General features: G+C 42.1%; 3 protein-coding genes across 8 annotated transcripts; 2 read left to right on the forward strand and 1 right to left on the reverse strand.

The window, feature by feature from the left end:
* Window positions 1-225: 225 nt before the first annotated feature.
* Window positions 226-22749, reverse strand: ntmt2 (N-terminal Xaa-Pro-Lys N-methyltransferase). Its single transcript, XM_078408026.1, has 4 exons — window positions 22584-22749; window positions 15078-15253; window positions 1622-1871; window positions 226-482 (listed from the first exon to the last, which is right to left on the reverse strand). Exons 1-4 carry the CDS (start codon window positions 22747-22749, stop codon window positions 226-228), a joined length of 849 nt encoding a protein of 282 aa, XP_078264152.1.
* Window positions 22750-32073: 9324 nt separating this feature from the next.
* kifap3a (kinesin-associated protein 3a) lies at window positions 32074-159099 on the forward strand. 3 transcript variants are annotated; one of them, XR_013547799.1, is made up of 22 exons: window positions 32074-32282; window positions 58872-59003; window positions 71289-71443; window positions 72776-72843; window positions 73450-73591; window positions 75424-75523; window positions 77438-77562; window positions 79178-79276; window positions 79912-80090; window positions 88300-88462; window positions 103850-103950; window positions 111735-111843; window positions 114732-114844; window positions 120195-120360; window positions 124607-124732; window positions 124833-124892; window positions 128103-128201; window positions 129646-129731; window positions 133843-134032; window positions 135484-135580; window positions 145355-145537; window positions 155887-156003. XR_013547799.1 is itself a non-coding variant. In XM_078407568.1 (21 exons), the coding sequence occupies exons 1-21, from the start codon at window positions 32251-32253 to the stop codon at window positions 155993-155995; spliced, it is 2451 nt and encodes an 816-aa protein (XP_078263694.1). In that variant the 5' UTR covers window positions 32074-32250; the 3' UTR covers window positions 155996-159099. The 3 variants fall into 3 exon arrangements, 2 of the variants coding, with proteins under 2 accessions (XP_078263694.1, XP_078263695.1); XM_078407568.1 differs by lacking the exon at window positions 145355-145537 and having other exon boundaries at window positions 155887-159099; XM_078407569.1 differs by lacking the exons at window positions 124833-124892; window positions 145355-145537 and having other exon boundaries at window positions 32076-32282; window positions 155887-159098.
* Window positions 159100-166284: 7185 nt separating this feature from the next.
* On the forward strand, window positions 166285-247929 carry odr4 (odr-4 GPCR localization factor homolog). Of its 4 annotated transcripts, none has more exons than XM_078407572.1 (17): window positions 166285-166448; window positions 176754-176855; window positions 180746-180901; window positions 185488-185619; window positions 189195-189293; window positions 193476-193582; window positions 200194-200230; window positions 212136-212270; window positions 213979-214074; window positions 214788-214829; window positions 217996-218124; window positions 220504-220585; window positions 232618-232806; window positions 237051-237077; window positions 238810-238872; window positions 243289-243356; window positions 246256-247929. In XM_078407572.1, the coding sequence occupies exons 3-17, from the start codon at window positions 180803-180805 to the stop codon at window positions 246265-246267; spliced, it is 1317 nt and encodes a 438-aa protein (XP_078263698.1). In that variant the 5' UTR covers window positions 166285-166448; window positions 176754-176855; window positions 180746-180802; the 3' UTR covers window positions 246268-247929. The 4 variants fall into 4 exon arrangements, with proteins under 4 accessions (XP_078263698.1, XP_078263700.1, XP_078263699.1 ...); XM_078407574.1 differs by having other exon boundaries at window positions 180749-180901; XM_078407573.1 differs by lacking the exon at window positions 176754-176855.
* The last annotated feature ends 9476 nt before the right edge of the window (window positions 247930-257405 follow it).

Genomic DNA, 257405 nt, shown 5'->3' on the forward strand with positions numbered 1-257405 from the left:
TAAAAAAATTGTATCTTGCAATCAAGTTAAAAAGAAACACAAATAACAGTGAATCATGTACAAAAGTAAGTAATCATGTACAAAAGTGTATTAGATAGTTAACAATGGATTCTTAATTCTAGGTATATCATTATCTAGTGCTAACATTTTTACATCTCTTACAGTTAATTTGCACCATAGAAATGGTCTGCTGCATGGACTGATTGAATTAAACACGTTTAATTTCTATTTCAAGGCCAACATCCATATAGGTACAAACTGCTCAGGGATGTCCAGCTGTTTCTCAGCACAGATGATCTCCAGGTTAGCTTTTGCTATGATATTCCTTAAAATCTCAATCTTACGGATTATACTACTGTCATTTTGGTCCAAGATACATCCCTGTCGACCAACATTATCTTTAATGATGATAACTCCGTCAACCTTCAGGCTGCTCTTGCATCTTATTAAAAACAACATCAGGTCCTTATCAGTTAAATGTCCTGTTGAGGGAGAAGAATTATGTATAAATCAAGATCATTTCAGACGACTTATAGTGTATATTGTTCTTCTGTTTTGTTCCATTGACCTTCTTAAATCATACATCTTTTTCAGCCGCGAAAATAGAAATTCTAACTTATCCCTTGCTATTGCAAATGCCATTCCATGTCAGATTATTTAAGGTGCTTTGTGAAAGCACCAAAATTTCACACAATACTCCAGGTGCAGTCTCACCAGGGCCCTGTACAACTGCAGTAGGACCTCCTTGCTCCTAAACACAAATCCTCTCGCAATGAAGGCCTACATGCCAGCAGCTTTCTTCACTGCTTGCTGGACCTACATGCTTACTTTCAGTGACTACAAGCACACCCAGGTCTCATTGTACCTCCCCTTTTCCAAATCTGACACCATTCAGATCAAAATCTGCCTTCCTGTTCTTGCCACCAAAGTGGATAACCTCATATTTATCCACATTATGCTTCATTTGCCATGCATCTGCCCACTCACCCAACCTATCCAAGTCATCCTGCAGCCTCCTCGCAAAATCACACTGCCACCCAGCTTTGTGTCATCCACAAACTTGGAGATGTTACATTTAATTCCCTCGTCTAAATCATTAATATATATTGTAAATAACTGGGGTCCCAGTACCGAGCCTTGCGGCACCCTACTAGTCACTGCCTACCATTCTAAAAAGGACCCGTTAATTCCTACTCTTTGCTTCCTGTCTGCCAACCAGTTCTCTATCCATGTCAACACCTTACCCCCAAGAACATGTGGTCTAATTTTGCACACTAATCTCTTGTATGGGACCTTGTCAAAGGCTTGTTGAAAGTCCAGATACACCACATCCACTGGCTCTCCCTTATCCGTTCTACTTGTTACATCCACAAAAATTCCAGAAGATTAGTCAAACATGATTTCCCCTTCATAAATCCATGCTGACTTTGGCTGATCCTGTCACTGCTTTCCAAATGCGCTGCTATTACACCTTTAATAATCGACTCAAGCATCTTCCCCACTACCGATGTAAGGCTAACTGGTCTATAATTCCCCATTTTCTCTCTCCCTCCTTTCTTAAAAAGTGAAGTTACGGTATCATTTCAGTATTATTCTCTGTAATTCTAGAGGCATAACTCACCGGTTACCCACTGAATCCAGATAACATCATACTTTTTAATGGGTGGAGTGAACTGCTGTAAGGGAAAGCAGAAATAATCCTTGACTTTTTTTGCATCTTTTCCAATGTAGGAAAGTGCCTCGAATAAAAAGTTATCCATCATGTCCACTAGATCAACAGAGGAGAAAGAAGGGAGCAGGACATATCTGGTAACTCTGCCAATGCCACAGCCACAGTCCAATGCATACTCAGTGTCAGCCTTCCCAGGACCCTGTGGAAATTAAATATATATTAGTCTCTAATTGATATTGGACAGCAAAATAATGCAACTTGTTCTGTAGAAATTCTGCCTGCATCACTGTCAAGAAGAGTAGCATAAAAATTTAGCCTGAAGGATTTTAAAGGCCATCTCTTTTATTTATTAAATATTATTTTTCTAAGTTTGCAGAACTGCTTTTGTTAATTAGTGTTGGCTTTGGTGAGGAGGATTTACTGGCCATATGTGTCAATGCAGGTTTGTCAAGAAATGCAGCAAAGACTGATGATCTGTTTGTGGATAGAAATGATAAACTAGTTGTTGAAACAAGGAACTGCAGATGCTGGCTTCCAAAAAATAGAAGCAAAGTGTTGGAGTAGCTCAGCGGGGCAGGCAGCATTTCTGGAGAACATGGACGGGTGATGTTTTGGGTCGGGGCCCTTCAGATTGATTGTGGTGTGGAAAGAAAGCTGGAAGAGTGGAAGGGCTGGACAAAGCCTGTAGGTGGAAGGGGAGAGGAAGGGAGGAAGAGGGAAGAAATAGGTGTGAGTCCAGTTGGGGCACAAGAGAAAGAGGCATGGGGTGGGGTGGGGTTTGGGTGTGGTTGATACCAAAGTCTGTATAATTCAAATTTTATATTGTTAGGCTGTAAGCTACCCAAGCGGAATATGAGGTGTCGTTCCTCCAGTTTGTGTGTGGGTTCACTCTGGCAATGGAGAAGATCCAGGACAGAAAGATCAGCATGAGAATGGGAAGAAGAGTCAAATTGGTTAGCAACCGGGAGATCTGGTAGGCCTTGGCAGACCGAGCCCAAGTGTTCAGTGAACCAGATTGGTAAACTTGTTGAGCTATTGCTAGCTTTCGCAACTCTAGGAAGCTGAGGAATGACTTTATGGAAGTGTCCAAAATCATGAGAGGTATAGATAAAGTGGACGGTCGCAGATGTTTTCCCAGAGAAGTCCAGAACTAAACGGCATAGGCTTTAGGAGAGAGGAGAAAGATTCCCCCGAGGGGCAATTTCTTCACGCAGAGGGTAATGCATATTTGGAACAATTGGCTTGAGGAATTTGTAGACGCAGGTACAATGGTGACATTTAAAAGACACATAGACAAGTACGATTTGATCAGACTTTATTTATCCCAGGAAGGAAATTGATCTGCTTAGTGTCATAAAATACAAGATACATGAAACATGAAATAAAAGTGACGAGTGGAAAGGATTGGGGGGGGGGGGGGGGGGGGGGAGTGCACTCGGTCTAGCCCATGACAGAAGGGGGAGGAGTTGTACTGTTTGATAGCCACAGGGAAAAAGGATCTCCTGTGGCGTTCTGTACTGCATCTTGGTGGAACCAGTCTGTTGCTGAAGGTACTCCTCAGGTTAATCAGTGTGTCATGGAGAGGGTGAGCTGCATTGTCCAAGATGCTCTGCAGTTTAAGTACATGGATTATTAAGGTTTAGAAAGATATGGGCCATATGCAGGCAAATGGGATGAGCTTGATTCTAAAACCTGGTCAGCATGGATGAGTTAGGCTAAGAGGGCCTATTTCTATGATTTCTAAGATGCATGACTCTATGACTAACTGGAAAAGTTAGTCAAATATTTAGTCTGATGAAGGGTCCAGACCCAAAACGTCACCTATCCATGTTTTCCAGAGATGCTGCCTGGCCCACTGAGTTACTCCAGCATTTTGTGTCTATGAGATTGTTTTGTTAAAGATTGGGGAACTGAAAAATTGGCATTGAAAAAGCATATTGGTGGGCAGATTTGAGGGGCTGGGTGGCCTACCCTTGCCTTTATTTTCTTCGTTTTCAGTAGTAACCTGATAACTGGAGCATGATCTACCGTCAAGATCCTGTGCAAATACAGCTCTACCCATTGAGGTAAAGTCAGGACAGCATTGTATTTTCGTGCCATTAGCTGATTTTAAGTCACAACTGGTGACAATTAAGTCAATTGCCAATTCGTTGTGGCATCAAATTAGTCAATGAATACTGGCATTGCTTCCATTCTGGTGGCAACAACATCTTTCACATTTTGACTAGATAAAGAAGTAGCCACTGTAGAGAGCTCAATATTTCTAGTGGTAGTTAGATCCTCACATATATATATATATATCAAATCAGTGGCTATCAAACTGTTGATATATGTCACCCAAAAATATCATGGCATAAATTTTTCAAAAGTGGTAACATTCCATAAAATTGTAGTTGGTTTTGGACCCCTGGATTTAAATACTCCAAGGAATAAGAAGATGCATTGGCAGTAATCATCTTGAGACCTTTAGAGCTTTTGAAAAAGCAGAAATAAAGGTAATTTGTGTGCTCGGGATAGCACTTAAAGTTTAGATTGAAAGAATGCCTCTGAGATCCATAAAAATAAATTGTGCCTAATTCTGCTGCGTGTGGATTTATATTGATTCTGTGTCCCTCACCTAACCTTAGGACATCTCTATTACATGTTGAAAATCATTCCCGATAATCTTTATTCCAATAAAACTTTACCAGTAGCTCTCAGTGCAAATGAAGGCTTCTGTGAACTGAAGATCAGTGCACACAGATGGCTTAATATGGGACTCTGATACTGCTACCGGTTACAGGCATTTCTGACCACTCTTACGAGTGATCAGCCTGATTCATTGTCAGGGTAGGATACTCCCTGGGAGATCCATATGCCTGAGAATGCCACAGGGACAGTACTTTAAGAGCACTGACCCATCTCCCAAGGATCAGGGCACCAGTGACTTTGCTGCTGCCTTCCCAGCAGGGGCAGCATCTGTAGGTTGCACAGATTAAGCTTTGAATCCCCTTAAAGGAAGTAAACAATAACAATGATTTCTTAAACCAAGGACATAATTTATTAGGTAAATCCTAATGGCATTAGTGCCACACAGAATATACACCAAATATAAGGGACGTTTGAGGCATACATTTTTCCAGTCTTTGCTAAGAGCTAAAACCCTTTAAAAATTAAACATTGTAGGGACATAGGGATTGGCTAGAAGAGTTCGAACTCTCGGATTGGCTAGCGATGTCACGAGGTGTGATAGCGCGGTAGATTCGGGAGTCTAGCGTTGAACTCTGTATAGGTAAGACGTTAGGTAGTTGTCTAGAGTTGAGTGTTGCGCATTGTCACGGAGTTTTAGAACTATGCAATAAACTTCGTCTGCAACATCCACTCGTTATCGGACTCACTGCATTGGTGACCCCGAACATGATCCGAAGATCACGAGAACATGTCACAGGTAGGAGCGAGCAGTGGGCAGCAGAATGTTAGCGGCGTTCACTTACCCCCGTTCTGGGCCCATCAGCCGCACCTGTGGTTCGTGCATGCAGCGTCCCAGTTCCACCTCAAGAAGGTGGAAGAGGACCAAGAAAGGTTCCACCATCTGGTAAGCTGCCTGCAGCCCGAGGTGGCCGCGCGGGTGGGAAGGTACCTGACCAACCCCCCCCCAAACCGAGAAGTACGAGGGGCTCAAGAGGCTCCTGCTGAGGACTTTTGGCTTTAGCCAGAACCAGCGGGCTCTGAAGCTCCTACATTTACCGGAGCTGGGGGATCGGCTACCGTCGGTTTTAATGACAGAGATGTTAACCTTGATTGGCAACCATCAGCCGTGTATGATGTTCGAAGCGGCATTCCGGGAGAAATTGCCCCGGGACATCAGGTTAGTGTTGGCGGACGTCTCTTTTGAAGACCCGGTAGCGTTCGCAGAAAAAGCCGACACGCTCGTCACGGAGGGCTCCACACGAGATGACTCGGTAAATCGGGTTTCGAGGCCTAGCATCAGCCGGCTGCGCGGCCAAGATGGCGGTGCATCGGCCGCCATTTTGCAGTCAGCCCGCCAAGACGGGGCTGCAGCACCCGCCATTTTGCAGCGGGCCCAAGCAACAGAGCTGCACAAGCGCGGCTGGTGATTTTTTCACAAGCAGTGGGGCAGTGAAGCCCGAAGTTGCAGGGCCCCGTGTTCCTTTCTGGGAAACGCCTCGGCCGATCGAATGTAGAGGCAGTCTCGATCGGCCGCAACCGCCGCCTCTACGCCACAGATCAAGGTACCGGCACCGTCTTTTTGGTCGATACGGGAGCGGTCGTTAGCATCGTGCCCCCCTACGACTACGAAGTTCGAGCAGGTAGGAAGGGTCCGTCCCTCATTGCGGTCAACGGCAGTCCCATCCGCACCTACGGCAAGAGGGCCATGTCGCTGTCCTTCGGGTCCGGGACCTACCGTTGGGATTTCATCGTTGCCGACGTGGGCCAGGCAATTCTGGGCGCGGATTTCCTCTGGGCTTTTTCGTTGGTCGCAGACGTCCGTGGGAAGGGCCTACAATCCTCGGCTAGCAGTATGGAGCCTGCTACTCCTCCACCTGCCACCCCACCCTGCCGTCGATCCAGGCCATCACCACGGCTCCCAGTCAGTTCGCTGCGGTCCTCGCCGACTTCCCGCAGCTCCTCGTCCAGCGGTTCGATGCACCTTCCGATAAGTACGGTGTCGTCCATTTCATCCCTACCGAGGGGCCACCTGTATTCGCCCGGGCGCGGCGCCTACCTCCCGACAAGCTGGCCATAGCTCGGGAGGAGTTCCTCAATTTGGAACGACTGGGGATTGTTCGGCCTTCAGATAGTCCGTGGGCCTCCCCCTTGCATATGGTATCTAAAGCATCTGGGGGGTGGAGACTATGTGGGGATTACCGGCGTCTTAACGCTGCAACCCGGCCTGACCGCTATCCGATCCCTCACATACAGGACTTCTCAGCCAGCCTCGAGGGCGCTACGGTTTTTTCGAAAATCGATTTGGTGCAGGGATATCATCAGATCCCTGTCCACCCACCGGACATTCCCAAGACGGCTACGATTACTCCGTTCAGGTTATTTGAGTGGTTGCGGATGCCGTTCGGTCTCAAAAACACGGCTCAGGCATTCCAGCGTCTCATGGATCATGTGGGTCGCAGATTGTCTTTCGTGTTTATTTATCTCGATGACATTCTGGTTGCCAGTCGTTCGGTCCCAGAGCACCTGATCCACCTTCGCACTGTGTTCCAAAGGCTGTAGGACCACGGCCTGATCCTCCACCCGTCCAAATGCCAATTCGGCCTGTCCGCGGTGGATTTCCTGGGTCACCGGGTCACACCGGCCGGTGCCACTCCTTTGCCCGCTAAGGTGGACGCCGTCCGCTCTTTTCCCCGCCCTACCACCATCAAGGGCTTGCAGGAATTCGTGGGCATGGTGAATTTTTATCACCAGTTCGTGCCTGCGGCAGCTCGGATCATGAGCCCCCTTTTTCAATGCCTCGCAGGTAACCCCGCTGAGTTGGTCTGGTCCACAGCGGCAGAGGTGGCTTTCTCCTCGGTTAAACAGGCCCTCGCCGACGCCACCATGCTCGTGCACCCCCGCTCCTCGGCCCCCACGGCCCTGACGGTGGATGCCTCAGACGTGGCGGTGGGTGGGGTCTTGGAGCAACAGGTCAACGGTCACTGGCAGCCTCTGGCATTTTTCAGCTGGCAGCTCACTCGACCTGAGCTGAAATACAGTGCCTTCGACAGGGAGCTCCTGGCCCTCTATTTAGCTGTTCACCATTTCCGTTATTTTTTGGAGGGCCGCTCTTTTGTTGCCTACACGGATCACAAACCCCTCACGTTTGCTTTTCCGAAGGTTTCTGATCCGTGGTCGGCCCGCCAGCAACGGCACCTCACCCTCATTTCTGAGTTCACCACTGATGTTCGCCACATCGCGGGTAGGCTTAATGCCGTTGCTGACGCCCTGTCCCGGCCGGCCAATTCCTCGGTCGCTGCGGTGGGGGGCGAGGTGGATTGCCAGGAGCTAGCGGAGGCTCAGCGCCTGGAAGGAATTGCCTCAGCGTATGCCTCTGCCGCCTCGGGGTTGCGGTTGGCCCAGGTAGCGTGCGGCCCCACAGGTACTACACTTTGGTGCGACGTTTCCCTTCCCCGCCCTCGCCCGGTGGTGCCGACTGCCCTGCGGCGTAAGGTTTTTGAGGCCATTCATGGCCTGGCACACCCGTCCATCCGGGCGACCTCGGCCATGGTGGCCGCCCGTTTTGTCTGGCATGGCCTGCAGAAGCAGGTGGCCGCTTGGGCCCGCGCCTGCGTCCCGTGCCAGACCTCCAAGGTCCACCGCCACGTCCAGCCCCCGTACCAGAATTTCGTGGTTCCGCCCATCCGTTTTTACTTGCCCTACTCTAGGGGCTACACTCATCTACTAACGGTGGTCGACCGTTTTACTCGTTGGCCGGAGGCTCTTCTGTTGTCGGACACCTCGGCGGCCTCCTGTGCACGGGCCCTGGCATTACATTGGGTTGCCCGTTTCGGCGTCCCGGCTATCATCATTACCGACCGGGGCGCCCAGTTCACCTCCTCCCTCTGGGCCGCACTTGCGCAGCTGTATGGGTCCCGCTTGCAAGCTAACGGGATGGTAGAGCGCTTCAACCGACAGCTGAAGGCGTCCCTCTGTGCCCGCCTGACCGGCCCTGACTGGGCCGACCAGCTGCCTTGGGTCCTCCTCGGTATTCGCACGGCCCCTAAGTCTGATCTGGGTACCTCCTCGGCAGAATTCGTCTACGGATCGCCCCTGCGGGTGCCGGGTGACATTCTTCCCTTGTCCTCCCCTTTGCCGTCGTCCGTCCCGTCAATTTTGGCTTCTCTCCGGGCGCGGGTAGGTTCCCTGGCCCCAGTCCCGGCCTCCTGTCACGGGAGTACAGCAGTGCACGTGCCGGCGGACTTGCAGGACTGCAAGTTCGTTTTCCTCCGGCGGGATTCCCACTGCCCCCCTCTACAGCCGGTCTACCAGGGCCCGTTCCAGGTGCTGAAAAGGGGGACGGTCACCTTCACGTTACAGGTAGGAACCCGTCAAGAGCTCGTCTCTGTCTCCCGGCTCAAACCGACCCACTTGGACCAGGACCGTCCCGTGCTGGTGGCCCAACCTCCTCGCCAGGGCAGACCTACGGCCGACCCACCTGTTTCCCCAGCTGCGTCTCGTCCCTCACCTCTCGGGTCTCCGTCGCCCATGGCTGGGTTCACTCTGCCCTTTCCAGCCACGCCCCCATCGCCTATACCTGCAGGTTCCCCCCTCCCTTCCCCTCCAACGGCGCCCCCATCGTCTCCATCGGCGGGGCCCTCCCCGCCTCCTTCGTCGCTGGCGGTACCGGCCTCCCCTCCTCGTACGCGTTCAGGTCGGGCGGTCCGGGCACCCGTGAGGTATGGCATCGAGGGTTCTGGGGGGGGGTCATATAGGGACATAGGGATTGGCTAGAAGAGTTCGAACCCTCGGATTGGCTAGCGATGTCACGAGGTGTGATAGCGCGGTAGATTCGGGAGTCTAGCGTTGAACTCTGTATAGGTAAGACGTTAGGTAGTTGTCTAGAGTTGAGTGTTGCGCATTGTCACGGAGTTTTAGAACTATGCAATAAACTTCGTTTGCAACATCCACTCGCTATCGGACTCACTACAACATATGGTTCTCTTCGGGCTATTTATATCATTTAGAATGTAGAACAGTACAAGACAGGGAAAGGCCCTTCAGCCGACCATGTCTGTGCCAAACATGATGCCAAAATAAACTAATCGCTTCTGCATGCACATGATCCATATCCCTCCATTCCTAACATATTGACGTGCCTATCGTAAAACCTCCTAAATGCCACTATTGTGAAAGTTCTTGGAACCATTTTCTCAGTCACCTGGGGATCTTGGCTTGCCCCCTTACCTGTGCACACACTTTGAAGCCCCAGTCTTTTGGTTTCAGAAATCACAATATTTATGAAAAGAGAAAGATATTAAACCACCACGCTACTGCCAGTGGCGCTAACCAATGACATGTTAAACGTTTGTGGGCAGCACAGCAGCACGTGGAGTACCACTGTACTTCTCGAGAGTTCTGAGTTTAACCCGGACCTCTCCTGCTGCCTGTGTGGAGTTTTGCACCGTCTGCCTGTGACCACATGGGTTCCCTTTACATCCGTCAGTTTCCTCCCACATTCCAAAGATATACATTTTTGGTAAATTAATTTGTGACTTCAAATTACCTCTGTGTGCAATTGAGTGGTAGAATTTAGAGGGAGGGGGACAATAAAATGAGATTAGTGAGGGATTTGTCTAAGTAGGTACTGGATAGTTAGTGGGGAGTTAGAGAGCTAATGGTGTGGATTTGACAGGCCAAAGAGCTCATTCCTGTGCTGCATGACCTTATGAATTCTTGGCTTTAATACAGAATTAGTCCTAAATATAAAATTTGGCCTGGGAACAAATAGGCAATTCTAATATAAAATTAATAATATAAAAAGGATAAAAATCAAGTTTGAAATATTCATTTATAAAATGTGATGGAATGGAGAACAACCTGGTGGTATAATGGGGATCCAATAAAAGTGATTATGGTCATGATGGATTGAAGGGGCTGCTTCTGTGTTGTATGACTCTGAGTCCAAGACTAAAGGTTGATTCAAGTGCACTGAGATGCAAAGATTATGGTTTAGGGTCTATCAGCTTGTGCGCGTATACAGTGAAACGCTGGATAAATTCATGGCAAACCTTCAATAATGATTGGTTCCAGTTTATAAATCTTTTTGGTTCTTTTCCTGTTCTGATTTTATTTGTAACTAGACCAAGTGGACCCATTGGGCCCAAACCTCTCCTGCATTGTTGCGCTATCATATACCATTTTGGCTGTAGTTCAGGAACAAAGAAACAAACAAACGAGAGTTTTAGTATATTGATGGTCACTCAACTAATAAACTAAATTTGTTATAATAAATAAATAAGGAAAATAATTAAGGTCTAAAGTAGTTGGGAATTAAGAAGTAATGGATGATTCACAGAATGATAACACCACAACATTATGAAAAGTTAATGCACAGAAGGAAGTCACTTGACCCATTGTGTCAATCCAGATAAGTTTCCCCCACTTCCCATCTTTCATTTCGTAGCCTTGTAGTTTACAGCTCCTTAAATTCTCACCTCGGTATGCTTTAAACAAGATTAGAGTTTCTGCCTATGCCACCTGCTCAAAAGGGCAGATAATAACTATTATCTCACTAATTATTTTACTAATTATGTTAAGTCCACATTTCCTGATTAACAACCATTCTGCCAAAAGAAATAGGTCCTTTCTCAAAGCTTTGTTGCAAAGAATGCCATCTTTGTTGCAAAGAATGCCATCTCAACCCAGTCAATCTCTTCTCAAAACTATAATTCTCCGACACTAATATCATCCTCATAAGTTTCCCCTGCACCCTCATTTAATTTGATTCAATCCAACCAAGTTACCCACAGAGATTTGGATTGGTTCCAAGAAACCCTCTCTTGTAGACATCCCATCATCAAAATAATAGCTACCATATGGTTTAATAAGCCATCAATGGAAACTTCTCAAGAGCAGCATGATGAGAACCACAGATCTCCATTCAGTGGTTTGTCTTAATGCTATGCTCAAGTTATATTACATACAAGACCAAGTGGATCCGTTGGGTCCAAATCTCCACTGTGGGCTTCTCCTGGGTGGGCGAAGAAAGACAGGGAAGGGGAGAAGGTGCCACTCACCTCGGTCCCGTGTTGCCAGCGCTACAGCCAGAGCGAGCCGTGGACCCAAAGCCTCTCCTGTATTGGTCGAGCACCCCCCCACCCCCATTCCCCCACCCTTCCCCTCCCCTCCCCCCATTCCCCCCACCCTTCCCCTCCCCTCCCCCCCATTCCCCCCCCACCCCCACTCCTCCTCCTCCCAACCCCCACTCCCCACTCCCCCCCACCCCTCCTCCCCCCACCCCTCCTCCCCCCCCCCCCCTCCCACCCCGTTCGGAGCCGTTAGATCATGCACAAGTATTGTAAGTCGAAATGCATTGAAAACGCGTGATCACGTGTCGGGAAGCGATCGGCAGCTCACTACGGGACCCTGCCGTTTGCACCATCACAAAGGCGAACTATTGCAAGTCGAACCATTGTAACCCACCTCCCCCCACTTGGGCGACACGTAAGTATTAGTGAACGGGACCCAACTACGCAGCTGCGGAGCTTTTGGTCGGTGAATGGGACCCATCTGCATCCGAATGGGACCTCAACATCCTCATCCTACTTGACCTCAGCGCCGCCTTTGACACCATAAATCACTCCATTCTCCTCACCCGACTTGAAACCTCCCTTAACATCACCGGCACAGCCCTATCCTGGTTCAAATCTTACCTCTCTGACAGACACCAGTTCATCTCCATTAACAACTGTAAATCCCCCACCGCTCCCCTCCCCCAAGGTGTCCCCCAAGGCTCAGTCCTTGGCCCCCTCCTCTTCATCCTCTACCTGTTCCCCCTTGGTCAATTAATCCGCCGTCATGGTCTCAACTTCCACTGCTTCGCCGATGATATCCAGCTCCTCATCTCCACCAAGTCAATCTCCTCCACCACACACTCTACACTGACAAACTGCATTACTGAAATAAAATCTTGGCTTCAATCAAGCTTCCTCAAACTCAATTGCAACAAATCTGAAATCATCATCATTGGTCCAAAAATGCTCACCAAATCCACCCAAACCTTCATCCTCAACATTGATGGTCTCCCAGTATCCACCTCACCTCACATCCGGAATCTTGGAATCATCCTTGATCAAACCCTTTCCTTCGACAAACACATCAAACACATCACAAAGACAGCCTTCTTCCACCTCAAAAACATTGCCCGTCTCCGTCCATCCCTCTCCTCCACAGCTGCAGAAACCCTCATCCACGCCTTCATCACCTCCCGTCTGGACTACTGCAACAGCCTCCTCTATGGCGCACCCTCAAAAATCATCAATAAACTTCAATACATTCAAAACTCCGCTGCCCGTCTACTCACACACACCTCGATCCGTGACCATATCACCCCCGTCCTTTATAAACTCCACTGGCTCCCCATCCCCCAGAGAATCCAGTACAAAATCCTCCTCATAACCTACAAAGCCCTCCGGAGGGAGGGAAGGGAAGGGAAGGGAAGGAAAGGGAGGGGAGGGAGGGAAGGGAGGGAGGGAGGGAGGGAGGGAGGGAGGGAGGGAGGAAGGAATTTATTTATTTATTTATTTATTTATTTATTTATTTCATGGGATGTTGGTTAACCTGATGGTAATCTGCGATATCCTTTCACTTTTTTTACTTATGGAAAAAACCTATCCAGCTCTGTCTAATAAATATTCAGAGACTCTGTTGCCTTCACTGTTTGAGGAAGAGAGATCTAAAGACTCACAGCCCTCTGAAGGAAAAAAATATTCCCTCGCTTTATGATTTCATATCAAAATCCTCTGCAGATCAGACCTCTGCAATCTTTCACCATGTACATATGTCCCAATTTTAATTATGTTCCTGCCAAAATCAACTACTTCTCAGTCTTCCACATTGTACACCATTTGCCTACTATTCCGATCGAACAATATTCCTATGAGGCCTTCTGATACCCTCATCACAACTTAATTTTGAACGTATCTTTGTGTCAAATAGATAGCCTTGGTGCCCTTATCTGAGGTTTCTATAAATTGTAAAATATTGAGGCTGCAGCATTGATATATCATATACTATTCTTCTTGACTGTCATTGCTTTCCCATAACCCGTCTCCCTCAGGCCCCTTTGAACCACAAATGCTCTTCCTTTCCCCACACCATAAATGCCCCAGTCTAAGTCATCTGTGTCATTTTTGTGAATGGCCTCCTCCTGCACCTATGTTTCTATGTTTCTATGAAGCTGATTGTGGATGATCAGCCATGATTACAATGAATGGCAGCGCTGGCTCGAAGGGCTGAATGGCCTCCTCCTACACCTATTTTCTATGTTTCTATTAAGCTTTCATCTTCTCCAAAGTCCATTTTGACGGAACCTCTTTCAAAGCTCTTCGCTGTGCTTCACAACCCACTTCCTTGCAAGGCAACTTATTTTGTCTTTTGCAACCCCATCCACCTTAATCCACATTTCATCTCTCTTGCCATTGAAATGCTGATTAAGCCATATTTAATATTCCCCTGAGTTCTGCCATCAACATAAAATGATTCAGAACTCCACCGCACATATAAACTCTCTCTGATTAATTCACAAAATGCTGGAGTAACTCAGCAGGTCAGACAGCATATCGGGAGAGAAGGAATGGGTGACGTTTTGGGTCGAGACCCTTCTTCAGACTTAGTCTGAAGAAGGGTCTCGACCCGAAACGTCACCCATTCCTTCTCTCCCGAGATGCTGTCTGACCTGCTGAGTTACTCCAGCATTTTGTGAATAAATCGATTTGTACCAGCATCTGCAGTTATTTTCTTAAACTCTCTCTGACCTCGTTTCATAACACATAACGTTTAAGGTTGAGTAGGCTGGGTCTCTATTCCTTAGAGCGCAGAAGGATGAGGGGTGATCTTGTAGAGGTGTATAAAATCATGAGAGGAATAGATCAGGTAGATGCACAGAATCTCTTGCCCAGAGTAGAGGAATTGAGGGCCAGAGGACATAGGTTCAAGGTGAAGGGGAAAAGATTTAATAGGAATCTGAGGGGTAACTTTCACACAAAGGGTGGTGGGTAGGATGGGCCGAAAGGGCCAGTTTCCACACTGTATCACTCTATGACTCCATGACTCTATGACTCCATGACACCTCCATTTGCTTTTGGTGGAGCCGTCAAGAGCCATCAAGCGGCTGACCACCCCCCCCCCCCCCCCCCCCCTTCCCACCTCTCAATTTCTCTAAACGCTTCATTTTGTTGGCTCCATGGCTCCATCACATGCCTTCCTAAAGGCTCTTTCTGGATATCTGGAATTTAGCCCTATTTCCACCATTGCTAGTCTAGGTACTTTTACCCCGTAAGTTGTACTTTATTAGGGTGTACTTTATTACATCAAACTTAGTACAAAATCAAAATTGTCTTTGGTATGGCACATTTCCTGCTTGTGATGATAGCTCATTCAGTAATTGGGGAATCACAGCTGGTCCTGATTTTGTACTTGCATCATATTATCTCACATCCAAGTAGAATCTGCTGGACAGCGATGTGCTTTAGAAATCCCGGACTGAATCTGGGACCTTCATGGTTTGGTTCTAAACTTGTGTACTCTGTTCTCCAACATACCTCACTTTAGAAGAACAAAATGCATGCGTATTATATCACATAAATTATATCACCCAAAAATAACTAACATATTGATATGATTATCCAGGAGTGGTTTTGACATGCATTATGTAATGTATCTGTTAACTCTTGTTGACTAGTACTGCACTTACTCCAACAAACTTCCTCAGAAACCCACAGGAAGCCTCCACATCTATGCTGTTGAGCTCCAAAAAGTCTCCCATCATACCCTCCTCTGTTGCTGGCACATCTTCATAGAAGCGTTTAGCTCTGGCATAGAACTGCATCTCACCATTAATGATTTCACTTGTCAAAGTGAACAGTTTCACTAAAGAAAAATGCAAAAGTAAAAAATTGTCAATATGAGAAGAAATTAATCCATTTCCCAAGCTATTCAATGACCATTTTCGCTTTCTATCTTTTTCATTTGCAAGCTTTAGAAAATAATTTCTAAATATTTGTTCAAATAGTTTGCAATATAGAAAAGACTATACTTTAATTTTAAGTGCTATGAATCAAAACATTCACTTATATGGTGTATTTCATACCAGGAGTATATCAGGGTATGTTTTATAGCCTGGTATACTTTAAAAAAATATCCACATTGTATATTTTTTATAAAGCTAAGATTGTTCTAAATTACTTTTTACAGTCTATCAATGCACTAAATTCAAATTTATTTTCAATTGTTGCAAGCCAAAATTTTTATTAGTCCTTTATTTCCCAGTAAAAATAGTTGGAAAGAAGATTTTTGGACAGTAAGATATTTGATGTATTTTCAACTAATTGAAAGAGCAAGCTTGAATCAAAAGTGAATGCTTAGTCTTCAACAGGGAAGGACCAAAGACATTAGAAGTTTAACATTTGACATGTTATTTGGCAGTGATTTATCACCCAGCACCTCCATCTCCACATGTCTGTTTTTCTAAAGAGGGTGTTTCACTGATTCATTTTTGGAGCTTTTGTTTTGTTCTCCATGTGTGAGCAGGCAGAATCTGCCATCAAAATGGAATTGCACCATCAATTAATGCAAGAGCGCCACATGGCGTCACTACGCTGGTGCTATCCAGGGGTCTTGTTCTTACACAATTTTTATCTATTAAAAGTGAACCAAACAAACTGAGCTTTTTGAATATAGTCATGATTTCCACTTTCTCTTTCTTTTTAAGTTCAATTTAAAAGACTGAAGTTTTCCGCAGTGCGGGTAAGTGAGAGGCAATTTAGGTATTGTTTCTCCAGTAAACTCTATTACATTGGGGATTTGTACCCATAATTTTCCATAAGGCAATCAAGTTACTATTCTTTGCCATGTTGTCAGGATAGAGGTACTAAATAGAGACCAGATGTACATCTTGTAAAAACTAACCGCAAGCAGAATTTGCAGAGACCTTGGGAGATGCCCTTGTCTGCCATATCACTCAGTAAATAATTCACTGCCTGGGCCAAAAAGAATTAAAACACGGGGGAAGAAAATATATAAAAATGAAAGGCTGAGAATATTATGAGAAAAAATATCAAATATAATTGTAAACAATGTCACTGCCTTGAGTCATTCAAAAGAATTATACATTTTATGTCCAATTTCAATACTGTGCAAATGTTTCCTATATGATATTTCAAGGATAATGTTTGATTGTGTAAAGTGATTTTCAAAATGTTTCCAAACCATCTTGATTAAAATAATCGCCGGGGACCAAAATTCTGCTCTCATGTTAGAATATGTAAGCATGAAAGTCTGCAGGAGAAATTGGATACCCATGGAAAATGTATGCTGGAATCTTGCTGCATGATTTCCCCATTCCGGTTTGACTTGGTGAACCTCATACTCTGACAACATTATCAATATTGAGTTTGATTAAAGTTGTGCCTACACTAAAAGGGGAAATGCTAATTTTCTCTGAACTCTGCTGCAAATCAGTATCCAGCAACAGAAACCATGATGCGCTCAAATAGGCATAGGAGTGGAGGGTCTGATTTTCCATCAGTCTTCTTCACTTATTGTTTTAAGAGAAGTGGTATTATATAGACATTCTCCACCCTCAGTTCCAAGAATCACTAGAAATCGGCCTTGAAATGGCAAAGGGGTAAAACCCAGCCAAGAATGTCAATCCAGAAGTGGGACGCTATGGATCCAGATGCACAAAATGAGTAAGTTTAATTACTTTACATCTAGTTTAAGATTAGTATATACATTGGCAAATCTTAACTACTAATACCTACAGCATTTCTGGAGAACATGAATAGGTGATGTTTCAAGTTGGGACCCTTCTTCAAACTGATTGTGTGGGTGAGGGGCAAAGCTGGAAGAGAGGTGGGGCAGTCCAAAGCCTGGCAAGTGATAGGTGGACACAGATGAGGGGGATCTTATTACCTGAGCAGGTCTCAGGTTGGAGCTGGGAATCTACATCTCCTTCAAGACTGCTAAGTATCACTTCAAATTGTCCTTAATGCACCAGCCCATGTAAGGACAAATGTTTTTTGGAATTTACAAAAAGAACCCAACATTTGAGCAGAGATTCCTCAAAATGAATTGTTTTAAGATCCTTGCTCTCTCCAAAAATAGTGACATGTTTGTGACAGTGATAATATTTATCCTCCTGAACATTGCCATTATTATTATTATTATTATTATTGTTTTTGCATTCTTATTGTTTTTTATGGTTTTGGTAGCAAGTCTTAACATCAGAGTGCTCCGTGATTACAAATTGTCTTTATTTTCACAAAAATAAACCAGTTGATCCATTGGCTGGATCACTTTTTGATATATTATAATAAGAAGAGATGACACTCAAAAACTTGTCAGAATTAGCATTTAAAAAAACATATCTTCTAAACCTGTTACCAGGTATATGAATCTCCACTTAACTCATCCTATTGCACATTAATAGAACAAATTAATAATACAGCACAGCAACAGGCCCTTCGGCCCACAATGTCCACAATCCATTTGCCCATCTAAAATATCTGCTACCATCACCAGCCCCCGGTATAGCATTCCAGGTATCCACCATCCTCTGTGTAAATAAACTTGCCCGCATATCTCCCTTAAACTTTGCCTCTCTCACCTTAAAGGTATGCCCTCTAGTCTGACATTTAGATCCTGTGGTAAAGATTCCAACAGCCCACCCTATCTATCTATGCCTTTCACAATTCCATATACTTCTACCAGGTCTCCCCTCAACATCAAGCATTCCAGGAAAAACAATCTGAGTTTGGCCAACCTTTCCTAATACACACTAATGCAGGCAGCATTCCGGTAAACCTCTTTTGCACCCTCTCCAAAGACTTCACATCCTTCCTGTAAAGGAGAACCCAGAACTGTATGTAATACTCTGAATGCAGCCTAACTGAAGTCTTGCAGAGCTACATCATGACTTCCTAACTCATATACTTAATGCCTCAATCAATGAAGGCAAATTTACCAAATGCCTTCTTTACCACTCTGTCTACTGTGTTGACATTTTCAGGAAGCTGTGGACTTGGACCCCAAGATCCATCTGGACATCGACTATTCCCTGACTACTACTTACATAATTCACAAAGGTGCATTAAATATCTTGCAAAGTGTCAAGCTCTAATACCAATATATTTAATATAACAACAAAAAAAAGATCAGAAATATTTCTTTCAACTCTACCAATCTTGAAGGTCCTTTTTAAGACATTTTTATTTTGGAAGTGGAACAACATCATGTATTGTATGTTGTAAATTTAGCCTAAACTTTCCTTGGGCACTCAAAGCCAAAGAATATGATAAATCTTATTACATCATGTCATTAGTTCTGAACTGAACCATTGACTGTGAGCAACTTGGAGTTCAGTAAATCCCTGAATTACTAATTCTTCAAAAATTACTTTTCTTCAATTTAATCATAACATATAATTACTGTTTTTTTATTTGTTTTATTTTTGTTTTTAAAAAATAGCTTAACTTTATTTTGTAACTTTCTTTAAATTATTTATTTCAGAATTAGTAGTTTTCAAAACCATTTTATAATATAGACATTTAAAACTGTTAAATTCAGTGATTAATTTGACAAAACGGTAAGATCTACCACCAGCTTGGACATGTCAAAGATGATCAGATTGTTCAGTGGGCATTTCACTAGCCTCGGGGTTTGGTCATCTGCATCTGGTACATTGCAAACATTTGGGACAATGCAGAGACTCCAAACATTGCGATGGGTTCAGAAAGACCTGACCAATAGTGTTATACACCATGCTTTTTGCAGGTTGTATATTATTTGTTAGTCAATAGTTCTGACTTGCCCACAAATGTTTCTGGTGAAGAAGCATATGATTGCAGATTTATAGGACTTTGGTTAGGCCACATTTAGAGTATTGTGCACAGCTCTGGTAGCCCTAAAACAGGAAGGATGTTGAGGCTTTCGAAATGGTGCAAAGGAGGTTTACCAGAATGATGCCTGGATTAGAGGTTATTAGCAACAGGGAGGAGTTGGACAAACTTGGAATGTTTTCTTGGAAATGCCAGAGGTTGAGGGAAAACCAGATAGAAGTAGAAAAATTATGAGGCGTAGATAGAGATGACAGTCAGAACCTATTTTCAAAGATGGAAATATCAAATATTATAGAGCATAGCTTTAAAGGTGAGAGGAGCAAAATTTAAAGGAGATGTGTGAGATACGTTTTTTTGCGCAGAGGGTGGTATTGGATGACCTTGTCTGGGTTGATGGTGGAGGCAGATTTGATAGTGACATTTCAGAGGTTTTTGGATAGGCACATGGAGAGGGAATGGAGGAATATGGATTATGTGCAGACAGGTAGGAGTATGCCTTGGCATTTTGTTTGGCACACATATTGTGGGGCGATGGGCCTCTTCTTTGTAGTGTACTGGTGTACTGTTCTATCTACATATGCAAGGAAGTGTGGATGCAGCCCAGGCCATTACACAAACTAACCACCCTTCCATTGACTCCATTTATGCCTCACGCTGCCTAGGCAAGGCCACCAGCCTAATCAAGGATGAGTTGCACCTTGGCCATTCCCTCTTCTCCCCTCTCCCATCGGGCAAAAGGTATAGAAGTGTGAAAACGCACACCTCCAGATTCAGGGACAGCTTTTTCCCAGCTGTTATCAGGCAACTGAACCATCCTACGAACAACTAGAGAGTAGTCCTGAACTGCTATCTCTCTCATTGGAGACCCTCAGATTATCTTTGAACTGACTTTAATGGCTTTATCATGCACTAAAAATTATTCGCATTATTCTTTTTATCATGTATCTGTACACTGTGGATCGCTCGATTGTAATCATGTAGAGTCTTTCCACTGACTGATGAGAACACAACAAAAGCTTTTTAACTGTACCTCAGTGACATGAAACTAAACTCAATGTTGTGACACGTTAGGCATCATCTGTGAAACATACAATATTTTGGTTTCTCTTTCCACAGATGCTGTCTGACTTGCTGAATTGTTTTCAGCATTTTTGTTTAATTTTCCCATCTTTTACATATTTTGTTCAATTATTTTTTCAATGTTACACACATTTTACATTTTCATTTGACTCCTTTATATTCTAGTTTAGTTTAGTTTGGATGTTTGTAGACTGAACTGATCTCTGCCCATGGATAATACAATCTTTAACTCTATTTGAATGCTCCTTTTGCAAAGTTTTTTGAGTACATATCTGTGTTCTTTGTGGTTTCTATGAATTAGTGCTTGAAGCAAACGAATGGCCTATTAAGTGGAAAGAGTAATTGTTCATGTGTTCTATCAATGAATCGGAAATGGTCATGATGAATTCCTAAAATATGGTGATAGGTTTGAACTGGATTCTATCCAGTCAATTGCTGGCTGTAATCAATTCAGAAAACGTTTAAATGTTTCTTGTACTGTTTATTTTTAGGGCAAAGTTAAATATTTCCTTTAGAACATATTTATAGTTTCGCCTAGCATTTTATACACATCTTTCCTTCCATTTCCATTCACAGTGCAGTCACAGTTATCTCTCTTCTTATTACACTCTTCCATTCACAGGATTTTAAATCCAGACCTTCTTAGGTTTCAGTTTCTGCTATCATTTAGAGCTTGAAACCCGAGCTTGCCATTGCTGCTTTTATTGTCGGTTTTACTTCATCTCGTCATTACTCCTTTCACAAAGTGTGTTGCCCTGTACCCGAGCTTGGACAAGTCTTCTCAGTTTGCTAAGAAGCTGTCTATAAGCACAAACATTGTCCCATAATGGAGAATCGTTATAGTTACTGATTGTTCTATATATGACTGAAATGAACACATTAACATTTAATGAAGAATGGCCTCTGCATTTTTGGACTTTGTGAACTTGTTTCTCCAGTCTCGCATGTGCTATAGTTTAAGAGTTTAAAAAGTTTGATTCATCCCGAGTTTTGTACCAGCGGTAACCTGCATGCAATGTGTCATAAAAAACGTAAACATGGCATCACTGGCATTTGCAAGAGGTTGCAATAACGGACAGCACAGCCCACGTCGGGCAATGTCTACAACGTGTAAAACACGCCCGTCCCCTGTGAAGTCAGTGAAAGGTCAAATCAGTTGACCTTTCCTAGTCCAATAGTTTGTACCATTTGCAGGTGCTTTGATATAGTGGTCAACAATCTCAGTGCCTAATTAGTACAAATTTCTCTTTGCACAAATAACATAATAAAGAAGTAATATTTCAAAGAGTTAAAATCATCTTGCCCTGGATTTAGTTTTATGATTGATATGTGACTCTTCACTTTATTAACAGTAGCAAATAGCGATCGTTTACAGTAATAGTGATAAAATTAGCCTGCTACTGCTATACGTTCCCCAACTGTTTCCCCTCTGGTTTCTTTTCATAGGCGTAGCTCGTTAAATGATTTTTAAATCGATGCGGTCTTTTTGTTTCGGAAAACAGAAAACGTTTCTCTTATTGCGGACCACTGAGTTCTCTACATCTGTCTATACTCTCGCCGAATCATAACACCACATCGTGTCGACCCTTTACAAGAGTTTTATTGAGATTAAGGACATTTCCCACCCCGGACACTCCCTGTTTGAACTGTTACCGTCAGGCAGACGGTACAGATCTACAAGGACAAGGACAAACAGACTTAAAAATAGTTTTTACCCCACTGCTATAAAGGCACTAAATGTAGCCGCCAAGGAACGCAGGGGCGATACATAATAAGAGACTGTGAAATCGACAGAAGGATGTAGGGTTGGGTGTTTATGCGTGCTATTTTCATGATATTTATTTTAGTTGTTTATCTTTTTTAAAATATTTTACCTTGTATGTATCGTTAGCTTTTAGAAATGTTTGAATGGTGCACTGACTGGCTGACATTTTACAATTTCGTTGTACATGGCTCATGTTACAATGACAATAAAGGAACTATTCTATTCTATTCTATATCCCAGGTAATCAGCAAATCTTTGCCTCTTTGCGATTGAAGATGAATGCAATTCGTGATTTTCATTGCGTTACATTTCTGCCAAGTATGCTTGCGTGGTCAGACGGTAATTTAACCAAATCTGTAATGAGAAAACGCTGTCACCGCCTTCTAGGAAGAATATATTTTAACACAATTTGGCCAATGGTCCCCTTTCTAGTTAAATTCACCAGTGATGAGCTTCGAATGGGATATTTCATTCCCGCCGCCCTGCGGATCCCAGGAGCAGCGTCGCTTCAACTCACCCAGAGGCAGCCCCTCCAAGAGGAAGAGATAACTGGAAAAAAAGTCACTCCGGATGGTTTTGTGGAGGAAGAACGACATGCTGTTGCGGCACATGTCATTGTCCGTTCTGTCCCAGCGCGATTTAAACGCGTGATGGGCTTTTATCCATGCCATCTTTTCTCCCATCTTGTCCGAGAGTTGGGAAGGTCGCTGGATTTTGACGCTCTTCTTCGGTCAGAGTAGCTGTTGATTCGGCTTCTCTGTATTTCAAATAGCTCAGTGCGAATGTTCCGGGTCTCTGCTCCACCTCTTTGCCACTCACTGCCCGTGAAACTGATCAGGCCCCCTGTTCGCAGGGCAGGTGCTGAAAACGCGTTTCTCAATATGAATTATAACCGTTCGCACCAACCAGATCCTTGCACTCGTAAGCTGACCTAATGCAGCCATGTTCTGGAAGACTAAATCCGGGCGTTAAAATAACTTTTAAAGAAGGTATTACCGAGTGTGAAGCTGACACTCAATGTTCCATTGAAAGCTCGTAGGTGTTTCACGCGCCCACAGAAGTTGAACATGAAAATCGTGTGTCACCGGTATGACAGTCAATGTAAGTGCTGTTTATTGGTTTTGCAGTTTCTCAGACGTTCAATGTATGCACATAGACAGCTTCTTAATACAACAAGACCATGGGCCCAGCCTCAATATCCAAGACACGGCCATGTGTGAAAAGGCTTGGGGAGAGAGTAAGTTAATAGCTCTTGTGTTAGAATTGTGCAGGTTGTGACAGGAACCAAAAGCTGAAGATAAAGAAAGCTGATTGATTCTATCTGTAGGACTGGGTGGGCCCTGACCTGCTGGATGTGTAAAAAGCTATGCCACTTGCTGGCAACATGTCAAACTTCATAAGGGCGGGCATCATCACCCTCATCTACAGTCAAAATGGAGAGAAGGATGACTTCAGGAATTGTCAACCCATCTCACTGTTAAATGTGAATTATAAGATCCTGCCCAAGGCCATCATCAAATCAGCTCTGGGACAGGTGACCCATCCAGACTAGTCCTGTGCTGTACTTGGTGGGAAGATCTTGGGCAATTGTATACTGCTCAGGGACACCTATGCTAATGTGCAGGACAGAGGGCTGGACATCTATCTGGTCAGTTTGGATAGGATCTCCAAAATAGGCTTTGGGGTGGGTATCAGAAACTGGATCCAACTGTTCTACAAAAATATTAATTGTGCAGTCCAAATCGAAATGGAAAGCTTCCTAATTAGGTTTGGAGTTAGTCAGGGTTGCCGTAGTTAATTATGTTTTTGATCCATATGCCAAATCATCGATTGATACAGTGCGCCAGCAGACCTTTTGTCCCACTGAGTCATCGCCAAGCATCAACCATCCATCCTATAAACACCCAACCTGGACTACCGTCTCCAAAAGACCATCTGCCACTTAAACACCCAACCCGGACTACCGTCTCCAACAGACCATCTGCCACTTAAACACCCAACCCGGACTACCGTCTCCAACAGATCATCTGCCACTTAAACACCCAACCCGGACTACCGTCTCCAACAGACCATCTGCCACTTAAACACCCAACCCGGACTACCGTCTCCAACAGACCATCTGCCACTTAAACACCCAACCCGGACTACCGTCTCCAACAGACCATCTGCCACTTAAACATCGTGGTTTCCAGCTCCGTTTCCAGACCTCCCAATTCGGACTCAACCCGGACTACCGTCTCCAACAGACCATCTGCCACTTAAACAACCGAACTTATCTCTACCTACCTCGACTCCATCCTATCCCCCCTGGTTAAATCCCTCCCCACCTACGTCCAAGACACCTCACACGCTCTCCATCTCCTGGATAACTTCCGGTTCCCAGGCCCCCACTCCCTCATTTTCACCATGGATGTCCAGTCACTCTACACTTCCATCCCCCACAAGGATGGTCTCGAAGCCCTCCGTTTCTTCCTCGACCGTAGAACCAGCCAATCCCCATCGACCAACACTCTCCTCCGCCTAGCAGAGCTGGTTCTTACCCTCAACAACTTCTCCTTTGACTCCTCCCACTTCCTCCAAACCAGAGGCGTAGCTATGGGCACTCGCATGGGCCCTAGCTACGCCTGCCTCTTTGTCGGGTACGTCGAACAATCCCTGTTCCAGACGTACACTGGCCCCATCCCCGAACTCTACCTCCGCTACATCGACGACTGCATTGGTGCTACCTCTTGCACCCATGCAGAACTCACTGACTTCATACACTTCACCTCCAATTTCCATCCTGCCCTTAAATATACCTGGACTATCTCTGACATCTCCCTCCCATTTCTGGACCTCACCATCTCCATCACAGGAGAAAAACTAGTGACGGACATTTATTACAAGCCCACCGACTCGCACAGCTATCTGGACTACACTTCTTCCCACCCGGTCCCCTGCAAAAAGTCTATTCCCTACTCCCAATTCCTCCGTCTACGCCGCATCTGCGCCCGGGATGAGGTGTTTCAGACTAGGGCTTCCGAGATGTCCTCGTTTTTCAGAAAACGGGGCTTCCCCTCCTCCATTATAGATGAGGCTCTCACTAGGGTCTCTTCTACATCCCGCAGCTCCGCTCTTGCTCCCCATCCGCCCACTCGCAACAAGGACAGAATCCCCCTCGTTCTCACCTTCCACCCCACCAGCCAGCGGATCCAACATATCATCCACCAACATTTCCGTCACCTACAACAGGACCCCACCACTGGCCATATCTTCCCATCCCCTCCCCTCTCTGCGTTCCGCAGAGACCGTTCCTTCCGCAACTCTCTGGTCCACTCGTCCCTACCCAAACCACCCTAACCCCGGGCACTTTCCCTTGCAACCGCACGATATGCAACACCTGTCCCTTTACCTTCCCTCTCAACTCCATCAAAGGACCCAAACAGTCTTTCCAGGTGAGACAGATGGTCACCTGCACCTCCTCCAACCTCATCTATTGCATCCGCTGCTCTAGATGTCAACTTATCTATATCGGCGAAACCAAGCGCAGGCTCGGCGATCGCTTCGCTGAACATCTGCGCTCGGTCCGCATTAACGCAACTGATCTCCTGGTGGCCCAGCACTTTAACTCCCCCTCCCATTCCCAGTCTGACCTCTCTGTCAAGGGCCTCCTCCAGTGCCATAGTGAGGCCCGCCGGAAATTGGAGGAGCAGCACCTCATATTTCGCCTGGGCAGTTTGCGGCCCGGTGGTATGAACGTCGACTTCTCCAACTTCAGATAGCTCCTCTGTCCCTCCCTTCCCCTCCTCCTTCCCAGATCTCCCTCTATCTTCCTGTCTCCACCTATATCCTTCCTTTGTCCCACCCCCGACATCAGTCTGAAGAAGGGTCTCGACCCGAAACGTCACCCATTCCTTCTCTCCCGAGATGCTGCCTGACCTGCTGAGTTACTCCAGCATTTTGTGAATTAATCCTATAAATCCCGACTATTTTATTCTCCCCACATTACTATAAACTCCCCCCAGATCCTAACACTCACTTACACACTGGAGAAATTTACAAAGGCCAATGATCCTACTATCTCTCTTCTTGGGATGTGGAAGGAAACCAGAGCATGCAGAAGAAACCCTCCTGATCATATGGAAAATAAGTAAACTCGACACAGACGGCACCCATAGTTAGGATTGAACCTTGGTCTCTGGTGATGTGTTTTGTGGGTCACACCAACACAATTTATTCCTTGCATGTTCATTTGAAGATGCCATCGACATTAAGTCGTGTGGCCCATGGACTATGGATTGTGATACTCTGTTCTAGACATGATTTTTTTTCACATTCACTTTGAACTTTCTGCTCCAAGGAGAACATTTGCAGGTTATTGAATCTATTTATATAATTGAATTTTCGCATCTCCTGGACTGCACAAAATCTGTTCTGCATTTTTCTCCAGACACTTAACATCTCTCCCATGATGCCTGTGGCCAGGAATGCCAGGTCAAATCAGTATTTTGCAGGCATTCAACATAACCATGCTGCTTTTCTGTGCTCTGCATCAGTTTGACCCTGTGTGCTTCTTTTAAAAACACTGTCAATATCTCCTGCCATTTTCATATTTTAGCAGACAGTTCACGTACACACATCCTCTGTTTATGCACACATTTTAGAATTGAATACATATTATAATGTTTATCCATGTCCTTCCTAATAATATAAATAACTTGGTGTTTTCCTTCTTTACGTTTCAGCCAAAGATATCTGTATTTTCCACCTGGCAAAGTCCTCTTGAAATCTATTGTTAATCACCTCAACGTTTACCTCCTTCCAAGTATAGGTCAACGTTTATTTACATCTTTCTGAGCTTCCTTGGTGTCCTCAGGGAAAAATCAGGGAAAATCCATCCTGCTTAATTATCAACCCAATCTTCCACACAAAAATGTAAGATAGGGCATAATATTTTTAAAATAAAACACTTACCAATAATCTGTACTCTTATGATCAATGGTTATGTCAACCAACTCAACTCCAGATTTCATTACAGTTTGGTCCAAGCATGGACTCATCGACTAAATTCCATATGTGAGTTGAGTAAGACATTATCAGCCCTCCACTCACTCTGCAACAACCCTGACTTAGTCATCAAACCCGCTGACAAGGGAGGTGCCGTGGTAGTCTGGCGCGCTGATCTCTCAGCCAGACGACAACTCTCAGACACCTCCTCCTATTTACCCTTGGACCATGACCCCACCGACGAGCACCAGATCTTAATCACTAACACTATCACTGATCTCACCAATTCCGGCGCTCTGCCCTCTAATGCCTCCAACCTTATCGTTCCCCAGACCTGCACGGCCCGATTTTACCTTCTCCCTAAAATCCACAAACAGAACTGTCCTGGCAGACCCATTGTTTCTGCCTGTTCATGTCCCACCGAATTAATTTCCACCTACCTCAACTCCATCCTATCCCCCCTGGTCATATCCCTCCCCACCTATGTCCAAGACACCTCACACTCTCTCCGTCTCCTCAATAACTTCCGGTTTCCAGGCCCCCACTCCCTCATCTTTACCATGTATGTCCAGTCACTCTACACCTCCATCCCCCACAAGGATGGTCTTGAAGCCCTCCGTTTCTTCCTCAACCATAGAACCAGCCAATCTCCATCTACTAACACTCTCCTCCGCCTAGCAGAGCTGGTCCTGACCCTCAACAACTTCTCCTTTGACTCCTCCCACTTCCTCCAAACCCGAGGCGTAGCTATGGACACTGGCATGAGCCCTAGCTATGCCTACCTCTTTGCTGGGTACGTCGAACAATCCCAGTTCCAGACATACACTGGCCCTATCCCCGAACTCTACCGTTGCTACATTGACGACTGCATTGGTGCTACCTCTTGTACCCATGCAGAACTCACTGACTTAATACATTTCACCACTAATTTCCATCCTGCTCTTAAATATACTTGGACCATCTCTGACATCTCCCAACCATTTCTGAATCTCACCATCTCCATCATAGGAGATAGACTAGTGACTGACATCTACTATAAACACACTGACTCCCACAGCTATCTGGACTACACTTCTTCCCACCCTGTCTCCTGCAAAAAGTCGATCACCTACTCCCAATTCCTCTGTCTACACCGCATCTACGCCCAGGATGAGATGTTTCACACTAGGGCATCAGAGATGTCCTCATTCTTTAGGAAACGGGGCCTCCCCTCTTCCATTATAGATAAGGCTCTCACTAGGGCCTCCTCTATATTCCACAGCTCCGCTCTTGCTCCCCTTCCCCCCATTCGTAACAAGGATAGAGTCCCCCTTGTCCTCACCTTCCACCTCATCAACCAGCGTATACAACAAATCATCCTCCAACATTTCCGTCACCTCCAACGGGATCCCACTACTGGCCACATCTTCCCATCTCCTCCCCTTTCTGCTATCTGCAGAGACCGTTCCCTCCGTAACTCCCTGGTCCACTTGTCCCTTTCTACCCAGGCACTTTCCCCTGCAACCGCAGGAGATGCAACACCTGTCCCTTTACATCCCCCCTCGACCATCCAAGGACCCAAACAGTCTTTCCAGGTGAGGCAGAGGTTCATCTGCACCTCCTCCAACCTCATCTATTGTATCCTCTGTTCCAGATGTCAACTTCTCTACATCGGCGAGACCAAACGCAGGCTTGGCGATCGTTTCATTCAACACCTTCACTCAGTCCGCCTTAACCAACCTGATCTCCCGGTGGCTCAGCACTTCAACTCCCCCTCCCACTCCCAGTCTGACCTTTCTGTCATGGGCCTCCTCCAGTGTCATAGTGAGGCCCACTGCAAATTGGAGGAACAACGCCTCATATTTCGCTTGGGCAGCTTACACCCCAGCGGTATGAACATTAACTTCTCCAACTTTAGGTAGTCCCTGCTTCCCCTCTCTCCCCTCCCCCTTCCCAGTTCTTCCACTGTCTTCCTGTCTTCTACCACATGCTTTCTTTGTCCCGCCCCCCCTGACATCAGTCTGAAGAAGGGTCTCGACCGAAACGTCACCCATTCCATCTCTGCAGAGATGCTGCCTGACCTGCTGAGTTACTCCAGCATTTTGTGATACCTTGACAATATGCTTGGTCAATTCAGGAGCTCAAATTTCTAGCACTTCTGATGAAGGGTCTTTGACCTTAAATATTAACATTATATCTCTTTCCAAAATGGTTGCCTAACCCACGGAGTGCTTTCAGCCTTTTAAAAAAGTTTTTACCTCCAGCATAAAAGTCACAATGTTATTGAGTTGCATAGCTGTTGCTGTAAGAACAACTGCTCTTAGTTGTTTCTTGATATCACATGGAGTGAATTGAATTGGTAGACAATGATCTTCTATGATTATTGGAATTCTAGGATGAAGCAGAGATAGATTATCCAGTTAGCCCTTCTGGCTGAAGATGGTTGCAGATTCTGCAATCTATTCTTTTCCACTCACATGCATGTCTACATTATCATAGAGAAAAATATATATTTGAAGTCTTCACCTAGTTGCTGCTGAGTTATCCATCATTATTCATAACTGGATGTATCAGAGCAGATCTTGATATGTTTTTGGTTCTATGCTATAACACCTATGGTGATGTCTCATTGTCAGCTGTGCCTGGCGAACTACAAATAAATATATGGATAAAAGTAATCAGATGTAGGCATTACATAGAATTCTATAAATTAACTGACTGATTATTGGAAAACAGAAATAATACATGGGCATCCTTTTTAGTGTGAGCTTTCTCATTAAAAGCTTATGATCCAAACAGTGTCATTTTATTTAGCAACTAGACCAAGTGGACCCGTTGGGCCCAAACCTCTCCTGCATTGGTGCAGCACCCTCTCCTCCCTGTCCCCTCCCCTCCCCTCCCCTCCTCCCCTACTCCCCTCCTCCTCCCCTCCTCCCCCTCCTCCCCCTCCTCCCCTCCTCCCCCTCCTCCCCTCCTCCCCCTCCTCCCCCTCCCCCCTCCTCCCCCCCTCCCTGCCCTCCACTTCCCCTTCCCCCCACTCCATCCCCCTCAACCTCCCTTATCCTCCCTCCTCCCTCCCCCTCCTCCCTCCCTCCCTCCCTCCCTCTCCTCCCTAGGAGATAGATTTAAACTTTAAAATGTGAATAACTAAAATTATAACACCGATTTCAATGAAACTTCTTTCATTAACACCAAAGGGACGACGGTGAGCAAGGTGGGCCTAAAATCGTCGCGCTATCGTGTACCGTTTTGGCTGTAGTTCAGGAACAAACAAACAAATGAGAGTTTCAGTATATAGTTATTTTGTTTTGAGGCAACTGGCATGTGTGGGAAAAAATGTTTGCATAATAGCTACAGGGACTATAGTATTCCCTGGTGATATTTCATTCAGATCTTCTATGCTACCCAGCATCTTAAGTTGATCACTACTTGGACTTTGGTTATGCTGCCTATGAGTTCCATAAAATTCTGCCACAAGAACACTAATATAATTATGATTGATTGTGTTTTGTTTTGGTCATGGATTATTCCCAAGTTTTTTAATATAAGTAAACAGGTCCACGCCGATTTTCCGGCAACTAATCATTCGGCGTCTCCTTTAATCTGAACAAAATGACGAGAGCGCATTTGACCCCCCCCCCCGAAGTCCCCCCAAAAATGTGGTGCCAAAGCCGGTTAAGGTGGACGATCTCGACCTCATCGGGACTTCCGTGCCGATTTATTCACAAAATGCTGGAGTAACTCAGCAGGTCAGGCAGCATCTTGGGAGAGAAGGAATGGGTGACGTTTCGGGTCGAGATTTCAGACTGATGTCAGGGGGGCGGGACAAAGGAAGGATATAGGTGGAGACAGGAAGATAGAGGGAGATCTGGGAAGAAGGAGGGGAAGGGAGGGACAGAGGAACTATCTAAAGTTGGAGAAGTCGATGTTCATACCACTGGGCTGCAAACTGCCCAGGTGAAATATGAGGTGCTGTTCCTCCAATTTCCGGTGGGCCTCACTATGGCACTGGAGGAGGCCCATGACAGAAAGGTCAGACTGGGAATGGGAGGGGGAGTTGAAGTGCTCGGCCACCGGGAGATCAGTTTGGTTAATGCGGACCGAGCGTAGGTGTTCAGCGAAGCGATCGCCGAGCCTGCGCTTGGTTTCGCCGATGTAAATAAGTTGACATCTAGAGCAGCGGATGCAATAGATGAGGTTGGAGGAGGTGCAGGTGAACCTTTGTCTCACCTGGAAAGACTGTTTCGGTCCTTGGATGGAGTTGAGGGGGGAGGTAAAGGGACAGGTGTTGCATCTCGTGCGGTTGCAGGGGAAAGTGCCCGGGGTTGGGGTGGTTCCGTGCCGATTGGTGGGTCGAATGTGCCCCTGGAACTCTGGCTTGGGCGAAGCTGGCATATCGGTTCCCACAGCCGCTTGCTGAGGCTGACATTACGGGCTGGTATCTTGGTCCTTTGGCAGCCTAGGCGGACCTCGCCAGTACTGTTTCAATCCTCTCGGAGGCTATGACCTCTGTTGGCCCGGCAAAATGGGTAATCCAGAAAGGCTCTGCTCTGGGACCAAGGGTACTGGAAAATCAGTGGTGGACCTGTAGATAAATTATCAGACGAAATGTGTAGGAAGGAACTGTAGATGCTGGTTTCCACCAAGGGTAGATGTAAAATGCTGGAATAACTCAGCGGGACAGACAGTAACTCTGGAGAGAAGGAATGGATGACGGTTGAGACCCTTCTTCAGACTGCGAGTCAGGGGAGAGGATAACAAAATATGGAAGGGTACAAAGAACCTTATATGAAACCCAGCAAATAACCTTATAACAGCGGAAGATGGAGAGAATAATAGCTTGGATGAGATTTGCGTGGATTTTACTCACTGTGCTTAATATTTCCCAAATCAGTTGGGCATTCCTTTAGTCTGACAGCACATTTGGGAACATTTTGCTGGAGCTGCCATCCAAATGCAAATAATTTCGGTGCATTTGTCCACTCGGAGTGGAAGTGTGGCGCCGTGGCCTATGGGCGGCGCTGGAGGCGGAGTGGCGCCGCTGTTCCGACCCTCGGGCTCGGCTCGGCTCCGCCCTTCCGCCGCTCGGATTGTGGGGCGGTTGCACTTGTCACAGGCAACCGGGCCGGAGATGCGAAGGTGGTGCCGGTGAATAAAACAGCAAACAAAGCCTAAGGACACGGCTTCGAGGTGAAGCCGAGCGGCAGCGGCCAGGAGAGATGCAGTCGGAGGATGCTCGCTATCTGAAGAGGTGGGTGCTGGGGCTGGGGCTGGGGCTGGGGCTAGCGAGGGCGGCAGCGGCAGCGGCAGCGCTCTGACTGTGCGATGGCCGGGTCGCCGTTGTCTTGTCAACGGCCAGGCAGGGCTGGGCCCTGCAGCCCGAGGCCGCTCACACTGCACTTGTTCTGTGTCTGGGGGGCCACTGCTGCGTTTAAGGTGGCTGTTCCTGTTCAGGTTTTCTGGACAAGTGGCACAAACGAGCAAAAAATGTAAATTTCTGTGTCGGAAGGAACTGCAGGCAGATGCTGGTTTGCAACGAAGATAGACACAACATGCTGGAGTAACTCAGCGGGACAGGCAGCATCTCTGGATGGGTGGCCCTTCTTCAGTCTGAGCTCGGTCTAAAGAAGGAGCTCAGCCCGAAACGCCACCCATTCCTTCTCTCCATGTAAATTTCAGTGTCTAGTTGACAGACTTGACTTGAAACATCACATCGATTTCTTCTTCCGCTGACTGTCCGTGTTTGCAGCATCATCTTCCACTGTGTGTGTTTGCAGCGTTTTATGTTTCTCCTTCATGTTTTCATTGTTTTGCTCGAACATCCATTTCATAGTGTTATTTAAGTTTGTCATTACTTTTTCTGAAAACCAGCTGCCTGATTTTGTCACCCCATTCTTCATTTAGCTCTACGGTACCCAAGGGAAACAAGACCTTCCACTTGTTCCGCTTGAATGTTATCATCTTTGATTTTTTTTTGCCTTCCTACTGAGATAAATAAACGTTGTCGCCTTAATGGTTATGGGCAGGCCATCTATTCTTTGACTTTCATAACTGGTTTCCTAACACGGTTTCCTCGTGTTTCATGTTGATTCTTGGTATCTGTTTTTATCTTTGCCTTCCATTTTATCAGCTTCTTCCAGTCGAGCTATTCTCATGACATATCCCTGATGCGTAGGGTGAACCTGTATGGTGATAAGATGCAGTACCACTTCATTACTTTTCCAATATTGAACCATTTTTTCTGCATTGTGTCTGCATTGTCCACTTTGTTGTCTTTTGTATATTGTGGGGACTCTTCAGAAGAATCATTAGTTATTCAGGACCATCAGCCTTTTCCTTATAAAATAAAATTTGAGATTCAATTGGATTAATGTTCCCAGCAAGTGGAAGGTATAATCCAGTGAATCTCCCTTGTTTCTCTAAAACCAGGTTGCGTTTTAACTTGTGTGGGGAAAAAAAAGTACAGATGCTGGTTTAAATCGAAGGTAGACACAAAATGCTGGAGTAACTCAGCAGGTCAGGCAGCATCTCGGGAGAGAAGGAATGGGTGACATTTCGGGTCGACACCCTTCTTCAGACTGATGTCAGGGGAGGGGGCGGGACGAAGATAGGATGTAGTCGGAGACAGGAAGAATAGTGGGAGAACTGGGAAGGGGAGGGGTAGAGAGGGGAAGCAGGGACAACATGAAGTGGGAGAAGTCAATGTTCATAACCGCTGGGGTGTAAACTGCCCAAGTGAAATATGAGGTGCTCTTACTCCAATTTGTGCTGGGCCTCACTGTGACAATGGAGGAGGCCCAGGACAGAAAGGTCAGGTTGGGAATGGCAGGGGGAGTTGAAGTGCTGAGCCACCGGGAGATCAGGTTGGTTGTGTCGGTCTGAGCGGAGGTCACCGGGGGATCAGGTTGGTTGAGTCGGTCTCAGCGAAACAATCGCCGAGCCTGCGCTTGGTCTCGCCGATGTAGTGATGTTGACATCTGGAACAGTGGATACAATAGATGAGGTGGAGGAGGTGCAGGTGAACCTCTGCCTCACCTCAAAAGACTGTTTGGGACCTTGGATGGAGTCAAAGGGAGAGGTAAAAGGACAGGTGTTGCATCTCCGGCGGATGAGGCTCTCATTTGGGTCTCCTCAATATTCCACAGCTCCGCTCCTGTTCCCCCTCCCCCAATTCATAACAAGGATAGAGTCCCCCTTGTCCTCGCCTTCCACCCCATCAGCCATCGCATACAACAAATCATCCTCCAACATTTCCGCCACCTCCAACGGGATCCCATTACTGGCCACATCTTCCCATCTCCACCCCTTTCTGCTTTCCGCAGAGATCGTTCCCTCTGAAACTCACAGGTCCACTCGTCCCTTCCCACCCAAACCACCCCCTCCCCAGGCACTTTCCCCTGCAACTACAGGAAATGCAACACTCTCCCTTTACCTCCCCCATCGACTCCATCCAAGGACCCAAACAGTCTTTCCAGATGAGGCAGAGGTTCACTTGCACCTCCTCCAACCTGATCTATTGTATCCGCTGTTCCAGATGTCAACTCTACATCAGTGAGACAAAGCACAGGCTCGGCGATCGTTTCGCTGAACACCTTCGCTCAGTCCGACTTAACCAACCTGATCTCCCGGTCGCATAAGCACTTCAACTCCCCCTCCCATTCCCAATCTGACCTTTCTGTCCTGGGCCAAGGAAGGCCCACCGCAAATTGGAAGAACAGCACCTCGTATTTCGCCTGGGCAGTTTACACCCCAGCGGTTTGAACATTGACTTCTCCCACTTTAGATAGTCCCTGCTTCCCCTCTCTATCCCCTCCCCCTTCCCAGTTCTCCCACTATTCTTCCTGTCTCCGACTACATCCTATCTTTGACCAGCCTCCTCCCCTGACATCAGTCTGAAGAAGGGTCTTGACCCGAAACGAATGGTCTCGATTCCTTCTCTCCCGAGATGCTGTTTGACCCGCTGAGTTACTCCAGCATTATGTGTCTACCTTTGAGTTTTAACTTGCATGTTTAGACTATTATTCTGGTGTTGCTTTAAAAGAAGACTAACCAGGATGTGAAAATATATTGTTGGCACATGAAAGGTGAAGATGAGTTTACTTTTGGAGCGTGCATGGTGAAGCAGGCTCAAGGGGCCGAGTTGCTGCCTCCTGCGCCATGCATGTGCCATCGAAGTGGAACCATGCTTTTGACCAGCTTCACCTTTTGATCACATGATATGCAAGGACATTCAATGAAGATTTCAGCATCCCCACACAAAATATTGTGGATAAACTTCAGCAATTTAAAAAAAACTAGAGCTTTGGAATTTTAGGTGCTAATTCCATTGTTATATTAATTTCATTGTGGTTTATGCTGGTTTTGGAAAAAACTGCTTCTACAGGAATATGAATGGGGAGAGACGGCTTTATTTTGGTTAATTTCTGCTGAAATATCTCTTTTGAACTGAAGTTAAAAAAAGAAGTCCAACAGAGATTATTAACCTGTACTCACCAGCTTTCCTTTTTTAAATTTTAATCTGAATATTAAAAATAGTTAATTGCATTTCATTGACAAAATTATGATAAGATGCATAATACATCCAAATATAGTAACTTAATGTGAGAACTGTCTTAGAAACTTAGAAAATAGGTGCAGGAGGAGGCCATTCCGCCCTTTGAGCCAGCACTGCCATTCATTGTGATGTAGTGGGCATGTGTTTTGCACTATTATGATTAGCTGATATTACAGTTATTACTGTGTGTTACTGATTATATATTTTTCGTGTGTTATTGCATTAAATTGGCCTGTTAACTGCAGCAAGCAGGAATTTCACTGTTCAGTTGTTGGTACATATGACAGTTAAATACACTTGACCCTCTTAATCTGTGAAACCAGTTGAAGTATTGGGCCAAAGCTGTTTTGCAGCACAAATGATTCTGCATTTCTATGGTGGAATCATTTAGGGATGAAGGTAAAAAAAATATTTTGTGTGTTATTGTTGCATAGTTACCCAAATTGGAAGTGTGTGGTTTTGGACCCCACTGTAGAAGTTGGAGTATATAATCTGATTCAATTTTTCAGTGCAGTACTGAGGGAGAGTACAATGTCAAGGGTGTCATTTTTCATAGGCTCATTCTTTCATTGTCCCTCCCTCACCTAGAGAGATGGAACTCCCTCTAGAATCGTCCCTGCTTGTTTCATGTTACACCTTTTTATAAAAGTCCACCTTTTGAATCGATTGTTAAACCTATGATCACCCTCTTTTAACTTCTCATTCTATGGCCTGGTGTGATCAATATATTTTTCTTTATTTCTTTCCACCCATCCCATAACTTCTCTATTCTTTGAGGTGTTATATAGGTACAGATTGTTGCTGCTGTTCTTTGTTATATACAGGTATACTCTGCAGGATAGGCAATATTCCTGTTTATTTTGGATCTGTTTTTCATTTTATTAGTTCCATGTTTAACATTTTTGTGATCATCATGGTGGATATTGCACACTGCCAATGGAAATTAATCTCTCTTTTGTGATCTATTTGTATTATTCAAATGTTCATTGTATTTGCTCTTTGGCAAGTTTGACCCTTGATCTAAACTAGTATCAAGTAATTGAATTAAAGATTGTGGAAGGAAAAAGTAAGAATTTAAAACTTGGGATATAACTGAGCAGGGGTAAATCATAAAGGATTTGCTGCTTCAGATGGAGAATAATTAGGTGGTTGATCTTCTGGTTTTGAAGAAATATATTTAATTCTTGCAAAAAGTAAAATTGCATGCTGTCGTGGATGGCATTGTCATTGGGTGGCAATTCCTGGGATTTCCCATTCTGTTCTTTTTCTGTGAATTGGTGTTTTGTGTGGAGTGTAGGACATGAAGACCTGTTTGGATTAGGTTCATATTACAGAGTATTAACTCCAATCATTGAAGGAGTTAACACCACAATTTTAATCATGAAGTGGGACAATTAATTTAAAATGGAGGAACAATTAGTGGGTTTTCCATTTGTGTAAAGTTAATTTTTTTTCCCCTTTCAACATCTCATTCCAAGGCACAAGCAAAAAAGCGGTTGAGATTTTAAAAAACTTGATCCTAATTTTATTTATTTGAATGTGCCACGTATAAACGTGAAATAGATGATCAATACGAAAAGACCATTAGGGCTTGTATACCATGATATTCTAGGACATGTGCAGGATACATTTGGGCTTCTGCTCAAAGGATTGATGCAAATGTTCAAAATGATTTGTTGTCTTGTTTGTAAAGTAGGATTTGATTGAAAGATGCAGCATGGAAATAGGCCTTTGGCCCACTGTGTCCACAACGACCATTGATTACCCATTCACACTAGTTATCTATTTCCTACACACGAGGGGCAATTTACAGCAGCCAATTAACCTACAGATCTTCACAGTGTTGGGATTTGGGGGGTAACCAGAACATCTGGAGGAAATCCACATGATCACAAGGAGACCCTGCAAACTCTGCACAGACAGCACTTAAGGTCAGGACAGGTCACTGACGTTGTGAGTCAGCACCTCTACCAGCTTTGCTGCTGTGCCGATCCTCTTTCTCCACCCCTCCCCACCCCACTGTTGAGGCTGTTTGAGTTACAGAAATTCGAACTTACATAATTCACAAATTGTTCCAGCACTTGCTACAAATACGTTGTAGCAGGTGCGCAAAATGGGCCCGGAATGAAGGCGAGGAGCCAAGCAAATTCCGTAAAGGCTTTTATTTCTAGCAGCATACTACTCTCCGCTTCAGTGAGAGACTGAAGACTACTCACCGGCGGGTGCACAAGCCGACCGGATCATGTACGCAGGTCAGCCGACACAGGGGCCGGCGAAGGCAGAGGTGGAGTGGGCCGAGGAGGAGGACCTCGCCGAGGCTGGGCAACCTGGTCGATGTCCAGATGTGCCGGCTTTAACCGGTCGACCGACACAGTCTCCCTCTGGCCCCCCTTGTCCAGCACAAAGGTGGTAGGACCATGCTCCAGCACCCGGAACAGGCCCTCGTACGGCCTCTGGAGCAGCGTCCGGTGTGCATCATGGCGCAGGAAGACGAGGGACAGTCATGGAGAGCCGAAAGGCCGATGGCGAGATGTCGGCACGGGCGCGAGGTTCCCTACTCGCTCGCGGAGGCGCTGTAGGGTGGATGGGGGTGGCTACTGTTGCCCTGGTGCCGATGGCACAAACTCACCGGGCACCGTGAGCGGTGATCCGTAAACGGGCTCCGCCGAGGATGAGCCCAAGTCCTCCTTGGGGGCGGTCCGGATGCCCAACAGGACCCACGGTAGAGTCGTGCCTTCAGTGCGGGCTTGATTGCCGGTGGAACCTCTCTACCAGGCCGTTTGCCTGCGGGTGATACGCCGTATTGTGGTGTAGCTGCACGCCCAACAGGTGGGCCATCGAGGACCAGCGCTCAGAGGTGAACTGTGGCCTACGGTGGGAGGAGATGTCCACTGGCCCCCCAAAGCAGGCAATCCAGTGCGCGGACAGTGCACGAGCGCACGTCGCCGTCAAGGTATCGGTCAGCGGAATGGCTTCCGGCCACCGCGTAAAACGGTCCACCACAGTGAGGAGGTGGGTGACGTCGCGAGACGGTGGACGATGGCTCACGATGTCCATGTGCACGTGGTCGAACCGCTGGTGTGGTATGCAGAATCGCTGGAGAGGTGCCCGGACATGTCGTTGCATTTTTGCCGTCTGGCAAGGGATGCTTGCGCAGGCCGTGCCACATGAAACGGGCGGCCACAAACGCTGTTGTCGCCCGGATGGAAGGGTGGGCCAGGCCGTGGATGACATTGAATACCTACCGACGCCAGGCGCCAGGGACGATGGGCGGCCAAATTGGTGGCCAGACGAGAGGTCGCAGAGCAACGTTGTCCCCGCTGGACCGAATGCCACCTACTCCAGTTGTAGGCCGGAAATGGCAGTCCTGGAGGCAGACATCTCACTGTCCTCCCGCTGAGCCGTTGCCAGGGTGGTGTAAACAATCCCCGGTGCTACGTCCAGGACGGCATTGATGGTGGGGCGGGACAGTGCATCGATGACCCGGTTCTCCTTCCCCTCGACGAAGCAGATGGAGGTGGTGAATTCCGATAAGAATGCCAGCTGACACGGGTCTGACATCTTCGCGAAGGCGAAAGTGAGGGGCTTATGGTCGGTGTAGGCAGTGAATGGGCGGCCTTCCAGAAAATAGCGGAAGTGCCGAACAGCCAGGCTCAGGGCGAGCAGTTCGCGATCGAACGCGCTGTAAATCTTCTGGGCGCTCTTTAACTGCCTGCTGAAAAAGTCCAGTGGGTGCCAGCACCCGGCTGTGAACTGTTCTAGTACCGCACCAACTGCCTTCTCCGATGCATCCACCGTCAGGATGGACGGGCAACCCTTTTGCAGGAGTACTAACATCGTTGCCTGTGCGAGGGCTTCCTTCACCTCGTTTAACGCAGACACTGCCTCGTTGTGCCACTGCACCTCCTTCCGTTTACCCGCCTGGAGCTGGAACAATGGTCGCATAATTCGTGCCGCAGCGGGCACGAAGCGGTGATAGAACGCAACCATCCCCACAAACTCCTGCAGGCCACGCACCGTTGAAGGACGCTGGATGGCCTCGACCTTCTCCGGGAGTGGAACAGCACCCCGTGGGGTCACGCGATGCCCGAGGAAGTCGATGGAGGTGAGTCCGAATCGGCACTTCTCGAGGTTGATTGCCAGGCCGTGCTTGTCGAGCCGCTGACAGAGCTGCTGGAGATGTGAGCAGTGCTCTTATCGGGAGTGGCTCGCCACGAGGATGTCGTCGTGGTAGACGAAGACGAACCCAAGCCCACAGTACACCCAGTCCATCAGGCGTTGAAAGGTCTGTGCGGCGTTTTTGAGGCCGAAAGGCATCCTCAAGAATTCAAGAAGACCGAATTGTGTGATTATTGCTGCTTGGGGATGTTGTCCGGGTGGACCGGGATTTGATGATAACCCCGCACCAGGTCCACCTTCGAGAAGAATTTGGCCCCCACCAGGCGTGCATTGAAGTCCTGGATATGGGGAACGGGATACAGGTCCGCGATGGTCAAGTTGTTAAGCTCCCGGTAGTCACCACACGGCTGCCAACCGCCGCTCGCCTTGGGGACCATGTGGAGCGGGGAAGCCCAAGGGACAACATGGTGCGAAACTCCTCCCGGGTGATGTGGAGTCTGTCGGGCGGGAGTCAGCGAGCACGGGCTTGGAGCCGGGGGCCGGTGGCCTGGATATTGTGACTCGCCCCGTGCTTGGGACTCGTGGTGCGGAACTGGGGAGTCAGAATACCGGGGAGGTCTTCCAACACCTGTGCGTATTGATTGTCGACCCCCGACACCGGGTCCCGAGGCGGCGCTGCAGATACGACCGAGCGCAGGGAGATGGGCCGAGCGTCTCGGAGTGGATCAGGTGCTCCCGCTGGACATCTATAAGGAGGGAGTGAGCCCGGAGGAAGTCCGCGCCCAACAATGGTTGGGAGACCTCCGCGATGGTAAATGGCCAGGTGAAATGGCAGGCTCCGAAGATGAGCGGGACTGGTCTTAATGGAGCGGTCGTTTGCCATGGTGAGCGTGGCCCCCCGCCTACCAGAGCGGATGTCCAACGCTGTAGGGGGGAGGACACTCGGCTCTGTCCCTGTGTCGACCAGGAAGCGACTCCCGGATCGCCGATCCCAGGTGAAGAGGTGGTGAATCTGGCCGGCCGCCACAGCGACTACTGGCGACCGGCCCCGGCGTTTCCCAGATACGTATAGGGCTGGCAACACTGACGGGCTGCAGCGCCCCAGCGCTGGTGTAAAAAGCACCAGCACCCCCTGCTGGGGCCCCCGGAGCCTGCTGGGGCGGGGCTGCCAAGGGTGAACGCGCGGCCGACGCGAAGGGCGATCGCTCGGGCCTTTGGGGTGCGGCCGCAACTCTATCCACGGCTTCCCCGCCCTCATGAACAAACTCGGGCACCGCAGGGCCACCGGCCAGCGCATTCACCTCCCTCCGTCGCGCCATCCACAGTATGTCGGCGAGCCTGCCGAGCGCTCGGGGGTCGGTGAAAGAGGCCTCGGCGAGCTGCGGGCGGATGTCATCCGTCAGCTGCTGCAGGAAAGTGTATTCGAGCAGGATGCATGGCGCGTGCCCCTCCAGCAGCGCTAACATTTCGTCCAGCAGTGCTGACGGCCGCCTGTCGCCAAGGACGTCCATCCATCCTGAGGATCCTGGCTACACGCTCCAATTGGGTAAGGCCATAGGCATGGAGCAGAAGCTCTTTAAGGCCGCAGTACTTGTCGTCGGCCGGGGGGGGGGGGGGGCGTGCAGGTAAGAGACGACGCAGCCGGCCGTTTCCTGGTCCAATGCACCGACCACATAATAATACCTGGTGGCGTCCACGGTAATGCCCTGCAGCTCGAATTGGGCCTCCGCCTGCTGAAACCAGACGTGAGGCTGGGCGGTCCAGAAGGTGGGCAATTTCAACGTGACTGCATTGAGCTGGGCCTGGTCGGTTGGTGAGGTGGGCGGCGCGGCAGGCTGTGCGTTGGACAGTCCAGCGAGCGTCTTGTTCGGCTCCATCATACGGTAGCGGAGTGTCGAAGGTCACCAGTGTAGCGGGTGCACGAAATGGGCCCGGAATGTAGGGAAGGAGCCAGGTATATTTCGTTGGGGCTTTTATTTCTAGTAGCACATTCCTCTCCTCTTCAGTGAGAGACTGAAGACTGCTCTCGCGCCAAAACCCCTGCTACTTATACCCGTAGCTGGGGGCTGTCCCTGAATCTGTCCATCACCGTGCCGAAGGGTTCGATGTGGGAGTGGCCTAACCCTTGGGAGCCGCCACAACATGACATTTTAAAATTGTCCTGTGTTTCACATGTAACAGATGTGTCGGACATAATTTGTGCTGTGAAGTCGGGGAAGAAAAATTTGCAAAAATCCAAGTGCCTGGTTAGTTACTTTTTAGTTTAGTTAGTTTCGTTTATTGTCACATGTACTGAAGTACAGTGAAAAGCTTTTGTTTTGTGCTAACCAGTCAGCGAAAGACAGTGCATGATTATAATCGAGCCATTCACAGTGTACAGATACATAGAGTAAGTGGCGTGGCTGTGTTCTGCAGCTGCGGCTCACCGGCAGTCTCTCTGTCTTTTTTTGTTTTTTTTGTCTATTGTCATCATTTAATGTACGTTTTGTTCTATTTTTAACTTTGTGTATGGGGGGGGTGGGGGAAACCTTTTTTCTAATCTCCTCCTCAACGGAGATGTGACCTTTACCGTGTCGTGTCTCCGTTCGCGCTACGGCCTAACATCGTGGAGTCGGCGGCCTCCAACTGGGATCGACCTTGAAGACTCCGGTCGCAGGGCCTGGACTTACCATCTCGGAGGCTTCGGCTGTGGGCCCTGCAGACCGCAACATCGGGAGCTCGCAGGTCCCTGGCTGGCGACCGGCTTTTGGGAGCTCCAGCCGTAGCAGCTTTGACCGCCCCGAAGCGCGAGGTACGATCGACCCGCTCGCAGGCCCTTCATCGCCCTGCGTGGCCTGGCCGTGGCACTTTCCATCGCCCGGTGGGGGCTCAGGACATTCATCGGCCTGTCGGCTCGGCCCTGGGACTTTCCATCGCCCGGTGGGGGCTTCAAAAAGTTGGGAGCCTCGATCACCTCGTGGCACCACGGGAGAAGAATGAGGAGGAGATAAGACTTTTCTATGCCTTCCATCACAGTGAGGGTGTGCCTGGAGCAATCACTGTGATGGCTGTTTGTGTTATAAATTGTATCTGTGTGTCCTGTGCTTTGTGTTGTATACTGCCGGACCCTGACGTGAGAGGACGCTGGCGCTGTTTATTCGCCGCTTCTCCATTAGGATAGTTTGTCTGTTTGTTTTTATGTTATGATTGTTTTTGTAAAGCGCTTTGAGCTTCTGGTAAGGCGCTATATAAAATAAATGCTTATTATTATTATTATTATTATAGAAACATAGAAAATAGGTGCAGGAGTAGGCCATTCGGCCCTTCGAGCCTGCACCGCCATTCAATATGATCATGGCTGATCCTCCAACTCGGTATCCCGTACTTGCCTTCTCTCCATACCCCCCGATCCCTTTAGCCACAAGGGCCGCATCTAACTCCCTCTTAAATATAACCAATGAACTGGCCTCAACTACCTTCTGTGGCAGAGAATTCCACAGATTCACCACACTCTGTGAAAAAAAACGTTCTCATCTCGGTCCTAAATGACTTCCCCCTTATCCTTAAACTGTGACCCCTTGTTCTGGACTTCCCCAACATCGGGAACAATCTTCCTGCATCTAGCCTGTCCAACCCCTTAAGAATTTTGTAAGTTTCTATAAGATCCCCCCTCAATCTTCTAAATTCCAGCGAGTACAAGCCGAGTCTATCCAGTCTTTCTTCATATGAAAGTCCTGCCATCCCAGGAATCAATCTGGTGAACCTTCTCTGTACTCCCTCTATGGCAAGAATGTCTTTCCTCAGATTAGGAGACCAAAACTGTACGCAGATTATTTATGTCTTCCTTAGTGAGACAGAACCAAAGTAGTTATTCAATTGGTCTGCCATGTCCTTGCTCCCCATGATCAATTCACCTGTTTCTGACTGCAAGGGACCTACATTTGTCTTAACTAATATAGGGAATAACATTTAGTGCAAAATAAAATCAGTAAAATCAGTAAAGATGGTCTGAGGGTCTCCAATGAGGTAGATAGTAGTTCAGGACTGCTCTCTAGTTGTGGTAGGATAGTTCAGTTGCCTGATAGCAGCTGGGAAGAAACCGTCCCTGAATCTGGAGGTGTGCTTTCGCATACGTCTACCTTTTGCCCGATGGGAGATGGGAGGGGAGAAGAGAAGAGGAGAGAAGTGGCCCAGATGCGATATGTCGTTGATAATGCTGGTGATCGTAGCTTGACGTCTCCTGACGTAGGTGCTGTCGTAGGTTGTCGCCAGGTGATGTAGGTTGTTGCCGGTGCTGACTTTGGTGAATTCCATTGGCGACTACCTGCGTCAACCGGCGACAGGTATCGGCGTCAAAACTGGAGGCCAAAATGACGTGAATTATCTTCAATTGTCGCCTACAGGGTCGTAGCTTGTCCCGGGTAGACGTAGGTTGACTTCAGTTGTTGTAGGTTGTTGCCTGTGTGGTCGTAAGTTGTTGTAGGCGCGGTCGTAGGTGGACGTCCTAGTCGCGATGATTGTGTTGCCGGTTGTCGGTAGCTTGCTGTAGCTTGACGTCGACTAGGTGGTAGGCTGTTGTAGCTTGTCATAGACATTGTCGTATGGGGGGGTCCAGTCGCTGTTTTTTCGGCGACCTGCTACGACTGTGACAGTCGCTGGCAGTTGCCTAAAAAATTGCTTAAGTGGGACAGGCCCTTTAGTGAAGACTGGACCAATCTCCCAGAAATACTAGGGGACCGAGGATCTAGTGGGAGGGAGGAGCTGAAGGGAATCCGCATTAGTTAGGAAATGGTGTTAGGTAAACTGTTGGGATTGAAAGCAGATAAATCCCCAGGGCCTGATGGTCTGCATCCCAGAGTACTCAAGTAGTTGGCCCTAGAAATCATGGATGCATTGGTGATATTTTCCAATGTTCTCTCAACTCTGGATCAGTTCCTGTGGACTTTTTAAGAAAGGAGGGAATAAGTAAACAGGAATTATAGACCAGTTAGCCTTACATTATAGACCAGTTAGCCATATATCGGTAGTGGGGGAAGGTGCTTGAGTCGATTATTAAAGATGTAATAGCAGCGCATTTGGAAAGCAGTGACGTGATCGGTCAAAGTCAGCATGGATTTATGAAGGGGAAATCTTGCTTGACTAATCTTCTGGAATTTTTTGAGGATGTAACAAGTAAAACAGATAAGGGAATGCCAGTGGATGCGGTGTATCTGGACTTTCAAAAAGCCTTTGACAAGGTCCCACACAAGAGATTAGTGTGCAAAATTAGAGCACATGGTATTGGGGGTAGGGTATTGACATGGATAGAGAACTGGTTGGCAGACGGGAAGCAAAGAGTAGGAATTAACAGGTCCTTTCAGAATTGCAGGCAGTGACTACTGGGGTGCCGCAAGGCCCGATACTAGGACCCCAGTTATTTACAATATATATATATTAACGATTTAGACGAGGGAATTAAATGTAACATCTCCAAGGTTGCGGATGATACAAAGCTGGGTGACAGTGTGAGCTGCAAGGAGGATGCTGTGAGGCTGCAGGGTCACTTGGATAAATTGGGTGAGTGGGCAGAAGCGTCGAAGATGCAGTATAATGTGGATAAATGTGAGGTTATCCACTTTGGTGGCAAGAACAGAAAGGCAGATTATTATCTGAATGATGTCAGATTAGGAAAAGGGGAGGTGCAACGAGACCTGGGTGTGCTTGTACATCATTCACCGAATGTAAGCATGCAGGTACCGCAGGCAGTGAAGAAAGCTAGTGGCATGTTGGCCTTCATTGCAAGAGGATTTGAGTTTAGGAGCAAGGAGGTCCCACTGCAGTTGTACAGGGCCCTGGTGAGACTGCACCTGGAATATTGTGTGCAATTTTGGTCTCCTTATTTGAGGAAGGACACATTATTGCTATTGAGGGAGTGCAGCATCGGTTCACCAGGTTAATTCCCGGGATGGCGGGATTGTCGTGTGATGAAAGAATGGGTCGACTGGTTGTATTCACTGGAATTTAGAAGGATGTGAGGGGATCTTATAGAAACATATAAAATTCTTAAAGGATTGAACAGGCTAGATACAGGAAAAATGTTCCCGATGTTGGAGTCCAGAACCAGGCAGTGGATACCAATTCACTGGATGTTTTCAAGAGAGAGTTAGAATTAGCTCTTAGGGCTAATGGAATCAAGGGATATGGAGAAAAAGCAGGATGCCATGATCATATTGAATGGCGGTGCTAGTTTGAAGGGTCGAATGGCCTGCACCTTTGCCTATTTTTCTGTTTCTTTGTTTCTATAGGTACATATATGTGTGTGTGTGTGTATAATATGTGTATGTATGTGTGTATAATATGTATGTGTATATGTGTGTTTATGTATGTGTGTGTATAAATGTGTGTGTGTGTATATATGCATACACCTTCTTGCTAACATTACCAACATTGTAATATTACAAAAGGCACTGGGCTCGACTCGCTGGTGTTTAGCTTCTGAAAATGGGTCTCGACCCAAAAAGTCACCGATTCAGTCTCCAGAGATGCTGCCTGTCCCGCTGAGTTACTCCAGCATTTTGTGTCTACCTTCGATTTAAACCAGCATCTGCAGTTCTTTCTTACACATGTATGTGTGTATTTTTGTGTGTATAAATGTATATATGTATGTATATATATTGCATGCATGTATATATATGGATATGTATCTTTTTGCCTCCTTTTGTTTTCCTAGTTTGTTTGTATGCACCTTTGTCACTGACATTGGTAGTAACAAGAAAGTCAATAAATAAAGGCACCATAATAAACAGGTTTTTGTTTGAAAAAGGAAGGCAAATTCATGACTTCTTAATTTCAGAGATAATGTTAAGGAATTGTTAAATGTAATCGCTATATAACAAAGGTATAAAATGATAAATTAATTCTGAAATGCATAATGACAAAGACATCGATCACTTTTATTCCATGGTCAATGTCCCTTAATTATAAACCTTTAAAGAGTTGCCGTGGCAGATTTGCAGGCAAAATAAAGTATTGGAAATCGTGTGGTGCGAAGAATTTTAGTTACTCTGGGTCGTCTCCTGATTGCCTCCCAAATTAGAAAACCTGCAGGGGGATTAATGGCAAACACACACAAGTTAGTCTTTTTGCACTGCTTAAGCATAGATTTGTTTTCTTTTACTATATAAAAAGTATTTCTTGCTAAAATTAGCAACATTTTAACATTACAAAAGGCACTGGGCCTTGATTCGCTGTTGTTTTGAAGGCTGGTGTTTAACTTCTGAAAAAGGGTCTCGACCCAAAACGTCATCCATTCCTTCTCTCCAGACGTGCTGCCTGTCCCGCTGAGTTACTCCAGCATTTTGTGTCTACCTTAGAATAACAACCTTGCTCTCAATGTCAGTAAAACCAAGGAACTGATTATTGACTTTAGGAAGGCTGAGGATCCACAAAGCTGTCTTCATTGGGTCAGAGGCGGAGAAGAGAGTCAACAACTTCAATTTCCTGGGCATGCATATCTCTGTGCATCTGACTTTGACCCAACACATTGATGAGATAATTGGAAAAAACTATCAACACCTCTACTTAGATTGAGGAGATTTGATATGTCGATGTAACTCTTTTGAATATATACAGTTGTATGGTAGAGAGCATATTGACTGGTTGCTTCACAGCCTGGTTCGGTAACTTGAACACTTGTGGAAGAAGGAGATTACAAAAAGTAGTGAATGCTGCCCAGTCCATCACAGTACTGACTTGCCCACCATCAACGGGATCTGCTGGGGTCGCTGCCTCATAAAGGGAGCCATCATCATCCAAGAGACCCAGTAGGCCTTGACGGACCGAGCGTAAGTGTTCAGGGAAATGGTCGCAGAGTCTATGTTTTGTCTTGACAGTGTACAGGAACCCACATTGGGAACACTGGATGTAGTAGGTAAGGTTACAGGAGGTGCAGGTGAACTTCTGCCTCACCTGGAAGGAGTCGAAGGAGGCAATATAAGGACAGCAGTTACATCTGCAGTTGTAGGGGAAAGTACCTGGGGAGAGGGTAGTTTGGATGGGAAGGAATGAGTGAACCAAGGTCCAGTAGCCACCTCATATTTTGCTTTGGTAGCTTATAACCCAGTGGTATGAACATTTAATTCTCCAATTTTAGGTAGCTGCAACAAATAGCTCCTTCACACTCCCCTCCCTCTTTTTCAAACCAATTTTTTTTATCCATTCAGCTATCTCTCCTTGGATCCCATGTGATCTAACATTCCAGAGCAGCCTACCATGTGGAACCTTGTCAAGCAAGTAGTTGGGTTGATAAATAGCATATTGTGTTAATCATAATCATAGTTTATTAGCCAAGTATGTTTTGCAACATATGAGGAATTTGATTTGCCATACAATCATACCAATAAAAAGCAACAAAAGACACAAAATACATTTTAACATAAACATCCACCACAGTGACTCCTCCACATTCCTCACTGTGATGGAAGGTGAAAAAAAAAGTTAAATCTCTTCCCTTCTTTGTTCTCCCACGGTGGGGGGCCTCGAGCCTTCCGTTGACGGGGAGGTCTTGGCTCCCGTTACCGGCGGTTGGGCCCACCTCGTCGGGGCGATCAAGCTCCCGCATCGGGGGAATCTTGGCTGCCCCATGTGGGGCGATCGGAACTGGGTCAGGGCTGTTCGAACCTCCTGCTACTTTGGAGGTTCCCGACAACAGTCTTTACCCGAGACTGTGAACTCCTTGATGGTGAAATCCGCAGTTGGAGCGTTGATCCCAGGCAAGGGATCGCAGGCTACAATGGTAAGTCCATGGCCCCACGGTGGGGCTCAAAGTCAGTCTCGAGCAAGGCCGCCAGCTCCGTGATGTTAGGCCGCAGAGCGACCGGAGATACGATCCGGAAAACAATCGCATCTCCGGCAAGGTAAGAGATTGAGAAAAGCTTCCCCCCCCCCCCCCCGCGCCCACATAAAACAAACCAGAGAACATTAACGCAAACTTTTTAAAACACACTAAAAATAACAAAAAAGACACAAAGACAGACGGTTGGCAAGGCTCCCATTGCTGTTGGCGCCACCTGGTGGATATGTAAGGGAGTTAGAGTCTAGAGTATTGGGAAGGTTGCATCTGGAATATTATGTAAAATATTGGTCCCTTTACTTATGAGAGGATGCACTAACATTACAAGAAGTGCAGAAGAAATTCAGTATGCTAACTTCTGGAATGAAAAGATTGCAATGTCATGAACAATTAAAGAATCTTTTTTAATGTAGTCAAGAATGAGAGGTGAATATAATAAAACATAAATCCTAAGTGGAAATGCAAGAATAGGTGGTTTAATTAATGGAATGTCTCAATTAAATGAAAGCGGGTACAGGAAAGGGAGTGGTCATTGGATGAGTGGTGAATCTCTTTGCCCTGCAGAGTTGTCAAGTCAAGTCAAGTCAATTTATTTGTATAGCACATTTAAAAACAACCCACGTTGACCAAAGTGCTGCACATCTGACTAGGAAAAAAAAGAAACATACAGTGGCAGGCAGCCAAACACAACGGCGCGGCCATCTTGAACAAAATGTTAATTCAATCACCCACAGTCCAACAACAAAAGCATTAAATAAGCATCAAAATTACACCCCCAAAAAACCCCCCAAAACACAGTCCAACAATAAAAGCACTAAACAGGCACCCAAATTACCCAACCCCAAAACCCCCCAAAAACACAGTCCAACAATAAAAGCATTAAATAGGCATTCAAATCACACAACCCCAAAACCCCCAAAAACACAGTCCAACAATAAAAGCGCTAAACAGGCATTCAAATTACACAACCCCAAAAAACCCCCAAAAACACAGTCCAACAATAAAAGCATCAAACAGGCACTCAAACCACCCAACCCCAAAAACACACAAAAAAAAGAAACATCCATCAAAGAAACATCCATCACAGTGAGTCTCCTCCAGTCCTCTCCTCACTGTGATGGAAGGCCACAATGTCTTTCCCTTCTCCCGCTGTCCTCGCCCGCAGTCAGGTTGTTGTGGTTGCAGGCCGCACCGGACGGTCCACAGCGGGCCAAGCCCAAGGCGCGTCGCGTCGCAGCCGCTCCCGCAGCCTCCGAAGACGGCCGGCTCCGCCGATGATAAGTCCGATCCGGGGCGGGCGAACACGCTGCTGCCGCTGTTGCTGCACGTCGGGGCGGTCGTGGCTCCCGACATTGAAGCCCCCGCCCAGCAGAGAAATATCCCGCGGCATATCTTAGGCCGCGCCGGACGGTGAAATGTCCGCGACCCAAGCCCCGCGATCCGGGGCGAGCGAACCCGCTGCCGCTGCCGGAGCTCCCGATGTCGGCATCCACGCGGCCCGAGCCTAAGGCGAGTCGGATGTTGGATGTTGAGGTTGGATGACTGGAGATACTTAGAGGGAGTAGGTACACTTTTGGAAGACCAGGGAATGGAATGCTAGGGAATTCCAACACTAATACAATAGCAATTCTCACCACTGTCATTTGCGGTACCATCATCACTCCCACCCAGTTTCTGCTGTTGAGATAAATAGAGGGAAACCCTCTTTAATTGAGCAAGTTCCCCACCATACATGGTGAGATATCTCTGCAGCTTCATGTTTCGTGCTGAACTCTTGTGAGGAATTGAATGTTGGATTACTGTCATGAACAAACATGAGGTTGGATGCTAGGCCATTTGATCTCCCACTCCCTCTGGACATTTAAAAGCAATGTAAGGCCTTTGACAACCACAGCAAGCTATCAAAAAAATAGGTGGTCCTTGGGAGGAGCCTTAGGATTTACTGTGTAGAAAAGAACTGCAGATGCTGGTTTAAATCGAAGGTAGATACAAAATGCTGGAGAACTCAGCGGGTCAGGCAGCATCTCTGAAGAGAAAGAATGGGTGACGTTTTGGGTCGAGACCCCTCTTCAGACTCATGTCGGGAGAGGGGACGGGACAAAAATAGAATGTAGTCGGAGACCATAAGACTAGTGGGAGAACTGGGAAGGGGGAGGGGATAGAGAGGGAAAGCAAGGGCGACCTGAAGTTAGACAAGTCAATGTTCATACTGCTGGGGTGTAAACTACCCAAGCAAAATATGAGGTGCTGTTCTTCCTATTGTGCTGGGCCTCACTCTGACAATTGAGGAGGCCCAGGACAGAAAGGTCAGATTGGGAATGGGAGTTGGTGCTGAGCCACCGGGAGATTAGGTAGGTTAAGATGGATTGAGCGGAGGCGTTCAGCAAAACGATTGCCAAGCCTGCGCTTGGTCTCGCCGATGTAGAGAAGTTGACACCTGGAACAGCGGATACGTTAGATGAGGTTGGAGGAGATGCAAGTGAACCTCTGCCTCAACTGGAAAGACTGTATGGGTCCTTGGATGGAGTCGAGGGGGGAAGTAAAGGGACAGGTGTTGCATCTCCTGCAGTTGCTGGGGATAATACCTGGGGAGGGGGTGGTTTAGGTGGGAAGGGACGAGTTGACCAGGGAGTTTCAGAGGGAACGGCCTCTGCGGAAGCAGAAAGAGGTGATGGGAAGATGTGGCCAGTAGTGGGATCCCGTTGGAAGTGGCAAAAATGTTGGAGAATTATATGTTGTATGCGACTGCTGATGGGGTGGAAGGTGAGGACAAGGAGGACTCTGTCCTTGTTACGAATGGATGGAGGGGGAGCAAGAGCGGAGCTGAGGGATATCGAGGAGACCCTAGTGAGAGCCTCATCTATAATGGAAGAGGGGAACCCTAATTTCCTAAAGAATGAGGACATCTCCGATGCCCTAGTATGGAACACCTCATCCTGGGCGCAGATGCGGCGTAGACGGAGGATTTGGGAGTAGGGGATATAATCTTTACAGGAAGCAGGGTCGTCCCCTCAATGACTTCCTTTTTCCAGGCCCCCACTCTCTCATCTTTGCTATGGATGTCCAGTCACTCTACACCTCCATCCCCCACCAGGAGGGTCTTAAAGTCCTCCATTTCTTCCTCGACCGCAGAACCAGCTAATTTCTGTCTACCAATACTCTCTTCCTCGCAGAATTGGTCCTCACCCTCAACAACTTTTCCTTCGACTCACATTTCGTACAAATCCAAGGCGTAGCTGTGGGCACTTGCATGGGCCCCAGCTATGCCTGCCTCTTTGGAGGGTACGTCGAACAATCCATGTTCCAGGCATACACTGGTCCTATCCCTAAACTACCTCTGCTACATTGGCGATTGCATCGGTGCTGCCTCCTACGTCCATGCAGAACATGCTGACTTCATCATCTTCACCACAAATTTCCATCCTGCACTCAAATTCACTAGGACCATCTCCGACATCTCCCTACCGTTTCTAGATCTCACCGTCTCCATCACAGGAGACAGACTATTGACCAACATCTACTGCAAACCTACTGACTCCCATAGCTATCTTGACTACACTTCTTCCTATCCTGCTTCCTGTAAAGACTCTATCCCCTACTCTCAATTCCTCCTTCGACGCTGCATCTGAGCCCAGGATGCGGTGTTCCATACCAGGGCATCGGAGATGTCATCATTCTTCAGGAAACGAGGGTTCCCCTCTTCCATTTATAGATGGGACTCGCACTAGGGTCTCCTCGATATCCCGTAGCTCCGCTCTTGCTACCCCACAATAGACAATAGGTGCAGGGGTAGCATTCGACCCTTCGAGCCAGCACCACCATTCAATGTGATCACGGCTCATCATTCTGAATCAGTACCCCGTTCCTGCCTTCTCCCCATACCCCCTGACTCTGCTATCCTTAAGAGCTCTATCTAGCTCTCTCTTGAAAGCATTCAGAGAATTGGCCTCCACTGCCTTCTGTGGCAGAGAATTCCACAGATTTACAACTCTCTGACTGAAAAAGTTTTTCCTCTTCTCCGTTCTAAATGGCCTACCCCTTATTCTTAAACTGTGGCCCCTGGTTCTGGACTCCCCCAACATTGGGAGCATGTTTCCTGCCTCTAACGTGTCCAGCCCCTTAATAATGTTATATGTTTCAATAAGATCCCCTCTCATCCTTCTAAATTCCAGTGTGTACAAGCCTAGTTGCTCCAGTCTTTCAACATACGACAGTCCCACCATTCCGAGAATTAACTTAGTAAACCTACGCTGCACGCCCTCAATAGCAAGAATATCCTTCCTCAAATTTGGAGACCAAAACTGCACACAGTACTCCAGGTGCGGTCTCTCCCCCCCCCCCCTTCGTAACAAGGACAGAGTCCTCCTTGCCCTCACTTTCCACCCCATCAGCCGTCGCATACAGCATATAATCCTCCAACATTTTTGCCACCTCCAACGGTATTCCACTACTGCCCACGTCTTCCCATCTTCACCCCTTTCTGCGTTCCGCAGAGACCGTTCCCTCTGAAACTCCCTGGTCAACTCGTCCCTTCCCACGCAAACCACCCTCTCCCCAGGTACTTTCCCCTGCAACCGCAAGAGATGCAACACCTGTCCCTTTACCTCCCCCTTGACTCCATCCAAGGACCCAAACAGTCTTTCCAGGTGAGGCAGAGGTTCACTTGCACCTCCTCCAACCTCATCTATTGTATCCGCTGTTCCAGATTTCAACTTCTCTACATCGGTGAGACCAAACACAGGCTCGGCGTTCATTTCGCTGAATAACCTCCACTCAGTCCGTCTTAACCTACCTGATCTCCCGATCGCTCAGCACCAACACCCCCTCCCATTCCCAATTTGACCTTACTGTCCTGGGCCTCCTCCATTGTCAGAGTGAGGCCCAACGCAAATTGGAGGGACAGCACATCATATTTTGCTTGGGTAGTTCACACCCCAGCGGTATGAACATTGAATTCTCTAACTTCAGATAGCCTTTGCTTTCCCTCTCTATCCTCTCCTCCTTCCCAGTTCTCCCACTAGTCTTACTGTCTCCGACTACATTCTATCTTTGTCCCGCTCCCACCCCTGACATCAGTCTGAAGAAGGGTCTCGACCCGAAATGTCACCCAAGCCTTACCCATTCCTTCTCTCCTGAGATGCTGCCTGACCTGCTGAGTTACTCCAGCATTTTGTTAAAAATTCTCTCCAGAGATGCTGCCTGACCCACTGAGTTACTCCAGCATTTTGTGTCTACCTTAGTATTTACTGCCTGCAGTCAGGTAGCAGGATAGCTTTGCCAGTCAGGCTGTTAAATGCACAGCGCTGCGGAAGGTAAATATGGCTAGAGGAATAGTGTAAACAGGGAGCCCAAGAATTGTACCCAACCAGCCTTGTTTATTAATCGTATTAAACCTTTAAACTTGGGGATACACTCTCTTTTAACCAAGTATGCTGTCTAATAGATTTTACTCCATTATAGTAAAAAAGTTGGATGTCAACAATTTCTAACTGCATGAATTCTTGAATTTCATACGTTCTGAGTATTGAAAACTGCACAATATATATATGTACTAACTGGTTCCTGCCAGCTGTGGATTGAAAACACTTTGAAGATGTGTGGAAATCAAAAATGTAAAAAATTTAATCTTAAAAGGCAGGCCCCAAAAAGTCAAATCTTCAGAATATCAATTTGCTGCACCTATATAATGCTTGCATTTAAAACCCCAAGTGTGTAATTAGGTGTACATGGCTGAAAAAGGTTTGCGTTCTGATCATTCCTCACTTTATTGAATTCCGTAAAAGCTATAAACTTGGTATTTCCGATCCTCTATAATGAATTTTATTTTAAGAAACTACAATCAAAACAAAACCAAGTATTAAATGTGATTTAGTGCACATGGGATAGTTAGAATTTTCTACAAGATAATGAAAGAATAAAAAGCATCTTATTAAATGTATACAGCATGGAAACATGCCCTGTGGCCCAATTTGCCAATGTTGACTAAGATGCCCTATCTACGTGATTCCAACTTGCCCCCGTTTGGCCCATATCACTCTAGACCTTTTCCATGTACCCGTCCAATATCTTTTAAACGTTGTTATAGTGCCTGCCTCAATTACTTTCTCTGGCAGCTCTTTCCATACAACCCATCACCCTCTGTGTAAAATGTTATCCCCTGCGTTGCTTTTAAATCTTTCCTCGCTCACCTTAAAACTATGTACTCTGGTTCTTGATTCCCCTACTCTAGGTAAAAGACTGTTCATTCATCCTATCTATTTCCCTCTTGATTTTATACACCTATAAGATTACCACTTGTTCCCCCTATTGTGCAAACCCTCAAGTCCGGGCAATATCCTTGCAAATCTTCTCTGCACTCTTTCCAGCTTAACGACAACCTTCCAATAGCAGTGCGACCAAAACTGAACACAATGCACCAAAAGCAGCCTCTCCAATGTCTTGTACAACTGTAGCATAACATCTCAACTTCAATACTCATTACCCTGACTGATGAAGGGCAATGGACCGAAAGCCTTCTTGACCACCCTATCTATTTGTGATGCCATTTTCAGGGACCTGCACCTGTACTCTTTGATCCCTCTGCTCTACAACACTCCCTTGGGTCCTACAATTCGCTTGCCATGGATTGATTTCCCAAAATGCAACACCTTGCACTTACCTGCATTAAACTCTGTTAACCATTCCTCAGCCCATGTGGGCAGCTGATCAAGATCCTGTTGTAAGATTTGATAACCATCTTTGCTATCTGATACCACCCACTTTAGTGTCTTCTGCAAAGTTACTAATCACGCCTCCACTCCCCTGACTAACTCTCCCCTCCTGAACGTGCAGCCCTCCACTCACTCTGCAACAACCCGGACTTAATCATCAAACCGGCTGACAAGAGAGGTGCTGTGGTAGTCTGGCGTGCTGACCTCTACCGGACCGAGGCCAGACGACAATTCTCAGACACCTCTTCCTACTTATCCCTGGACCATGACCCCACTGACAAACACCAGACCTTTATCATCAGCACCATCACGGACCTCACCATTTCCGGTGATCTACCCTCCAATGCCTCCAAACTTACAGTTCCCCAGCCCCGCATGGCCCGATTCTATCTCCTACCTAAAATCCATAAACAGAACTGTCCCGGCAGACCCATTGTCTCTGCCTGCTCATGTCCCACCGAACTTATTTCCACCTACCTCGACTCCATCCTATCCCCCCTGGTTAAATCCCTCCCCACCTATGTCCAAGACACCTCACACGCTCTCCATCTCCTCGATAACTTCCGGTTCCCAGGCCCCCACTCCCTCATCTTTACTATGGATGTCCAGTCACTCTACACTTCCATCCCCCACAAGGATGGTCTCGAAGCCCTCCGTTTCTTCCTCGACCGTAGAACCAGCTAATCCCCATCTACTAACATTCTCCTCTGCCTAGCAGAGCTGGTTCTTACCCTTAACAACTTCTCGTTTGACTCCTCCCACTTCCTCCAAACCAGAGGCGTAGCTATGGGCACTCGCATGGGCCCTAGCTATGCCTGCCTCTTTGTCGGGTAAGTTGAACAATCCCTGTTCCGGACGTACACCGGCCCCATCCCCGAACTCTACCTCGCTACATCGACGACTGCATTGGTGCTACCTCTTGTACCCATGCAGAACTCACTGACTTCATACACTTCACTTCCAATTTCCATCCTGCCCTTAAATATACCTGGACTATCTCCGACATCTCCCTCCCGTTTCTGGACCTCGCCATCTCCATCACAGGAGACAGACTAGTGACTGACATCTACTATAAACCCACTGACTCGCACAGCTATCTGGACTGCACTTCTTCCCACCCGATCTCCTGCAAAAAGTTTATCCCCTACTCCCAATTCCTCCGTCTACGCCGCATCTGCGCCCGGGATGAGGTGTTTCACACTAGGGCATCAGCGATGTCCTCATTCTTCAGGAAACGGGGCTTCCCCTCTTTCATTATAGATGAGGCTCTCACTAGGGTCTCTTCTACATCCCGCAGCTCCGCTCTTGCTCCCCCTCCCCCCACTCGTAACAAGGACAGAATCCCCCTCGTTCTCACCTTCCACCCCACCAGCCAGCGTATCCAACAAATCATCCGCCAACATTTCCGTCACCTACAACGGGACCCCCACCACTGGCCATATCTTCCCATCCCCTCCCCTTTCTGCGTTCCACAGAGACCGTTCCCTCCGTAACTCCCTGGTCCACTCGTCCCTTCCTACCCAAACCACCACATCCCCGGGCACTTTCCCCTGCAACCGCACGAGATGCAACACCTGTCCCTTTACCTCTCTCCTCAACTCCATCAAGGACCCAAACAGTCTTTCCAGGTGAGGCAGAGGTTCATCTGCACCTCCTCCAACCTCATCTATTGCATCCGCTGCTCCAGATGTCAACTTATTTACATCGGCGAAACCAAACACAGGCTCGGCGATCGCTTCGGTCAACACCTGCGCTCGGTCCGTGTTATCCAATCTGATCTCCCGGTGGCCGAGCACTTCAACTCCCCCTCCCACTCCCAGTCTGACCTATCTGTCATGGGCCTCCTCCAGTGCCATAATGAGGCCCACTGGAAATTGGAGGAACAGCACCTCATATTTCGCCTGGGCAGCATGTAGCCAGTGATATGAACATCGACTTCTCCAACTTTAGATAGTTCCTCTGTCCCTCTCTTCCCCTCCCCCTTCCCAGATCTCCCTCTATCTTCCTGTTTTCACCTATATCCTTCCTTTGTCCCGCCCCCCTGACATCAGTCTGAAGAAGGGTCTCGACCCGAAATGTCACCCATTCCTTCTCTCCTGAGATGCTGCCTGACCTGCTGAGTTAATCCAGCATTTTGTGAATAAATACCTTCGATTTGTACCAGCATCTGCAGTTATTTTCTTATACACCTTGTACACCAAATCATTGATATAAACCACAAACACCAATGGGCCCAGCACTGATCTCAATGGTGCTTTAATTTGTCATATGTGCAAATGCAAAGTTAAATTCTTTACTGACATGCAGTCCAGTAAAGTATTGCCATACCTAAGCACAATCCCTGATTAGCAAAGTGTATAGAAGTAGTCTCCTGAGCCCACATGCATGAGTTGCCAGGTTTTGGTGCCATTTTTCAAAATCCAGTCTGCGCTCTAGTTCTTCTGAGTGGTATCTGATCCAGGCAAGCCCCATGCAAATATCTTTTCCTTAATATTTTCCTTAATATCGCCATCCCCTGCCCCCTTTTTGCCATCCTGATTTCCTCCTGATATGCTCTTTAGTTCCAACTACTCTTCCAGGAATACATTGATCCCAGCTACCTATACCTGTCCCTTGCCTCCTTAATCCTGACCAAAGACTGAATTTCTCTTGTCATCCAGGCCTACTTACCCCACCTATCTTGCCCTTTATTCGAACAGGATCATGCATGCCCTGACCTCTTGTCATCACACTTTTAAAAGCATCCCATTTTTCAGACATTCCTTTGTCGGCAAACAATCTTCTCCAAACAACGAGCAAGTTCCTGTCCAATTCCATCAAAATCGGCCTTGCCCCAATTCACAATTTTACTGTGTAACTAGACCGTGGACCCGTTGGGCCCAAACCTCTCCTGCATTGGTGCAGCACCCTGTCCTTCCTCCTCTCCTCTCTCCTCAATCCCCCCCTCCCCTCTCCCTTCTCCCCCACTTCCCCCTCCCTCCCTCCTCCCTCCTCCCCTCCCCCTCCTTTTAAACTTTAAAATGTGAATAACTTTAAAAATATAACATGGATTTGAATAAAACTACTTGCATTATCACTAAAGTGACAATGGATGAGTAAGGTAGGCCTAACATTGTTGCGCTATCGTGTACCGTTTTGGCTGAAGTTCAGTCACAAACAAGAGAACACACGAGAGTTTTAGTATATAGATAATGTGAATGTAATGCCATTCTGTTCACTTATGTCATTAACTGGCTGTACTTGTATTTGTCTCCTAAACTTTGCCCATGTCATTTTTAGATAAAGTTGCCACTTCATGATTTTTGAAATGAAAATTTCCTCCAATTAGGCAAGAAATTCTGTGTAAAAGCGCACTGACTCTAGAAATATGTATGCGTATAATATTCTCTGTCTTGGTGTATTATTTAAAAAAAATGGTAATCAAGCCATATTCCCTTATTTTGTAGTGGAATATTTTTGAGGCATCCACTTAATACAACTTAGAGGGATCCAGAAATGCAGGTTTCTCATAAAACATTAAGTTATCTAATAGAAAGATGTCAGTAAAGAGTGGTGTTGTCTGATGTCTTTAATTTTAGATTTTCATAAATTTTGATGGAACTGCATGTTTTTTTGTTTTTCTTCAATAACTTTTCTTTTTTTCTTCAGGAAAGTGAAAGGGGGCAATATAGATGTTCATCCAGTGGAGAAAGCTTTGGTTGTTCACTATGAAGTAGAAGCTACAATTTTGGGTGAGATGGGCAATGCCATGCTAGGAGAACGGAAGGAATGTCAGAAGATGTGAGTAGTAGGAAACATGTTATTAATTTTTTTCGGAATATTATTTCTTTATAAATATTGGGAAAAATTATGGCTACTTTCATATTGTAACTGATTCATAAAATATTATTAAAATCACTGCAGCAAATTTTATTTACATACCATCTACAAGAATGGCAAAGTGGGTAGAAAAAAATGAAAGGGGATATAATCTCTGAAAATTAACTTTTTCCCTTTTATGATCTACAAAAACTGCATCGATATAATTTAAGAAATCTTAGGTTTGCTGAGGAGCGCAACTGGACAGTTGTTCTTACCTGTAAAAGGTCTGATTGACCATTTAGAATCAATCAATTGATTTTCCACTTTATTTCCCATCTATTATAGATTTTCCTTTGTACATTTAATTATGTTTGTTTCCAGAATAAACAGTCACCTCACTCCTCTTCCATCCTGAAAGGAAGTCTATAATAAAATGTGGTAGTTGATAAATCCAAATTTGATGTTAAATATTATAGGTGTAAATAATCCAGATAGAACAGATACATTTTGAAACCAGATAATTAGCAACAAGTTACATAGACACAAGCTTAATTTGATTTTTAACTGCTCCTTAACTGCCACATTAGATAATGTGACTCCACTGTATCAGAGATATTCCCTTCATTTTACCCAGCCCCAATTATTTTACCCAACTTTGGGCAGGACCTCAAAGGCTGTCAAAACCATTTTGTAACTGCAGCCGTTTTCATTCTGAAGCAGCTCTCGGCTGCACCTGGCCCAGCATATTTTGTAGGAGCAGGACTCTCAGTGGAAGAGTGTTCCTGGGCCAGCTTGGGGCAGGTGGATGGTATTGCGGGAAATGGAAGTTTTGCCCTTTTCTCTTTGATTCCTGTCACTGCGTCTGGTGTGGAATGCATCTTTGTTGTTTGTCTCAACATACTTTTCTTCATAAAAATTGCCTTTTCCTGTCTCTAACATTGCTTATTTCTACTTCGACCTCAGTCCCTTTGCTAGTGTAAAGCAAAGATGAGATGCATTGTGACCAGAAGTGCTGGAATACTGAGAGCCGTCAACTGTAGACATATAATTTTGTATAATATTGACTCGTGCCGTTAAGAATTTTTGCACAATATGAATAGAAAATATACTTAAATTGCTTAATAAAGAAACATAATAACACGGGGCGAGTATTATTTGTACTATTTGCAAGTTTTATTTTGATTTCAACTTTTTCTTTCACTGCCAAGTTTTCTTGATAGTTGTACAATTAAGGTTCCAGCATTACATTCGCAAAAACAAGTCTCTCTACTCTTGCAGTGCCAGAAGCTGTATGTGGTGATAACTAATAGATTAGTTCAGAGTTTTATCTGGGTGGAAAGGAGTATTGCATTGTCTGCAAACCTCTTGGGACAGTGAAAAAACATTCAAAAATTCTTGGCAAAACCTTCAGAGGGTTGGAAGGAAATTAATTTTTGACCAACCACAGTAGTTTTTAAGTAAAAGCTAGGTCTTTGCTGACAGTTCAACACATTTTTTCACAGTTCATTGTTCGCAAATATATATTACACACTATATTGAAACATTCTATCTGTATCATGGTAATTAATCTTAATAATCCAAGTCCAATGTGGCTAATATAACACCATTAATCTCCTTTCATCTTTCAACAGCTGATTAAATACAGTAACTTGAGTAGTTTACTTTCACAATCGTATCAAAAAATTGGGCTGGTGGTTAAATCTTCTAGCGGCAACATTATTAATATGAAGAGTAAAATCATTTTAATGCAAAAAATAAAATGTGCAACAAATGTTTCAATTTTCTTTTTCAATGTCTGGATCTCTAAAGACTTGAATAAGGATCCATTCAGTCATTAGCTTAACTTTTGAATGTGAAATGTTGAAAGCCTATCCAGAAACAGAGAAAATAGGTGCAGGAGGACGCCATTCGGCCCTTCGAGCCAGCACTGCCATTCATTGTGATCATGGCTGATCATCCACAAATCAATAACCCGTGCCTGCCTTCTCCCCATAACCCTTGATTCCACTAGTCCCCAGGGCTCTATCTAACTCTCTCTTAAATCCATCCAGTGATTTGGCCTCTACTGACCTCTGGCAGAGAATTCCACAAATTCACAACTCTCTGGGTGAAAAAGTTCCTTCTCACCTCAGTTTTAAATGGTCACCCCTTTATTCTAAGACTGTGGCCCTTGATTCTGGACTCGCCCAACATTTGGAACATTTTTCCTGCATCAAGCTTGTCCAGTCTTATAATTTTACGTCTCTATAAGATCCCCTCTCATCCTTCTAAACTCCAGCGAATACAAGCCCAATCTTTTCAATCTTTCCTCATATGACAGTCCCGCCACATCAGGGATCAATCTCGTCAACCTACGCTGCACTGCCTCAATTACAAGGATGTCCTACCTCAAATTAGGAGACCAAAACTGTACACAATACTCCAGATGTGGTCTTACCAGGAGACATAAAACTGCAGAAGAACCTCTTTACTACTATACTGAAATCCTCTCGTTATGAAGGCCAACATGCCATTAGCTTTCTTCACTGCCTGCTGTACCTGCAAGCTAACTTTCAGTGACTGGTGTACAAGGACACCCAGGTCTCGCTGCATTTCCCCCTTACCTAACCTGACAACATTGAGATAATAATCTCCCTCCTTGTTTTTGCCGCCAAAGTGGATAACCTCACATTTATCTATATTATACTGCATCTGCCCACTCATTCAACCTGTCCAAGTTATCCTGCAACCTCCTAACATCCTCTTCGCTGTTCACACTGCCACCCAACTTTGTGTCATCTGCAAACTTGCTAGTGCTACTTCTAATTCCTTCATCCAAATCATTAATATATATAGTAAGCAGTTACGGCCCCAATACCGAGCCTTGCGGCACTCCACCTGCCACTGCCTGCCATTCTGAAAAGGACCCGTTTATTCCTACTCTTTGCTTCCTGTCTGTCAACCAATTCTCTATCCATGTCAACACCCTACCCCTAATAACATGTGCTCTAATTTTGCTCACCAATCTCCCGTGTGGGACCTTATCAAAGCTTTCTGAAAGTCTAAATACACTACATCCACTGGCTCCCCTTCATCCATTTTACTTGTCACATTCTCAAAAAATTCCAGGAGATTAGTCAAGCATGATTTCCCTTTCATAAATCCATGCTGACTTGGACTTATCCTTTTACTGCTATCCAAATGAACCGTTATTACCTCTTTAATAATTGTCTCTAGCATCTTCCCCATCACCGATGTCAGGCTAACTGGTCTGTAATTCCCTGTTTTCTCTCTCTCGCTCCTTTCTTGAGAAGTGGGATAACATTAGATTGTGAAATTAAGGAATTTACAGAGCAAAGGTTTGTACTTTAATTGCTACACTGATGGATCATATCTTATGAAAATGATGAGTTGCAGCATAGAAACAACTGCAACTCAACAGTTCAACCCAACTTGCACATGCCAACTGAGGGGTCTTCCTGAGCTGGTCCCATTTGCCTGAATTTGGCCCTTTTCCCGGCAAACTTTTCCTATCTATGTACCTGTGTGAAGGTCTTGTACCCGTCTCTATTATTTCCTCTGGGCAACCTGTTCCATGTACCCCCATCCCTTGTGTGGATAAACATGCCTCTCGGGTCCCCTTTTAAAAAAAATTCCCTCTCACCTAAAACCTATATCCTCCAGTTTTGGACTTCCACAAATGATTTTATAAATCTCTAAGATCACCCCACAGCCTCCTTTGCTCCAGGGAAAACTATCCAAAACTATTCAATCTTAGTTAACTCAAGTTATCCTGTCTCTTTTTATAACTCAAAACTTTGCCCTTTTAATGCTAAACTCATGAATTTCTCATTAGTACATCAGGATATTCTCGTCTCAGACTACACAGCTGCAGATTATTATATGGTAGCTCATTGATAATTGGGTTTTAAATGGTTTGGTTTAGATTTTTGCACCTATTATTGAAAATAACAACTCGTTTTGTGTGCATGTTGCAAAATGGCTTGTAACTCAAGGCAGTACCAAATATCCAATGTTTTTCTTTCCCCCTTATAGGACCTGAAAGCATGTTATTTTCATTATCCAGAATAACCTTCAGAAGTTTTTTTAAAAAATCCCTTTTCTCAAGTATTAAGTATAATCATTTGAGTACGTTCAATCTTCTAAACTATTAAACAAGTAGCCACTATTCGACAATAGATTTAAGTGTGATAATCCTATTATAGAATTTAATAGTTCACCTAATCAGAATGAGAATGGCTAATGTATGCCAGATTTGGAAATGAATCATTTTAACATGACTGATAGACTGCTGCTAAATCTAACTAGGTGGTAATGGCAAATCAGGAGCATTATTATTTTCAAAAATATTAAATTTAAAAAAACAATTACCTAAACCATATTGCCTACATGGTTATTTTAGGACCACATGCCGATTGTTTATCTTAGAATAATCGGTTGATTCAAATGGATACTCTAACACATTTGTTATATGATCTCGGTACTCATCAGCTTCTCCTTGAAGAATAATAATGGGGGTAATCTGTTATTTTCCAATCCTTACTCTATTTCTTTTTTACTTTTTTGCTTTTTACATGGAATCAGCATTTGATATTTGAAGTTTTGGGTCCTTTTTTCTTGTAAACACATAGTTTGGGTTTCACGTTCAAACGTGGGTCATTTTAATTTAATGTGAATGGAAATTATTTATTATTTTGCAACGTGCCAAAGGAACAAAAACAGTATGCCATCCATGGCATGCCATGCCATCCATAAAATGTAGTTTGGTCATGGTCATGACTTAAGTCCAGTGTTGAAATCTAATCAAGATCTTTGGTATTGTATTTATGTGCAATGTGCACCAATTGATTTTTTAACATCGTAATTTTAGATAACCTCTATAGGTATGCCTTGTATTTAGTAGGGGAATTTAACCGTTAACCTACAAAGTGCAACTGTAAACTTTAAATGTTAGCGCTCTATATGTATTGGAAATTAAAACAAAACCTTTTATGACAGAAGTTCATTGTTTCACTGTTGGTTTAATACCACAACTATTCAAAAAAAGCAGTGAGAGTTTGTCTTGGACTAGATGTGTGACACAAATTTATTTAAACACCAATTAAGAAAGCAGGAAATAGCAAAGGTTCTTGTCATGGTTATTATCCTATACCTTAGCCATAAGACCTTAACTATAAGAGCTAATAATGAGAAAGCATTTACAATTTTATTTCTAAAGATATGAATGTGAATACCTAATTTGACCTTCAACTATCTATTTACTTTACCGAGCCATTTCTTGAACTACTGATCAAATAATTTTAAAATAACTTTTGCTAAAAATTCAATACCGTACTGTTGAATTTCAGCAGTTTAAATAAAAAGATTAAGGTAGTATAAGAAAATAACTGCAGATGCTGGTACAAATCGATTTATTCACAAAATGTTGGAGTAACTCAGCAGGTCAGGCAGCATCTCGGGAGAGAAGGAATGGGTGACCCATTCCTTCTCTCCCGAGATGTTGCCTGACCTGCTGAGTTACTCCAGCATTTTGTGAATAAAAAGATTAAGGTATTTTGGTTTCTTCAAATTGGTTTATCGTACAGAAAAGTTCCTGAGCCATTGTCACAAAAAAGTCGTGTTTGGGCAAAAGATCTTTCTCTATCTACATATTCCTCTGCAGAATTGAAGAAAGAGATGCATTGCAATTGTATAAGCCAATCATGATGCAAAGTGTTTCAAAATCATGGGGTACTTCTGAACTACAGTTAACACTGGAAAATATGGCTGTCCTTTTGTGTACAGCAAAATGTGAAGCAGCAGGACATCAAGATACTCGATAAAGGAACTTGGCATCTTTGGTTAAAGAATAAATCTTGACTGATAATAGATCAGGTCCTGTATTCTTTGAAAAAAAGCTTTGCATTTTATTTTGTTCTAAGAATCCAGATAGGAATATAGCATCCTTGATGGATCGGGACCCTTCTTCAGACTGGTAGAAACAAAGAAATGCAGATAGTGGTAAATACAAAAGATAGATACATGCTGGAGCCCTGACCAGAACCGTCACCCATCCTTTTTCACCAGAGATGCTGCTTGACGTTGTGAGTTACTCCAGGTAAACTTTCTTTACAACTTTTTCAAAAGTCTCCTCATCCTTCCTGTTTTGGAGTGACCAGAACTGTATGGAATACTCCAAATGCATCCTAACCAAAATCGTGTAAAGCTGCATCACGATTTTTGACTCTGATGCTCAATGCCCTGACCAATGAAGGGAAGCATATTATATTTCTTCTTACCACTGTATCTACTTGTGTTGCCACTATCGGGGACCCCAAGATCCCTCTGTACATCAGTGGTGTCAAGGGTCTTGCTATTAATTTTCACCTTGGGTTCGACCTCCCAAAGTGCAACACCTCGCGCTTGCTCAGATTATATTCCATCTGCCATTATGTCTATTTCACTCTATACTTTGACTGGCTTCCTCAAGGTCTGTGACCCGATCAATCTCAGGAACAATCTGCAAAACATCGCCTATTCATGTCCACCAGAGATGCGGCCTGACCCGCTGAATTACTCCAGCACTTTGTGTCTTTCTTTGGGATTACTTTGGCAACTTTGATCTGCATCCTACTACAGACATTCCCTTTGTTACACCACCTTCCTCTTCTCTGCAACTTAAAACATATTTGTTTTGTTAATGTTTCAGTTTTGATAAAAGGGTCATTGACCAGAAATGCTAAGGGTCCTGTCCAACCTTGACAATTTTGTAGGCGACTGCCGGCGACTGTCATAGTCGCAGCAGGTCGCCGAAAAACCGGCAACTGGATCCCCCTACGACAATGTCTACGACAAGCTGCAACAACCTACCACCTGGTCGACGTCAAGCTGCAGCAAGCTACCAACAACCGGCGACCCAATCGTCGCGACTAGGACGTCCACCTATAACCGCACCTATGACAACCTACGACGACACATCAGGCAACCTACGACCACACAGGTGACAACCTACGACAACCGAAGTCAACCTACGTCCACCCGCAACAAGCTACGACCCTGTCGGCGACAACTGAAGACAATTCACGTCGTTTTGGCCTCCAAAACATTGGAATCACCCAGTTTCCCTATAAAAAGGGGTGTATGGTAGGGTTTCCAATCATTCTGCATCATGACTATTTGAAAATGATACCATAAGAAATTACTGAAATACAATAACTTCATACATCCATTTGCTGTCAAAATGTCAAGAATTTCCTTTATTGATATTGAAACAAACAAAAAATTTGAAATGGTTGATAAGAACATCCAACAGTGCATACAAAAATATTGTAATCACATAACATTTGTATATATGTATTGCTTTTCAATTATACTCCCAAACCCCAAGGAGGGTGGGTTGAGTTTCAATTAACTTCAAACTTCAAACTTAAATTCAAACTTGAAACATAATACAAGTGCAAAAACATACAAAACTTAACATCATTTATCGACACATTACACTGATGGGCGATCAGATAAAAATCTCAAACTCAAGTCCGCACTTGCGTCCTGGGTCTCTGTTGTGAGGGTACCCCCTGGTGTCACTGGTGCAGGTGTGGGTGTGTCAAGGCTGGAGTAGTCTGTGATTGCAGCTGAGTGCGCAGAGAAGCTACTAGACCTTGCAGGCTGTATGCCTGTGATGGTGTTGATGTAGCCTGCCACTGCTGTATCTGTGAGTATGACAGCACTGGTGGTGGCTTCAGTGGTGGTCCCATCAGTGACTGTGGCTGCAACGCAGATACATATCAATATTAAGTGAAAGGCAAATAAATCAAAACTTTTACAAGCTGTGTGTGACAAAGAATTTCAAGTCCAATTCGCAAAAAGTATTATAAAATTAGATACCTGGTGAGCCTGCTGATGTGGTCCCGTCAGTCCCCTCTGTGCCTGTCCCATCTGTTACTGTCCCATCTGCCGCAGAGTCCGCAATGCACATGAATTCATTGTGAATATTTCGTACAAAAATATAAATTTTAAGGTCAAATTATTAAAGTCAAATGTCCCCAAAATTTCACAAAAATCACTTTAAATATTTACCGCATGGGAGAAGTTATGGGCCATCGTCATGACCGATGGTGTAGTTGAACCACGCGTTCTCTGGAATCTTGAGCAGCTCATTCCTTAAGAATCCCAGGAAGGTGTCAACAGCCCTCTCATGTGTCTGGGGCTGTGTCATGGCCCGTCTGACCTCCCTGGCCTCTGTTGCCTGTTGCATGAGCTGCAACATAAATGAGTATGATATAGGTAAGTAAATTTAGAAAAAGAAAGGAGAAGATGGATGGATGGATGGATGGATGAGAAGAGTACTCTGCCAAAAATGTATCCAAAAGTACTTGTTCAGCTCCTGCTGACTTGCCTCTCTCTTCTTGCCTCTGATTTGCTGTTGTGGTGGAGCCTGCGGTGGAGCTGGCAGTGGTCCTGCTCTTGCTGTGCTGATGACTGGTGGAGGGGATGGATCCAGAGGTTCCCTCAAGTGGACCAAACTCTTCATCACTGGACATACTGGGCAATGGCTTCTTCTTGTCAAACTGGAAGAAAATAAATGTGTTTTTACAAACTTTCAAGACCATCAGGACAAGATGACAATCAAATTATCAATTTCACAATAACTATTTTGTAATAATTACCTTCTTGGTGCTCCGTCTAGTCTCAACTCGCACTATATGTGAAGTGATAAAGCCCCATTTGTCGAGGATCCACTGCTGCCTCTGGGTCAATGTTTTGCCACCAGACCCTGACTGGTTCATAATCTGAGACAACTTACCATATCTTGTCCTCTGGCTTTTAAACCACAGAGAGAGTTGGTCATCTGTAAAAAATAAATAAATAAAGACCAGTGTGAATTTCCTGCCTGCAAGAGAATGGAGACAACAGCTGCCACACAACGTGAAGTTGGTACTTACAGGTGCAGTCAGGGAACTCCTTGGCCTTGGTGTCAAGTAGTTTGTTCTTCCCGGCCTTGTTCCTGTACTCCTGTCTTATCAAACAACTGTGGGTATGATTGATACCACTCAACCAGCTCTCCTTCCTGTTTCCCGCTGAACTTATAAGGAGCCACCTTGGGTCTCCTTTCAATTGAGGGATCACCAGTCCGTGCTGGGGTGGTGGTGGGGACAATGGCCACCTCCCTGGTCTCCACCTGGGCCTCCTCCTCCTGGGTCCCCTCAGTCTCCACCTGCCTGGTGGGTGGGTATGGGGGTTGGACCCTGCCCTTGGGCTGCACCTTCCTTTTCGGTGGAGCCATGTTGCACTACTCAGTCCACAAGAAAAAAACACACAATGTCCACGCACTATAGTCGCATGATCACGAGCGTTCCCATGGAGGCGCCATAGAAACATAGAAAATAGGTGCAGGAGGAGGTCATTCGGCCCTTTGAGCCAGCACTGCCATTCATTGTGATCATGGCTGATCATCCACAATCAGTAACCTGTGCCCAACTTCTCCCCATATCCCTTGATTCCGCTAGCCCCTAGAGTTCTATCTAACTCTTAAATTCATCCAGTGATTTGGCCTCCACTGCCCTCTGTGGCAGAGAATTCCACAAATTCACAACTCTCTGGGTGAAAAAGTTATTTCTCACAGTTTTAAATGGCCTCCCATTTATTCTAAGACTGGCCCCTGGTTCTGGACTCTTAGCCATTGACGTAGCCTGGCGTAGCTAATCGCTTCAACTGTCGCCGATTGTAGCCAGCTGCCGTAGGTTGTCGTCGGTTGTTGCCGGTATGGTCGTAGCTTGTCGCAGGTATGGTCGTACATTGTCGTAGATTGGTGCCGATATAGGCGTACAGGCATTCATCAGCATCGCAACTGACTTCTGTGGACTTGGGTTTTCCTAATGCCTGTCGCAACTTGACTTCTCTTGACGCCGTTGTCGCAGGTTGATGTAGGTAGTCACCAATGGAATTCACCAAAGTCAGCACTGGCGACAACCTACATCACCTGGCGACAAGCTACGACAGCACCTACGTCAGGAGATGTCAAGCTACGCTCATCGGCGGCGAATCCACTGTCGCCGAAAGTTTTCAACATTTTGAAAATTCAGTGCTTTGGAAACTACTCTTGACCATACAGGCGACACCCCAGCAAACATGTGGCGACAGCCTAGTCGCCTATAGTCGCCTAAAAAATCGCCAACTTTGGACAGGGGTTTAACTCTTTCTCCTCTTATTCTGTTGCATGACCCGTTCTGTGCTTCCACCATTTTCTATTTTTGTTTTGGATTTCTGGCATCTGCAGTTTTCTTGATCTGATAATCAAAATATGTTTTTATTGTAGATTTAGAAATCTAAGCTCTCTCAGATATATTCTAGTTTTTTAAATATTTTGTACCGAAAGCAAAATGAGAGGCCTGCACAAAAAAATGCCGGAGGGCCAAAATATGTATTTACTTATGAAGAACTTGGATGGCAGGTTGATCATAAAAATAAAGCAGTAATTTGCAGATATAATTCAACATATTCCTTTTGAGGCTGTTTAGGAGAGGAGCTTGAAAACAGCTTATGCTGCATAAAATGTTTTTAATAATGGTAATAATGTTGCTAACAATGATGTCTTGTTGTTCCTCTTAACATACCGACAGCAGTTCTTCCTCATTGAGGATCGGGGCATGAGTCAATGGTCCTTAGAACTCATCGTGTGGAGTGCTTGGGGGCATTAATCCTACTAGGTTGGGGAGGCACAGGTTCAACAATTGGTCTGGTCCACTCCTGGGAGCATGGATAGAGTCGGCTGATTTTCCCCAAATCTCCCAGAAGAATCTTCTCTCCCCCCTCTTCCACCTTCCCAAACCCTTATTTGCCTACTCATTGATGGTTGCTGACTCATATATGCTTATGTGTATTTATTCATCCAAGTGCTCTCGGTGCCACTGCTGTTTCCCTGCCATCTCTCCCTCTCCTTTCTGGTACAGGCATATAGACAAGGTGTAAAAATAGCAGAAGAGAGTCATTGTACGCATGGCTCCAAGTACTAATGAACCATCAGAAAGTTATTGATTGATTGAAAAATACAGCATGGAAACAGGCCCTATGGTCCACTGAGTCCCCACCAACCATCAATCACCTGTTCATACTAGTTCTATGTTTTCATTCGCTCCCTATGCATTAGGGGCAATTGACAGAGTGCAATTAACCGACAAACCTGCACATAGTTTGGGAGGGAACCGGAACACCTGGAGGAAACCTACATGGTCACATGTAGAGAACGTGCAAACTCCACACAGACAGCACCCAGAGTCAGGAGCGAACCCGAATCTCTGGCACAGTGAGGCAGCAGCTGCGCAACTGTGCTGCATGAGAGTGTAATTTTGTGGAAGCCTCAATTTCTCCAAAGTTCTAGTTTACTTAGCACTTACATGCTGATATCATCAAATGTTGTTTTATTCAGGAAAAAATTGGAAATAAATACACTGTAATATTCTGCAAATATTTTTCGGGTGATTAAATGAATCAGGGTGGGTGGTACTGAAATGTTAAATTAGTCACGGAAGAAGAAATGAGAAAATGGTCAGATTGAAAGAGAAAAGGGGAAAGACAACAATTTGACTTTAAAATGTTCCCGAAAATGTTAAAATCTGAACCAAAGGAATGGACACTTTTAATGTCATTTTCAGTTTTAAAAAGATGGATCAGCAGTCAGTGACACTGAGCACATCATTATTGTTTATTGGACAAAATATATTGCCGAAAAAACCCAAAGAGAAGGGCAGATTCACAAAGCTAGCGGTGAAACATGGAATTTTAGATTTATGTATTTAACAACATTTCTGCTTTTGGGCGGCACGGTAGCGCAGCGGTAGAGTTGCTGCTTTACAGCGAATGCAGCGCCGGAGACTCAGGTTCGATCCTGACTACGGGTGCTGCACTGTAAGGAGTTTGTACGTTCTTCCCGTGACCTGCGTGGGTTTTCTCCGAGATCTTCGGTTTCCTCCCACACTCCAAAGACGTACAGGTATGTAGGTTAATTGGCTGGGTAAATGTAAAAATTGTCCCTAGTGGGTGTAGGATAGCGTTAATGTGCGGGGATCGCTGGGCGGCACGGACTTGATGGGCCGAAAAGGCCTGTTTCCGGCTGTATATATATATGATATGATATGATATGATACATCTATAGTTACTGTATCATTTATCCATAAGTAATAGTTCATGCCATTGACTTGTATTTTATCATCAAATTATGGTACAATTTTGTGCAAGTACTCAGAATATTGATTATTGACAAGATAATAAGATCATTATTATTTTCAGCATTCGCCTGAAAAGCTTGAATGCTAACACTGACATCGCATCCCTGGCACGCAAAGTGGTAGAAGAATGCAAGCTCATTCATCCGTGCAAACTAGCAGAGGTTGAGCAGCTAATCTATTACCTTCAGAACCGCAGGGAAAGCCCTCCAGGAAGAGGTAGCAATTTACTTTTGGAGCTTCTTACAATTTGTCTCCCTGTTACTTAATAAATAATCAGCACTAATATTTCTTAGTGGTTAAATGTACAAACTTGCAGTATTTTCATCTCTTTAACTGACACTGAAACTCAGCAAAAAAAAAACTGGGTAGAACGCATACAAACTATTACCACTGTGTACATGTAGAAGTGTTTCCTAGCATTGAAAGGCCTGGCTGTAATCTCGAGCCCATGACTCCTCAACCACCAGAAATTGTGCATTATGCTATCGGTTTCCCTGGTTATCTTGAGAGTCAGAGTTGAATTATCCTCTAAATTTCAGTAAACATGGCCCCAGTCTCTTTAATTTCTCCTTAAAATCAAATGTTTTCTTTTCTCCTGTTTCCCTTTGAAGGATGGTCATATCCTTCCCATGTGCAGGAAAGTACTGCAGATGCTGGTTTAAATCGAAGATAGACACAAAATGCTGGAGTAACTCAGCTGGACAGGCAGCATCTCTGGAGAGAAAGAATGGGTGACGTTTCGGGTCGAGACCCTTCTTCCTATGTTCTAGTGCCCAGATTAATTTTCTGTGCTCCAAGAGTGTTTTGATCATTAGCTGTACTCTAATAGTTCTGTAGTTCTAAGTGTACTTTTTTTATTACTGAAGTAGGCCTTCTATGTTTGGCCTTCATGATTATTGTTTTTTCATGAAACCTGCTCATGAAAATTAATTGACCAACAATATACATTCACCCCTTGATGTCTTCGGACCTTCATTGGTCCTAGAATATTGTCATTTAGAAAATAATCTTTGTTTCTTTCCCTATTGTACAAAATGTTTCGACCTCTCATTTATCTCCATTGAAAGTTCCATGTGCAGCAGAAACAAACCCATTCTGTGGAAAACTTTCCATTGGTATCATAAAAATTTGTTATGTTCTTAAGAAATATCTGGCTCATTTGTACATTCCTTACTATTCATATTGAAATAATAATTATTCATAATTTAGAAGATTAAATAACCTGACAAAGTGCATATTCTCTAGTAATCCTTAAAATAAAATCATAAATGAACCCCACCAAATAATTGGTGATATTCCCTTTGTCGTTCTTATCCTTACCCCCATGTTTTCCTGTTGCCGAGAACTGAACTTGTTTTCTCCTTTTCCCTGTTGTGAGGAAAGGGCCTCGGCCTGAAATATAAGCTTTTTTTCCCCACAAATGTCTGACGTGCTGACTGTTTCCAGCATTTCATATTTTCTTTTAAGCAAAGTGTTGCCTGCTCTTATGGATTGAACCATTGCAAATATTTGTTTGTGGCATAAAATATGTACTCTTGTCCTTTTCAGAAAAACAAGAAAAACAAGAAAAAAAGGTTGGCAAGCTGAAAGACCCACCTCCTTTTGAAGGAATGGAAGTAAGTTACAAAAGTAAATTGAACTTGAAACTGAAAATATTGTGGTGGGGCATTTTTTGTAGTTTTAATGTAAATTAAAGATGTCAAATAATTATTAAAAATATTTAGTAATATTGATTGATGCCAAGTGATTATGTAGTGAATCTGATTCTAATTTAAAATGAGAACTGACTAAAAACAAAGTGCTCAGCCAGCACCTGAGGGAAACACGAAGATATAGTTTCTAATTCAACTGTGATTGTGATCTTGGAGTTCTTCATGTAAAGTATGAGACAACAGATAATGAATTAAATCTTGCAACAATTATAATTAGCAATCAATTTCCTGATTTCAAATGTCAGGATTATGAATTACTAATATTTAATTGTAATTTGTGTTAGCAAGTTTAACATAAACCAGCATGAGGGAAAACATTTTTTTGATGAATTGTGGTAGCATGCATTCTTTAAAACACATGAGAAAATGGCGTTATGGAAAATAATTTCTTACTAACTCATGCATGCCCTCAATTATTGGGGAATATTTTTTTAGTTGGGACAATGCATTGATGGTAACATATGGTGTAAGAAGTGCCTGATTATTCTACATATATTTTACTTCCCACAGATTGATGAAATAGCAAATATTAATGATATAGAAGATTACATAGAATTGTTGTATGAGGATATAACTGACAAAGTTCGAGGTTCAGCACTCATTCTTCAGTTGGCTCGCAATCCTGATAATTTGGAAGAATTGCTACAGAATGGTAAACTAATCTTCATAATTGAAAATCAATGGTGGCCTGCTTTCAACATCTGCATTATACTTTCTGCATGACTTCCCTATACCTACAGTGCCCTCCATAATGTTTGGGATGAAGATCCATCATTTATTTATTAGTCTCTGTACTCCACAATTTGAGATTTGTAATAGAAAAAAATCACATGTGGTTAAAGTGCACATTGTCAGATTTTAATAAAGGCCACTTTTACACACTGGTTTCATCATGTAGAAATTACAACGGTGTTTATACATAGTCCCCCCATTTCAAGGCATCATAATGTTTGGGACACATGGCTTCCCGGGTGTTTGTAATTGCTCAGGTGTGTTTAATTGCCTCCTTAATGCAGGTGCAAGAGAGCTCTCAGCACCTAGTCTTTCCTCCAGTCTTTCCATCAACTTTGGAAACTTTTATTGCTGTTTATCAACACGAGGACCAAAGTTGTGCCAATGAAAGTCAAAAAGCCATTATGAGACTGAGAAACAAGAATAAAACTGTTAGAGACATCAGCCAAACCTTAGGTTTACCAAAATGAACTGTTTGGAACATCATTAAGAAGAAAGAGTGTTTTTTAATCAACTGCTGATGGTAGTAGCATAATGAGTTCTGGTGTATAGGCACATCCTATCTGCTCAAGTTCAAACAAATGCCTCAAAACTCATTGGCCGGCGGTTCATTCTACAGCAAGACAATGATCCCAAACATACTGCTAAAGCAACAAAGGAGTTTTTCAAAGCTAAAAAATGGTCAATTCTTGAGTGGCCAAGTCAATCACCTGATCTGAACCCAATTGAGCATGCCTTTTATATGCTGAAGAGAAAACTGAAGGGGACTAGCCCCCAAAACAAGTATAAACTAAAGATAGCTATAATACAGGCCTGGCAGAGCATCACCAGAGAAAACACCCAGCAACTGATGATGTCCATGAACCGCAGACTTCAAGCAGTCATTACATGCAAAGGATCTGCAACAAAATACTAAACATAATTACTTTCATTTACATGACATTGCTGTGTCCCAAATATTATGGTGCTCTGAAATGGGGGGACTATGTATAAACACTGCTGTAATTTCTACTTGGTGAAACCAAAATGTATAAAAATGGCCTTTATTAAAACCTGATAATGTGCACTTCAACCACATGTGATTTTTTTGTATTACAAATCTCAAATTGTCGAGTGCAGAGGCAAATAAATAAATGATGGGTCTTTGTCCTAAACATTATGGAGGGCACTGTATATCATTGTTGGAAAAGCTTCATCAGTCTCACTCCAAGTTCTTTCAGTCATTATTGTGTATTCATTTCATATTCAATAGGCATTATTTTTCTTCAACTCCACGGAAAAATTATTGAGAAATTTTGCATTTCCATTCGCTCAGAACCAAAGCAGAATAATAAACTCCAAGAAGAAGAAGTCTGAAGAAGGGTCTCGACCCGAAACGTCACCCATTCCTTCTCTCCCGAAATGCTGCCTGACCTGTTGAGTTACTCCAGCATTTTGTGAATAAATCGATTTGTATCAGCATCTGCAGTTATTTTCTTATAATAAACTCCGAGTCTTTCTACCATTCTGTTATATCATGGCTAATCGGTACCTCGCCATTATTTAGCCATCCTTGATCTAAGACAATATAATCACCTCATAATCACCCCACATTATTATTAAACATATATTTTTGTACCTTTGGTTCCCTGAACTGACATGAATTAATTAATATTGAATTGCATTTGCCACTATTGACACAATTTGACCTATGTTTCAAATAATTATTTGGACAATTTAGCTATTTTAAAATGGCTATATATCTATTTTCAGAGACTGCATTGGGAGCATTGGCTCGAGTGTTGAGAGAGGATTGGAAGCAAAGTGTGGAGCTTGCAACCAACATTATTTACATATTTTTCTGTTTCTCAAGGTAAGACTACATATGAATATGTTAGAGTATCTATTGTGAGCTGTTTGCATTTTAAATGCCTATTATTACTATCTTGCATTAAATATTGCTCCTAAACGTTCTAAATTTTGTGTATAAATGCCTCAAAAGATAAAAACGTTTCAATTTTAAAATCCTAGAAATTGCTGAGAATTAGACTTGGAAGTCATGCTTACTATCATTTTTGATGTTCATTTGACACAATATCTCTGAAACTGACAGTTCATATTTCTATTGCCATCATCTTCAATAAGTTCTTTAAGTTATCACAATCTAGGGGCCATAGAGCATTTCCTTAATGTCCTTAATCTTCTTGAGCACTTTCAATTCCTTGGCCCCTGTTGCCTTGTCTTTACCATTGATGTGCAGTCCCTTTACCCCTCATTCCCCACCAGGTGTAGCCATGGGCACTTGCATAGGCCCAATTTTGTCTGCCTTTTTGTTGCTTACATCGAACGGTCCTTGTTTCAAACATACACTGGTATCATCCTCCAACTCTTTCTTTGCAGCATTGGGGCTGCCTTTTGGACCCCTTGTAGAACTCAATGATTTAATTAACTTTACTACTAATCTCCACCTGCCCTCAAATTCACGTTGCCTATCCCTGACACCTCTTTCCCCTTTCTTGACCTCTCTGCTTTCATTAAAGGAGACAGACCTTCGACTGATGCCTACTATAAACCACAGACTCTTACAGTTATCTGGACTACATCTTCTCCCCCCTTGCCTTTTGCAAAGCAGCTATCCCCTAATCTCAATTTCTCTGTCTCCCTCGCACCTGCTCCCAAGATGAAGTTTTCCTCTAGGACATCAGAGCCCTTCCCTTTCTTTAGTAAACGTGGTTTTCCCCTCTGTTGTCAGAGATGAATCCCTTACTCGCATCTCCTCAGTATCCCGTAGGTCAGCTCTTACACATTCCTTCGTCCAGACGGAACAAAGGTTTCAAAGGTCTTTTATTTTCACGTGTACCAATTAAAGTATAATGATATTTGAATTACCATACAGCCATACTAAAAAAAACAACAAGACACACAACCACATAAAAGTTAACATAAACATCCACCACAGCAGATTCCCCACATTCCTCACTGTGATGGAAGGCAATAAAGTCCAATCTTCTTCCTCCTTATTCTCTCGCGGTCGGGGCAGTCGAACCATCTGCAGTCGAGGTGGTCGTAGCCCCCGCATCGGGGCAGTCGAAGCTCCCACGTCGGGGCAGTCGAAGTTCCCACGTCAGGGCGGTCGAAGCTCCTGCAGCTTGGAGCTCCTGAAGTCGGTCACTAACCAGGGACCGCGAGCTCCACGATGTTAAGTCCGCAGGCTCCCGCGATTGGAGCTTCGAGGTCCATCCCTGGCAAAGGGATCTTGAGCTCCGCAATGTTAAAGTCCGCAGGCCCTACAGTTGGAGCTTCCGAAATCTGTCTCCAGCAGAGGCCGTCAACTCCTCGATGTTAGGCCGCAGTGCAGACGGAGTTACAATACGGAAAAAAAATCGCAACTCCGTCGAGATAAGAGATTTTAAAAAAGAGTTTCCCTCAACTCTCACTCCCCACATAAAACAAGCAAAAGAACACTAAAACATTCATTTAACACATACTATAAGACACCAAAGAAGGAAGGGACAGACAGACTGTTGGCGAGGTAGACATTGCTGCCGCAACCTGGAGAACAAGGGTAGAGTTCCCCTGGTCCTTGCTGGAGGTATGAGACAGCAATGATGCCTGCAGGTTGATGGTGCCACTGGACTTCAATAGATTGTCAGTGTTTTAAATTACTTTGTTTCACAACCTTTTCGCTTTCATAATCCTGTAATGTATATTTTATATTGATGTTTTTATGGCATTGCAATATAATGCTAGTATTTGTATCAAACTGAATCTGTCCTTGTTTTTGCAGTTTTTCTCAATTTCACGGGCTAATCACTCACTATAAAATTGGTGCTCTCTGCATGAACATTATTGACCATGAACTGAAGAGACATGACCTATGGCAAGAAGAACTTGACAAAAAGAAGAAAGTAGATATCCTTTCTCATTGTACCAAAATCTAACCACACCAAAATACTAATGTTTGAGTCCGTTTACTTGAAGTTTTGCAAATAATTGCCATTGACGCACTGTTGACAACCAATAATGGTTTTCTCCATTTCGTAATACAGTTCTGTGAATTATGAAGATAGAGTGAATTTCATAAAGGAGCAAACAAAACAAGAAAAATGTGAAATGTAAAAAATAATTTTACTTTTAACTCTTTGGGAATTAACCAGTTTAAAAAAAAATCTAGTTATTTCATGTGTAAAATAGCACTGCTCAGTGGCAGATAATTCTATAAGTAAATTAGAGTTACTAAATATGCTTAATTGTTTAATGTTTCACCTGCCAAAAAACTGGCACTACTATATATATTGGCAACTATATCACCTTCCACTTTTCACGGTTGATTGGGCTGTACTTACGGTGTCGTTTCATGGAGCTTGATATTATCATTTAAGCTGGGGAAATTTCTATCTGTTACATGTCCAAGATGAAATTGGCTGAAATTGGTTATAATTGTTGAGCTTGCCAATGTGCATTCAATGTCCATTGGCTACTGTCATCGTTACTCTAGCAAAAAAAACTGTTTCTGTAAGAACTTCTCACTCAGTTACATCAATATACCACCTTGGCTGCAAATATATCCCAGTAGACTACTGCTAATTAAGGGAAATAATAGATCCACAAATAAAACAACTTGTGTTGGACAAGCCACCAAAGTAGTGAGAATTGACAACTTTCAATAAAGTAACAGAAATTGTAGAAATAGAGTCCGAAGAATGAACCTGACCTGAAACGCCACCTATCCATGTGCTCCGGAGATGCTGCCTGACCTGCTGAATTACTCAAGCACTTTGTCTTTTTTTTAATCAGGAATTGTAGGAATGATACTCTAGGTTCTCAAAGGTATCTAACATTTGCATAGCCCTAATGGGAATATAATACTAAAGATCACATTCGGAAAACACCAATCTTGGCAGCATGCAGGCTGGAGGAAGGTTAGTTCAAAGGAAGGATTTGAACAAGTGGGAAGATTTCAAATTGTTGCTTGTCCAAGTCAGTGAGCATGGGTCAATGGATAAATGTAACATTGTAAATAAGAATAAATGTTCCCAAGTTTTAGATGACAAGATTATAACAGTGGCAAAGAGGGAAGGTGCTGTAGAAAACATTTGGAGAGTCATGATCAGAATTAACAAAGGAATAGATGAAGGTTTCAGCAACAAGTGAGTGAGTAAAGAGTGGAAATGTATGATATGGAGATGGAAGCAAGCAGTATTGGCAAATGGAGAACACATTTGTCTGGCAAATTGGAGCCTGGGGGGTTTTGTACAGTGTTGTAGTTCATCCGCAGCCAGAGGCGATCATTTGTCCATTGTAAAACTATGGCAATGCTTCTATTCAAAGTAATTCAATAATGTTTTCTAGCAACGTATAAAATTAGATTCTTGGTTTCTTTGATGAAAGTGTTTATATTGAAAATTCATCATATTATGAGATCTTTCCTAAAAGAAGCTGGCAGCCTTTTTAAAAAATTTAATGAGCAGTTTCTCACAAATAAGGAATCAACTTTTCAATGAATGTACCTTAACTTCAGACTTACTTGAAGATGATGCTGATAACCAAGTCCTGAAAAAGGATTATGAGAAAACATACAAGAAATATCAGGGACTAGTTATCAAGCAGGAGCAACTGTTGAGAGGTAGAGTGCTATTTTATTCTACAATAGAAAAAATAAAAATATCTCATTATGATGAAGGAATTTTTGATAATCAGTCAAGCGTTTCTTAATTTGCCATTTGCCATTAATGTCCTTAATATTCTTAAACACTTCAATGACTTTCAATTCCTAGGCCCCCATTGCTTTATTTCACCATTACTCCTTTACCCCTCATCCCCACCAGGGCCATTAATAATTCCCTTATTAATGGTTCTTGATGTACTCTGCCAGCATGAGCTAATAGAGATTGAAGACAAAGGTTATTGTGTGGGGGCGGGATGGGTGGAGAAACTTTTCTTAATCCTATTTGCAGGAAGAACTTTGAATAATTCTAATGTAAGCAATTGAAAATATTTTCTGCTGTATTGAGCCTGAAGATAAATAGCATTTAATGTTACTTTGGGAGAATACCTATCTAACATAACTTTGGGAGAGTTTAAACATATTCAATGTTCATGATTTTGTTTCGTATGTTTTCATATTTTTATTTGTGTTTGCATGCAAGTATAGTTCTGTTCATGTCCCTTATTTACGCCTGAATTATATATCATAACACAGAACCACTAAGCATTTTTGTGCAAATTTTAGGCACTAATTTTTCTTATGGTCTTTACTAGTTGCTTATTATCTTCTGTTGAATTTGGCGGAAGACACAAGGACTGAACTCAAAATGAGGAACAAGAATATTGTCCACATGCTTGTGAAATCACTTGATCGAGAAAACTTTGAGTTGCTGATCCTAGTGATGTCCTTCTTAAAAAAACTTAGCGTATTTGTAGAGAACAAAAATGATATGGTACGTGAGCTATGTTTCTGTTCATGTTTATGTATATCGACTAAATAATTAAGAGAAATATTGGGATCACGATACATCATTACTTTGAAGTTGGAATTTTGAAATATTTTTGGAAGATTGAGAATTTGAAAACCAGATGAATAATGGTATTCAGCGTGAGAATCATCTTTTGAGCAATTTGGAATGGACAAAAACTGTTCACCTTTTTAGTGACATCTCATGGATCTCGGAGAATCCAGCCCTGAAGCCAAATGAGTTTGCACTCACTTTCATGCACCTATTTACAATAATCCTACACTAAACACAACTAAAGTGAGAATGACATGGTCTGATACTAAATGTGTCCTCTATCTTCTCATGCCAAAACCTTTTCTTAGATCAGGATGTGACTAACTGTAGTTAAGTAAAAATAGTCCAAGTTTTAAAATAAAATATTGGCCAAGTGTTTTAGTGTATGCTTTTTTCCCATATGCTTTCATAACTGTTTTATGAGCTTGATCAGCCATTTTCAAATATTTATGATTATATCCTTGGGTCTCTCTGCTTCCCAAAATAGTACTGATTAGTTTTTAATTTGTTCAACATTTGGATTACATTAGCAAACAGGATTTTACAAATTCATATAACAGGATTGTGCAGGATTAACGAATCTTAAAACCAAGTAAAATGTATTATGCTGTGTGAGACTTTAACAGATTTGTAAGTGTTCATTTGACAAATTAAACTTTAGACCATGCAGAGCAGAAAAATACAAAGAAATATTGGCAAGTAACATTAGTGAAAACATGAGCCTTGAAAACAATTTATGAAAAGTAAAGAGTAAATGTTTCATTGTTCAACCAGAGTAATCATGACCAATGCAAAAATAAATCACATTGTATTTTTAAAAGTTAGTTAAAGCTTTGAGTGTTTTGGCATGCTTTTGTGTTTTGTACTCGTTGAGGGTGTAGAGTTGTAGATGCTGTTTAACCGTATGATTTGATCGTAGAATTTTTTTATTAAGCAGCTAACCTATCTATTTTATTGTTTTTATATAAAGACTGAAGATGTATTTATTTTTTGCCTTTTTCACTTTTATAAATGCTGCTACATTGCCTAGCTTGATTATGCAGGCAATTTAAAATTCTGGAACTATTTGATATTCCATTCTATTTAATATGATTAGGCTAATTTAAGTGATCAGATGGTCATACTATCCTACGCACACTAATGGCGATTTACATTTATATCAAACCAATTAGCCTACAAAGCTGTACGTCTTTGGAATGTGGGAGGAATCCAGAGCTTCCCGGAGAAAACCCACGCAGGTCATGGGGAGAATGTATAAACTACCTACAGACAGCACCCGTAGTCAGGATCGAACCCAGTCTCTGGTGCTGTAAGGCAGCAACTCTACCATTGCGCCACTGTGCTGCCCCAATTGCTAGGGAACAGAGAGGCAGTAAAGAATCAACCATATTAGTAAGTTGGAGTTACATGTAGGCCACACCAGATAAGGTAAATTTCCACCCCAAAGCAGATTGGTAAACCATAAGCATTGGTACTAAAGCCTGGTACTGTTCTGGTTACTATTTGCTGAGATTAGTTTTTTATTTTAACCTACTCAGCCAATAGAATTCAAGTCATGTCTCTGGATTAGTGAGTCAGAGGTCAGGCAGCAGTTCAGTTACTTAAAAATAACATCCAAATGTTACACCCAGTGTAATTTGTTTTCTCAATCTCATAATGTTTATATTAATCTGTGGCTGTTAAAATCCTTAAGTACCTCATTTGGTGAGATCCCTGTGATTGTGCCTAAAATATGCTAGATTTTGTTTGTGCTATTTGTTTGTGAACCAAGTGGAATTCTAGTAGCCGAAATGTGTAAGAAGGAACTGCAGATGCTGATTTAAACCGAAGAGAGGCACAAAAAGCTGGAGTAACTCAGTGGGATAGGCAGCATCTCGAGAGAAGGAATGGGTGACATTTCGGGTCGACCTGAAACATCACCCATTCCTTCTCTCCAGAGATGCTGCCTGTCCCGCTGAGTTACTCCAGCTATTTGTGTCTATCTTCGGAATTCTGGTAGCAATTTGCTCTGGTAGACATTCGAAAGGCGTGTGTGGCTAGCTTGCTTACTTTTACCCAGTGAAATGGTGAAACCAATTGAAGTCCATTTACTTTTCGTTGGAGCAGTTGCTTAACAAAACTCAGATAATCAAATCTAGGACTTTCCTGGTCTATAAATTATGTGGATCAGTGCTGCCATTGTATTCTCCGTTGTGCTGTTGAGCAAATGAAACTGGAACTGTTCTTCAAAGTGTATTGTGCTAAAGCTCCACATGCATTTTTAGCACTTGGATAGAGTTACATCTAAAAGGTCTCACTCCATCTAAATTACTGATTTTATTCTGCGTATTATATCATTTTTGAATTTTAAATAAACATTTATGTGATGTTTTGGATAGGGGTTTAGAGGAAAATATCATGTTAATGTAACTCATAAATTTTCTAGACTTTTCATACTTTTCATACTTGCTAATCAGCTTTGGAAGTCTTTGAAAAGTCACACCTGGAAGTAATCCGATGTGAGTAACAGAGGCATTCATCAAAGCTGCAACATGAACAGTTGTTTCAAATCCTGCTACCTTTCCGAATGCAGTTTTGTTTAGTATTGAATAATGGTGCCATTCTTACATAAATGAATAATTGTTGGGAATATTAGTAAGGCAATTGTCTGCCACAAAACATGACTTTAATAGTCTGCTCAGAAATCCTGATATTTTTCCATTTCATTTTTAACCATCAAGAAAACTTCATAGGTTGGTTTTCTACGAATTTGTAATGAAATAAAATAGCTCATTTATAGTTTTTTTACTGTACGCTAATTAATGGCCTGGTAGAATTAGTAATGCTTGACCGTACATTAGTCAAATAAAACCTGTGCCAGGTAAAAGTTCGGGATGAGAAATTTCCATTCAGTGTTGTATCTGGTTTAATTTCATACCACTGAGAACTGAAATTGCAAATTTCAATTATATCTTGAATGGTGCATGTGAACCAAAATACCGTTAACTTAAATGCCGTTTCCCTATTAAAATTTGTAAGCTTTATCATTAAAAGCACATTACAAATAATTGATTGTTATCCAACTTGTTTTCCTGGAGGTACTAAAATTTTAAAGTTGGTATGGGATTACATACAACTGTCTGAAGACTTTAAATGTTTTATAATGATGTGCTAAATCTTAACCTTGTTGTAATTAAATCCATCTTTCCTTAAATGGGTTTTGTCATTATCCTAATGCTTGTGCATCAAGAAAAACCTATAAAGACATTAAGCACTGTTTAGTGATGAAAATGAGTTACAGAAAAGCGATTTGGACATGCAGATGTTTCACGTTAAGAGCCAGATGAGGTGTACATGGACCTCCATATGTGCGGTGTCCTCACAAGTTCTTGATTTCTTTTTCATCTCACCTGTGTACACGTGGAATGAATTTGCTGAAAGTGGGCAACTCACCAAAACTCTTTTAATTAGATCATATATAAAGTGTTCAATGAAGAGAGCTGACTGCTGTGGAATTGTATGTATTAAAACTGTAAATGGTTAGGAGAAAGTAAGTTTGCTTTTATTCAAACTTCTTGCTAGCCAACAATATTGCCTTTAGGTTTCTTTTAGCACAGCAACAAAATATTTTCTATCTATAAATTAAAATAAAACAATTTTACTTGTGTTCAACTGATATTTCATGGCAATATGATTAAGAAATGTAATTCATGATAAAAACAATCATTTTCTTAACATGGATATCCTTCCATTTTACAGTTCATCAGCAAAATCAAGTGGAAAAGTTGCATTATTAAAAAGTAACAAATTAAATATATTATTAGGGCTAGATATTTGTTGTTCTGTAATCTTAATTCTACATTAGCATAATGCATGCAGTATTTAACCAAAATTTCCATTCATTCAAAAGACAAGTTCCAAATGTTGATAACTAACTGTAAAGAAAACAGCTCGTAGGTTTATTTACTGAAAATAATAGAGCTGGTCCTAGAAGAGGAATTTGGTCACCCTTCGGTACAATGCACGTAATGTTATTTGAGAATTGTCATACCTTTTGGACCTAGATGGTTCCACATCATATTGTTTCCAGTAGCTGAAAGTATATCTGATTTTGTTAATGGAATCTTCTAGATGGTAATGCTTAGATTGTTAAACAGAATTCAATGTAGGTGGAGGTATATCCATGGATGTTGCTGATTCATTTGATCATGGTCATTCACTGTGTGTTGGTTGTCTTTCTGATTGTGTGTGGACGTCTACACAGTACACAAATCTAACAAATTAAGAATTACATCTGGTGTAAATTTCATTTCTGGCCACTGTAATTTGTGGCTACAGGACAAAGTCTAGAAAGTTGTGAGCTCGTTGTGTGCATCAAAGTGCGATGACCAAACCATTATTTTATTCTGTTGAAATTGTGACTGGATACATTATAGAGTTGTACTTAAAGGCGAGATGCATTTAACTTTTGGTGGCACAACAATACTTAGTTACTGTGTAGGAAGGAACTGCAGATGCTGTTTAAACCAAAGATAGATGTGTAGGAAAGATAATGTAAGAAAATAACTGCAGATGCTGGTACAAATCGAAGGTATTTATTTCACAAAATGCTGGAGTAACTCAGCAGGTCTGGCAGCATCTCAGGAGAGAAGGAATAGGTGACGTTTTGGGTCGAGACTCTTCTTCAGACTTTTCTCCAGCATTTTGTGAAATAGATGTGTAGGAAGTAACTGCAGTCTGAGGAAGGGTCTCGACCCAAAACGTCACATTCCTTTTCACCGGAGATGCTGCCTGACCCGCTGAGTTTCTTCAGCTTTTTGTGTCAATACTTAGTTACTATTTGTCTTTTTAATCATTTATAATGAAGTGACTAAAAGATAAATCTTGCATAGTGATATCTATTTGTGTACGTTCCCTCATGTTTTATGCCTATTAATAACGTCAAAAGACAGATTATGAATGTATCTGAGAGTATAGAATCTTAATAAAAATAAAGTAGGTAGAATGTATTAAAAGATAAACTTCCATGCAGGTTGGCTGACAAGTGCGGTATCTGACAATTTTTTAAATTCTGTTCCATGATAATCAGTGTTCTCGCTTATCATGATTCATAATTGGGTTTCAACAGTCCATGGTGTGATGTGACAAGACAATGCACATGAAGCTAGTCCAGTATTCACAATGACATGTTTATAAAAATAACTTTCATTAAAACTAAGTTTTCACTGTACCCGAAGGAGCTCATGAGACAATGTCTTGGTTAGGACGCTTATTCTGAAGTGGCAAGGTGGAGGGAGATTCCTATTCTTTTCTGAGGTTCATAATTTGTATTCAAAAATTAATTGGATGTAGTGTTGTGCAATGGTTTTTAATGATTTGTGCTCTTCATGGAGTTTTATGCTCTACAAATCAAACTAACTATTTTCCTTTGGTTATCAAATCCTTAAGTTTGTTCTTTAAATGGGTTATAATAAAAGTATTTTTTTAGTTGTAATTACTGTAAGATTTGTTGTCCATATGTCACTTGATTAATTACAGTCTTAAAATTGTACATTTTTTATGTCACCTTTTCGCTCCTTAAAACATTTGATCTTTGAGTGTGAAACGTCAGCTGCTTGTGAGTTGTTGAATCAGGTGACGTGGCAGTTCTTTCTCACATTTGAAGGCTGGTGCTGCACCTTTGTAGTTAAATAAATTCGGAAATGTAGTGCAATAAGAAATGGTAAAAGGTTACACATGTTTTCTCTCACTGCAGATTACCAATTTTCAAAATTTGAAGAGAATTTTGTTAGATGTTTCAAGACATTAAATAGATAGAAATATATAAATTTGTTACTAAACAAAGTATAAGAACTATATTCAGTAAATACTATTTTTTGTGTGAATAAAGTTTAATCTTTTGATATATTCAGCAGAGCTGATACTTCCTTAGAAATTGAAAAAAAAAGTTTTCCCAGAAAAATGAAAGCTTTTTAAAACCATTTTGATTGCCGAAGAGGTTCTGTTTTGAACTGAGTGGGAGGGAGGCTTTGTGAAATAATTTCTTGACTTCCCATGGATCTATCTGCCCCAGGTTACAACAAGAGTTAAATGTGTATAATTTGGCTACTGCACTGTTCCCATTGTTCTTTTATACAGTGCATTCAGAAAGTATTCAGACCCCTTCACTTTTTCCACATTTTGTTATGTTACAACCTTATTTTAAAATGGATTAAATTCATTTTTTAATCATCAATCTACACACAATACCCCTTAATAAAAAAGCGAAAACAGGTGTTTAGAAATTTTTGAAAAGTAATTAAAAAAAAATAACTGAAATATCATATTTACATAAGTATTCAGACCCTTTGCTATGACACTCAAAATTGAGCTTAGGTTCATCCTGTTTCCATTGATTATCCTTGAGATGTTTCTATAACTTGATTGGAGTTAACCAGTGTTAAATTAAATTGATTGGACATGATTTGAAAAGGCACATACCTGTTTATATAAGGTCCCACAGTTGACAGTGCATGTCAGAGCAAAAACCAAGCCATGAAGACGAAGGAATTGACTGTAGACCTCCGAGACAGGATTGTGTCGAGACACAGACCTGGGGAAGGGTATAAAACAATTTCTGCAGCATTGCAGGTCTCAAAGAGCACAGTGGCCTCCGTCATTCTTAAATGGAAGAACTTTGGAGCCACCAGAACCGCCCGGCCAAACTGAGCAATTGGGGGAGAAGGGCCTTGGTCAGGGAGGTGACCAAGAACCCGATGGTCACTCTGACAGAGCTCCAGAGTTCCTCTGTGAAGATGGGAGAACCTTCCAGAAGGACAACTATATCTGCAGCACTCCACCAATCAGGCCTTTATGGTAGAGTGGCCAGATAGAAGCCACACCTCAGTAAAAGTCACATGACAGCTCACTTGGAGGTTGTTAAAAGGCACCTAAAGGACTCTCAGACCATGAGATACAAGATTCTCTGGTCTGATGAAACCAAGATTGAACTCTTTGGCCTGAATGCCAAACGTCACGTCTCATCACCTGGCCAATACCATACCTACGGTGAAGCATGGTGGTGGCAGCATCATGCTGTGGGGATGTTTTCCAGTGGCAGGAGCTGGGAGACTAGTCAGGATCGAGGGAAAGATGAACGGAGCAAAGTACAGAGAGATCCTTGATGCAAACCTGCTTCAGAGCGTTCTGGACCTCAGACTGGGGCGGAGGTTCACCATCCAACAGGTCAACGACCCTAAGCGCACAGCCAAAACAATGCAGGAGTGGCTTTGTGACAAGTCTGTGAATGTCCTTGAGTGGCCTAGCCAGAGCCCGGACCTGAACCTGATCGAACCTCTCTGGAGGGACCTGAAAATAGCTGTGCATCGACACTCCCCATCCAACCTGACAGAGCTTGAGAGGATCTGCAGAGAAGAATGGGAGAAATTACCCAAATACAGGTGTGCCAAGCTTGTAGCGTCATACCCAAGAAGATTTGAGGCTGTAATCGCTGCCAAAGGTGTCTCAACAAAGTACTGAATAAAGGGTCTGAATACTTATGTAAACGTGATATTTCAGTTATTTCTTTTCAATTACTTTGCAAACATTTCTAAACACCTGTTTTCACATTTTTATTATGGGGTATTGTGTGTAGATAGATGATAAAAAAAAAGAATTTAATCCATTTTAAAATAAGGTTGTAACGTAACAAAATGTGGAAAAGGTGAAGGGGTCTGAATACTTTCTGAATGCACTGTATTTGTGTGATTCATCCATGCAAAAAATCATTTTGCAATTCTAATATAAGGACTGCCCTGAAGACTTGGAAGATTTAGTGAAGAATATTAAAAATTTGTCTGAAGTATGGTGTTGAATGGGGAATGGTGTTGAAAGAACCTTAAGTATTGACAAAAATCTGAAAGCAAAACTTTTAATATTTCAGGTACTGAAATGAGAAATTAAAAACAGTAAATGCTAGAAATTTCTTGCATACTACATAGAAAACAATTGTTAATATTTAAATTGGGTGATCAGTTGTGAAATGTCAGGTATTTCTTGCTACACAAATGCTGCCTTGCAGCATTTACACAAGTCAATTTCTATAAGAAATCTTATTAGTTTGAGTCAAGAATTTCTTATGATAAGAGAACATTATTGATCATACTGCTCTGCTGGTCTGCAGGTAGAGTTAAACATCATTGAGAAGCTAACAAAGCTGGTGCCCTGTGATCATGAGGATCTTCTGAATATTACCTTGCGCTTGCTGCTGAATCTTTCCTTCGACACTGGGCTTCGGAACAAGATGGTCCAAGTGGGCCTACTCCCAAAACTGACTGCACTGATAGGTAATGCTAAGTAGCAAACCATTGTTTCTTAATCTAAAGTTTGCACTGCTATGTAACATGGAGCGTATGAAAGGCAATCTGAGTAACCCCTCTTGATTGTAATTTGGTAATACTAGAATCCTGCATTTCTGAAATGAATCTCAATGAAAGTGCAAACATTGTTATTGTTTCCAATCAGCTAAATACTCGCTAAGTAGTTTAAAAATGATGGAGGGGAAGATTGTTGTAAAATGTAAGTGCCATAACAGTTATAAGAAAAGCACATACAAATGTTTGAAGCAGAAAATACTAGAAGTACTCATTTAGTCAGGCAGTATCTTTGGAGAGAAAAACAGTGTGGGGTTTCACGTTGATGATTTATTAGTAATGAGGAACGTTTGAAAATGTGCATGCTTTAATTTGCAGAGAATGGGAGGGGGTGGGGGGAGAGTACTTGTTGGGCAATGTATAAAAGGTGTGCAGACCTAGAAATTTAGTGTGAAGTGATAGTACTGGTTAAGAGAGGGTTAAGAGAGGGTGGTGAAGGCTTGCTAATCAGAGATGATCTGCGTCAGAGTGATGTAAATTGGAGAGGAACGAATAGAGAACAGGAAAAAGAAAGGAAAATAAAAACAGCACTGAAACAGTAAATGCTGGAGAATCAAAATACTGGAATTCTGAAATAAAACAGCAATTATGGAAATTCTCGGCAGGTTAACATAGCATCCATAGAGAGGGACAGAGATACTCTTAATTGGTTAGTTCTGGTTCAATCTGGGGAGGCCTGTTGTTTGAAACAACTAAATATAATTCAATATCGTGAGGACTGTTTTGTGCAAATCTGATTTTGTGTAAACTTGTGTTGGGTTTTGTTGGAATGGTAACAGGCTAAAGACAGAGTCATATCTATCCTTGAATGTTTTCTTAATTTTTGAAGTACTTTAATCAATTTCCCTTCTAATATAATGTTCTAAGAGGAATATAAGCTAATATCAATGACCCTGAAATTGATGCATGAACCCCTACCTGACCGATAAGTGGAAGTACAAAGGTACATATCAAGCCAATCAGTTCAAACTACCAAGTTGATTATCTTCTGTGATAAGTTTCTATCATACCTGCTCTTTTCCCTTTCATTTACTTGTTATTTGTAGTTAACCAGTCTGATCACGACTATTGATTAATCATTGGTACAACGCATCCTTACGATGACTCTGCAACTACATTTCTTTCTGAATCACATAAATTTAATCTGTGGTCGCCACATCCTCATCCCCTCAAATACTGAGTAGTCTGTTTCTGCCTCATAGATTCGTTATTAGCTCCATTTTTAATACTGGTAAACCAAGATTCTTCTTGCCAGGAGTGGCAAGAACTATTTCTTATATCTCTTGAACTATTTAACCTGGAGGATTTAGCAAATTTGATCACTGGAGGTATTTGAAAAAAGGGGTAAAAACAAAAAGGGAAATTGAATTGTGGGCAGTTGGGAACCGGCAGATAACAAGAATTGAGGCTTGGACAGATAAGCATTGATAGGCAGGGCAGGCTTGAGGGGCAAGGTGGCCTACTTCTCCCCTTGTATTTGTATGTTACCAATTATTTACAATTTGTTCTCAATCGTAGGTGTTGCTCTCGTTGTCCTAACTAATCCATATATCCAAGTACTTTAACTCTTCCACAACACCAAGCCATCTTTTATGGAAAGTATGATTACAGAAAGTAATTGTGGAACTTATGGATGTCATAATTCACTTGCACAAAGTTCTTGTCCTACTTAATGTGTTCTATCTAATTATCCTGCCCATTTCTACTGTTCCACTTAATCCTTTCTAGTACACTTATAGATTTTCTTAAAATGTATGTATGCATTCTTTCTATTTAACAACAATAAGTGTGAGGTTATCCACTTTGGTGGTAAGAATAGGAAGGCAGAGTATTATCTGAATGGTGTCAAGTTAGGAACAGGGGACGTACAACGAGATCTGGGTGTCCTAGTGCACCAGTCACTGAAAGGAAGCATGCAGGTACAGCAGGCAGTGAAGAAAGTCAATGGAATGTTGGCCTTCATAACAAGAGGAGTTGAGTATAGGAGCAAAGAGGTCCTTCTGCAGTTGTACAGGGCCCTAGTGAGACCGTACCTGGAGTACTGTGTGCAGTTTTGGTCTCCAAATTTGAGGAAGGATATTCTTGCTATTGAGGGCGTGCAGCATAGGTTTACTAGGTTAATTCCCGGAATGGCGGGACTATCATATGTTGAAAGACTGGAGCGACTAGGCTTGTATACACTGGAATTTAGAAGGATCTTATCGAAACGTATAAGATTATTAAGGGGTTAGACACGTTAGAGGCAGGAAACATGTTCCCAATGTTGGGGAAGTCCAGAACAAGGGGCCACAGTTTAAGAATAAGGGGTAGGCCATTTAGAACTGGGATGAGGAAAAACATTTTCAGTCAGAGATTTGTGAATCTGTGGAATTCTCTGTCTCAGAAGGTAGTGGAGGCCAATTCTCTGAATGCATTCAAGAGATAGCTAGATAGAGCTCTTAAGGATAGCGGAGTCAGGGGGTATGGGGAGAAGGCAGGAACGGGGTACTGATTGAGAATGATCAGCCATGATCACATTGAATGGTGGTGCTGGCTCGAAGGGCCGAATGGCCTCCTCCTGCACCTATTGTCTATTGCCTATTGTCAGTTACATCATCAAGGAATTCTACGAGATTAATCATACTTTATTAGCTATTGTTGTTTTCACTTTTTATGTACCAGTAATTTCATTAATGTATAATTTCCTTTACCAATATCTTTGAATGATTGGGGGAATTGAGTGCTATGGGGATCAGGCACAGTGGTTGAAGCCTAGCTGGAACAGTTATGGTCATACTACTATCAGCAAATGTAGCAGTCACTAGAGTCCTAGCTGCAGTGGGTTGCAGTATTGTTGTATGAGGTGATAAATGCCATGCACTACTTTGTACAAATACGTAACTATGGGCCAGTACACCCTGTTGGGATGGTAAGGATGTGAGCTCAGCTCTGTTTATGTTCCTGCACCTGCGCCTCCATGTCATCTTTCCACTATTTGATGTTGCTGTTCTAGCCACAGTTGAGTAGTTAAATGATTCCCATTTTCTGACAGCTTCTCCTCTTGATTCCTGCACGCCCACTCCACCCACAATCTCCAGCTGCTGCTTTCTCACTCTCTGAGTGTTGACCACTGTGATTCCCCTACTCAGAGGGTTCCTTCCCAATTGCTAATTGCCCTCCTCTTGCCTAGCCCAATCTCAACAGCCACATCATGGTCCAGATCCTCGTGGCCTCTTCTATTTGCTCTCCTGTGCTGCATGATGTTGGCAGCTTGTGTTCTCTTGCTGGGTCCCAATGTGGAATAATGTCCCAGAGGAAAGAGACAGGTTCACCATGAAGGAGGATTATATAGAAACATAGAAACATAGAAAATAGGTGCAGGAGTAGGCCATTCGGCCCTTTGAGCCTGCACCGCCATTCAATATGATCATGGCTGATCATCCAACTCAGTATCCCGTACCTGCCTTCTCTCCATACCCCCTGATCCCTTTAGCCACAAGGGCCACATCTAACTCCCTCTTAAATATAGCCAATGAACTGGCCTCAACTACCTTCTGTGGCAGAGAATTCCACAGATTTACCACTCTGTGTGAAAAAAAACTTTCTCATCTCGGTCCTAAAAGACTTCCCCCTTATCCTTAAACTGTGACCCCTTGTTCTGGACTTCCCCAACATCGGGAACAATCTTCCTGCATCTAGCCTGTCCAACCCCTTAAGAATTTTGTAAGTTTCTATAAGATCCCCCCTCAATCTTCTAAATTCCAGCGAGTACAAGCCGAGTCTATCCAGTCTTTCTTCATATGAAAGTCCTGCCATCCCAGGAATCAATCTGGTGAACCTTCTCTGTACTCCCTCTATGGCAAGAATGTCTTTCCTCAGATTAGGAGACCAAAACTGTACGCAATACTCCAGGTGTGGTCTCACCAATGCCCTGTACAACTGCAGCAGAACCTCCCTGCTCCTATACTCAAATCCCCTCGCTATGAATGCCAACATACCATTCGCTTTCTTCACTGCCTGCTGCACCTGCATGCCTACTTTCAATGACTGGTGCACCACGACACCCAGGTCTTGCTGCATCTCCCCTTCTCCTAATCGGCCACCATTCAGATAATAGTCTGCTTTCCTGTTCTTGCCACCAAAGTGGATAACCTCACATTTATTCACATTATACTGCATCTGCCATGCATTTGCCCACTCACCTAACCTATCTAAGTATCTTACTTAGCTACCATTTGCACCAAAGGATTAATGTTGAATGGTACTTGATGGTTGCCATGGGCATGGTGGCTAAGAGCCTGTTTCTGTGCTGTAAAACTATGATGCTCTATCAATAATGTGATATTAGGATAAGTTCAAATGTGATTAAATTTTCTACAACTCTCTTTGCTATTTGGTTACTTATTTAAACCTTACCTGTTTCTGCGGGAAGCTAACTTGAAGTCTGCTCAAAAGTCAAAATAGTCTAGAATTGTCCATTGACATTGGTGAACACAGTGGTGACATTAAATATGCCTGCAGGACTCCAGTTATCACTTTTGGAAAAAGATTCAACAGTGACCCCTGGTGGCAAATATTTTGGCACAGCACTATTTCTATGGCTATTACCTCAATTGCTTGAGAACAGCTGCTGAGATTTGTGCAATACATTAATTGGTTAGTAGTTTAGCGCATCATAGCTACAAGCCCAGCTATTAATATCAATTTTGGCACAACACTATAGCTAAAAATATAACCCTCTCCGTGATGTCATTTTGAACCTTTTCCGACATAGGTGTAGCTATATTGTGGGTGCTACTATTTGTTGTAGCTCTAGATATACGCAAGCTGTATTTTCAAACGCATTTGATATTCAATTATAAAATCGGGCCTCATGTTAGAAAACAATGACTCATTTATTGCAGTTAATCTGTTTGTAATACAATAACCATTTACTCCACCTCATTTTAATTCTCGGCAGAAGATTATTTTTTTCTAGTCTCAAATTTAAACCTCTACTTGGCACAATCATAGTCATTGCTTCTGAATAGCTAGAATTTCTTTTTGATTATAATATTTAAACTTTAGTCTAATCTACCTATCATTATGGACACTATGATTTTGAAAATGTTTTGACTTGCGATGTTAATATTTTTCAAGAGTATTTTTTGAAGCCTGGTGCATAATGAGAAAACATGTCTAATTGGATTTCACAATTATTCTGCCCAATCTCCAAGTACTTGAGGAAGAACAGAAACTTTCCACAATTAGAGAAAGAGAGATCAGTTCTTATTTTCAGTCATCAAACAATCCTGTTAATCTCAAAGCTCCATAAATGCAAATAAATCAAAATCTTACGAGGATATATTGCTACTGTCTAAGCCACTCTCACCTAGAAGTCACTTTACTTTTTGTTTTCTGGAATGTTGAAATTCAGTTCTCCATTCTCTCTTACAAATCCATCCATAGCCTTGTTCTATCTATCTCTTCTACTTTCTACTTAACATGTTCTGTTTTTGGACATCTCTTTGCCTTGCACAAGTTGCCCGGAGAATTCCCTTCTTCCTTCAGTTCCCTTTTGGTAACTGAATCTTTACTTATCCCTGGAGATCCTTATTTCAGGGTTTAAAGATATTCTCAAAAAGCACGACTTTGATGCTTTTGTTGCTCATCACATAAACACTCAGTTGTAGGCTCCAGTTTCCCTTTTTGTGGGATGATTTTTGTTAAGGTGGTACATGAATGAAATGTGCTAACAGGGTTTGTACATTTATTTCTCTGATGTCCTTTAGCCATTGAAATAATCCTATCTATTTTATGGAACTGTATCTCTCAAAATTATAGAAAAATGGGCTGTTGCTTATATACCTCTGTTTTGTACTCAATTAATGCCTTAGTGGAGAAATACTCATCCAATGCTATTTTTTTTCTCCTCTGAAAGAAAAATGTTTAGGTAGCATTTTGCTGTATATCATAATTGTTGTATCTTTCAAATCGCACCTTTCTGTCAATTTAATTTCTAGATTTCATATCCCAGGACTCGGGAGAAGTGTTATCGTGCATCTTTCTAAATTTTTTGATTCTGAGAATGGAGGCAACTTTTAAATATGTCACCAGTTAGCTGACATTCAAGTACAGAGCCACAATCATTTACTTCATCTGACTTGCCAGGTGCAATTGGACATAGAATCCCAGCTGGCATTGGTCGCTTTTTCCAGATCATGGTACTGCATGACTGGAATATAAATATTTGCAAAGCTGCAACTCAGTTTACAGGCTCTGAATTTGTTTTATTAAAATTATCTAAATTACATTAAATACTGAATTTAACAAATTTGATGGGCTATCAATCTGCATCGTTGACGATGAGTTAATTATTTAATTAAAGAATTAATATATTTACAGCTAATTGGTTCCTGTTTTTCCTTATTTATTATTACCTACATGTCAATTGTTTTGTACTAACCCTGTAAAGTTGTCTTGGCACTTTTTTACTCCTTTGGGGTTAGTCCCAAAAATTCTCACTCCAGCTTCAAAAAGGCGCAGCCTTTTATGTAGGTGCTGGGCACCCCCTGTTTTAAATAAGGTTTTTATGTTTTATTAGGTAGTAGTTGTCTGCATTGTGAGCAAACATACATCAGGAATGCCTAGGAAACATTTATCGTTACTACTACTACTGCTCATTTCCAAGGGTTATTTTACATGGAAACTTCACGTAAAATACCAAACATGCTTACAAATTTAAACTTTTTTCGACTGAGCAGCCACAAATGAAAAGAGATCACGTTACCCACTACTTAAATATCCTTTGATCTAAAAATGAGAACCTTCAGCCACGCTTTCCTATTTGTGTTTCATGCTATTTTGTGCTTTTTGTGTCTGACATATCTATTTTTCCACAACACTGTTTATTGCTTTGTGTTTATCCAAGAAGTGTATTGTACTTTCATCAGCCATGTCATGACTTTTTAAACAGAAGTATTAATATGAAACAATTGCAATTGACCAAGAATATGTGCACAGTCCAATGACAATTTTAATCATCAGTTCATATTGCTTGGTCGCAACATTGCTGCTCTTTATACAGCTCATTCCTGTTTCTTGCTTTCAGAGTATTTAACAAGATGACCCTTCTTTCAAAGGATATTCATCTTCACCTTTTTGAGCTGGTGGTCACATTGTTGTATTTGCGCATTATTTGAGGAGATGCTAATTAATTGCACTTATTTGAAAGCCAGTTTTTGTTTCATGATGACAAATATTTCCTAATACTTGTTGATAAATTGTAAAGGCCAGGTATCCTGAAGAGAAATTGTAAGGATGTTTAATTTTAGTGAATATACAGCTCTCGTGGATTGCAACCCTTCACGTGTCTCTAACCTGGTGCCTAATAAGGCAAAGGCAAAAAGTGGCTCTTTAAGATGGTCTCGGCAGAAAGCCATTGTTTACGTCATTGCAAAATTGCGACCAATACCTGTAAGTACATGGTATTGAGCTTTTTTGATTTACGTCAAATTTCTTTTAAATTTGATTCCCTTTGGCAGGAATATATACTGGTTTTCAAAGTTCAGGTGGGTAATACAGAGAGCAGCCAAACGGAGTATGTTTTCTTACCCTGTTATGAAATGACAGACATGATACTCATATCAAACCCTGGACCATAGCCTATCTAATCCACCAGAGGAAGGGTTAGCAAGATGCTGGTGGAGGAATAAACCAGTTGCTTCTATTTACAAAATATGTACCTTTTCTATATTTGTGTTCCTTAAGAATTAATATAACCTGTTATAATGTTATTTGTGTGATATTTTATTTGTCTGCTTTAGTTAACATAACTGTTGCCAAAATCTATGTATTCAATTTAACCAACTCATCAGACTTTGGGGGACAATTAATCTTGCAGATTATTATAAAAGAGGCCCATATTGCTACTGTAGTTCTTCTTTAGATTTAATAGACCATTGCTTGTTATTTTTAGGGGCAATCTTTTACTATTCAGCTTTTAAACAATCATACATTTTTTCTACAAATGAAATGAGGTAATAGCAGGGGTCAGATGTGGCAAAAACCCTAACTAAAACCATCTGCCACAGCCAGTGGGGGTGCATTAAAGTTGTATCAGGATTGCTTGAAGTTATTGATGGCAGTAAAATTTATGCTTCCTCCTGTTTTCTCAATTAAGTGGAGATGCTATTTTTTTCTCCTGGTGTTGGACAAAACACACATGGTTTTAATAGACCATGTGCAAATATCGCCTGAGTTTCTGTCTCTTGTGCAGACTTCCTAAAAAGGATAAAGTTTACCAATAGGTTGTTAAACCTGAAGTGTGCATTACTCACGGAATCCTGTAAACCTAGTATCACTTATCAAAGATCTGCATAATCAAGTAAATTTCATAGTCTTTCACCATTGAAATGGGTGCACCTGAAGAGAATTGAATGCCTTGACATGTCATTTTATTAAGCATTTATTTAAAGAAAGCACTCTATAATATTTTAAATGCATGTTATATTGATACCTGAGCAAAAAACGAACTGCTAGAGTAACTCAGCAGGCCAGGCAGCATCTGTGGGGGGTGGGGTGGTGGTGGGGGGGGGGGGGGGGGGGATGAACAGACAATGTTTGGGTAAGGACCAGACTGATGGAAGAAAGGGGAGATAGCTGATAGAAAAAAGTGAGAGGAAGGGGGTAGGGCAAGAGTTGGCAAGTGATGGGTACATCCAGGTAAGGTGGAGCTGATTGGGGAATGAGTTAGATAGGGAGTGAGAAGGATGGAGACTTCAGCAGAGACCTCTCCCTCTCCCACTCCCCCTCCCCCTTCCCCTCCCCCTCAGGAAATATGAAATAGGGATTTTAACTAGTTTAACATATCGTTGGTAATTTAAAATATATGGGAATTACAAAATTACCCAATGAAAAGTATTCAGTAATACTGGGTACTAGAAGTCAGATGTACCCTTACAATTTGACAGATATTAAGAATCTGAAATAAAATTAGTTAATGCTGAAAATATTCATCAGGCAATGTGGGAAGAGAAACAGTGTTTACATTATATATCAACATTTCACTAGAACTAGGAAAGAAAGAAAGTTGGTTGATAAAATGCAAAAAATGACCTGGAATGGATGAATAGGGCAAAGGAAATATTTCTGATATGACGAGATCAGGGTATCTAATGTAGATAGAAAAACGGAGGCACTGCTCCCTACGAGTGGCCCACAGCAGAACTGGCCAATTCTGATAGAAAAAGAGAAAGCAAGTTACCTAGAGTTGTAGAATTGTAGACTGCAACGTGCCCAGCCAGGAGATGAGACACTAGTATCTCTAGCTGTTGCATGGAAAAAGTATATTACGAAACAAGTAAGAATAGTGATGGAAGAGCAAGCCGGGGAGTTTTGAAGGGCATAGTTCCTTTCTTGTTTCTGTTCTACCCAAGTAGCTTCTCCACCCCCCACCCCCACCAACCCAAGAATATTCTCTCTAAGCTCTGTAGTTATGACCCTCATCAAAAAGGCAACCTTCGCTACTCTTAAACCTGTACCACTATCATGCCTGTTTTGTCTATAATATCCTAATCCCTGAGCAAATCCATGCCCTGGGTTTGTCAATAAAAATAAATGCAGGCTAAAGAACTGTTTTTTTGCCTCTCTTTGCATGCCCCATGTTTCCTCTTTACTAAACCTACTCTTTGACTGCAGTATTTGCCCCCAACTTCTCCACTCCTGCTCTGGGAAGTGGCTAATCGAATTGAAATTCCTGTAGCACTAACAAATCTCCCTCCCACAATATTAGTTCCATTCCACTTGAGTTGCAACCCATCCTTTTTGTACAGGTCACGTTCACCCGTGAAGAGGTCCCAATGATCCATTAAACTGAATCCTGGCTCCCTGCTCCATAGACACGCATAGACACGCTCCATCCATACACACGATAGTCCATAGACTATCCTTCCACTTCTGCCTTCACTTGCACGTGGCACTGTGAGTAATCTGGTGACTACTACCCTTGAGGTCTTGGTTTTTATCTCTTTCCCAATCTATATTCTTCAAGGACTCATTCTTTTCTCTTTTCTCCATGCCATTAGTGCCAATACGCACAATGACCTCTGGCTAACCATTCCTTAAGCAAGTTCTGCAACTGATCAGAGACATCCTTGACCCTGTCACTAGGGAGGCAATACATCATTCTGGCATGGTGTCACAGACCTGGCTGCTGCTGCTAGCCTCCAAAAGTATTTTCCCCCTCCCCAACAGTATTCAAAGAGATATATCTGTTACTGAGGGGAATGGCCACAGTGGAACCCTGCACTATCTGCTTACTCCCTTTACCTTTTTGTGGTCACCCAACTACATGCTGCCTGGATCTTAGATGTGACTACCTTACTAAAACTCCGGTATATGATGCTCTCGGCATTCTGGATGATGCCAGCTGCAATCCCTTAAAGGGGTCAGTCAGGAGTTGCATGTGGGCATATTTCCCACTTGTATAATCACCAGGAACACTGTAACTCTCCCACATCCTGCAAGAGGGGCAAGCCACGAACTTAACTGCCATTGAGCCTACACTATGTCCGAAAAATAAAGTTAAGAGATTTTACCTCCTCTTACTTGTACCTCAGCTTAGAATCATTACTGAAACCCTACAAGCCAAACGCTTAGCACCCACTGTTCAAAACTATGCACTTGGAATGCAAACGCAGCGACTCTCACAATGGTTGCATCAAATTCTTCTGGTTTGTCACTTTTTCTGTTGGCTACTTTACCTGCAATAGTAACGATTTTCTCTTTTCATTTGCATAGCCTGATCTGCTGGGAATGTCTCACTTTTCTACATATTGCAACTTATCTATTCCTTTGTTTGTATTCTCTTCTCAAACTGTCCTTATTTCATAGCTCTTCTGTTCCTTTGTTCAGATTCTCTCCAACAGCCTCTGTTAATCCATTGATCAACTGACCTTGTTTACAGCTCATCCCTATAGCAATTTTGACCTTGTCCAGTCAGAGACATTTCTTGTCCATTCCTTCCTCACCTTGTCATAGAGTCATCGAGTGATACAGTGTAGAAACAGGCCTTTCGACCCAACTCGACCACACCGGCTAACAATGTCCCAGCTACAATAGTCCCACTTGCCTGCGCTTAGTCCATATCCCTCCAAACCTGTCCTATCCATGTACCTGCCTAACTGTTTCTTAAATGATGGGATAGTCCCAGCCTCAACTACCTTCTCTGGCAGCTTGTTCCATACACCCACCACCTTTTGTATGAAAAAGTTACCCCTCGGATTCCTATTAAATCTTTTTCCCTTCACCTTGAACCTATGTCCTCTGGTCCTCGATTCCCCTACTCTGGGCAAAAGACTATGCATCGACCTTATCTACTCCTCTCATGATTTTGTATACCTCTCTAAGATCTCCCCTCATCCTCCTGCGCTCCATGGAATGGAGACCCAGCCTACTCAACCTCTCCCAAGAGCTCACACCCTCTAGTCCTGGCAACATCCTTGTAAATCATTTCTAAACCCTTTCAAGCTTGACAATATCTTTCCTATAAAATGGTGCCCAGAACTGAACACAATATTCTAAATGTGGTCTCACCAACGTCTTACACAACTGTAACATGACCTCCCAGCTTCTATATTCAGTACTCTGATTGATGAAGGCCAAAGTTCCAAAAGCCTTTTTGACCATCTTGTTTACCTGCGACTCGACCTTCAAGGAACCATGCACCTGTACTCTTAGATCCCTCTGTTCTACAACACTACCCAGAGGCCTACCATTTACTGTGTAGGTCCTGCCCTTGTTCGACATCCCAAAATGCAACACCTCACACTTCTCTGTATTAAATTCCATCAAGGTTCACGAGGTTAATCCCTGGGATGGAGGGACTGTCATATGAGGAAAGATTGGAAAGACCAGGCTTGTATTCACTTGAGTTTAGAAGGATGAGAGGGGATCTTATAGAGACGTATCATAAAAGGACTAGACAAGCTAGATGCAGGAAAAATGTTCCCAATTTTGGGGGAGTCCAGAACCAGGGGACACAATCTAAGAATAAAGGGGAGGCCATTTAAAACTGAGGTGAGAAGAAACTTTTTCAACCAGAGAGTTGTGAATTTGTGGAATTCTCCACCACAGAAGGCAGTGGAGGCCAATTCACTGGATGAATTTAAAAGAGAGTTAGATAGAGCTCTAATGGTTAGTGGAATCAAGGGATATGGGGAATAGGCAGGCACGGGTTACTGATTGTGGATGATCAGCCATGATCACAATGAATGACGGTGGTGGCTCGAAGGGCCAAATGGTCTCCTCCTGCACCTATTTTCATTTAATAAAACCATTCCTCCGCCCATCTGGCTAATCAATCCAGATACTGCTGCAATCGTTCACAACCATCTTCACTATCTGCAAAACCACTAACTTTTGTACCATCAGCAGACTTGCTAATCGTGCCCTGTATGTTCTCATCCAAATCATTGATATAGATGACAGCCAGGAACGGGCCCTGCACCGAGAACTGAGGCATACCACTTGTCACAGGCATCCAGTCTGAGAAGCAACCTTCAACCATTACCCTCTACTTCCTTCCATGGAGCCAATTTGCTATCCATTCAGCTATCTCTCCTTGGATCCCATGCGACCTAACCTTCCAGAGCAGCCTTCCATGCGGAACCTTGTCAAACGCCTTACTGAAGTCCATGTACACAACATCTACAGCTCTGCCCTCATCAACCTTTTTGGTAACATCTTCAAAAAAATCAATCAGATTTGTGAGACATGATCTCCCACGTACAAAACCATGATAACTATTCCTAATCAGCCCTTGCCCATTGAAATGCCTGTATATCCTATCCCTCAGAATACTCTGCAGTAACTTACCAACTACAGATGTTAAGCTCACCGGCCTATAGTTCCCAGCATTTTCCCTGCAGCCCATCTTGAAAAGGGGTACAACATTTGCCACCCTCTAGTCTTCCGGCACCTCTCCTGTATTTAAGGACGACTCATAAATTTCAACCAGGGCTCCCGCAATTTCCTCTCTAGTTTCTCACAATGTCCTCGGATATATCATATCAGGCCCTGGAGATTTGTCTACCTTCAAACATGACAGTACTTTCAGTACTTCGACAATAACCCTGACTGCTTTCAAGACACTTCCAGTGACTGCTCCAATTTCCTCCATCCTACTGTCTTTCTCCTCGGTAAATACAGAGGAGAAATACTCATTTAGGACCTTGCTGATCTCCTCTGGCTCCAATGAAATCCAATTAAATTTGGATGGGCAAGGGCTGATTCCTGAGAGGTCCCACTCGCTCTCTAGTTACCCTTTTCGCCTTATGTATGTATAAAGTATTTTGGGATTGTCCATAATGCTACCTGCCAGAGCTATCTCCTGGCCCCTTTTTGCCCTTCTGATTTTCTTTTTTAGTTTACTCCTTAGTTCCCAAAACTCCTCCAGGGATTCACTTGATCCTAGAGGCCAATACCTGTCCCATGCATCCTTCTTGTTTTTGACTAACATCTCAATTTCCCTCGTCAGCCAAGCTTCCTTACGTTTGCTAGCTTTGCCCTTCACTCTAACGGGGATGTACACATCCTGAGATATCTTCAGTACACTTTTAAAAACATCCCACTTGGCCGATGTTCCTTTCCCCTATAATAACCTGCTCCAGTCAACTTGAGCGAGACCTTCTCTCATACCCTCAAAGTTGGCCTTACCCCAGTTGAGCATTTTAACACGTTGACCCTCTCCATCCCTATACATAACTATCTTAAACATAATCGAACTGTGGTCACCGGTCTCAAAAGGCTCCTCCGCACACTTCATTAACTTGCCCGTCCCATTTTCCCAATACTAGATCCAGCGTTGGCCTCTCACGTGTGGGGGCCTCCACATACTGCTTAAGAAAACTCTCCTGAACACTTTTGAGGAATTGCACCACATCTGAACCCTTCACGCTATGATTTTCCCAGTCTATATTGGGAAAGTTAAAATCCCCTACTACGACAACCTCATTTGACCTGCAGCTGACTGCAATCTCCCGGCACATTTGTTCTTCTAATTCCCATTGACTATTCGGGGGTCTGTAGTACACTCCCAACAAGGTGATCATCCCTTTCTTGTTCCTCAGCTCCACCCATATAGCCTCACTAGACGAACCATTCATAATGTCACTGCTGATCACAGCCGTGACATCCTCCTTAACCAACAATGCAACCCCCCCCCCCTCCTCTTTTTCCCTCGTCCCTGTCTCTCCAGAAGCTCCTGTAATTTAAACTGTCTTCTTTTCTCTCTTTCCCCAGTTCTGATGAAAGGTGTACGACTGGGAATACTAACTCTGTTTTCTTTCCATAGCTATTGCTTGGCTTGAGTGTTTCAACATTTTTGGTGTTTTTATTTGACATTTGGTGACTGATGCTCGATTTGAGATTTTTAGCAGTCTTCGTCCAAGCACAGATTAGAAGCTGATTCCAGGGGAGAATCACTGCCATTGGTATCATTGCAGCAAATGATTGTGTGTGAAATATTGAAGTCAATGTGAAGCACCAGGAAAGCTGGCTGAAATCATTATGTTTGACTTCATTCACCTCATTGCTAACAAATTGCTGTTTTAGTTCTTCGTCTTTGAACATCTTTTGTTTCAGTTTAGTTTATTGTTCCGTGTACCGAGGTATAGTGAAAAGCTTATGTTGCGTGCTAACCAGTCAGCGGAAATACAATAAATGATTACAATCAAACCATTCATAGTGTTCAGATACAGGATGAGTGAATAACATTTAGTGCAAGATAAAGCCAGCAAAGTTCGATCAAAGGTCGTCCGAGGGTCACCAATGAGGTAGATAGTCATTCAGGACTGCTCTCTAGTTGTGATTCAGTTGCCTGATGATAGCTGGGAAGAAACTGTTCCTGAATCTGGAGGTGTGCATTTTCACACTTCTACACCTTTTGCCCGATTGGAGAGAGGAGAAGAGAGAGTGGCCAGGGTTTGACTCATCCTTGATTATGCTGCTGGCCTTGCCGAGGCAGCATGAGTATAAATGGAGTCAATGGATGGGAAGTTGGTTTGTGTGATGGTCTGGGCTGCGTCCACAATTTGCTGCAATTTCGTGCAGTCTAGATGGAGCTGTTTCCAAACCAAGTGGTGATGCATCCTGATAAAATGCTTTATATGGCGCATCTCGAAGTTGGTGAGGGTTGTTTCCAGAATGCTTCTGGAGTAATGATCATGCAATTATAATCTATCCTTTACAATGAACATTTTTAGAAAAAGGTTTTCATCTGTTTTACTTGGGACAGAAAGGTATGAAAATTTATTACGCTTATTTTAGTTTTTTCTCTTTCAGATGCTGAAAACCATAGGCAAATAGTGATGTGTATTCTGTACCATGTCACCATGGATGATCGCTTCAAATCTATGTTTGCATACACTGATTGCATTCCACAGGTAAAATAAATTACACTAACTTGTAAATGAATCTTTAAAATTAGATGGATTATTGACAATTGAACTGTTGTATAACGGATAGTTGAGAATTATACAGTTAAAGTGTGGATAATTTAGAAAATGGGATTTGGTAGAGATTTTGAAGATTTTTCAGAGACTTGGGTATTTCCTTCTGTTATTTTAGTTTAGTTTCGAGATACCGTGCAGAAACAGGCCCTTTGGCGCACCGAGTCTGCACTGTCCAGCAATCCCCACATACTGGCACTATTCTACAAACACCAGGGACAATTTACAATTATACCAAACCAATTAGCCCACAAACCTGTACGTCTTTGGTGTGTGGGAGAAAATTGGAAATCCAGGAGAAAACCCACGCAGGTCATGGAGAGAACATATTGTATTTGCTGGATCTTTTTGGCAAGCTACTCTGCTGATTATCTCAGTTCCAAACAAATGTGTGACCTAGAATTACCTAAATAATTATAACACATTATAAACACTATTATAACACATCCAGCTTTGGTCTTTGACAGGGGCTTAAGAGAGTACTTTTTGATTGGGGGCACCTTTGCTCAATCTTGACTATTAATGTAGAGACATTTTAATCATTTTCTTTATGACTCACTTGTAAGGTGGGACAGAACTATCAAAATTGGGATGGAAGAGAGTCTAGTTAATCAAACCTAATCTGTTCCTCTGAGCACTATTTCAATGGAGGGGTTTGCCCCTTTCTCTTCAGTTTGGCCTTTAAAGCATCAGTAAGGCATTTAGACAGGCATTTAAATAGGAAAGTCACAGTAACATGCAGTCCTATTGTGGGCAAATGAGATTAATGTAGATTGGTAAAAATATTGGCTGTGACTCTGATACTATTTTAGAATTTAAGGTGCACCTTTCCTTATAGTAGCTGCGGTCTTGTATATATGTGGTATCCAACCATTTGAATCCTCACAATTAAGTGTATTTTTTACATGAAAAATGGAAACATGTAAGGAAAGTATAATGCATTGTGATCCCATGACCTCATTAACTTCTTTCTAATTTTGCAGCTGAATAAATCATGGGGAAATCATGGGGAAAAAGCAATGTGCACTTCTAGCAGGTTGAGTTCAATCCAGTCCCACATAGCCAAGTATAACACTACTGACAAACCCAGGAGTTTTATTTGTCCTGAAGGAATACATTGACATTTTTAGTTGATCCAGAGTTAATGACAGGTCGAGATGTGCCATGCTTGCTGCTATTTAAAATCTCATCGAGAAGATCAGGTTTTGAGGCATTGTTGCTTTAAATTGAGATCCAGCTTTGAAGATTTGTCCATCCTTTAAGTATCAGGTTGCGAGGATTTTACTAAGTTACCTTCTTTAAGATTACTGATCATATTTATTGTGGCAAGTCTCTGGGTCAGGGAATGGTTTTGGATTACCTCTTCCTCAACATCAGCTCAGATGTAAAATAGGAAGTTAGCAGAGAGCTGATTAGGGGAGGTATTGTTAAGGCCAAGGTTTATGAATTGATTCCTGCTTCTTAAAAGTAATTTGATTCGGTGCAAAGGAGCCATAGAATTACTGTTATATACAGTGCTCTCCATAATGTTTGGGACAAAGAGCCATCATTTATTTATTTGCCTCTATACTCCACAATTTGAGATTTGGAATAGAAAAAATCACATGTGGTTAAAGTGCACATTGTCAGATTTTATTAAAAGCCATTTTTACACATTTTGGTTTCACCATGTAGAAATACATAGTCCCCCCATTTCAGGGTACCATAATGTTTGGGACACATGGCTTCACAGGTGTTTGTAATTGCTCAGGTGTGTTAATGCAGGTATAAGAGAGCTCTCAGCACCTCGTCTTTCCATCAGTCTTTCCATCACCTTTGGAAACTTTTATTGCTGTTCATCAACATGAGGACCAAGGTTGTGCAAATGAAAGTCAAAGAAGCCATTATGAGACTGAGAAACAAGAATAAAACTGTTAGAGACATCAGCCAAACCTTAGGCTTACCAAAATTAACTGTTTGGAACATTAGTGAGCTTACTAATTGCAAAGGAACTGGCAGGCCAAGGAAGACCTCCACAGCTGATGACAGAAGAATTCTCTCTATAATAAAGAAAAATCCCTAAACACCTGTTTGACAGATCAGAAAGAATCTTCAGGGGTCAGGTGTGGATTTGTCAATGACCACTGTCCGCAGAAGACGTCATGAACAGAAATACAGAGGCTACACTGCAAGATGCAAACCATTGGTTCGCCGCAAAAATAGGATGGCCAGGTTACAGGTTGCCAAGAAGTACTTAAAAGAGCAACCACAGTTCTGGAAAAAGGTCTTGTGGACAGATGAGACGAAGATTAACTTGTACCAGAGTGATGGCAAGAGCAAAGTATGGAGGAGAGAAGGAACTGCCCATGATCCAAAGCATACCACCTCATCTGTGAAACACGGTGGTGGGGGTGTTATGACCTGGGCATCTTTGGCTGCTGAAGGTACTGGCTCACTTATCTTCATTGATGATACAACTGCTGATGGTAGTAGCATAATGAGTTCTGAAGTGTATAGACACATCCTATCTGCTCGAGTTCAAACAAATGATTCAAAACTCATTGGCCGGCGGTTCATTCTACAGCAATACAATGATCCCAAACATACTGCGAAAGCAACAAAGGAGTTTTTCACAGTTAAAAAATGGTCAATTCTTGAGTGGCCAAGTCAACCACCCGATCTGAACCCAATTGAGCATGCCTTTTATATGCTGTAAGAGAAAACTGAAGGGGACTAGCCCCAAAAGAAGCATAAACTAAAGATGGCTGCAATACATCATCAGATGCAGAGTATCACCAGAAAAGACACCCAGCAACTGGCGATGTCCATGAATCGCAGATTTCAAGCAGTCATTGCATGCAAAGGATAAGCAACAAAATACTAAACTTGACTATTTTCATTTACATGACATTGCTGTGTCCCAAACATTATGGTGCCCTGAAATGGGGGGACTATGTATAAATCCTGCTGTAATTTCTACATGGTGAAACCAAAATGTATAAAAATGGTCTTTATTAAAATCTGACAATGTGCACTTCAACCACATGTGATTTTTTGTATTACAAATCTCAAATTGTGGAGTACAGAGGCAAATAAATAAATGATGGGTCTTTGTCCCAAACATTATGGAGGGCATTGTAGGACCAATGAAAATGGATGCTTGTATGATGATGTAATGATTGCTTTAAACCGATTGGGCAACATGCTTCTGATTTGAGTTTATGGATTTTATAAAGCCATTGTTTTGACGGCTCCCTTTGATATGTACTGTCTCTTCCATTAATTGAATGCTGCTGAAGGTTTCCTCAGATAATACACTTTGAAGTTATCTGCTGAAATACATAAGCTAATTGATCAGACAGTGAACCCCAGAGTGATTGGTCAGAACAGTGATTCCAGAAGAAAACATTTTTTTGCATTGTAATCATTCAAAGATGTTGAAGGAGAAGGTGTGAGAATGTGGGGAGAGCAGTGAAAGCCTCTGATTCCCGATAAATAAGTGAAGTCAGGTGCCAGGGAGTCTAGACACAGCGGTTTCAGCTTAGGATTGTGGTATCTGATACTCAGTATGGGAATTGTTTGAAGGAATATCACTGCTTCTTCACTATAGCCTCAACATCTAAATACTTGCCTGTTAAATCAGTGACTAATGACAATAAGCACATGTAAATGAGGCATATTTTGCTTGACCTATAATTTGTTAGTGTAGCAACTAGGCTGCAACTTACACATGACTGCAGATTTAAATTTCTAGTAATTATTGGAACTAATTATTTGGGATAAATGGCACACTATCAGTTTTGATCTCAGTTATAAATCAAGGTAACAATTCACAAGTATTTGATTTCAGAATGAATACAAAACACGGGATCAGGCAACTAGAAATTCTGTGCAAAATAGCTATGAATTCATTTTTATTACATAATTTATATGTTTGGAAATGTTTAAAGGTAATTGACGCCATCTTATTACATTTATTTTTATCTTATGATGGAAAATGATCGTTACACTTTCTTCTTGATTTTATTTTCATTATTCTCTTTTCTCCTTCAGGCACTGCCAGTGCCCCAGTATCATGCTCGCTTTTTCTGTGTATGAGTATATTCATGACAATTGGCTTAACAGATCTCCCTCGTTTTACTATTCTACATATATATTTTGCAGCTAGGTTCATTGGTGATCAATAATTTGTGGTTTGCAGAAGTGCTAAGTTAAGTTACATGACTCTGCAGGATTGAGATCCTCTAATTGCACAAAATGTCTTGCTTTAAACATGGCACCATACTATGGGTTTAATGAATTGATTGAGGCAGGTGAGCTAGCCAGAATTTCTAATTGTCTTCAATGTATCTATGTATCATTGTCTACATTACATCTCCTAAAATGCAACTTCTTCCATATGACCTACTTCCTTACAGCCTTCTGAAAAATGAATGCTCCCAATGCCAGAAAGTTTGAAAAATATTTTTGAAAGGATGCAATTTTATTACCTTTCTTGTATTCTTCAATTACTTGAAGCTTTTGAGTGGATGCTTTACCAACCCATTTGTTTGGTTATCAAATTTGCTTTCTCCCCACTTTACTTTCCTTTAAAATAGATGCAATTTACTATTGACTAGGCTAAAAACCTTGACCCACCTCAGTCTAGATGGTTTTCCATTGGTTTGGGTTAGGTTAAAATTGGGTTAGGTTTCTGGAATTGCTGCCCCAAAATGCTGAGAACTCAATTCTACATTCTGTATCTTTCCATTCTCTCTACCTTTTGTATTTAAATTTGGATTGATTGTGTCTATGTATAATATTATCTAATTTGATTAGATAGTGTGCAAAACAAAACATTTCATTGTATCTTGGTACAAGTGACAATAATAAATCTAACCCTAAAATTACCATCAAGTATTGTTGATCCATATAGCTACTTTATTTCTTATATTTTTACTTATACAACATAGAACAGTACAGCCAAAGAACAGGTTCTTCAACCCACAATGTCTGTGCCGAACATGATGCCAAGACCATCACTTATGCACAAAACCCATATCCCTATATATGCATATCCAAAAGTCTTTTAAATGCTACGAACATATTTGGTTCAACCACCACCCTTGGCAGCACATTTCAGGCATTCAACACCCTCTGAGTAAAACAAAATTTGCCATGCACATCTCCTTTGAACTTTACCTGTCTCACTTTAAAGCTATGACCTCATATTTGATTTTTTTTCCATCCTGGGAGAAAGATTGTGATCTCTACCCTATGTATGCCTCTCATTATTTTATCTACTTTTATCAGATCTCCCTACAACCACCGGCATTTTAGAGAAAACAATCCATCTGACCAACCTCTCCCTGTTGCTAATAACCCTTAATCCAGGCATCATTCTGGTAAACATCCTCTGCACCCTTTCAAAAGCCTCCACATCCTCCTGCAATGGGGTAACCTGAACTGCACACAATACTCCATGGATGGACTCCACTGGATAGGACAAGTTTGGAGGGATATGGACCAAGCGCAGGCAAGTGGGACTAGTGTAGCTGGGACATGTTGGCCAGTGTGGGCAAGTTGGACCGTAGGGCCTGTTTCCACACTGTATCACTCTATGACTCTATGACTCCAAATGCCACCAAACCAAAGTCCGATAAAGCTACATTATAACTTCCTGACTCTCGGACTCAATGGTCTATGAAAGCAAGAGTAACATTTGCCTTTATCACTCATATCTATTGTGTTGCCACTTTCAGGGAAGTATGGACCCTGGACCCCATGATCCCTCTGTACATCAATGCTATTAAGGGTCATGCCCTTAATTGTAGATTTTTGCCCCTTACATTGGATGTTCCATAGTGCAACACCTCACCCTCACCAGATTAAAATCCACCTGCCATTTCGCCACGCATTTCTGTAGCTAATCTATATCCCACTGTATACTTTGACAACCTTCCTCACAGTCCGTAACCTCAGCAATCTTGGTGTCATCTGCAAATGTACTAACCAACTCATCTACGTTTACGTCCAAGGCATTTATAATGCTTGTTCCAAATCCATATAAATAAATCACTATTAATCCTGTGCATCTTGCTCTTCTAGATCAGTTTACCACATGAGATTTTATCAATTGCCTTACTAAAATCCAAGTAGACACCATCCAGCACCCTTCCCTCATCAGTCACCTTTGACATCTACTCAAGAAATTGGAACAAGTTAATAAGACATGACCTGCTGCATTTTAAGCCATGGTAACTGTCCCTACGTAACCAATTCTCTTCCAAATGGGAGTAAATCCTATCCTGAAAAATCCTTATAATAGTTTACCTTCCAATGACGTGAGGCTTGCCGGCCTATAATTCCCCCTTTACTTCCCTTCTTAAATAAAAGAACAACATTGACTACTCTCCAGGCCTCTGGGATCTTGCCTCTAGGTAGAGAAGACACAATGATTTTCATCAAAGCTGCTGCAATTTATTGCCCCTCTCAATAACCTTGTCAGGTCCAGGGGATTTATCCATCTTAATGCTATTCAAGAGCCCCAACACTTCCTCCTTTTGAATCTCAAAGGCATATTAGTATTCTCCACTCTGATTTCACGGTTCTCCATGCCCTTCTCCTTCGTGAAAACCGATGCAAAGTACTCGATATAACCTTGCCTAAGTTCCCAGCCTTCAAGCACAAATTCCCTCCTTTATCCATGAGCAGTCCAGCCTTCTCCCTGCTTATCTTCTTGTTTTTAATACAGATATAAAGAGCTTTGGGATTTTCTTTAATCAGACTCACCAAAGCCATTTCATGGCCCCTTTTTGCCCTTCTAATCACTCACTTGAGTCCTCCCCTCCTTTCTTTATATTCCTCAAAGGATTATCTGATTCCAACCTCTTAAACCTTGCAAGTGCTTCCTTTTCTTTTTGACCAAATTTACAACCTCTGGTCATCCATGCTTCCCTTACTTTGCCATCTTTATCCCCCCTTCCTTATTGAAACATGCCAGTTCTGAATATCGATCAACTGGCCTTTAAACAATGTCAGATGTGGAGTTTCCCCAATAATAATTGCTCCTAGAATATCCAGATACTGTTTCAAGAAACCTTTTTGGATCCACATCAAAAATTCTGCTCCGTCTAAACCTTTGGCACTGACCACGTGCCAGTCAATATTGGAAAAGTTAAAATGACCCACGAAGACAACCCGGTTGCTTTGGCATCCATCGGTTATCTGTCCACATATATACAATTATGTATCTCCCGCTTACTATTGGTGGGTGCTGTGGTACAATCCCATTAGAGTCCTTACACCTTTCTAATTTTTCAGTGCCACCCATTCTACCTCAGCGGCCGAACCCTCCAGTGTGTTCTCTTTGAGCACCACAGTAACATTCTTCCTGATCATTTGTGTAACTCCCCACCTCTTCTACCTCCCTCTTGATTACATCTGAAACATCAAAACCCCCGAACATTGACCTGCCAGTCATGTTCCTGACACAACCACATTTCCACAATGGCCACAACATAGTCTGAAGCATCAGTCCAGGCTCCAGGTTCATCTGTTTTTTCCACAATACTCCTTGCATTGAAATAAACACAATTCAGCCTATCAGTGTCATCAAATTTCTCAACTTATATACCTATGTTACTGTATTTCTTGGCTTTCAAAATACTGAGAAAGAGTTATGGATTTACTGTGGAGAAGGAGTGCTTTCATTTTTTTATCAATGTCAGTAAATTACTTTATGTGCTTTTTTTTATCAGTTAATGAAGATGTTGTTTGAATGTGCAGAAGAGCATATTGATATGGAATTAATCTCCTTTTGTATTAACCTTGCATCTAACAAGAGAAATGCACAATTAATCTGCGAAGGTAAGATTTTTCCTAAACTTGTTATTTAAGCAAAGGCAAAATCTGAGCTCTTATCTACTTAGCAGAGAGAGAAAAAAATTACTTCCTTTTCTGTCCCTTTGTACTTGTTTATTTAAAAAAGTATATGATTATTCTCTCCTGAGATGCTGCCTGACCTGCTGAGTTACTCCAGCATTTTGTGAAATAAATACCTTCGATTTGTACCAGCATCTGCAGTTATTTTCTTACACTGATCATTGATATGAATGGACTAAAGATATAATTATATTTCAAATTTTTAATCACAATTTTCTTCTTATTTGCAGTTTTTAAAATGTTTTATAATGTACAGCTAGGCTTACTGCTCAGCGGAGTTATCGTTCATATCCACATTTTGTTCTCAGCCAGTGTGGACTTTGGCAGTCTAACTTTCCTTTGTAACCCCAGTGCTTCATCGAATACCTCAATATAATGCAAACAGTTTTTTGTAATCCATTTTCCAGCATATCTATGCCTTTTGATTTCTGAGAAATGTTTGCAATTTTAATTTTGTGGTAAACCTGAGGATACCTCTTCTGGTCAGTTTAGCTGACAAATCTTTGCAATTTTAATAAGATTAATAAGTTTTCAACTTAGCTAGCTATATGTAACAGTTTTGCTAACAATTTATGTCTGCCAAATGTGTATTTGGATTGCGTTCTACTAAATTTTCAATTACAATTTTAATAAGTTGAGAAGTACATTTTAAAAAACTGTAAACCTGCGAATAACGTCAACTTGCTCGTAAATGATGAGTGCTGCCATGAGGATTTAAAGCAGGGACTTTTGCAGTTACTGATGTAACATGCTTATCTGAGTCGGCACACTGTAATAAATTCATGGCCTCAGTACTAATTTTGGCTATGTGGTATAATTTATGTAATGAAAGACTTGGATTTCTTCTCATATTTAACTTTACTTTCGAGGTATTCATTTTAAGGAAATGAGAGAGGTGCCTTGTATTCCAGCTACATAGTCTTCAAATATGTAGGGCCTTGGTGAGAACCGATCTGAAGTACTGTGCTTGGTGTCCTTGTTTAAAACAGGTAGTTAATGCATTGGAAGCAGTCTAGGGTAGGTTGATTAGATTAGTGCCCGGAATGGATGGGTTGTCTTATGAGGACTGTTTGGACAATGTTTGATTGTATCTGTTGGAGTTTAGGTGACTGGATGCCACAAAGGGGATTTGATTGGAACATACAAATCCCCTTTCAAGTTCCAATCAAATCCCCTTTGTGGCATCCAGTCACCTAAACTCCAACAGATACAATCAAATATTGTCCAAACAGTCCTCATAAGACAACCCATCCATTCCGGGCACTAATCTAATCAACCTACCCTAGACTGCTTCCAATGCATTAACTACCTGTTTTAAACAAGGACACCAAGCACAGTACTTCAGATCTGTTCTCACCAAGGCCCTACATATTTGAAGACTATGTAGCTGGAATACAAGACACCTCTCTCATTTCCTTAAAATGAATACCTCTATAGTAAAGTTAAATATGAGAAGAAATCCAAGTCTTTCATTACATAAATTATACCACATAGCCAAAATTAGTGGCTCCCGGGTCACGTGTGGCTGCGCCTAACGGCTGCGGCTCTCTGGCAGTCTGTTTTGGGTTTTTTTTGTGTGTGTGTGTCGGTGTTGGGATGGTTTTTGTTTCTGTTTTTGGCTGTGTATGTGTGGGGGGTGTGGGGTGGGGGAAACCTTTCTTTTATTAGGTCTCTTCCCCGGGGCGCAGCTCGGCCGCGGGGCCTTCCATCGCCCGCGGGGCCTTCCAGCTCGGCCGCTGGACTTAACATCGTCGGCGCGGCTCGGCCGCGGGACCTAACAGTGCCCGGCGCGGCTCGGCCGCGGGGCCTTCCATCGCCCAGTATGGCCGCGGGACTGTTCAGTGCTCGGTGCGGCTCGGCCGCGGGGCCTTCCATCGCCCGGTGCGTTTCGGCTGCGGGACTTAACATCGCCGGCGCGGCTCGGCTGCGGGACGTTTCAGTGCCCGGTGCGGCTCGGCCGCTGGACTTAACATCGCCGGCGCGGCTTGGCCGCGGGACGTTTCAGTGCCCGGTGCGGCTCGGCCGCGGGACTTAGCAGCGGCCACGGTGCCTTCCATCGCCCGGCGCGGCTCGGCCGCTGGACTTAACATCGCCGGCGCGGCTCGGCCGCGGGACGTTTCAGTGCCCGGTGCGGCTCGGCCGCGGGACCTTCCATCCCCTTGCGGGGGCTGTGCGTGTCGGTTGCCTCGGTAGGGGTCGAGCTGCCTGTCCGTGGGCGCGGGGGGGAAGAGAGTGGAAGTTTTGTTGCCTTCCATCACAGTGAGGGGGTGTTTGGAGTCACTGTGATGGGTGTTTATGTTGGGGTCGTGTGTCCTGTGTTCTTTTCTTTTTTGCTGTGTCTTGTGACTGCTGAAATTTCGTTCGGTATTTATACCGAATGACAATAAAGTTCTGTTATGTTATGTTATACAAGATCCTCTGGGATCATGAAAGGGTTGATGTGAGACAGATATTACTTATAGGAGAATCTATGACACATGATCGCTGTATAAAAATAAGAGGTTTCCCCATATAAAACGGATTTCAAATCAAATTCCTTGTATCTGGTTGTCAGGGTTGGAACTCAATTCCATAAGAGTAGCAATAGCTATGAATATTTTTAAAGCCAATGGATTCTTGATAAGGAAGGTGTAAAAGTAGAAAGGAATACAGAGTTAAGGTTAAAATCAGATATTCCTCTTTACTTACAATGCTAAATAATTGACAAGGAATGTGGTTAAGTCTGTTGAACTGTCATCTGATTATGTTTAATCATAGTGTTTCACTGAGAAATGTGACTTTGAATGGCTGACTTTAAACATTACACATTTTAGGAAATGGTCTTAAACTGCTAATGAAACGGGCCTTCAAATTCAAGGATTCGCTGCTGATGAAAATGATCAGGAACATTTCACAGCATGAAGGCCAAAGCAAAGATTTATTCATAGTAGGTATCATAAGAGTCATTCACCTGTGTGTAATTGGCAGTGATGCATCCGTGGGGTGGAGGGGGTTGGGTTTTGGGGGGTTGGCTGTCTGCATGTTTATGCAGTTAGCCAATAATTAAGCGGTCATGTATTAAATTGACTTGCCTCCTCCCTGTTGATAATTTTTAATTCTGCTCCTGCTTTGCATCCATTATTTGGTCATTCATCTTCCCATTCTTGATTACCAGCTACCTTTGGGCCAAATCAAGCTAGCTGACTGACAGACTCCGGTGGCTTGTCTCATCTCAAGAATTTGCAACTCTTGTTCAAATATTGATATTTGGATAGACAAGTGCGAGGTTAGATTCAGGTTGATCTAAGCTGCTGTACAACTGCTGATATAAATATTGTTATTTACATCAAATCTACTGTACGACTGGATTCACCATTGAATGCAACAGCAGTTAATGCTTTACTGCACATTTTGAAGAGGCTCGCGATGCTTTACATAATTATTTTTATGTTCTTAAAGAAGTTGGCAAGCTCCTTTAATTATTTATATTTGCATACCTTTGGGTCAGGATATAATATAAATATTGCACACACAAGGACCATTTTACAAATGTCCTCGAATTTTTTGGGGGTTTTAAAAGCCAGAATGATTTATTAGTTATAAAAAGGAAATACATTAAATATGTCTCCTGCAAAAATTAGGAAAAATGAGACCAATCGATCTCTAATTTGGTTTTAAAATACTTTGTACCTATTTGTTTTTAGTTGTTTTAGATTAGAGTGGTGAATTAAATTAATTACTGCTTTGTATGCCTTTCATAAGTTGGGAATTGATTAGGTTTTTTGTTGTTAAAAATGTTAGGAATCTAATCATAGGAATCAAATAAAGACTTTTCAGCACATTCATCTATAATCCTGATGATGTGATCCATTACTAAGAATAAAGAATTTAAACCTATTAGCCAGATCCTTGAAGTTGCTAGCAGCCTTAGTTTAGTATGCTTTAAATCTCATCGATTAGCCCATAGATCCATATCCTGTGTATTATTTATATCATTTCAGCAATAAAACGACATCTAATTCCTTGTAAAAATGGCATGTTGACATGGCAAAAGGGCATTCCATATATAAACTGCATCTTGAAAATGTATCAATATTCAACAACAACAAAAAATCCCAAATCATGCTTGTTAGCCCCTGATATATGTGTATCTTGCTACCCTATTCAGCAAGTTATCATTTCTCAGTCACATTTACGAGGATGTTGCCTGAACTTGACGGCCTGAGCTTTATGGAGAGATTGGACAACCTAGGACTTTATTCCTTGGAGAGCAGCAGGCTATGGGCTGATCTTAGAGAAATGTATAAAATAGTGAGGGGAATTGATAGGGTGAATGCATAGTTTTTTACCCAGGGCAGAGGAACGAATAACCAGAGGGAATAAGTTTAAGGTGAGAGGAACAAGATTTAATAGGAACCTGACGGACAACTTTATCACTCTATGAGTGGTGGGTATGTGGAACGAGCTGCCAGAGGAGGTAGTGTAAGAAAATAACTGCAGATGCTGGTACAAATCGAAGGTATTTATTCACAAAATGCTGGAGTAACTCAGCAGGTCAGGCAGCATCTCAGGAGAGAAGGAATGGGTGACGTTTCGGGTCGAGACCCTTCTTCAGACTGAAGAAGGGTCTCGACCCGAAACTCCTGAGATGCTGCCTGACCTGCTGAGTTACTCCAGCATTTTGTGAATAAATGCCAGAAGAGGTAGTTGAGGCATGTATTATAGCATTTAAAATTCAATTGACAGGTACATGAATAGGAAAGGTTTAAGGGGCTATGTGCCAAAAATGGACAAATGGGACTAGCTTAGATGGAGCATGGATGAGTTGGGCTAAAGGGTCTATTTATGTACATTTCTATGAAATGTACTTATCTTTTCTCTGGAAGACATAGGTTTATGGTGAGAGGGGAAAGATTTAATAGGAATCTGAGGGGCAACTTTTTCATTCAGAGGATGGTGGGTATATGGAATGAGCTAGTTGAGGAGGTAGTTGAGGCAGGTACAATAACAATATTTTTAAAACATTTGGATAGGAAAGGCGATATGGGCCAAATATGAGCAAATGGGACTAGCTTCGATGGGGCACCTTGGTCAGCATGGACAAGTTGGGCCAAATGGCCTGTGTCTGTGCTGTATAACATACGGTTCAAACCAGATAAATGCCATTACTGTTGTTTATCTGTAGATGAATTTATTCATAGAAATCATAGTTATCTGATTTGTGTCATTGTTTATATTTTGGGGATATCAATAATAATAGCAAGAGCCCTGCATGTAGATGAATAATATTGGTGTACTTTTATTTATTAATGAATTTAAATTAATAATGAATGTAGCAAAAAATTGTACTTAATTACTTGCATTAAACTGAAGCCAAAATATTGACTGCACTCTCTATCTGATGTTCTGTTCCATAGAATCGGTGAAGCCAGATGTGTGAGGAAGGAATGTGTCAGGTGGTTCATGTGGTAGCATGTGTTTGGGGTGCTTGTGATTAAAGACACATTTCCGTTGTTCGACTTTGCAAAATGGACAGTTATTCATTGAAGTCACAATCAGCTAGTTTGTGCCCTTCAAGCGTGTGCGTTGTATCAAGGGATGCAAGGATTTTTTTCCAGATTGGTGTGTTGGCATTCATTGGTCCAGATCTTGCAAGAAAAATAATGGTGTTCTAAGAATGTAATCCATTATTATTGTGCAGATCAGAAACTAAATTATGTAGTTTGAGATACATTTTGATTGCTAGTTATGCATGTCACTCTGCTGTTAGCATCCACAGACAATATCTCTCCCTCAGTCACTTTATAATGTTAAGGATCTGCATATTGACTGTCCATCAAACTTGAAATAGGAAGTTAACTTTGGTATTAAACAAGATAATTTCAACATTGTGTTTTATCACTGCAGCAGTAATCAACATCCATGATCCAGAGAGCTGATAGTTTTGATCATCTACCACTGGTGATCGACAGACCTTTGCTGTAGCCTGTGTTCAGCTTTCTTCATACCTTGTAATTACCTTTGTTTAAGTTAAGACACTGGTTTTGGACCTAAGCTGTTCATAGAAACATAGAAAAATAGGTGCAGGAGTAGGCCATTCGGCCCTTTGAGCCATTCAATATGATCATAACTGATCATCTAAAATCAGTACCCTGTTCCTGCTTTATTCCCATATCCCTTGATTCCTTTAGCCCTAAGAGTTCAATTTAACTCTCTCTTGAAAACATCTAGTGAATTGGCCTCCACTGCCTTCTGTAGCAGAGAAATCCACAGATTCACAACTTTCTGGGTGAAAAGGTTTTTTCTCATCTCAGTCCTAAATAGCTTACCCCTTATTCTTAAACTGTGCCCCCTGGTTCTGGACTCCCCCAACATCGGGAACATTTTTCCTGCATCTAGCCTGTCCAATCCTTTAAGAATTTTTGTATGTTTCTATAAGATCCCCTCTCATCCTTCTAAATTCCAGTGAATACAAGCCCAGTCGACCCATTCTTTCATCATGTTCACCCTCAAACTGTAACTGAAATTCTATTTTCTGGAAAAACTTTAACTTCTGGATCTCTTTTTAAAACTGCCTCATTATATAAGACCAAATCTAAAATCGCCTTAAATCCATAATATATTGTTCTAAGAAATTATCACTGATGCACTCACTAGAATTAGAATTAGAATTAGAATGCCTTTATTGTCATTGTACGAGCAGTACAACAAAATTAAACGTGCTACATCTGAAACAGTGCGACTGCAAATCTTTCAAAACAATCGCACAAACATAGGAACCAATACAATAAGTACCAATATCAATACAAACCAATAAAAACTAATAAATAATAAATGAGTTTTGCACCTAAGATGCTGTATATTAAAAAAAAGTGCAAAGAAAGTGAAAGTCACATCAAGTCAAGTATTTCCATTCACAGTTCTTATGATCCAGGGAAAGAAACTGTTTTAAAGTCGGTTTGTTCTGGTCCTTAGGCTCCTGTAGCGCCTCCCAGAGGGCAGGAGAGCAAACAGTTCATATCCTGGGTGTGTGCTGTCCTTCATTATATTTCTGGCCCTGTTTAGACAACGCGAGCTGGAGATGTCCTCCAGAGAAGGCAGTGGACATCCGATAATTTTCTCTGCTGTCTTTATAACCTTCTGGAGGGCCTTCTGGTCTACAGCTGAGCAGCCAGCATACCATACTATGGTGCAGTATGCCAGTACGCTCTCAATGGTCTATTCTCCAAATTGCTTGTAGTAGAATCCAATATAACTTGAATTTAGTAAATGGGAAATAAAAGATATGACTTATAAGACATAAAAGATGTATATTTGCAAAAACTACCCAAAAAATAAATATTAGAGGGAATATTTAATTGTAATTTTTAGTTTGAATCAATCTGAATTTATTATCGACAATAAGAATAAATGCTGTTATTATAACTATAGGTATTTTTAAATTAAGTTATAGTGGAGATTTTTTTGGAGAAATTGGATATCATCGTGTGATTCATGCTAGCACATGAATTATTAAACTACAATTAATTCAATCTGGAAAATTTCTGTTGCACATAATATTAAAAAGGGCAGTTGAAAAGGGAAAAATAAAGGCATGCCATTGCTGGACTCAACATGGTATCCCAACAATGGACCTTTGCCTTTTCTCTCCGATCTGAAAACCAGACAGGTTTACTGTAGAATCTCAGCAGGTCAGGCAGCTTCTGTGGAAGGAATGGACAGACGATGTTTCGGATCGGGATCCTTCATTAGACTGATGAAGTGGAAGAAAGCTTAAAAAGGGAGTGTGGGCTGGACTAAGCCTGGCAAGTTATAGGTAGATGCAGGAGAGGGGGGTTTAACTCCGACATGAGTGGAGTAAGTTGTCAATGGCGAGAAGTGAAAAGGAGATAAAATCCTTTGTAACTCAGATAAACTTAACTACCAGCCATGTTCTGTGAAAGCAATGCTTTAAGTGTCGATTCAGTAGCTGTAATGCTATATTTTACTTTTTATTGGTAAAAATAAAACCAATTTTATTGAAGGCACAGGTTTAACAACATTAAATAATTGGTTCATAACTGTGATTGTAAAGTTAATTTTTGAATGTTGAGCATGGATTTATATCACTACTGCACAAGTAAAAACACACATGCTCCTGTATAGGGCTTTGCATGTTCATAAATGTAATTCTCAGGGAATTTTAACTACGTGCTTGGGTAATCAGCAGGATTCCTCGTTTAATTATATTTAAATTAAAAGGACCTGGCCCTTTGGGAGAAAATAAAACTTAATTCAAATACCTTCTTTTCTTTCAGGATTATGTTGGGGACCTGGCAGCTCAGATCAATATCAATGAAGGTGAAGAATTTGTTATTGAGTGCCTTGGAACATTGGCTAATCTGACAGTTCCAAATCTTGACTGGGAGCTTGTGCTGAAAGAATATAACTTGGTTCCATTCCTCAAGGACAAACTGAAACCAGGTTTGTTAGATGGATGGATATGATATAAAGAGTAATCAAAATATGATTGTAAAGTTTAGTCATGGTGATAAATTGCAAAACACATTTTTGATATTGAATTGAATTGAATAAATTTTATTAGCCAAGTATGTATACATACAAGGAATTTGCCTTGGTGCTTTGCTCGCAAGGATAACAACACGATATACAGTAGCCAATTAAAAATAAAACATTATAATTTAAACATGTGAAGAATAAAATAAAATACCAGAGCAAAAGGAGGCTACAGACTTTTGGCTGTTGAGTAGAGCTACTGCTCGTGGAAAAAAAGCTGTTTTTATGTCTGGCTGTGGCTGCTTTGACAGTCCGGAGTCGCCCCCCAGAGGGAAGTACTTCAAAGTGTTTGTGGCCAGGGTGAAAGGGGTCAGAGATGATCTTACCCGCTCTCTTCCTGGCCCTTGCAGTGTACAGTTTATCAATGGGGGGAAGATTGCAGCCAAAGCATTCTCGGCTGATCGAACGATATGCTGCAGCCTCCGGATGTCATGCTAGGTGGCTGAGCCAAACCAGACCATGATGGAGAAGGTGAGGACGGACTCTATGATGGCAGTATAAAACTGGACCATCATTGCCTGTGGCAGATTGTATTTTCTCAGCTGCCGCAAGAAGTACATCCTCTGTTGGGCCTTTTTGACGATAGAGTCAATGGTGGCCTCCCATTTTAGGTCCCTGGAGATGATGGTTCCAAGGAATTTAAATGACTCCACAGAAGTGACTGGTGTTGTTGATGGTGAGTGGGGGGAGGGGAGGGGGAGCTCTCCTAAAGTCTACAATCAATTCCAAGTTCTTAAGAACATTGAGCTCCAGGTTGTTGTGATGGCATCAGGATGCCAGCTGTGTCATCTTCTGTCTGCAGGCAGATTCCTCCCCATTCTGGATCAGTCCAATCAGGGTTGTGTCATCCATAAACTTGAGAAGCTTGACAGAGGTGTCTGTGGAGGTGCAGACATTGGTGTAGAGAGAGTAAAGGAGAGAGGAGTGTACGTAGCCTTGCAACGTACGTAGCCTTGCAACGGTATGCAAACTGCAGGGGGTCCAACAGGGGGTTTGTGATATTTTTCAGGTGGGCCAGCACGTCTTTCAAGGGTTTTCATGATTACAGAGGTCAGTGCAACAGGCCTATAGTCATTAAGACCAGTAATCCTTGGCTTTTTGGGTACAGGAACAATAGTGGAGACTTTGAAGCAGGCAGGGACAGTGCAGGTTTGCAGGGACTGATTGAAAACGTCTGTGTAGACTGGTGCCAGTTGTTCGACACAGAGCTTGAGGGTAGAGGGGGAAACATTGTCCGGTGCTGGAGATTTCCGGGATATGTTTTCTCTTGGTGACATTGCCCACAGGTTTAAAGACTGGTTTTATGCGTGCATTCACCACAGTTATATCTCCATGATTCCCTCAACTCTTTTGCTGCCTTGGTTTGTCCTCAGCTTAACCTGCAGGATCAACTTCTTCAGTTAAATATTATGACTACAACCATAGTCTTTGTGTCTGCAATAAATTCTTTACTCTTGCCATTAATGCCAGACATGGCCATTGCATCAAGCTGAACCAGGAGGTTCGTTACCTTAACTCTCTGAGTTGGGGCTGATATTTAGTTCAATATCTCATCATAACAACCAATGTCTACTTCTGTGTCAATAATGTAATCTTCTGTTCCCCTGGCCTCAGTTCATCTACTCCTGAAAGCCTTGTCTGTCTGTTTGTTACCTTAAGATTAGAATATTAAAGTTATACTGGCTGGCATCTAATTCTCTATCTGCAGTCACATTCAGTTTACCATCTTGCTGTCTCTATACAATCTCACATCAAGATTTAGGCACATGTTTTCTTGTGCATGTTGACCTGCAGCTGAGACAGAATTATTCCGAATGGAGATGTAGGAAATGGTGAAGAGGAAGTGACTTTTCTTTATGATAATTATGTTACTTGAGGTCCAAAGTTGAGCTACAGTATGCAAATGATACTTATGCTTATGTATTCTTAGAAACTGAGCTCAGAGCCATCATTATGTTTTCAATGAAGCCTGAGAGAGGGTGTGCCTTGTTGTTAACATCACCAGGACTAATATCCTGTACCAACCTGCTCCAGCTGCACCAAACTCCTCTTAATAAGTAACTAGACCAAGTGGACCCGTTGGGTCCAAACCTCTCCTGCATTGGTGCACACCCTCTCCTCTCCCGCAACTAAGTACAATATATATTAATGATTTGGATGATGGAATTAGAAGTAACACTAGCAAGTTTGCGGATGACACAAAGCTGGGTGGCAGTGTGAACTGTGAAGAGGATGTTAAGAGGTTGCAGGGTGACTTGGACAGGTTGAGTGAGTGGGCAGATGCATGGCAGATGCAGTATAATGTAGATAAATGTGAGGTTATCCACTTTGGGAGAAAAAATAATGAGGCAAATTATTATCTCAATGGTGTCATATTAGGTAAAGGGGAAGTGCAACAAAGCCTTGATGTCCTTGTACACCAGTCACTGAAAGTAAGCGTGCAGGTACAGCAGGCAGTGAAGAAAGCTAATGGCATGTTGGCCGTCATAATGAGAGGATTTGAGTACAGGAGCAAAGAGGTCTTCTTTAGTTGTATATGCCAGACTAGTGCTCCAGAATCATCAGATGCTACTTCACGTGGAGTTAATCACATAAGGTGCAAAGTATTACCCTTGGAGGCAGAAGGCAGCAGGGGGAATCTTTGCAAGTCACTTTTTGGCCAACATTGTCCAATAGGGTATCTAAGCTGCACAGTGTTTTCAAATAATTTGCTTTTTACTAATGTAGGTAATCATGCAGTTGCACAGTTGAAGTTTATAATTTACCCTGTATTTTGATATTCTTTCTGTTATGTGTACTTTATAAAAAACGAACATGCCTCCATGGCCCTCTGCTTGCATTATTAGAGTATATTTGGATTTGCATTTGGTATCTTGTCTTTATTTATGCAAAAAAACTCCTTATGTTTTGGGATATTTCCATCTAACACTGGAGGATTTTTGATGTATATTTTTTTTATTTTTTTTATTCTTGTCATTAATGTAATTATGGAATACAATTTTTTTTCTTGTCGTTAATGTAATTGGGGATTAGTCATAAATATAGCCATTCTACTAATCAAAACGATACTAAAGGACATTGCAATTTTTTCAGCAAATGCCAATATTTTATATATAATTCAAAATTCTGATAATTACATATGTAGTTTTTCTTTAAATTAGCATTATCAATTTAGTACGAAAACATTTTTATACCCAGTTCTTTTTGTTGATGAGTGTTATTGTGTAATTTGCAGCAGTCTTCACACAAAACTTATTATAGCATGCAATTCATGTTCAGAGAAAATGTATTCAAGATTTAGTTTCATTCTGTACACTATGTTGATCTTTATAATGCTGTGGTTGAACATTCAAATGATTCCATTCATTAAAACCAAATGTATCTGGTCTAATTTAGTCGTACAAAAAATGTTTGAGGTCAATAATCACCAGTCTAAGCTTATGGTGTCCTCTTTTGGAGAGCAGGGAAAAAGAGTAGTGCAATTAAAGATATTAGCATGACAAGTTAATCTTTCTCATCTGATGGAAAATGGCTCGGGATGTACGATTATCATGCCAATACAAAGAAAAAAATAGTTATTTAAATGTTCCACCATGGCAGTTATTTATAGATATACATTACATTTCTAATTTTGCAGAGGATTTCTAAATATGTAGTGCAGCCAAATATTGTGGAACAGTACAACCATATGTAGCAAGATTATAACAGTGTAGGCCCATTCATTCCCTCAGACCTTTGCCATCATTTATTTAGATCATGAATCTGCATCTCAATTTAATTAACCTATCTTTCCTTCATAGGACTTAAGTATTCTTAGCCAACAAAAAATGAGTGTTTTGAAAATGTATTGATTCATTACTGTTACAATGAGCTGAATTCTTGAATCCTATGACAATCCTATTCCACTTCTGAACTGGTTGAAATGGTCAATGGTTGAAATAATGTTCTCTTTCTCACACAATTGAACCTTTTCAGTTTTACTCTGGTTTCCTCAATATTCCTCAATAGAATACCTTTTGGGTATTCCATAAGCTGTAAATGCTGTGTCAGTTAAGTTCTAGGCTCTAGGTTAAAGCTACAAAGTAACAATAAATAAACCAAGCTTTTGTCCAGAGGTTTCAGTGAAAGCATATTTGTGTCTCTGACTCTCCAGGTTCAACAGAAGATGACCTGGTTCTGGAAGTGGTGATTATGATTGGCACTGTGTCCATGGATGATTCCTGTGCAGCAATGCTAGCTAAATCTGGAATTATTCCAGCACTCATTGAACTTCTAAATGGTAAGGCTTGACAGAACATTGTGTTTTCTTCTGTGTTTTGCCCTTAGCAGCATGATAAAAATGATGTGAAATAGACTTTTTCCTTATTTGGGTATGCAAGATGAACATCAAACAGAAACAGATGCACCAAAGGCTCTTAATGATCCCACCTTGGAACACAGTAAGTGTTATAATTCCAACTAGTGTTGCAATGCCAGTTAATTTTGACTGTGAGCCATAACAGAATATGAGTCTCTAAACTCAATGCACTCTTGCCGTTTAAGAATAAAGGTGAACTCTATACCATCATGCTGGTACTGTTCACAGTGATTTTCATCCTCATAATGATTGGACAATTCATATTAGCAAGGGAAACCTTGAGCATGAGGTAGAGGGTACTTGTGACATTTTTTGGAGCAGTACACTGACAAGCCACCTGGGAGAAGGCTATTTGTAATGTCAGAATTAGTTCATGCATTCATAGTAAGTAATCTTCTATGATCTTGATCTCACAGTCTCCATCACAAGAAATAGACTATTGACTGATGTCTATTACAAACCCACTGACTCCCACAACTATCTTGATTACATTTCTTCCCACCCTGCTTCCTGCAAAGACTCTATCCCCTACGCCCAATTCCTCCATCTATGCCGCATATGCGTCCAAGATGAGGTGTTCCATACAAGAACATCCGAGATGCCTTCAATCTTTAGGGAACGGTGTTCCCCTCTCCCAGCATCGATGAGGCCCACACTCGTGTCTCCTCGGTACCTCGCAGCTCGGCCCTTGCTTCCCCTCCCCCTAGTTGCAACAGAGACCCCCTAGTCCTTACCTTCCACCCCATCAGCCGTCGCATACAAAGCAGAATTCTCCAAATTTTTTGCCACCTCCAACGGGATCCCACCACTAGCCACATTTTCCCTTCTCCACTGCTTTCCGCCTTCCACAGAGACTGTTCCCTCCGCAGCTCCTTGGTTAACTCATCCCTTCCCACCCAAACCACCCCCTCCCCAGGTACCTTCCCCTGCAACCGCAGAAGATGCAACACCTGTCACTATACCTCCTCCCTCGACTCTGTCCAGGGACCCCGACAGTCCTTTCAGGTTAGGCAGAGGTTCACTTGCACCTCCTCCAACCTCATCTACAGTGTCAGTTGTTCAAGATATGGACTCTTATACATTGGCGAGACCATATGCAGACTGGGCGATCGTTTTTTCCCAGAACACCTTTGCTCAGCCCACGTGAACCAAGCTGATCTCCCGGTTGCTGGACAATTTAATTCTCCTTCCCATTCCGACATAGACCTTTTTGTCCTCGGTCTTCTCCATTGTCAGAGTGTGGCTAAACGCAAATTGGAGGAACAGCATCTCATATTTCGCTTGGGCAGCTTAGAGCCCAGTGGTATGAATATTGATTTCTCTCACTTCAGGTAGCCCTGGCATTCCCTCTCTCTCTATCCCTCCCCCACCCAAGTCGCACTATCTTCTCATTTTCACCCTACAAACAACATCCAATGGCCTGTTTCCTTTATCTTTGTTACTTTTTTGCATATCTTTCATTCATTGTTCTTTATCTCTCCATATCACCGTCTATATCTCTCATTTCCCTGATCCCTAACCAGCCTGAAGGGTCTTGACCCGAAAAGTCACCCATTCCTTCTCTCCAGAGATGCTGCCTGTCTGCTGAGTTACTCCAGCTTTTTGTGTTTATCCTCTATGATCATAGCAGGTTGGAATTTTAAGATTAGGTTGAGGGAGAGAAATTTGAATCTGCAATTTGTATATTGACCTTACACGTAGGCAATTACAAGAGTTGGCTGAAATTAATTGGAAAAATAGATTAAACGGTAAAATGGGAGATTAGCAAAGGCAGACATTTGAAAAGGTATTTCAAAAATCTCATCAATAAAGGCTCCATGAGATGGATACATGTCTGTAGCTCAATAAGGAAGGTAAAGATGGTATGAGTATGGAAAGAAAGGATGCATGTTGTGAAGATCAATGGTAGGCCAGAGAAATGGGGCAGTTTTAGAAACCGTCAAAGGGTAACTTAAAAAACAAAGCAGAAGAAGATAGATTCTGAGCGTGAACTACAAAATAATACAAAAACAGGCAGTAAGAGATAATATAGGAAAATAAAGAATATTGGCAAATCAATAATGACATATAATGACATATAAAGAAAAGGCAGAAATTTCCAAGCAATTTATTTGGGTTCGTTTTCACGATAATAGACACCAAAAAAATCCAATTGATCGATAATTAAGATGCAGAAAAGAAGAAATAACTTAATAATCTCTTGTCATCAGGGGGAAAAAAGTACTAGGCAAATGACAAAATGCTTGGAATTGTTGTCCTGCATCCTATCTTAAACAAGCTTTCTGCAGAGATAGTGGATATGTTGGTTGGTGTAATATACCACATTTTTCTAGATTCTGGAGAGGTTCTAGGGAATTTCAATACCACAAATATAACATCACTATTCAAGAAAAGAGTTTGGAGAAAGCAGACAACTTAAATAAGCCATTTAAAATGGCACCTGTCATTGGAAAATTGCTGGAATACATTTTTACTAAGGTCACGGTAGAGTTGATGTGGTTATGAAATAAAAATTGTGTTTGACAAATGCAGTATATTTCTTGGGAATGTAACAAACGGGGTGGATAAAGTGGAATCACAAAAAGCAGTGCATTTGGACTTCCAGTAGACATTTGTAATGGTTGGCAGGATGATACAGCCATAGTGCCACAGCTGCAGAGATCCTGGTTTCATCCTAATGCCGGTGGAGTTTGCATATTCACACCATGAGCATATAAATTTCTTTCACATGCTCTGAATTTCTATCCCAAGATAAATTCATTTATTCCCATAAATTATACTTCACTGTAGGTCAATGACAAAAAAATGTCAAAGGGGAGTTGAGCATCTGTGAAAAAGAATAGGTTGCAGATTCACAGGGAAATATGGACTTTGGATTGGATTGTTTATTTGGGAACGAGCATGGACCCAATGAGTTTCAGGGTAGAGGAAGAAGCAATGAACTGAGATGTGGAGACATTTCTTCATTCCGTTAGCAAGTGGAATTCTCCATCAGATAAGACAGTGGAGGCTAAAACATTGGATATATTTAAGAATATCATTGATACATTTCGACATGAAAAAATATTGAGGGATGTCGTATGACAGAAAATCAACCATTATTACTTCGAATGGCAGAACAGAATTGATCTGAATGGCCTATTACTGGAACACCAACTGTGGGGTGAGATTTGAGGAATAAGCTTTTAATAAAACAGTGATAATGGCCTGAAATACTTTGCATTTGGAACATGGTGGAGGTGTCGATGAGATGTAAACTCCTTTCTCTGTGTATTTCTATTCTTTCCAATAGCCAAACAAGAAGATGATGAATTTGTTTGCCAGATTGTATATGTCTTCTACCAGATGGTTTTCCACCAAGCTACCAGAGACGTAATTATAAAGGAAACCCGTATCCTTTCTCAATAGCAGATTTTTTAAACCTGTTCTCTTTGGTGCTTGTGTCAACCTTATCCTGAAGGAAAGGTAATGGCGTTAGTATTGGTTTATTATTGTCATGTCTACCAAGATACAGTGAAAAAAATGTGTTTTGTGTCCTATCGGGCAGATCACATGAGTACAGCAGGTATTGCAAAACAGGTATCGCAAGGTATTGAGAACAGAAAATAGTGTTAAGGCTTCAGAGAAACTGCAAATAAAAGGTGTGAGTGCCAGAGGGGGGTTGAGGGGGGGGGGAGTGGGGAGGGGTGGGGGGGAGTGGGGAGAAGGGGAGGGGGGAAGGAGTGGGGTGGAGAGTGGGAGTGGGGGGAAGGGTGGGGGGCGAGTAGAGGTGGGGGGAGTGGGAGTGGGGGAGTAGAGCTGGGGAGGGGAGGGGGGAGTCGGGGAGGGGGTGGTTGAGGGGAGGGGAGGGGGCTACACCGATGCAGGAGAGGCTTTGGGTCCACGGCCTGCTCTGGCTGCATCGCTGGCAGCCCGGGGCCGAGATGAGTGGCATCTTCTCGTCTTCTCTGTCCCCCTCGCCTGCCTACGGCCCCGGGAGAGACTCCCCGCCCGGCAACGGGTTTCGTTAGTTGGAGAGGGTTGCCGCGCCCGCAGGATCGTCAGTTGGGGGAGGGTTGAGGCCCGCAGGAGATTTGGGCCCAACGGATCCACTTGGTCTAGTATACAATAAAAGTTAAAAGTCAATCAATTGAAACAGATCAAATGTTGGATTTGAAAATAAGTGCGAGCAAAGTAAATTTGTGAATTGATCATCAAGAATTGCAGAAAACACTAACTCTCCTTCCCATTCCCACACGGATCTTTCTATCCTGGGCCACCTCCTTTATCAGAGCGAGGCCAACCGCATATTGGAGGAACAGCACCTCATATTTTGCTTGGACAGCTTACAACCCAGTGGTATATTGAATTCAACTAACTTCTACATCCCCTCTCTCCGTCTCTCCCCCACCATAGTCGTCACACTAATTTCATTGTCGTCCTGTTGTTTCACTGTGTGTATAACACCTTATCACCTACCCCACAGCTAACAATGGACCATTGTGGGCTCCACCTTTCCTTGATCATGGTTGCTTTTTGCACATCTTTCATTCATCTGTTCCATGTACCATCTATATCTCTCATTTCCCTTTCCCCTGACTCTCAGTCTGAAGAAAGGTTTTGACCTGAAACGTCACCTTTTCCTTTTCTGCAAAGATTCTGCCTGACCCACTGAGTTACTCCAGTTTTTTGTTTCTATCTTTGAATTTTTCTTTCATTTGGACTTCAACGGTTAATAAAGGTGATCCCATGATTTTTATAATGGCAAGTTGAGGTTTACAATTAGTACACAGATCTTATTAATTTTTTTTAAGAAAAGCTTGACCATATGTTGCTTTTCCTTAATCTGTTGCAAGAGGCTCCAGCATACTTGATTGATCTAATGCATGATAAAAATGCAGAGATACGGAAAGTCTGTGACAACACGTTGGACATCATTGCAGTAAGGAACAATTTTTTTTACCTTTATAGCTTTCATATAACTTGGCTTTTATCTTTGGATCAGGTGACATACAAAGCAATTTAGCTAGGGATTGAAATATATCAAATAGAGGAAGGACATATCAAAACAGCTGAATAAAAAATTATTTCAAGCCAATACTGGGAAGACCAAAATGTTCGTGTTTGGTTCCTGCACAAATTAACTACTGACATCACCTTTCTCAAATTTAGAACAAGGAAACAGATTACCCACATTTTTTAAAATTTAAGTTGATTCATTCAACTTATAGCCAATTCTCAAGATTTGTTTTCCTGTCTGATTGCCAAGTTTTGTTTACTTAAATAATGACATAAATGTGAACATTTTAATATTTCTTATGTTTTCTTTTTGGAATGTATACTTAAGCTAGTAGTATTTCTCCAAACCAGCTGAAAATTCATATTTGGTCTCACTTCATATGAATGCCAACAGCCAGTTTAGTTTTGGAAAGTTTGAGTTATATTCACTTTAATGGAACTCTAAGAAAACCATAGTTTACCAGTTTAGAGAAGTTAAATTACCAGTGATCATGTTTATTCATTGTACATTCAGTTCATGGTACCTATCACCAACTATCCAGAAATGTAGAGGAGGATGGGGGTTTAAGAGTTAATGTACAGATTGCATGCTGAGCCTTCTTTACTTACTTCGAATTGCTCGCTAAAGTATAACAGTTTGTTTTGCATATTTGCAGAGTTGTTGTGACTAAGGAGAAAGGCCCGATACCAAATAGTACTGCAGAGAACAACAAGTTCTCGACAATTAGAACCGGTGGAGAAATATGCTGATTTGGTAATTAGCTGGACCCGTGACTAATGTATAAATATACTGCCGCTGCACAAAATAATTGAGTGGGACCGCGAGGAGCTGGCAAGTATGTGACCATACTTGCAGTGACTCTCCCACTACCGCTAGCGTGATAAAGATGTGTTCTTTACTATCAGTGTCTGACGGTGTTTGTTATTTCAGAGTGTGGATGAGCTTTAACAGAAGCAGGATTCAAGTGAAATATTGAAAATCAATAGTGAAATATTGTATAACACATGCTTTAATTGCTTAAAAATTGAACTAATAGAAGAATTGAGGAAAACTTTAGGATGCAAAGCAGCTACTTTTTCCTTAAACAACTTCATTTAGTCTTATCAGCTTGTGAATTTTTCTACAGATGATAAATAGTTGGACAATGTTAGCAAACCTTAAGTACATTGATAGGTTTGTGGCTCTTTCCCTTATTTTTGCACGCAGTGCGTGTCCTACTCTTTCATTTTTCATTACACTGTAATGTTTTTATGTTTGAGTAATTTCCCACACAAAAGACATGAGCAAAATTAAGCCCTATTGAATTAAAGGGGCAATTGTAGTGTGGACGGAGGATTGGCTTAAGGCCAGAAAGCAGTGTGAACTGATAAATAGATTTTTTAACACTGAAAAATTATGGACAATGGTATTTTTGATGAATCTGTGCTTGGGCCTCTTCTTTTTTTGATATATTCATGATTTAGACATGAATGGGCATGGTAAGATTTCTGAATTTATAGATTAAAGTGAAGCTTGGAATGAAAATTGTAATAGACTGCAATTGGACATAAGATGGCAGAGAAGCAGTCATGTGGCCAATGAAATGTAATGCAGAGAGGTGTGAAGTGACGCGTTTTGGCAAAAAGAACAATCATCGGTGAAACACTAAATTACACAATCTTAAATGGTGAGCAGGAACAGTGGGGCCTGAGTGTGTTTACATAAATCTTTGAAAGTGGCAGGGCGTGTTGAAAGAGTGGTTAGTAAAGTATATTACATTTTTGGATTTATGAACAAAGTGCAAAAGCAAGGAAGTTACGTTAAAGTGGTACACAGCAGTCACTGCACTTCAGCATTTCAGATACAAAGTTAGAATGAAGAAGTTTGGATTGTTTTCCTTGAAGTAAAAACTGATGAGAGGATGTTTGATAGCTGTGAACTAGATGATGATTGCATTCAATACAGTAAATAGCTGGGAGTTACTCCTAATAGACAGTTCACAGATGAAATGTAAAATTTTGGACAGAATTTATAGGAGAGATCTGATGGAACTTCTTTTCCTTCACAAAAGTTATAACTTGAAATTCTGCCTGTAAAGGCGATAGAAATAGTCAATTAAACTTTTGAAAGGACTTCAAAGGCTATGGAGAATCGGATAGATGGAATTGCTCTATACAGATTTCATGGCCGAATGGCCACCTTTGGTGCCATTACAATTCTGTGTTATATAACAGCTGGAAAGGATTGGAAAGACTTGGAGGAAAAATATTTTTCAATATACTCTCGTATGTGGAAGCACAGGGAAGATTTTTCAGATATTTGGGGGGAACATCAATTTTTTTTGTAGAATAGGCAATATGAAATGAATGCTTTCTCAACAAGGAATCCTGGGTATTTGCAACGTGCCTTTTTGGAAACGTCTGGCCTGAGAAACAATCTATGGCTGCTTGACTACAAAGAAACCACACTTCTGGCATGAATATGTTCATTCCCAGCCAACAACATTGTTTCCCAGGAATCCATTGCTCACAGGCCTCTTGGAGTCATGACTCCTGCTGTTGTCTATGGAGCTGTTCCAAGATGCATATGGGTGCTCATTTTACCTTTACTGAAAAAGATCTACTTTAAAATGTCCATTTTGACGATTAAATTGTTATTTGTACAAACTATGAAAATCATGTCAGTGATTAATACAAAAATGGAAAGTACTAGGAACAAATGTCTCAGTCTTTCTGTTTTAATTACATTTTGTACTTCTATTTGCAGTATTCAATTACATGTATTTATTATATAGAAAGAATCTCGTTTAATGGTTGATTCCGCAGGCTCAACATATTTCCTGACTCAGCTTATTCACTGGCATCTTTCACTGCTGCTTATTGTGTATCCAGCAATCTTTGTGGCTGTGCATATTTTGCACATAACATTTGCTCTTTTGATACGTATGTGCTGCCAAACATTAATGAGGTTAGATGTTTGAATTATGATTATGTATAATTTTATCAGTTGCAGAAAATGAATTGGGGTTAAGGATATGTTTTTATTGCTGTGGGAATGTAATTTCTTTCACCTCAAGCGTATCAAATTCCAGATGTAAATGAAAGAGGACCTGTTTTTCATCAGTTAATATGGAGGAGAAGTAGAAGTGAGCATTTGTTTGTCTTACAATTACTTAATCAGATAGCGATGTTTCAAATGAGTGACATCAACATTGAGGTGTTGAAAAGAGGAAATAAAGCAAAACAAAGAAAGTTTGCAATTATAACAGATGTAAATTTTTAGTGCATGCCTTGTGTTTCATTTATAGTTTACTTTAAATGTACATACGAGTGATTTTTGTGTAACTGCCAGCAGATTCCTTAATGTCTATAGTCTGATTATGTGGAAGAATGTGTTACCAGCATCTGTTAAAATGTTACTTCAACATTACATGTGATATCTTGCTTGCTACCAGATAACTCTTTTATGTTGTAAATAAACTTTGTTTTGCTATGTTAATTTATCTTTGCCCCCTTTTCCCCAAATGCATGCCCATTATTTAAGTCTTCCGAAGATAGACACAAAGTGCTGGAGTAACTCAGCGGGTCAGACAGCATCTCTGGAGAAAAAAGATGGGTAACCTTTTAGGTCAGAGCTCTTCAGACTGAAAGTACGGGGAGACAGGAGGTGGGCCAGTCTTGATTTGGTATAAAGAATATATGTCTGTAGAAGAGTATGACTGATAGAGGTGTAGGAAAAATGGTATGAGAAGGATCATTTTCCTTTTGGGTTTCAGAGAGGAGCAAAGTGATGAGTGAATCCTGTTTACTGTTGACCTTCAGACCCTAACAGTTTATTGAAATAAAGGGGATATATGAGCTCCTTGTATACCAGAAGGGTTCATGGGTTAAGTGGTGTTTATGCTTACTTAGACAGACTATTGGAGGAAATCCCACCCTCCTCATCCTACACCAGTGCCCCTCACCCAACCAAAGCTTACCAGAATATGTTTCCTAGAATTGAGTATCCACACCTCATCACTCAGATAGTATAACATGTTTTAAAATTTTGACAGGAATATGATGAAGAGTGGGCCAAAAAAATTCAAAGTGAGAAGTTTCGCTGGCACAACTCACAGTGGCTGGAAATGGTTGAGAACCGTCAGATGGATGAAAGTGAGCCCTATGTCTATGGTGATGATGGGTTAGAGACATTTATTCATGAAGGAGATATTCTTGAAAGACCTGATCTTTTCTACAATGCAGGTGAGAAAACAATATGTGACCAGGAAAATGTAAGTAAATGTTACCAGTTGGAAGTTAAGGCTTTAGTTTGCACCACTGAGAAAATCTGAATGTTCCTGTTCAAACTATTCATGAAGAAACAAATGAATAAGCTGTTTTGGCCATGTACATATGCACGTATATTGCCTTTTCTAAATTTTGGTCTGCTTGTTGGGCTCACAACACCGTACTTTTTTATTTCCATTTTCTAAACTCATGGTTAAATTTGGTAAATTTTTAGTAGCCACATAGGAAACATTATATATGGAAAAAGTACTTATTTTTGGCTGATTAGCTGATTACTTTGAATCTGTATTCATTAGAAATAATGATTATCACAGGGAAGGGAAAGATAGAATTATTACATAGAACCAAAATAAAAAGGTTGCATTAAAAAAATTATGAATGCTCCCCCAAAACACAAGCCAATCTAAATGCCTAATATGATAGATTGAACATAGTACAGCACAAGAGCATGTCCTTCGGCCCACAATGTCTGTGCCGAACATGATGCCAAGCCCAACTGTTATCTGCCTGCACATAATCCATATCCTTCCCTTTCCTACATTTCCATATGCCTATCCAAAAGTCTCTTAAATGAGACTGTTGTATCAGCCTCAAAAACCACCCCGGGCAGCATGTTCCAGGACTCCAACCTCTGTAAAAACAAAAATTGCGGCCTAACCAAAGTCAGATAAAGATGCATCATGACTTCCTGATTTTTATACTCAATGCCCTGACTCATGAAGGCAAGTATAAAATATACCTTCTTTACCACTTTATCAGCTTGTGTTGCTACGTTCAGGGAGTTATAGACTTGGAGATAAGTAACGTGTGACAACTGGGGTCCAGCTTTTAGATATGAGATTTACCAGAGATCAAGAGGATAGCAAATATTACACCCTGTTCCAAACTGTAAGGCAATTTAATTGTTGGTAGAATGTTCACGTATAATAATTTGGGGCAAGATTATTTGTCATCACAAAAATGGATTCCATTTGTTCGAGCAAATTATGATTAATCAATGACTCAATTCTCTTATGCAATAGAGAAAGTTGACAAATGTTTGACAAAATTTGACAAATGTTTGAAAGTTTGACAAAAAGCTGATAGCCCCATTAAAAAAATAATGACATCACCAATTACAGCTGCCATATTTTTTGCCTAATTGTTTCCTTTTCCCATTGTTATTAATTGTAAGTAATTATGATAGTTGATAAGTTTGCATGTTTGACCAAATCAGCAAAGTAATGTATCTATTCACAAAATGCTGGAGTAACTCAGCAGGTCAGGCTGCATCTCAGGAGAGAAGGAATGGGTGACGTTTCGGGTCGAGACCCTTCTTCAGACTGAGTAATGTATCAATATGTGCAGGAATGAATTAATTTGACAAAATAAACTGAGTAGTGCCAAGTTATTAACTTTATTTACAGAAGGACTTTTGCCCCCTGATGGATCCATTAGTCCAGATTTCTTAACTGACTACCAGTTTCAAAATGGTGACCTTGTTGGACAGCATCCTTATAGCAGGTAAGGTTAGATAATGAGTCTAAATTCATTGAAAGTTAATGTAAACAAATCTTTCAATTATTTTTATTATATTTAGAATATTACGTTTTAGCTGATTTCTGATTTTTCTTGTGTCAGAAAATCATTTCATGCTCAATTCAATTAATTAGAAAACAAACAGAAACTAACAACCTTTAGTTAATACATTTGCTGAAATCATCTGATTAATTGAGATGGCCATCTGCAACAAAAAAATATTTGTTTCCATGCAATAACTTGTTCCTTGTTCAGATAGATTATTTCAGTCCTTATTGTAATTTAATGCCAGAGTTGAGTTTCAGCCATGACAGTTGCTTCATTATTGTGGAACTAAGAATTTTTCAATAAGCAATGCGGCATTTATTGATTTTGTTTTTGGTGGTGTGCTTTTAAAAAGGCACATCAAAGGTGAGTACTCAAGGTCACAGTTGTAGAAATTAAAAGTGAACTTCTTCCTAAAAGAATCTAACAGTAAACATGTTTCAGAATTAAAAATGTTCTAACTTGCTAACTTTCAATTAAAAAACAGAAAATACTTAAATCATTCAGCGGGTCAAGTCAGGATTTGTAGAAAGAAAAGCAAAGTTAACATTTTTGGTCGAAGACTCTTCATCTGAACTTTCTATTTTTATTTCAATTTATTTCCGATTTCCAGTTTTTGCAGTTTTTTAATATTTAATTGGTAATATGATGTGATATTTTATTTTGTATGCAGTGTAGGATTGCAGTTAACTCAAAATGCATATTTCAAGGATAAACATTAAATGCTGGAGTAATTCAGCGGGTCAGGCAGCATCCCTGGAGAACAAGGATAGGTGACATTTCAGGAGGGGACCCTCCAGACTGATTGCACGGGTGGGGGAATGAAAGCCAGAAGCATCTTGAAGCATGGATGTAATGCAGTCTTTGCTTAATAAGTACCTTTTTAAGACAGTTGTAACTATTATGATTGTTGCTTGAGATGGACCATTCCCAACAGCAAATCCTCATTTTGAAGTATGCCTTTACCCACCCAACATTTAAATAAATGTAGTAAGCATAAGGTCAATCGGAAGACTTTAATACCATCTAAATTCTCCCATGTGGCATTTATTCTCAGTGATGGCTTCAGAGTATGTGCCACATGGGAGAAAGTGGGCCTCTCATACTATTTAAGACTCAAACTGTTTTTGAAGATGAACATAACAAATTGTATTCTAAGCATGAAATTAAAAAAATTAAGTTCAACTCTAAAATATATATTTTATTTGCAGGATTCAGTTATTGACTTTAGTTTCAGTAAAATACATTTTAGCACACATTGAGGTATTAGCCATGTATGGATGCTAGAATATTTATATATTATAAACAAATTTATACTTTAAAAAAACCAAAAGTGAGGAAACTACATCGATGAGCTAAAACATTATGACCACTGACAGGTGAAGTGAATAACATTATCTTGTTACAATGGCACCTGTCAAGGGATGGGCAGCAAGTGAACAGTCAGTTCTTGAAGTTGATGTGTTGGATGCAGGAGAAATGGGCAGGAGTAAAGATCTGAGCGACTTTGACAAGATATGGCCCATATTGTTATGGCCAGACGAATGGGTCAGAGCATCTCTGAAACAGCAAGGCTTGTGGGGTGCTACCGGTCAGCAGTGGTGAGTACCTACCGACAGTGGTCCGAGGAGGAACAAACCACAAACCGGTGGCAGGGTGTTGGGCACCAAAGGCTCGTCGATGCACGAGGGCAACGAAGGCTATCCCGTCTGGTCCGAGCCGACAGAAGGTCTACTGTGGCACAAGTCACGGAAAATTTTAATACACAGTGCATCGCACCCTGCTGCGCATGGGGCTACTTAACCGCAGACCGGTCAGTGTGCCCATGATGACCCCTGTCCACTGTCGAAAGCGCTTACAGTGGGCACTCGAGTGTCGGAACTGGACCTTGGAGCAGTGGAAGAAGGTCGCCTGGTCCGATGAGTTCCATTTTCTTTTAGATCACGTGGATGGCCTTGTACGTGTGCGTCGTTTACCTGGGGAAGTGATGGCACCAGGATGCACTGTGGGAAGACAACAAGCCGGTGGAGGGAGTGTGATGCTCTGGGCAATGTTCTGCTGGGAAACCCTGGGTCTGGCCATTCATGTGGACGTCAATTTGACACGTGTCACCTACCTAAACATCGTTGCAGACCAGGTACACCCCTTCATGGCAATGGTATTCCCTGATGGCAGTGGCCTCTTTCAGCAGGATAATGCGCCCTGCCACACTGCACACATTGTTCGGGAATGGTTTGAGGAAGATGATGAAGTGTTCACGGTGTTGCCCGGGCCTCCAAATTCTCCAGATGGAGAGTAACTTCCTTACTTGCTCTGTTTCCCTTCTTGAAAATGAGGCCAGCTTTCCTGTCCTCCAGTCAGGAACCTCACTACAGACAACGAGAATTAAAAAATGTCATTTAAAGTCCCAGTAATCCCTTGCCTTCTGCAGCAGACAAGGGTAGATCCCACCTGGCCCCAGTAATTTACCCACATTTAAGCCCGCCGAGGTCTAGAATATTTCGTTATTTATTGAATAAAGCTCTTAGGCCTAACGGAATCAAGGGATATGGGGAGAAAGCAGGAACAGGGTAGTGATTCTGGATGATCAGCCATGATCATATTGAATGGCGGTGCTGGCTCGAAGGGCCGAATAGCCTACTCCTGCACCTATTTTCTAATTTCACCTTCCCCTTTGCTAAATTCTTTAACTACAAAGTCTGTTCCCATAGTAAATATTGATGCAGCGTATTCATTTTGGACCACTTCTAAGCCCTCTGGGTCTCAAACATATATTGCTCCCATTAACCATAATAGGTCTTATTATCTCCCTGATTATTCTATTGCTCTTAATATACATATAGAATGCCTTTAGATTAACCGTAATTCTGTCTGCTAATGGTTTTTTGTGAAACCTCGCTTTTCAAATTTCCTTTCTCAGTACCTCCCTACACTTCGTGTACTCCTGATAGTCTCACTCCCCTTTAGTTTCATATACCTGCCATATATATATTTTTTCATTTTATCCAACCCTCAACCACCTTGGACATCCAGAGTTCCCTGAACTTGTTACCTCTTGCTTTCATCCTTACTAGAACATGTTGACCCTGAACTTTTGCTATTTCTCTTTGAATGCTTCCCACCTGGAAGCACCTTATTGTGGAAGCTCCTTAATTCTGGAGACTGGAGATTTCAGTCTCACTTAGAGTCCACCCATCCTGTTGATTCCTTCTATGATGGAACATTCCTTGATCATTTGTATGGTGCTTCCATGTTTCTACAAGATAGGAATTATTGATCCTGTACCTAATTAAACAAAAATCTGTTTATAGTATAGGTGTTACACAAGAAATATAATGAAGCAAATTTTTAACATGTAACTTTTTAAAAGTTTTATCTCTTTAGTTGCATTATAGTAGAGTAGTTGTATCCAGTTACTGTTTTGTTTTCTGTAGACAGATGTCTGGTTAATCTTGAATAATAATAATGATAAAATCCTGCCTTTCATGCATTGCATAATTATATCCCATATATGTACAAAAATCAATTGCATTAATGGGCTGCTGTTCAATTTCAATATGATCCAAGTGTTATAAGTACATTATTACCTATTTTTAAATATATTTTGATTTGTAGTACAAGAAGACGTACTAAAAAGAATACAAGCTCTTAAAAGATTTAACATTTCTCCACATTCCAATGTTGCATATAAATTGAATATTACTTTTAAGCATTTATGAGGGTAAAAAGTAAATGAGCTAGATGTAATATTTTTAGGAAAAATCAAATTTATTGGCACATGAAAAATTATGAATGATTATAATTCATTGTTACAATCTTTAATTTTAGTATTGTGGGGTTACATCCTTTTATAATGGACAAATAAAATTGTCATAGATAAGATGAATGCACACTGTTTCGCAGGTTTAAGAACTACAGATCGTAAGGTGTGAGGGGTACCTTTTTCACACACACACACACATACCTGTATATGGAATGAGATGCCAAAAAAAAGTGATTGAGGCAGGTACAATAACAACAACACTTCAAAGTCATTTGGATAGGTGCATCAATAGAAAGACTTCTAGGGATATGGGTCAAAAACGGGCCAATGAGACTAGCTTAGATGAAGCTTCTTGTTTGGAATGCGCGACTTGGGTCATAGGGACTGTTTCCGTACTATCTGACCCTTTGACTCTATATTGCATTGTGCATATAATGCACTCTATATATCTCATATGCTACTCTATACCTTCTAGGTATTGACTGCAGCAATTCAGTAAAAAAGCTCAATACCATCTTGCCTTAGATTCTGATAATAAATTAAATGAAGTCAATTGACCTGTAAACAGTGGGATTGTGACTATAAATTGGCAAATGTTTTGGGTGCTATATTTTACTACTGAATATCAATGCATTAATAATCTAAAAGGGGAAATGTTATTTTAAACCGAACCATCGGGGATTAAATGCAATAATTTACAGACTTAAAAAAATACTTGACCAGGCTGCTGGCTCTCATCTGGAATGTTGGAAGTTGGGAGAGTGATGATTGATGTTTTAATTTTTGAAAGGAGAGGTGTGTGTTAGCAGCTAGTAACTTGAGCTTTAGATGATAGATCAGTGATGCAAGAAACAGCAGATGCTGGAATCTTGAGCAGATAAGGGTCCCAACCCGAAACGTCGTCTGTCCATTTCCATTACGGATGCTGCCTGACACACTGAGTTCTTCCAGCACAGAACCAAACAAGTTGTCTCAGTTTTATCCTGTGGTATTCCATGACAAAGACCATGCAACTTTTCTGCAGCCAATGTTCTTTATTATCTCACTATTAGTTTTAATTTGAAAAAAACTAATTGGGACAATAAAATGGCCTTTTCCTCCAAAAATATAAACATGTTTTAATGTGGATATTGATCACTGGGAATGGCATTCAATGTAATTGAATAAATACTACGCCATCTGTTGTTTGCAGAGTGATATTTGACTGGTTTGGAAATATTACAATTTTTTTAAAGAAAATGTAAGGTGAAGCATATTTCTGTTGGAAGAAACAAAAGGGAGTGTCTTCAAAATTCTTTGGGGCAAATATAACTTCGTCACTTGACTTGGATGACATTAGCCAAAGCTAAATTAAACAAGCCACAAGCAAGGTTAGAAGGCCAAAAGTGGTGGATTTATGAAATAGGCTCCAATGATCCTGACAAAGTCATAGGTTTGTCTTCGCAAAAATATATATATTTTTAATTGTAATGTTATTTTTGTAATGCAATAGGTTAGCATGAATTGAACACCATATTAAATTTTCTTCCTAATGCTAATATCTTAATTACAGCCACCTTAGATTGTCAAAGGTTGTATGCCTGCCCCATAGCTATGTAGCATTTGACCTTTCATCATTGAGCTATCTGAAATACGTGACATTAACTCCTTCATATGAATGAATGAATGAATGAATGAGTTTATTGGCCAAGTATGTGCATGTACAAGGAATGTGCCTTGGTGCTCCGCTCACAAATGACAACACATGCATACAGTTAACAATTAAGAATAAAGCATAACCACATCAAAACAATAAGGATACAACATTACGGTCTAAACATGAATGTATATTTTGAATGGAATTGGAATATTCTGCACTAGGTTGATTAAATTCACCATATAGCATGGTAGTTCCAGTCTCCTTGGAATATGAGAGATGACTGGGAAGAATTGTGTATATGCAACATATCTCAATAAGGAACTAGAAATAATCGGATTTTTTTTTTAGCTAACCCATTTGGGATAGGATAGCTTTCCACTGAAGCTTAATTCATGTCGGGTTAGTTTGTATGTGGACTGTTAAATGAATGAAGTCGAGTGAGCTAAAAATCTCCATGCTGGCACATGGTCTTGTGCCCATAGGCAAACTCTGCTTTTCATTTCTATCGGTATACAAAATTTCTTGTCTGTGTGATAAAACCTATTCTTTTGAAACATATTTTCTTTCTCATAGTTTAGAGAAAATCTTTCTGCAATAACACCTTAAAATTGGTATTAAGACTGGGTGGCACTGCATCAGAGTTGCTGCCTTGTAATGCCGGAGACCTGAGTTTGATCCAAACTATGGGTGCCGACTGTACGGAGTTTGTACATTCTCCCTGTGACTGCATGGGTTTTCTCCGGATGCTCCGGCTTCCACCCACACTCCAAAGACGTACAGGTTTGTGGATTGACACAAAATGCTGGAGTAACTCAGCGGGACAGGCAGCATCTCTGGAGAGAAGGAATGGGTGACGTTTCGGGTCGAGACCCTTCTTCAGGCTTCTTCAGAAGGGTCTCGACCAGAAAGGTCACCCGTTCCTTCTCTCCAGAGATGCTGCCTGTCCCGCTGAGTTACTCCAGCATTTTGTGTTATCTTCAGTGTAAATTAGCATCTGCATTTCCTTCCAACATGTTTGTAGGTTAATTGCCTTTGGCAGAGAAAAAAAAATTGTCCCAGTGTGTAGGATAGTTCTAGTATACAGGATGATCAGTGATTGGCATGGACTTGGTGGGCTAAAGACCCTGTTTCCATGTTGTATATCTAAAGACTGGTAACATAAAATACCCATTGCACATTACATTTGTGTAATTCAAAACTTTAAATGGGTTCAACAATTTGTTTCTTGAAGATTGAAGTTGTGATGATACCTTTAGCACCTTTTGTGAAGCTTGCCATAAAGAAAAAATAATTTAAATAAAAATAATTTTCCACAAAAGAAAAAAGGGTCAACATGTAATAATAGTAATTCTTAACGAACAACTTTTTTTCTGGTAAAAGTGACTCAAGTTCTCTTCTTGTAACAATTGAATAGGATAAATTTCTGTACTTCTACAATTTTCTATGATGAGAAACATCTCGTGCAATATTACCAACATTCCTCTTGAATCACCATTTCCCCAGGCAAAAGTCAAATGCAGCATTGCTCAGCATTGCTCAGCTACCAAGCTGTCCAACATTTTATGTATTATAACTGCTTTGCTCTAGATAATTAAACTGATGAGCACATGCTTTAGCAATTTTTTTTACCATCTTAAAACAGACCTTAATGTTCTCATAAGGTCACAACTAAACTAAATATTTCTTCAGGAATTGTGGCTGATTTTCAAAAGGAAGTATACAGCTGGCAGTTGTTGTGCCCTTAACAGCATGTGATCATTTGAAAGGATTAAAAAAAAAAAATTGAATAGAATTACCAGCTAACCACTTGATATTTACTGCATTTTGAAAGGACTGTGTAACCGGAGAAGTGACAGGAGAGAGAGATCAAAGGCATAGTTTAGTGAATGAGTAAAGGGCTAGAAACTTACTGCAAGGAAAACCTTTCATTTGAGGTTTTAAAAGAGATGGTTTATATAAGCTGTAATTCTCAATTTGTAAAACAACATTTAATTGTGCTGTGTGTATTTTATTGTTCGTCTGATGTTAAATTATAAGTACCATTTTCAAATGAATTAGTTCTTTATGTAGATTTCTAAATATTCAGAATCCAACGTGAGGAACATCATTTAAAAAATAAAATTAATGTACCTAGAAAAATACGTCCTCTTTCAGAGTCATGATGACTACTTATTTACTTAAGGCATTGAGCTGAGCTGTACATGTCTGGAGGATTTACGTTTGATTTTAGCTGAATCAGGAATTTTAGTTCAAATACAATTTAAGGAATCGCATTGAGTTTGTGGCAAAGATTACCACCCAATCTGAAATCCAGTGCCTGTGCTGAAACATACGTAGAGTCATAGAGTCCTACAGTATGGAAATTTTGCCCTTCGGCCCATTTCAACATACCAACCAAATTGCCTCATCTCAGCTAGTCCCATTTGCCTGCATTTGGCACACATCATTCTAAAAACTCGAACGAGAAGCCATCTGTTAGGGAATAGTTGCCCCTGCTGTTTTAAGCTAGTAGGCACCCTACAGTTCACCACAGATAATTTAATTATGCCTGAGGTATCATCTGAAACACGACAGAGTGTAAACAATACAGAAGTTGTGTTGTGTAAAGTATAGCACTTGCTAATAGAGTTGATATATTGTAGTATTTACATTGTATTTTTGTTTCTGAAATTTCAGTGGATTCATTAAAAAAACAGTTTTGTGTAACTGCTTAGTCCTTTCTGGGAGGCCTTTTCTCCACCAACAAACCCATTCACTTTAATTACTTTTCTCTGTATCTCAGGGGTTAATAGTTTTGACCTAAAACCATAAAAATCATAAAACAACTGATGTCAATTTTCAAGAGAGCCTACAAGATTTTTGAGTTTGGAAAAAGTAAAGCTAAGCTATATAATGTTTCAGGAATTGAGAATTGACAGATGATAGTTGCTTGGATAAAACCTTATAACAAAATGAATAAATGTGATTTCTTTTAGCAAAGATTTAATCTTAAATCAAATATTTCTAAATAATTTCCAACTGTTTTACTGCAAATTTAGGAAAAGCTGTCATTTTTGATAGGCCTGGGATTGAACACTCATCACTGCTTTCACCCAAAGGGCTTTCATTTTTGGCAAATGAAATTTGTAATGACAGGATTGGCAATCCAGTTGGAAAAGTTAATGTGCTATGCACTGCAAATGCCAGACTCGTAAAAGATGACTGGGAATGTTTTAATTAATCGGTTGAGCAAATGCCTGTGGTGAATACTTCATATCCTGAATAGTTGCAGATTTAAAATATATTTCCAATCAGATTAGACTTTGATTATTGAGAGGCGGGTTAGATTTTAACTCTCAATAGTGTGGTTTTGCACTACAAGAACATAGGTGGGACTCATTCACAATGCAGTAAGACTTGGGGTTGAAAGATTAATTTAATTGGAAGTTTTGGGAGTTGAGAAGCATGATACACATCTTTCCCATGGTAGGTTAGCTGTGAGATTGAATAAATTGGATTAGATAGATGTTTTGGGAAAAGTATAGATATACTGGGTAGATAGGCTTTTCCTTATTTTAAATGTTAATTAAATTTCAATGAGAATGTTATATTCATTTCAGAAAATATGCTTCTGCCCTTCAAATAGATTTGAACCTGAATTCCTAGGTCAGAGGGACAGATTGTTAATCTATTACTCCTCTGGCTCAGTTAACTGCCTGAAATTAAAAATCACAACTGAGGATCCTGGTTTTGAAGATTGGGAGTTGGTGATGGAGGAGTGAAAATTAGATAATTTTAATTATGTAGAACTGAGTCTTTTGCCTTCAATACTTCCAGGTGGTGCATAAATTTTATGAACCACAATTTGTCAATGATAAACATGGGCACTTAACATCTGTCTTAAATCATTCAAGCATACAATATTAATTTTTTAATCAATGGTTCAGATTTTCTGAAGAAATGCTAGTAGTTCTGGGTGGGAATGCCATATAAGTATCAAAAGAGTTGGCACTACCATTAGAGTGTGCACAGGAGTGGAAGTCCAAAATTTCACATCAAAGGTTTACTGTTTATGTTCCGCTTTTAGACAGCTCAGAATCAAGTATTGGGGCTCTTAAATTCAAGCAATTCACTACTATTGGATTATAGCTGGCAACTTTGTTACTTGATAATAGAGAATGGCTGCGAGTTATCTGAGAAAGTACAGTATTGGGCATTTTAATTATTTGAGTTTATTTGTATATTCTTAGTTTTGAAGCATTTAAAAAATTTTTTTTAATGTAGTTTATGTTTTTGATTGCTCTTTAATGTAAGAAACATTTTACTTTTGAAGGTTTTGACAGCTGACTAAGCCAGGCGCATGGAACCCCAGCGCTAAAAGTTTCTCTAGCATTTCTATTGGCATGGTCTTGTTACATGACATTTACATCTGGAAGGCTTTGCGCTTCATATAGCTTTGAAGTGAGGTGTGGAGATGGCATCATTTTAGGAAGTTTCCCAAGAAAATCCATTAAAGGTATGCACTAACTTAGCAGAAGGACAAACAATATGTGAGATGGTCATTATCCATCTCAAATCGGGAAATTTGAGACAATTAGTAATGTAATATCATAACACAAGCAGTTTGGTATATTTTACGCGGACTCACAAACACACACACATTCTCGTTTGCATGCTCCAGCTTTGTGATATACAACAAGCACCATCAAGTGGACAATAAATAAACTGCAGTATTACACATTCGGCATCTTAACTCTCTCTGCACATTGTTCAACACATGTCAATGTCTCTCATAGTTTATGATCACAAGACCCAGATGCAAAATTCAAGATGAAGTCAGAGCAGGCAAATGCAAAATTTGATCATTCCTCTAACAAATATTCATTCTTTTGGATGTGTAGTTCACCATCCTTTTAGTTTTGGTATCACAAAATGCTGGAGTAACTCAGCAGGTCAGGCAGCATCTCTGGAGAGAAGGAATGGGTGACGTTTCGGGTCGAGACCCTTCTTCAGAGTGATGTCAGGGGGGCGGGACAAAGAAAGGATATAGGTGGAGACAGGAAGACAGTTGGAGAACTGGGAAGGGGGAGGGGAAGAGAGGGACAGAGGAACTATCTAAAGTTAGAGAAGTCAATGTTCATACCGCTGGGCTTTAAGTTGCCCAAGCGAAATATGAGGTGCTGTTCCTCCAATTTGCGGTGGGCCTCACTATGACACTGGAGGAGGCCCATGATAGAAAGGTCAGACTGGGAGTGGGAGGGGGAGTTGAAGTGCTCAGCCACCAGGAGATCAGGTTGGTTAAGGCGGATTGAGCGAAGGTGTTGAGCGAAACAATCGCCGAGCCTGCGTTTGGTCACGCCAATGTAGAGAAGTTGACATCTGGAACAACGGATACAATAGATGAGGTTGGAGGAGGTGCAGGTGAACCTCTGTCTCACCTGAAAAGACTGTTTGGGTCCTTGGATGGAGTCGAGGGGGGAAGTAAAGGGACAGGTGGTGCATCTCCTGCGGTTGCAGAGGAAAGTGCCTGGGGAGGGGGTGGTTTGGGTAGGAAGGGACGAGTGGACCAGGGAGTTACAGAGGGAACAGTGTCTGTGGAAAGCAGAAAGGGGAGGAGATGGGAAGATGTGGCCAGTAGTAGGATCCCGTTGGAAGTGACGGAAATGTTGGAGGATAATTTGTTAGATACGCTGGCTGATGGGGTGGAAGGTGAGGACAAGGGGGATTCTGTCCTTGTTACGAATGGGGGGAGGGGGAATAAGAGCAGAGCTGCGGGATATAGACAAGGCCCCAGTGAGAGCCTCATCTATAATGGAAGAGGGGAAGCCCCGGTTTTTTTCCAGACCATCCTTTTAGTCTTGATTGTTCTGCACTAATCAGAGCATATTTAATAGTGTGGAAATGAACTATAGACTCTTGGATGTGATTTGGCTATGCCTGCATAATTTCTTAATAAAAGCAGCTTGTCTTGTTTCAAATTCTGCATGTCCAATGTAGTGCTTGTTAGTACCTTGTGGATCCCCTCAGCTGTTGGCATCAGAGCCGTTTAAACCTGGAAATGTTTCTTTTTTTTGTATGAATTCAAGTTGTTTAAAAGTCTAGCTGATCCCTTTAGTGTAAATTTTGTTGAAGATGTCAGTTCTATTTTCTCTTATGTTAAATTCTGTTAAAACAAAGCCAAAGAATGTATTAATTCTGTTCTTTTTTTAGATTGCTGTCAGGGTATTCAATGTAAACAGTAAACATAACATTGATAATATATAGGAATCACATTAGAGGTGCTAATGTTGCTAACATTTCATTTCACTGAGATGAAACAAGAACAGCACTAAACTTAATATCTGAAACAAAATTTTCTTCGGATTGGTCATTTGCTGAATGGATTCCAATTTAGTTCATCTAGAATGTTTTCCTGGAAATACAATGAAAGAGAGCAAGATATCTTTCCAGATGGCAGGTCCAAGTTTGTGTATTATCCTCTCTTCACTCTTGATCCCACAGTTGTATTTAATTGGTAAATTGTGCTTTATCTTTGTTAGGTTATCAGATAGAGGAATGGAAACAAAATTCAACTTGTACTGAAAATTGGTGTGCAAAATATCAGCCATTGATACATTTCTGAAGATGTTAACCTGCATTCAAATTGAAATTAGATTTCTTCCTGATATTTTCTGCAGCTCCAAAACCAAACTGGCTCATCTGGAAAATTGGGAGTGAAAGCGGGGGCTAGGACTGGCCCACAGCACGTCTGTTGAGTCCGAAAGAGCACTGGTGGCTCTCCTGGCTTCACAACAAAGAGGCTATTGGAAACCTTTTTATCTAGATTACTCAAGACTTCAAACAACTATGCAGTGCATGCTATTTTTCTGATAAATTGTATAAAATCCTGCAAGACATTTAGAATCCCATTTTGCATGTGGAGGGTGATTACACCGGCGCAGCTAGAAGTTGCTTCCACCACCATATCCCAAGAGGAATCAAAGATTTTTAAACATGTCCCCTGTTGACCAATTAAAAAGTGAACCCTGCATAAGAATGAACAATGTAAACTCTTTCATTATATTCATTGTTGAAGAAAAAAATACCAGGGACAAGTTGCAGAAGAATTATAAAATAAATGCTTGAAATTATACTTTTGTTGATGGCAATTAAAGCAGGGAAATGAAGTGTAAAGTTTTGTGTGAAAGGGTAATTTGAATGAAAAACAAATGCTAAGAAAATATTGTGTGAGCACAGTTCTACCTTCTTAATCAAACATGACTCTTCTCAGTGACCTTGTGTCAGCCTCATAAGTACCTAATCTGTTCAATAAGACTGAAATAAACAAATACTGGAGAATTTAAATGATAGTTTCAATAACTAGCTAAGGGGTAGAATCAAATCATGATCAAATTTTACTTCCAATCATTACAGTATAAGGACATGTCATAGGAAACAGTTTGGAGCCAAGGGGTTTGTGTAATTGTTTGCAGAGCATATGCATAGTTGATTGCAGTCATTTCTGAAGACAATTTGGCTCCAGCACTGCTGACATTTTCCTGCTCCGTGTATAGTTGTTTAGGATTGTAAAGTGGAGTGATTAGCATTTGAAAGCAATACCTAGATCAGATGCCCAGTTGAAGTTCAAAGCTAATGGAACAGAAAATAGCTATTGTGGCCCAAACATTTGCAGCAACGAATGATTTTCTAGTAGGAAAGAATAAATTGGACATCGGATATTTAAACATAAAACATCTTGATATAGTGTAAAGAGATAATTTTAATACACAAGTTTTATAGTCTTCCAACGTTGAAATAAAATTAAACTTCTTGTATGATTGGTGATGTGCAGAAAATTATATTATCCCCTTGAAGAATTCTGGCTTTTTACACCGAGTGCCTAGTGTCTTCAAGTAAAAAATGCAACCTAACAAATGAACCAATTGAACTCCTGCAGAGAAATACAGTTTTGATCTCAGCGCACTGAGTTTTTACCATTGGGTTCATTATCTTTGTTCCAAGTTTCTAAACATGTTATTCCCAATGCAAATGCCAGATGGGGACAGGTCGAATTACTGAGTGGCGCATTGACAAATATTACAATTCCAAAGATTCAAGTTTGTATTTGAGGTACATCAGTTTCCAAACAAAACAGTACAATTACTTTGGAGCTACATTAATAAAATGCTGATGTTGTAATGTAGGAGAAAGTATGTTGAAATATTGAGTAGGATAAATATAGGAAGAGAAAGTGTTGATAGATTTTGAGGATAAACAAGTTGTACGTCTGGATGAAATATATTGTAAATGTACTACGTAAAAAAATGGAAGAAATTGCAGAGACTCTGACCATCATTTTCCAATCCTCCCTGGTTACAGAAGTGGTTCCAGAAGATTGAATAATGTTCATGCTGTACCATTGTTTCGAAAGGAAGGGATAAACATAATAATTACAGGTCAATTTAACTTTGGTTGTGTATAAATGATTGAGATTTATAAATCCCCTTTTAGAAATGCAGTTTAATCAAGAGAAGTCGGCATGGATTTTTTTAAGACTGACTAACACAATTACAGTTTTTGAGAAGATAACAATAATAGAGTATTTGGTATACTATTTATTGCAGTTTTTGCCAAATCCCATTTGGAAGGCTTGTCAACAATGTAAAACTCCATGGGATTTAAGGAAGTATATCAAATAGGATTCAAAATTGTCTCATTGGCAAGAACTGAAGTGCAATGAATGACATGTGAATTTGTGACTGTAAATATGTTTCCATTGGGTTTCCTTAAGGTGGTGTGGTCGATCTTTTGCTCTTTGTGGTGTCTATTAATGGTTTAATGGGTCTACAGCTTTCTAAATGTACCAATACCAGGAGATAGAGTGGTGAATGAAGCTTATGGTGTCTTGCTTCAGTGGCAGGACATTGAGTATAAGAGGCAGGAAGTCATATTGCAGCTTTATAAAACTTTATTTGGGCTACCCTTGGAATAATGTGTGCAGTTCTGGTCATGTGGAGCCTTTGGAGACCATGGAGAAGCGATTTACCAGGATGTTGTCTGGATTAAAGTTTGTCCAGGAAAGGTTGGGCAAATGTGGATTGTTTTCACTGGAATATCAGAGGTTGAGGAGAGACCTGGCAGAAATATATAAAATTATGAGGGGCAGATGGGTCATGGAGTGCGGAAATAGTTCCATCCTCCCAACCTGTTCATGCCAACCAAAATGCCTGTCCAAGCTAGACCTATTTGCGCATATTTGACCCATATCACTTCTAAATTCCCTTTCCTTGCATTTGTCACAATGTCTTTTAAATGTAGTTACTGGACCTGCATCAACAATATCCTCTGGCAGCTTGTTCTGTATAACCACTCTCTGTGTGAAAAGGTTGAGACTCAGGTTCCTGTTAAATATTTCCCCTTTCACTTTAACCCATGCCTCTAATTCTTGATTCCCCAACCCTAGGGAAATGACTGTACATTCACCCTATTTATGTCCCTCAGTTTTATACACAATAAGATCACCTCTCAGTCTCCTACCCTCTAGGGAAAAACTCCTAGCCTGCCCAAACTCTCTCCATTACTCTGTCCTTGAGTCTTGACAACCAGCTCATAATTCTTTTCGGCAGTCTTTCTAGCTTAATGGCATTGTTCCTTTAATCAAAAATTAACACTATACTCTTAAGTGCGGCATCACTAACGTCTTGTGCAACTGTAACTTAACATCCCAAGTTTTATATTCAATGCCCTCAATGATGAAGCTTGACAAAAGCCTTCTACACCTGTGATGCCACTTTCAGGGAAAGTGTCTACTTATACGATAAGGTTCCCCTATTCTTCAACATTCCCCCAATGTCGTCTTTTTCACTGTGAAATTCCTACCCAGGTTTGAATTTCCAAAAATGTAACACATTGCACTGAATTAAACTCTATTTGCCATGCCTCGGCCCACAGCTGATCAAGATCTCTCTATAATGTTTTATTACCTTCCTCACTGTTTGCAATCCCAATTATTTTAGTGTCTGCAAGCTTACTAATCATGCCTTGTATATTCTCATCCAAATTGATGATATTAATGATAAACATCAATGGCCCAAGTACTGCCTACCTAGTCACAGGCTTCTAGTCTGAAAAACAACCTTCTGGGTTTGCTTCTTACAACTGTATATGAGTGAAACAACCTGTGAACAAGCTATTTTGGATTTGGTCATGAGTAAAGAGGAAGGATTAGTAAGAGATCCAGTGGTTAAAAAGATCCCTTGGGGGTAAATCCTGTGGGGGTAATGACCATAATATGATAGAATTCCAGGAGCAGTTTGCGTGTGAGTTGAGGTGGAGTTGTTCAAGGTGCACTGGGAAAATAAGCTAAGAAACAGGTCAGTAGATAAACAGTAATAGATATTTGGGCAGCTAGTTCATGACGCAGCCGTAATTTATCCGATTAGAAAGAGTGATTCCATGTTAAAGAGACACAATGTGTAGGAAGGAACTGCAAGGAAGGAACTGGTTTAAACCGAAGATAGACACAAAAAGCTGCAGTAACTCAATGGGACAGGCAGCCTCTCTGGAGAGAAGGAATGGGTGATGTTTCAGACCCGAAAAATCACCCTTCTCCAGAGATACTACTTGTCCCACTGAGTTACTCCAGCATTTTGTGTCTATCTGAGGTCAAGGATAATGTGTATTGAAATGCAGGATGTACAAAGTGCAAGAGCTAGTGATAGGCCTTCTAGCAGTGAAAGAATAAAAAGCTCTAAAGGGAGAAAACTGATTTAAACAAAAAAAATTGCATTTAAGATCAAAGTAAGAGTTTTTCTGAATATATAAATAGGAGGAAGGCAGCTAAGGTAGGTGTGGGACTTCTAGAGAACAAGGCTGTTGAATGAATAACAGGAAACAAAGAAATTATGATAAATCAATGGAGTTTATTTAACTTGTTATCTTTATACTTCATCTCTGCTTTCATATGAACATAAAGCAATCTTAGATTAACAAAGAAACAGATTGAATTCCTCAGACGTTGAGTATAGGAGTTGAGTATAGGAGCAAAGAGGTCCTTCTGCAGTTGTACAGGGCCCTAGTGAGACCGCACCTGGAGTACTGTGTGCAGTTTTGGTCTCCAAATTTGAGGAAGGATATTCTTGCTATTGAGGGCGTGCAGCGTAGGTTTACTAGGTTAATTCCCGGAATGGCGGGACTGTCATATGTTGAAAGACTGGAGCGACTAGCTTTGTATACACTGGAATTTAGAAGGATGAGAGGGGATCTTATCGAAACGTATAAGATTATTAAGGGGTTGGACATGTTAGAGGCAGGAAACATGTTCCCAATGTTGGGGGAGTCCAGAACTAGGGGCCACAGTTTAAGAATAAGGGGTAGGCCATTTAGAACAGAGATGAGGAAAAACTTTTTCAGTCAGAGAGTTGTGAATCTGTGGAATTCTCTGCCTCAGAGGGCAGTGGAGGCCAATTCTCTGAATACATTCAAGAGAGAGCTAGATAGAGCTCTTAAGGATAGCGGAGTCAGGGGGTATGGGGAGAAAGCAGGAACGGGGTACTGATTGAGAATGATCAGCCATGATCACATTGAATGGTGGTGCTGGCTCTAAGGGCCGAATGGCCTACTCCTGCACCTATTGTCTATTGTTTTGTTAAGTCAATTTAAAAACCTTATTTCACAGGAGCTTTGAGTTATTGTTGTTTATAGGATTTGCGGCTTCTGGAAAAGGCCAATTCGTCAACCTTGGAAATGATGATGATGAGTTTCTTTATTGAATTGGTGCAATCCTTGTTGTAAAGTTGGACCCCAAGAAAAGGAATTTGTCAAGTGCCTCCAAGATGGATTCTTTGAGCAGCTTGTAGTGGAGCCTACCTGGGTAAGGGCACGGATAACAGGTTGGCTGGATGGCAGAAGACAAAGAGTGGCAATAAAGGGGGCTTTTTCTGGTTGGCTGCCAGTGACTAGTGGAGTTCTGCAAGGGTTGGTGCTGGGGCCGCTACTCTTCACGTTGTATATAAATGATTTGGAATAGGGGATTGAAGACTTTGTTGCAAAGGTTGCGGATGGTACGAAAATAGAAAATAAGAAAATAGGAATCCGAGGGGTAACTTTTTCACATAAAGGGTGGTGAGTGTAAGGAACAAACCGCTAGAGGAGGTAGTTAAGTCTGGGACTATCCCATCGTTTAAGAAATAGTTAGACAGGTACATGGATAGGACAGGTTTGCAGGGATATGGACCAAGCGCAGGCAAGTCGGACTAGTGCAGCTGGGACATTGTTGGCAAGTTGGACAGATAGGACCTGTTTCCACTCAGTATCACTCTATGACTCTTAGGTGGAGGGGCAGGTAGTGTAGAGAAAACAGGGACTCTGCAAGAAGGACTTGGACAGGTTGGGAGAGTGGGCAGAGTAGTGGCAGATGGAATATTGTGTAGCAAAGTGTGGAGTCGTGCATTTTGGTAGTAGGAACATGATGCCAAGTTAAACCAATCTCATCTGCCAACATGATATATAGACTATTTTCTAAATGGGGTAAGAATCCAGAAATCGGAGGTGCAAAGGGACTTGGGAATGCTGGTGCAGGATTCCCAAAAAGTTAAGCTGCAAATCGAATCAGTAGTAAAGAAGGAAAACTCAATTTATTTGAATTTATTTATTTTTGGAATATTGTGAGCAATTTGGGGCACCATAATCTGAGAAAAGATGTGCTGGCTCTGGAGAGGGTCCAGAGGAGGTTTACAAGAATGATCCCAGGAATGAGTAGGTTAACCTATGATGAGTGTTTGTCAGCACTGGGCCTGTACTCGCTGGAGTTTAGAAGAATGAGGGTGGACCTCATTGAAACATACAAATAATGAAAGGCTTGGATAGAGTGGAGGTGGAGAAGATGCTTCCACTAGTAGGAGAGTTTGAAAGTGAGAATGAGAATACTGTTGAAACTAGATAGATTGTGGAAGTTTAGTTTAGAGATATAGCATGAAAACAGGCCCTTTAGCCCATCGAGTCCAAGCCGAACATTAGTTCTCCCACTTTCACATCCACTCCCTACACAACAGAGGCATTTTACAATGGCCTATTAACCTACAAACCAGTATGTCTGGGTTGTGGGAGGAAACCAGAGCACCCGGTGGGAGCATGCAGTCACAAGGAGAATCAGTAAAAACAGCTTAGAATTCTAGAATATAAAACCTAACATGCATCCATTAAACCAATAAGATAGATAAACCTATTTTTAAATTTTGGACAAGGAACACAATAAATAGAATCAAATGTTATTATAATTTGTTCACAAATTATTTTGCAAATCTTGAAAAAAACAATTTGTGAAATAAGTAAAGAGGAAAAGCTTTTTTTAAAAATACAATCAATAACCCACATCATTACTATGAATTTGGTTCATTGAAACTATTGAGGACTTTTCTGAAGATGCTGTAAAGTCTACATATTAAGTAATTTGTATGGTAGACTTGGTGACTGGAACATTGACACTGTCTGCTTTAATGTTAGTATTCCTACTCTTGAGTTGGAAAGGGTTCAGATCCAAAACCAAGACATTATTTCATTATACAAGTTTAGTTTCTGAGAAGGGAACTCTTTAATTGAGTTGTGAGACTTTATATTTTTTAATTATAGCTTGCAGGTATTAAAAAAAGTTGATTTAACTTCAGGTAGTTAAGTTAGCAAGACTGCATGGGATGATTATTAGGGATTATCAGGAACTACGAAAATAAATTACTGGGACTTTACCCATCATCTTTCAATGCTCTTTGGATCTGATGGTTGTGCCAAAAGATTGGAGTAGGAAATGTTAATCCCCCATTCAAAAAAGAGAGTAAGCATTAGCCCAGCTTGTCAGTTCAAACTTAGTGGTGGGAAAGCTTTTAGAAACATAGAGGCAAGGCAAAGCCAGCAGGTATTTGTTAAAAACAAATTGTGTTTAATTAATTTCACAGAACGTTTTGTTAAGATGACATATAGATTTGATGAGGACATTGGAGTTGCTCTGGTGTGTATGGACTTCCAAAAGGCTTTTGATAAAGGTGCTACATAATAGGCTTCTCAGTAAAGTTGAAGCATATGGTATAACAATGTTTATTGATGGCATTGATAACTGGAGTAATGTGTTTAATTTTGGTCATCACAGGAGGTGATGAAGGTGAAGGTATTATAAAAGACTGAAGGGCAATTTAGATGACATGCAAAATGCTGAGAGGCCTGGACTGTGTTAATGGTGGGAAGTTGCTCCCTTTGGTGGAAGAATGGAGAACTCAAAATCACAAATACAAACTAAAAAGGAGGAGAATTAAGAGTGACATGATGAAAAACAATGCAGTCTGCGGTTGAAATCTGGAATGCATTTTGTGTTGAATTGATGGAGGCAGATTCTATTGTTGCCTTTAGAAGCGAATTGGATAATAGGAAGAAAATTTTTGTAAGGCTCTAAAGAGCTATGATCTAGTGTGTTATTATGACACGATTGGCCAAATGGTTTTCTCCTGTGTTGTATTCATTCTATAATTCCATATTAAACACGGGTTCTGGTTTGGTAATTAAAGTCAAATAATTAGAGGAACATTTGTTTTCCTTTAAATATCATGAAAAAGTGTGGCCATTCATCACAATGCTCTGTGGAATTTTGGTTTGTCTAAAGTGACTGATCACATTTTAAATTATTTTACGGAAGCTCTTTATATTGAAAACCATGTCATTTTAAAATTAGCATGGGCTACAAATATAACTATCTTTTATTGCACACTTCAATTATCTTGAACAAATGTCCATTGCTTAAAGTATTTAAAAAGTCAGGTGCTGAACCTGAACAACTATGCATGTCTGCTTTTATATAATTTCTTATGAATTACTAATTCTAACTTTCTCCTCCAATTTCAGTATGGCGGTTGATGGATTTGGTCAGCCAGTTAGCTTTCCTGGGCGTCCAGTTACAGCTTATGGTTACCGTCCAGATGATCCTTTCCTCTATCCATTTGGAACCAGATAAGCTCAGCAAAAATATTTAATGCTTTTGTAACACTCCTGTACATAACTGCATGTGTAATGTGCTGAGGATCTTTGTAGGTTCTGCATAGTGTCAGAGTTAAGATGTGAATTGCATTTGTACATGTAACAATCCAATATCCTGACTAAAATATATTGGTTGTATTTGTATTATTTAATGTTTTTCTGCCTTTACTTGAAACACTGGATGAATCTGAAAAACAAAACTGGAATGAAGTCTCCAATATACAAACTATACTTTTAAATTAGCCAATTCCACAGCTAATACTTTGCTATTTAAGTGTTGGGATCTCATTTCATTAATCTAAAATGTTTCATTACAGCAATTTTACCTTTAAATCTGTTTACCATAACAAGCTGCATTTTATATTTGCAGAAATAATTACACAAAATGCAGAGCCATATTCCATGTTTTAAATTATATGAATTGTGTCTCACTGCAGTTTATTACATTTCTGTTCTGTTTGTTCCACATCCAGTATGCTTGTTTCTATTTATTTTGCCATTACTGTGATCGGTGAACAAATGTGGATTTAAACAGATCTGGCAGCATTGTTCTACGTTTGGAGAATCTAAGTTAAGAAATAAGAACTGAAAATAAACACAACCAAAATCAAGTTTTTGTGTTGTTCCATTTGTGAGATATTTATTAACAAGACTTTATATTTTGGTTTTAAAGTAGACGATTTACTGGGAGATGATCCTTCGACAAAATTGGTGAAACATCCAGCATCTGCAGCTTTTTATTTTCATTTACTTTGCAAGATGCTTGTTCTTTTTGTCTGTTGCAAAGATGACTTAACTGCAATTGTGTGTGATCACAATATATAGTTGCATCTCTGTGGGAGAGAAATCTCAAGACATTTGTCCAAGTCTACTCATGACATGTCAGCAAACTCTTCACTAAGCATTTGGATTTCCTTTAGTCTCAATCCATAACAGGTGCTAACTCTTAGGCGTTATTCAATGAACAACATTGCTTTGGGAGGAGTAGTGTTACGCCTGCTTCACTTTGCGATTATTATGATAAATGATCTTGTCACATCATCTCTATTCCCTTCTAATGATAGAGGATTCTAAGTCTATAAATTGGCAGTTTGAGTTCTTTAGCATTTCTAATACAGCAAATTGTTGGTTTGACAAACAGCTACGACTTCTGAAAGTAAGAGGATTATCCAGACCATCTGAATTTTAAGTTGAACAAATTGTTTGCACAACTTAACTACAATTTGTTTTTTTTGCACATAAATCCCACAAGCTTTCCCTATAAACTCAGACCAGGCCCACATCCTTCTACATTTGATCTTTGCAAAAAATGTATGCAAAATTCCAGCAAATCTTAATTTTTAAAGTTCTTTGAGAATACTGAAGATATGTTTGGTGGAAGCTGGTCTCGAAAGTGATACTGGAAAATAAAGCTTGACCCAGAACTGTGGAGGCTTGGATTCCACCACTAATATATTTTCTGTGACTACCAAAACATGTGTATTGAGAAACCTCGGAGGTCAAACAATTCTAGTAGAAGAGTGGATTCCATTGCTGAAGTTGTCCCATTGAGAAACTAACAGCAAGGAAGTATACATCTGTTTTAGAGCACAAAATCCTCAATCCCTCTGCTTTGATGTATAAATCTATATTAGCGAGTTTCAATTAAATATGCAGAAGCAGTTCAATTTTTAAAGGGACAAGAAGGAAGAGCTGAAAGGAGCAGGAAAAATATTAAATTCGAAACTGAAAAATGATAAAATGAGTTCCCTCAAAACAATAATTGTTATACATGGAAATGTAAGGAGGAGGTTATGCTTATAAACAGTATAATTGCAATGATATACTTGCGAAACACAAGTTTTGTTAATATTGCTAGAGAAACACACTGAGACCAGACCTGTAGGTTCAGCTAAATGTTTTTATTTGGTACCAATGCAAGCAAAATAAATGACTCTCCCAGGTAATAAAATTACATGGTGTTTTATACAGTTTGGGCACAATAGTGATGATTGATAACGTAATAGATGTGCTCATGACAGTGTTCGCATGGGGCTGGTACAGGTGGCTTCTTGAGAGATCCCCTCGTCCCATGCCTAATTATGCGGAAAAGAGCTTCCATTGTTATTTTTCTCATCCCAGACAACGTTATTTGCATTATACTATCAAAGTCCCTGATTCTTAATCAATCCATACCTATAAATTTCACAGATATGTTCCATTCATCAGTTGCTGCTGCCTCAGTTTTTATGTCCTTTGATCTGATAATGTTCAATCCTCTGTTGCCCAGTTTCGCTCTGTACATCTGGCATGTTCAGTTCCAGTTGATATTGTTCCTCTTCATTCTTCCCACTGAAAAGTAACACTGTATTTTTCACTTGCCAAATGTCCACTCATCCCACCAGCCTGCCTATATCCTCTTGACCATTTGTATCTTCTTCAAGGATCACTTCCACCTAGATTTATTTTTGGCAGACCTATTTTCTCCCCCCCCCTCCCCTCCCCTCTCTCCCCTCCCCTGTGCCCCACCTGGACCCCATCCTATTTCTTCCCCAACTTTTCTCTCCCGCAACTCTTCAAAACTGTCTCACACCTTCTACAAGGGTTACTTGAAGTAAGAGAAGTCAATATTCATACCGCTGGGTTCAAAGCTACCCAACCAAATTATGAGGTGCTATTCCTCCAATATATGTTTGGCCTCACTCTGACAACGGAGGAGGCCCAGGGACAGAAAGGTCAGTATTGAAATGGGAGGGGAGTTAAATTGTATGGCAAATGGGAGACCACCGACTGAATTAAGCTGTTAACCAATATGATCGCCAAATCGGCATCCACAAAGACTCTTCACACCCCTGCAACAGTCTGTTCGAACTTCTACCATCGGGCAGACAATACAAGGCCTTCTACGCCCGCACCTCCAGACTCAGGAACAGCTTCATCCCCAGGGCCACAGCTGCTATGAACTGGTCCTGCTGAGCCGGATGGTCATAACGCACAGTGATCCAACACAGATCTACTTGCACTTTATTCTGTTTTAAAACTGTTACAATTTGTTTCATTGGGTTGTTTAAATTAATACTGACTAGCTAATTAATTTATTGCATCGTATGGGAGGTGCATTCCCAATCTCGTCGTACCCCTGTACAATGACAATAAAGATATATTGTATTGTATTGTATTGTCTCACCAATATATAGGAGTCCACACCTGGAACAGCGGATACAGTAGATGAGATTGGAGGAGGTGTAAATGAACCTCTGCCTTACCTGGACAGAGTCGAGGGAGGAGGTATAGGGACAGGTGTTGCAGCTCCTGCGGTTGCAGGGATAGGTATCTGGGGAGGGGTGGTTTGTGTGGGAAGGGATGAGTTTTCCAAAGAGTTGCAAAGGGAACGTGGCTAGTGGTGGGATCCCGTTGGAGGTGCTGAAAATGTCAGAGAATTATGCACTGTATGCGACGGCTGATCAGTTGAAAGATGACTGGGGGACTCTGTCTCTGTTGCGACTGGGGGGAGGAGGGAGCAAGAGAAGACTTGATGGGTAATGAGTCATGTGTGAGGGCCTCATCTATGATAGAAGTGGGGAACTCCCAATCCCTAAAGAATGAGGAAATTTCAGATGTTCTGATATGGAACACCTCATCTTGGGAGCAGATGCAGTGTACACGGAGGAATTAGGAGTAGGGGATAAAGTGTTTGCAAGAGACAGGGTGAGAAGAAGTGTAGTCTAGATAGTTGTGGGAATCAGTAGGTTTATAATGGACATCAGTCGATAGTCTATCTCCTGTGATGGAGCGGGTGAGATAGAGTAGAATAGAATAGCCTTTATTGTCATCCAAAAACATGTTTTTGGACGAAATTACGTTACCCACAGTCAACAATGCGGCAATAAAAAAGAAAGCAATAAAACACAATCACAAAAACCAACATAAAACAAAAAAAAACATCCATCGCAGTGAGTCTCCTCCAGTCACCTCCTCACTGTGATGGAAAGCCAGAATGTATTTTCTCTTCCCTGCCGTCTTCTCCTGGGGTCAGGCAGTCAAAATTGCCATGTCGGGGGGGTCGGGGCTCCCGACATTGAAGCCCCTGCCGGGCGGTGGAAAATCCTGCGGCCTATTCCAAGGCCATGCCGGATGGTGAAAGGTCCGCAGCGGGCCGACCCAAGCCTCGCGATTCGGGGCCGACGAAGACGCTGCCGCTGCCAGAGCTCCCGAAGTCGGCCCCCACCCAGGAACCTGTGAGTTTCAGTCGTCCACAGGGCCCGCGGCCGAAGCCTCCGAAGGCGAGTCGCAGCCGCACTCGCAGCGCCACCACAGCCTCCGAAGACAGCCAGCTCCGCAGGTGGTGAGTACAGTCCACGGGCTCTGCGAACCAGAGCCCCAGGTGGTCCCAGCTGGAGGCCGCCAGCTCCAGGTGTTTGGCCGATGGTAGGCCGCAGCGTGAACGGAGACACGACCCAGAAAAAAGGTCACATCTCCGTTCGGAAGAGACAAATTTTATAGTTCCACCACACATAGTACACAACCACAAAAAAGACTACATCACATCCAACACTTACAATGAAGACAAAAAAAAACAAAAAGACAAATGTTCTGCAGGTGAGCCACAGCTGCTATGCAGCACTGCCGCACGAAAGGGGAGGGAGATGCCAGAGATGGTCTAAGTGAATATGAGTGCAGGGTGGAAATTGGAAGTGAAGTTAACAAAGTCCATGAGTTCTGCATATGTGCAGGATGTAGCCCCGATGCTGTTATCAATGTAGCAGAAATAGAGTCAGGTATAGAAACATAGAAAATAGGTGTAGGAAGAGGCCATTCGGCCCTTAATTGTGATCATGGCTGATCGTCCCCAATCAATAACCCGTGCCTGCCTTCTCCCCATATCCCCTGATTCCTCTATCTATCTAACTCTCTCTTAAATCCATCCAGTGATTTGGCTTCCAGTGATTTGGCTTCCACTGCCCTCTGTGGCAGAGAATTCAAAATTCACAACTCTCTGGGTGAAAAAGTTTTTTCTCACCTCAGTTTTAAATGGCCTCCCCTTTATTCTAAGACAGTGGCCCCTGGTTCTGGACTCGCCCAACATTGGGAACATTTTTCCTGCATCTAGCTTGTCCAGTCCTTTTATAATTTTATATGTTTCTATAAGATCCCCTCTCATCCTTCTAAACTCCAGTGAATACAAGCCTAGTCTTTTTAATCTTTCCTCATATGACAGTCCCGCCATCCCAGGGACCAATCTCGTGAACCTACGCTGCACTGCCTCAATTACAAGGATGTCCTTCCTCAAATTAGGAGACCAAAACTGTACACAATACTCCAGATGTGGTCTTACCAGGGCCCTATACAACTGCAGAAGAACCTTTACTCCTACACTGAAATCCTCTTGTTATGAAAGCCAACATTCCATTAGCTTTCTTCACTGCCTGCTGTACCTGCACGCCAACTTTCAGTGACTGGTGTACAAGGAGACCCAGGTCTCGCTGCACCTCCCCCTTACCATTGAGATAATAATCTGCCTTCTTGTTTTTGCCACCAAAGTGGATAATCTCACATTTATCTATATTGTACTGCATCTGCCACGCATCTGCCTACTCACTCAACCTGTCCAGGTCACCCTGCAACCTCCTAACATCCTCTTCACAGTTTACACTGCCACCCAGCTTTGTGTCATCCGCACACTTGCTAGTGTTGCTTCTAATTCCCTCTTCCAAATCATTAATATATATGGTAAACAGTTACGGCCCCAACACCGAGCCTTGCGGCACTCCACTCGCCACTGCCTGCCATTCTGAAAAGGACCAGTTTACTCCTACTCTTTGCTTCCTGTCTGCCAACCAATTTTCTATCCATGTCAACAGCCTACCCCCAATACCATGTGCTCTAATTTAGTCACCAACCTCCCATGCGGGACCTTATCAAAGGCTTTCTGGAAGTCTAGTTACACTACATCCACTGGCTCCCCTTCATCCATATTACTTGTCACATCCTCAAAAAATTCCAGAAGATTAGTCAAGCACGATTTCCCTTTCATAAATCCATGCTGGCTTGGACTTATCCTTTTACTGCTATCCAAATGCACCATTATTACCACTTTAACAATTGACTCCTGCATCTTTCCCACCACCGAAGTCAGGCTAACTGGTCTGTAATTGCCCATTTTCTCTCTCGCTCCTTTCTTGAAAAGTGGGATAACATTAGCTATCCTACAATCCACAGGAACTAATCCTGAATCTATTGAACATTGGAAAATGATCACCAATGTGTCCACTATTTCTGGAGCCACCTCCCTGAGGACCCTGGGATGCAGACCATCAGGCCCAGGGGATTTATCATCCTACAGTCCCATTAGTCTACCCAATGCTATTTCTCGCTCAATGAAAATTTCTTTCAGTTCCTCTACCCCTCTAGATCCTCTGTCCTCCAGTGCATCTGGGAGATTGTTTGTGTCTTCCTTAATGAAGACAGATCCGAAGTACCTGTTTAACTCTTCTGCCATTTCCTTGTTACCCATAATAATTTCACCCGTGTCTGCCTTCAAGGGACCCACATTTGACTTTGCTACTCTTTTTCTCTTAACATATCTAAAGAAGCTTTTACTGTCCTTCTTTATATTCTTGGTCAGCTTCCCCTCGTACTTCATCTTTTCAGCCCGTATTGCCGTTTTGTTACCTTCTGTTGGCCTATGAAAGTTTCCCAATCCTCTGGCTTCCCACTACTCTTTGCTGTGTTGTACATCTTTTCTTTTAGTTTTATTCCATCCCTAACTTCTCTTGTCAGTCACGTTGCCTCCTACTCCCCTTAGAATCTTTCTTCCTTTTTGGAATGAAATGATCCTGCGTCTTCCGGATTATGCCCAGAAATTCTTGCCATTGCTGTTCCACCGTCTTCCTGCTAGGATCCCTTTCCAGTCTACCTTGGCCGGCTCCTCTCTCATGCCTTCATAGTCCCCTTTGTTCAACTGCATCACTGACACTTCCGATGTAACCTGCTTCTTCTCAAATTGCAGATTAAAACTAATCATATTATGATCACTACCTCCAAGCGGTTCCTTTACCTCGAGTTCTTTTTTTTTATCAAATCTGGTTAATTGGACAACACTAAATCCAGAATTGCCTTTTCTCTGGTAGGCTTCATTACAAGCTGCTCTAAGAATCCATCTCGGAGGCACTCTACAAACTTTCTTTCTTGGGGTCCTGAACCAACCTGATTTTCCCTGTCTACTTGCATATTGAAATCCCCCATCACCACAGTGGCATTACCTTTGTTACATGCCAGTTTTAACTCCTGCTGCAACTTACACCCTACATCCGGGCTACTATTTGGGGGTCTGTAGATAACACCAATTAGTGTCTTCTTGCCTTTACAATTCCTCAACTCAATCCAGTGACTCTACCTCATCAGTCCCTATGTCACCCCTCACAAGGGACTGAATTTCATCCCTCACTAGCAGAGCTACCCCACCGCCTCTGCTCACCTGCCTGTCTTTTCTATAGGATGTATAACCCTGAATATTAAGTTCCCAGGCCCAATCCTCCTGCAGCCACATATCTGCAATCCCCACAATGTCATATCTACCAACTTCTAACTGAACCTCAAGCTCATCTACTTTACTTCTTGTACTTTGCGCATTCATATACAAAACTTTTAATTCCTTACTCATCTCACCCTTCACATCGATGCCCATTACACTTGTCCATACTCTCCTATCCCTTTGTGAGCTTTCTTTCCCGTTAATTCTGAGATCATTAACTATCCCTTTACTCTCTTTCCCTTTAACTCCTTGACTATCCCATTTGACCCCCCCCCTCCCCTCTTGGAGGGCCAGTGTACGCCTGGAACTGGGACTGTTCGACATACCCGACAAACAGGCAGGCATAGCTAAGGCCCATTCGTGTGCCCATGGCCACAACTTTGATTTGGATGAAGTGGGTTCTGCAACACATGGTCTGGATGAAAGTGTTTGTGATCTGTGTAATTTGATTTTGGTGGAATTGATCGTATTCTCCTTGTCTTCGAAAAGTGGAATGGGATCTTTTATTATGTCTCTCCCTGTCAGCAGAAGTGGTTTTATGCCACTTTAAATGCAAGTTTAGCATTTCCTCAATGTTGAACAAGGTACATTCTGAATTACATGCTCAACTCTGCTTTTATTGGAAGCTGATACAATAAAAATTATAAAGGATCTTTTCATCAGAGTAAAAAGCAGGAAGGCATTCAAGCTGGAGACACAAGAGACTGCAGTAACTGGGGAGGGAAATGGACAGATGAGCTTTCAAGTCGGGACCCCTCTTCTGACGTGACATGCAATGTTTTGGGTCAGGACCTAGATATTCAGGCTGTCTCGGTCCAATAGAAGGTGCAGAAAAATGTAAGATTAATTCCAGACCTAATGAGCTACATGATTAAAAAGGAAGAGCTCGACCAATGATAAATAAGAAGAGACGAGAGGGGTGGACAAGACCATGACTGATTTAGATGTTGAAATAGCTTCATACATTTTACTTTTTAATAGATGGTTCAGGAACTAGAGAGACAGATTTAAAATTTAAATTTTGGGCAAGGCAAAGAAGAATCGTTTCTTCCACTCAATGTGGTTGAGATCTGGAATTCACTGCCTGTGTAATCAGGGATACAGAATCAATTTATTCAAAAGCTGAATTTTGTATGTTTTCATAGAATTTGGAGGACAGAAGGAAATATTGGAGGGAAATGGGGGTCATGTGATTACTTGAAGCTCACACTGGTTCAATAGAGGTTGGTTTGTCCCTTAAAAATGCTAATGACTCAGGTAAGACTTGAGGTTCACACCCCATGTGAGAAATTATACTATTAGCCGAGACGTGCTCACACAGGCTGACGTATATTGCATGGTGCAAATGACACATAACAATCCAATGAAAAGGTTCCGGAGTTATTTTTTGCACTGGCTTAATCCCCAGTACACAAACTAAATTTAGCAACACTGAAAACGAACAGGTTTTCTCAATGTTATTGGAGCTTGCTGTGTGCTACTCGGCTGCTACATTTCTGACATTACTTCCGTTGTGGTGTTGTTGCAATACAAAATGACTCCAATTGGGTCACAAAAAGCTTTAGGGTTGCTGAAATGCTCAACGTAAGCATGTTACTGTTTCTACAATATAAATGCAAAATTGATCATCCCATGTGCAGGAAGGAACTGCAGATGCTGGTTTATACCAAAGATGGACACAAAGTGCTGGAGTAACTCAGCGCGTCAGGCAGCATCTCTGGAGAAAAAGGATGGGTGACGAATCGGGTTGGAACCCTTCTTCAGACTGACAAATGTCGGCACCAAAACATGGTGGACACTTGTGTACTGCCTGAGTCTGCTACATGATTTTACCGGGCTGTATGCAAAAACAAAGCATTTCACTGTACAATAAAGTAGCATTGATTTGAATTGAATCATCCCACAATGAACTGCAAATGCTGCTTTACAAAGAAAAACCACACTAAGTGCTGGAATAACTTTGGTTTTGTAAACCAGCATCTACAGGTCCTTTTATCTATGAGCCGCTATGTTAACACTAACAGATGGACACAAAATGCTGGAGTAACGCAGCGGGACAGGCAGCATCTCTGGAGAGAAGGAATGGGTGACGTTTCGATACCAAGCGATAGAACTTTATTTATCCCAGGAGGGAAAATGGTCTGCCAACAGTCATAAAACACAAGATACACGAAATTAAAGTTGCGAGTGGAAAGTCCAGGATTGGGGATGTGCAAGGATTGGAGAGGGGAGTCAGTCTATCCCACGACAGAAGGTGAAGAAGTTGTGCAGTTTGATATCCACAGGGAAAAATGATCTGAAAGGTCTGGACCCAAAACGTCCCCCATTCCTTCTCTCCAGACATGCTGCCTGTCCCGCTGAGTTACACCTGCATTTTGTGTCAATCTTCTGGAAAAGGATCTCCTGCGGCGGGTCGAGATCCAGATGCTGCTTGGACAGCTGCGTCACTCCCGCATTTTTGTCTGTGTTCGGTGTAAACCTCTGCATCTGCAGTTCCTTCCAAAACATTTCGTGTTACCCCAGATAGACTAAAAAAAGTTGAAGTAACTCAGCGGGGTAGGCAGCATCACTGGAGAGAATGAATGCGTGTCGTTTTGGTTCGAGACCCCTTTTTCGTGTTGCCCCAGCACTGGAGCCGAAGGGGGCGGCGGCTGGAGCCCGCCTGTGTGCAGACCTGTCCGCCGGCCGGGCGGAGGCGCTGCTCCCCCTGCAGGGCGGTGCAGCCGTTGGTCGCGCGCCGCCGCCGCTCCGCCCACGTGGCCGGCAGTTGGCGGGCGACACGTCATCGGCGCGGGCCATGCGGCGCTGATTGGCCGAGAGCTGCAGCGGGAGGTTACGGGGACATCCGACCGACAACACAAAACCCCCACGACATTGCCAGAGAGAGAGAGAAAGGTGGGAGGAAAGAGCAAGATAGGTAAGAGGGGAGGCACATACCCGTTACAGCACCGGTGCAAGTCGCTTCGCCAAACCAGCGCAGCGGCCGTTAGGACTCAATCCCGTGTGTTCGTCACGTTCCCTTACAGGGGAAGATTTAGACTCAGCTGGAAGGCGCAGTCGGCTGCAAGCGGTAGAATGGGCGACATTTCGACCTAATAATCATCGTCTGTTAGTTTCCCGGTGGTTACTTGCCCGGCATATTTTATTTGGGTGCTTGTCTCTGGTGACGCGACCTGAAGTGACGCCTCCACCCTGAGGTCACAGTGAACGGCGTGACGTCACTATTCCGCCCGACGTCACGCGGGAGGGGGGGGGTCCCATCAGACCATTTCTTCCACAGACGCTGCCCCACCTGCTGAGTTTCTCCAGCCCTTTCAGTTTTGGTCAAGCGGCTGGAGCCCTTCCCCCTCTCCCCCAACCAAATTGCTGAGCCCACCTTGTTTGGTTTGCAAGAGATGGCACTGCATCAGATTATTCTCTTGTAACCACTACTTTGTAGGCGCCCTTTACACAGTGATTATTTGCATACCTTGTATTACAGACAAGATGGTTCTCCCAATTTTCTTGTGACGATGTGCATCCATTCATAAAACTTGTAGCAGATACAAAGTTTGTTAAGAGTGTGCAGGAGACAAACATCAACATTTAACGTTCATTACATTACTTGAGGTTTCTGCTCCTTGACATGAGAAAGATCTAATGTCTGGAATTCCAGAATATAGTGTGTCGATTTGCAAAACCTCAATGTTGTTTGCACATTTGGATTTGCAAAGTGGCTGGTCCATAACATTCAGCAGGAATTTATCCTAATTAGAAAGGATTTCCATGTGAAAGTGGCACAATCTGTGTTTTGCAGGGGCATTTAGGATAATGTAAAATTGAAAAGTAGGGTAGAAAAAAGTAGCATAGGTTGGTGTTAGGTTTGAGCACTTGAGACCTAGTGGCAACAGACTAAAGAGCTGGTGAGAAGGAAGAAAATTTAATTTTGAATGAAAACTTGCATTTGTTTAATCACACTATGCATTTCTATGAATATATAAACATGAAGAAGGCAGCTAAGTTAAGTATGAGACCAGTGGAAGCTGATAATTAATAACCAGAAACAAAGAAATGCCATAAATATTAAATTCATTTTTACATCAATCATGAAGATTGTGACACATATCCATAAGATAACTGATGGACTAATTTCAAATCTCAAGGAATAAAATATTAAAGAAACTCACAGGGCTAAAGGGCGACCAATCGCGGAACTCGATGGTTTGCACCCCTCAATTTTAAAGGAGGTGGTTGTAGAGATATTGTTTTTTAAATTTATTGCACATTTTTGTGCGTTTATTATGTTATGTTATCTATTGGGTACTGTGTTTACAAACCTGTGGTGTTGCTACAAGTAAAAATTTCATTGTTCAGTTTTGGTACCTACTAGAACAGGGTGGACCCGTTGGGCCCAAAGCTTTCCTGCATTGGTCTAGCACCCTCTCCTCCCCCTTCTCCCACCCACTCCATGCCCCCTCAACCTCCCTTATCCCTCCTCCTCTCCTTCCCACCCCCCACTCACCTCCCCCTCCCCCTTCTCCCATCCCTCCTTATGCCCCCCTCTTCCCCTCACCCCCCCACCCCTCTGCTCCACTCTTAGGGGCTCTCTGGCACTCCCCCGCTCCCCCTCTCCCCCCCCACTCCCCAACGGCATCCCCCCCTCCTCCCCCACCCCCAGTCACGCCATGGCGGGATGCGCGCACAAGATGCTGGAGCTGGAGGAGGAGTAGAAGAAGGAGAGCGGCCGCAGTGTGCGTGCGTGCCGCGCAGCCCGCTGGGGGTTGTAGTCCGGTGATGGTCCAGGACACTGGGGCCAGGCAGGGGCGGGGACTACACCTCCTGGCGGAAGGCGGAGCGGGAGGTGGAGAAGAAGAAGAAGGTCGCGGTGTTTGTGTGCTGCGCTGCCCGCTGGGGGTTTTAGTCGCCGGGTGAGAGCGGGCCATCTTACGTAAGTATTAGATCAACGGGCCCCAGCTGCGCAGGCGCGAACCCGTTTGTTCTGTACACGCGCGGATCCGGCGGCCATCTTACGTAAGTATCAGATCAACGAGGCTCAACTGCACAGAAGCAGACGCGTTGGGTTCCCATTGTGACCTCAAACACGGCTGAATGGCAGGTCAGGTAGAAAAGGGATTTTTAAAGTTTAAGAGGGTGATTTTTAAAGTTTAAAAATTGTAAAACCTTTGAAATATAACAACCATTTGAACCGCAGGACAATGGTAAGGTGGTGCTAAAACTGTTGCACTATTGTGGCTGAATTTCGGGAACAGACACAGGCAAAAAAAAAAAAAATATATCTATATATATATATATATATATATATATAGTTTTAGTATATAGATCTATATATAGATGAGAGTTTTAGTAATATAGACCAAGTGGACCCGTTGGGTCCAGATCTCTCCTGCGGACCTCTCCTGGGGCAACCCTCCCCCAACTGTCGATCCAGCAGGTGCGGTAACCCTCTCCAACTGATGATGCCCGTTGCCAGGCGGGGAGTGTCTCCGGGAGCTGTAGGCGGGCAAGGGGGGACAGAGAAGGGGAGAGGGTGCCACTCACCTCGGTCCCGTGCCTACAGCGCTGCGGCCAGAACGAGCCGTGGACCCCAAGCCTCTCCTGCATTGGTGTAGCACCCTCCCCTCCCCTACTCCCCCCCACTAACACCCTCCCCTCCCCCACCCCTCTCCCCTCCCCCCACCTCCACTCTACCTATCCCCCTCCTCCCCCACCCCACTCCCTCTCCTCCCTGCCACTCCCACCCACCCCTACTCCTCCCACTCCGCCCCTCCCCTCCCCCCCACTCCCATTCCTCCCCTCCCCCTCCCCTCAACTCCCCTACTCCACCCCACTCCCCCTCCCCTCCCCCCACCCCCTCTCCCCTCCCCTATCCCCACTTCCCCCACCCCATACACCCCTCCACTCCCCAGACCTACTTCCCCTAACCCTCCCCCCCATGCCCTCTCCCCGCACCCCCACTCCCCCTCTCCCAGCACCGCTTCTCGCCCCCCACTGCCCCCTCCACTCCCACCCACTTCCCCTCCACTGCTCCCCTCCCCCCACTCCCTCCCATTCCCCCGCTCTCCCCTCCCCACCCCCCTCCACCCCTCAGCCCTACTCCCCCTACCCCTCCCCCCACCCACACTCCCCCTCTCCCCGCACCTCCACTGCCCCCTTCACTCCCCCCCACACCCCCTCCACTCCACCCCTCCCATCTCCCCCCTCCCTCCTATTCCCCTCCCCCCATTCCCCCTCCTATTCCCCCCAACCCCCTCCTTTTCCCCCCCACACCCCCTCCACTCCCCCCTCCCCCTCCATTGCCCCCTCCCCCTCCATTGCCCCCCTCCCACCCCACTCCACCCCCTCTCAACATAAACGGGCCCCATCTGCGGAGATGCCGAACAACAACCTCGCGCACACCAACCCTACCTATCCGTGGACCCGTTGGCGGCAAAACCCACTTACCTGTGCCTTGTGCATGCAAAGCTGATCGGCAGTGGGGATGTGGCGACGGCCATCTTGTTAGACCCTCTGTCGCCACGTTTGGCGCCGTGCTGCACCACGGGAGGAAGGTCAGGAGCGAGGCATGCCAAGACGGGCTCCCGCTTGTCCTCCGGGGGGGGGGGGGAGCGCATTTGTTAAAGTAATTTTCTCCCCCCTTCATTGGGCTGCGACTCTCTCGGTCCTCCCCTCTCCCTCATTTGCCGGCACTCGGGCGAGCCCCATTGCGACATCACACGCTGAACATGGCTAGAGATCGGTTGGAAAGGTAATTTTTAAACTTTAAAATCTCTCTAACATTAAAAATATATCACCAATTTGAATGAACCCTGTATTAAATGGTCACCAGGACAATGGGAATTAAGGTGGTGCTAAAATTATGGTGCTATTGTGTAACGTTTAGGCTGTAGTTCAATCACTAAATCATATATAGGGGCGTGGCTGTGTTCTGCAGCTGCGGCTCACCGGCAGTCTCTCTGTCTTTTTTTTTGTTTTTTGTCTATTGTCATCGTTTAATGTACGTTTTGTTCTATCTTTAACTCTGTGTATGTGGGGGGGTGGTGGGGGGGTTGGGGGAAACCTTTTTTTCTAATCTCTTCCTCAACGGAGATGCGACCTTTACCGTGTCGTATCTCCGTTCGCGCTACGGCCTAACATCGTGGAGTCGGCGGCCTCCAGCTGGGATCGACCTTGAAGACTCCGGTCGCAGGGCCTGGACTTACCATCTCGGAGGCTTCGGCCGTGGGCCCTGCAGACCGCAACATCGGGAGTTCGCAGGTCCCTGGCTGGCGACCGGTTTTTGGGAGCTCCAGCCGTAGCAGCTTCGACCGCCCCGAAGCGCGAGGTACGATCGACCCGCTCGCAGGCCCTTCATCACCCTGCGTGGCTCGGCCGCAGCACTTTCCATCGCCCGGTGGGGGCTCAGGACTTTCATCGGCCTGCTCGGCTCGGCCCTGGGACTTTCCATCGCCCGGAGGAGATAAGACTTTGCCTTCCATCACAGTGAGGGTGTGCCTAGAGCAATCACTGTGATGGCTGTTTGTGTAAAAATTGTATCTGTGTGTCCTGTGCTTTTTGTTGTCTACTGCCGGACCCTAACGTGAGAGGACGCTGGCGTTGTTTATTCGCCGCTTTTCCGTTAGGATAGTTTGTCTGTTTGTTTTTATGTTGATTGTTTTCGTAAAGCGCTTTGAGCACCCGATAAGGCGCTATATATAATAAATGAATTATTATTAATTATTATTATATATATATATACACACATACATACAAGATGAGAGTTTTAGTAATATTACTAGACAAAGTGGGCCCGTTGGGCCCATTTCCCACTCCCCCATTCTCTCGTCCCCCATCCCCACTCTTACTCTCCCCACACTCTCCCCTTTGGCCCGTCCTCTTAGGGTTTCCATTGTATCCGGGAGGGGGTGAGGGAGTGAAGGGGGGAGGGAGGGAGAGGGAGGTTTGGGGGAGGGAGGTGTGGAGTGATCGAGGGGGAGGGAGTGGTGGAGGGAGGGATGTGTTGAGGATGGAGGGTGGAGGGAGGGGGGGAGGGTGATGAGAGATGGGGTGGTATTTGTGGAGGGAGGGAGGGGGGGGAGAGAGGGGGGGAGGGAGGGATGGGGGAGAGGGGAGGGATATGGACCTCCCCTTTTCCCAGTACCCCTCTTTCCCCCACCACCAATTCCCCTCCGCACTACCCCTTTTGTCCCATCCCCATTCTCAGCCCCCCCCCCCCCCCATTTTCTCTCCCCCAGACACACTCTTAGCATCAGTTAAAGGCCCGGGGGGGGGTGCGGGTGATCGGATCAGTGAAAAGTCCAGTGGGGGGGGGGGGGGCTTCGGGAGATCGCATCATTCAAAGGCCCGGGGGGGGGGGGGGGATAGCGGGGAGATGTTCTCCCGGGTGTGGGAGAGAGGAGAGAAGCAAGGGGAGAGAGGAGAGGTGAGCCGGTGATCGCGGGCTGGCGCCGCTAACGGCGTCCATTGTTTTGGTGTGAGTGAGGAGATGCCGCGCATGCGTGCTGAGTACAGAGTGAGGAGATTCCGCGCATGCGTACTGTGCACTGCCGGACCGCAGCGCCCCCCTTCTGTCAAAACTTCGATAAATCAGGGGGGGCAACACTTTTAAACCTCTGTAACTTAAAAAATATGCGTCCGAATTAAATAAAAATATCATTTTCCAGCAGCGAACCGCATGCTGATTAAGGCAGTTCAAAAATCGTTCACCGTTTTGCCGGAATTGCCGTATTCAGCCGACATCAGTGGAATATATATACAAACATCGCTTCAAGATCTGAGTTTTAGTAGTATACTAGAACAAGTGTGCCTATTCAAAGCGGGCCCGTTGGGCCCGTCCCCACACCCCCCATTCTCTCCTCCCCCAGCCCCACTCTTACCCGTTGGGCCCGTCCTCCTGATCTGTGTATGTCAAGTGACCACTATAACCTCCTTCTTTTTTTTTTCCTAATCAGATGTGCAGCACTTTGGTCAACGTGGGCTGTTTTTAAATGTGCTATACAAATATAATTGACTTGACTTGACTTGACTTGCAATAACAAAAAACAGCACTTTAAAACAATCCTGGAAACTTTTCGAAACAATGTTCGAAACAATGTAGCCGTCACAAGCTGAAGACCAAATCTGCACTGCAGCGCCCCCCTGAAAAGGGGGGGGGGGGCAGCGCTTTAAAACCTCTGTAACTTAAAAATCACGCGACCAAAGTAAATGAAAATATCACGGCCGAGCGAGCGCGAGATTGGCGATTGAGGCGGTGTGAAAACCGTCGGGCTACGGTCCGCCTTTTTTCCGCAATCGATGTTACGTACGGTTCAGGTCATTCTCAAAAATATACACAAAATCTGAGTTTTAATAGTATACTAGAAAAGAGGGCCCGTTGGGCCCGTCCCCACACCCCCCATTCTCTCCTCCCCCAGCCCCACTCTTACTCTCCAAGTGTGCCCGTTGGGCCCGTCCTCCTGATCTGTGTATGTCAAGTGACCACTATAGCCTTATTTATTTATTTTTTTTCCTAATCAGATGTTTTTGTTTTTTTTCCTAATCAGATGTGCAGCACTTTAACGTGGGTTGTTTTTAAATGTGCTATACAAATAAAACTGACTTGACTTGACTTGACTTGACTTGCAATAACAAAAAAGACTTCTTGGAAGCTTTTCGAAACAATGTAGCCGTCACAAGCTGAAAACTAAATCCTTGCTGAAAACTAAATCCTTTTCTGGAAACTTTTGGAAACAAATGTAGCCCCTTCAAGAAAAGGGTTAGAAATGAAAATTTAAACTTTAATATCTCTCTAGCTTTAAAAAGGTAGCTTCAATTTGAACGAAAGTACTTACAATAGTTGCCCAGGTTAATGGTGAATATGGCGGTACAAAAATCGTAGCGCTTTGGTGTACCGTCTTGGAGGAGTAGGGTTTGTAAGTTAAACTTCGGAATCTTCCGTACATACACACATACATACGAACGCAGAGTTTTAGTATTATTGTACCGTCTTGGAGGAGTAGGGTTTGTAAGTTAAACTTCGGAATCTTCCGTACATACACACATACATACGAACGCAGAGTTTTAGTATTATACTAGAAAAGAGGGCCCGTTGGGCCCGTCCCCACACCCCCCATTCTCTCCTCCCCCAGCCCCACTCTTACTCTCCAAGTGTGCCCGTTGGGGAGGGCCCGTTGGGCCCGTCCCCACACCCCCCATTCTCTCCTTCCCCAGCCCCACTCTTACTCTCCAAGTGTGCCCGTTTTTTTTTTTTTCCTAATCAGATGTTTGTTTGTTTTTTCCTAATCAGATGTGCAGTACTTTGGTCAACGTGGGTTGTTTTTAAATGTGCTATACAAATAAAATTGACTTGACTTGACTTGACTTGCAATAACAAAAAAGACTTCTTGGAAGCTTTTCGAAACAATGTAGCCGTCACAAGCTGAAAACTAAATCCTTGCTGAAAACTAAATCCTTTTCTGGAAACTTTTGGAAACAAATGTAGCCCCTTGAAGAAAAGGGTTAGAAATGAAAATTTAAACTTTAATATCTCTCTAGCTTTAAAAAGGTAGCTTCTTACAATAGTTGCCCAGGTTAATTGTGAATACGGCGGTACAAGAATCGTAGCGCTTTGGTGTACCGTCTTGGAGGAGTAGGGTTTGTAAGTTAAACTTCCGTACATACACACATACATCCCTACATACGAACGCAGAGTTTTAGTATTATATATATAGATAGATAGATAGATAGATAGATAGATTATATAATAATAATAGATACTAGACCAAGTGGGCCCGTTGGGCCCATTCCTCGTAGGGTTTCCATTGTAACCTTGGAAAATCGCGTTTTTGCTTTAACATAAATTGTTTAAAAATAAATAAAATGGATCTCAATGAAATAACGACCCTATATAAAATAAAGAGGCTGAGATGCATCCGGGGACGGGGAGTGTTACCCGGGGCCGTGGGTGGCGAGGGGGTGACGGAAGGGGAGAGGGTACCACTCACCTCGGCCCCGTGGCGCCAGCGCTGCAGCCAGAGCGAGCCTTGAACCCAAAACCTCTCCTGTATTGCTCTAGCACCCTCACCCACTCAATCCCCCTTATTCTCCCCCACTCCATCCCCCCTACCCCACCCCCACTCCCCAGAACCCCTACTCCCCCACCCTCTCCCCCCACCCCAAACCCACCCTTCCTTTCTGAAGATCTTAATAAAATCGGTCTAAAAGGTCATTTTTAAACTTTAAAATCTCTGTAACTTTAAAAATATGACACCAATTTGAATGAAACTTGTTGTAAAGCGTGGCCAGAACAATAGTGATTAAGGTGGTGCTAAAATTGTAGCGCTGTCACGCGACGGGGGCACAAATACACGGCTGATAATATATATACATCATAACAAATATACATCATAACATCATAACAAATAACAAACAAACAAACAGAGAGTTTTAGTAATGTACAGATAGATGACAATTAAATTTTCTTGACTCTTGCTAGAGATAGTGGACCCATTGGTTGAAGGCACAATTGAAAAACAGCCAACATATCTATTTTGTTTAAAAGCAGTGGGAGATAGAAGGCAGGGGACTATAAAGCTGTTCTTCTAATATCCATTGGCGACGTCAATAATCAAAGATAAAACAATCATTTTGGAAAGCTGAATTTAATCAAATCTAATCAACATGGTTTACAGAAAGTTAAATCATGTTTGACAAATTTGCTTGAATTCTTTGAGGAAGTGACGGAATAGTGCAGTGTATTTAGATTTCCAAAAGGTACTTGACAATCTGCCACATAAGATGCTGATGCACAAAGAAAGGGACAATAGCTTTCATATGTAAATTAGAGTTGGAATAAATAGTTCCCTTTCAGACTGGAGGGATGTAATCTAGCGTGTTGAATTGCAAAACCTCAATGCTGGTTGCCCATTTGGCTTTGTAGAGTTGGGCATCCTCAGATTGATTACCCTCACGGGGCAGACCCCAGGGATTTGTTCTTCACTGACATTTATTTACTATTTTCATTATTGACCTGAAGGAGGGAATGAAAATAGATTTTAGAACACATTGCAAAGAAGACATTGCGATATTGTGATGAGATATAGATGGATTGAGTAATTGGGTTAAAATGTGGCAAATGGTGTTTCGGGCGAGGAAGTGTGCGACCTTGCACTTTGGTAAGAAGAATCAAAAGAGAGATCAATTAATTGGAAATAGATTGAAAATGAGTGTAATTTCAGGGGATTCTAGTGCAAGTATTCGAGTGCATGAATGACAAAAACATAGCAGACGTGTTCAACGAAAAGAAGACAAACTGCATGTTGACCTTTATTGTAAAGGGGTTGGAGTTTAACGAAAAGGAGGTTTTAGTAGAGTTGTATGGAATGTTGGTGAGGGCACACCTGAAATGCTTTGGTTCCCTTACCTAAAAAAGGATATTGTAGCATTGAAGGAATCCAATGGAGATTTTCCGGCTTAATTTGTGAGATGAGGGTTTGTCTTATGAAGAAAAGGGCGATAGTTTGGTTCTGTATTCCTTAGGAGTTCAGAAGAGTGAGGTATGACCTTATTCAAAGGCAAGATCCTAAATTTCACAAGATAGATATTTTCAATACTGGGAGAGTCATAAACAAGAGGGCATAGCTGCAAAATAAAGGGCTGGTCATTTAAAACTGAGACACCTTGTAATATCTTCTCTTAGAGGGCAGTGAATTTCTGGAATTCTCTGTCGTGGAGGGTGATGAAAGCCAGAGCATTAGATATATTTAAGGTGGAGATAGATAAATATTTGAAAGAAATTGAGAGTAATGGGGAACTAGCACCAAAGAGGAATTGAGGCCAGTTTTGATTAACCATGTTCATATTGAATACTGGGGCTAGCTTGAGGGACCTGGTGGTCTCCTCCTGTTTCTCTTCTCTTGTTTTCTTGTGTGTTCTGGTGTTATTTGCTATAATGCCCCTTCAATTTCTTTCTGATTCTTAAAAGCTTTATTGTTATCATCTATCTTGTCTCTTATGATCGTTCTCTGAAAATTGATCCAAATATTTGCAGGAATATTCTACTAATTTCCTTGAACATGAATTCTTGGAGATGAAAGTCTTCCTAGCAAAAAATATGCTTATTTTTGGTTAAAGTGTAGTTTTGGGGATTTTGTAATGATTCTTGCTTTGCTTATTTTTGTTCTCCAGAATATTGTATAATCGCCATGCAGTGCACTCATACAATTTAAATCTTTCTGTTTTTTCCTAGTATTCACATTCCTAGCTCAGCAGAATGTGTAATTTGAGGAGTTTTTGGAGTCACTTGTGCACAGTTTATCGAGCACCATAGTTCCAAAGGCAGTGTACTGAGGTAACTTCTGCCATGGCCTTTCTATAGATGTGCCAACAGACTATAGACTTCACAGCTTAGCAAACATTTGCTGTTTCTGCATAAATAATTACGAATGATCCTTTTTATTGTGCTTTTCCTCTCATTACAATCATCCAGAAGTTCAAGATCAGGAAATGTCAACTCTAAACGTCTATTGTTGCATTATTCTAGACATTAGTCATTTCCTCCTGGTATACTTTTTCTGTGGTCTGCATTAATATTATCTGGAAGCTTTTGCTGTAGTGTTTAGATTGTAAAACCAAAATACTGCTAAAAAATTTAAACTTAAAATGCAAGAAATATTCAACAAATGAGAAGGGATTTAAAAAAAAACTTTTGGATTAATAACCTTCAATAAATACAGACTTTGGATTTTAATATTAAAGAGTCTGACTGGAAACTAATATTAGCTACACAGAATTGGCAATTTTTGTTGTTTACATTTTGTTGGCATTGCTTGACGACTTTTACCATTATGAAGTTTCAACATCTTTGGGGAACTTTTTTCCATTTCATGATGTCACTGGAATCAAACTTTATGTTGTCACAGGAAGGGAGTTCTACATAGAATATCTGTTCCAAAGTAGCTGCAACCATTAGTTCCAAATAGGGTAACAAAGGGTGATTTGAGAAATACTGGTAAGTGTAAAAAGAAACATCTTATAGAGTTGTGTAGCATTCAACCAACTATATTTCATGTAACCTATGATATAAACAACATAAAGTGCAGCAATTTTAAGATAGTATTGAAACCTATGGCCAGCAGTCATCAGGACAGGAATAGTGAAAACAAAAACTAAAAATGAATATTTAAAAAATACTAGCAGGTGGTGTATTTGAAATACTATTCAAAGTTCAATTTATAACATTTGCCACAGGTAAATAAAACAATATTTTTAGATGGAGAATTTCAGCAGAGCAATAAAAACATTGCCATTTGTACATACCAGTTCAAAGCAAACTCTAAACCTTCAACATTTTCTATCAATATTGTTTATATAATCAATTGTATCCGATCTCTTATTTCACTTCTAATTTATAATCCTACATAAATGAAGATGGCTTATTCTAACAGTATTGGCTCCTTTTCTTAAGATAACAACCAAGGTATACAATAATATGTAGGAAGCAACTGCAGATGCTGGTTTAAACCGAAGATAGACACAAAATGCTGGAGTAACTGGGATAGGCAGCATCTCTGGAGAGAAGGAATGGGTGACGTTTCGACCTGAAACTTTTGGGTCAAGACTCTTCTTTAGACTAGAGTATATAACAAGGTCTTTGTCATTGTTTGATGACCTGAGGCATCTTATAGGAGCACTGACAGAAATTGGTTTAAAAAACTGAGTTTTAAGAGGCAAATTACAGTCATACTGCACGGAAACATACGGCCCAACTTGCCCATGTCGACCAAAGTGTCCCATCTACACTAATCCCACTTACCTGCTTTTTGCCTATATTGCTCTAAATCTTTCCTGTCCAAATTAAAGGAGAAGAAATAGATTGAATGATAAAAGCACAGTGGTGCAGCGGTAGACTTGCTGCCTTACAATGCCAGATCCCCGGGTTAGATCCTGACTATGGGTGCTGTCTGTATGGAGTATGTACGTTCTTCCTGCAATGGTGTGCGTTTTCTCCGGGTGCCCTGGTTTCTTCCCACATTCCAAAGGCGTGCAGGTTTGTAGGTTAATTAGTTTTTGTAAATTGTCCCTTGTGTAGGATAGAACTAGGGTACGAGTGTTTGCTGATTGGCATAGACTCAGTGGGCAGAAGGCCTGCTTTCACACTGTATCCCTAAACTAAACTTAATTAAATAAATAAATATAAAACTCTCTAGGCTATTCTGGATCTTGCAGCCTTGTCAGCTGAAAATACAGTGCCCTCCATAATGTTTGGGACAAAGACCCATCACTTATTTATTTGCCTCTATACTCCACAATTTGAGATTTGTAACAGAAAAAATCACATGTGGTTAAAGTGCACATTGTCAGATTTTATTAAAGGGTATTTTTATACATTTTGGTTTCACCATGTAGAAATTACAGCTGTGTTTATATATAGTCCCCCCACTTCAGGGCACCATAATGTTTGGGACACATGGCTTCACGGGTGTTTGTAATTGTTCAGGTGTGTTTAATTGCCTTCTTAATGCAGGTATAAGAGAGCTCTCAGCACCTAGTCTTTCCTCCAGTCTTTCCATCGCCTTTGGAAACTTTTATTGCTGTTTATCAACATGACGACCAAAGTTGTGCCAATGAAAGCCAAAGAAGCCATTGTGGGACTGAGAAACAAGAATAAAACTGTTAGAGACATCAGCCAAACCCTAGGCGTACCAAAATCAACTGTGTGGAACATCGTTAAAAAGAAAGAGAGTGGAGGTGAGCTTACTAATCACAAAGGACTGGCAGGCCAAGGAAGACCTCCACAGCTGATGGCAGAAGAATTTTCTATAATAAAGAAAAATCCCCAAACACCTGTCCGACAGATCAGAAACACTCTTCAGGAGTCAGGTGTGGATTTGTAATGACCACTGTCCGCAGAAGACTTCATGAACAGAAATACAGAGGCTACGTTGCAAAATGCAAACCACTGTTTAGCCGCAAAAATAGGATGGCCAGGTTACAGTTTGCCAAGATGTACTTAAAAGAGCAACCACAGTTCTGGAAAAAGGTCTTGTGGACAGATGAGACGACGATTAACTTATATCAGAGTGATGGCAAGAGCAAAGTATGGAGGAGAGAAGGAACTGCCCAAGATCCAAAGCATACCACCTCATCTGTGAAACACGGTGGTGGGGGGGGTTATGGCCTGGGCATGTATGGTTGCTGAAGGCACTGGTTCACTTATCTTCATTGATGATACAACTGCTGATGGTAGTAGCATAATGAATTCTGAAGTGTATAGACACATCCTATCTGCTCAAGTTCAAACAAATGCGTCAAAACTCATTGGCCGGCGGTTCATTCTACAGCAAGACAATGATCCCAAACATACTGCTAAAGCAACAAAGGAGCTTTTCAAAGCTAAAAAATGGTCAATTCTTGAGAAGCCAAGACAATCACCCGACCTGAACCCAATTGAGCATGCCTTTTATATGCTGAAGAGAAAACTGAAGGGGACTTGCCCCCAAAACAAGCATAAACAAAAGATGGCTGCAATGCCGACCTGGCAGAGCATCACCAGAGAAGACACCCAGCAACTGGTGATGTCCATGAATCGCAGACTTCAAGCAGCCATTGCATGCAAAGGATATAGAACAAAATCTAGACATGACTACTTTCATTTACATGACATTGCTGTGTCCCAAACATTATGGTGCCCTGAAATGGGGGGACTATGTATAAACACTGCTGTAATTTCTACATGGTGAACCAAAATGTATAAAAATGGCCTTTATTTAAACCTGACTGTGCACTTGAACCACATGTGATTTTTTTCTATTACAAATATCAAATTGTGAAGTATAGTGGCAAATAAATAAATGATGGGTCTTTGTCCTAAATATTATGGAGGGCACTGTATGGTTTCTATTAATACGAGAATCCACAAAAGGTCAGGATTAGAGGAATAGAGATATCACAGTGTTGTGAATTTAGTAGAGCAACAAAAATTGGGAGAACAAAGCCATGAAGAAATTTGAAAACAAGTCTGAGAATTTTAAAGTCGATGCTAAAGTCAACATGGCAAGCAAAAAGACAAAAGTTAAATACTAGAAAATAGAAATCACAACACAAAATGTTGCGGTTATTCTGTAGAAGCCTTGGTAGGTTGTAAAAATTAACAATTTATGATGTGTGTTCATCTCAGCTTGGCTTAATTTTCTGTGGTTACGGTATAATGTTCTAAATATATTATTTATTTTTCTAAAGTAGGAGTGAAGGCTCCTTTTTGTGTGGATTGGATCAGTTCACCAGGGACATATCATCATGGGAAAAACTTACATCATTGGAGAGTACAGTGAGAAATATCTTAAAAAGCTGAAGGGAGAAGAACGATATGGAACAACTGGTGTTTTGCTGGGGCAGGTAAGTAAACTGAACAATATTTTATTCACCTGATAACAATGATTAAATGTGTTTAAACCAAAATTATTTCAAAAGTAGAAAAAAATCAACTTCCATATGACCTGGGAGGAGGCTTATGGATTAAATGTCAGCTCTCAGAGCAAACCCATCAGTCCCAGTCCCACTCATTTCCTTGTAATCTATTCTCCCACATAATTATTGCCTAATTAACAAAATGAACATTGAAGCATTTTGTACTGAGTTTTTAGTAGTCATTAATGATTGAAATGCTCTATGTAACACATGAATATTATGGATACCAGAGAACAAACCCCCCCTGGCCTGTAGAGATGTGATTTAGTAGCACCATTTTAATCAAATCAACAGATGCTTTGTCTCTCATATATGTACTTCAAATGTCAGAATTTGAATTAAGGAAAATAACATTGACTTTTTTCATTGACATTTTTGGATTATTTTAAATTATATTTCATATTGCATCCAAACACTTTATTTAAAAAAGGATATAAAGCCTTTACTTCATTGTTACATAATTGTATGCCATTGTTTTCATGGATAACTTTAATCAAATTCATAATATCATAAGACATCGGAGCAGAATTAGGCCATTCGGCCCATCACGTCTGCTCCACCATTCGATCATGGCAGATCTGTTTTTCCCTCTCAATCCCATTCTCCTGCCTTCTCCCCATAATCTTTGACACCCTTACCAATCAAGAACCTATCTGTTTTAAAAATACCCAATGACTGGGGCAATGAATTCCACAGATTTACCACCCTCTGGCTAAAGCAATCCCTCCCCATCTCCATTCTAAAGGTCCATCCTTTTAGTCTGATGCTAAAAGGCTGCCCTCTGGCCCTAGACTTTCCCACCACTGGAAACATTCTCTCCACATTCACTCTATCTAGGCCTTTCATTATTCGGTAGGTTTTAATGAGATCTCCCTCATCTCATGAACTCCACTGAGTACAGGACCAGAGCCATCAAACACTCTCGTATGTTAATCCAATTATCCCCGGGATCATTCTTGTAAACATTCTCTGGAACCTCTCCAATGCCAACACATCCTTTTTCAGATATGGGCCACAAAATCGAATTCCAAATGTGGTCAGACCAGTGCCTTATAAAGCCTATTATTGCATCCTTGCTTTTATATTCTAGTTCTCAAAATGAATGCTAACTTGCCTTCCTTACTACCCACTCAAGCTGCAAATTAACCTTTGGGAAATTCTGCACCAGCACTCCCTAGTCCCTTTGCACCATCTCTGAATCCTCTCCCATTTAGAAATTAATCTGTGCCTTTATTCCTTCAACCAACTACATGATTATCCACTTTGCTACGCTGCATTTCATTTCCACTTCTTTGCCCACTCCAATCTGTCCAAGCCCTTTTGCAGACTCCCTGCTTCCGCAATACAACCTGCCCCTCCACTTATCTATGTATCATCTGCAGACTTGGCCACAAAGCCATAAATTCCATCATCCAGATCATTAACATATAACGTGAAAAGTAGTGGACCCAACACTGACCCCAGCGGAATACCACTAGTCACCAGCAGCCAACCAGAAAAGGCCCCCTTTATTCCCTCTCTGCCTACTGCCAATCAGCCAATCTTCTTTCCATGCTAGTACCAAAGGCCTGCTGAAATCCAAGTAAACAACATTCGCTGACTCTCCTTTGTCTGCCCTGCTGGTTGCTTCCTCAAAGAATTCGAACAGATTTATCAGGCAAGATCTCCGCTTAACTAAACCATGCTATTTTCGGCCCATTTTATCATGTGCTTCTAAGTACTTGGAAACCTCATCCTTAATAATGGACTTGAATATCTTACCAACCACCGAAGTCAGACTAACCAGCCTATAATTTCCTTTCTTTTGCCTCATTCCCATCTTAAACAGTGGAGTTACATTTACGATTTTCTAGTTCTCTGAAATTCCTCCCTGGAATTTATCGCAAAAATGTGGCGCCTAGGTCGGTTGAGGCAGCCAAACACAACCTCATCGGGGCTTCTGCGGGCGGCTGGCGGGTCGAATTTTCCCCTTGCAGCCAGGGCTCTGGAATTCCGGCCCCACCGCAGCTGGCGGATCCATTCCCATAGCCAACCTATGCGGCTGGACTTCCAATTGGCAGGTCCAATTACCCCCTGTGGCCGGAGCTCTGGTACTCTGGCCCTGCCGCAGCCAGCGAATTCGTTCCCATAACCGACTTCAAAGGCTGACTTTACGGGCCGGTATCTCAGCCTCCTGGTTCAAGGTTTGTTTCTTGTCACGTACCAATTAAGGTACCATGAAATTCAGATTGCCGTACAGTCATAGAGTCATAGAGTCCTACAGCACAGAAAGAGGCCCTTCGGCCCATCGTGTCCGCGCCGCCCGTTACCAAACACAGTCTAATTTTAATCCCATTTTCCTGCATTTGGACCGTAGCCCTGAATGTTGTAGCATTTCAAGTGCCCATCCAAATGCCTCTTAAACGTTGTGAGTGTTCCCGCCTCCACCACCACCCCAGGCAGTGAGTTCCAGACTCCAACCACCCTCTGGGTGAAAAAGTTCTTTCTCACATCCCCCCGAAACCTCCCTCCCCTTACCCTGTATCTATGTCCCCTCGTTGTTGAACCTTCCACCAGTGGAAGAAGTTCCCCGCCATCTACCTTATCTATGCCCCTCATGATCTTGTACACCTCGATCATGTCCCCTCTCAGCCTTCTCTACTCCAGGGAAAACAACCCCAGTCTGCTCAGTCTCTCCTCATAGCCGAGGCCCTTCATCCCTGGCAGCATCCTGGTGAATCTCCTCTGCACCCTCTCCAAAGCTATCACATCCTTTCTATAACGTGGTGACCAGAACTGTACACAATACTCCAGCTGTGGCCTCACCAGTGTTCTGTACAATTCCATCATTACCCCCCTACTTTTATATTCGATGCCCCGGCTAATGAAGGCCAGTAACCCATATGCCTTTTTGACCACCCTGTCCACCTGTCCTGCTGCCTTCAAGGACTTGTGTACCTGTACTCCAAGGTCCCTCTGTACCCCTGTCTTCCCTAGGGTCCTTCCATTCATGGTGTACTCCCTCTCCAAGTTATTTCTGCCAAAGTGCATCACCTCGCACTTTTCAGGATTAAATTCCATCTGCCACTGCTCCGCCCATCTGACCGTCTCATCTATATCTTCCTGCAGCTTGCAGATCCCTTCCTCGCTATTCACCACCCCCCCTAACTTTGTGTCATCTGCAAACTTGCTGATCATGCCCTGTACGTTGACATCCAGATCATTAATGTAGATTACAAACAGTAAGGGACCCAACACCGATCCTTGCGGCACCCCACTGGACACCGGCCTCCAGTCACAGAAGCAACCTTCTACCATCACCCTCTGCCTTCTGTCACTAAGCCAGTTTTTTATCCATTTTGCCAAGGTGGCCTGGATCCCATGGGCTCTTACCTTCTTGACTAGTCTCCTGTGTGGGACCTTGTCAAAAGCCAGTCATACCAATAAAGAGCAACAAGACACCCAAATAAATTTTTAACATGAACATCCACCACAGCGACTCCCCCACATTCCTCACTGTGATGGAAAGCAAAAGAAAGTTCAATCTTCTTCCCTTCTTTGTTCTCTCGTGGTCAGGGCACTCAAACCTATCGTTGTGGGGGCGATCTTGGATCTTGGCGCAACTGGCAGTCGAGCCCTCCACATCAGGGCGATCAAGCTCCCGCATCGGGGAATCTCAGCTCCCCGCGCCGGGCAATCGGACTCCTAAGTCGGGGCTGGTCTAGACTGAACTAGGCTGAACGTTATGATACCATTGGACTTCTCTCGGAGGCCCGCGTTGGATGACTGGGGCAGCGGGTGCGCCCGCCCTATCGCATTCTCTGTATTTTTGGCAAATCCCAGGTCGGCGGGGTGGGTCCAGTAGTTCTGCCAGGAAAGTGGCGCGTCAGCCCAGCAAATGTAGGTGCATGAGTTGATGCACATGTGAGATGGAATGAGTTACAGGGAAATAGGGGGAATGAGATTGCTCCTCTTAGTACCCAAATAGACCTGATCAGCCAAATGGCTTCCCTTTATGTCATTGAGAAATATTTATATAAATTCAGTACTAAAGAAACATAATGTTCCATAAAATAATTTAACAGGAATGCAGTACTTGAAATAATTGATACCTGTTTATTTGAAATATTTCTTAACAGTTTTTGACAATTTCTACAACTTTGTATTTGTTTACTCTTTTGGCTTTTCTATAATGTGACATTTTTCAAATCAATCACTTGCATTAGGAAAGACCTGTGCATCCACAAAAATCTCAATGTATATTTCAACTGAGACAAGCACGTTGGAGCGGTTTAGTTATATTGGAAGGAGCAATCACCTTCTATTGTCAAATTAATAGAATTTTTCAGAATCAGTGCTTTCATTTGTAAACAAATGGATAATTGTAAATGGTGATCAGGCTTAGCTAATTTTGTGATAACCCCATGCTCCACTTGAACAGTGAAAAATTCTGACATGCAAAATGACATTTCAGCATATTTTAGAAGTTTTTGTGTAATTGTGTGACCCGATTTCTCCCATCATTTTACTTACAGGTTACACCAACGAAAACTTACATAATATTTGCTGCTCGAACTCCACTTAAAGATCAGTCTGAGCTTCCACCAGATAATCCAGATGAAATGAATGCAAGTGACATAGAGTGGATGTCTGAGCATGCCCGACAGGTTAGTATTACCATGAAATAATTTATTGAAAGGAACTAAAAGGTTTGAATTTTTGTTTAAATTAATGATATCCTGTAACATTGCATGCAGTTGGTCAGCAACTAGTGCTGTCCTGCGATCAAGCAGGTGAAGAAGGATTGAAGAGAGAAGAGACTGGACAAAAATTAATTGGAGAAAATAAGAGCATAACAACCTATTGTAGGATAGGGATTGACAGAGACCAACAAACTGTTATAAAGATTAAGAACAGCAGTTGGTTCCAGAGGTTGATAATAGCTAGCATTAGGAATCAAGGCTAGCAGGAAATGTTATAAAAATAAAGATAATGGCTCAAATCCAAGTCTTTGTTAACTCAAGTTTTGATTATTCCAATGCATCCCTAGCTGGCCTCCCTCTATCGTTCGACTGTAAGCTCGAGCACATTGAAAACTGCAGCATAAGTTATATCTTGCACCATCCTGTTTGCATTTTAGCACTCTGCTCACTGAACTACATTGAACAATTTTAAAATTCTCACTCTCATTTTTAAATCTCTGTATCCACTTCTATAATTTCATCCAGTCCTCTAACCTTAAAAACGTTGGTCTCTTGGTCATCCTCAGAATTTACTTTCTATCCTTGCATTTCCTGGTATCAAATGGGATGTGATTGTCTGGTCCTCCCTGATTAGTTGTTATTCCAGCCCTTGACAAGCAGGATTAAAAGGAATCCTGTGGCATTTTATACATTAATTAAAAACAAGAAGGTAACTCGGGGGAAGGTAGGGACACTCAAGGATAAAGGAGGGAATTTATGCTTGGAGTCAGAGGCTGTAGCAAAAGTACTAAATGAGTACTTTGCATCAGTATTCACAAAGAGGAAGGACATGGAGGATTGCGAGATGAGTGTAGGGTATACTATTATGTTTTGGTTATTTTGATCTCAAGAAAGTGGTGGTGTTAGGTTTCCTGAAGAGCATTATGGATGTTCTCAGAACCTTATGGGATCTGTCCCAAGTTATTGAGAGAGGATATTGCTGGGGCCTTGACAAAGATTTTTATATTCTCTCTAGTCACAGGTGATGTCTGGAGGACCAAGGAGTGGCCAATGTTCTTCCTTTGTTAAAGATCGGGAATGGTGATAATCCAAGATATGGGCTGGTGAGCCTCACGCCAATGGCAGGGAGACTATTGGGGAAGATTTTAAGAGATAGGATTTACTTACATTTGGACGAGAACGTGCTAATTCAGAATGCTCAGCATTACTATGTGTGGGGTTGGTTAAGTGTAAGAAACTTAGTTAAATTTTTTGAGAAGGTGATTGATGAAGGTAGGGCAGTGGGTGTTGTCTACGTGGACTTTAGCAAGACACTTGACAAGGTTCATCATGATCCAGAAGATTAAAATGCATGTGATCCTCAGTGATTTGGTAGTTTGGATTTAGAATTGGCTTACACATATAAGAGAAGTTAAAGGCGGAAGGGTGTCATTCTGGTTGGAGGTCTGTGATCAATTGTGTTCCACAGGAATCTGCTGGGTCATCCTCTGTTAGAGATTTGTGATAAGTATAAATGATTGGATGCAAATGAGGATGGATTGGTAAATAAGTTTGCAGATGACAGAAAAAATGGTGGACAATGCAGAAAGGCTGTCAAAGGATAGGGGTATATAGCTAATTTACAGATATTGGCAGATAAATGGGCAGATAGAACTTAATAATGTGTGAGGTGTCGCACTTTGGGAGGTCAAATGTGAGGGAAAACTATACAGTTAGTGGCAGGACTCTTAACAACATTGATGGACAGAGGGGTCCAAGTCCATATTTCCTAAAAGGAACAATGTAAGTAGATATAGTGGTAAAGCAGGTTTATGGTATGCTTGTCTTCATCGTTTATAGGCATTGAGTATAAAAGTCAAGAAGACATGTTGCAGCTTCATAAATCTTTGGTTACTGCGCATTTGGGGTGTTGTGTGCAGTTCTGGTCATTCTATTACAGGAAGGATGTGGAAGTTTTGGAGAAGATACTCATAAGTTCATAAATCATAGGAGTAGAATTAGGCCATTTGGCCCATCGAGTCCACTCCGCCATTCAATCATGGCTGATTTATCTTTCACTCTCAACTCTATTTTCCTTCCTTCTTTCCATAACCCTAATATTCATACTAATCAAGAATCTGTGAATCTCTGCCTTAAAAATACCCAATGACTTGACCTCCAAAGCCATCAATGAATTCCACAGATTCCACCCTCTGACTAAAACAAATTCTTCCTCACCTCCTTTCTAAAGGCATGTCCTTTTATTCTGAGGCTGGGCCCTCTGGTCCTAGACTCTCCCACCAGTGGAAACATCCTTTCCACATCCACTCTATCCAGGCCTTTCACTATTTGTTAAGTTTTAATGAGGCTCATCCTTCTAAACTCCAGTGAGCACAGACCCATTGCTTACAAAAGCTCATCATACCCAATCATCCCTGGAATTGTTATAAATCTCCTCTGGACCCTTACCCACCCCAGCACATCCTAACTCAGATATGGGGCCCAAAACTGCTCACAATATTCCAAATGTGGTCTGACCAGTGCCTTATAAAGCCTCTGCATTACATCCCTGTTTCTATATTCTGTTCCTCTTGAAATGAATGCTAATATTGCATTTTGCTTCCTTACTACCGATTCAACTTGCAAATTAACCTTTTGGGAATCCGGAACCAACACCCAAGTCCCTTTGTCCCTCCAATTTCTGAATCCTCTCCCCATTTAGAAAATAGTCTATGCTGATGAGGTTTACCAGAATGCTGCCTGGATTAGAGTGAAGTTTAGTTTAGTTTATTATTGTCACGTGTACCAAGGTACAGTGAAAAGCTTTGTATTAGCTATTTTAATATACTTCTATCAAGTCTCTCAACCTCCAACATTCCAGAGAAAACAATATAAATCTATCGAACTTGTTCCATCAAGTTAAGATTTTAATTAAACTATTAAAAGAGCAATTTGTGGTTAAAATTGATTATATCATTGTTAATGTATTATTTTCAATGTAATTTTCAATTTCTGGACTTGGCCATTATGACGTAATAATAAAAAATAAATAAACATTTTTCAGATTGCATTTAAATTATTTATGAAAGCTAGGTGTCTAGATTGCCAACAAGTAGTAAAATAGCAGCCACCATACACGATGCAAGCTCTGCAGGAAAATGATATATTTAACATTGAAACATCACCTAAGAAGTAACAGGCAAGCAATTAACATGAATTTTCAGTCAAATACAAACTCCAGGTTTAATATGTAACTTGTTGCAGCCTTGTAATTTGAATAACGTAGTCTGTTCCTCAGCAGTTTTCCACGCTTATTGCTAATTCATTAACACAATTCATGTTTTTCATTTGTCATAACTCTTGCTTTTTTTCCCCATTTCTGTTCCTCCGTCTCTTGGTTTTCAAGAAACAGCTGAATCTCAAAGTTACTATCATTTAATAATTTTTAACAAGACATGTTAGGGCATGGAGTATTTGGAATTTAACTAGTTTACTGATAATAGTGCTTTATTTAGAATTATTTCATGTTCATATCATTGAACTATCCTCAAACACTTCAGGTTTCCAGGATGTTACCAGGTGGAATATTGGTACTTGGGATATTTCTTATCAGACCAGCAAAAATGTCAAAAGAAGAAGCTCAGGATATCTTTCGGAAAGTGAGTACAAGGCCCGTGACCACTATGTTTTGTAATCTTATGTGAGTTACATATGGAATGAGGAGAACGAGTTTGTGAGATAGATTTCAATCATAATATGGCTGCTCCCAGGCCGTGCCTGCCAACCCTGCCACCCTGGCTGATCCTCGGCCATGTAGGTAGTGAAAATGTCAAGGAATGATGTGTTGGATGTAAAGACAGCATGTTTCCGTATAAAGGAGGATATTTCCCAGGTCCTAAAGCGGAAAATATCCTCTTAAGAAACAATGCGGCAGGACAGAGAAAGTAAGAAGGGATGGCATCCTTGCAAAAAGGCGTAGTCAAGGTAGCAATGGGAGTCACTGGATTTATAGTAAATATCAATTGATAGTTTGCTCCCAAAAATCCTGAAAAGGAAGAGACTTATCAGAAATGATCCAAGTGAATTTGAGGGCCGGAGTCATAATGTCCTGCTCTTTTTCCTTCATTTGTAGCTGCAATATTTGTGTGGCTCATCTAGAAATGTTTCTGGTCAATTTAGACCTCTGGGCTTTTGACAAAGGAGGAAATGCCAACCATAATATAATTTAATTTTGTGGAAAATGGTTACACTTTGTTATTGCATCTACTCATTGACGATCATCTGTGTTGTGCAAATACTACTATTGCTGACATTGTTCAGGTCTTGCTGTAGACAGGCAGGGATTGCTTCATTATCTGAGCATTAAGTATGACTGGAATTCAGCATGGTCTAATCATCATCGAACATGCCCAGTTCTGACCTCAAGATTGAAGAGAGATCATTCGTGAAGCAGCTGAAGATGATTGAGTATAATACTCTGAACTCTTGCAATAATGTTCAGAGGCTGGAATGATTGAATGAGCAATCATCAGCAAATCATTTTATGTCAGGTATGACCTCAACTAATAGGGTTTTCCACTAAATTCACATTGACTTAATTTTTACAAAGAGTTCTTGATGTCGCAGTTGGACATCAAGTCTTGCTCTGATGTCAAGTCTTGCTCTGATGTCAAGTGCAATCTCTTCACCCCTCACCTCTAGGATTCAGTTCTTTTGTCCATTTCCCAACGACCATAATGTGGTCTGGAGTCATGATCCCTGTAAAATCCTAATGAGAATCGGTGAACAAGTCGTTGTGGAACGTGTCACAGACACCTTTGCTATTCTGATAATTATTTGATGGTGATTTTATCAGGGTTGGATATGCATTTTGTGATGAGCGTCTGCCTAGGAAATGTTTAGTTAGATACGGTATTGGAACAGCTTGGCTAGAGGTGTAGCTAGTTTGGGAGCACAAGGGTTCAGCTCAATAGAAAAAATGTTGACAGAATCCATGGTATTTACACAAGATCATTATAAATTGGAGCTGAAATAGGCTCCTCACGCAAACTGATTTAACAATATTTTCTGCCTGAATCCCATATCCTTTGGTTCCCTGACATCCACAAATCTATTGGTTCTATCTTGAATATATTCAGCGAAGGAATCTGAACAGCATTTCAAATAGAGAATTTCAAAGATTTAGCTCATCTGAAAACATTTCTCTTTTTTTACAGTTGTTGAGACTTATCAGAAATTTTGAGACTACTCTTTTTGCTACATTCAGTATTCTCAACTGAATCTTCAAATTATTGGAAATGAATTGGATAGAAAGATTACTCCTGTAATTGTGGAACTGCAGGATAACAGCAAAATGGATCATCTACTTTAAGATAAATGTTAAAAATATGTTTTCCATCATGTGCTGGGCCTTGCCTTCTTTGTAGATAGTTATTGAAATCTCCTACTCATAGCTGTTTAATTGCCTACTGTTATTTTTTGACTAATCATGGCTGGAATACAGTGATTTGATTTGATCTCTTGATTAAGGAGGATTAATTGATTTTGCAGATTGGCCAGCATGTAGTCCTTTATGGTCATTTCTTGATGTAAGATCCCGCGTGCTCTTACAGAATTGAGAAAACTAGCAAGCTTGATGTGAATAGTGGAGTGAGAAATCTGCAAAGCTTTGGATAGCAAATTGTAGTGGAATAGCATTGTGTGAATGGTTCACAGTGCCCCATGAAAGCTCAATTTTGATTCCCTGGATTTGCTTTTGAATCATTCCCATTTACTGTGATATCGCACAGCAGATGGTGACTATCACCAACAAAGAGATTGGTGGGATGAGGTCGTGTAGGTTTATTCCTGGTGTTGGTTCTCTCACAACCTTCTGGGGCAACATTTTGACACATCATGGCAAGCTCCTGCATCACAGGCCAATGATCTGGATTCATTCCTGACCATGAGTGCTTTCTGTGTCGAACTTGCATGTTCTCTTGGTGACCCTGTAGGTTTTCCCTAATGTTCCACTTCCCTTCCAAGCAAGTGTTAGGTAGGTTAATTAGCCACTGTAAAATTGTCTTTGGCATGTAGAGTGATAGATGGGAATTGATGGGAATGTGGGGAGAATAGGCTATGGGGAAAATTAGTTGGGTATGGCATTGTCTTATGAGCCTGCATCATCAATATCAGGGGTCTCCAAACTATGGCTCGCGGGCCACATCCGGCCCGCCAAGAGATTTTATCCGGCCCGCAGCAAGCTCTTAACATGTTCCGTGCGGTCGGCTATAAACGAGTTCGGTATCTCAACTGAGCGTGAGACAGTCATAGGTCGCACGTCCTATGCTTTTTTTTTCAGCTGATCGGCCTTCATTTCATCGTTTTTTCAATTTTTTCTTCGCAGAAATAAGAAAATAATGTTTTCAGAACTGTTAATTTGGTGTATATATGGTTAATTAGTAAAAGCTATGAGGATTTTGTAGTTTTTTTTTGCTTTATGTGGCGAGTTCCCCTCAACTCTCCCTGACTCTAACTTGAACCGGAGCCGTGGAACCACGGCGGCGGCGACGGGGACTGGAGGCAGAAGCTGCCGGCGAAGGTTCACTGGAGAGCGGATCACCACCAACCCAGAGCCGGGACAAGGCGAGAGATCGCAGCGCCCCCTCGCAAACAACAAACTCAAGGAAACTTCCCTCCTCGCTGCTGCCGCCGCTCACCCCGGGGATGCGGGGCTTCTAAACAACAACTAAAACACTTGTGTTTGTTCTTATTTCGCTGCGTTAGAGGGAGATGGGGCCGGGGAAGAGAGTGGAGTAGCGGCGCACATCTCGCTGGCGCTGGGAGAGAGAGGGAGAGCGAGAGGGAGGGAGGGAGCAGCCCCTGCAAGTGGCGGCGCTCCTTCACCCTCCCCCTTCCCGCGCTCCCTTTGCTCCCTCTACTCCAACTCACCCCCCTCTCTCTCTCTGATATTTCTTTATTTTTTCCTCAGGCCCGCAAAAATGTGCAAAATATATAATGTGGCCCTCCTGCTGTAAAGTTTGGAGGCCCCTGATCTATGTCATAAAGAAATAGAGAAATGTGAAACTCATTCAGCAGCTATGGCTTTGATTACATACCTGCTTGGTCTCCCTCTTCTCTGTAATGGTATTTCAGAGTCACAATTGGTGATGACTATCGGAGCTCCCCATCCTGACTATTTGTGTCCCAGTGGTGCAGTCTTGGTTGTGTGTCACATGCTTCAAAGCTCACAACTGGTGTGGAAACAAATCATCCTCAATCCCAAAGACTGCCAAGGAAGAGAAGGGATAATCTTCCATAATACATGTTACATCTGTTTCTAATTCAGAAAATAATTATGAATGCCTCCTGAGCTAAAACACAGCAAATGGTATGATAAAGCAAATGCTGTGTAATATTCTGATTAAATATTACCATTGGATGTGGCTTCTATTGTGCAATTTTCTATATATTAGCCCAAAATATTAATTTGTAATGATCGTTTACTTATGTGCAGATTGATTGTACACTGTACAATATAATAAATCGATACAACCCAGTATTGAAAGAGCCCACATTTAACTTCCATTGTCACACTGTCAGAATATCGTAAGATTCTTCATACTGCATGCATAACAATAAAATGCAGTTCATGGTGTTTTGAGACCACCATGGGAGGAAATTAAGGCTAATTCTAACAATATTGGTTGTTCTCATCACATATTATTCACATTGGCAGAACCACCAATGTTCCCTGCTTTTTTGTTCATGATCTTACTTGAATGCATAACAAACTGTTTAGCTAAAAGCTGAATATTCATTTTAGGTATTAAGAATGATTATCTATAACTTTTGTACCACAGTTGACAAATGCTGTTGAGGCTGCTGTTGCACAGGAACGGCTCTGGAATTTTGCAGAAGATGAACCACCAGAACGAATTGTTCTCCAAATCTATGCTGATTCAAAGAAGTATCCTTTAACTGTTAAACAGGAGGGATAGCATTTTATGGAATAAAATGTACCCTTATTACAGCATTAATACAATGGTGCCGGGCAAAAGATATATTCTGTAATTTTCAAGACAACTCAATATCTATGTCACAAGTTGCTGCGATTTTCAAGAGTCTCTTGATTATAACTGGGATCAAAATAAAATCCCATGTACTTATCAACATGTTCTTATAAGAAATACAACCATGATATGCCATTATGTGGGGAGGAAGGGAATGAATCCTGCATAAGCATGAAAGAAAGATGTGTAAGAGGGCGAAGAGGTGCTCAGTGAAGATAAAATGGTAGTGGATGGGTCATCATGTTCAGTGGGTGACTAAATGGCGAGAAATGGAAATTTGAGAGGATGATGGGAAAAACTTGGGTGAAAATAACAGAATGACGGGGCAAGACAAACCACCAAGACTTTTGTTTCTATCACAGATACCACGTCCAATTTCAATAATATCAAACGCTGCCAAAAGTAAATTCATGCCCGTTTTGTTCAAGAGCTCACTCACATTGTTTAAATGCTAGATGCTGTTCTGCATTTTGCGGAGATGAAGCCAGATTGAAGCATTAAACTATTTTATGTATTTCTAAACAGCATATAAAAGTAAAGGACAGTTTGTGATTGGATCCACTTTAGCCACTGGAACAACTTGATCTTCATGATTTGTGTCAAGGTCATGGGGGCATCTTACTCAAACAATATCGATCTAACTTCCTACATCTTCCTCCTCCAACTGTATTGTAAAATTCCACCATCAGTGTATGTTTCAACCCCTATTTTACCTTTGTCTGGGCACAACTCCAAAATTGTTGTCTGATATGATGAATCTTCATTTAAAGAAACTGAAGAATTACTTAATGATTATAGAGTAACTTGTCAGGGTTTCAACAATATTTGGCCTCATTTTTTAAGAATGTACATTTGGTTTTAAAAGGCCAATGATTAAACATAAACCTGCTTAAAATCAGTTTTAGAAACATAGAAAATAGGTGGAGGAGGAGGCCATTTGGCCCTTTGAGCCAGCACTGACATTCATTGTGATTATGGCTGATCATCTACAATCAGTACCTGTGCCTGACTTCTCCCCATATCCCTTGATTCCACTAGCCCCTTAGAGCTCTATCTAGCTCTCTTTTAAATTCATCCACTGAATTGGTCTCCACTGCCTTCTGTGGCAGAGAATTCCACAAATTCACAACTCTGAGTGAAAAAGTTTCTTCTTACCTCAGTTTTAAATGGCCTCCCCTTTATTCTTAGACTGCGTCCCCTGTTTCTGGACTCCCCCAACATTGGGAACATCCAAATGCGCCTTATTACCTCTTTAATAATTGACTCCAGCATCTTCCCCACCACCAATGTCAGGCTAACTGGTCTATAATTCCCCGTTTTCTCTCTTGCTCCTTTCTTGAAAAGTGGATTATCATTAGCTGCCCTCCAATCCAAAGAAACTGATCCTGAATCTATTGAACATTGGAAAATTATCACCAATGCGTCCACAATTTCTAGAGCCACCTCCTTGAGTTACCTGGGATGCAGACCATCAGGCCCTGGGGATTTATCAGCCTTCCGTCCCATCAGTCTCCCCAATCTCGCCTAATGCAAATTTCTTTCAGTTCCTCTGTCTCCCTTGATCCTCTGTCCACCAGTACATCTGGGAGATTGTTTGTGTCTTCCTTAGTGAAGACAGATCTTTCTGCCATTTCCATGTTACCCATAATAATTTCACCCGTTTCTGCCTTCAAGGGACCCACATTTGTCTGTACTAATCTTTTTCTCTTAACATACTTAAAGAAGCTTTTACTATCCTTCTTTGTATTCTTGGCTAGCTTCACCGTACCTCATCTTTTCAGCTCGTATTGCTCTTTTTACCATCTTCTGTTGTCCTTTGAAAGTTGCCCACTCCACTGGCTTCCCGCTACTCTTTGCTATCATAGATCTTTTCTTTTAGTTTTATTCCATCTTCACTTCCTTTGTCAGCCACGGTTGCCTCCTACTCCCCTTAGAATCTTTCTTCCTCTTTGGAATGAAATGATCCTGCATCTTCTGGATTACGCCCAGAAATTCCTGCCATTGCTGTTCCACCGTCATTCCTGCTAGGATTCTTTTCCATTCAAACTTGGCCAGCTCCTCTCTCATGCCTTCATAGTCCCCTTTGTTCAACTGCAACACTGGCATTCCTGGTTTAACCTTGTCCCTCTCAAATTGCAGATTAAAACTAATCATATTATGGTCACTACCTCCAAGCGGTTCCTTTGCCTTGAGTTCCCTTATTAAATCTGGATCATTGAACAAAACCAAATCCAGAATTGCCTTCTCTCTGGTAGCCTACTGTTTGGGGGTCTGTAGGTAACTCCCAGTAGTGTCTTCTTACCGTTACAATTTCTGAACTCTATCCCCAGTGACTACATCGTCAGACCCAATGTCACCCCTCGCAAGGGACTGAATTCCATCCCTCACCAACAGAGCTACCCCACCTCCTCTGCCCACCTGTCTGTCCTTTCTATAGGACGTATAACCCTGAATATTCAGTTCCCAGTCCTGATCCTTCTGCAGCCACGTCTCTGTAATTTCCACAATGTCATACCTACCAATCTCTAACAGCCTCATGCTCATCCATTTTACTTCTTATACTTCGTGCATTCATATTTTGTACTTTTAATTCTTGGCTCATCTCAGCTTCCACATCGATTCCTATTACACTTGGCTATTCTCTCCTATTCCTTCGTGAGCTTTCTGTCCTATTAATTTTGGGGTGTTTTATGTGGAAAATGGTCACATAATCCTGTAAAGAATGTTGTAAAATGGAAAGATTAAAGGGAACCCATAATTGCTGGAAGAGAGATGGGTCTCATTATCTAGTAAAAGAGGTAGATATTTTCTTCCCAGCCATTTTTCCCCTCTTTGTGGTTTCTTACTGCTACCTCTCATGTCCAGTCCCTGAGCTCTTCTCTCATATTGTCCTTAATCTACATTCACTGCTGACCAATGAAATACTTATCAATATTCCGCTTGGAAAAAAATGGAGGCTTTGCATAAGCAGCTGACGTAGGAAATGATCAATAGGCAGAGAGAGAAATAGTGAAGAGAACAAGAGATTTTTTAAAAACTGATTATACATTGAAAAAATATTAAGCTTCACATTCTTTCTTGCAAAGCAGAGAATATACCTTGTTCTCTACTAAGTGTTTGCAGACCCAACCTGTAATAATTAAGTCACACTCTGCAATCCTGAAAGTAACCAGGTTTTCTGACTGTCCACATTCCATACAAATCTAAGACCACCAAATCCCATAAGCCCTAATCTTATGCAACGTTCTTTTTTTTAATATATCAAAAAATACATTATTCCAGAAATAAATATTTACAAAACATGTTCCTTTCAAAACTCCATCCGACATTCCCGGAGGTTATACATTCATTCAATACAGATATTCATTGCCAAATTTATACAAAATTATACAGAATCCCTTCCCTTATTTGGAGGGGCGTCTCCACCACACGCTGCCCCCCATGTCCAGCAGCGGAAGGACCCTAGATTGTGGTCCTCCCCCACAGAGCCTTGGCAACCAATTTTCTATCCATGTCAGTACCCTACCCCCAATACCTCTAATTTTGCCCACTAATCTCCTATGTGGGACCTTGTCAAAGGCTTTCTGAAAGTCAAGGTACACTACATCCACCGGCTCTCCCCTGTCCATTTTCCTAGTTACATCCTCAAAATATTCCAGAAGATTAGTCAAACATGATTTCCCCTTCGTAAATCCATGCTGACTCGGAACGATCCTGTTATTGCTATCCAAATGCTCCACAATTTTCAGGGCCTGATGGTCTGCATCCCAGGGTACTTAAGGAGGTGGCTCTAGAGGTGGCTAAAGAAATCGTGGACGCATTGGTGATCATTTTCCAATGTTCAATAGATTCAGGATCAGTTCCTTTGGATTGGAGGGTAGCTAAAGTTATCCCACTTTTCAAGAAAGGAGCGAGAGAGAAAACGGGGAATTATAGACCAGCTAGCCTGACATCGATGGTGGGGAAGATGCTGGAGTCAATTATTAAAGAGGTAATAACGGCGCATTTGGATAGCGGTAAAAGGATCGGTTCAAGTCAGCATGGATTTATGAAGGGGAAATCCTGCTTGACTAATCTTCTGGAATTTTTTGAGGATGTGACAAGTAAAATGGATGAAGGAGAACCAGTGGATGTAGTGTATCTAGACTTTCAGAAAGCCTTTGATAAGGTCCCACACGAGAGGTTGGTGAGCAAAATTAGAGCACATGGTATTGGGGGTAGGGTATTGACATGGATAGAGAATAGTTTGGCAGACAGGAAGCAAAGAGTAGGAATAAACGGGTCCTTTTCAGAATGGCAGGCAGTGGAGAGTGGAGTGCTGCAAGGCTCGGTGCTGGGGCCGCAACTATTTACAATATATATGAATGATTTGGATGATGGAATTAGAAGTAACACTAGCAAGTTTGCGGATGACACAAAGCTGGGTGGCAGTGTGAACTGCGAAGAGGATGTTAGGAGGTTGCAGGGTGACTTGGACAGGTTGAGTGAGTGTGTAGATGCATGGCAAGACTAGGCTTGTACTCACTGGAGTTTAGAAGGATGAGAGGGGATCTTATAGAGATGTATAAAATTCTAAAAGGACAAGCTAGATGCAGGAAATATGTTTCCAATGTTGGGGGAGTCCAGAACCAGGGGACACAGTCTATGAATAAAGGGAAGGCCATGTAAAACTGAGGTGAGAAGAAACTTTTTCACCCAGAGAGTTTTGAATTTTGCCACAGAAAGCAGTGTAGGCCAATTCACTGGATGAATTTAAAAGAGAGTTAGATAGAGCTGTGGGAGCTAGTGGAATCAAGGGATATGGGGAGAAGGCAGGCACAGGTTACTGATTGTAGATGATCAGCCATGATCACAATGAATGGAGGTGTTGGCTCAAAGGGCCAAATGGCCTCCTGCACCTATTTTCTATGTAAACCTGAAGTTTGCAGTTTAACTACGTCGTACTGATATATTACTCTAACCAGGAGAGCTCTTTAATGTAAGATTTTTGTGTGGAAGCTGACTAGATGCCTTTTGATGTAATATATCCACAAATTCCCTTTCATCTAGTCTACTATTTTGATTCGCATATAGCTCTTTTAGATTATTAAGTAATTTATTTTTCATAAAGCTATGTTGGTTTTATCTCCTCACATCATGATTGTCGATGTTTCTATTATCACATCTTCAGTGTAGGAAGGAACTGTAGATGCTGGTTTAAACCGAAGATACAGTTACTTTCCTAGAATATCATGCCATTGTATGGATCTAAAAGAGAAGCAACATAAGATGGAGGAATTTAGTGGGTCAAGCAGTGTCTGGGAGGGGATTGGGATGAAGATGAATTGTACGAATTATCAATGTTTCAGGACTCATGCAGTGTTTCAATCTGAAACTTTGACTCTCCTTTTCCCTCCATAGACGCCATTCAACCCACGGAATTGCTCCAATACTTGTTTGTTACTCCAAATTACAGCATCTGCAGTGTCTAATGTTTCCATTTAAACAAGGATCCAGACCACGAGATATTTTTTGTGAACCTGAAAGTGGTGCAATACATTTTCAACACCAACTTCTCAATATTGCAATCAAGCACCTCATCCAATATTGCTGTGGCAGTTCCACTTAAAATCAGGCAAATTGCTATTCTTGGCTTCAGTGTTACTTTCATCGTAATTTCTCAGCTCCCGAGGTACTGCACTGATTTCCAATACTGGACTAAAACTTAGAGATCATCTCCTCCATCCTAAGATTTGTATCAAATCTTATTATGCATGTTTAAATTAATTTGATTTATTTAAATTTTAAAAATGTCAATTAATACGTTTAACTTGTTATTATGGTGAAGTGATTTTAAATATTTCTAATATGCTCCACTATCGTAAAGACCAAGAAAAATGTACTATTCACCAATCAGCCTGCTGTATTGTTAGTGGCAATATTCAACCATATAGAGATTATAGAAAATTACATTTTTAAAAAGATGATTTAATTATTCTTGTGCAAAAAGGAAAGTGGTGGAGAACTCAGCAGGTTTCTCTGTGGAAGGCAGCATCTGTGGAGGGAATGGATAGATGACGTTTTAGATCAGGACCCTTCTTCAGACTCTATTTCACATTTAATTATTCTTGTTCTTTGGACCTTTTAGTAAATATTTATTGATGGATAATCAAGTGTTGTTACACTAACCTGCATGAAACACTAAAGTAAATTTTAGTGGAATACTGGCTGAATCAAACTTACATGCAAGTACCAGAGTCAAAAAGAAGATTCTCCCACCACCCCTATACCACAAATAAATTCTCACACTTAAAATTTTAACGTTTCTCTATTGAAGCTGCACTTTAAACAACATTTTCGTTAGCCTCAACTAAACTTAAAAATACTAAATATTTTAAATGAAAGCAAAGTGGAAACTAGTAAATGTTTTAAAAATGAGAAATAAACACATTTGTCAAATTTAGATGTATTTCTACAGTTTAAAAATATATTTCCAGCCAAATATATTTCCTAAGCTCTTTGCATCCAGAATGAAGTTACGAACTTTTGACATTCACAGTCCACAGGTAAGAATATTTCAATTCAATATTGTACAGATGACCCCTGCATTACATGGAGGTGGGGGTGCGTTCCTAGAAAACAGTAACGTGACCCTTTTTAACACAAAGCTGCGTCATCTGAGCGCGTGTCAAGAAAGGTGAGTTGAAACAAATGATGTGTTTATTTTTTTACTTTTCCTTCCCACAAATTCCATGAGAGCAAATTTTATTCCACATCACAAATTTTTGCGAATTGATTTGTGAATTCTGTATAGGTGAATTTCCATGAACTGAATGGCAGTATCGCGGGGGTTGCCTGTGATCCATTTTAATTTACAATTTTAAAAATGTAGCAATCCAAATTTTCTCCTAAGTCTCAAACTTTCTGTATTTTTGTTGCTGAAATCAAATAATTTGTTGACCTGATAAAAAGCCTTGAATTAACAAAAAAAGACTGTACCTTAAATTATTTTTTAACTTCAAATTGCTATCTCATCCCATTCGAAGTTTTTAGAAATATGCAAGATAACTGTCAGGCTTTGGAAATTGGTGGATCCAAGCACAGGTTATTTACTGACACACACACAGGCTTTCAAATTAACATCAAGAGCTCTATTATGTAATTTAGAAATATATTAACTAATAAAAAAATACAATTAGAGTTTGTAGAATGTGGCCTCAATATTATTTTACAAGCAGACCTGATGCAGGATAATAACTAGTATGTAATTGTGTGCCTAACAATAGAAGCTGCATCCACACTTCTGTTTTTTTAATTGCAACATAATCTTCCTAACTTCAAGGAGCAGGATTTGTCACATTTTCTATTCATCTTTAATATATGTTTTAGAATCCAATCAAGTAAACTGGTTAAAATAAATCTTCTAATGGAGAATAAGCGAGTTTGGTATCTCGACTGAGCATGCCATAAGTCGCAGGGGCAACACATTCTCGCCGGCTGATCTGCTGCGTGTATACAGAGCTGCGTTTCATCCGTATTTTCCAGTTTTGCTTCGTAGAGGTAAGAAAATACTGCCTTAAAAAATATTAATTAGGTGCATTTATGGTTAATTTGTACAAGATTACGATGATTTTGTAGGTTTTATTGCTTAATGCTTCAGTGAGTGAGCGAGATTGTTACAATTTTCTTTTGCATTGTAACTTGCTCCTCAAGCGGGAATATGTTGCACTTCCCAAACCATGAGTTATTCTTGGTTTTCCGGATTGTCGGCGATGCAAAAGAAAAACAAATGTTTGAGTGAATGAATTGCTGCTTTGTGCAGGCGGTGGCTACTGTCCGGAATGTCAATGGATGACCACTGTAAACTTGAAGCTGCTGTTCGTGCAGCAATTAGACAGCTGCAGAGGTCAGCATTCAGCGGAGCGGTTTGTCTGATCAAACCCTCCCTATAATATCACCCAGTAGCTGGTATTTATTTCACAAAATGCTGGAGTAACTCAGCAGATCAGGCAGCATCTCTGGAGAGAAGGAATGGCTGACGTTTCAGGTTATAATATATATATTATAATATATTACTTTATTCGACCCACACCGGGGAAATTTACAGTGTTCCAGCAGCAAAGTGAATAGCAAGAGAGCAAGAGATCATTCATTATAAATAAATAAATAAAATAACGGTTGAGACCCTACAGGAAGTTACAATGCAAACGAAAATCGGAACGATCTCGCTCAATCACCGAAGCATAAAGCAATAAAATCTACAAAATCATCGTAGTCGTACAAATTAACCATAAATACACCTAATTCATATTTTTTAAAGCAGTATTTCCTTACTTCTATGAAGCAAAACTGGAAAATACGGATGAAATGCAGGTCTGTATACACGCAGCAGATCAGCCGGCGAGAATGTTTTGCCCCTGCGACCTAGGGCCACTGTACGCTCAGTCGAGTTACCAAACTCGCTTATTGAGAAAGTTAAGACATGAGATGTTCAGGAAAGATAGGGAAGGATAGAAATTTGGGCATATCGTGATAGTAGGTTACAGTATTAATCAAAGAAAGAACTATGTATCGTCTAAGGCTTGAATTGATCAAAGACATTATATTTGCTTAGAACTTTAAAAAGTAGAGCAAAACAATTATGAATATTGTGATATACACATGCCATTAAATGAGGAGAAGCATCAAGAAGATAGAAAAGAAAGTTAGCAGTTAAATTACAGAATGATGCAAGAACTACAGAACAATAATTTAATTTATAGACAGACATAAATTACTGGAGTAACTCAATGGGTTGGGCAGCATCCCTGGAGAACATGGATAGGAGACTTTTCGGTTCAGACACAAATGACACTGAAAGAGGGTTCGAATAGGGGCGGCACGGTAGCGCAGCGGTAGAGTTGCTGCTTTACAGCGAATGCAGCGAATGTAGCGCCGGAGACTCAGGTTCGATCCTGACTACGGGTGCTGCACTGTAAGGAGTTTGTACGTTCTCCCCGTGACCTGCGTGGGTTTTCTCCGAGATCTTCGGTTTCCTCCCACACTCCAAAGACGTACAGGTATGTAGGTTAATTGGCTGGGTAAATGTAAAAATTGTCCCTAGTGGGTGTAGGATAGTGTTAATGTACGGGGATCGCTGGGCGGCACTGACTTGGAGGGCCGAAAAGGCCTGTTTCCGGCTGTATATATATGATATGATAACCCGAAACATCACCTATCCATGTTCTCGGGATGCTGCCTGACCCACTGAGTTATTCCAGTATTTTGTGTCAACTTTGGTATAATCATTATCTGCAATTCCTTGTTATTACATCATTTCATTTACCCCTTTTCAGAGGCGATGGTAAAGATGCAAAGGGAAAAGAAGGAGACCACTTTCTAATGTGCATGCAAGAGAACATTCCTGGTTTGTTCGTTTCTACCTTAATGTGAAAGGAAGTAGTGCTTGATTAAGGTCGGGAAGTGAAGTGGGGCAAGTGGAACAAGTTTCAGTGGAATAACATTTGAGAAACAATGATTATCATGTTTAGAATTTGAGTATTAGTATTTGAAAAAGAACACTGAAGCATAAAACTAGTCTATTGAAGGATTCTGGGAATAAAAATCGAAAATGCATAGGCAAAAATTACTATGACATTTATAAAGGAAAGCCTTCAAAGTTTGGCTTGGGCAGTCATATTCTTATGAAGGGAAAAGCTATGAATTATCTGAAGATAGACACAAAATGCTGGATTAGCTCAGCAGGACAGGCAGCATCTCTGGATAGAAGGAATGGGTGACGTTTCGGGTGGAGACCCTTCTTTAGAGGGGTATCAGATGGAATTATCTGATACTCGTTAGCGCTTTAATTTTTATCTTAATTTAAAATTTCTATCTTGTATCATTGTGCTTTTAGAAATATACAAGATACACCAGGAATGTTCTCTTGAATATCAGAAATTGCTCTCCCACTTTTCCCTTTGCATTTTGATAAGCTCCTCTGAAATGGGATAAATGAAATTATTGTTCTGTAGTTCGTGGATTATTCTGTAATTTGATGGTTAATTTTCTTTTCTATCTACTTCTCATCATTTAGTGACCCACAGTATTCCCTAATATGCATATAGAGCATATGATGTCAAGGCACCCTATAACAAAAGATAAAACAATGAAATGAAATCAATAATGAAGTTTTGACAAATATAAACAAGAGAAAAAAAACCCAGCAACAGTTGTGACATTTATATAGAGCAATTAATTTAGCAGGACACTCCAAGATATGTAACAAGAATATTATCAAACTAAATTTCCACACTGAGCTACACAATCTATCGATATATTACTAAAACTGTTTGTTTGTTATTTGTTATGATATATATTTGTTATGATGTATATATAATCAGCCGAAGGTATTTATTTCACAAAATGCTGGAGTAACTCAGCAGGTCAGGCAGCATCTCAGGAGAGAAGGAATGGGTGACGTTTCCTGTCGAGACTCTTCTTCAGACTGATATCAGGGGGGCGGGACAAAGGAAGGATATAGGTGGAGACAGGAAGATAGAGGAAGAACTGGGAAGGGGGAGGGGAAGAGAGGGACAGAGGAACTATAAAGTTGGAGAAGTCAATGTTCATACCACTGGGCTGCAAGCTGCCCAAGCGAAATATGAGGTGCTGTTCCTCCAATTTCCGGTGGGCCTCCCTATGGCACTGGAGGAGGCCCATGACAGAAAGGTCAGACTGGGAGTGGGAGAGGGAGTTGAAGTGCTCAGCCACCGGGAGATCAGGTTGGTTAAGGCGGACTGAGCGAATGTGTTGAGCGAAACGATCGCCGAGCCTGGGTTTGGTTTCGCCGATGTAAAGAAGTTGACATCTAGAGCAGCGGATACAATAGATGAGGTTGGAGGAGGTGCAGGTGAACTTCTGCCTCACCTGGAAAGACTGTTTAAGTTCTTGGATGGAGTTGAGGGGGGAGGTAAAGGGACAGGTGTTGCATCTCCTGCAGTTGCAGGGGAAAGTGCCCGGGGATGGGGTGGTTTGGGTAGGAAGGGACGAGTGGACCAGGGAGTTACGGAGGGAACGGTCTCTGTGGAACGCAGAAAGGGGAGGGGATGGGAAGATGTGGCCAGTAGTGGGGTCCCATTGTAGGTGACGGAAATGTTGGAGGATAATTTGGTGGATACGCTGGCTGATGGGGTGGAAGGTGAGAACAAGGGGGATTCTGTCCTTGTTACGAATGGGGGGAGGGGGAGCAAGTCTCTCCTGAGATGTTGCCTGACCTGCTGAGTTACGCCAGCATTTTGTGAAATAAATACCTTCGATTTGTACCAGCATCTGCAGTTATTTTCTTACACTATATTATCAGCCGTGTATTTATGCCCTCGCCGCACGATAGCGCTACAACTTTAGCACCACCTTAATCACCATTGTCCTGGCCACACTTTACAACAGGTTTCATTCAAATTGGTGTCATACTTTTAAAGTTACAGAGATTTTAAAGTTAAAAAATTACCTTTTAGACCGATTTTATTAAGATCTTCAGCGTGTGGCGTCACAATGAGACCCGCACGAGTGGCAGCCAATGAGGAAGGGGGGCCAGGGACTCGCGGCCAATAAACTGACTTTAACAAATGCGCTCCCCCCGAGGACCAGAGGGAGGACCGCCGCCCGTCCCAGCATGCCTCGCGCCTGTCCTTCGTCCCGTCGCGTCTGCGCCAGAGCAGGAAAAAGAAGATGGCTGCTGGCAGGACAGCCGCTCTCCTGCTGCTGGCCACCGCGATGGCCGCCCAGGTCCGGAGTGAGTGGCACCCTCTCCCCTTTCCTCTCCCCCCTCGCCTGCACCCGGCCCTGGGAGAGATTTCGAGCAGGAGGAAGATTGTCGGCCGTCGTCTCTTTGTTCCCCTTCGCCTCCTCCAGCGCCCGCTTCAACCGACGACGTCGTCGAGTCCCCGCTCCCACCCAGGCCCAGTGCCCCGGACCATCACCGGACTACAACCTCCAGCAGGCAGCTTTTTCTCCTCCTCCACCCGCTTCTCCAGTGCCCGCTTTGACGATTCTAGTAAAAATGGAGGCCGCGCTCCTTCTCCTCATCCCCCTCCGCCATCTTGTGCGCGCTGCCCGCCGAGAGTTGTAGTCCGGGTGTCCCAGCCCCCGCCCGGCCCCAGCGCTCCGGACAATCACCGGACTACAACCCCACCACACGCACACGCACGCGCGCGCACACACACACACACACACACACACACACACACACACACACTAATAATAATACTTAAAATATAATAATGTAAGAATATTAAATGTTATATTGTATATCTTTCAATATATATTGATCTCTTGCAGGAGAGGGCGATGTGGGGGGTCTGACTGATGCCCGGGTTGAGGGACGGGAGGGGGGTGGGGAGTACTAGGGCTGATGGGGAGGGGAGTGGTTTGGGAGGGTAGTGGTGGGGAGTAGGGTTGGAGGGAAAGGAGGGGGAAGTGGAGGGGAGGGGGGATTGGGGTGGGCGGGAGGGGGGAGTGGAGGGGGAGTGGGGGATAGGTGGGGGAGGTGAGAGTGGGGGTGGGGATGGGGGAGGTGAGTGGGGGTGGGGATGGCGGAGTGGGGGTGGAGTGAGGGGAGGGGGGGTTGGTAAGGGAAGGGGGGAGTGGGGGTGGGGTAGAGGGATGTAGTGGGGGGGAGTAGGCGGGGTGAGGGTGCTAGAGCAATACAGCAGAGGCTTTGGGTCCACGGCTTGCTCTGGCTGCAGCGCAGGCGCCACGGGGCCAAGGTGAATGGTACCCTCTCCCCTTTTCTGTCCCTCCTCGCCTAACCACGACCCCGGGTGACACTCCCCGCCCGCCCATTTTTGGAAAATACCTCGGATCCATCCCGGCCTCTTTATTTTACATAGGATCTTTATTTAATTGATTTTCATTTTATTATTTTTTAAAAACAATTTATTTTAAAGAAAAACGCGAGGGGTACTGGGAAAAGGGGAGGTCGTGGGGAAAGGGGGGTTGTGGGGAGAGTAAGAGTGGGGCTGGGGGAGGAGAGAATGGGGGTGTGGGAATGGGCCCAATGGGCCCACTTTGCTAGTATATTATTAAAACTCTCATCTTGTGTACGTATATATTTATATTTGCTTGTTTGTCTGTTCCCGAAATACAGCAACAATGGTACACGATAGCGTAACAATTTTAGCACCACCTTACTCACCATTGTCCTGCGGTTCAAATGGTTGTTATATTTTTTAAGTTTTTTACCTTTTAAACTTTAAAAATCCCTTTTCTACCTGCCCTGCCCTGCCCGTCAGCCGTGTTCGAGGTCACAATGGGAACCCAACGCGTCCGCGTCTGCGCAGTTGAGGCCCGTTGATCTGATACTTACGTAAGATGGCCGCCTGTTCCGTGCATGCACAGAACAAACGGGTCCGCGCCTGCGCAGTTGGGGCCTGTTGATCTAATACTTACTTAAGATGTCCCGCTCTCAACCTGGCCCCAGCACCATCACCATCACCATCACCGGACTACAACCCCCAGCAGCACGGCACACACATATACTGCGACCTTTCTCTTCTTCTTCTTCTTCTCCTCCTCCCACTCCGCCATCTTTTGCGCGCCTCCCGCCGCGTCACTGCACGCCGGGAGGTATAGATCCCGCCCCCACCTGGCCCCAGTATCCCGGACCATCACCGGACTACAACCCCCAGCGGGCAGAGCGGCACAGACACACACACATTGCGGCCGCTCTCCTTCTTCTACTCCTCCAGCTCCACCATCTTGTGCGTGCATCCCGCCGCCGTGTGACTGGGGGGGGGGGGGAGGAGGGGGGATAGAGTGGGTGAGTGGGAAGGGGAGGAGGGGGGATAGAGTGGGTGAGTGGAAGGGGAGGGGGGAGTGTCGGAGAGCCCCTTAGAGTGGAGCGGTGGTGGGGGTGAGGGTAGGAAGGCGGTTGAGGGGGCATGGAGTGCGTGAGTGGGGGGTAGGGAGGGTTGAGAGGGGATGGAGTGGGTGAAGGGGGGGTGATAGGAGGAGGGGGGTTAATGGGGATGGAGTGGGTGGGGGAGGGGAGGGTGCTAGAGCAATGCAGGAGAGCTTTGGGCCCAAAGGATCCTCCCTGTTCTAGTTTATTTATAAAAGGATGACCCAAAGCATGACATTCAAATTTACATAGCCCTCTCTCCAAATGACTATAGTCCCATCGATAGTCTCCATCAATGCATTGAACAGATAAACAGCTGGATGAGACACAATTTTCTCCAGCTAAACAAAAATAAAACCGAGATAATTGTCTTCGGTCCACATGACAAAAGATTGATAGCCTTGATTCTCTCTTGCAGGTCAGAAATCTTGGTGTAATTCTAGACTCTGATCTAAACACTTCAACAGCCACATAAACTCAATAACTAAAGCAGCCTACTATCACCTGAAAAACATTGCAAGAATCAGAGGTTTCATGTCTAAACAAGACCTTGAAAAGCTCATCCACGCATTCATTTCGAATAGGCTTGATTATTGTAATGGTCTTCTGACAGGCTTATCTAAAGGGGAAGTTCGCAAGTTGCAGCTCGTCCAAAACGCCGCTGCTAGAGTCTTAACAAAAGCTAAAAAATTTGAACACATTACACCAATTCTCAGATCTCTACACTGGCTACCACTCTGTCAGAGAATCGAATTCAAAGTACTCCTAATTGTCTACAAATCACTTAATGCTCTTGGACCAAAATACATATCAGACCTTCTCTCACCTTACATTCCAGCTAGACCCCTTAGGTCAGCTGGGACCAGTCTATTAAACACTCCAAGAGTAAAACCAAAACACGGTGAAGCAGCTTTTAGTCACTGCTTCGTGCATCTGGAATAAACTCCCCGAAGAACTCAAACAGGCCCAAACTCTAAATATATTCAAAACTAGGCTTAAAACCTTCATGTTCTACAGTGTCTATGACTAGCACTTTGATTCTTGCTACTCTATATATCTTACTTTTGGTCTATTCTTATTACTTTTAATCTAATTTTATTACTCTATCGTTCGCTCGTGTGTCAGACGACGTTAGCTCGCTGTTGGCTTCTGTCGTCGTCCAACATGTTCACAGAATTGGTCGCCCGATGCGTCACAGAGTGCATCATGTCGTCTTTTCTGGGGGTTCACCACGAGGGGGCTTCTGTCATGATCCCCCATTACTCTATTAATCTTACTTATAACTATTATTTATTTATCTTATTACTCTTATTATTTGTATTTCCCTACCTTTTCTCCTTGTTCTATATTGTTTATGCTCTGTGTAAAGCACTTTGAATTGCCATTGCTGTATGAAATGTGCTATGTAAATAAACTTGCTGTGTTTTGCCTTGCCTTGATAAAGGAGGTAGATTTTAATAACTGAGAAATTTAGAGAAGGATTCCAGAGCTTAAAGCCACTGAAACCATGACCACTTTTGGTGGAGTTATTAAATGTTAAGAACATCAATATGAGATTTAGAGAAATCTGGAGTGGCATATTTTAGTCAGAAGAATGAAAGATAGTATGTGTAAAATGGTATGATTTTAAAAGGGGTGAACAGACAAAAATATATTTTATTTATAAATGAAGGAACATATGCAGACTTTCATAAAACACTAGACCAAGTCCAAACCTCACCTGTATGGGTGCAGCACCCTCTCCTCCTCCCCCCCTCCCCCTCCTCTCCCTCCCTCCCTCTCCCTCCCTCCCTCCCCCACCCTTCTTCCCCCTCCATTCACCCATCTCTCTCCCTCCCTACACCTCCCTGCTCTCCCCTCCTCCCTCCCCTTCACCCTCTCCTCCCCTTCCCCTCCCCCCCACTCCATCCTCCTCAACCTTCCTTATCATCATCATCATCATCATATATATACAGCCGGAAACAGGCCTTTTCGGCCCTCCAAGTCCGTGCCGCCCAGCGATCCCCGCACATTAACACTATCCTACACCCACTAGGGACAATTTTTACATTTACCCAGCCAATTAACCTACATACCTGTACGTCTTTGGAGTGTGGGAGGAAACCGAAGATCTCGGAGAAAACCTACGCAGGTCACGGGGAGAACGTACAAACTCCTTACAGTGCAGCACCCGTAGTCAGGATCGAACCTGAGTCTCCGGCGCTGCATTCGCTGTAAAGCAGCAACTCTATCGCTGCGCCACCGTGCCGCATTATCTTCCCTTCTCCCCCCTCCCTCTCTCCACCCCCCTCCCACCCTCCCTCGGATTTAAACTTTAAAATGTGAATAACTTTAAAAATATAACACCGATTTCAATGAAACTTCTTCCATTAGCACCGAAGGGTTGACGGTGATTTAAGGTGGGCCTAAAATTGTTGTGCTATCGTGTACCGTTTTGGCTGTAGTTCAGGAACAAACAAACAAACAAACAAACAAGAGTTTTAGTATATAGATTGTATTGGCCTAGGCTGAAGTAACTTATTCATTTCAGGGCACTTACCTTAGGTGATGTAAGAGTCAGACAGAGAGTGCAGAAGAGAGATACTGGTGTTAGGCAAAGGGAACTTGTATGGAAAAATGCTGAAGCTGGATTGTTTTTGGAGTAGAGACAGTCATGAGAAAAAATGATTGAGATATCCTAAATCACATATTATTTATGGAGAATCTTTTCAGAGTAGAGAATACGGGAAAGAAGCAAAGACAACATGAGAACTTTTCTTTTGGATAGTGAATTATTATAATGTAACTTCCAAAAGGGATTTTGTGAAGTATTTGAAAGCAAGGTATCAGCAGAGTAATGGGAAAAAGCTTGATGAGCTAGATGGTCTTCCAGGTTGTATCATCCTCTTGTTTGAATAAACACAACAAATTGTTAAAACTATAATTCTATTATCTGCCGTAAAAGTTAAAACATTTTGACAGCCCAAAATGTAATGTGCTCTTAAATTGAATGGAGGTATATTACAGTGAACAATTGAATACTCTACATGTGGTGGGATGTGTGTGAACCCACATCCTCAGTCTTTCTAGAGTACAGGTCACTCGGATATAATACACGTTTCCATGACACGAATTGCATATTTGCGAGTGATAAATTAGGGCACCCTATCGCAGTACGCAGCCCAAATTGGTTGTAATGTGATTTCGATCGAGAACTAGAGAGCCACTTAAATTTTGTGTTGGAAATTGGCAAGAAGAAAAAAAAAGTCTTGGATAAAATAGTTGACGGGGAAAAAGAGTTTTATTCAATCTCCCCACAGTAAACTGACATGATTCCTCTCTTCCGAATACAGCTACACATTCATGTAGCTTGTGGTCATTGAATTTGACAATCGTGTAGGAAGGAACTGCAGATGCTGGTTTAAACTGAAGATAGACACAAAAAGCGGGATTAACTCAGCGGGTCAGAAAGCATCTCTGGAGAAAAGGAATAGGTGACGTTTCGAGTCGAGACCCTCTTCAGTCTGAAGAAGGGCACCGACACGAAACATCACCTATTCCTTTTTTCCAGAGATGCTGTCTGACCCACCGAGTTACTCTAGTTTTTTGTGTCTATCTTCAAATTGGGCAAGCATTTCATTGACACCTGTGCAACAATACCCTATTAAGCAATGTGAGATATAGCCTTCAGTGTTTTTAGCTTGTAGTAACAAAAATAAACATTGCTAATGTTTTAATTTTGAAAATCCTGTAAGGAAAAAAAAACTTGTTGCAAGCTTGAAACAGTCTTGGTCCTAACCCTCCATTGACACAATTGTTTTTGAATAATATGAGATTTCTACAGAATACAATTCGCATTATAGCACAAGTATCTGTAACTTATTTCTCTTTGCAATTGAAATTAATCAGGGATAATTACAATACTACAAATTGAGTAATGATTGACGCAGATAAAATTATCTAAAATATTTTGTTTTGAAACTTCAAGTATATTAGATAGAGTCATAGAGTGTGGAAACAGGTCCTTCAGCTCAACTTGCCCATGCAGACCAAACATGCCCCGTCCACACTGGTCCCACCAGCCTGCGTTTGGCCAGTATTCTTCCAAAACTATCCTCTCCATGTACCTGTCCAAATGGTTTTTTTTTAATGTTGTGATAGTACCTGCCTCAACTACCTCCTCTGACTGTTCATTCCATATACCCACCACCCTTTGTGTAAAAAAAAAAGTTGCCCCTCAGGTTCCTGTTAAATATTTCCCCCCTCACCTTAAACCTATGTCCCCTGGTTCTCGATTCCCTAGTCTGGGTAACAAAATCTGTGCATTTACCCTAACTATTCCTCTCATGACCTTATATATCTCTATAAGATCACCCTTCATCCTGTGCTCCAAGGAATAAAGTCCTAACCCTCTCAATCTCTCACTATAACTCAGGCTCTTGAGTGCTGGCAACATCCTCGTAAATCTCTACATCCTTAACACCATCTGTCCTATAACAGGATGACCAAAACTGAACACAATACTCCAAATAGATATACCAAATAGTCGTATAATAATTCTATTAAGAAAATACAGTATTTCTTAACATATCTTAATTTATTGTATTTTCAAGACTCCACCTAAGTTGCTAGAATATAAATCTAGTAACTTGACATCTCCCTGGCAACTTGTGGAAGCTACCATCAACGTGGATATTCATATCCCTGTCGCAGCAACTGCCGATAATCAGTTTGACAGGGGTTCATTGGTATGTTACTTAATATTGTTTTTCATTAATGCTGATTAAGGCTTCTTGACTCAAAACGTCTTCATTTATACTGAATTTTCCTATTATTTCTAAAATACTGTATTTGGTTGAACAATGCGGCATGGAAAATAAATACGTTTTGTTGAGAAATGCAATGACGTTTAGCAAAGCAGTGACCTAATTTATTGTATTACCAATATAAAGGAGGCAATAAATACAATATTTAATAAGCTTCTAAAATTAGAAATGAGCAAATACAGAATTGTTGCAGAACCATTGTAGGTGCTTAAATTATACAATGAAATAATAGATGAAAAGATAATATATATAATCATATTATTGTTTTGGTGAGAGTCATGAGCAGATAAGCAGACATTGAACAGTTGAAAATTAGATAGAATCATAAAAGCAGAAATTATTTTGATGTAAAATGGAACATAGGATTAAAGTGAAAATTAACATCTGATAAAATAAGTTGAAGTTATCAACCTTGTTAGTTCTTCCTTAAGAATGGTTTCTCTTTGTTTAGAAATATTTTTTTCATGAATCTCAGAAGAATCCCAAGTTCACATTGTGACATAAAGATTGAGTATGGGGGCAGGAAGAAGACAATCATCAGAAATAGTTGGGACCAGGAGTTACTGTTTATCCTCCATGGATGAAGGTTCTTACATCAACCCCGTTGGCAATATAGTTGAAATCCATGGTATTAAGCGGCCCCAGCTGTTGGGTCTACACTTACCTGGAGGGAGGGAATCTTTAACATCAACTATCTAAACAAAGCTGGTTCATTGTGGTTAAAAGGTTTCTGCACAGCGCTTGGCTTTCTGGTCATGTAAACAGATCCAGCCCATAGAAACGCTTTGACAATCAACTAAGCAATACCGATGCATAGAAATATAAACAAGGAACTGCAGATGCTAGTTTACATTAAAAAAAAGACACAAAGTGCTGGAGAAACTAAATGTGTTAGGCAGCACCTCTGGAGAACATGGCAAAAATGTGAGTCAGGACCCTTCTCATAAGCTATGCCCACAGACTCAACTATCAAGCCATTAAACAAATTTGAATATTTGTGTAAACCTCTGGCATAAACACCTCAAAACTATTCTAAATGTGTTATATGTAAAGAATAAAAATACAATTTATAAAATTAAAAACAAACAAATATAACGAGAAGCAAAATGCAACGCAATTACAGGAAGTTTGCATTCTGCTACTGGACTCAATTATGAATCATTGGAGCCCAGCTGGGAATTTGCTGATCCAGCATTTGTGAAGCACACACAAAACTTATGGCATTTCTTTTGAGAATCCAGTTCATAACACTGATAAAGAAAATAACACTTTCAATAACACTGTACAGAAAAGCAAGTTGGATGCTTGCAGAAGTTAATGATTTTTTGTATAAAGGTCTTCACTCAAAAGCAGATGAAATTTGTCTCCAGAAAATTTAATTTCAGTTGGTTTTTCTCACAGAGAAATATTGAAAATGTATTTATGCTCAAAAGTGGCTCAGGCATGTTATTTGAGCATGTGTATATTGTTTTGAAGGAAGATGCATAGTTCTTTTTTTTAAAGAAAAAGCAGTTATATGTAAATGATTTGGAAATTTAATGTGTCATGAGTGTTAATTTATATCTTACTATTTTTGCAGTTCGTATAATTTTTATTGAGTATTTTCTCTTCCATCATTACCCCTCTTCAGAAAGGTCTGCACAATTGGGCAAAACAGATGTTGCAGAGTAATTACCTGATAGGTGGATATTACAAAGACGAAGAAAGCATTATTGGTGAAGGATCAGTAAGAAATATTTTGATTTGTTACTCTTGGTTGCATACATGACCAAATACAATGTTGAAATAATTTTGTGTAACATGATAGCATTGTACGCTACTTCAGAAATTAGGTTCCATTGATATCTCAATTTAAAAAAAATAGTTTTAGTTGTACCACCACTAAAACTACTGATACATTTCAAAGGAAAGAAAATTATAGTATGATTAAATAGTTACTATGACACATACAGTAAACCCTCGTTTTAACGGGCCCCTTCATAATGGATTTTGGTTATAGCGGACCGACCTGCCGATGCCAACAGCTTGCCCCGGCTCAAACCGCCTCCATGGCTGCTTCGAGCCCTGGTTTCCGATGCCACCTCTGTCTCGCAAAGTGCACCAGCGGGCCCTTCTTCAGGCATGGCACAGTCCGGTTGATGCAGCTGTTGCTGCGGCTCACATTGTAGCCCCTGGGGACAGCTCTTTCTTCGGGCTGCTGCCACCGACAGGATGCACGTGGTCACTGTGGGGCTCCCTTCCCTCCCACCTACAGCTGCTTCTTTCTGCCGGCCATTGCGTTGTCCACTCCCTGCTCGACCGCCGCTGCCTCCTCCTCCTCCCGTTGCTCTGTCCACCTAGCCTCTTTCCCCTGAGGGTTTACTGTATACTAAAATGCACAATCATCCATGATTCTAACCCTTAAATCTAAACTGAAACATTTTTGTTTTACTTTCACAGAAAAAGAAGACACCAGTGGAAGTCCAATTTCTGTCATCTCTTGTTAGTTCCCTGAGTTTTAATTTTTAAAAGTTCCATTCTTTTATTCTCTTGCGTCTAGTTTAGATATTTAAACATTGATGCTAATGTTTATTGAAATATTTAAAGAAAATTGTATTTATAATGACATTTTCAATATTATTTTAATAATACTTTCACTTTATTATGTTTCAATGCTGTTTAAAATAATTTCATAGATTTAGCACTTAGTAAATACTTTATCACTTTTCACTATAGACAATTGCTAGCAGGATAACATATAAAATGAAAGTCATATGTTACAAAAACTGCAGATATAGTTTAGTTGAGAGATACAGCTCTGAAAGAAGTCCTCCATCCCCATCGAGTCAACGCTGATCAGCAATCCCCACATATTAACACCATCCTACACACAATAGGGACAATTTACAATTTTACCAAGCCAATTAACCTACCAACCTGTACGTCTTGGAAGTGCAACGAGACCTTGGTCTCCTTGTACACCAGTCACTGAAAGTAAGCGTGCAGGTACAGCAGGCAGTGAAGAAAGCTAATGGCATGTTGGCCTTCATAACGTGAGGATTTGAGTATAGGAACAGAGGTCCTTCTGCAGTTGTATAGGGCCCTGATGAGACCACATCTGGAGTATTGTGTCCAGTTTTGGTCTCCTAATTTGAGGAAGGATGTCCTTGCAATTGACGCAGTGCAGCGTAGGTTCACAAGATTAATCCCTGGGATGGAGGGACTGTCATATGAGGAAAGATAGGAAAGACTGGGCTTGTATTCACTGGAGTTTAGAAAGATGAGAGGTTATCTTATAGAGACGTATAAAATTATAAAAGGATTGGACAAGCTAGGGGCAGGAAAAATGTTCCCAATGCTGGGGGAGTCCAGAACCAGGGGACACAGTCTAAGAATAAAGGTGAGGCCATTTAAAACTGAGGTGAGAAGAAACTTTTTCACCCAGAGTTGTGAATTTGTGGAATTCTCTGTCACAGAAGGCAGTGGAGGCCAATTCACTGGATGAATTTAAAAGAGAGTTAGATAGAGCTCTAGGGACTAGTGAAACCAAGGGATATGGGGAGAAGGCAGGCAGGTTACAGATTGTGGATGATGAGCCATGATCACATTGAATGGCTGTGCTGGCTCGAAGGGCCAAATGGCCTCCTCCTGCACCTATTTTCTATGTTTCTATGTCTTTGGAGTGTGGGAGGAAACCGGAGGTCCCGATGAAAACCAGCGCAGGTCACAGGGAGAACGTACAATCTCTGTACAGACCACATCCGTAGTCAAGATTGAACACGGGTCCCTGGCTCCCTCATTGCCAGAGTGAGGCTACATGCAAACTGGATGAACATCACTTAATTTTCTGCTTGGATAGCTTACATATGAACATTGAATTCTCCAATTCTCGCTAACACCCACCCTCCTTTTTTTAATCCCGCTCCCGCTTTCCTACACCCCCCCCCCCCACCCTAGTACACACCCATTTCTCTCAGTACCCTGCCCTCTCCTCTTTCTCCCTATCCTACCATCTATAGCCCACCCCTAGTTTCACTTTTTACTTTTCTTATTTTGCACCTTTTTATCTCCTTTTCACCTCTAGCCTTTGTCCATCCATGTGCAAATCAAAGCTCCCTCAACTATCCTTTTTCAGGCTTTGTCAACCCCCCCCCCCCCCCCCGCCTCTTTTCTAGCTTTCTTACCACCTACTACAATAAGACTGAAGAAGGGTCCCGACCTGAAATGCCAACAATGCATGTTCTACGGAGATGTTGCCTGACTCTCACACCTGCACTTTCTGTTTCTTTTTGTAAACCTGAATGGGGAGGGGGGGGCGGCATGGTGGCGCAGTGGCAGAGTTGCTGCCGTATAGCGCCAGAGAACCGAGTTCGATCCCGAGTACAGGTGCTGTATGTACGGAGTTTGTATGTTCTTCCCGTGACCTGCATGGGTTTTCACCAAGACCTTCGGTTTCCTCCCACACTCCAAAGACGTACAGGTTTTTAAGTTAATTGGGTTGGTTCTAAATATAAAATAGTCCCTAGTGTGTGTAGAGTAGTGTTAATGTGCGGGGATCGCTGGTTGGTGCAGACTCGGTGGACCGAACGGCCTGTTACTGTGCTGTATCTCTAAACTAAACAAAAAATCTGCAGTTCCGTGTGTCTCCTTCCATCTTTCCACTTACCTCCCTGACTTACAGGTTATCTTAAGCCAGCGTTATTTTGCAGCAGCCTAAAGGCAGCAAATTTTAAGAACAAACCTTTCAGGAGAGGACATAACCTCTCATGAGAGGAATAGATCGGGTAGATGCACAGAGTCTCTTGCCCAGAGTAGGTGAATCGAGAACTGAGGGCATAGGTTTAAGTGAAGGGGAAAAGATTTAATTGGAATCTGAGGAGTAACTTTTTCACACAAAAGGTGGCTGGTGTATGGAACAAGCTGCCACAGAGGGTAGTTGAAGCAAGTACTATCCCAACATTTAAGAAACGGTAGCGCAGCGGTAGAGTTGCTGCTTTACAGCGAATGCAGCGCCGGAGACACAGGTTCGATCCTGACTACGGGTGCTGCACTGTAAGGAGTTTGTACGTTCTCCCCGTGACCTGCGTGGGTTTTCTCCGAGATCTTCGGTTTCCTCCCACACTCCAAAGACGTACAGGTATGTAGGTTAATTGGCTGGGTAAATGTAAAAATTGTCCCTAGTGGGTGTAGGATAGTGTTAATGTACGGGGATCACTGGGCGGCACGGACTTGGAGGGCCGAAAAGGCCTGTTTCCGGCTGTAGATATATGATATGATATGAAACAGACAGGTACATGGATAGGACAGGTTTGGAGGGATATGGACCAAACGCGGGCAGGTAGGACTAATCTAGCTGGGACATATTGGCCGGTGTGGGCAAGTTGGGCCAAAGGGCCTGTTTACACACTTTATGACTCTGAGACACTAATGAAAACCAGTTTGTGCAATGAAATGCAACAGCAACGAGTGGACAGCCAGGCTTATTCAAATGAATAGTCCTCCAAATGTTATTTAGTGTTCCCTTTCAGGATGTTTGATGAAGAAATATGTCCCGAATCTTTACTTTTTATTCATGTTGACTGGCATCTTGAGTGTTTAATGTTCTTTGTTTTGTTATGTCATTGCATTTCAATTATTTTTTTAAATACTAAAATAATTTGCTTTTAAGCCTGAAATCGTTCCAGATGACACTTTAGCTCTTATAGAAAGCTGTGGCAGTGCTATTTATGTGACGGGCACAGTGCGCAGTAGAGCCTTTCTTCATGGCAGTAAAACAAAAGTGAAAGATGCCATCCAGGTATGTAATTTTTAAGCAAGGTGATTAAAAAATTTGCATCCTCGATTGAAATACTGTCAGCAAGATGAAATATAAATCCCAAAACAAACATAAGGAACAAACAAGTTATTTCTGAGCAGTTGTCAGTAACTAGTGTGGTTCCAAAAAATTCAACGCTTGTTCCACAGTTATTCACAGTATACATTAATGATGTATATAAAGGAATATTTCCAAGTTTGTGGATGACACAGAGCTGAATGGGAGCATGAACTATGAGGAGGATGCAGAGAGACTCCAGTGTGATTCGAACAGGTTGTGTGAGTGAGAAAATCCATGGCAGATGTAGCATGATTTGAATAGATGTGAGAAATCCGATATGATAGAAAAGAACACAAAAAATCTGATTTTCATCTGGAAGTTAATATATTTGAACAAGGAGAAGAGCAATGACATGAAAGTAAGCATGTAAGCGCAGTAGGCAAATTGTAGGTTGTCTTTCATAGCGAGATCTTTTGAGTATGGAACATGGATGACTTAAGGGCCTGACCCAGTTACGCGATTTTTAAGGCGAATGCCGGCGACTGTCAAAGTCGTAGCAGATCGCCGAAATTTTCTTTTACCCTACGACAATGACCACGACAATGCCGAGTCAGGTCGATACAAGTTACTTTTTTTGTGAAACTAACACCTGACTAAGAAATTACACCGTCTTCAGAAACATCGCAAAATTCCCGCGCTTACCTGACCGTCAAACTCTCGCCTCCAATCTATCTGTCAAATGTCCTGACGGTAAATAAATTGGTTAAACAAAACTATCTTCTGGTATCTTCAAATGCCTTTTCTTAATTTAATATTACGTGCTTCTAAATGCATCTGCGACAACCTAGCAATCCTGGGGACTGCATGCGACCGCCCGCAATAAGCTACGATACCTGACGACAAGCCAGCTGTCGCCGAGAAATTTCTATCGGGAAAATTTTTCCATGACGCGCCGAGATCCGCTACGATTCATTGAAGACTCCTCACGATCATGTCCGCGACACCCCAGCGAACGTTCGGCGACAGCCTAGTCGCCGGCAGTCGCCTTAAAATCGCCTAAGTGGGACAGGCCCTATAGTGCAATTGTAAAGTACTTTATTGAGAGCACTACTTGAGTATTTTATGCAAATTCAGTCTCCTTATCTGAGGAACGAAGCTTCAGTAATGGAATGAGTGCAGTAAAAATTCACCAGACTGAATCCTGGGAGGACAGAGCTGACATATGAAGAGTGATTGGGGTGATTGGGCTTAGAGAGAACTTTTTTTAAAGTTATAAAAATCCTGATGGAACTGGAGAGACTAGATGCAGGAAGATGGAATACAGATGGTGGGAGATCCAGGGACCACCGTTTAAGGATACAAGATAAGCTATTCAGGACTGGGATGAGGATAAATGTATTTACTTGAAGAGTACTGAAATGTGGAAGCGTCTACCACAGAAAGATGCTGTCCAAATCACAAAATGTATTGAAGAATAAATCGGATATAATCAAAGCTAAAGAGGTCAAGGTTTGAGAGTAGAAAGCAGAAGCAGAGTATGGAACATGGATGATCATCCATGATTATGCTGAATAGCAAAGCAGGCTAAAAGGATCAAATGACCTACTCTTGATCTTATTTTCTATGTTTGTATGAAGCTCCTCTGTGCTTTTGATCTTGTTTGGTGTAACATAATTTTATACCAAAAATTATGTTACTCTGCAAAGTGGGATATCCTGACTTTGGGTTGTAAAGAAACAGAGTAGACATATTAATTTTAGTTATTCAGTAAATGGAAATGCACAGAAGGTTTACATTGGATGTATTCAAAGGTCAATTATATGCCATTGAATTTTTAAAAATAATTTCTAATTTTGTAACAAAATGTACCAAAAGAGAATATAAGATTATTTGTGTGCCATTAAGACTCATCATTTACATTTGGTGCATGCATGCCATTGTGAACATTTTGACTATATACGAAAAGTTTGTTCATTTAATTTTGCTGAAAGAGTTCTTTGTCTAGCCTTGCTTTCCAACAACAGATTCTGAGGTCTGACTTAGTAAAGTAGGGCTTGCAGAATCTAATTATAGTTTACTGCATAGAAAGAGACAGGGCTGAGGAGAACACCCCATTAGGTATGAAATCTTTTTAAAATGCATGTACCTGTACATTGATATTTTCTCTGTAATTGAAAGTGCTTAACTTGGAACTTCTTTAAACAAAAGAGATGCTTTTTTTGATATTTCAAAATGATGCTTGCCACTTGATCATTTTGTTTTTAGGACAGGATAAAATATAATTACTGTGATGTAAAATAGTGTACTTTTAATACCAATTAAAATGTCATAGCTAATCAAAGCTAATGCAATTTTTCTCAGTCACTAAAAAGAGATGTGCTGAACACTGTCTATGTTCGCTGTGAAATGGTATTTGAGGATCGAATTGTAAACAAAGGTGGCGGTAAGTAACGGCCATTGGTTTCACTAATTTATTCTGTAGTAATGCTTGTATTGGACTTTATCCATTTAGTTTAATGTTTGGTATTAATGTGTGACAAAAGCAGTACTCGTGTATATGTATTGGGCAGTTAAGATTATACCGTTGTATTATATCTGCTTAATAATAATGCAATTCACAGCAATATAACCGCACCTCAAGAACAACATAATTAATAGTACCACAAACTATATTTCATGATGAGGTTTGGTGCCCTTGATCTTCTAGGTTCAGCTATTGACATAGTGTTGTCCACTATTTATTGATTAACCTGAAGGCGAGGGCCGGAAAGTGCTAAACATTCCTTATGGTAACGATAGATTCTCTGCCACCAGAATTCAGTTCCACTGACTTCAGACATGTAATCTGGAAAGTAGCATGTTTAGTGAATAGAATATCAAGATTAAGGAAACCGTAGGTGATAAATACTATAACTCTTTGCTTGAGGCAGCAGATACAGAATATTCTCCATTGTTGTTAAACAATCAGCTGCACTGAATCTTTAATGAGTCTTGGAAAGTAGGTCTGTCAGTTGTGGGTGGCATCTTTTGCAGTTTCTGATAACCCTGCAAAAAACTGGCACAATAGTCAAAGTTGGCATGGCTTGACAAACAATGGGAATGCTACAGTGCTATGCAGTAAATTTCACTCTTCCAATAGAAAATCTCCAGCAATACATGTGCACAAATGTGAGTCCAAAGACGAGGCTTCCTTCAAACTTTTCTCCAATGCTGTCTAAATTAAGATGAGGGTAATGTATCCTTATACACAATCCTCACTCCTGAATCTTATCAGGCAAAAAAACTCTAAAATGGAAGTGCATTTTTATAGACATTATTATAGTCAATTTACAGCATGATAATAACTTTTTTCAGTGATGGGGCCATTGTTGTAAGAAGAGCTATTAAACAATTCATCATGCATAGTGGAGAGAATGCAGATAAAAATGGCCCATCTGAGAAATTGTGGGGTGGGGGGAGGGAGAGAAGGGAGAGGGAAGCTTAATGACTTAGAGGGTGTTGGGATGTGTTTGGCCATCTGAAGATGAGTCTAGGGACTGTGGGGTAGGCTGTGAGAAGGAACTAAAGTATGGGATGAAGGGGAGGAGATGGGTTGTAGCAAAGGATAGGGGCTTGGGCTGTGAGGTTGAATCCAATAGTCCACTGTGAATCAGGACAGTAGTGGGGTTGGGTAGAGGTGTTGACCAATGGATGAATCAGAGCTTGGAGAGAGGAGAATAGATTGGGTCAGATGGCACAGGTTTGGCAATTTGGGGTGGATAACAGGTTCATCCAGTAATTTGGGAAGTTGGTATTGAGAGGATTGGGTCATCTGAGCAGTCAGACTTGGATCTCCTAGGGGACAAAGGTTTGAGGCCATCAGGTGATTGGAGGGTCAGGGAATGTATAATATTCAAACTACATGTTCCAGGAGTTCCTCACAGCACATGCTCCCTGGACAATTTTGTTTAACTTATTAAGCAGCATGCCAAATGAAACATACTCGAAACGATTGCTAGAGAGTATCAGACACAATGTACAAGCACAACTACTATCAGAAAGTCGAGAGTGGCGAGATATGGCTATGACATAGTCTCACAGCAAAAAGATATATGTTCAATTACATAACACTGAATCAATATGATTATGCAGTAAACCCTCATTATAACAGACCATATGGGTGGAAATGATGTCCATTATTGCTGAGTGTCAATTATAACTGAGTACGGTATTATCGTATGCAGTTGAAACAAAGAACTGTAGATGATGGTTTATACAGAAAAGAGACACAAAGTGCTGGAGTAACTCAGCGGTTCAGGCAACATCGCTAGAGAACATGGATAGATGACGTCAGGACCCTTCAGACTGATTCAGTCTGCTGAGTTACTCCAGCACTTTGTGTCGTTTTACTAGGCACTGATGTTGCTGATCTGCACCAGCAAGCCCTTCACCAGTTGACATGGCTATTGTTGTTGCCTTGGCCGTTAGCTCTTTCTTCAGGCTGCTGCCAAATACAGGGCCCCTCTCAGTCACTGAGGAGGGGGGGCTCCACCCTCTCTCACCTGCTGCCATGGTGGAGTATGTCGGCAATTCCGGGGGAGAAGGAGGGTGGGGGAAGAGGCCGAGTAGACAGCGCGACAGGAGAATGAGGAGACGGCGAACAAAGTGAAGGAAGAAGCGGCAGCTGGTGCACCTTGGGAGTCAGGCGGGGGGCCCTCGGAAGCCTGCACTCCAAGCAGCCGGAGGCCTGTCCGCTATAACCAAAATCTGTTATAAAAGGGTCTGTCAAAATGAGGGATTACTGTAATCTAAATTGTAAGACAACGTATGGAACTGTCACCGTCACTCTAATGGGATTATACTGTAGACCTTCCAATAGCCAGCGAGAGATAGAGGGACAGATATGTAGACAGATTATGGAAAGATGCAAAAGCAGCAGGATTATCGTAGTGGGTGACTTTGGCTTCCCTAATATTGACTGGTACTTACTAAGTGCAAAAGGCTTAGACTGCGCAAAATTTGTTAGGTAAATACAAGAGGGTTTCCTGAACCAATAGGTGGATTGTTCAACTTGAGGAAGGACTATACTGACCTTGTAGAGGCACCATACAGGGGAAGAAAGCCTGGCCAAGTGACTGTTGTTTCAGTAGAAAATTATTTTGAGAATAGTGATGACAACTCCATACAGACCTCCCAACCTGTCCGAATTTGGCGGAAAGTTTCCGCTTTCTTATTTCATTTTCGCCATTCCGATTTCGCCTCACATTTTTCCGCAAAACACATGCCTTGCCACTGGCCGCGCCTCGCTGCTCGCCGCTGGCCTCGCCGCTGGCCCGGCCTCGCCTCACCACTGCCGTCGCCTCGCCGCTGGCCTCAACTCGCCTCTGTCCCAGCCTCGCCCCGCCTCTGGCCCGGCCTCGCCTCGCCGCTGGCCCCGCCTCGTCTCGCCACTAGCCTCGCACTGACCTCGCCTCGCCGCTGGCCTCACCTCATCGCTGGCCCGGCCTTGCCTCGCCGCTGGCCTAGCCTCGCCACTGGCTCCGCCCCGCTGCTGACCGCTAGCTCGCCCGGCCTCGCCTCGTCACTCGCCGCCGGCCTTGCCTCGCTGCTGGCCAGGCCTGGCCTCGCCGCTGGCCTGGCCTCGCTGCTGGCCTGGCCACACCACTGGCCTAGCCTCGCAGCAGGCCTGCTCTTTCCACTGGCCTGCTGTCGCTGCTGGCCTGGCCTTGCTGCGTAGTATGAGGCACGTTGATGTTGAGAGGGGATGGGGTTGGTGAATGGGGGGAGAGGTTTGGATGCAGGGGAGGGGGAATGGGGGTCGGGGGTGAGAGGGCGGAGGAAGGGAGGGGCTGGGGAGGGGAGTGGGGTGGGAGGTGTGTGGAGGTGGGGGAAAGGGGAGGGGGGAGTGGAGGTGCGTGGAAAGGGAAGGGGTGGGGGTAGAGTGGGGCGAGTGGGGGTGGGGTCGGATAGTGGGGGGGAGTAGGGGTGGGGGGGGACATGGACCGTTGTGATTTGCTGTTGAAGACCACTGGAGCAAGTATGTCTTCAATGAAATCAGGTATGTGCAGTTTTAAATGAAATTCTTTCTTCATAACTTTGTCATACATTTTATGACCTTTGTTCTTTTATGCAATACCAAGAAAATTGAGATGTGTAAGGAAAAAGCAAAATAGAAAAAAACAAAACAAAACAAAAAAAAATTTGTGTTGTAAAAAGTATTTCTGTTTAATAACCTTTCTATAAATAGCAGAATATACTCATGATAGGCCTGACATTGTGCATATAGTCCAAGAACTACAGACTGTTGGAAATAATAGTTGTTTTTCACACATGAATGTAGTGCAACGCATATGCGCATTTGGCGTGCATACTTTTTTTCCCCTGAAAAGTTGCATTACGTGCCATATTATGAATTTTGATGTGAAATTTCGAATTTTGGACATCATAATTATGAATTTGTAAAATCAATTGTTGGGAGGTCTGCTCCATATGATTTAAGCTAGTTATGAATAAAAATAAATCTGAACCGTGTAGGAAGATACTAAATTGGTATGCTTGATTTTAGAATTATTCAACAGGAACTAGGGAGAGTAAATTGGGAGCAGTTGTTATTGGGTAATTCCAAATCAGACGGGCTTTAAAGTAAGCAGCAAAGAACTCAAGCGTGCAATCAGAAGGGCCAAAAATGGTCAAGAAATGTAATTGGGGAATTAAAGAAAATTCCAAACCTTTTTATGTGTACATTAGAAAACAAGAGGATACCCAAGGAGAAGATAGGACCTCTCAAGGGTTAAGGAGGGAATTTATGCTTGGATGAAATTATGAGATGCATAGATAGGGTAGACATTCAGAACCTTTATTGCGGAAATGTCAAAAGAGTGTGGAGGGCATTGCTTTAAGGTGAGAGGGGCAAATTTTCAAGGAGATGTTATGGGGAAGTTATTTTAAACAGAAGGACAGAAGGTGGTGAATGCCAGGAACGTGCTGCCAAGGATGGTGGTGGGGGCATACACGACAGTGGCATTTAAAAGGCTTTTAGTAGGGACATGACCATGCAGGGAATAGAGAGATATAGATAATGTGCAGGCAAACGAGATTAGTTTAACATGGCATCATGTTTGGCAGGGATATTGTGGGCCTAAGGGCCTGTTTTTGTGCTGTACTATTAGTAATGATGGGTCATATATTTGACAAAAATAAAATTCTGTAGATATGGAATATCTAAAATTAAAACTGAAAACTAAAAAAAACAGATCAAACAATATTTAGAGAAAAAAAGTGGCTAACATTTTGGGTTGATAAACATTCTTCAGAATTGGGAATTTTGCAAAATAACAAATCTTGTGAAGATGTGAGAGGACAGAAATCAAGAGTTTGAGGTTGGGTGGAATTCAGGAGATTCCAAATTGAGTACAAACAGTTGCATATGGAGAGTATTTGGTGACATAATAGTTAGTGCTACTGCCCCACAACTCCAGCAACCAGAGTTCAATCGTGACTTGCATGGTATCTGTGGGGAGTTTGCACATTTTCTCTGTGACCCTAAGTTTTCCTTGTTTATTCAGTTTCCTCCTATATCCCAAAGACTAACGGGTTAGTAGACTAATCTATATACTAAAACTCTTGTTTGTTTGTTCCTGAACTACAGCCAAAACGGTACACGATAGTGCGACAATTATAGGCCCACCTTACTCACCGTCGTCCCTTTGGTGTTAATGGAAGATTTCATTGAAATCTGTGTTATATTTTAAAAGTTATTCACATTTTAAAGTTTAAATCTTTCTCCTAGGGTGAGACGGGGGACAGAGGGAGGAAGGGGGGGCAGGGTGGAGAATAAGGTGGGTTGAAGTGGGTGGAGTAGGGGGGGGGGGAGGGAGGGAGGGGAGGGGAGGAGGAGAGGGTGCTGCACCGATGCAGGAAAGGTTTGGGCCCAATGGGTCCACTTGGTCTAGTTAACGATTAAAAGTAGCCCTGACTGCATGGAGTTCACTGGGGGAATTGCTGACTATTAGGAAATTCCAGTGGTTTAGAATCTGACTCACCAGATAATGTTTGCAAGACTCCTCTTTGGACCTGATGGGGCTCCGGTTCTGACTCACGAAGGTCCTGGTTCCAATGCTCCCTTCTGACTCATGACGATCCTGATTCACTCACCCTTTCCAATCACTGGCATCCCTGTTTTCATGCTCCCTTCTGACTCATGCTTCATAGTTTTTTTTCTCCCCCTCTTTTGCTCAACACCATTTATTACTTTCGCTATTTCGCTATCCCTGAATACATGTGCATTAGTTGTTTTATCCTACTTTCATTGCTGGATTTCCTGAACACCTGAGTCTGTCTTCGGCAACAGACCCTCGACTATATGCAAAATGTATTTCTCAAGCATATTTATGTAATCTTTATTAATACGAAGGAATAAGATTGAAGTAGAGATTTATTAAAACTAAATTCTGGTAATTTGAATAGGAAAAAAACAATTTTCACTATTTGTTCAGTCATACAGAATGGAAACAAGTCCTTCGGTCCAAATGCCCACACACCGACCAACATATCCCATCAACACTAGTCCCACCTGCCTGCATTTGGTCCATCTCCCTCTAAACCCATCCTATCCATGTACCTGTCTAAATGTTTCTTAAACGACCTGCCTCAACTACTTCCCCCAGCAACTCGTTCCATACACCCACCACCCTTTGTGATGAAGTTACCCCTCAGGTTTCCTATTAATTCTTTCCCCCTCACCCTAAACCTATCGTCTCCGATTCTTGATTCCCCTACTCTACGCAAGAAATTCTTTGTGTTTACCAGATCTATTCCTCTCTTGATTTTGTACACCTTTATAAGATCAAGCTCATCCTCCTGCGCTCCAAGGAATAGAGTCCTAGCCTGCTCAACCCCTCTCTATAGCTCAGGTCCCAGAGTCCTGGCAACATCCTTGCAAATCTTCTCTGCACCCTTTCCAGCTTGACATCTTTCTTATGACACGGTGCCCAGAACTGAACACAATACTCTAAATTCAGCTAAACCAACGTCTTATCTAACTGCAACATGACCTCCCAACTTCTATACTCATGAAGACTGATGGCCAATGTGCCAAAAGCCTTATTGACCACCCTATCTACTTGTAATGCCACTCAAGGAACTATGTATCTGCACTCCTACATCCCTCTGTTTACAACACTCCCCAGACCGTACAACGCACTGTTGTAGGTCCTGCCCATGTTAAACGTTCCCAAAATGCAACACCTCACATTTCTCTGTACTAAATTCCATCAAGCATTCCTCAGCCACATGGCCAACTAATCAAGATCCTGCTGCAATTTTTGACAACTATCTTCACTATACAATATCACCCACTTTTGTGTCATCTGCAAACTTGCTGATCATACCATCTACATGCTCATCCAAATCGTTGATATATCTGAGCAGGCCAGGGAGATTTGTCTACTTTCATACGCATCAGGACCTTCAGCACTTATTCGACCATAATACTGACTGCTCGCAAGACACTTCCAATGACTGCCCCAAGTTTCCCAGTCCTGGTAAAGTTAGGAGAAATACTTGTTGAGGACCTTGCCCATCTCTTGTGGCTCCACAGAGTTGACCACTTTGATGCTTGTGAGGTCCCACTCTCTCTTTGATTACCCTTTTTCCCTTTATATATAAAGTCTCTTGGGATTATCCTTAATGCTATGTGCCAGAGCTATCTCCTGTCCCCTTTTAGCCTTTCTGATTTTCTTTATTAGCATGGTCCTAAGTTCCTGAAACTCCTCCAGGGATACACTTGATCCCAGCTGCCTATGCCTGCCCCATGCCTCCTTCTTACTCTTGACCAGAGCCTCAATCTCCCAAGCTTCCTTAAGCTCACCTGCCTCGCTCTTCACTCTTAACAGGAACTCGCCAGCGCACGTTTAAAAACATCCCACTTTTCCGACTTTCCTTTTCCTTCAAACAACCTACAGCAATCAACTTGGAGTTCCTGTCTCACACACTCAAAGTTGGCCCTGCCCCAATTTAGAATTTTGACTTGTGGGCCCACACATATCTATCTTAAACCTAATAGAACAGTGGTCGCTGGTCCGATAAGGCTAACCCATGAACACTTCATCCACTTGCCGCTCTCAATTACCCAAGACTAGATCAAACGTTGCCCTCTCTCCTGTGGAGCCTTTTACATATTGCCAGAGTAAATGCTCCTGAATACATTTGACAAATTCCCCCTCGTCTAAACCTTTTGCACATGATACTCCAGTCAATATTGGGAAATTTAAAATCCCGCACTACGACAACCTTATTAGACTTGCAGCTGCCTGTAATCTCCTGGCATATTTGCTCTTCTAGTTGCCATTAACTATTTGGGGCTTGTAGTACACACCCAACAAGATGATCATTCCTTTTGTGTTCTTGAGCTCCCCCCATATAGCCTCACTAGACGAACTGTACGTAATGTCACCTCTGGCCACTGCCATGACTTTAATCAATAACGCAACATCCTTTCCTCTTATACTCCTGGCTATCCTGAAGCACCTGTACCCTGGAACATTTAGCTGCCAGTCGTGCCCCTCTCTCAACCAGGTTTCCATAATGGCTACAATGTCCCAGTCGCATGTACTTATCCCTACCCTAAGCTCATTTGCCTTACCCTTCAGGCAATAAGCGAGTTCGGTATCTCGATAAACGCAAGGAATCATGGGATTTGTAAAAGGTCACTCGGGATTTTTAAAAAGTGATCGCAGCGACCAGCGATCCCCACACATTAACACCATCAGATACCCACTACGGAACAATTTTTACATTTACCAAGCCAATTAACCTACAAACCTGTACATCTTTGGAGTGTGGGAGGAAACCGAAGATCTCAGAGAAAACCCACGCAGTTCATTGGGAGAACGTACAAACACCGTACAGACAGCACCCGTAGTCGGGATCGAACCCAGGTCTCCGGCGCTGCATTGGCTGTAAGGCGAGCGTTGTTGGCTTGCCATCCACAAAGTCCTTAGAGCACACGCGGCTGTTGTCTTTGGGGTCAGGCTGCCAATTCTTGCCTTTCTAGTCCTTTCGGTTGACCAGTTTGATCCAACGCAACTGGGCTGCTCCATCCCTCTTCTCTGTTGGAAATGGGTAGAGTTTGAAGGAAGACACAAAATGCTGGAGTAACTCAGCGGGTCAGGCAGCATCTCGAGAGAGAGAAGGAATGGGTGACGTTTCGGATCGAGACCCTTCAGAAGTCTGAAGAAGGGTCTCGACTCGAAACGTCACCCATTCCTTCTCTCTCGAGATGCTGCCTGACCTACTGAGTTACTCCAGCATTTTGTGTCTACCTTTGATTTAAACCAGCATCTGCAGTTTTTTTTCCCTAGAGTTTGAAGAGAGATGGGCAGAAACAGTTTCCCATTGCAAATTTACAGTTGTGGTTGTCACACACATTCTGCATCCACCTATTCAGGTGATACGTGCTATTCCCACAGCCCAAAATTGCACAAATGCACATGGCTTTGCCCAGTAACATATAAAACAAAATAAATAACAAAGTCAATTATATGTTAATTCAAATTCTGTAAGCATGGCCATTACAAGTTACAATGCAAAAAATAAAATGGTGCAAGTAGATTGAACTAATTTATACAATCACAAGATTATAAAAGAAAATTAGAATGTCAAATACGGATTAGACAATAGACAATAGGTGCAGGAGGAGGCCATTCGGCCCTTCGAGCCAGCACCGCCATTCAATGTGATCATGACTGATCATTCTCAATCAGTACCCCGTTCCTGCCTTCTCCCCATACCCCCTGACTCCGCTATCCTTAATAACTCTATCTAGCTCTCTCTTGAATGCATTCAGAGAATTGGCCTCCACTGCCTTCTGAGGCAGAGAATTCCACAGATTCACAACTCTCTGACTGAAAAAGTTTTTCCTCATCTCAGTTCTAAATGGCCTACCCCTTATTCTTAAACTGTGGCCTCTTGTTCTGGACTCCCCCAACATTGGGAACATGTTTCCTGCCTCTAAAGTGTCCAACCCCTTAATAATCTTATACGTTTCGATAAGATCTCCCCTCAACCTTCTAAATTCCAGTGTATACAAGCCTAGTCGCTCCAGTCTTTCAACATATGTCAGTCCCGCCATTCCGGGAATTAACCTAGTAAACCTACGCTGCACGCCCTCAATAGCAAGAATATCCTTCCTCAAATTTGGAGACCAAAACTGCACACAGTACTCCAGGTGCGGTCTCACTAGGACCCTGTACAACTGCAGAATGACCTCTTTGCTCCTATACTCAACTCCTCTTGTTATGAAGGCCAACATTCCATTGGCTTTCTTCACTGCCTGCTGTACCTGCATGCTTCGTTTCAGTGACTGATGCACTAGGACACCCAGATCTCGTTGTCCCCTTTTCCTAACTTGACACAATAGACAATAGACAATAGACAATAGGTGCAGGAGTAGGCCATTCAGCCCTTCGAGCCAGCACCGCCATTCAATGCGATCATGGCTGATCACTCTCAATCAGTACCCCGTTCCTGCCTTCTCCCCATACCCCCTCACTCCGCTATCCTTAAGAGCTCTATCCAGCTCTCTCTTGAAAGCATCCAACGAACTGGCCTCCACTGCCTTCTGAGGCAGAGAATTCCACACCTTCACCACACCATTCAGATAATACTCTGCCTTCCTATTCTTACCACTAAAGTGGATAACCTCACACATATCCACATTAAACTGCATCTGCCATGCATCCGCCCACTCACACAACCTGTCCAAGTCACCCTGCAACCTCATAGCATCTTCCTCACAGTTCACACTACCACCCAGCTTTGTATCATCTGCAAATTTGCTTATGGTACTTTTAATCCCTTCATCCAAGTCATTAATGTATATTGTAAACAACTGCGGTCCCAGCACTGAGCCTTGCGGTACTCCACTAATTACTGCCTGCCATTCTGAAAGGGACCCATTTATCCCCACTCTTTGCTTTCTGTCTGTCAACCAATTTTCTATCCATGTCAGTACCCTACCTCCAATACCATATGCTCTAATTTTGCCCACTAATCTCCTATGTGGAACCTTGTCAAAGGCTTTCTGAAAGTCAAGGTACAACACATCCAGCGGCTCTCCCCTGTCAATTTTCCTAGTTACATCCTCAAAGAATTCCAGAAGATTAGTCAAGCACGATTTCTCCTTCGTAAATCCATGCTGACTCGGAACAATCCTGTTACTACTATCCAAATGCTCTGCAATTTTGTCTTTTATAATTGACTCCAGCATCTTCCCCACCACTGATGTCAGAATAACTGGTCTATAATTTCCCGTTTTCTCTCTCCCTCCTTTCTTAAAAAGTGGGGCAACATTAGCTACCCGCCAATCCACAGGAACTGATCATATCATATCATATCATAAATATACAGCCGGAAACAGGCCTTTTCGGCCCACCAAGTCTGTGCCGCCCAGCGATCCCCGCACATTAACACTATCCTACACCCACTAGGGACAATTTTTACCTTTACCCAGCCAATTAACCTACATACCTGTACGTCTTTGGAGTGTGGGAGGAAACCGAAGATCTCGGAGAAAACCCACGCAGGTCACGGGGAGAACGTACAAACTCCTTACAGTGCAGCACCCGTAGTCAGGATCTAACCTGAGTCTCCGGCGCTGCATTTGCTGTAAAGCAGCAACTCTACCGCTGCGCTACCGTGATCCTGAAAATGATCCAATGTAATGGGAATCAGAAGAGACATGATAAGTCAGGAGACTCGTGACTAAGTTTTGTACTACACAACTTACACATGTACAAACAGAACTCATTCAGAAGTCAACAAACGTGCACACAGCCCGTGGCTGTGGACTAGTACAGCAAGAGGTGAAAAGCCCACAAATACTTTTCATATTATCTATTGATAGTTATAGAAATCATACATTTCATTCCATTCTCCCCCCCAAACAAAAATAATAAAAAATGGTTGTTATTCATCGTCACGATCTCACTCACTCACCGTAGCATAAAGCAACAAAACTACCCCAAAAAATCATAGTTTTGTACAAATGTACCATAAATACACCCAGTTAATAGTTTTGAAAGCTGTATTTTCTTACCTCGAAGAAGCAAAACTAGAAAATACGGATGAAACGCAGGTTAGTGTACATGCAGCAGCTCAGCTGGCGAAAATGTTTAGCATAAGTGGCCTATGACCTGGGCATGCGCAGTTGACATACCGAACTCGCGTATTGGTCTCAGCAACTGCCTTCGGTTGACTTTGCTAATTGCTTTTCCTTTCAAACCCTCCTATTCTTACTGGCATGAAATGGAAAAAGACTGCAACTGCCTACTTTTTAAGCACTTCTGCTCTGTTACTGCCTCTCAGTTTAAATCTTTTTAAAATGCAAAGCAGCACCAACTAAATTATGTATTTTGCTTCACTGGTTTTAAATATTTTCTGGGCTGAAAGTGCTGCACATTTACCAAATGTTAATATAAGGCTCATGTTTTTTAACAGATGCTGGCGATTCCACAAGCCATAGAGCTCCTCATAGAGTTTTTGCCTCAGTTCTGCCTTCCGGTGTTGCTTTTTGTGATTATGGATTTTCAGACGAGGGAACTAAGGACCTGGAAGACCGTTACAAGGAATTGTTGGATTATGATCTACATCCTGCACAGTTGGAAAGGGTTGAAGAAGTGATGTTGGGTAAGTTGTGCAAATATACTGTGGATGGCTTTCCTGCAAATCTATAAAAACATTGGTCAACTGGTTATTAACAGTATAGTTGTTTGCAATGATATTTGTGTACAGAAGCTCAATAAATGGTTGATATTCTGAAATAAACTTCCATTCAAGTTTAGATTTTGAGCTTGATGTAAATAATAATAACTACATTGTAGCAGGAGAATTTGTACTAAATTTTTTGAATATAATTGCTTAGACTGAAACGCAATTAAGGATAATGTGTGTGGATTGAAGCTGAAATTATTAAAAGTTGCTTTGGCTCTGTGGGTAAATTAAATGATTCTTATACAAGTTGCAACAAATTGGTAAATTTGTATTAGTATCCAATAGTCTGACATCAGTGGTGGGGAAGATGCTGGAGTCAATTATAAAAGACGAAATTGCGGAGCATTTGGATAGCAGTAACAGGATCGTTCCGAGTCAGCATGGATTTACGAAGGGGAAATCATGCTTGATTAATCTTCTGGAATTTTTTGAGGATATAACTAGGAAAATTGACAGAGGAGACCCGGTGGATGTGGTGTACCTCGACTTTCAGAAAGCCTTTGACAAGGTCCCACATAGGAGATTAGTGGGCAAAATTAAGGCACATGGTATTGGAGGTAGGGTACTGACATGGATAGAAAATTGGTTGACAGACAGAAAGCAAAGAGTGGGGATAAATGGGTCCCTTTCAGAATGGCAGGCAGTGACTAGTGGGAAAAAAAGTGATAGAATTGACCTGTTTCACATCAATAGTATCCTTCTGAAGGTTAAATTCATCAGTTTGATGTTACATAGAATCATTGTTTTAATTAAATCAGGCAAAAATCAAAGTGAGTGGAAAGTTAGTGCTCATTTCCTTCCTAAGTGTTGTTCTCAGGCATCCAAATAACTGAGTCATCTATATCTCTAGTTGTATATACCCAGCTGAGCCCAAATAATTGGATTTCTGGTCAGTTACTTATCCGAATAACTATCATTCAAATGGATTTTAGAACAGACTTTGGAAGGTTATTGTTAGCTTTCTTAATGTACAATGTACATTAATGACGGATGAAGGTATTAAAAGTACTATAAGCAAATTTGCAGATGATACAAAGCTGGGTGGCAGTGTGAGCTGTAAGGAAGATGCTATCAGGTTGCAGGGTGACTTGGACAGGTTGTGTGAGTGGGCGGATGCATGGCAGGTGCAGTTTAATGTGGATAAGTGTGAGGTTATCCACTTTGGTGGTAAGAATAGGAAGGCAGATTATTATCTGAATGGTGTATAATGAGATCTGGGTGTCCTAGTGCATCAGTCACTGAAAGGAAGCATGCAGGTACAGCAGGTACAGCAGGCAGTGAAGAAAGCCAATGGAATGTTGGCCTTCATAACAAGAGGAGTTGAGTATAGGAGCAAAGAGGTAATTCTGCAGTTGTACAGGGCCCTAGTGAGACCGCACCTGGAGTACTGTGTGCAGTCTTGGTCTCCAAATTTGTGGAAGGATATTCTTGCTATTGAGGGCGTGCAGTGTAGGTTTAGTAGGTTAACTCCCGGAATGGCGGGACTGTCCTATGTTGAAAGACTGGAGCGACTAGGCTTGTATACACTGGAATTTAGAAGGATGAGAGGAGATCTTATCGAAACATATAAGATTATCAATGGGTTGGACACGTTAGAGGCAGGAAACATATTCCTAATTACAAATGTAATTATATAGTTATGTTCAAACATGCATTTATTCAATAACTACATTTGTTTGCCTTTATTCAATAACTACATTTATTTGAGATAATTGAGAAGTCAACCAAATCAGTGAATTTTTTTGGAAATAATTGTTGTGGGATAACTAAAATAGTATTTTGGGAAGGAGCAACAAGTCAAGATTTTTTTAGAAAATTAACTAAATGGTTTCCCTTATCTTTATTTATTTTTGGTATCCAACAAAAATGCTGTATAGGGTACAGATGCATAAAAACTTGTAAAATGGGTCATGGCTCTGATACTTTTGATTGTAAATCTCGTTTTCGGTTGATCATTTGATAGAAGCAATATCTTTGGGCAAACTGGGATTTATTTATACTTTTAGATCTAAACTATGTATCTTGTTTTACGGAACAGATTTGGTCATTTTCTAACCATTGTGTTTGATTTGATCTAATTTGCTCTTCATGGTGTAAACTATTTGTTTAAATGATTTGACATAAAATAAGCATTTCAGTATATTGTGATCAGAATTTATATGAGAGACTCTCTAATTTCTCACATTTAAAGAAAAAAAACTTTCCCATATCCCATTGATTGTTCTTGGTTGTGTTGTCTTAGAGTTCAAGAAGTATTAAGCAGCTCCTCCTCAAATGACCAATAGTATCTGAATAAGAAGGCTCAATCAGCATCACCATATCTGTCAATCTAATGCTGGATCATTATTACAGCAAGCAGTTACAATAGCATATATCTTGGATATTGAAAAAAGTGATAGAATTGACCTGTTTCACATCAATAGTATCCTTCTGAAGGTTAAATTCATCAGTTTGATGTTACATAGAATCATTGTTTTAATTAAATCAGGCAAAAATCAAAGTGAGTGGAAAGTTAGTGCTCATTTCCTTCCTAAGTGTTGTTCTCAGGCATCCAAATAACTGAGCTCTCATCTATATCATCTAGTTGTATATACCCAGCTGAGCCCAAATAATTGGATTTCTGGTCAGTTACTTATCCGAATAACTATCATTCAAATGGATTTTAGAACAGACTTTGCAAGGTTATTGTTAGCTTTCTTAATCTAGCAGCTACCTACGACACTATCTCCATACTAGCCTTCCAAAAGAACGATCAAGAAACCATGGCATATTGAATCAACTTGGTTAAATTACATGTTACCAATTCAAAAATTATACATGGTCAGTGAAGGTTAAGGAAATATGAAGACAGTTGCAGTTTTGGTAATCAGCTCCAGTATCACTACTTGACACTGATCTTTTGGTGAATTACCTGTTTGATCAGATCACATAATTTCTATGTACAAATTCGGTGTTTTCGTATTCAGTTTGGACATATTTCTGTTTTGAAAACCACATTTACCACTAACATGAATCTTCAAGCAAGTACTACAATGATTGTTCTCTGCTTCTTTTTTGCTCCTTGCTATGAATTTTGCACAGAGGAAGTGTAGTTAAGACTAAAACACAAATTAATATTGTTAATCTTTTATTTGATGCACAGTTCCCTTGTGCACTCCACCTTCCTGGAAAATGTTATACATATATTGATTGTTTGCACATCAATTGAGATATCTGTGGCTTTTTAAAACGGAAGGTAATGAGGGATAATATTTCTGTTTTGTGACCTGTAATAAACTGTCTGAGCAGTTTACATATCTACATATATAGGTAGGTCTAGGTTCTTCAAGTCTTTCCAGCCAACTTTCATGAATTCATTCATATCCACTATATTGTCAGGACAGATATTGGGGAGAGTATTGGGATCTATTAACATTTTTAAAAAGTCGGTGTTCTCCTTTTTAATTCATTGTCAGACACAACTTAGAATATCAAAATATCCAATGTAAGTGAAGAACTATAGTACTATATTGTTTGATCTTCTTGTTTTACTGTTGTATCTTTCTCATGGAAAAAAACAAGATTTGTAATCTGCGATATGTGTGCTGTTTTCTACTTTATTTGGAGAAGCTTTTGTGGCAGGCATCCTATACTGTATCTGATTTAAAAAATAAAATGCTGAATTTTTAGTCTGGTTGATTTACATTACAACTTTAAGGTTAACCAGTACTTCAAGCAAAGTTTACAACAAAATACTAGTGTCTCTCGCTTAGTGAACATCAGAAAATAATATCAGGAAATAGCCTGAACTGAAAATAACTTCATTTTTTTCATTTCCATTGTACTTTGCACAATTAGATTTCAATTGTTTTCTTTAATAATTCTTGTACCACTGTGAGGTTTTTGTATATTTTAAATATATAAATTGAAATATCCACCAGAACTTTCAACTTCCTGAAATAAAATGACTGATAGAGAATTGGGGAAAGAAAAATCAAGTAGAGTATATGAACCAGACAGTGACTCTGATCATCCTGTTTTGCACCATAACTGAAGTCAAAGTTCTGGTCATTATTTACCTTATTATTTCATTTTTAATTCATTATTGTCCTATTTTTCCCACTTTCCATGTGTCTAATTTTTGTTTCATTTTTATTTTATACTGAATGCAAACATTGCAGAAGAGATGGGGGTCTCCCTTAACCAAGGTAAAATTAGAGGGAATGTAATTTAACAAATGAAAATATCTGCTTACATATTTAAAAGTGTAAGAATTTGAAGTGTGTTTATAATTTCTTCGCAGTCCTGGATTTTTGATGGAATAGGTAGTCTGGATTGAATTTTTTTTAAATTTTACAATTAAGGCTGCATATTGAAGATACAAAATGTATTATTTTCCTGTTGTTTGGTTATTTTCATGGAAATTGAAGTATAGCTTAAATTGTAACTTAAAAACTATCTCCCCCATGGTATAATTGTTTCAATGGGTAATGTTAGACAGCATTATGAAACAATATTTCATTTGAGGACCATTTTCCAATGTACTTCACAAATGGGACAATGTGATTTTTCCTAAAGTCGGCACCTGATTTTAATCAAACCATTATAGAAATTGGGAAACTGACACTTCTCAGGAGAAAGGTGGGAAATAACATGATTAGGGCTGGAGGTCTTTATGAATCTTTATGAATAGAACAACAACTCTTATCTTAAAATGGTTCAATGTTTTCTTTTTTGGGACATTCAGAGGAGGGAAGGGAGCGATGCTAAATCATATGGCTAGTTGACCCAGAAATGGCACTCTAGAATGTAACAAAGCCAGCAAATCAACAGGAAGAAGATTTTTTTTAGGAACATCAGATTCAATTTTTTGTTGAATTTGAACATGAAATTGAAGAAATATTCTATATTACAGTTAATCCCACCATCAATGCTAGTATATTGACATTTGCTACATCTACCTACTCAATTAGAAAAAGAGAAACTGTTTTCATTCAGTCTTGGATTAATGAAATGTTTTTAATTAATATTGTTTCTTTTAAAGAAATTATTTGATGCTTCACTGTAAATTACTTAAATTTATTTTGCCCTCCCTAATAATTTGGGTTCATTGAGAACATTAAATTTTTCCAACCTGTTAGAGTTTGGCCCAACTCATCCAATCTGACCAAGATGCCCTGAATAAGATAGTCCCATTTGCCCCATATCCCTCTACACCATTCCTATCTATATAACTGTCCTGTTATCTTTCAAATGCTGTTATAATCCTTCTTCTGTAACCACAATGATAAACAGAATAAGAGAAAGGATGAGATTGGCCTGGGAGCCAGCATAGCCTTGATATGTTGAATGGCCTTGTATCAGGAAATAGGAAGAAGAAATAAACTTTATAAAGCAATTTATATTGAAGATAATATGTATAAATATCACAGAATCTATAAAGTTACATCCAATGCATAAAATGCTACATAAAAGATTGACATAGATCAGAATTTAAAGTTCAAATTTATCCATAACTTCAATACATCTCAGTCCCTAGAAATTACCACAGGAGATATTCAACGTTTGCAGTGAAAATTCAAAATTGAACTGTTTCTCATGAATTATGGAAGTTTGAATATTTTCTTTTGCTGCTAGTAATGTTTTGCTTGATTAATAACCACCTAGAAAGCAGATTATCCAAAGAGAAGTATGGTTAAAGAGGTTTGAACTATGTTTATATGAGGAATAAAATTACTTTCAGCCAATTCACTCCAAAGATGTACAGGTATGGAGGTTAATTGGCTGGGCAAATGTAAAAATTGTCCCTCGTGTGTGTAGGATAGTGTTAATGTGCGGGGATCGCTGGGTGGCGCGGACCCGGTGGGCCGAAGGGCCTGTTTTCGCGCTGTATCTCTAAATCTAAAAATCTAATTCATCCAAACAATGTTTTGTTTAAAGAGCAACGAAGACAGTTCAAAGACGAAGAGGATGAAATTACGGATACTGGCTTTAAATACAAAGGTAAATTTTGGGGATTGAAATGCAATTAAATGTGCAGCCTGGCCATGAACCTGGAGCATTTTTAAGGTTATTGTGGCAGCTGAAGTCAGCGATGCGATTAGGTACCGGGGCTAGCAATGAGGCCTGATGTGTGACTGGGCTCAGGAGCTGGCAAATGCAGTTTGGCTGCAGTGTGGGTAAGAGCAGGGGTGAGAAGCCAGAAAGTTGGCTGTGGGGAAGGAATCCTTTGTTTGAACTTTGTGTGTGCATGCTAGCCACTGAGCTAAGCTCATCGCTGAATGGTAATTGCAGCCTGAAATCAGCACTGCACAGTATTTCAAAAGATTATCTCTGCACCTTACCAGCTGATTTTATTCTCACAACCTGTATTGACATTTTTCCCCATCAGAAATATGCACCAAAATATCATCTTGGGTAATTGGAGGAGGAATTAACAGTGTATCAAAAATGATGCCATGTGATTCAATCTAACTCCTGATATGTTTTAAAAATGGATAAAAGATTCCTAAATCTGATGGGTGTGAACGATTGAGCATAAACTGTAGTGTTATACAGTTTTTTTTGTATTTAATGTGTGAACCCAGTCTAGTTTTTCAGTGATAATAAGGTTGTAGATTGTGTTAATACAGTCTTAGTCCAGTCTTAATGGATGTTTCTAAAATGTTTTTAAAAATTACGAATATTTTGTTTAGAACTTCCCTTCTTGACACTCATTGCATTTTTGTTGCTTGAATTGCATATATTCCTGTAAAATGGATATATTTGCAGTAATGAATTTATTGGTATTGGTCTACTATAAAAGGTAAATTATCCATTTCACATGAAACTGCATACTGGGAAAGCATGGGGAAGATCATGCCCAGCTACATCTCTTCCATTCACGGGAGTTCAGCTCGGTGATCTTCACAGCCGTCTATATCCCACCGCACGCGGACACCGACGTGGCACTGTCGACCCTACACGATGTGTTGTGTCAACACCAAAACAAGAACCCTGATGCGGCTGTGGTGGTGGCTGGAGATTTCAATAGGGGAAATCTCAAAAAGGTCATGTCTAACTTTTACCAACACATCACGTGTGTCACCAGGGGGGATAGAACTTTGGACCACTGCTACACGCCGTTCAGGAAAGGCTACAAGGCCGTTTCTCTCCCTCCTTTTGGAAAATCTGACCACGCTGCCATTTTCCTGCTGCCGGAGTATAAACAACGGATAGTACGGGAAGCGACAGTAACGAGGGACGTAAAGCGGTGGTCTGACCATTCAGAGGCAATGCTGCAAGATGCACTGAGCGAGGTCGACTGGAACATGTTCCAAGCAAGTTCCAAAGACGTAAATGAGTTTGCGGAAACGGTTACGGACTTCATTGCCACAATAGCCGATACCATCATCCCCACGGTAAGGGTCAGTATCTTCCCTAACCAAAAACCCTGGGTGGACAGGTCTATTCGCGTGGCCTTGAATGCTCGCACCGCTGCTTACAACTCTGGCCTGGCATCCGGCAACATGGACGTCTACAAGGGAGAGTCCTACCGACTGCGGAAGGCAGTGAAGGATGCAAAAAGGAGGTACCGGGACAAGATGGAGTCACAGATGGAGCAGCAGGACACCAGGCGCCTTTGGCAGGGGCTACGGACAATAACTAGCTACAGGTCCAGCACCCCCTCAACCGGAAGTGCCGGCTCCTCCTTAGCTGATGACCTGAACTCTTTTTATGCACGGTTTGAGACGGGTAACACCACCAGCTCGCCGTCTAAAAACAGCACTGAAGGGGCGTTGGCTAGCGAGGCTGGAGGGGGATCCACCGCCGGGGATGTGCACACATTCTCGGTGTCCGAGCATGAGGTGAGGTGGGCTCTGACGCGTGTGAACACGAGGAAAGCTGGAGGCCCAGATGGTATATCTGGGCGAGTGCTAAAGTCTTGTGCTACTCAGCTTGCTCCAGTGCTCACCACAATATTCAACCTCTCCTTGGCCAAGTCCGTGGTCCCTGCATGCTTCAAAAGATCCATCATTGTACCGGTGCCAAAGAATGCCTCTCCAGCGTGTTTAAATGACTACCGACCGGTGGCCCTCACCTCGGTTGTCATGAAATGCTTCGAGAGGCTAGTCAAGAAGCACATCTGTGCTCTCCTTCCTCCCTCGCAACATGGACCCACTACAGTTCGCATACCGTCCGAACAGGTCCACGGATGATGCTGTCTCCCAGGTTCTACACACCGCTCTCTCATCTGGACAACCAGGGGGGCTATGTGAGGATGCTGTTCATTGACTTTAGTTCAGCATTCAACACAATAGTCCCCAGCAGACTAGTTGAGAAGCTGCTGGAACTGGGGCTTAGCACCCCTCTGTGTGCCTGGGTCCTGGACTTTCTCACCGCCACGCCCCAAGTGGTCAGGATGGGGGAACACATCTAGCTCCCTCACCCTGAACATAGGATCCCCCCAGGGTTGCGTCCTTAGCCCCCTACTGTACTCCCTGTTCACACATGACTGTGGGGCCAGGTTCAGCTCAAACTCCATCATCAAGTTTGCTGATGACACTGTGGTGGTGGGCCGGATCTCCAACAACGATGAGAAGGCCTACCGGGAGGAGGTGGCTGATCTGGCACTCTGGTGTCAGGACAATAGCCTCCTCTTGAATGTCACTAAAACGAAGGAGCTGATTGTGGACTTCAGAAGGGCTAAACATCCAAGGACGTACACGCCACTGGAGATAAATGGGTCTACTGTGGATAGGCTGAGCAGTTTTAAATACTTGGGAGTCCGCATCACAGAGGATCTGACGTGGGCAGAACGTGGGCGTTCGGCAGAACGCACCATGGGAACTACACTCGTCCCCCTGCAGGACCTATACATCAGGAGGTGCAGATCCAGAGCAAGCAAGATTCATGAGGGACCCCTGCCACCCCAGTAACGGACTGTTCCAGATGCTACGGTCAGGCAAACGCCTCCGCTGTCACGCTGTGAAAACGGAGAGGATGAGACGGAGTTTCTTCCCACAGGCCATTAGGACTGTCAACTTTTATAACCCCAGAGACTAAATTTTAGTATATACTAGACCAAGTGGGCCCGTTGGGCCCATTCCCACACCCCCCATTCTCTCCTCCCCCAGCCCCACTCTTACTCTCCCCACACCCCCCCTTTCCCCACGACCTCCCCAGTCCCCATTCTCAGACCCCCCCCATTCTCTCTCCCCCAGACACTCTTACTCTCCCCCACCCCCCCTTTCCCCAGCACACCCCTTTCCCCTACTCTCTCTTGCCCCCAGCACCAACCCCCCACCCCCGCTGTCCCCCTCCCCAGTCCCACTCTGCCTCCTCCCACCCCCACTCTCTCCTCCTCCCACCCTCCCCGTCGCCCCCACCGTTACTCTCCCCCACCCCCCTTTCCCTACCAGCCCCCCCCCCCCCCCTCTGGTCCCGGCGAAAAGCACTTACCGATGGCGGCGAAAAGCACTTACGGATCGTGCAGGGAGGAGGAGGAGGAAGCTGCGGAGCGCTGCCGTTACTGTGGCGTGGCCGAGCCCGGACTACTGGAGACGGATAGGGCGGCGGCGCGCTGGGTCCGGGCGATAGCGGGGAGAGGGTCTCCCGGGTGTGGGAGAGAGGAGAGAAGCAAGGGGAGAGAGGACAGGGGAGCCGGTGATCGCGGGCGGGCGGCTCCGCTAACGGCGTCCATGTTGTTGGTGCGAGTGAGGAGAGGCCGCGCGTGCGTGGTGAGGAGAGGCCGCGCGTGCGTGCTGACGTCATACGCATAGACGCACAGCAGCGCTTGGGGAAAAGGTCTTTAGAAATCAGATTTTTGAATGTTTTTTAAATGTCTGTAACTTATAAAATATAAGAGAGTTGTGAATGAAAATTTTAACTTGGTGTGGCGGGGAGAGTGGCGATTAAGGCGGTGCAAAAACTGTGGCGCTACGGTTCACCGTTTTGCCGAAATCACAGATACATATAGACGTATATATATATATATATATATATATATATATGTATACAAGATCTGAGTCTTAGTAATATAATATATATAGAAGATAGATAGATAGTATATAGTAACTTATTAACTTTATTTATATGCTGTAACTCTAATTCTTTTTTGTGCACAATCCGCAGGTATTGCCACTTTCATTTCACTGCACATCGTGTATGTGTATGTGACAAATAAATTTGACTTGACTTGACGACTTGATTTGTGTCAGAGAAGATTGCAGAGAAAATGTTTCCTCCAATAATAAGAATACAATTCAATAATTAAATTGATTTTTCAAGGGTTTAGTTTTTTAATCTAAATTCCTCCATTTAAATCCCACCCTGCACTTATAATTATTATATTACTGTTCAGGGTAAGGTACGGACCAACATAGGCCACCTTTCTCGTATATCATTCTTCATCAACTATGTTAATTCTTTGTGTCTTAGGCATGGCAGCAGCAGCAGGCGTAGGAGTCATCGCAATTGCAGTCTCCATCATTTTTTACTTCATTGGAGTAAGTCGCATTTAAAGATATTATAAAGAGAACTATATTTTAACAGTCTCAATGTGTAGATTATTCATTTTGGCAATCATAAAACAGAAAATTCTAGAAAGATGCTGCTTGATTGCTGAGTGTTTCCAATATTTTGTTTTATTTCAGATTTTCAGCATGTGCAGTTTTGTTTTGATTTTCAGTTGGCTTTACCAAGTTTGCTTTTATGAAAGTTCGAGCATAAGAAATAGATTCACCAGTGAGCGATAAAATCTTTAAAATCTGCTCCATCCTTATAAGATCATGGGCCTGTGCCCCAAGTCCACATTTCTGCCTGATCACGACAATGACTTGGCATCCATGGCTCTCTCAGACAGTTCCAGACAATTCCAAAACTTTTACAGCAACTTCAGGTAAAGCTGTTCCCTTCTTCCAACACCCTGTCTTCAGATTATGCCTCTCTCTCCCTCCACCCCACCACATGAGTTCTGGACCCTCCAACACAAGAAAGCTGCCTGTTGGCATCTATTCTGTCAGTTCTTTTCTGAATTTAGCATTTCAGTGAGATTACCTGTCATTGCGCTGCATTGAGGTGCAGTGCACTGCATGTCTCAGCAAAGTCCAGTAGACTTTAGTAAGACTTTCCCAATATTGTATTCCAATCCCTTGCATTGAAGGTCAGTGTACCAATTGCTTTCCTAATCGCTTGACTTACCTGTGTGGTTACATTTTGCATCTTCTAAGCCAGAGGCCTACAAATGTTTCAGCATGAGGGCCACATTATATATTTGGCACATTTTTGCAGGCTGTAGGAAAAAATAAAGAAATGTCAGTTTTATAAATTTAATGAGGTATATATGGCAACAAATAAATAATATTCAATTTTTAAAAAGAGCTTGAAATATTGTAATATATATAAATACCGTAGGTATACAGTTATTTATAAAACAGAAAAAATACAGTGACCACCAGTGGGAATGCAGACAGTATAGAAATATCATATATAATGGCGAAGTGACCACATATGTGTCACCGTCGCAGTGACTCACGGGTGGGCACTCCGCTAAGAAATCATTAAAATTTTAAATTATTAAGTCAGCAGCTGCATACAAGCCATCAGCTTGATAGCCTACCTGACGTGTAAGTTCGGAAACTGCCGAGATCGGCCCTGAAGACCGGAGAACCGTGGAGGAGGGAGCCGCTGGCGACGACGTACACGATGAGTGGGCCAGTAGGAGAGGGGTAATGCCTCTAGCGCCTGCAAGGTCGGCTGCAGAAGGGTTTTCCCCCGGGACACACAGGCGGTCGGTTGGGCGAGGAGAGGGACGTCGGTCGACAGGCCGAGCCCATCGCAGGCGACGGAGGAGGCCCTGCAGCAGCCTGGGGCTAGGCTGGATCGGGAGCCACTCCAGTACATCCAGCTCCAAGACCCGACTTTGGACTTTTTGTAAACAGCGCCAAAATATGGTGGTGACTTGTGCACGTGATCTGCACTAAAATAATTCCACTGTGCAGTGCACACATGACAATAAACCACCAGGCCGCTAAAACAAAAGTTCCCACGCTACCACAGAACCCACAGCACAGAACGTGCTTGCTGCGGGCTGGATAAAATCACAGACCCACAGTTTGGAGACTGCTGTCCTAAGCCATTGCATTCAAATCGCTTGGTGCATAGATGTTTATTCAGTGCTCACCATTTAAAAACTATTTTTGCCATCAATTCAAACCAAAGCACATGTCACATTTTCATAATTGGGGGTAAGTAGGTGGCAGATGGAGTCCAATGTGTGCAAACTCTTGTGTCTGCTTGATAGTACACCGTCACATCCAACTCTGAAATGTCAAGAAATGTTATTATTTCACCTTGGTTGTCCTAATAGCCACTGAAAATGAGCAATACATTGCCTTTCTCTTGGACCCATATTTAGCCATCAAACTAAAGATTAGTTAGTTTCTAACTTATATTTCAATTTAGCCATATTATGTAATGGTACATCATTGAGATACAGCATGAATGTATGTTAATTTCAAAAGAACACGAAAAAGAATTTGCCTATTTTAGAACATTTCACCGAGTTGTTTGAAGAGCATTGGACGGATTGTCGTTTGTGATAATTTAGTTATGAATACTAACTAAAAAGTATTTGGTAGCAGTAATTCTTTTGCACTCCAAAAATGGATTTTTGAAAAGGTATGTGCCAGTCCGATTGATTTTCTGAAGGAAAAATTCAAAACATTCATGCTTTCATTATACAGCGGGAACTACATTCTGTAAAAAAAAATCGTTATATTGTCAAATCTAGATTGCAAAATTTATCTCCTGGTACATGCATTCTCTTCCACATCTGAGCCTGGAGCTCATTTATAGATAAACCAAAGTTTTTGACCTATTTTGATTCTTTATACCCATCTGGAGTCTTAATTTTCATTAATTTGCATTACATAGCAGTTCTGGTCAAGCATTGCTTGTTAAGCCATTTTGATACTCTGCATTGAATGATTGGGAAAAATGCCCTTTTGGGGGAAAATGCCCACAGGCAAATAAATGCTAACTCAAAATTAAATACTTCCTTGGACTGCTTTACAACCAAATACTATATGCAATTCCTATTGTTTATGAAACCACCTGAAATAATGAGGTATCATATACCAAGAAAATTTGAATAATATTTCAATGTTTAAAATTGTCACCATTTAGTTGCTTTCACCATAAAGGTTATAATATTCATCTGCAAAAAGCTAACTGAAATATTAAGGCTAGTCCTCTCATTGCATGGGTAGCTCTGATGAGCAATAATCAGTCAGAAATTGGACATGCACTGATAAAGTAATTTGGTTTTATGAATCATGGATGTTTAATAAAACTATGTCAAACATATGTAGAATTTATAACTCACCTCTTTTTCTTTTCTTACAGGGATCAGTTTGAGCCATGAATAACTGCAATCCATCTCCCTTTTCAAGGAACATATAAGATCCAGTTCCCATGCTTTTTTGATGGAAACTGTATTCTCATCTCCATTTGAATAAAAGCATAACAGAGCGAGAAATTTTGGTGCAGTTTATAATCTGGGAATATCACTAAAACTGTTGTTCATTAACATGGCCTATAATAGTTGATAAGATATATTTCTAAAAATTATGACCAATTTTATATTATTCTTGGAGCTGCTAAAATTGTTGGAGAATTATAATTTTAGTATAAATTAAGCATTGGTTTATCTTTGACTGACCATAATCTTTCACCCTTTTTGTTGTTGCAAGATCCTAGATGACACTTAACAATAACTAATTTGATTTGATCATGCGTGTTATTGTTCTTTTAGATGTCATACCTTACTCTCGAGTAAAAAAGGACATTTGATTTTGTTACTTATACAATCAAACTGTAACAAGTATATTTTTGTTCCGGTGCATGAGAACTCCTTCAACTCTGATCACCAGGGCAGTCTGCAATTCTACTTCATATCTGTAGCCACCTTTTGTAAGTTCCATAATTTAGAAATTCTTCTGTGGTCCAACATTTTTATGTACTACTAGACCAAGTGGACCCGTTGGGCCCAAACCTCTCCTGCAGCACCCTCCCCACCCTCTCTCCCACCCCTTCCCCCCCATCCTCCCTCCTCCTCCTCCCCCCATCCCCCTTCTCCTCCCCCCGACCCCATCCTCTCAACCCCCCTTATCCTCCCTCCCCGTCACTCCCTAGGAGATAGATTTAAACTTTTAAATGTGAATAACTTTTAAAATATAACACCGGTTTCAATGAAACTCCTTCCATTAGCACCAAAGGGACGGCGGGAGAAAGGTGGGCCTAAAAATGTTGCGCTATCGTATACCGTTTTGGCTGTAGTTCAGGAACAAACAAACAAGAGTTTTAGTATATAGATATGTAGTCCACCTACCACAACTCCATCCTATCCCCCCTGGTCAAATCCCTCCCCACCTATGTCCAAGACACCTCACATGCTCTCCGTCTCCTCAATAACTTCGGGTTTCCAGGCCCCCACTCCCTCATCTTCACCATGGATGCCCAGTCACTCTACACCTCCGTCCCCCACAAGGATAGTCTTGAAGCCCTCCGTTTTTTCCTCGACTGTAGAACCAGCCAATCTCCATCTATTAACATTCTCCTCCGCCTAGCAGAGCTGGTTCTTACCCTCAACAACTTCTCCTTTGACTCCTCCCACTTCCTTCAAACCCGAGGCATAGCGATGGGCACTCGCATAGGCCCTAGCTGTGCCTGCCTCTTTGTCGGGTACGTCGAACAATCCCTGTTCCAGGCATACACTGGCCCCATCCCTGTACCTCTTGTACCGATGCAGAACTCACTGACTTCATACATTTCACCACTAATTTCCATCCTGCTCTTAAGTATACTTGGACCATCTCCGACATCTCCCTACCGTTTCTGGATCTCACCATCTCCATCACAGGGGACAGACTAGTAACCGACATCTACTGCAAACCTACTGACTCCCACAGCTATCTTGACTACACTTCTTCCCACCCTGCCTCTTGTAAAAAGTCTATCCCCTACTCCCAATTCCTCCGTCTACGCCACATCTGCGCCCAGGATGAGGTGTTTCACACTAGGGCATCAGAGATGTCCTCATTCTTTAGGAAACGTGGCTTCCCCTCTTCCATTATAGATGAGGCTCTCACTAGGGCTTGGGGAGAGGACAAGGGTGACTCTATCCTTGTAACGAATGGGGAGAGGGGGAGCAAGAGAGGAGTTGCGGGATATAGATATCCCGCAACTCCGCTCTTGCTCCCCCTCTCCCCATTCGTTACAAGGATAGAGTCACCCTTGTCCTCATCTTCCATCCCGTCAGCCAGCATATACAGCAAATTATCCTCCAACATTTCCGTCACCTCCAATGGGATCCTACTACTGGCCACATCTTCCCATCTCCCCTTTCTGCTCTCCGCAGAGACTGTTCCCTCCGTAACTCCCTGGTCCACTGGTCCCTTCCCACCCAAACCACCCTCTCCCCAGGTACTTTCCCCTGCAACCGCAGGAGATGTAACACCCGTTCCTTTACCTCCCCCATCAACTCCATCCAAGGATCCAAACTGTCTTTCCAGGTGAGGCAGATGTTCACCTGCACCTCCTCCAACCTCATCTATTGTATCCACTGTTCCAGATGTCAACTTCTCTACATCGGCGAGACCAAACGCAGGCTCGGCGATCGTTTCGCTCAACACCTTCGCTCAGTCCGCCTTAACCAACCTGATCTCCCGGTGACTCAGCACTTCAACTCCCCCTCCTGCTCCCAGTCTGACCTTTCTGTCATGGGCCTCCTCCATTGTCATAGTGAAGCCCACTGCAAATTGGAGGAACTGCATTTCATATTTTGCTTGGGCAGCTTACACCCCAGCAGTATGAACATTGATTTCTCTAACTTCAGATAGCTCCTCTGTCCCTCTCTTTCCCCTCCCCCTTCCCAGTTCTCCCACTGTCTTCCTGTCTCCAACTACATCCTTTCTTTGTCCCGCCCCCTCCCCTGACATCAGTCTGAAGAAGGGCCTCGACACGTAACGTCACCCATTCCTTCTCTCCTGAGATGCAGCCTGACCCGCTGAGATACTCCCAGCATTTTGTGATACCTTCGATTTGTACCAGCATCTGCAGTTATTTTCCTACTATATGTAGGGAATGTATCCAAAACTGTCACCAATCACAATTGCGCCTCTTGTGCATGAGTCTTATAAGTTGCTAAATTTCTTGCAGATTTTCTTGGATTGTTATACAAGTGTTGATATTAAACATATGACGGAAATGTATGAAGCAGACAGGGAACATATATGATAGATGGAATGGTCTACTCATTTGAAGTTTTCACAGATTAGGATAGGGTTATGACATTCATGTCAATTGTAGTTATAGAAACATAGAAAGTAGGTTCAGGAGGAGGCCATTTGGCCCTTCGAGGCAAATTCATGTGATCATGGCTGATCATCCACAATCAGTAACCTGTGCCTGCCTTCTCCCCATATCCCTTGATTCCACTAGCCCCGAGTGCTCTATCTAACTCTCTTTTAAATTCATCCAGTGAATTGGCCTCCACTGCCTTCTGTGGCAGAGAATTCCACAAATTCACAACTCTCTGGGTGAAAAAGTTTCTTCTCACCTCAATTTTAAATGGACACCCCTTTATTCTTACACTGTGGCCCCTGGTTCTGGACTCCTCCAACATTGGGAACATTTTTCCTGCATCTAGCTTGTCCAGTCCTTTTATAATTTTATACGTCTCTATAAGATCCCCTCTCATCCTTCTAAACTCCAGTGAATACAAGCCCTGTCTTTCCAATCTTTCCTCATATGATAGTCCCTCCATCCCAGGGATTAACCTCGTGAACCTACACTGCACTGCCTCAATAGCAAGGATGCCCTTCCTCAAATTAGGAGACCAAACCTGCACACAATACTCCAGATGTGGTCTCACCAGGGCCCTTGCTCCTGTACTCAAATCCTCTCGTCATTAAGGCCAACATGCCTTAGCTTTCTTCACTGCCTGCTGCACCTGCACGCTTACTTTCAGTGACTGGTGTACAAGGACACCAAGGTCTCATTGCACTTCCCCTTTACCTAATCTGACACCATTGAGATAATAATCTGCCTCCTTGTTTTTGCCATCAAAGTGGATAACCTCACATTTATCTACATGAGACTGCATCTGCCCATTCACTCAACCTGTCCAAGTCACCCTGCAACCTCCTAACATCCTCTTTGCAGTTCACACTGCCACACAGCTTTGTGTCATCCGCAAACTTGCTAGTGTTACTTCTAATTCCAAAATTCAAATCATTCATATTGTAATTAGTTGCGGCCCCCTGCACCAAGCCTTGCGGCACTCCACTCGCCACTGCCTGCCATTCTGAAAAGGACCCTTTTATTACTTCCTGTCTGCCAACCAATTCTCTACCCATGTCAACACCCTACCCTTAATACCATATGCTCTAATTTTGCTCACCAACCTCCCGTGTGGGACCTTATCAAAGACTTTCAAAAATTCTAGATACACTACAGCCACTGGTTCTCCTTCATCCATTTTACTTGTCACATCCTCAAAAAATTCGAGAAGATTAGTCAATCAGGATTTCCCCTTCATAAATCCATGCTGACTTGGACCAATCCTTTTACTGCTATCCAAATGCGTCGTTATTACCTCTTTAATAATTGACTCCAGCATCTTCCCCACCGCCGATGTCACTCCTTTCTTGAAAATTGGAATAACATTAGCTACCCTCCAATCCACAGGAACTGATCCTGGATCTATTGAAAACAATCACCAATGCGTCCACAATTTCTAGAGCCACCTCCTTGAGTATCCTGGGATGCAGACCATCAGGCCCTGGGCATTTATCAGCCTTCAATCCCATCAATCTACCCAATACTATTTCTTGCCTGATGCAAATTTCTTTCAGTTCCTCTGTCTCCTTAGATCCTCTGTCCTCTAGTACATCTGGGAGATTGTCTGTGTCTTCCTTAGTGAAGACAGATCCGAAGTACCTTTTCAACTCTTCCGCCATTTCCTTGTTACCCATAATCATTTCACCCGTTTATGCTTTCAAGGGACCCACATTTATCTTCACTAATCTTTTCTTAACATGCCTAAAGAAGCTTTTACCGGACTTCTTTATATTCTTGGCCAGCTTCGCTTCCTACCTCATCTTTTCAGCCCGTATTGCCCATTTTGCTACCTTCTATTGTCCTTTGAAAGTTGCCCAATCCTCTGGCTTCCCGCTACTCTTTGCTATCATAGATCTTTTCTTTTAGTTTTATTCCATCTCTCACTTCCCTTGTCAGCCACGGTTGCCTCTTACTCCCCTTAGAATCTTTCTTCCTCTTTTGAATGAAATGATCCTGCATCTTCTGGATTATGCCCAGAAATTCCTGCCATTGCTGTTTCACCGTCATTCCTGCTAGGACCCTTTTCTATTCGACCTTGGCCAGCTCCTCTCTCATGCCTTCATAGTCCCCTTTGTTCAACTGCAGCACTGACATTCCTGGTTTAACCTTCTCCCTCTCAAATTGCAGATTAAAACTAATGATATTATGGTCACTACCTCCAAGCAGTTCCTTTACGTTGAGTTCCCTTATTAAATTTTGTTCATTCGACAACTCTAAATCCAGAATTGCCTTCTCTCTGGTAGGCTCCAGTGCAAGTTGCTCTAAGAATCCATCTCGGAGGCACTCGACAAACTCCCTTTCTTAGGGTCCTGAACCAACCTGATTTTCCCAGTCTACTTGCATATTCAAATCCCCCATAACCACAGTGGCACTACCTTTGTTACATGCCGGTATTAACTCCTGCTGCAACTTATATTCTATATCCGGGCTACCATTTGGGGATCTGTAGATAACTCCCATTCGTGTCTTCTTACCTTTACAATTCCTCAACTCTATCCACAGTGACTCTACATCGTCAATCCCTATGTCACCCCTCGCAAGGGACTGAATTTCATCCCTCACCAACAGAGCTACCCCACCTCCTCTGCCCACCTGCCTGTCCTTTCTACAGGACGTATAACCCTGAATATTCGGTTCCTAGTCCTGATCCTTCTGCAGCCACGTCTCTGTAATCCCCACAATGTCATATCTACCAATCTCTAACTGAGCCTCAAGCTCATCCTATTTACTTATACCGCTTATCCATACATAGTACTCTCTCCCTCTCTCCCCCTCCCCTCTCTCCCCCTCCCTCTCTCTCCCCCTCCCTCTCTCTCCTCCTCCCCCTCTCCCCCTCCCCTCTCTCTCCATCTCCTCTCTCTCCCTCTCCCCCCCCTCTCTCCCCTACCCTCTCTCCTCTCTCTCCCCTCTCTCCCTCTCCCTCTTCCCTGTATCCCCCTTCCCTTTCTCCCCCTCCCCTCTCTCCCCCTCCCCTCTCTCCCCCTCCCCTCTCTCCCGCCTCTCCTTCCCCTCTCTCCCCCTTCCCCTTCCCCTCTCTCCCCCTTCCCCTTCCCTTCTCTCCCCGTCCCTTCTCTCCCCGTCCCTTCCCCCCTTCACTTCTCCTCCCCTTCCCCTTCACCCCCACTCCATCCTCCTCCCCCCCCCTCCCTTCCTCCCCCTCCCTCCATAGAAGATAGATTTAAACTGAATAACTTTAAAAAGATAACACCGATTTCAATTAAACTTCTCCCATTAGCACCAAAGGGACGACGGTTAGTAAGGTTGGCCTAAAATTGTAGCGCTATCATGTGCCGTTTTGGCTGTAGTTCATGAACAAACAAACAAACAAACAAACAAACAAACGAGAGTTTTAGTATATAGATGATACTAAACAAAAGCATAATCATACAAAGTAAACATAGAAACATAGAAAATAGGTGCAGGCGTAGACCATTCGGTCCTACATGCCAGCACTGGCATTCAATATGATCATGGCTGATCATCCAAAATCAGTACCCCGTTCCTGCTTTCTGCCCTATTCCTTTGATTCCGTTAGCCCTAAGCTATATCTAACTCTTTTTTTAAAAATAAATTATTTTATTTAAATTTTAACAAAACAAATACATGTATGAACTCATAGTACGCGATGGTACCTACATTATAAATTCGATTATACATTTTAAATTCGATTATACCTGTATTGTTCTGTATTATCTTCCCCCCCCACAACCCCCCTCCCCCCCACCCCCCAGTTAGAAAAAAGAGGAAAAAGGAGAAGAAGAAGAAAGATAAAGAAATAAAAATTAAAAAAAGGAAAGAAAGAAAGAAAGAAGAAAGAAGGAAACCTGGAGACAACAAGGAAACACTTCCGGCTAATTTCTTATTAAATTCTTTTTAGGGGTATCAAAACAATCCTAAAATTAAATATTTCCAATTCTTAATCCTAGTTTTAAAGTGAATGGGTTCCAAAGTTTCAAAAAGAAATCATATTTATTTCTCAGATTATAAGTAGCTTTTTCTAATGGGATACAACTACGCATTTCTGCATACCATCTTGCAATTCTTATTTCATTGTGATCTTTCCAAGTGACCGCCACACATTTTTTTGCTATTGCTATTGCTATTTTGAGAAATCTTTCCTGATATTTATCTAAAATTAATCTTGGTAATATTCCTTTAGTATCTCCCAATAAAAACAACCTTGAATCCAATGGTATGGTCTTATTCATCAATTGTTCCAAAAAGTTTTTTAGGTCTTTCCAAAAAGGAGTTACCTTAGGACATGCCCATGTGGAGTGTAAAAAAGTACCCACATCCTGGTTGCATCTAAAACAAATTTCAGGTAAATTTGGATTTAAATTGTTTAATCTTTTCGGAGTTAAATATAGTTGATGTAAAAAATTGTATTGTACTAAACTATATCTCACATTAATAGTATTTTTCATACTTTCTAAACACAATCTTTCCCAACTTGGTTCATCAATGCGAATATTCAGATCTGTTTCCCATCTTTGTCTTGATTTTTGAATTCCTGTCTTTGGACTAGATTTTTGTAACAATTTATACATTGAAGATAAAAAATTTTTAGTTCCCTTGCCCTGAATCAGGGATCCAATTCCTTTAATTTGAAATAAAAACATTGAATTATCTAACTTTTCCCTTAAAAAAGATTGTAATTGATAATAGAAAAAAATACTATTCCCTGGAATTTGATATTTGTTTCTCAATTGAGAAAATGTCAAAAAATTATTTCCTTCGTAGCAATCTCCCATATGTTTAATACCCTTCTGTTCCCAGACTTGTAATATTTGATTATTCCAAGCAAACGGCAGTAATCTATTTTTTACTAATGGTTTTAGCTGTTAGAAAAAATCTTTTATCATTAGCTTTAACTGTTTTCAACAATATATTAATTAAATGTTTTAGCAAAGGTGACTCTTGATCCTTAACTAATAGCTTCGCTTCCCATTTATAGATAAATTCTTCTGGGCATAGTTCTTTTATTTTATCCATTTCAATTTTAACCCATGCTGTTTTTCCACCCTCTTGATAAAAGGATGAAATAAAACTCATTTGTGCTGCCAGATAGTAATTTTTAAAATTTGGTAATTGCAGTCCACCTAATTCAAATTTCCATGTTAATATTTCCATAGACACTCTTGGCATTTTACCTTTCCAAAGAAAATTTCTCACAATTTTATTCAATTCTTGAAAAAAATTATTTGGTAAAGGTATAGGCAGTGTTTGGAATAAATACTGTAACCTCGGAAAAATATTCATCTTAATACAGTTCACTCTCCCTAGCAATGTAATTGGAAGATTCATCCATTTCTTCAAGTCCTCCTCAATTTTTTTAATTAGTGGTTTATAATTTAGTTTATACAGATTATTTAACTTATTATCTACTTTAACCCCTAAGTACTTCATGCCTTCTTTTTGCCATACTTTCCCATATTCTTCCAGTCTGAAATATAATTTTCTTAAGGATTCCAATGGTCTAGTAAGAGAAATTAAAACATCATCTGCAAATAAAGTAATTTTGTGATTTTCCTGATTAACTTTAAATCCTTCAATGTCTAAATCTGATCTTATTAGCTCTGCCAGAGGATCAATGGCCAATACAAATAAAGCCGGTGACAAGGGACATCCCTGTCTACTAGATCTTTCCAAATTAAATGATTGAGAAGATTGGCCATTTGTCACCACTTTGGCTTTAGGTTGTTTATAAAGAGCTTTTACCCAGTTAATGAAACCATTTCCCAATCCGTACCTCTAATACTTTAAATAAAAAATCCCATTCTAACCTGTCAAACGCCTTTTCAGCATCTAAAGCAACTGCTACGCTCAATTCCTTTCTTTTCTGTGCTAAATGTAAAATACTTATAAATCTTGCTACATTATCAGATATTTTCCTTTTTTTGACAAATCCAGTTTGGTCCTCTTTAACCAGCTTCGGTAAATATTCTGCCAATCTTGCCAAAAGTTTAGCAACTATTTTATAATCTGCATTCAACAATGATATTGGTCTATAAGAAGATGCATTTAAAGGGTCTTTCTCTTTTTTTTTGAATTACGGTTATAATTGCCAGTGAGAAGGATTCTGGTAATGTAGAAGTTTTTTCCGCTTGATGTATCACTTCCATAAATACTGGTAACAACAAATCTTTAAATGTTTTATAGAACTCAGGCGGGAAACCATCTTCCCCTGGAGATTTATTACTTGGTAAAGAATATAATACTTCCTCCACCTCTCAAAGTAAAGGAGGCATTTAGTCCCATCTGCTCCTCATTAGAGATTGTTGGTAATTGTATCTTGGATAAAAAATTATTTATCTTAATTTCATCCTTTTCAGATTCAGAATGGTACAGATTAGTGTAGAATTGCTTAAATACCTCATTGATTTCTCTAGATTTATAAGTAATAATGTTTTGATCTGTTCTAATTGAATTTATTGTTCTTAATATTTGTTCTTCTTTCAGTTGCCATGCCAATATCTTGTGCGCTCTTTCTCCTAATTCATAATATCTTTGGTTAGTTCGTAATATTCGTTTTTCTGTTCTGTAAGTATGTAAAGTATTGTATTGAAATTTTTTATTTGCAAGTTGTGTTTTTTTCGTATCTGAAGAAGTTTTCTGTAAGTCTTTTTCTAATACGGTGATTTCTTTTTCTAATCTTTCAGATTCCTTCCTATAGTCTTTCTTTATCTTAGATGAGTAGCTTATAATTTGGCCTCTCAAATAAGCCTTCATTGCATCCCATACAATAAATTTATCATCAACTGAATTTAAATTTGTTTCCAAAAATAATTCAATTTGTCCTCGAATAAAATCACAAAAGTCTTGCCTTTTCAATAGTAAAGAGTTGAGTCTCCATCTATAGACTGACTGTTCTTTAGCTGGCATCGTAATTTTCATTAATAATGGTGAGTGATCCGATAACAATCTAGCCTTGTAATCTATTTGTATTATTCTACCCCTTAATTGAGCTGAAATCAAAAATAGATCTATTCTAGAATATGTATCGTCTATTGGAATAAAAGGAGTAGTCTCTTTCCCTGGGATGACTTTTCCTCCAAACATCTATTAAATTTAAATTTTCCATTAAATTCAAGGTTGTCTTCGCTGCTCTTGTCCTTGTCGTTGTCCTTGATGATCTATCCATTACTGGATCTAAACAAAAATTGAAATCTCCCCCTATCAATATATTTTCATGTCCTTCCGCCAGATTTAAAAAGGTACCCTGCACAAACTTCTCATCATCTATATTTGGTGCATATATATTCATTAAGGTCCACAATTCTGAGAAAATTTGACAATGTACCATTACAAATCTACCTACTGGGTCACTTACAATATTTTGTATCTTAATTGGTAGCGTTTTCTTAAATAGGATAGCAACCCCTCTTGCTTTTGAGTTAAAAGAAGATGCGACCATACTTCCTACCCAATCTCTCTTTAACTTTTGATGCTCTTTTTCCGTTAGATGTGTTTCTTGCAAGAAAGCTATATCTACTTCCAATTTTTTCATCTGTGTTAAAATTCTCTTCCTTTTTATCGGTCCATTTAACCCATTCAAATACATTATAGCTTAAAAAATTTAATGTGTTATCCATTCATTCTTTTTTTTTTTTCCTTTTCCTTTTTTTTTTCCTTTTTCCTTACCTTGATACCTCTTCCGGTATTTACATTGTGCCGTATTTCAGTGTGCTCCCCTCCATAGTCCAGGTATAAAAACAGAAAATAAATAAGAAAGATAGAGAAATAGACCCTCCCTCTAATGTTGTTAATAAATAGATTAGCAACATTACCCCCCTCTATTATACGAGGTGTGGTCCGCACCACACTTGTGCCCATGATTATGGAGCATCCACATTCTCCAACCCCCCCCCCCCCCCCCGATATATCAAGTACTTCTAAAAATTAACAATCCTTAATACAGTTAATCCCCTCTAGTATACAGATATTATTAATAATCAATCATTCATGAATCTTCTTAAGCATTTCTCGATGGCAATTCTTCCGCATACTCTTCTGCTTTGACAAAGTCTTTAAAAAATTTATTTTCTCCAGTGTTGATCATAATCTTCAAAGTAGCCGGATGCAGTAAAGTAAACTTATAGCCTTTCTTCCATAGAATATTTTTGGCCTTATTAAATTCTTTTTTTCTGCTCAAC

This window comes from Rhinoraja longicauda, chromosome 11 (genome assembly GCF_053455715.1).
Source record: "Rhinoraja longicauda isolate Sanriku21f chromosome 11, sRhiLon1.1, whole genome shotgun sequence".
Classification (NCBI taxonomy): domain Eukaryota; kingdom Metazoa; phylum Chordata; class Chondrichthyes; order Rajiformes; family Arhynchobatidae; genus Rhinoraja; species Rhinoraja longicauda.

Excerpts from the sequence above, each read along its gene's own strand:
- ntmt2 (XM_078408026.1), bottom strand. The coding sequence starts at position 22,749 with ATGGGAGAAAAGATGGCATGGATAAAAGCCCATCACGCGTTTAAATCG. Across the intron at positions 15,254-22,583 it reads CTTGGAGGGGCTGCCTCTGG|TGAAACTGTTCACTTTGACA; the intron begins GTGAGTTGAAGC and ends ATTTTTCTTTAG. Across the intron at positions 483-1,621 it reads CTGGATTCAGTGGGTAACCG|GACATTTAACTGATAAGGAC; the intron begins GTGAGTTATGCC and ends CTCCCTCAACAG.
- kifap3a (XM_078407568.1), top strand. The coding sequence starts at position 32,251 with ATGCAGTCGGAGGATGCTCGCTATCTGAAGAG. Across the intron at positions 73,592-75,423 it reads GGAAGAATTGCTACAGAATG|AGACTGCATTGGGAGCATTG; the intron begins GTAAACTAATCT and ends ATCTATTTTCAG. Across the intron at positions 103,951-111,734 it reads ACACTGATTGCATTCCACAG|TTAATGAAGATGTTGTTTGA; the intron begins GTAAAATAAATT and ends TTTTTTTATCAG.
- odr4 (XM_078407572.1), top strand. The coding sequence starts at position 180,803 with ATGGGAAAAACTTACATCATTGGAGAGTACAGTGAGAAATATCTTAAA. Across the intron at positions 189,294-193,475 it reads CTCAGGATATCTTTCGGAAA|TTGACAAATGCTGTTGAGGC; the intron begins GTGAGTACAAGG and ends TTTGTACCACAG. Across the intron at positions 238,873-243,288 it reads TACTGGCTTTAAATACAAAG|GCATGGCAGCAGCAGCAGGC; the intron begins GTAAATTTTGGG and ends TTTGTGTCTTAG.